We start from the raw sequence: 288,358 nt of genomic DNA, 5'->3' as shown, positions 1-288,358 counted from the left end.
TAATGGTTCAGGAGAGTAGTAGCAGTCCAGCCAGGCAAGAACTGTTGTAGAGAGGCTAAAATAGCAGTCAGATAGATTAGGGTGATGAGTATTTCAGACAAGAAATTAGGAGCATACAGTCAGCATCAGAGAGATGTCATGCCCTTAACAGGACCTGGGCTCCAGGAATAAAACTCCGATTTGTATGAGTTCCTTAGCACAAGTGACACAATATTCCCTGAAGTTGAGACTTCTTACCTTGTAGGAAGTGATGAATAATTAAATGCCATTACAGCAAAGAGTGGAAAAAGAAGGTGAATGATCAACTTGCTTGAAGCCCCAGAGGAAAAAGCATGACTCCATCAAGTTATTAAAAGTAGCCTCTGGGAGATGGGAGTGTAGAATATATAGTGTGGTGAGAAGACAGGCCAAGAGATGTCAACACGAAAGTGGAAGGGGCCTATTTATGACTATTCAGGGACTAAAAGACCACATTCAGGAATCTGGACCACATTCAGGAATCTGAAGGTAAAAGCAGGAAAGATTTCAAAAGAGGAGTTAACAAGATGAGATGTTTATTCTGGGAAAATTAGTTTGACTTCCAAGTAAGAATGGACAAATAGATGATTAGATAAGTGAATAGATAGGACAAATATAATCCAAACTCGTGCTGTCCCTGCTTTATGACAGATCGACTTGCCACCATAGCTTGTCTATACTTCTATCATCTAGCAAGAATGTCTTCTAGTCTATAACCCCCAAGACAGCTCCTGAGATCAGATCTACCAGTAAGAATAAAATATGGCAACAAGCACAAGCTTTGATTCCTCTCGTGTCCTGAATAGCTTTCATTCATTGTCTCCATGGGGTCCTAGGATTACATGCCAGATTTTATAGCTCTTACAAACCATGTACAGATCTCCACCAATATGATAGCAACTGCAAACATGCTCTTTGCTCTCCCCATATCGCTGCAGCAGGATCAGAGACTGTCTCAACACAGAGACTATCTGGAATGTTCAGTGTGACATCAAGCTTGTGAAAGGTCTTGATGTTATGTGGCAATTTGTAGCTTCTGTATCTGTAATGGAAGCATTGGAAGGGGGCACAACTTGTTTTGTTTGTGGCCAAATAGCTCTCTCACAAACAAGCTCTCTAACAAGTTACACAGGTGGGCAGGGAGTACTTCACCATATTACACACATTTCAGCAATCATGGTGCCAATAGAATATAAAATTCTAGTAATAGACAAGAGATAGTTTTGAATAACTTAGTAATATTTGTTAGAATGATGTCTAGAAGGCTGTGCTTGATGTTGCATTAAATTTATAACCCTTCTTGTTTCCCTCGTGCATTCCTGGCTTTCCTATCTTGTTACCTCACCTTATCTTCCATGCAGAGAACTAAATGGGAAACAAGAGACTGTATTAGTGATTCATTGTGGGACCAGGAAGACAATGCAAGATGTTCTGATTTTATATATTTTTCATGAAATCACATAGCCTACAAAAAGAAAGGGCAAATATTCGGAAAGGAGAAAACAAGCAACGAGTCCAACATTTTTGCTTCTCTGTAAGGCAGAGAGAAGACATTCTTACTTATTAGCAGACTAAGACAATTTTATAGTCATTATGTCTACCAAAACGACGCAATGTGAACATTACACCAAAATGACAGATGCAGATGCCAGTCGGAAGAACATTTTGAACAGTATAAAGGGCTCTAAAAATGCAAAGCATTATGACTAGGTTTTTCATTAGCTCTGTCTAGCTATGACATTTAAGTCAATATCCCATCACCTGTGTTCAAAATAAACCTAACGAAAAGAAGCACTTCAACTGAATGAAACTTAATGATCTAACAATTTCATTTTTCTAAGACATAAAGAAAATATTGCCATCGAGTAGGGGAAAGTGCTAAAATGAAATTCATGCAATTTTTTTTCACAGAAGAGCTCTTGGGATACACATTTGGAGTAAATTTACTTTAACAAGGTGATTGTCACAGTTTCCCAGGTCAAAGAATCCCAGGGGCAGCAAGTCGACGGAGAGACTTACTGGCAGAAACAAAAGGGGGCAGTTGGCAGCCTGAGAGTACAGAAAAATTCAAAATTGATTCTACAACTCCAAACTGGATCTCTCACAGGTTCAAATCCAGAGCTCTTCACTCATAGGCTCTATTAATGACTGTGAGAATAATTTATGATTGAGTCATCAAGACAAGATCAAATTAGAATGTTCTATTTAATAAAGCAGAGAAGTATATATACATTTTCAAAGATGTTCGCCAAAAATAGTTTAAATGAAACTATTTTTACACATATGAACTTTGTAACCAGAACAACTCATTTCCTTAATGTCCCAGATAGATAGTTGACATTTTACTGTACATTGGTTATGTTCCAATTTTAATTCCAAGCCACCTGCCCCTCTCTGGCCAGGGAGCCATGCTCAGGAAACACAAAATCATTATGCTAATACTAGACTAAGCCTAACAAAATTAGGTTGGTAAATTTCCCATCCCCTCCAAAAATATCCTACTCTTAACTCTAGCTCTGTATGTAAAGCAACCCCAAATATGTAATGCCACCACAAAAAATGTAATGCCAAGATCATATATATTTCTGTCTGCTAGCAGTCATATGTAATATATGTTAGGATGTATGCAGACCAAGTTTAAATTAGATTTCAATAGACCACTTAAGAACACATCTTCCTAATCTAACAGTCTGAGTTATTTTTGTGGTTTGATTTATATTTAAATCCCATGAATCAGATTCTCAAGAAATCAAATTATTGCCATACAATAATGTTGAACTCTTGAACTTAGAAGAGAAAGATAATAGATTCATTGGGACCTAAAAGATAAGGCAAACATCATCATAACTCTTTTATTTTGCATGAATCTTTGCATAAATACTAACAGCAGAAAAATCAAAGTAATTCAAACCAGACCAACGTCAGATTGAGAAGTCTGCTGCATACATGGTTAACGTGTGCAGAATTAAAAGACCAAAAAAAGTCAAAATATAAACGGACAAAAACTAGAAACACCATTCACTTGAGAGTAGTACAACAAATTCCTAACATAGTGCTCAAAAGGAAAGTACCTCAGGAAATGAGCTCTACCAAACCAAACCTTCGTTGTGAAGGTTAGAGGAAAGGAGCTAAGTTATTCAGGAACATGCTATGTATACCCAGTAGCCCCAATACATCAGAGCTTTCAGCAGCAAAGATTTCTCTTTTACACTACATGTTCATTACAAGTCATCTGGGCTTCTACTCCCGGCTGCCTGATCTCCCCACTGCAGGATCTACTGAAAGAGTGACTGCTATCTGACCCTTGGAGTTCACAGCGACAGAGGGAGGAGAACGTGTCAAAACACATTCAGGCTCTGAAAACCATGATGATGATTTCTGATCACATCTTCTTTGTCAAAACAAATCAAATGATGAAATCTGTCTTTTCAGGGATTAAGAAGTATAATCCCATTGCCGGGAGAGACTTTAACTTAGTATAATGCAGTAAGTGAGCGGTAGAGCTGAAATGACCACCCATCCACCAGAGCTTTGTGCTCACATTCCACAGAGTGAGACAGTGCTTTCCAAACTTGAATTTACCTGAAGAATCATATGGTGAGTTTATGGAAACACAGAATTCTGAATCACCTGCAAGTCATTCCAATTTAGTAAACTGGAATAGGGTTGGATAAATACATACTTTCTGTGTCCTCGGTTGCTGTTAATTTATTTTCATTTCATTTAAAAGGCAGAGCAACAAACAAATGTGTTAACCATTTGTTCAGTGCCTCAGAGAGCCAGAGCTTAGTCAAACTGAATCCAGGAGACACGGGCTCAATCAAGGTTTCTCACACAGGTAGCAGGGATCCAAGCACTGGAGTCATCAAATGTTTTTTCCCAGGGTACAGAATAACAAGAAGCTTTATAAGAAATAGAGGACTTGGGCCCAGCGCAATGGCTCAGTAGCTAAATCCTTGACTTGCTCCACTGAGATCCCATACGGGTGCCAGTTCGTGTCCTGGCTGCCCGACTTCCCAGCCAGCTTCCTGCTTGTGATCTGGGAAAACAGTAGAGCATGCCCAAAACCCCGGGACCCTGCATCTGCATGGGAGACCTGGAAAAAGGTCCTGGCTCCTGGCTTCAGATAGGCTCAGCTCTGGCTATTGCAGCCAATCTGAGTAGTGAACCATGGATGGAATATCTCCCCTGCCTGTGAATCTACCTTTCCAATAAAAATAAATAAATTGAAAGAATGAAAGTGATCGCACATTTTAACCTATTCTGATGAAGCTTCCAGAGCATTTGAAGCTGAGCTACAGCTGCAACAAAGTTTCAACCCTGATTTAGAGTCCCACAAGCAGATAAACCTGCACAAGACCTGAAATGCAGAAATCAACAAAGTAAGATGATAACCTGATGTGAGAGTCTGGATTTTTGGCAGACGCAGCTGCATAACTGCCTGGTTCTCCTGTGGTCATTTAGGGGGGAGAGTTTTCTTCTTGCCTGATGTCAAAGTACAGAACAGCAAGATATCTGTGGAAGCTTGATTTTTAAAAGAAGTCTCTTTGTTGGCACAATGATACAATAGCTTAATCCTCAACCTGCAGCACCAGCATCCCATAGGTGCACCTGTTCATGTGCTTGCTGCTTCACTTCTTTAAAAAAAAAAAAAGATTTATTTATTTTTGTTGGAAAGGCAAATATACAGAGAGGAGGAGAGACAGAGAGGAAAACCTTCCATCCGATGATTCACTCCCTAAGTGACCACAAAATGGCCGGTATTGCGCCAATTTGAAGCCGGGAGCCAGGAGCTCTTTCAGGTCTCCCACACCGGTGCAGGGTCCCAAGGCTCTGGGACATCCTCAACTGCTTTCCTAGGCCACAAGCAGGGCACTGGATGGGAAGTGGGGCCGCTGGAATTAGAACCGGTGACCATATGGGATCTCGGAGGTTCAAGGCAAGGAACTTAACCCCTACGCTACTGTGCTGGGCCCACTGCTCCACTTCTGATCCAGTTCCTTGTTTGTGGCCTGGGAAAGTAAGAGAGGATGGCCCAAGTCCTTGGGTCCCTAGGACACATGTGGGAGACATAGAAAGAAGCTGCTGGCTCCTGGCTTTGGATCAGCTCAGCTCTGGTCATTGTGGCCATTTGTGAACAGCAGACGAAAAATCTTTCTCTGTCTCTCTTCTCTTTATAAAATCTGCCTCTCAAAAAAAAAAATCTTTATTAAAAAAATCTCTTAAGTTTATTGTGCAATTCATCAGATTGAACGTTCCCGAATGAACACCAGGATTCTGGATTCTACTTGTAGACCCAGGCAAGGGCTATTGCTCTGCACCCATCATTTTAGAGATTCCTAACCTGTTCCAAATCATGAGGGGGCTGCGGGGAGTACACGAGACACTGTGGAAATTCACAAGTGGAGTTGTAACTCTAGATTGTGCTCTATGAAGTGTAGATACTTAACCCTTACCCATATGATCCTGAGCCTTCTTAGGGGAAAGGCTTTTCTGTGGACAACTTTCCCGAGCCAGTCCTGACAGCGTACCACACTTCACCACCAATGCATCTTTAGGTCTGCGGGAAATTTCAGGTTATCTTACTGCCAGATGTATAGACAGAGCTTGGACGTGTGGACTATAGCATGCACACAAATTCACAAAAAGACCCTTGAAGCACAAAATCTAAACAAATATGAGCACAGAAGTGCTGGTACCAGGATATGGTGCTGGGATCATGCTTTCCTCATGGCTTTATGCTTTGGTGAATATTCCAAAAAATTGTCAGATCTCTAAAGTAAGTCTTAACTTTCCTGGTCATTCCAGAGGTAAATTTCTCAAGGTGAGAGAATGCTGCACATTCTGTTCAATAGCTTGAAGCATGCATTTAGCTTCTAAGCATTTAGACATGTGTTATGTCGTTTTCTTCTTGTATTCTTGACCCAGGTGCCACAAATGTTAGAACTGAGAGGGTTTTATTTCTTTAACCCTGCTATAAAGCTTGTAAGCCTCCTCAAACCCTGGAATAAATCCCTTTCTACCTCAGTTACGTGACATGGATTCTGTTTTCAAAAACCAAGAATCTTGGTTGTTACAGCTCCCTAGATGATTAGAAAGGAAAGGCATTCTGTTTTCCTTATAAATCTGTATCAACTCAAAGATTTGGTTTAGACTTCATTGGATGAATTCTTTTGGTCCACTATAGCTTTTATTTAAAGTGAGTGATTCTTCCTGATCCCGAGGCTCTGTACCAGAACAGAAAGAAGCAGAGCATGAATTAGAGAGCTAGTTTTGACACTCACCAATTGTACCACTTTCAGTAATCCACTTTTCATTTTATGAACATAGTTTTTCACTTTAAATACCTAATTGAAAAACACTATGCAAATCTAACATTGTCCTGTGTAATGCTGGAACTAAAGAAAAGAGCTAATGGCTGCTTAGGTATGTTTCTTGTTCTCAAATTTCTTTTATCTTATTTATTTCAAAATCCTTTGTTCAACCACTTCCCCCTAGAAAACCAATTCCAATTGTCCCAACTTATGAGTGCATTAGGAAATATTTCTAGAAAGTCATTCAAATGTTTCCGCTTTGGTACATCAAGTTCTTCTTACGTTACAAGAAACCATTTTCTTTCTGACTTGCTATTTAAACTCTTCAAGAACTTGTCAAGCATTATTATGTCATACTCACCCAACTCAGGGATTTGATCACACACTTCATCCACTTCAGAAACATATTCATTTTCTGTAGTGTCTGATGACATGATCCACAATTGCAGAGATAAGGATTCAAGCAGTTAAGTTCTTCTTGAGTTTTTTGAGTCTCCAAATCTTAAGCAAGCTTTTTCCAGCTAGTCCTATAGCAATGCAGCTTTTAAATAATTTCCACAAGATGATGTATTTTCATTATATTTTTTCAGATTAAAAAATTACTGCAACAGTAGTCTATGCTATCAGGAAGAAGAGATCTCAATGGGTTATAGATTTGAAAAAGTGGACATTTTAAAGTCATTTTGATGGAAGTTTTCCATTTTTTAAATCCATAACAACACGAGTAAGGACAACATTAAATAATTTCTTTTTAAAAATGTAAAGGTTTTTTTTTTCTTTTTATTGGAAAGGCACTTTTACAGAAAAGAGATACAAAGATCTTCTATCCGCTGGTTCACTCCCAGGGTGGCTGCAATAGCTGTATCTGAGCTGATCTGAATCCAGGAGCCAGGAGCTTCTTTCAGGTCTCCCACACAGGTGCAGGGTCCCAAGGCTTTGAAACATGGCCTGCTGTTTTGCCACGACACAGGCAGGGAGCCATATGGAAGTGGAGCAGCCAGGATACACACCAATATCTGTATGGGATGCCAGCATGTGCAAGGTATTATTTAGCCACTGAGCCATCGCAACAGGACCTAAAAATATTCTCCTATTTTCATTTGTCTTTGCCTGATGGTTATGTGAAGTTCACCTCAGTAAAGTGCTTTAGACTGTGTGATCAATGAAACATGAATAAAACCTTTGAGAAAATACTTCAAACCTGTGAAACACTGAACATAGCTATGGGTGCTATGGTTGGAAACTTGAGTAAGTGCAACCTGTTCCTTGGTATTCAGCTCAGCTCTGTCACAGACTTGGACTTAATCCTGAAATCCCTGTTTACTAGGATCCTAGATTATTTGTCTTTTGGATGACTTTTGCCAAAGGAAGCACTTGCAGGAAACTGAACAGGATAGCCGAGAGAAATCAAGGTATTGCTTCTCCTGCTCCCCGGAATAAGGCATCTCTTAAGAAGTTGTTTTCCTCTGTGGCTTCAGCTCCTGCCTAATTTCATTTCTTGAGAGGATTTCTTGGAATTCTAGTTTTCATCAGTTGTCTACTACTTTGGGGCAGTAACACTGTGCAGATCTTCCATCTTTCTAGTTCATATTAGTGCTGTCACTAACCACATTTAGTTCTCAATCACAACATTGCTGCATAATAATTTCCATAAATTTAATTCCACTAACTCTGTTGAAAAGCATTAAAGTGATTTTTGCTTTCCTTGTAAGAATAAAACATTCTTTCAGTTGAGAAAAACATGGGAAATCACTTAATTTAAAAATTGTTTTAAAAGGAAAACACTGGGACTAAACATGATTTTCATAGCTGTAGGTCACTTTTGTATAAAAATTCATGTATTAATCCACCTATCATTAGGTATGGTAAAATGCTTCACCATTTTTTACTATAATTAGTGTATTTATAATTTTGGACCATTTAGAACTATTTCCTTATGATACAGCTCTAAAGTAGAAATGATGAAATGAAGATTGCAAAAACAGTGAAATTAGTAGGGTATCAATCTGGTATAGTAGAGAAAGAAAAATTTGAAGCATCTAAAACAAGTGTTGTTATGACATTTTTTTTTCATTATTCACTTAGGGAAGGTGTGCCAATGAAGGAGTTAACATCATAAAAGTGTTCTGAAGTACAATGAATCTGAGAAATACAGACTTAATGTCAAATAGAACTGATTGCTGTTTGGTTTTATTGCAGGTTATCTAACATCCTTTAATGTTCTTATATGCTTCCCAATACACCAAAAGGAGAATATTACAAAGAAAATGTCTAAGACAAGATCACAAGCTATTTCATATTCTAAATTTTTGAGAGAAAAGTAGAATGCCAAATTGGGAAAATTACTCTAATGGGGGTCCCCAATGCAATAGCCTAATGGCTAAATCCTTGCTTTGCAATACCTGGAATCCCACATAAGTGCCATTTCATATCCTGGATACTCCATTTCCTAGCCTTCTCCCTGCTGATAACCTGGGAAAGCAGTAGAGGATGGCCCAAAGTCTTGGGACTGTTCACCTGTATAGAAGACCCAGAAGAAGCTCCTAACTCCTGGCTTCAGATTGACTCAGCTCTGGCCTTTGTGGCACGTGGGGAGTAAACCAGAGGATTAAAGTCCTTTCTCTGTGTCTCTCTCTGTAGATCTGCCTTTCCAATAAAAAATGAAATAAACCTTTTTTTAAAAAAAATTACTCTAATGGAATTGTGAGAAAATAAATTAAAATTAAATTCATAAGGAAAAATCATGTCAGTTGGGTTAGATCTATTTTATTCATCCTATGCATATCTTAATCTTGCTTTTAATTTTTTGTACCTTTACGATCACTGAATGATTACTTTTGTCAGAGCATAGTTCTAGGTAAAAATGGTATTTAGATAACTATAGATTTTATTCTATCATGACATGATTTGGGGATAGTTACATAACAGAAGGAAAAAAATCCACACCTAGGATTAGGACAAAACCAGTTGTTTTGTTGTTAACTTTGTGTGCCTAGAAAACTAACTCAGGCTCCATGAATCTTGACAAGCATTTTGTAGATATTCAATGAATAATTCAAGCTAGATAGTCAGAAATTTTTCAGTTGTTCTCAGCTGGTAGAATTCATGGACTTCAGGAAGGTCCAAGCAATCTCTTTACAATTGTTTGTACATATTCATAAACTCCATTTAGGGATAATTATTAAATAATGATGCCATACTGTACAGGCACAAGTTAGGAGGAAGACAAATAGTTACTCAATTTCCTATAAACAATTTAGAATAAATGTATTTGTGCCTCAGAGATTGGAGATCATACTTATGTACATTTTCTATATCATCTTTAGTTTTAGGTTGGCCTATAGTTTATTCATTCCCTGCAATACACCTGTGTAAGCCAGGGTTACTAAGTTTTGTGATTTGTCAAGGTCTAAATGTCTGTTTTTCCCCAAAATTCATGTGTTGAAATGTAATTAACAGTGTGATCATGGTAAAACATCGGATCGATGCAAGGTGATGAGGTCATGAAAGAAGAGCCTCATAAAAGGGACCAATCTTTTCATACTTAAAAGGGAACAGAGAAATACCTTTCCCATTCTGCTATTAAATACATAGCAAGAAGTCACTGTGGTCCAAGAAGCTGGGACTCACCACAAATTAAATTTTTGAGACTGGATTTTGGATTTCTCAAACTCCAAAATCCTTTTGATTATTATTATTGTTATTATTATTATTATTGTCTTTAATTAACTTTGATTATCTTTGATAATCTTTTAAAATAGTTGCTTAGGGCACAAAGGATCAAGGGCTACAGGAAAGTGGGTAAGACCATTGTTTCCACATTATAATTTGTTTTTCTAAGTCTGGAGTAAAGGGAGAATAAAGGGAGAAGCCCCACTCAGCCTCTCATCCATCCCAGGTCCCCAACGTGGGGCATGCTCTGAGGGTCCTGCTCAAGTGGTTTTGATAGTCCAACAGTTCTGAATTACTGCTAATCTTACCATTCCAAACATGATGAAATCTCTCCAGAATCCACTGGCTAACACGATCTACCTTAAAGTCTCCGTTAGCCCAGATTTTCACTGCCAACACATGGCTGAGGTAGATATTGATTTGTTCTGTCCTCCATCCTGTTGTGGTACTAGGTGTCTTTTGCAAGTTCCAATAGACTGCAATATCCTCCATGTGCATTTGGATTTGCTGTCTACAGTTGTATCTGAGTCCCTTAAAAGGCTTAGCCTTGACACTTGCACTTATGGTCAGACCACGGAACCTGCACTTCACTTCATAGTTGGGGTTCTGAGTTCAGCAGTTCAGTTGTGAAAATCCCCAAAGAAACTTCATCTGAGATGATCCCAGACCTGATTCCTGTGTGTACATGCCAGTACAGGGTCTGGCAGAGTCTGTCGCCCTAATCAGCTTGTGCATATGTTGGTGGTTGCAATTGCTGGGTCAGTTCTGTCTCCAACCCTATCTTCCACACAAATCAGTGGGTATTGCAGTCCAGTCTGATTCTGCTCAACATACACTCGGCCCTCATGCTAACCAGTGGGAGCTGCAGCCTAGTCGGGGCAACTCCCAATAACCCCCACCAGGCCTTCCCCCTGCCCTGGTTCCCATGCTTGCCACTATGTACAGCAGACTGGTCCAGTCTATGTCACATCCCATTCAGCTCTCATACATATCAATGGGCATTGAAGCCTAGTGCAACCCAACCAACCCTATTATCCAGTCCTCACTCATACTGGCAGGTGCTGTTCTGTCCAGCCAGGTCTGCCCCAGTCCTGGTTTTCATGCTCTCCTGTGGGAGTGGTAACTCAAGGAGGTGCCCACTGTTTTCCTCCTGGGCCCATTCCCAGATCATGAACATTACAGGTGGTTCTGCAGTTTAGCTTGACAGAATTAGTTCCAGCATCTACCAGCTGCGGCAAAGCCCAACCAACCCTCACCTGACTCTGATTAATGCTTGCAGCAGAAGGAATTATCAACCCAGCCTGGCTTTTCCCTGATCTAGCTCACATGAGGCCCATAGGTGTTGTAGCTGTGCCCGGTCTGGTCTACCCCCATCCCAACTCATGCTCTCCAGTGGGAGTGGTTGTCCAGCAGGGGAGCCCTCCACATTTCCCCTACCAGCTTTACCCCTCCTTTCACACCCTCCAGGGTCATGTGTTTGCTGCTCAGGTGCCATGGCCTGGTCTGACATGGCCTGCCTCACCTCAGTTTTTGCCAGTGGGTGATGCAGCCTGGCCCAGTCTGGCCCACCACCAATTCCAGCTCAGGTTGGTGGGGGCCAAAGCCTAGCTCAGCCCAACCTGCACCCAATCCAAGCCATAATGTTTACTGGTGTGTATTGCAACTAGACCTGGCCTACATCACACTCCATTCTGGTGCTCGGATTTGCCAGTAGGTGATGTGAATTGGTCCTGCCTTGTTTGCCCCAACCTGCACCAAATGTATGCCACTGGGTACCGTTCCCTGGCCTGGTCTGGGCTGCTCCATACTGTGGTTCTTGTGCTTACCTGCATGTACTATGTCCTAACTGAGACGTTTCCCAGGCTCCTCCATCAGAATCATTCCCAATGCCAAATCTCACTCACATGGATGGGTTCATGGGCCAGCCCTACTCAGTCTACTTCCTGATCTAGCAGGAATAGTGGCCTTTGCTGACCAGCCTTCAACCCATTCCAGTTATTATTGTTGGGTATTACAACCTAGTCTAGCCTAGTCTACATGCAGACATAGCTCATACCCGGCTCATCAGGGGCAAAAGTCTAGCCTAGCCCATCCTACACCTACCCTTTTCCTCACAAGCACCAGTGAGTGCTGGGGTCTAGCCCAGTCTGGCACACCCAGCCCCAGCCCACACTTGTGCCAAGGTATGTTGCAGCCTTATCTGGACAAGAACATGACTCCCATTCCAGCCTCATGCTTACCATTAAGAACCGAAAACAGCCAGGTTGTCCCCTTAGCTCCCCAACTAGGTATATTCCCAGCTATAGATCATGCACATGGCCATGGTTGCTCCTGCCCAGCTTGGCCTAGTACCTCATCTGTCATGACCTTTGCGTTTGTATGCTGTATCCTGTCCTGACCCAGCCTAAACAAAATCCCACTACACACTGGCAGTTGCTGGAACATGGCCCTGCTCCATCTGCCCTCCTACCAGTCTCATGCAGTCTGGTATGTGTGATAGCCTAGCTGAACTTGATCTGTGCTTCAGTTTGGTTTCTGCCCTTGCCAGTGAGGTACGGTTGGCTTGGTCCAGCCCAGTCACCCACCTTCAAAGCCAACCCACACATTAGCCAACAGTTGGATTACCCTACACAGGCTGCAAAATACCCAAGCCTGAAGCTCATGCTCACCAGTGGGAGCTGTGAACAACAATAGGTTCTCCAAGTTCCCAGGTTCCCCCACTCAATCCACTCCCTGTCCCAGAGCTCACATGCTCCAGCAAGTGCTAGGTCCTTGCCTGGAATAGCCTGCCACTCCACTTAGCATTTGTATGAGCTGGAGGATATTGCAGCCCTGTGGTAGGATGCAGGTGCGGGTGCTGCAGCCTGGACCTGCCCATGCTGTCACCAGCCCCAGCACCCCTGAGTGTCAGTGCATTCCATAGTTGTTCCTAGCTCAGCCCATCACCATGCCAAATCTTAAGCTAACCAGTGGGACTTGTATTTCCACAGGGTTGAGCCCATTTATTCCCCGCAGAATCTACCCCTGGATGTGACTCACCCCTGTTCCTACACACAGTCAGGTAGTAGGATCCAACCCTGCCAGACAGGCCCTCAGCCATAGCTTTCATTTGTGCTGGCATGTGGCAGTTAGCAATGCTCTATGTTAACAGCCCATCTCAGGACTCCAATGTGGGCTAATGAAATAAACTGACCCAAACAAAGAATACTGACTCTCCCCTCCAAATGGCCAGGTCTCAGTCCCCATGCTTGCCAGCAAGTTCAGTGACCCTGTTGTTGGGAGTTACACAGGATTCATCCCTCACCTGCACTCACATTGTCCTTATCCATTGATGTCTTTAGACAGCAATTACATACCCAAAAACCTCTAGATCACCACCAGGTGGCTAGCAGGCAGAGCCTGGTGCCCAAGGGCACACTGGTGTCCCAACAGCCAGGACTCACTCACCGCTGGCGACAGCGTCCATGTGCCAAGTCCCAAGCATTGGGCCTGACCTGACTCAGGTACTCTCCACAAACTGCCATGCTGCAGAGGGCTGCTGTTACCAGAATTGCCAAGGTCAAACTCCCCAGTCCAAAATCTTTGTAAACTAGTTCACACCCACTCAGTGCATGGTATTTTTGATTACAATAGTCCAAACAACGTAAAACAGTGTCCTTGAATCCCATGAAATTGTGTATGACATTTTCTTTTTATATGGATGCCTGCCTTTTTCTGTGGATGAACTCCACAGTTTTCAACAGATTTTCAGATGGTATTTTCAATCCCTAAAAACACATTAATAATTCTAAATCAACAGTAATATTGAGGTTTTGAAAGAATACAGGAAAAGAAAAACAAGCCACAAACTAATGCTCAAATTGAAGAAAACATTCTATAGTATTGATTTAGTAATTCACCTATCATCACAATGTGTAGGAAGAGAAACACAGTAAAAAAAAAAAAAAAAAAAAGCTCAGCGTACCTGGGGAAACAGGATAACTACTCAGAAGCAATTCTCTTTCTCTTTACTTCCCAATGCTCTGCAAGTGCATGCAAAGGAAACTGCATCAACACCATCCCAGGAATGCATTATAACACAGCTTAGGACAAGCTCGATGAGCCCTAACTCACAAAGCTACCAGACACTACTTGCCTTTGTACTAGCCATACTCTTAGAGTACTTAAAAGCAAGCATTGTGTCGGATTGTCCTCTGTCAGTGTCTATGATACAATCTCCTGCGATTGTTCCTTCTCAGAGAGCATCTTGTGGATACCCTACACATCAGTTAATTTGCAAGACTTCAACCTATTTTCCTTAATTTAATAGCAAATTTTCTACATGATCCTGAAAACGCCGACTAACTCCAATTCAAGATAAAGTCGCATATGCACCTGCAACCTGAACATCACTATGTGATGCTGATGAAAATAGATGTTATGTTCATGACAGCTAATAATGATATATTATGTAACTCACAGAAATCATTTGAGGTAGTTTTTTTCAAATCGTTTTACAAAGGAAGCTATACTTTAGAAAAATTAAGTAATTTGTTATAAATTATAGCACTAACAAGTAATCACACCAATAGATTCATGTCCATTGATATTCCAATGCTTACTATTTCTATTTGGCAGTAAAGATGAAGCTCAAGAATTTGCTCACATATTCTGTATATCACATTATCCCATCTTTGTCTGTTAGTTGTACATCTGCTGTGCCAGCTAGTATTGCCCCAATGTGTCTTCTCATTTCCTTCCTAGTAACTGCCAGCATTTCCCCCAAAGGAGTGCTCATCTCACTTAGTGACTTGAAAGACCTTGACTTCTATGTTCCTTGCCAGACAACTGTATGTAAATTTTATATTCTTTGAGGAAAAATGAAATTAAAGCATATAAGTTAAAATTGTCTTATCAAATTTAAACTCTCAACAGTCAGTTTCATTGAAAATATGTAGAGGTTGAAGATTGCATAGAGTTGGCTAAGTGTATATTTTACATTATCAGTCCAATTAACCTTTTTAAAAGATTTATTTATTTTATTGGAAAGGTAGATATACAGAGAAAGAAGGAGAGACAAAGAGAAAGATTTTTCTCGTGCATTGGTTCACTCCCCAAGTACCACAATGGCTGGAGCTGAGCCAATCCGAAGCCAGGAGCCAGGAGCTTCATCTGAGTCTTCCACATGGGTACAGGGTCCCAAGGCTTTGGGCCATCCTCTACTGCTCTCCCAGGCCATGGGCAGGGAGCTGGATACAAAGCAGAGTAGCACCTATATGTGATCTGGGTGCCTGCAAGGCAAGAAAGTGAGCCACTAGGCTACCATACTGCACCCCTAATTAATTTTTCATATGAAGCTGATTCCCACCTTCTGATAATTTACACAATATCTGCATGATTATTTTAAAATTCCATGTTAATATCATTAGTATTATTATTTTAATTCAAATGCATTTTCTTTTGAGATAAATTCATTTGTGTTCATTAAAATAAATTAAAAACCAATATTATATAACCTAAATGGCTGGATATAAAACAAACAACAAAACAAAACCATGTTGTTGAATTTTAGATAGAGTTTGCTGTCTTTTAAGGCTTTGGGCTTTCAGCTTCTTTCTGAGTTAAAAAAATGAGATTAGGGCCTGGCGTGATAGCATAGTAGCTAAAATCCTCACCTTGAACATGCTGGGATCCCAAAAGGTCACTGGTTCTAATCCCAGCAGCTCCACTTCCCATCCAGCTCCCCGCCTGTGGCCTGGGAAAGCAGTCGAGGACGGCCCAAAGCTTTGGGACCCTGTATCTGCATGGGAGACCTGGAAGAGGCTCCTGGCTTCGGATCAGCATAGCATCGGCCATTGAGCTCACTTGGGGAGTGTATCATCGGACGGAAGATCTTCCTCTCTGTCTCTCTTCCTCTGTATTTCTGCCTTTCCAATAAAAATAAATAAATCTTTTAAAAATTAAATTAGGCAATATTAAAGAACTACTACTAAACTATGATTTCTATTTTGTAGTAAGTATCTGCTAAGGAATATTTAGAACAAAAAAAATTGTTCTTGGTATATGATTCCCTCTTATTTAGCATTATCTAACTTTCATTTTCAGCAATACTGTCCCAAAGAAGTACAATGCAAATCATATACTAAAATTTTCCTACTAACTACGTTTTAAAAGTAAGATAGTTAAAATTGATTTTAATACTTTATTTCAACTTATATATCCAGATACTACTTTAATGTTATCAATATAAATCTCATTTATGAGTGTGCTGCTTTATATTATCTTCAAAATCTCAATTCTTAATTGCTACTATCACATATTGGTTTTTCACAACCAGCAGCTATCCTGTTAACACCAAAACTCTAGATTGCAGAAATATAGAAATACAGAAATACAGGCTACAATTAGAATGCCTGGACTATAAATTTTGTGGTAAACATTGTTATGACTCCCAGCATTTGAGTTAAGCTTTCTAGCTCTCAGATTCTGTGTCCTTCCATATACGTATTTCATGAGATTTCCGGCTGATCTGATCCACTATGACTACCATTTGAATCTTTTCTGTTGAAGCTTTTTCTGCAGTTTCATTCTTACTTTCCTAGAAACCTTCAAAGAGCAAAATGCACCAGGGCCCTTCAGAGAAAACACCAAAGAGAAGTGTTTGATGAGACAGAGTGACAAGTGCTGGTGACTGAACCTGATGGCTGTAGGGCCACAGAATCTGAACTCCTACCTGCATCTGGAAGCTTCATGGATAAAGTAACTGTGACATATGGATTTTGCTTTTGTGCCCATTTCCTGATGTACAACTTCTAAAATGCTTGTAATCTCTGAAATGATAACAGTGTCTTTTATATGATAGAGATGACTGGTGCTGGTGACACCTACATAGCTTCTGGATGCCGGCTGGTCACCAGACAAACCTAAGCATAATTGGAGGAGCTGGAAATTATAGTTCTACAAAAGATGGGAGAAGTGTTACAAGTCAAGCTAATCACTGATATCCAATGATTTAGTGAGGCATTCTTATGTAATTAAACTTCAGTAAAATCAGAACTAGATCTGAAGAGCTGCAAGATTGACAAACTAATCAATGTGCAAGGAGAGTTCTCAAGGTACCTTCAGATCTTGTTTATGCATCTCTCTGTATTCCTGTTCATCTCCATCCTTTATTATATTCTTAATTGATAAACCAGTTAATCTATTTTCAAATAGACACTATCAAAGTAATGAAACACAGGAAGGAGGTCATGAGAATTGGGATTTTTCTTTTAAAAATTCATTATTATTAGTAGTAGCATTTATAATATATTTCCATAGACCCTGGGATTTCCCCATTCCCTCCCTTAACCCCCCACCCACCAACACACACACTAAGTTCTTTCTCCCATATTATTACAATAGCATAGTTCCTCCTGAACAGTCATAAGTCCATCATCGCAGGCATGGACAGTGGTACAGAGTCCAGCATTCCATTGTCAAGACACATCCAACAGTTTCACTGTGAGGTCCATCCTCAATCCAGAAGTAGAAATGAACATTGCACTGTAGCCTCACATCCGGACATTTCAGTCTCCACTACACAGTCACTATAAATCCCCCCAAGTGAAAAGCCACAAAACAAAATCAACAACGGGAAGAAAAATTTACAATGCCATGAAACTAAACCACATGCCACTTGATATGATAATATCCATTACACAGTTACTATATATCCCCTTAAATAAAATCCACAAGACAAAATCAACAACAGAAAAAAAAACCCAGAAACTTACAATGTCATAAAGTTAGATAACATGCTACTGAATGACCAGTGTGTTGCTGAAGAAATATAAAAGAAATATAAAAGGCCCATAAGCTACACTTCTTGAAGAAATTGATGCTAATGAATGACCTATGTGTCATTAAAGAATTTAGTGAGAAAAAAAAGTGTTTTGAAGAAATGAAATTAAAAATAAAAACATCAAAATTCATGAGATATAGTTTTTGCTGATCTTTGCTGGTGAGATATATCTCCTGTAGGCAACAAACAAATGGATTTTGTGTTACATCCTAGTAAAATAATAACAGAATACTAAATCAATGAACAACACATTGCTAAATGACAGGACCAAATTACCACCTATTCACATTAATCCTGAAAGTAAATGGCTTTAACTCATCAAATATCATATATTAGTAGACTGGATTCAAAAACAGGTATTTAGCAGGTTGCCATATGCCTACACTCCCATTTACTATTCGAAGTTGGGGGCAATCTTGGGATTTAAGCCCTCAGCCTGCAGGATCGCACGCTATTTGCATAAATAATGTCAAAACTGAATTTCACCTTAGAACACTGATGAGGTGTCTAATGGAGGCTCTGCTGGAGAATATCTTAGTGTGTACAGAAAACCTCCCTCTCTAAGGTGCCAGAAGTTCTGAGGGACTTTACAATAGCATTTGAGTTGACACTTGAATGGTGAATAGAAGGCAGTCAGGTTCTGAGCAAGAATGTTCCAGCCAGAAGATGTGACAGCTACAAAGGTCCAAAGTCAAGGCCATATTTGGAGAACTACAAACAGTGAAGTGTCACCAGTCTCAGGATGGGAGTGATAGCAGTGACAACGATGGGATGGATATAAAGGACTTTTCCTTTCTATTTTATTTTTAGTTTTATGATGCAATCCCATAAGCTCTAAGATAGAAGACAAATGATCTTGAATGATTTGTAAGGATCTCAACTTTATCCTGAAATCAGAGGAGCACTGTATATTTCCAACTGGAATAAAGAGTAGCAAGTAGGAATACTGCAGCTAGAGAGCAAAGAAGGAATGATAGAGTGCCAAGTCTGAATGATAGCTAGAGGACCAGTTAGAGGACATTTCAACAATGTAGGCAAAGTTTTAGAGGAAAATCAAGTAGGGAGACCTGTAGGAAGCAGAATCCACAAGTTAAACTGACTTGCTGCTACTCATGAAGGAAAGGAAGGAGGCGAAGTATCACCCAAAATTTTCACTTATTTGGCTATTACATAATGCTGACAAACACAAAACAGAAAAGAAAGAGGTGTGCTCCCAACTTTTACAAAATCTATTTAGACTGTTTTGTAGAAGATATAGAAAATTCCAAAGTGCTCTGATAGGTTTTTGAACATTTCATGCACATGAGCTAAAAGCATCTAGGTAAGAGTTATACATGCTTATTTTACATTCACTGACAAGAAAAAACGGATTACTAAGAACTTTTGTACTTCACAGTTTAAAATCATGATTGTTTTCACAGAGACTTTGAATCATGTGAAGGTATGATAAAGTTAGTATACTCATGATCTCCCTGAGCTATTCTTCAAGCATTTTCTACAGGACTGTTTTGGCCAAAGAGCCTATTTGAATAAACAGATTTTTTTAAAGTCTTTGCTAGTGAGATAAGAAAAAAATTGAAAAAAATGAAGATTGGGATATTAATAAAATAAGAATATCCATCTGGGTTCATAAAGAGACAAGTAAACGTTTCAGGCATTCTAAAGGCATTCAGCAATCTATCCCATATGTGATATTGGCTGTGTTGTAGGGACTTCACGGCTGCTTACAATCATCATTGAAGAGAGGAAAATTAGACAAAGCAGATGAAAACAATTCCTCAGTAAAGGAGCAGGGGTAAAAACAATATAGTCAACAAATAGTAAGAACATCTAAATCAAACTAACATGAAAAAGACCAGGAAATTATTTTCTCTGAATTTGGCAGTTACTTGTAAGTGATCAAACAAGTTTTGAGTAATAATTAATTTAAAAACTAAAGAATTACTAATTAAGCAAGATCCACAGGAAAATGGCTCCAAATTATTATACGAGGAAAGTTTATGCATAATAAGACATAAGCAGCTGATTTTTCAAAGAAAGAAATGCTGACTCCAATGAAGACAATCAACTTCCTAACTTAAACATGTTATTATGCAGGAAACAAAATGGAGTCTCAAATCCACTGAAATCAGTAGATTTTTGTCAAAATTTAAGTGATTCTATGTATCATGGGGGTATGTTATCTACTTGGCACATTATGCCAAATTAAAGTTTATCTTATGCCGTAATGAAAACTTATTGGCTTTCTGAAAAACAGATTGGTAATAATTGCTCTTGACAGCTGTTCACACACAATGATTTTTGTTCCTACATCTAACATCACTGTTCCAGTAGAAATCTTGCATTTAACAAGACTTGAAGTAAAGCTGTGTTCTGAAGTGTTTTCAATTCTCTTCAATCGAATGGTAAGTGAAGTTGGTTGGGTGAGGGGGAATGCTTGTCGTTCCAATTTACTGTTCTGAAAACATGTTGTTGCGATTAGTAAGCAGTACAAGAACCGTCTAAATTTAGCATTTTTCATTCCCTGGACCAAGCCCACCCACAACAGTGCATAAACCTTTGATTTCATCCATACTCATGTGGGTAATGTAAGCCTTCCAGTTTCTGCAAAGCCTACTAAGCAAGAAAGTTAAGTGTGGGAATGTCAGGAAAATATGTAACCTCCAGATCTAAATAGGGGTGGGAGATGTGGGCAGTTCAGACTTTAGTGACACATTTAAGGTGGCTTTTAAGCTGCTTCTCACTTTACCCATATCGTATGGCCTTCATTTGCCCAAAAGGTACCTTGAAGGCTGCCTAATCATGGGAAGTCACCTTGCTGTTTATCTGAGGTTCCACGGCTTACATGAGTGGGAGGTCAGTTCAAAATGTCATTATCTCCCCTCCATGTTCATGACTTTAAGTGCAGTTATGCTTCATTAATAGTTTAAAAAATGTTCAGACTAAACTGGAACTTAGCTTACTGAACTTGAGGGAAAGATGCCTCATATGGTATATGACTACTGAAGGGAAGAACAAAATGTTATAAATTGTAGGTTACCAACAAATAATGTCTGCATTAATAAATTGTGGCTACTTCAAATTAGCAAGTCAAAAATTGTACCCCAGTTGTAGGCAATTGCCTGGGATTCCTTGTAACTAAGTAAGTGTTAGACTGCTGGGAGAAAAGCAACCAATAGCTGGCTGGCATTCTGGGCCTGGTTGATGTCATTTTGTTAACTATACCAGAGTGCCAGTATAGTTGCTTGCTCTGTAATATTAAATCTGCAAGAGCTTGAGCTTTTTTTTTAGCTTGAGCTTTCTTAAGCAGTCTGTTCCCAGCTGCATGGCATGCCACTAGCACAGTGCCAGCATAGGAACACATGGGCCAGGAGCCCCACGTAAGTGTTTTAGTCAAAATTCTCCTGTTCTATGCCACTGTGCCAGGATAGGAGTGAGGCAGGTTACTTTTGTGGCATGCTATTGCAGTAGGACATGGGATTGAGGCTGGGGTGCTGCATCAGAGGACATCACTGATGACATTTGACAGACAAGGAGCCTGACAGGTTCTAGGCAGGAGTAACAGACAAGGGACCTGATGAGGACCTAGGCAGGTTTGTAATCAGGCAGGCCTGGAGCCTCACATATCCTGGACAGACCAAACTAGTTGGTCTCTGATGCAACAAGATCTCCAACCTTAGGGATAGCCCAGGGTTGTTTGTCTTGTCATTAAAGCATACAGTGCATGCATTGGTGCCTCCTACACTGATTTCTGTGCAAGGGAGAGGATCATGCCCAGGTGCACATGGATAGTGAGTCAGTCTGCTCTTGTTAACCAGTAAAGGAACGCAGATGCCACTTGGAAATACAAGACAAGGCCAATGACTTCTCAGAGTGGCAATGATGATGAGAGGGTCACAGCCATTGATAGATGATAGAATTTCTCTGGCTAGCGAAATGGAAACTTTACATTAGCTAGGGAGAGATTTCTGATCTTGGGAAATCAGCAGGAAGTAGCTACAGAAGATGAGATGAATCTACATCATTGAGAAAAGAAAGAATAAGGGTTGAAAATTTTGGGGGAGGGGAGATGAAATGGGACAGGTTAGTAGTTAGCTTAGAGTTACAAATCAGAAACAATATATGCCTCCCTCACCCTATGTAACACTGCCTAACTACTGATCAAAAGGCTCCTCCTCCAGGATGTATTCCTCCTCACCTGGCACTTGGAGGTGGTACCCTGTAACCACTCCCCTTTCCAGGCATGTAAGAAGCCAAATAATGGGACAAGGCACTATGTCTCTTCCTGTGGACACACAATGAAACTAGAATTATCCCATTCACTTTGCCCTTTACTGCACACATTATCCCTGAATATGGCCCACATGGGTCTTTGAAATAAACTACAAAAAAAAAATACAATAAAATTTGTAATCTTGAATCAAATTTGTATCGCAATGTTCCTCAAAATTTACTGTTTATATACAGTAAAAAAGTGAGGAAGGGAAGATAGACGGGTGATCCAGATGAAGTAGAAGCTACTTTACTGTGTGGGTTTCAGTGAAGTCTTAAAGCTAATGCAAATTTTATTTTTATGTAATGCTATACATAAATGTGGCTTATAGCTTCAGGTACTCATTTGCAAATAATTTGACAAACAGTAATCTGTCTTCTCTCTGATAATGTTAACCCAAGTAAAGTTAATAGAATGACTTTCGAAATTACTTTAAAGCTACTCTTAAAATCATGCATCCTAACATATGTGCAAAGTAGATGTAAAGGCTATTAATTTTTTTTTCATTTTATCATGAGTAAATAGAATTTTTTTATTTGGGGGAGAGAGATTTGTATCCCTTAATATATAAGAACACTTCAAAAAGTTTGTGAAGAAAAAGAGAATTAAAGTTTATTCTGGTGCAGAAAATTCTTGAAATCCATGCACAGTTTTCTCACAATATGAATTTTCTATAAATTCTTTGAAGATCCTTGTCATATAAGTACATATCTGCTATTGTGAATGATTATATAGCATGTGTACCAGCTAACTAGATGTCCACTATATATGGAAAAGCTTTCCTAAAAATCAGATGCTTTGCATTATGATCACATCATATCTTTTCCTCAGAGAAGAAATTAGAGTTTCATTTTCCCATTTTTACTGTAGCTTCTGCAAGTAAAATGTAAAATAATTCCCTTAGTTCTAAAACACTGAAAATAATTCATATTTATATTCAATAAATATTCAGCCTTAGCATTCAGTAATTATTCCAGCTTCAACAATTACTTGCAAATAAGTGTGTTAAATACGTGAACAACCAAATACATAGCATAGTTGCATTATATCATGCTTTATAGGTTTTACTCAAAATTCTTGACTGAAATTGTGTTCCTCCTATAAGAACTTTGAAATGAAGCATAATACATACACATATACTACATATACATTGATAAGGTTACCCTTTTAGTACATGCTCTAATTATAATGATCGTATAGGTTATATTCAACACAAGTAAAAAATCAAATATTACTGGGGACATCTTTTGAAGTCAGCACCTGTAAGGGAGTGAAAAAAAGCATAACAGGACACAAGGAGAAGCTGAACATGAAAGTAAACTCAATAAAGATCCATCTGATCCTACTGGTAGCTCTACAGCAAAACCGACCCTATATAGTTGTCCTAAATCGGCCCAGAAAGCAAACTTTAATACCCCATATGAACAAATCGCAGAATAGAGGCTGTCTCCACAATGCTACAGCTCCAGAAAGGGAAACATAATTTTGGGTGGGACACAATGCTTCGAGAAGAAGCCAGTTCCCAAGGGTTCCCAGAGTTAATATATTAGTCACAAGCACTGAGTAAATAGGGGGATTACGGTGTCAGTCCTGAGATAAATGGGTTGGGGAATCTGGATAATGCTCTACAGTATCTACAGCATTTACAAAGGTACTTAGAAAGGCCATGGACAAACTGAATTGAAAATTAATTTTGGGTAGGAAAAATTGAAATTCATTCACAAGTTTTTCACAGTATGCATTTCTTATGAATTATTTCAGACCTCTTATATAGTAGTCTCTGTCTAATCTCCACAGTTATACAAGACTCACTTCTCTTTTCTCAGTCAGAAGACACCACATCATCTTGTCATCGCCTTGGCCTTCACAAGTGCTTGACATCATGGAAATGCTTAGTGAAAGGTTACTGACTAGTGCTTTTCCTGAAGATCTCATGATTCATCTGACACTAAACACACACACATCAAATAGGAAATCCTTTCTCCCCTAATTCTGGGAGCAGAATAATGTGCCATCTTAAATGAAATAATGTGGTAAAAACAAACAAACAAAGACAGAATTGGCAGTACAAAAAATTGTTGGGTGATACCAGAAACTTGTGCATATACAATATATATATGGACAAAAATGCCATATTTCAATTCTTTTTTGTGACAACTCATTATTAAGGGGAAAGTTACTATTTCTATATATATATATATAGACAGATCTATATATAGTTATAGATAGATAGATAGAAGTTCTTCATATAGTAAAAGGAATTAACCAATGTGAAATGTTAAATAGAGCTATTTTGAATAACTTTTCTCTTAGTTCAAGATGTTGAGAATAAAAAGAAAATAATATTGTCAGTGCTTCTGGACCTCCCAGCAGGGGGATATTAGAAATGAAAGATTCTTGAAATATTTCAGAAATCTTTATGATTAAGAACTGCCATCCCAAGGACAACCCAAGGCCATACTCTTTTGCATAACTTCATTTCCCCTGTTGCTGACCAAGAATATGTGAGTAAAATAGCAAAAACAGGACAGAAAAGAATATTAGGCCTAAACATGGCTGAACATGATTGTTGGAACAGTACAAATTGAATGAAGTGAAAGTTCACACATATTCCTCAGCATTTGTGTTGCTGCGGATGAAGGAAATTGTTTTAGACTTTTATGCTCTTTTGCAGTTGCTCATTAAAACATTTTCCCTATTGAACCATATTATAATTAATAGAAATGGAACTCTTACGTGTGTTATAGGGGTCTCTGAAAATAAAATGCAATTGTTCAAAACCATTGCTTCCTTTCCTTACTATCTTCTGTTCCTCCCAACCTCTACTGCATTAATCTGTGGACAAAACAAAAGGTACAAAAAAAAAATAGACCTATAAACAAAATGGAGATTGAATCAGAAATTAAATCATTTCTCAGGATCAAAGGGCTTCACTACAGAATTCTAGTAAACCTTTCAATAACTTATTCCAATAATTTAAAAGCTATTCAAAACAATAAAAAGAAGGCAAGCCTTCCAATTTTTTTATCTTTAATTTTAATTATGTTCACATAGTTGATTGGGGTAGGTAGGAAGGATCGAGAGTTAGGGGAAAGTGGGTGAGATCATTGTTTACAAATTTCCTTTTTCTTCTTTCTATATCTGGGGGAAAGGGGACATAAGAGGAGAAGCCACACCAAGCCCCCTAACTGCCCCAGTACCCAGGGATGGGTAATGGCTCCTGATGTCATCCCAGGGCTCCTGATGTGAAGCATGCTCTGAGGGTTCGCTTAAATGGTTTCATTAGTCCTGAAATACTGTCAATCTTGCCACTCCAAAAATGAGGAAATGCTTCCAATGTCCATTGGTTGACTTAGTCAACTTTTAGAGTCTCAATTTATCCAGATATTTGCTGTCATCAATTGGTTGGGGTAGATGTCCAATTTGTTCTGCTTTCCTTCCTCTGCTATGGTACCAGAGGTCCTCTGCAAGCTCCAATGGGCTGTCATATAATCCATGTGTACCTGGGCCTGCAATTATCTGCTCCATGGTTTCCACTGATGAGGCCCATTTCTGACACTTGTGCCTTACTATCAGACCACCAGTCCTGGACATAAGCCCTCTAGTCCTGCCTGTCCCCACCTATGCCATCCCCCAGATGCCCTGCAACTTCACATACCAAGCCCCAACAAGTACATTGTCAGGCTGCCATTGGCACTGCCAAACATCCAACTTGTGGGCTCATGGACCTGGTACCCACTGCATAGTGAGCCTAAGGACCCATGCCAGGTAACACAGGCTCCACTGGACCTGGCATCTGGCAAGCAGGTGAGCCTAAGGACCAAAACCAGATGACCTGGGTTCTGCCTGACCCCCCACCCCCATCCCTGGGATTCTTAGGCCCAGCATTCCTCCCTAACACCTCCAGATACCCCTACCCCACACACATATCTTTAGAAAAAAAAAAAAAGAATAAGCTAAGCGAGTATGCTGACACACTGTTATGGTTAACATAGATTTGGCATCAACTAGGCCCAGGATGCCTGCTACCTATTAGCTGATACAACCCAGGCTGTTGGCCACAGCTGGGACCAAACTCTTTCTATGAAGTCAACATTACCTAATACCAAAGCCAGACCAAATAACAAAGAGAACTGCAAACTGCTATCCCTGATTAATACAGATGCAAAAATCTTCAACAAAATACCAGCCAACAGAGTCTAACAATGCATTAGACAGATCCATTCACTGGATGAGGTGGATTTATCCCAGCATGCAGGGATGGTTTACCATACACAAATCAATAAATGTGATATACAACATCAACAAAATGAAGAGTAAATACCACATGATGATCTCAATAGATGTAAAGAAGGCCTTTAAAAAAATCCAACACCACTTCATGCTAAAAGTCCTAAGACAGATAGGCATAGGAGGAAATTCTCCAACATACTTAGAGCAATAAATGAAAAAAGCAATGCCAGCATCATACTAAATGAGGAAAAACTAGAAGTAACACTGTTATTCAAAATAGCATTTGAATCCTTGCTAGAGCTATTACACAAGAAAAAGAAATTAAAAGAATTCAAATTGGAAATGAGGAATTAAAAATATTCCTGTCTCTAGACAACATATGATTTTATATACAGGAGAATTAAAAGACTAATAAAAAGCCTGTGGGACTCCTAAGAGAGTTTGGCAGTGTAGCAGGACACAAAATAAATGAACATAAACCAATGGCGTTAGTATGCACAAACAACTCCATGGCTGAGAAAGAACTTGTAAATGCAGTTCCCTTTAAAATAGCAGGGAAGAATCTTAAGTACCACCTTTGAATTAAAGTAACCAAAGATGTAAAAAAAAAAGTCTATGTGGAAAATTACAAAATATTTAGAAAGAAAATAAGGGAAGACTTTAAAAGATGGAAAAATGTACTGTGTTCCTTGATTGATAAAATCAGCATAATAAAAATGTTCATATTACCAAAAGTAATAAACGGACTCAATGCAATCCCAATCAAAATCCTAACATTGTTCTCAGAAATGGAAAATATGATGTAAAAATCATCTGGAAACACAAGAGACCACAAATAGCCAAAGCTATACTGAAGAATAAAAATAAAGCTGAATGAATAAAAATTCTAGACCTCAAGACATACTACAGGACAGTCATAATCAAAACAGTTTGGTACTTGTACAGAGATAGAGGAGAAAATCTGTGGAACAGAATTGAGACCTCGAAAGTAAGACAACACATGTATATCAACTAATTGTCAACAAGAGAACTGAAAATAACCCAGAGAAAAATTTTGATCTCAAACAAATGCTGTTGGAACAATTGGATAGCAACTGCAGAAGTAAGAAACAAGACCTCTACCTGTAAAATCAAACAAACAAAAAAGCAGAATGACTTTAAATAAATCAATGAGCACCCAGAAACCATCAAACAATTCAAGGTAACAATAAGAAGCACACTGTATGACATAGGCATTGGTAAAGACTTCTTAGAAATGTCACCAAAATCACAGGCAGCCAAAGCCAAAATAAGCATATGGACCTACATTAGACTAAGAAGGTTCTGTATAGCAAAAGAAATGATCAAAGAAAAAAAGGGAACCAACAGATATATGGGTAAACATGTATATACATACATTCTCATGGATGAACTGTATAATGGAGAATAACACCGGGAAGTTAAAGTGCATTACAGCACGCATCTCTACTCTAAATAAAAGAACTCCCATTGAAACTGGTAAAGATGCCTTGACAATATTATACTAAATTTTCTACCATTGCCTATACCTTCAATATCATACACCTAATACACTTTAACATCAGAATGTTTGGCTTGTGACTTTTTCTGAAATGCTAGTAATTAAAGGGGAAATGATGGTGGTGGAGGGGACAGAATTAGCAAGGATGGAGGACAGGTGGAAGGAGAATCCCTATACCTACAAGACTGTATGATAGAAAACAATAAGAACAAAAGAGAAAATTTGAAAGTAAAGCATGAGCCCGCATTATGGGTTCTCAGTCTCACAAAAATCAGGCACTTCATTAGGCAATTTTAACACATTATACACGTTGAAGATGTTATACAAAAATGTAAATGTATAGATACTTGTATGCATGTGTACCCTCAATATTACCTCAAAAATTCAAGAAAAGTACATCTTATCTTTTAAATAAATTTTCCACAATTTTTGATACTTCCATATATGTATTTAACAGCAGTGGAGAGGATGTGTATTGATTGCATAATTCCAAGGACAAAGTCAATGAAGGCTTCTCACAAAAAACACCTTAGAGAGAAAAGGATTTGTGCTAGCAGCCAATCTTCAACATAATCCTTACTCTTCCACCCCTACTGCTAACATGCTTGTGTTAATTTATCCCATAGTGACCTGGGCAGACTTCAGTGACAAAAGAGTATATTTAAGAATGACGGGTAAAAACAAAGACTATATATATATATTTTTTAAATTACATACATATATACATATATATTTACATATAATTACATACATATATACATATATATTTTAAATTTTATTTTATGACACAGTTTCATAGGCTCTGGAATTCCCCCATCCTCCCCAAACCCTCCCCTGATGATGGACTCTTACACATTGTTGTAGGACAGTTCAAATCCAGTCATGATTCCTTCATTGCAAGCATGTACCATGCATAGAGTCCAGCATCTTACTGTCCATATAAATTTAACAGTTTCTTGGGGAGACCATCTCTGGTCTGAAAGCAAAGCTGGCAAAATATCATCCCATCCAATGAAAAGCCACAACATAACATCAACAACAGTTTGCAACATTATAGAGTTAATTGACATGGTATTGAGTAACCAATATGTTAGAAAATGCAAGTTCTTAACCACATCCTGTGGCTACTTCATTAGTATTTCAATTTTAGTTTATACAGAACTGACTGCTATTCACCATAAAATGGCTATAGGGTACTGTTCAGCTGTCTTGTGTCTATTTTCATATTTATATTTAGCAGTTTATAGTATTGAAGCATAATTTTTACTGAACTTGGTGAATTTTAGGATAGTCCAAACCGGCTTATAACTCTAACAAGGCATATGTTTACAATTGAGGCACAAAACAGTTTTAGGAGGGGTGTGCAGAGAAATCTTCAGTACCTTAGCAAGGTCTATGTGAGTCCAAGCTGACCGTTTGCTGTCTGGTTCTAAGCTTTCCTCATTGGTCTCTCTCTGTCTGACCTACTTTTTATTTTGGTGGCTCTGGAGCGACCCTGCTGGTCATAGCAAGAGAGGGTGAGGATCTAAGGTTGGAACTAAGTCAGGACCAGAGAGTGTACCCCTCCCATATCCCAAAGAAAGTTTACTGTTCTTCTGTTTCTGAGTACCACTCAGGGCTCCCAGCTCTTGTTCCAATGACATTAGACCCTGTGAGGAAGGATCTGGGCTTCTTCCATCCCATATGGGAGATGCGAAATGGAGTGGATGACCTCAGGGTTCTTGGCCTATGAGGGCACTCCAATTCCCAGTGGTCTCCTTGGCAGTTGGGATATAGTCTTTGGTGCCCATACTGATCATCCTAGGTGAGGATCCAGGAGTCTCCAGGGTTGGGATACAAGCCTCTTCCTGTCCCCCTTCTCCACTCTGGGGTCCCTCCCTGCTCTGTGCACATGACCTCCTGTTAAGAGGTTGTCAGGATAGCTCTTGATTCCCCCTGTCTATCTTTATAGTTTTGCTAATGTCTAACACTGATTTGAATCTGACGTCTGTAAGTTAACTGTTATATTCTTCATAGGTTGAGCTATGGTTCATCTACTCCATGGAATACTAATCAGCTATTTAAAAAAAAAATGAAATGCAGTTCTTTGTGGCCAAATGGGCCCAATTGGAAACCATTATGCTAATGGAAATGAGCCAATCCCAAAAGGATACCACATGCTTGCCTTAATTTAAGATGAAATGATGTCAATCTGAAAAATAGTACCTGTAAATTGTAATATTATTTCAACTTCAAAGAGCCTGTATCACATGCAATAAGATATCGTGATGTAACCAATTAACCAACAATCAATGTGAATCAGACTGCTTGTGATCTACATCAAGGAACTGTAAAACCTAAGATACTTTTAATACCCTATGTTATTCCGTAATGGGCTAGGAGAGCAGAGAAATCTTCTACCTTCTTAGAATGTGTGAGGAAGATTAAGTAAAACTTATCAAATGCTATATTTTTTTTAAAGATTCATTTTTTTCTTCAATTGGAAAGTCAGATATACAGAGACGAAGAGAGACAGACAGAAAGATCTTCTGTCCGCTGATTCACTCCCCAAGTGGTCACAATGGTTGGAACTGAGCTGATCTGAAGTCAGGAGCCAGGAGCTTCTTCTGGTTCTTCCACATGGGCACAAAGTCCCAAGTCTTTAGGCCATCCTCTAATGCTCTCCCAGGAGACAAGTAGGGAGCTAGAAGGGAAGTAGGGCATCCAGGATTGGATCTGGTGCCCATATGGCATCCAGGCACATGCCAAGAGAGGACATTATTCATTGGGCTACCACACCAGGCTGCTCAAGGCTACATTGTAAAAAGCTATATAGTTTTTCTCTTGGTGTTGTACATCACCCACTCTTAGGGAAGCCAACCTCTCTGCTCTGAACACTTTCAAAAACCATGTTAATAGTGATGTTGGGCCCGGCGCGGTGGCGCAAGTGGCTAAAGGTCCTCACCTTACACGCCCGGGATCCCATATGGGCGCCGGTTCTAATCCCGGCAGCCCCACTTCCCTTCCAGCTCCCTGCCTGTGGCCTGGGAAAGCAGCCGAGGACGGCCCAAAGCTTTGGGACCCTGCACCCGCGTGGGAGACCCGGAAGAGGCTCCTGGCTTCAGACCGGCATAGCATTGGCTGTTGCGCTCACTTGGGGAGTGAAACATCAGATGGAAGATCTTCCTCTCTGTCTCTCTTCTCTGTATATCTGCCTTTCCAATAAAAAAAATAATAAAAATGAATCTTTAAAAAAAAAGTGATGTTATTGCCTCAGTTTTGAATCATGTGCTTCAATCTAGTTAAGCTCAAATTGCTCCAGCTCCAGCTAGACTCTAAGAGACTCTTGAAAACAAACCTAAACTAACTGAGCTGAGCCACTTCAAAATTTTTGAGTCATTACTACCGTGATTAAATTATTACCATCACTTTAGGCTGTTTTGCTAAGATTGTGTGGTGGTACTTATACAAAATTGTAATACTTAAGTTTAAATAAGATTCCATTGTATGGATATATAATTTCCCTTTTTAGAAAATGATATCATCTATTTACTTATTCGAAAGGGTGATACAGAGAGAGGAAGAAACAGAAGGAGAATAAAATATTTTATTAGCTATCAGATTTGTCTTGTATTTTGTTGAGTTTACATGAATATTAACCAGTAATACTGTTCAGTATTTTTCCTGTGGCATCATTGTTTGATTTTTGCATTCAGAATTCTGCTAGTCACAGAAAATTAATTTAAATGGATTCTTTCTTCCATTTTTTTGGAAGAGTTTGAACATTATTAGGATTAATTTTTCCTTAAAAGTTTGGTACATTTTCCAGTGAAATAATTTATTTCTAGGCCTTTTCTTTTTGGGGGAGATTTTTTAAATTATGATTCAATTTCCTTACTAACCATAGATAGTTCTGATTAGGCTTCTTTCATTATTCATTCTATGTTTCTATGAATTTATCAATTATTAAAAATTCATTGTTAGTCTATTCATGATTTTTATATAGAACAATTTATATTAGTTTTTCATTATCATTTTTCCTGTGTCACTGACAGTAATATCTCTAATTTAAAAAAAATTATTTTAAAATCTCTTATTTTTAATTTTTTTATTATTTGAATATTCTCTGCTCCTGATAAAGGTTTGCCCTTTTTTTTTTGAAAGTTTATTTATTTTCATTAGAAAGGCAGATACACAAAGAGAAGGAGATATAGAAAAATCTTCTGTCCAGTGGTTCACTCTGTAAGTCGAACCCAGGAGCCAGGAGTCTCTTCTGGGTCTCCCACACAGGTACAGTTTCCAAGGCTTTGGGCCATTATCTACTGCTTTCCCAGGCCAAAAGCAGGACGCTGGATGTGAAGTGAAAACGCCAGGGCATGAACTGGCACCCATATGGGATCTTACAGCATGCAAGGTGAAGATGCAGCCACTGCGCAATGGCAGCAGGTACACAATTTTGTTTTTCTTTTCAAAAAAGCCAATTCTCTGCTTTGTTGATTCTTGATTATTTTTTCTTTTATTTTTTAAATGTTTAATTAATTTATTTTGGTTTGAAAGGCAGATTTACAGAGAGAGTTAGAGATTGGTTTATTCCCCAAATGACTACAAGATCCTAAGCTGAACTAATTTGAAGCCAGGAACCAGGAGCCCAGAGTTTGTTCCATGCCTCCCATGTGGGTGCAGGGCCCCAGGAACTGAACCATCCTCTGTGGCTTTCCCTGGCTATAAGTAAACACCTAGACAGGAAATGGAGCAGCCAGGACTAGTACAGGTACCTGTATTGAATGCCCACACTGCAAGGCAAAGAAGTAATTATCCTGTTGAGCTGCTACACCAGCCCCAGTTACTGTTTTTTTATTCTTTATTTTATCCATTCCTTTTATAATTTTATTAGCTATTTAATTCTGTAACATTGGGTTAATTTCATTTTTAAAAAATTATTTAATTATTTACTTACTTTTTGGAGATATAGTTTGTTGAATTAGGATTTCTTTTTTGAAATATAGGTGTTTATTATAAGTACTGACATCCTCTGTGGGGCAATAGTTCCTATCCTGACTGCTCTACTTCCCACCCAGCTCCCTACCTTTGACGTGGGAAAGCAGTTGAGGACTGCGCAAAGTCCTGGGACTCTGTACCTGTGTGGGAGACCCAGAAGCTCCTGGGTGCTGGTTTGGGATTGGATCAGCTCAGGATGCTGCAGTCACTTGGAGAGTGGACGTCTCTCTATATATAAATCTGCCTTTCCAATGAAAAAAAAAAAAGCTTTTTAAAAAAAGTAGATATTTGCCACCACAAATTTTCGTTTAGTACTGATTTTGCTGCATGCCATAAATTTTAACACGATATTTTATCATTTCTTTCAAGATATTTTACAATATGTTTTTGACTCAATGACTGCTCAAAAATATATTTAATTTCCATGGCTATGAATTTTTCAGTTTTATTTTGTTTAGTGTGGTTAGGGAAGAATGATTATTACAAATGAATAATCTCAGTGTTCTGAAATCTGTTTACTTGCTTGGTGGTCAGCTCTACTCTCCCATGAGCACTCGACAATATGCATTCAGCTACTGAATACAGTGTTGTAAAATCATCATCAAGTGCTGTGACGCCCAGTGGTGCTTTTTTTTCTCAAGATTGTTTCACTTATTTGGTGTCATTTGTGATTCCATATACATTTTTGTAGTTTTTTTCAGTTATTTGAAAAAATTATTGATATTTTGATAGAAATTGAATTCGATCTATAAAATATTGGGGGAAACATGAACATTTTAATAGCATTGATTCTTCCAATCCATGAACATGGAATGTTCTTTCCCTTCATTGTGACATTTTTCATTTCCCCCTAAATTTTCTATCGTTTACACTGTAGTGATCATTCACCTGTTTGGTCAAATGCATTCCTATTATTTCATTTTACTTTTTGAATGTTAAAGGAATCAGATTGCCAGACTCAAGCATTTCAGAAACGTTTTAATAGGACTGATAATAATTAAGGTTAGACATTAACATATACATAAGTATTTTATACCATTAAAGTTACTTCAGGTCAGCATTACTGATGTGATGATTTTTTCTGAAACATTATATTAAAGAAATCAACTCATCAGAGAACAAACGGGGTGTTTCTTACAAGTAACAAATAATGGGAACTGGGCATGCATATTTAGAAACAAAATTCACTCTGTGATTCTAACAAATACTTTAACTTTTTATATCTCAGTTTCAATTTTTTATTTATTCTTTCACACCTTCACCAATGGTTTTATTTGGCAAATACACCTTGAGTGCCTCCATCATGTCAAGTTCTCTGGCACCAATTTTGGAGACACAAAACTAAGCCACATACTTCCTTATGAAATTTACTGTGGACATGGAAATATAAATAAAGCTTTACAAATATTGAAAAGGACACAATGACACTACATAAATGGCAGATCCTAAGTACTGTTTGCAGTAAGAGGCACTTCTACCTGGTTTTACTTAACTTTTCACTGTTCTCCCATAATCCTCTCATACTTGAGATTTTGGATTCTGTGGTCCCAGCTACATGCAAGTAGAGTCAACCACAATACAAAGTTTTTAACAGAAAATTCCAGGAAACTACAAGCCATAATTTTTATATTTATACCAGCACAGTTTGATAAAGTCTTAGATCATTGTGCTCCACCTGCCTGAAACATTGATCATTCCTTTGTATGATATATCCATGATATATTTGTCATATACCTGGTATTAGAACAATAAAGTTAGAGAGAGAGATAGTAAAAAAAAGATGGAGGGATAGGGAGAAAGGCCACATTCACATAACTTTTATTATGATTATTTGGTGTTTCGCTTTGTCATTATTTTGCCTAATTTATAAGTTAACCTTCAGCATAGGTAATTACTGGGAATTTATAGGTATATATGGGTGTGATAGTACTCACACCTTGAAGCATCACTGGAAGTCATGGAACATGCCTGATAATGATAACCAGGGGCCATTTACACTGTACTTCAAGGGAAGTTGTCAACCTGGGATATTAATTTACTTTGGTTGCATAACAAATTACCAGAAACTCAATGTTTTAAAGCAAGATCTTTATTATTTATTATTTGGAGGATCAAGTACTGTATTGTACTTCACAGAATTCTCTACATAGGGTATCAGGCAAAAACAAAGGGTCAGTCAAGGTAGCAGCTTAAAATTTCTCAAATCCCGAGGTCCTTTCCCAACTTCACTTCTTATGGAACAAACTCAGTTCCTGTGGTTGTAGGACTGAGGTCTCCACTTTCTTCACCCACACTTCTCTTTATCTTTGAGCTTGCATTAACACATGTTTTTAATGTTTTGGATTTCCATTTTTGCTTATGTTATCCTTTTTAATATCCACTGAATAGTGACCTTAATTAAATCTGTGGTCTCTTTTTATTGTATGACATATTCATGCCTTTAACATGAATATGTTATACACATTCATGTTATATGAAAAGGTCATGGGATCCAAAATTCTGTTGACATGTGCACACTGCTTTTTTCTGTTTATTGAATTTTTATTTCTGAATCAAGAAAAAAATGCCTAGGTCCTTGGTGATATGCTAACATCAAAGCCAGTGCCTAAGAAAATAAATATTTCTTTGCAATAGTTCACTTAATCCAGATTCCCATTTTTCTTTTCATTAAAATCTCCCAGCAATCTTTGGAGTAGGCCACAGAAGTTTGGGCTGATAGTGCAGTTGGTTGACATGCATTAAACATTTACCATGAAACAGGCAGCTAAGTCATGTGATTGTTACAATATTCTTAAGAAGCAGAATTATTGTCATTGTTATATTTGAAAGGCAAAAAAAAAAAAAAAGGTACAAAGAGCTTAAGTGCCTTGCTCAAGTCTATTAGCCAGAACAGGGAACCCGTTGGTGTTCATATGCAAGATTACCTGGTTTGACAGCCAAAGTTTCTGACCATTACTCATGCTATTTCTCTTGGCATTTAAAGAGGGATTTTCTTTGACATATATGCCTGGTAAAAATAAAGAAGGTGATATTTATGTACCAAACATACTCATAGATATTATTTCTTTGAATTCTCTGCAACATACTATTTGTTGAGATTTCCTCTATTTACTGAAGAAGGAACTGGCAGGTGAAGTTTTTGCCAAGATCCTAGAATCCACAGGTGCCAAAGCCAAAGAACAGTACATAAGCCCAAGGTCTATAGCCTTTTTAGTCTACCTTAGAAGGCCTACAAGTAACTTATCCCATCAAAGGTTTAAAGGAAATGTTTTGTATCCCCAATGTGGGAAATGAAATTAGAAGCATGCTGTGTGCACTGAAACAGGATTTTATCAGCAACCCTGAGATTCTGGACATGTCTATGGACTCAGGCTGAAGTTAGGAGCTTAATGTGCTGAGTCTCCTCAAGAAGGGAACTCTGACGTCAGATCACCTGAGGTTACATCAGCCGCAACCCTGCCAGGCAATGCTTTTTCTTCGCAGAAGCCTGTTCTAGTTCATCCAGGATGCCACCTGGGTCTCCAATTAACTTGAAGATGAAAAAGTATATATTGAATGTAGGTTAGTTCTAAACACTAACAATTCTGAGTATTAACCTGTAAAAATCATGTCACTTTGATACAAAATGATATTATTTAAATGGTGTTGTTGTTGCCAAGTCATTTGTTTAGCATGACTCGCCTCATCTTAAAACCCTTAGAGAAGAATTCATACTGTTTGATAGGGGCCACGTTGGAGGTCAGAAAATACTAGGGTATTGTCTACCCTACGCCAGGGTAACCTCCTGGCATGTCATTTTTTTTTTTTTTAAATAAATGAACACTGGCCTTTGGAATCTTTCCTGCAGATACCTTTCCACTGTGTCTCTTGTGCCTTCATCTAAATAAGCTCATGTAATTTTTTTTTCTTTTTCATGATTTAAAAATACTTATTCTAAACTTTGAATACCTTTTTCTTTTTAAAGATTTATTTTTATTGGAAAGTCGGATATACAGAGAGGCCACAACGGCCAGAACTGAGTCAATACGAAACCAGAAGCCAGGAACCTCTTTTGGGTCTCCCACTCAGGTACAAGGTCCCAAGTCTTTAGGCCATCCTCGGCTTCTCTCCCAGGCCACAAGTAGGGAGGTGGATGGGAAGTGGGACTGCCAAGATTAGAACCAGTGTATAAAGCAAAGACTTTAGCCACTGGGCCACTACACCAGGCCCCTGAATATACTTCAATGTAAGAGCATTCATTTCTCAAATGTTGGGTTGAGTGTCTACTATGTGACATTGTACTAACTACCTTGAATACACCAGTAAAGATAAACCAGAGTGTTGCTATGGCTCAACAGGGTAATCCTACACTGTGTGATGCCAGCATTCCATATGGGCACTGGTTCATGTCCCAGCTATTCCACTTACGGTCCAGTTCTGTCTATGGCCTGGTAAAGCAATGAAGGATGGGGCAAGTCCCAGCTTCAGATCAGATCAGCTCTGACCATCATGGCCATTGAGGCCATTTGCAGCATGAATCAGCAGATGTTAAGATCTTTCTATCTCTCCTTTTCTCTGTGAATCTGCCTTTCAAATAAAAATAAATGAATCTTAAAGAAGATTAAGAAATTATTGATCTAAAAGATCTTGATTTTTTTCATCTATTTATTTTCATTTTATTTGAAAGTCAGAGAGAGACCCACAGAGACAAGAGACAGAGATACAAAAATAGAAATATTCTATCTGATCTTAAAAACCAGAGCTGGACCAGGGAGAAGCCAGGAGCCAGAAACTTCATCTGGCTCTTCAGCTGAAGGCCATCAAAAAAAAGACTTATGCAAGTTGCCATGGAACAAGAAAAATGTGAACTGGGAGTCTTGGATTGGAAGCTTCCCAGGATGATGACAAAGTCTGCAGTTGGCAAAGCCAAGCCTACAAAGCTATGCCACATAATTAAGTCTGTGGTTGACAAATCAGGCCGAAGGGAATTGGACGTTATGAAGATAGCAAGGTCAAAGAGTTTGTATACCTGGAGCTACATCCTATTGGAGGTACATCTTATCTCTCTCCTCCCTCATGTTTTGCTATAATCTCCTGGTGGCCCTGAAGACGTGTCAGCATTAATGCTGACTATGCTTTCCCCAAGAATAAAAGCTCCTTGACAAAGCTGAAAAGTGTTTTCTCCTTAGCTTTCTGGGAAAGTTCCCTCCTGCTCCCTACTTTAAATCTAATCTTGCCTTAGTTGAGTTTACATTCTTAAATGCGAACCACTACCCCTCCAACCCTGCATACCACCCTGCAAGTCATGGCAATCCTCCATGTGGGTGTCTGGGACCTAAGTACTCCAGTTACCATCTGCTTCTCCCTTGGTGCGTACTATCAGGAAGCTGATTCAGAAGTGGAGACCCTGGGAATCAAACCATGGACCCTGTGATGTAGGCTGTCATAGGTTTAAGTGGCATCTTAAAACAATGTGTCAAATACCAGCCTCATCAAAGATCTTGAAATCCAAGGGGAAAGAGATAGAAAATACTAAGATAAATACACACACACAATGATGAGATACTATTAAGAAACAGAAGCAAGTTTAGACTAACTTGACAGTAAATATCCAGCAGAAATAACTTTTGGTAAAAGGCAAGGAAACATCTGTCTGAGATGTAAGTTTGAGATTAAACCTGAAATATAAGAAGGAAAAGGAGTTAAATGTATAAAATTATATGTAGAGATATAGTGCTGTAGCATAGTCAGTAATGCCTCTTGCTGCAGTGCCAGCATCTCACGTAGGTGCTGATTCAAGTCCCAGCTGTTCTACTTCCAGTTCAGTTCCCTGTAATGTGCCTGGGAAAGCAGAAGAAGGTGGATCAAGTCAAGTCCTTGGTCCCCTGCACCCGTGAGGAAGATGCAGAAGAAGTTCCTGGCTTTGGATTGGCCTGGCTCTGGCTGTTCTGGGTCATTTGGGGAATGAATCAGTGATGAACACCATTCTCTGCCTGTCTTTTCCTCTCACTTAATTAGTAACTCTGCCATTCAAATAAATGTATAAATTTTAAAATACTGCATGTAGAGAGAACATGTATAAGCTCTGAGGTGGAAAATGGCTTTGTGCTTTTGAGGAAGAGAAAGACAGATAGTGTATGATGAAGGAAATAAGCCAATGAAAAGATGGGTATGAGATAAAGTTGTGAAAGTATACAGAAGCCAAATCATGAAAGGCCTGTGGATAATGATATATTATTTACTTGTTCCTGCAATAAACCAAAAGCAATATTTCTTCGCTGGCAATAAACTGGGGATCAGATAATTTAACTAAAATGGTGGATTTTCTCCAAATACTAAGGTCTGGCTTGCCGAGCTAATATTGACTGCAAAATAACTGGAAATTGCCACATGAATGACATTTTTCAAATGAGAACTTTGTTCTGAGCACCCAATTCCAGCTCTGTCTCCTCTTTCCTGCATAATATCTTTTTTTTTGTCAGCAGCCTACTTTGACAAACACACAATACATAGAAAGCAATTCAAAGCTCAGTATTCATTTTTTAATGTTTTGTCAAATTAAAAAAAACCACCAAATTATAGCAGCAATCAATAATTTCCCCTAAACTTCATGTATAAGCAGAAGTATTTATTGCCCTGAACTTTTCTGTTTCTGTTTGGCAAATGAATTCACCTAAGAAGATAAAATAAAGCCTTTACTTTTTTTTTTCCTTCATTGCCTCTTCAAGCCATTCCACTAGATCTCCCCTCTCTGTTCTCTCAGCCAAATGGTATGTTTTTCAGGCTATTCAGCATAACAGAAACTATTCTTTTTAAAGTATGGAATGTTTCTAAAACATTCATTTGATTTGAAGCTTCTCTTCCTGCATTTGATACAATCCAAGAATTCTACAGATTAACAGTGAAAGCACTGGTAATGTTCATTTCCTCACTACTTCATCAACACATTATTTTCTATATTCTCCTCCTGGCTGCTCTGCTATATTCACGTTGGAAAACCTTGATTGGGACAAGCAGAGTAGGAATATACAGAAAAAGGAGATCTTTCTCACTGCAGGTGCTATTATGTGTTGGTGCTGCTCTGCTCTGTTGGGGGCGGGGAGGAGCCTTTGTGCCTTCAGAATTCTGCTGGAAACCTTCCTCGTCCCAGAGATGCACCATGATGGTTTTCCTTTCAGCTTCTGTTCCACTGCATGTCCTACAGACCTTTTCTTTCAACAAATCCTGAGATATACTCAGTATCTCTCCTGAAAGCAGGAAACTATGCTTATACCTGACCTCAAGCTTCTTATACCTGACTTTTCTCTTGCCTTTCCAAATCCTGCAACTGGTAATATAAACTGGGCCATTGTCTTGCGAATGCATATTTTAATGTGACCATTTTGACTCTGGGACATTTTGCTGTTAAAAGTAAACCAATGAGCTTTCAGTTTTGTTACTGCTAGCCCCAATATTCTTGTTTCCTTGAACTTGATGCACTTTTTCTATGATCATGGAATGATGATTTAGGTAAGAGAAAGGAATGGCTAAGGTACAGGAAAAGATTATGCTTTTAGATGGAATGGAACTTTTTTTGGATGGGGGAGAATGGAACTCTAAGATAGGGAAAGAGCAAGGATGAGGCGAAATATAAGGAAAGGATGAGCAACTGATGTACTGCTTTTTGATAAAAATATTTTACATTTGATTCAAGAATTTAAAACCAGTTGCAGTATTTTTTTTTCCTCCCCTACTGAATACAAAAAGTTTTGAGATCTGTAAACATTTGCTATTTCTTGAGTGTTCTCTCTTCTTATTCAGGTCAACACATATTCAGGAGTGTCTGCTATGTGTTACGTGCCTATCCTTGTTGTAGGTGACTGAGTTGAGTGAAACATAAGAAAAACAACAAAATTTCCCTGAAAGATTTCAGAGGCTATGGGGTAAACAGATAGGTCATTAAATTTAATATGAAAATGTTTTGCGTTGTGGAAGCACCAAGATGAGGCAACTATGCTGGCTGAATTATGAGTCACCCATTTTTTTTTTTTTTATCTAAACATTCCCTTCCCCCAGGAGAAAAATCAGAAACCATTTTGGCAGGTTTGCTGGTGCAATCACCACTGGGAGTGACAGGCACTCTGGGGCAGACGGCTGTCCTCTCCTGTTCTATGGCAGAGTAATTAAAAATTGTAAATCCTGATGCTTGACAGATGAAAGGTCAATTCCATCTATCCAGATGCTCTTATCCTGATCCAGAAAACTTCAGCCCTTCATGGTAATGTCCAACCCTTTCTCCCAGCCTTTGGGTGCTGGCAATAGTGTAGAGTGCCAGCATGTGAAAGTGCCATGCCCTGCCTGATTTTCCCATTGTCCCCAGCTCTGGCATTGCCCAGTGGGAGCTGCAACTCAGCAGGGGAGCCCCAAATCTCCCCTCAAAGGCCCATCCACAGCCCCGGGACTTGCATGTGTTAATGGGTGCCATTCTCCTCTGCAATGTTTTGCAGTATTATGAACATTTGGAATTTGAGAAATCAATTTTAGAGGAGTTGGAAAAGCATTTTAGTTGTTACATTAGTCTAGATATTCTGAGAAGCAGATGCCAGGTCAGAATTAAGTGCACGAGGAGTTACTAGAATGGCTGCTTGAACAGAAAGAGGTAGAAAGTTAGGGAAAACTTGGAAGGCATGAGAATGTGGCAAACCTGCCCTTCAGTAAAGGAGCAACAAGAAAGCGTGTTGGGTAGAAGGTTCAGCAAAGCTGTTAGTGAGGTCTTAATCAACACTCAACAACAGGATCAGATCTACTTTACTATTCCTAGTTCATAAATCAAATAGGAAATAATCCACGAGAACAGAGATGTTGGTCCAGGAGGAATGAAACTCAAAACGCAGCATCTTGCACCTTCTGTCCATTATGCTTCCAATAAGAAGATGGAAGAAAGTTTTAGTCTTGAGGCTACTACATCTGTTTTGGATGATGATTTAATTAGTACAAGAGGTGAAGGAAATTCCAAGAGGTGAGGGAGCTAAAAACAAACCTTTAGTACTTTACCTTTGCTATCTTTAACATACCAATTTTTGTTTAGTTCAAAAGGTTCTGGAGATATTTTGGTGCTGAGCCACAACCACATTTGTCAATCTGCAGTGAATAAATATTCACATTTAATCCTGGAGAGCATATTAATTTATAATGGATTCTTAAAGTGCTATGTCTCTCTTTTCAGTTTTTGGTACATTTGTGTAGACTAACCAAAATATTACATAACCATCTTACCCCTGAAGCCATTTGCTTCATTGTTGAACATCAATTATTACACATTGAATAGACTGAAGCTGGTTAGTAATTGTGTAGGTATTTAATAAAGATGATAGCTTTTTTTTATTTTGTAGAAAGAAATCTTTCATAAACACTGAGTTCAAATTGTAAAGTTGGGAGTGAGAAATAACAAGGTAATTCTCATTCTGAAAAGGGCAGGGCGATTGAAATCAGCAGATGTTGCTGAGATTCTGTTGAGTTAAAAAAGACAATGAATCTATAACACAATTTCAAGTTGCTGCAGCCTATTCTTAATTGCAAATTTTTCTGAACTCCATTAAAGAAAGGAAATGGTCTTTCTAGAGTCATTTGTATCAGGTTCGGAGTCCTTTCATTCTTTACCAAGTGCTTGAAAGTTCTCCAAATTGCATAAGAAACAACTATAAAATGTGACTCATTGCATTTTTTTGGTGAGTAATGCAATTAACACTGTAATATTGGAGCCATTATTTAAAAAATCTTATTAACATTTATTAACTACTAGCATTGAGAATTTTTTTTTAACTCTGAGATTCAAGATGCTCAGTATAGCTTAAAAAAAAAAAAACTTAACCATGTGTCCTTTTCTCTTCCAAATAATTCCACTTAAAAACACAACAGAGAACTTAATTGGGTAAAAAATTGGTGCCAGAAAATTTAGGTATTTTTCATTAATGGCAAGAAAAGTATTCCAAAAAAAGGAAATGAACACGATTAACCTAACTGAAGTTTTGGCATTTATTTTTCAAGACTATTCTACTAAATGTTCAAGAATATCTGAACAGTAAAGCACTGTATTTTATATGATGAAAGCAGTGATTGGAGAAGAATTTCCATGTTTTTCTTCTTAATGATCATTTACTTTAAATACCCTTTATTATAAATATCATTCCTGGAATGCATTGATTTACCCAAAATATACACTCATTGTTAGGTTCTGATCTGAAGGGCAACCCTGATGTGGTCAGTCTGAAGCAATTTTTAGCAAGAAGGTTTGCATGCGTTCGCTTGGTTTTGGATGTGGGTACAAAGATCTGTTTTGCTTATTTTATTTTTAAAGCTGTCTTGTAATGGTACCAAATACAATGGACTCTGAGAGAAGAATGAAAAGATTTAGCCTCTTTGTGTTAAGGTGACTACATTGAATTTAGGGGAGACAGATCTCATTTTCTAATGTGAATCACAGCAAAACATACTGTTTTTTCCCTACAATACATCATATATGGCTTTCTTGAATTAGCAAATAAAAGTAGTTTGCTCATTTACTGTCAATAATTGTGATTAAAGTTTTTTTTCCCTCTAAGTTCAGAAATTGATCACTGCTGAAACAAAGCCATGAGATATGGCTAGTACTAACTGACATGTGCTCTAACTCTAAACCTACACCAGATTTTGAAGCCTCATGTCAAAAGGAGCAAAAATAATTCAAATTACTTCATTTTCACAGACTATAGTTTAAAACAACATTTTGAACTTGTTAAATAGACTGTGAAAATTGCATTTACCTGTTTATATGTTTCAAGGTGGCTTCTCAAAAATTTACATTGCAACATAATTTTTTTTTATTGGAAAGGCAGATATACAGAGAGGAGAGACAGAGAGGAAGATCTTCCATCCAATGATTCACTCCACAAGTGAGCGCAACGGCCGATGCTATGCCGGTCTGAAGCCAGGAGCCTCTTCCGGGTCTCCCACGCGGGTGCAGGGTCCCAAAGCTTTGGGCCGTCCTCGACTGCTCTCCCGGGCCATAGGCAGGGAGCTGGACGGGAAGCTGGGCTGCTGGGATTAGAACCGGTGCCCATATGGGATCCCGGGCGTGCAAGGCGAGGACCTTTAACCACTTGCGCCACCGCGCCGGGCCCTACATTGCAACATAATTTGATGTGATTTGTACTGATTTCTGTTGGACAGCACTAGATTATATCTGCAAATCCTCAATCATTTAACATTTCATTCTTTGCTCCTAGCACAAAACTGCCATGATGGTCCAATTTAACCTTGCTGGCATGTTATATAAACTGATCTATGCCAACATTGGGATCCTGTAAACAATGTGAGGATCTCAATGAAGGAACCAGATGAGGTAAAAAGGAAGAATTTCTGGGGTTGGTATTTTCCCCAGTTATCAAGATTCTGGTAAAGATGGATGTGCCCCATGATAGGATGTTTGAATCTGATCCCTTGCTCTGGCTCATACCTCCAGCTTTATGAAAACAGTGGTGAAGGTTCAAGAGATTGAGTGTCTGACCAAACTTGGAGAACCAGATTGTTTCTGGATTCCTTCTTTGGACTGGGAAGTGAATCAGTGGATAGTAGCTGCTTTCTCTATTACACAAAGGTCATTTTTTTTTTAAGATAGAAGTTCCTAGACTTTACCTTCAACATTGCACAATGGTCACATCTGGAAAATGTGATTTGAACTGTGACATATTTTCTCTAGTACAAGAGTTATGGCACTACATCTCACGTAAGACTTGAGGAATTTACATAATACACTCCTTGATGTGATACACAAATTGACATTTTTCTTTAAAGAAGCTATAATTTCAACTAGATTTCTAAAGAGCTTTAGAATTTTGAATGTCCTAATTTTATGTCAAAATGGCTCAGCCAATTTACCTCATAATTTCTGTTAGGTGGTAATCCATGTCCGTGATTCTTAATTATGTGAATATATACATTCATGTCATGCAAGTTGAAATTAAATATGAAGATCCTACAGACACCATTTTGAGAAAACTAACTGTATTTTAAATGGTTATATTCTCCTAGATGTTATGAATCAACTGGAACATTAATGATCAACTATCTCAGTATATCACAGTTGCATCATTTCAAAATCATTCATGTTGTTTGGCATATTCCATGATTCTGTTTTGCTGTGCCATAGCTTCCATGACATTTTACCACACACACAAAAGGATACATTTGAGTACATATCATGAAGCCAAAGTACAGGAAAATTTATAACACAAGGACAAGTAATGTAAGGCAAGAATTCTATCAATAGCATTACAAGTTAAAAGGGCACTTAGAGTTATGTCCTAGGAAACTAAATTATTGCTGACTTAGCACAAAATTCCTACTGCTCTCATCTCAACAGGATGCTACATACAGTTATCCTTAGAGGAAAAGTTCATTTCTTCATTCTTTTGGGCTCACAGAGTACTTTCATCTCTTTTACAGTGTTTACCTTTATTATACTTTTTGATTTTTTTTTTAAAAAATTAGCATCTCTCTATACTGTAATGTAGCCCTTCTAAAACAAGAAATGCATTTTTTCTCTTATTCTTTTACTCTGAGTGTCTAGATAAACAAATGAATGAATGGTTACTGTCTGATTTCCATGCGTGTACATTGAAAGATTAACCAGACTTTCTAATAAAAATGAATAAATCTTAAAAAATGAAAGAGTTAAAACTAAAATTTAATGGGTGGTAAATATAAGGCTAGAGCTACAGCTGTAACCAAACTAACCATAGGTAATTTCCCCCTATATGGTGTCCACAATGTGAGCTAAACCTAAGGAACTGCACACAGATGGCAGCGGCAAAGGGCTTCTCTCAAGCCCAAACTGGACTGCTTCATTCACCACAGTTTATTTGAGAGTGAAAGAAACAAACATTCAAATTACAGAAATATAAGCAGTCATAGATCTGGGAGTCATCAGGAAATGTTAGACACTTTAAAGAACTGAATGAAAGTTAAACAAGCTAATGTGGTATTTCAAAGGGATTTTGAAATTCTATAGCTTACTCTAGCATCTGACCTTTATTTTCTAATCGTAAAATATATGTTGAATTTTCTCAAAGGAACAATGATAGATTCTGAAATAACAAGATACATTCAACATTCACTATAGATGTTTTAGTTTTTTCTTTGCCTTGACCTCTCAGCACCCAATGAAAACTATATACTATACCAGAAAATAGGAAACCATCTGGCCTTCTCTTGAACATGGTTTTCTTTATCCTCAAAGCATTTTGTACTTGACAATAATAGTGTCATGGAGCCAAAAATCAGTATAGTTACATTGAAAAGAAAAAGCAGAATCAAAATCAACATTGCTAGATTCAGGAAGACACCCTCCTTTTTTTCCTAAAAATCCTCATTGTGCAGGAATATATGTTTGCCAACATTCAACAGAAATTTCTTGTGGGCAATCCCCCCAGGTCCTGTTCTGCTGTCTGGCTGGCATGGCCTAAGCTTAAGTTTCTCCATGGCCTGAGGTACAACTCCCAGGCCTACATGTTGGAGTGTGACCTCCAACATGAGTTGGAGATGAGTCATACCATCTATTACATTGTCTTTGGTGGGTGAGGGATCTGATGGAAGACTCCCTCCTTCCCTGCCCTTCCTTATCCTTTAAAATGTGTAACTCGTGCAAAGGAAAGTGGACATTCCTCGTCAGCTTGTCTCCAGTAGTTCTACCTCACCCTTGGTGACCCCGGGGCCTGCTGGCAGGCCTAAACCCCCCAAATTTCTCTGAGCTAGTCTCCCGAATGATAGACAACATCATACATGGTTAGCAAGTAGGTTAGCTCTACTTAGATAAGTTTAAAGAGTATATTTCATCACTTAGAAACCAGGATGTGAACTGTGCATATGAAACTGCAACAGCAGTTCACAAACTATCCTATTTCGGAATTAACAAACAAGCTAAAGAACATAGTTAAGAAATTACTTAACATTCAGATGGAAAATGTTTTATAACTCATCTAATAACACAGAGTGACTGGTCTGGCTGTAGATAATATAAATCTGAAATCTTCTTCATTAAGAAGATACAGGGGGCCTGGTGCGGGGGCCTAGCTGCTAAAGTCCTCGCCTTGAACATGCTTGGAACCCATATGACATCAGTTCTAATCCCGGCAGCCCTGTCTCCCACCCAGATCCCTGCTTGTGATCTGGGAAAGCAGTTGAGGACAGCCCAAAGCCTTGGGACCTTGCACCCACATGAGAGACCGGAAGAGGATCTGGGCTCCTATCTTCGTGTTAGCACAGCTCTGGCCATTGCGGCCACTTGGGGAGTGAATCATCGGATGGAAGATCTTCCTCTCTGTCTCTCCTCCTCTCTGTATATCTGCCTTAAAAAAAAAAAGATATAAGGAAGCCAGATGTCATCAGTTAGATTCAAATTAGCCAATGAAAACCCAATACTTATTATGGTCAGTCTGTCTAAGGTAAAAGATAGAGAAAATTTTCAAAAGCTGTAAGAGAAAATAAATAACATATAAGGAGAATGCAATTTGCCTATCTGCAGACTTCTTGGAAAAAAACTCTACAGGCAGAAGAGGGTGGAATGAGGTTTTTACAGTACTGAAGGGATAAATAGCTGCCAATTCAGACTAAAGTCCCAGCAAAGCTAATCACTGAGCGTGAAGGAGCGATAGAGCCATTCCTGGGTAAACAGAAACGGAGAATTTATTAACAGACTTCTTTTATCACATATGATGAACGGAATTCTTCAAACTTAAAGAGAAATGCTAAAATATAAAACAGAATATTAGTTGATAGAAAACTTACTGGGAAATCTAGTCTCTTTAGTCTATGCATCTACGATCAATTGACTTTCAATTAAAGTCACTATGTTTTCAAGAAACAATACTGGGAAATCAGATATCCACATAAAGAAGAATGAAACAAGATTTCAATCACTCACATGTACAAATATGAATAAAAAATGGAATAAAAGAACTAAATGCCAGACATGAAACTAAGGAACTAGTAGAAGAAAATGTAGGAAATACTTTAGTACACTGGCATAGACAAGGCATTTATGGATTTGATGTCGTAAGACCAAGAAGTAACAGTAAAAGTACATATATGGGATTTCATGAATCTAAGAACATTTTGCATAGTATATGAAAGAATCAGTGGATTAAAGTGACAACCAATATAACTGGATATTTTCAGTCTATATATCTAATAAAGGGTTAATATCCAAACTATCCAGGGAACTCAATAGTAAATGAACACATATAAATGAATAACATATATATGGATATCTTTCAAGGAAGGACATAAAAACATGTACATGAAAAAATACTTCACTAACCATCAGGGTAATCCATAATTATAGAAAGAAATTTCCAGATTTTAGTTAGAATAGCTATTAATTTTTAGTTTAAAAAATTTTACTTTTCTTGATCCAGTTCCTTAGGCTCAGGGATTTCCTCCTTCTACCTAGCCCCTCTCCCAACTATTACTAAAAAGACAAAAGATAATAAGAACCAGCGAGGAAGCAAAAGAAAGGAAACTCTTGGAATGTAAATTAGTACAGGCATTCTACAGACAACCTGAAACATCCTCAAAAGCTAGAAACTGAACTAACATTTGATATATTAATCCCATTATTGGGTATATATAGCCAAAGGAAATGAAATCTGTTGCAGAGACTTCTGCACTTTTACCTTTACTATAGTACTATTCACAATGGCCAAGAAATGGAAATAACCTAACTGTCCATTAGCTGGTAGATAGACAGTTACACACACGCACAAATTTGCAAATGATTGAAATTCTGAAATGTACGATCACATGAAAATCATACCAAATGATATTAGCAAAATAAGACAGGTATCATATGATTCACTTACATATTGAATCTAAGCAAAAAATGGTTTCAAATACGGAAAGAATTGTGATTACTGGACCTGGGAAGTGGAGGGGACTGGAGGAATACATGTTAATTAAAAGACACTGAGTCATGGTTAGATAGGCAAAAGAAATTCTGGTGTTCAATTGTATCCTAGAGTGAAAATAGATAAACCACATGCTGTATTTTTTCCCTAAAATCTAAGAGAGGTTTTCAGTGTATTCACCAGAGATGGTTATTGTATGAGGAAAAGGCTCGGTATAACCTAAATTGAACATATGTATACATTTGTGGAAAAATCATATGGTATTCCATAAATATGTACTTTTTTGTACCAAACAAATTTCACAGTGATTCTCCACCATGGGGGAAGGGTATGTGGAGGGGTTGGGAGAATTCCAAAGCCTATGAAACTGTGTCACATAATGCAATGCAATTAATAAAAAAAATATGATAAAAATTTTTTTTAAATTTAAGTGATTCTATTTTTTATAAAAGACAAGGATGAACAAAAGAAGGTAATTGCTGAAACAACCAACAAATGGTGTGTTAAACAAATCATGGTACGTGCATGTAAACAATTGAACCTTAAGAACGACGGAGAGCAGGAATGTGAATAATTTCAAGGGGACCTTTTCAAATCCTGTCTTTCTCTTTTCTATCGAAATTAGAGCTACTATTTTCTGTAGGGTGATTATGTGGCCCTGAATGATTTTAGGCATTGCAAAGGAAGTTCAAAAAGTCTGTGGACAATTTGAAGTAAAATGTTTATATATTCTGATGCAAGAGAAATTCAAAAAACATAGTCTCTTCATAGCATGCCTTATCTGTGAAAATATTTAGCCTGTTTTATATCTTTCAGGCACTGAGGTCAGTCCAAGAGAACTCATTTTTACATTAAAAAGAAAGGAAAAAAAAAACTAGATTGGAGCAGTCACTTGTAACCGCAATTAGTCTAGTTTGTTCCAAAATATATTCCTGGACAAATCAGCCATGACAAAAATGTATGAGATCTGGAAGAAGAGATGCATGCTGCATTGTATCTTCACATCTGGATATGATAGTTTCCATTATACAGTTACTACTATACATCCCCTTAAATGAAAAGTCACAAAATAAAATCAACAGGAAGAAAAAACAGAAATTTATAATATAACAAAGTTAAATAACATACTACTGAATGACTAATGTGATGATGAAGAAAAGAAAAAGAAAATCAAGAACCTTCTTGAAGAAAATGATGCTGCTGTATGATGTGTCAGTGAAGAACTTAATGAGAACAAAACTGTTTTGGAACAATAAACTAAAAACAGAACATCAAAATCCATGAGATATAGTTTCCACTGATCAGTATTAGTTAGATGTGTCTCTTTGTGGGGAACAAATAGATGGGCTTTGTTTTTTAATCTATTCCACTAATCTATGATATTTGATTAATTGGTTTAAGCCATTTACATTCAGAGGTAATATGAATAGGTGGTAATTTGATCCTGTCATTTTAGAATTAGGTTGTTCACTGATTTAGTCTTCTGTTGTTATTTTACTGGGATGTTCCTCACTTTTGCCTTTGGTTTTAGTGGTTGCTATTTTTTTTTCTTTGTTAAGAGAACATCTTAAAGTAACATTTGAAGGCAGATTTGGAAGAGATGTACTCTATTTCAGTATTTTAAAAATTCCCTTGGATATGTAAACTGTGTGTCTCTAAATCCCCATGGCTTCTTTTAAATTATATGCATTCTTTTGTTATATTTAATTCATAAACTTACTCTACAATCTAGTTTGTGAGAAAATACACACACACACACACACACACACACACACACACACACACACACAGGAAATTCCAAGAACTGCAAGGACATTGGGAGCAGGGATATTCATCTGAGCTACAGCAGTTAACTCATGTGGTTAACTAATGGTGGTTGTCCCAAATCAACAACGATGTTCGATTTTGGTATTGTCATTCCTGGACTGAAAGCGCTCTGTAACTTCCATATTTGCATACTCGTTTGCCTTGTCAAAAAACATTTGTCAAAGACCATTCAATCACTCAAGCTTGTCAAAGCAGATGAAAAACTAGGAACCATTCATGTTGAACCCAGCATTCACAACTGACAAGATGCCAGGGTTTGTATCTTCAGAGAGAATTTCTCAAAATCAAATTTCTCCCCATAGAGGGACTTGCCACCAGTGCTGCTTTGACATGGGAGTTATTACCCTGGTACATAAAGCCAGAATAATTCTGTCAAAGCAGGAAATCCTACATTCAAATTCTACTTCTCAAACAAAGCATCTGTTTCTTTGGAGCTTTGCAAACAGCTGGAAGGAGCCCTGGTTTAAGTGCTCTAAGAATACAGGAGGTTAATCACAGCTGGCAGTAGGTAGTTTTGTCCACAGCTGTAATCAGAGTCTTTACTCTTTTAAAATACACATTATCTCATGACTGATCGTTTTCTTATTTACAGATACAAAGTATGAAATACTATAGAAATGGTTTGAGAATTGTGATTTCCCCCTATCATGGAAGAAGATAAATAGTTGCTTTTAGCAGAAGTTGGGAGCTTTAGAACTGAAGGTCCAAGTGCCTAAAAAACTGTGTCACATAATGCAATGTAATAAAAAAATAAATAAATAAAATGAAATTAAAAAAAAAGAATTGAAGGTCAATGATTTGAAAACAGGCTTCAATTTCTTCAAGGCCCAATTGATTTCAAATTTGCCTGCACTCCCAAGCAAATTGCCATATTTTTTTTTTTTTAAGTTTCTCAGTAAACTTTGGAAATACTGCAATAAATTCTTGGGAGTTCCAGAATCAAAGGTCAACTAAATGGATATTTAAATACTATACGGATCACTTAAGGACTATGTCTGACCATGATGTTATTTCAGTCACAATACTATAATCACTAAATTCGCATCCCTTTGACTATTTACATCTCATGGCTAACTCATGATTCTTGGTCTGGCTTGAGAGGGAAAGAGAATATAGAAGAAGAAGCCTGCAGAGGGAGTGATTTTGGAAATTGCAATGAAAAAGATTTCCATTGGACATTATCAACACTGTCAAATGAGCCAGAGACAAAGTAGTTCCAGATACTGATTAGCGTATTGAGTGAGGAAGCAATAATGACTTGAGAGCAAATAATACATAGAATCGAAAAAATAGCAGCAGTTGAAAAGCAGTGCAGGCTTTCTTCATGAAAAAGACATGAAATACAATTTTTAAATGGGAGGAATTTTGATTAAGGAAAATAGTGAAGGGGAAATTTGGTTATTGTTTGCTTTTGTCATGGACTATTGTGAACATATTTATCAGGATAATAGCAGAGAATGGACTGAAGATTACAGAGGCAAATAAATCAATGGAACTCTGTTCTAGAGAACACATAAAAACAAGAAAGGAGAAAGATAAGTTTTCTGATGAAACAAAGAGTACAAAATTGGAATGAAGGAAGATTTGTAAATGACGAGCAGAAGGTGAAGGAAGGGAAAGTATTGGGAGCCAATTCTGACAGTTTATGCCTCTGTGCTCTGTGAAAGGGAAGATAATCCAAAGATGGACTCCCAATGAAATTGAATATTGTAAAAAGATGCTAGGTTCTCTGCCACTGTCCAAACCTACAACGTCAGGATATGCTTGAATAGCCAAATCGACTCATGACTGCTTTTGAATGACTACATTATTGTAATGATACAGGGGAAATCAGCAAATTGGGGGTACTTGGGGAGGTATGAAGGGAAAGTCCAGAGCCTATGCAACTGCATTATAAAACAAAATCTAAAAAATAAGTTTAAAAATTGTTTTTTGAAAAAAATTTGTTTTATGTTTCTAACTGTAACCAGTCCACCACCTATCCTTGAGCAGTTATTTTCTCTTTAAAATCTGAAATACCATGCATTTTATTGGTTCCGTAGCCTCTTTTCATTGGTTTTAGAATACAGAAGTAGGGAGCTTTTTCATACTTCCATAAGAATCTTTAACCTAACATCTGACAAATAATTCATCGTTTTCAAAATGTATTTTGGAGAACCTTACTATAAAGACTGCGTGGGTTAGCCACTTACTGCTATGGAGGTGTAGCTGGATAAATATTTTCCACAGAATAAATCATCCTGTCTTTTCTTATAAATGAAAAATCCAACAGAGCAATGACTATGTCTTTTATGTACCCCATCACAATACAGCATGTAACAATGATATCAAATAATGGAAAAAAAGTGACAAATACAAAAAAGATACTACAACCCAATTACTACTACTGATGCAGAAATTACACTTAAAATAACATCACTGAAGATTTTGTCTAAAATAATGCTAAATGCTTTACATGCACCATCTAATTTCATGCTGATAAATTTCAATTCACATTATCTTCTACTTGATTCACAGCAATCCAATTAGAAAGTAACCATCTTATCTTCATTTTAAAGTGAAATAGTTAAATCCAATAGATTAAATGTTCTTGGCTACATATCCAGTGATACATAAAGAACAATTCAAATTTATGATTTTCTGATTCCATAACCAACAGTGTAATTTAGTGTCCCCCTCAATTAGCATCTTTAAGAGAATGAGGAATTGTTTCAGTTGATTGTTTATCAAACAAGGCCTCTACCTTTACAAGACAAGCAAGAATTATTGGTTAGGTCAAAGCATATTGATGAGAATTAAGGAATAGAAATAATTATCCAAAAATCAGAAACGATGCATATACTGTTAGGATGATTTCAGGCTTGAGCAACAGCGTATTTGAGAGGGCGAACGCTTACATCAGAAAACTCGCATGTGACAAATCCAGAAAGCAATTTTAATTTCTTAACCAGCGGGCTACATTTCATTGTGTACTTTTGTTGTGTAACTGACAGATTATGGGAGAAGAAAGTACTGTTGATTTCTAGTTTGAGTATATTGAGAGAGAGAAAATATAGAACGGTATTTTCAATTAAGTGTCAAAGAAGTTTGTGAGAAATTTTATGACAAGTTTATATACCATGAGCAGTATTTCTCCAATAGTCAATTACTGAGTTCTCCAATGGTTTGGGGCATCTATGGCACAAATACAACTTAAAATTTTTACATTGAAAATTTTTTTTTTTCACCATTTCTGCATCATCATGTGTATAAGCACTCATTATTTGAAAACAGGAAGCTAAAGACAGGTGAAATTGGATAAAGTAGCACTAAAGTAGTTATGCTTATTATACAATCCAGCTTCTTTAGATATGGTGTAGAAGATAGAAATTGCCTCATTCAACATCAAACATATGACATCAAAAATATGGTTGATCACATCATTATCACTAAATTTGTAAGTGCGCTATAAAGTCTTTTTTATATCTTAAAGCTTATCCCTTTCTACTATACAATATTTTTTAAAAAATGCATTGCATGCAGTAGCAATCACAAAAGCAAAATTAAGAAAATAAAGATTAAAATACAGTTTACAGATTTTATTAAGATGAATTCCTTTAAAGATTTATTATTTTTATTAGGAAGGCAGATATACAGAGAGAAGGAGAGACAGAGAGGAAGCTCTTCTGTCTGATGATTCACTCCCCAAGTGACCACAATGGCTGGAGCTCAGCTGATCCGAAGCCAGGAACAAGGAGCTCTTCCAGGTCTCCCACGCAGGTGCAGGGTCCCAAGGCTTTGGGCCGTCCTCGACTGCTTTCCCGGGCCACAAGCAGGGAGCTGGAAGGGAAGCGGGACTTCCGGGATTAGAACCGGCGCCCATATGGGATAACCACTGCACTATTTATCTGAAAGGTTCTAGCAAGGTTTAGGTTACAGGAGTACACGCCAATATTATCTAATATTTATTTTTTGGAATGTAATTTGGTTCACAAATTAATGGTATTTTATTTGGCATAAAAATTTTGCATATCATTGTAAACAGAGAAAGGATAGGAGTACAAAGAGAGAAATGTAAAAGTTTTTTAACATTTCCTCCCGAATGGTTGTCATTTAATATATGCATACTGAATTAATATATTTATATATTCTTTATTTCAGCTGTTGTTATCCACTAATAACTCTCATACTTTTGGAATGAGAAATTTAAAAAGATAAAATGATTTTTTAATGTGTGCTGTATAGATACACAATTATCCCTGGCTTTTAATTCAAAATGACAATTAGGAACAATAATTTATAAACCATTGGAGACATGTAATGTTTTGCAAGGACTAAAACAAATGATTTTCAAACATTTGAAAGTGAATTCTGTGATATATTTTTATAAATCTAACTAGACGTACTGTATTCTCATATGACAATAATTTTAAGATGTGAACTTATGAACAAATTACATCATACATTACATGGAATAGAAATATATATTACATATGATTAATTTCTCTCAAAAATCCCAGAAACTTCAAAGAGAACACAGTAACTAATTCAACTTTAAAAGCAAATTGAATAAGGAAAATAGAAATACCCAGCAAAACTGTGTAGGTATTAAATTTTATTTTTGAAAAAAGATTGTATTGGGCCCGGCACGGTGGCGCAAGTGGTTAAAGGTCCTCACCTTGCACGCCCAGGATCCCATGTGGGCACCAGTTCTAATCCCAGCAGCCCCGCTTCCCTTCCAGCTCCCTGCCTGTGGCCTGGGAAAGCAGCAGAGGACGGCCCAAAGCTTTGGGAACCTGCACCCACGTGGGAGACCCGGAAGAGGCTCCTGGCTTTGGATCGGCATAGTATCAACCCGTTGCGCTCACTTGGGGGGTGAATCATCGGATGGAAGATCTTCCTCTCTGTCTCTCCTCTCTGTATATCCGCCTTTCCAATAAAAAAAACAATAAAAATAAATCTTTAAAAAAAAAAAAAAGATTGTATTTAAAAGGCAGAGTAACAGAGAGTCGGAGACCTGGAGTTACGTTTCATCTGATAGTTCATTCGTGAAATGGCTGCAACAGATAGGGCTGGGCCAAGTCAAAGCTAGGGGGCTTCAATTTCATCCCAGTTGCCACATGCATGGCAGGAAACCAAGTTCATGGCCTTCATTCGCTTCCTTCCTTGGTGCATTATCAGGGAGCTGGATCAGAAATAACAGCTGGTACATGACCTGGCATTGAGATATAAGATACTTGAGTTGCAGGTGGTAACATAAGGCGCTGCATTCTTAGGTGATCTACTGAAGACTGTCAAGAACGATTACACTAGAGACACTGACCTATATAAAAATAATTCACAAAGGCAGTTAATACAGAGATTCAGAAATATTTTATGAGCGTTAGCAATGCAAATCACGTTTTTATTTCCAGTTTGCCTGAACGTTTGTAAACCACTTTTTCAAAGTATATCACTTGGAATTTATTCATGTTTACATTATTTCCCATAGAAGAACAAAAAGCAAGCAAGAATGATTATAAATAAACTAATTCCAGAAAACAACTACACTAAAGCATTTCATAATAATTTTGTTTATTGTATATATTTGCAGAAATTTTCTGCCAGAGTATTAGCTTTCTAAGGTTGACACATAATTGACCACAATCAGAGTGGCTTAAAACAGAAATGTTCCTATTACTATTCTAGAGGGTAACATTCCAAAATCACGATGTCCAGAGGATACAGGATCGGTTCTTACTAGATGCATCCTGATGGTGCTTTTCTCCAACCTTCTGGTGCTGAGTTGCCAGGAATCTGCAGTGTCTTTTGCCTCGTGAGACCAATAATTCTGACTTCTGCCTCCTTCTTTTCATGACAGACTTCCCTATTTCTGTTTGTCATAAGGGTTATAGTCACATTGGATTAAGAGCCTGCCTCTTCCAGGAGGCCTCATTTTAACAAGGACAGTATTTTCAAATCAGCTTATCAATCTTGAGTTTCTAAGGACATAATTTTTAGGGACTCCTTCAGGTAGGATTTGGGTAATTAACTCGGGTATAGTCACTTGTTTCTTTTTTCTGTGTTCCCAAATCTGATTTCACTGCAAGATTGTTCAGATTTAAAGAAAATCTACAAGGCAAGCATTTGGTCCAGAGGTTAAGATGCCTGGAAGGAAATCCATGTCCCATAGCTGAGTGTCTGGATTCAATTTCTACTTCTGGTTCTTGATTGCAGTTTCTTGCTAACACAAAACTGTGTCTCTTAACTAACATTTAAAATAGTTAAATAAATATCATAAATTACAGTGCCAAACAGGAATGGCTATCTATGTTAAATATTATAGAGGTAGACAAAAATGAGGTTAATTCATCCATTTTACTTTTGTAAAATTTTCCATGTATGTCTGCTGAATATAATTCACTTAATCAATTTAGAATAAGTAATACGATTATAAGGATAACTACTTAATATATATTTACATGTGCTTCCACCAACATAACTTCTCGCCCTCCTCCTTCATCCTCATATATTCTCTTACCTTTCATATTGTTCTCAAGGCTGGTCCCCTTCAGTAGAGTGAATCCTCACTTTTCCAGTGCTGTGCACCATCTCTTTGTAGTATCTACTTCTCTGTCCATCTGACAGCAGTTTTCATCATTTTTTCCTCATCATTCTTCTCTACGAGACTATTCGCCCCATAGCAGACAAGCACTGCCTGTCATGTGTACTGTACTTACCTTCGTTTTTCAAATGGCAAGTTCAGTATTTGCTGAAACTGAATAAATTACGCATAGAAAGGTGACACATAAATTATGAATCAATCTTAAGAATTTGCCAAAGAATTCTCTACCAAACACATCTCTCTCTCTCCTGAACACACATTTTATCCTACTGCAGTTATTATATCTAAGTGTTAAGAGAACACTTTTTAATAAATGAACTAAATCAGTTTTCTATTTAAACAAACTATTCTATCTAAAAGTATTCATTGTATTATGTATTTGAGAGGCCAACAGGAAGAGTGAGAGAGTGAAACCATGAGAAAACACTGCCAATTGTTGGGTAATTTCCAAGCCAGGCTGAAGCCATGACTTTGAAAGTAAAGTCAGGTGCCATTCATATGTGACAGAAACCCAGTAACCCAAGAAATTACAAGTGCTTTCCAGTGTCCATATTAGCAGGAAGTTTGACGCAGTTGAAGCCAGGAAGTGAACCTAGGTACTCTCTGTGAGATGAGGCTGTCTCAACTGCTAACTTAAATGTCAGATCAATGCATGGATACAGTTAAAACTAAATAGATTTTAGTGAAACAATTGTCTGTGAGAGTTGTTAAGAGTAATTTTACATTTTACTTTGCCAACATATGTAGAAGTGATAAATGTCATACTGAAAAGTATCTATTAAAATAAAGAACTACAAATTCAATTAGTGAAATCTACTAATATAATGCATTTTTTAAATATTTGAAAAAATCTTTTAAAAATTATTATTTATTTGAAACTCAGAGTTACAGAGAGGTAGACAGAGTGCTTTCATCCACCGGGTCACTCGCAAAGTGGTTGCAATGGCCAGGACTAATCCAGGACAGTCACAGGAGCCAGGAGTCAAAAGCTTCATCCAGGTCTACAATGGCAGGGTCCCAAGCACCTGGACAGTCCATTTTCTCTGCTTTTCCCAGGCCATTATCAAGGCGTTGGATCAGAAGTAGAGCTGCTAGGACGTGAACTGGTATCCATGTGTTACCCATATAGTATACATATTGGTATTGTAGGTGGTGACTTTATCAGGTATGCTATGATAACGGCCCCAATATTTGAAAAGTTAAAATTTGAATAAAGTACATATCTGCAAAAAGATATGCCTATTAATTATTCAGAAATAGGTAAATTAAAATTAGGTCCGTGATCATCATTTTTGCTACAGAAAGTCTACCATGAATCTTAATAACTAAATTCAGAATCTAGGGCATGCAAATGTTTATAATAGTTTTTCTTTGGATAATTTGAGATAAACATAACAATTTTTTTTGACTTCCCATAATACAAAGATGAACACATTTTCTGAGCGTTGACATGATGTTGAGTTAAATTTTCTGTTAAGCTAATATTTTTAAAATTTCTTTCTGAGAAAAAATGCTAAATACCATTAATCTCTACACTCTTACATTTTAAGCTCTATACAGTTATTCTGGAATAACTAAAACTTGAAGATTAGATGATGGTGCTTTTCTCATAATTTGATAGCTGCTCTAAGCTTAGCTGAGCGTCCTCTGGGGTTTTCCTGTACATCTTGATCCTCCGGAGTAAGTACTTTCTTGTTTATCAATTCCCACATTAAAGGAGCTTTTCCTGCAGGGACTTCTGAGCTCAATTGTGAGGCCTCTGCCACCTTCTGTTTAACACTTAAGTTAAACCTTTCTGTCATGCTTATCCCATGTAAAAATCGTTTGACAATGCGATCCTCTAGTGAATGGAAAGAGAGGGCAACAAGGCGACCACCAGGTTTCAGAAACTTCTGGGCTGTCTTCAGTCCTGCGTAGAGTTCATTGAGCTCATTGTTCACAAATATGCGAAGGGCCTGGAAGGTCTTGGTAGCAATATGTGTAGATCGCTGTAGCAAGTCTTTTCGTGCATAAATAGCAGAGGGAGGAAATGCACCTAGGAATAGATTGTGTAAAAACAGAGAAAGTGGGCAGTTCACATTAATATGTTCCACTAAACATATGGGGTTTCACAGTGTGTATATACATACAAGTATCCAAGGAATTAAATTTTCTTATAAAATTATGGCATCTCATTCACGCATCTAATAAAGCATTATAACAAAGTTTAAAAGGATCTGTCAGAAATACATTTGAAATGTTATTTAGTGAAATCAAAAAAGCAGTGAAAGACAAAGGGTAAACAAGTATGAAAAGAATTTGTATACCCATGATAATCACATTTTAATTCAAAATTGCTATGATACGAAAACAACCCAGATGTCCATCAGCAGATGGCTGAATAAAGAAAAGGTGGCTAATATACACTATGAAATACTACTCAGCCATAAGAAATAACACAATTTTGTCTTTGACCATAAACTGGATTGAAATAACCATTATGCTGAATGAAAGAAGCCAGTCTCGAAAAGGCAAATATATTGTTTTCTGCTGTGTAGTAACTTATACACAGGTTACAAAGCAATGTATCCAATATGAGCAAGACTGACATTTTGAGATTTGATTATTGTTTATTTCTTTTCTCTATACTTCTGAGGAACAGTGTATTTTTTTTTCTACTTACTAGTTGCTGAAATTTTTAACCTAATGGAGTATTAAGCCTGTGTGAAGTGAACAGAAAGTATGCCATTTAGGGAAAAAAAAAAGGAAGAAGGTGAGTGGCTTGAAGTATCACTGTGATCTGCATTATGCAATATATGAAATTTGTTTATTCAATATAAAGTAATATTTATTTACGTTTTATACTTACACATATACATATTTTACATATATATATGAAATAACAACTCAACCTTTGAAATTTGGTGAAAAGCACTGAATATTATTCATAGTTGAAATGAGTTAAAGAAACCATAAATAGAATAAACCAGAAAAGTGCACCAAAACATACCATTAACAAACTAGTACAAGCCAAATGCACCGAAACATACCATAAACAAACTAATACAAGCCAAATTAAGTGAAAATTAAAGAAAAATAACACACTATATTAAGAACAAAATGATTGACAGTTAATTTCTCACTAGCATAAGAGAAACTATAAGACAGTTGAGAACAACAACAAAAATGTCAAAAAGGCTATATTCCCTAAAACCATTCTTCATAAATAAAGGTTCAAAGATATTTTTAAAGGAACAAAAAGTAAGAAGTCATTGCTAGCACATCTGCATTGAAGCAATACCAAAGGAAATGCTGCAGGCTGAAATAAAAAGAAGCCAAGGGATAACTCACTTAGTCAGGAATAAAGAGATAAGTTTTTCATACATAAGATAATACGCATGATAAACATTACCTATCTATTCATTCGTAGATTTTCTATGATAAGACATACAATAAGTGACAATAGCAGAAAGGATGAAAGTGAATACATGGATCTATGTATACTGTTGCAAGATTCATATATTTTACTGGAAGTGAAATTTGCCTGTTATGGTCTCTAGACAATACTAATGCAAAGAAATAAAGCTAACTAGCTTATGGAGATGAAAAATAGTCCATAAAAATTTAAAAAAAATTTATTTAATACAAAAGAGAGCAGAATTGAAAGACAGCAAAACAAAACAGTGACAATCAAAGACAATAAATCCAAATGTCAATAATTACAGTGAAAATGCACTATCTGACCCAATAAAAATGTGCAGTGTGAGCTAACTATTAAGGCATACTGGGATAAACCACTGCCTGCAATTCTGGCATATCATATGGGTGAACATTTATATCCTGGCTGCTTCACTTCTGATTCAATTCCCTGATAATACTCCAGGAAAATCAGAGGGAGGATGGCCCAAGTATTTATTTAGCTGCTGTAGTAATATGGAAGACTCGGATGTAACCCCTGGTTTTGGCGTGGGCATTCTAACCACTTGCACAGTGAATAAGCAGATGGAAGATCTCTCCCTTTGTCTTCCCTTCTTTTCCCATAACTTGAGCTTCAAATAAATAAGTCTTTCAAAAAACATATAACTGAGTCAGCATTGTGACATAATTGTGATTGTATGTTGGTTTCCATTTGGGTGTGGGTTCATGTCCTGACTGGTCCACTTTAAATCCACCTCCCTGTTTACAGCCCAGGAAAATCAGAGGAAGATGGCCTAAGTGCTGGGGCCCTATAACCCATGGAGGAGACTCAGATGAAGTTTCTGGTTCCTGGCTTTGGCAAGATTCAGCCATGGCTGCTGTAGGCACTTAAGGAATGAATCCTCGGGCAGAAGATCTGTCCCTTTTTCTTTCTCTCCCTCCCTGTAACTCTTTCAAATAAATAATTATTTTTTTAAAAAAGAACAACTCAGTAATAAGAACTCAGTTAATTTACTTGAAATATGGATAAAATTTTAAAATATACATTTCATAAAAGGCATAGAAATAGTAAAAAAGCATATGAAAATGTATTCTACATTATTAACATTTACAATAAATTAGAGTTAAAAAAAACTATATACACATTGAAATGGAAGTGCTGAAACTGTTTAAGGATACATGTATTATCTGAATAGTAAAATAAACAACAAACAAAAAAACTATGCAAATGAAAACTCCAGACCCAAAAGGCTTCACTGGTGTTTTCCACGAGAAAGAAATTATAGACCAACATTTCCTACAAGTGTGAATATTAAATATTAAACAAAGTTCTACTAAGTAAAATTCAGCAACAGATTGCAAGGATTATGCACCATGACCAACTGAGATTTATTTCTGGAATACAACTATGATTCCACAAAAAAACTGATCAATGAAATAAATCAACAAAAAGAAAAGAAATCCCACATGATCATCTGAATTGACGCAGAAAATGGTATTTGACAAAATTTGGATCTCTTTTGTGTATGAAAAAAATTCTCCATAAAGTATAATTATAAAGAAACTATCTCAAAATAATAAGGGGATTATTTTTAAAAATTCACAGATAACACTACCCTCTATAGCAACTTTAAGATTAAGAACAACACAAGTAATACCCTCCTTCTCCAATTAACAATAAACAGATGAGGGTACTTCAAAACATTTGTTGAAAATGTAATTTAAAATTCTGACACAAAAATATAAAAATGTATATTTCCACAGTATTAAAAGATCAATCATACAAGAAAAGGAAAAACAGGCAATCAGGTTAGAAAAGAAGCAAAATGACCACTTTCCCTGTATATGACCTTATGAGGCTACTTCAAAATGTTTGTGGAAGAAGAAATTAAAAGCTAGATTTATTTTGATGCAAAATCTTCTGCTTTATATAAGGTTTGCTAAGTGCCTTGTAAACACGGCATTTATACATACATACAATGCAATGGAATACCAAACATCTAAGCAACAACCAGCCATGTTTCTCTATACCAGCAGTAAAAACCATAAAAATGAAAGTAAAAAGAAAATTTCATTCATAACATCAAAAGAATTAAATACAATGCACAAATGTACCACAGCATCACACTGCACTCCAAAAAATGTATACTTTAATAATCAAAAAGAAGATAATAAAAGGAATGGTAAACTTGTGCTCTGAAGGTTACAAAACATTTTTGAAAGGAATTTAAAAGATCTAAATTTATGTCAAAACAAGGGTTGGACATTAATATGGCACTTTTCAGAATGACCTACGACTTGATGTAATACCTATTAGAATTCTACCTGATCTCTTGGTGCAAATTATCAAGATGATTCTAGCATTATACAGAATTTTAAGAAGCCTATAAAAGCCCAAATTATGCTGATAAGTAAGTAAGTAAGTAAGTAAGCAGTAAGCAAGTAAGTTTGTGCAGCACTTCAGCTAATGCCTGATCAGTTCCAAAAGCTTTAGGACTTCCCCTCTCCACCTTCTTTTTAATACACTTCATGGAAGGTAGCAGGTAACAGTCTAAGTGTCTGGAAACTTGATTATCAGTTATACACGAAATAAATCATTAATGTCACTACTCTCTCAGTTTTACTTCAAGAGGCAGAATTGCATGAAAATTTATATAAACGATAGTGTACATACACAGAAGGAATGATTTGTGAAATAGTTAACAAGTCAGTTTATCTTACTTTCAGAAATAACTTAAAAAAAAAAAAGAAGTAACTTTAGAAGTCTGGTCTGAGGAGTGAGAGCTTGACTACCCCAGCTGCCTGGCTGTAGCTGGGGAAACTCAAGACAAGCCAGGCTTGAGGCTTGGGATCCTAGCTCCGTTCACCGCTGGCATGCAGTGGACAGATCTTGAGCTAGTCTGGGCTAAAAGGCTCAAGACTTTTCTCTGGCCATGGCCACCATGCTGTGGGTGGATGTCAAGTGGTTCCAGGCATGATCAAGATCCTGGCTCTTTCCACCGCCGTCATGCTATGGGTGAAGCTCAAGTAAGTGTGGGTTGAGCTTCAGGGTCTTAACTCTCCCAATTGCATGACCGCAGATGGGAAAACAGGCTGAGCGGCCTGGGTGTCAAAAGCATCAAGTGAAGCCCTTAGCCCACCTGGTAGTGTGCTTTAGGAATTTGGGGGTGTGGGATTAGAGTCTGAAGGATGGCACAGGTGAGGATGAGCAGGGATTTGAGGTTTCATGTCCAGATGAGGAATGACTTCTCTGGGACTGCAATCTCCTTTGGCATGCATGTGGACTGGGTCTGGGGAGGGCCAGACCGGGCTAGACTCCAGTACCCAGTGGTACTTGTGGAAGTCCATGTGGGTATAACAGGCTGGGCTAGGCCCTGGCTCCAGCTAAACTATGTGGAAGCTGTGTCTGGACATGAACCAGATATGGCTGGGCTGCAACATCCAATAGTAAGAACTGGAATGCCTGTGGGCTGGCTGGGCAAGGATACAGTTCCTGCCAGGACAACAGGTGGACAAAGTCAACCTAGGCCAAAGACCCACTGGAGTGTGCAAGATCTACCACTTGGAGGACGCCAGATAGAGGCGCTTGGTGAACTCCTTTGTGAGGTTGCAGTACCTGCAGGTAAGCACAAGAATCAAGGTAAGGAGCAGCCCAAACCAGGCCAGGTTACAGCACCCACCAGCATACACGTGGATCACGTCTGGAGGCGGGCCAAGCCAGGCCAGTTCATAACATCCACTGGAAGATCTGAGAACCAGGATGAGATGTAGGAAGAGCTTGATCAAGCCACACACCAGTCAGTTCAAACTAGAGCCTGAATGGGGGGCTGACTGGTCAAGGCTAGGCTGAAGCACCCATTGGTGGATGCTGACATGAGATGAGCCATGCCAGTCTGGGGGCAGTGGGTGCTGGGTTACATGAGCCCCAGGGTTCGAGGTCTGGCTTGGTCTGGGTCCCTGGCTCAGGACCAAGAGCTCACCTATGAGAACTGGTCCTATTCAGTGTAAAGGATGGAGTGCTAGATGGCAGGCCAAGGTGCACATAGAGGACATGGTAGCCCATGGGCATTGCAGAGGACATCTGGTACTACAGAGAGAAAAATCAAGGTGCTCTTTTTTCTGGTGACCCTCGCATTGCCACTGTAGCAGGTTAAATAAGGATTTTTTTCTACTTTCGCTATCACACACAAAAAAATGCTGCAATAAACGTGAACTATTTCAAATTTCTCCATAGCAGAAAAATTCTACAAGGTAAAATAATAATCACAATTCAGGAAAAACATTATTTGCCACTTGTATGTCTGCAGAATTAAAGTTGTCAAAGCAAAGCGTATTTAGGCCCACTTACACTTGGATCAACGTATCTAAATTCATCCTCTAGACAGACTGCACCCATTTACCTGCATCAATACTATATGAGCGAGTCCAGCTCTCTACCATATTTCCAATTCTCTAATCCTGATTAGCCTAGTAGTAGGCAAATAGCGTATTTTGCATTTTGTTGGCATTTAGTAGGGCTGGGAAGGTTTTTCAAATCCATTTGGTTCCCTCCTTAAAACACTTCAAGAATTGTTTATCTTTTCCGCCATTACAAGATGGGATGGGACTACTTCTCGGATATGATCATTATAAAAAACAAATTAAAAGTATCTTCAAGAGTTTCTAGTATAAACTTTGTGAATGTCCTACACATAATTGTTTATTTACTGTTTTCTGCTGTAAAGTATATAAAACATTTTAAATATAAAGATTGAATGGAGTGAAAAATTTTCGTTATGTTGAAATTAATGATGCATCCCCTGCTTAAAAAGACGTACTTCATTTTGAAAGTATATAAACTTTTAATGGTTGAACAAGGAGAAATCATTCTTTTTGATTTTTAGTTTGATTTGGATGCTAAGACTTGCAAGAACCCTGACTGCATTAACTTAAGCTCTTCAGGTTATGTTTCAACCATCTGACCAGAAGATTACATTGATAATTAAATGTGGACATTACTGTTGCCACATACTTCATACAACTGGTATTCACACATTATGATAATACACTGTCCTCTTCTATTATCTGATTCCTTTGCTATAGTCTTTATGGAACAGCATTCTGCACAGGTATCTTCTTTCTTAAGAATACCACCAGAGACTGGTGTCCTTGCATAGCAAAAGTCTTTGCTTTTGGAATCCACATCCCGTATGTGTCCCGTATGCTTGAACTACTGCATTTATGTGGGAGACTTTGGGGAAACCCCTGGTTCTGGCTTTGGACTCGTCAACTGTATACATTTTGGGACTATACCAGTGGATGAAAGATCTCACTCTTTCTCTACAACTCTCTGTGCTATAATTCTACTTCCACTCAGAAAAAAAAAAAGGAAAAAAAGAAAGCAGAAAAGAAACACTAGCTTTACACAGATAAAATCATTTTATAATATCGCTTTTGTTTTCACAAATCAAAAAAAAATATTTGTTTAGCCCATCTATTAGCTGAATTGAATCTTGGGTGACTAGGAATTGTCTAAAGCTAAACAATTTTACTTTTAACTGGCATCGAGAATTTTTGGTAAAGTGCCATGCATTATTTACTAATTTAGCCAACTTATCCATAATGATGGTCATTACTCTCAAGAAAATTAAACACAATGAAAAGAGTGACATATATATACACATATACACATATCATGTGTGTGCTATTTTGGTAGTAAAAAGAAAAAAAAATCTTGGCACCCTATAAAAGATAGCATTTATAAAATCACTCTTCTCTGGAAGATTAGCCTTGTGAACTGTAACATTTCTCATGTCAACCAAACACCAGTAAGTGTACTGTGAAGTAGGTTTGGAACATGCAGAATGTTGCATTCCTCCTTTGGACACTCATAATATCCCTAACATGGCAAAGCTATGAAGCACTTTAGATGTTTACCCACATTCTCCAGCTACTGAAGACAACAAAAAATGTTTTCAGGAACAATAAGCCATTGCATAGAATTTATTTTCTGAATAATAAGTTGGGAAAATATTTAAGATAATTTTGTGATAGTTATGTTTCATATATTTTAATAACAGTACAGTTTTATAAAAATTCTTAAAAGAACATATCCTGATTTCTATTTGAAAGTAAACAACTACTCTAACTTCACAGGACTTTAAGCAATCACAAATTTGGGTGTTTTTAATACGAAGTATATACCACTCTAACAAAAGTGGCAATATATTAGATAAGATATTCACCCCAGAATCAGCTAGTTTATCTGAGACACACTTTGGGAAGGCACAAGGCAACAATGCTATAATGGTACACTCGCCAAACCATCTCACCTCTTTTATCCAGATTAGAGCTAAAGAAAATTAAAATGAAATTACACAGTTTAAAGTGATTTCAAAAGCTCTGATTCCATGTCTGGTAATTTATATAACAGTCTCACTTTCTGGAAGAAAATGAGTGTGGAATCTTTACCCTAAGACTGAATAGCCTTTTACTGAAAGATGCTTTAATGGAAGCCAAATCACTCTGCATCAAGTTGCAAGAGTTTGTCTTTTTCTCTACATTTCCCTTGGGGAAATATGCATTGTCAGATCTAAAGAGTGTACATCTGGTGAAGGGGCAACTGCTCTGGGAACAGTAATGAATACCGTTGGCTTTTGTCCTTCTGCTTCTATTGAAATAACTTATTGTTAGCTCAGGTTATTAGGCTGTGCATTTGTCTCTATTTCATTTACTTTCTCAATAGTGGGTTTAAAAAAATAGCTGCTACTGCTACCATTACCAAAAGACTTTTGGACAGGTATGGATTACATAAATCTGATTAAAAATCTAGACTCATCCTTCATAGTACATACATACAGGGCTTTCTTAATTCATTTGTTAAGATGGGAACCTTTTACAGTTGTTTTTATGTCCTCAAGTAATTCTTAATCTCTTTTATTTAAGCAATATGAGATGGACAGTGTTGTGCATGCAAAGAAGATAAACGGTTGGGATATGTAAAATTTTGCACTGTTAAATGTAACTCATATTATTTTATACAAATATTGAGTAATGTTGATAGAGAAAACTGAAATATTTTCCCATACATCTATCTCTTGTTACTATGTTTCTTGCAAATACATGACTTTAATATGAAAGAAGTCCTCCTTGTTCGCTCATCTCTGAACCTGAAATGCGGTTTTACCTCTGTAGTTTATATCTACTCATTCTTAATATTCACACAGATGCCACTTTGCCTAGCAACTCTTAAAGTGACCTTTTAATGCCTATTTCATTAAAGTATTTACCATGGCATCCCATTTGGCTTTAAATGTGTACCTGGCTATAAAATGCCCAGACATACTTTGTTATTTTCTTTTTAAATCTCTAATCCCAGGCCTGGGAATAGGCCGTATTAGGTGGGCTATCTACTGAATAAGATCAGAGGTTAAGATGTACATAAATAGCATTCTGAACATGGAAATTCATGAACTTCATGATACTTTTGTGAGATTTTGTATGTACCTGAAACTTCTTATGTAGTTGCCCCACTATTTCCATCAAATTCTCGGAGTCCACAGGTCCCAAATTTGGTGAAAACAAAATGTGAGTCAGCTCATAACTTATAATTTTAATGATATGATAAAAATATTCTTAATTCCTTTCTTTTCTTTTTTTTTTGTATGCAGGTATGTGTGTTTGCATAACCCCAAGAAAATGGCACCACTATCATTTATCCTATGTATTGGTCAAGGACCTTCTTCATATATGACAAAACTGGAAAATCTATCAGTAAAGATTCAGTTTTCTTTTGCCTCACAACGGATTCATATTAAAAGTAGAGGAAAATCTTGCTTAGTAACAGCCTGTACTATATATAATAATAGAACATAATTTATATGGGGAAGCAGCAAGATAGATTTCATTCATAAAAAGCGCCATGCTTCTCACTAGACAAATGACTTGATTCCCAGAGAAATTATCATTTTTAGTTCTGGGATACCATTATGCTACTTACACTTTTAAAATTTAATACATTCACATGTTCGAATGTATTGAGATTTTCAAGCTTGTGAATGAAATTAGCAACGTGCTGTGGCTGTCAACGTGATGCATTACAATTCCCCTTGAGGGGTAGGGCTTAAAAATTAATTCAGCTCCTGCACCTGTGTGCCGGCATTTGCTGAATTTCCATCACATTTAATAAGTCACTGTGACGCAACTTGTGTCCTTTTGCCTCGGTTCCTTTAATATAGTGTTAAATTCTCTCCTATTTGAAATTCAAGCAATATTACAAATTTCAAACTGTTAATTAAAATCTGTGGAGTTGAATGGCTCTGGATAAAATTTGCTTTACTCAGTGAGGTTTTAAATCTTATTCAGAGTCTGAACTAATCCTTAATTCCCACCAGGTTAGTATCGTTGACAACATGATCTCACTATGGGTGGCTGAGGTTTACAAATGCTCATATAATAAGGAGAAAAATCAAGTTATAGGCTTGAACAAAAACATAGCAAGAAATATTACCTGCTGAGATGAAATAAGAAAAATAGATTAGAATCAAAGGATTGAAACTTTACATATGCAGTTTTAAATAAAACTACGTGAACATAAAGCATATGACTTTATGCTTTAATTTGTTCAACATGGATGGGATGGTCAAAATGATTTATAATTTCTATTACGTATTTCAATGGCCTGAATATTTCCATTCAATTTTCAAAAGATTAATGAATGACTGAGACCTAATTCCTAGATGTTGTAATTACAAAGCAAAAGCTACAGCAAGAGATTCTAGTATATTTAAATTTCAAAATAAAATGCATTATTTGAAACTTTATTCTACAGGGCAAAATGTATTTTTTCCAAATTTAACCCATTTCCATCTTCTATACTGTGCACATGGTAACAGGAAAAAGTACTTAATAGTGATTCTCTTGTAAGATCAGTACATACTCATAAAATTAAATTTTACATTCCAACATAAAGGTGCTTTCCCCATTTTAGCATATTTCCTGCAACAGTAAAGTTCTCCATCTTCTACAAATTTTTTTTCCTTTTACTGAAATATAAGCTTCCAGATGGTAGAGGTTATGTTCTATGATTTACACTAATTGGTTTGTTGAAAAACTAGCAGACTCTGATGAATTAAAGGGTATGTGATAAAATTCTCCATATATAAAAAATACACCCATTTCCCCCCTCATATCTAAATTCAAACCTGAACATCCTCCTAATTTCTTTGATCTTCCTTCAGGCTTAATCTTAATAAACTGCTTTAGGTAAGGTGTTTTTGAATAATTTCAGAAAAGGCTTCAGTTTTTACAAGGAAGATATCCATTTTAAAAGCAATATTACAACAAATCAAGGCAGATATATGTATTTAGCCCCATTTAGAGGATTTACCCTAAAGGAAGAAGCCTTCCTCCCACCACAAGTCCCTAAAACATGCCCAAACTATTTGCCATACAGCTTTTAATAGATACCACTAGGAAGACGAATACTTAAAAATGGCAACCAACTAAATTATGTTTTCTCTGATATCTATTGTTATGAATATTGATAAATATTGATAAAATAGTTCATAAAATATAAGATATGAAGTAAAATAAAATTATATGCATGCAATTATTTCAACCAAAAATCTAAGAAGGAAAAGATAAATATACAAAATCATATCTGTGTTATGGCAGTAGGTGGCATTAAACATTTTTAAAGTTTTAAGTTTCTTACTAATTGTATGACTTTCAGATAAAAATGCATTTGTGATGGATAAATGAGGATATATATTATAATCGTGAATTTTAACTATTTTTACATGTGTGTATGAAGTAGAATTTTACCACTCAGAAACCCAGTTCAGGTAAATTCTTTACATTGTTTTATTTTTCTGAAGTAGCTACTATGTGTTCGGCACTAGAAATGAGAAATAAGATATTAAGAACTGGAATAAAGGCCATCCTTGTTATACATTTGCAAAGCACTTGGCGTAACCATATGCATATTGAAAGAATTTATAAAAGTTAAGAGTAATGAAATGCAATAGCTGGCAAAAGAATCACATAGACAACAAAGCACTCCGGATACTAAATAAATTCTTTTGGCCTGATACACTAAAATTAGAGAGGCAATTTAATGCCAATTTATCACTCAAAAGGAAACAACAACAAAAAATTGGGAAACCTCTCAGCTTTCCCTCACCAGTATCTGAAATTCCTTATAGTTTGAGCTCTTATCACCCTCCAGTTATGGTACACGCTATATTTTAGCGCAATAAAGGTACTTAGAGGAGGCCAGTGTTGTGGTGTAGTGTGTAATGCTGCTGTCTGCCACACCTGTATCACAAATGGGCTTTAGTTCCAGTCCAGGCTACTCCATTTCTGGCTCAGCTTACTGTTAATGAACCTGGGGAAGCAACAGAAGACAGCCTAAGGGCTTACTTAGACTTAGGTCCCAGTTACACTCTGGATCAGCTCAGGTCAGACTACTGTAGCCATTTGGGAGAATGAAAGAAGGAAGCAGCAGATGGAAGTTGTCTGTTTCCCCACCCCTCCCACATCCCCCTGTGTTTCTGTGTGTGTAAACTCCACATTTCAAATAAACAAAGCACTGTCATGATTTGGAACAAGAGGTAGGTTAAGAGCCCGGCTCGACAGCATAGTGGTTAAAGTCCTCGCCTTGAATGCTCCAGGATCCCATATGGCTGCCGGTTCTAACCCCGGTGACTCCACCTCCCACCCAACTCCCTAAGCAGCTGAGGATGGCCCCAAGCTTTGGGACCCTGCACCCGTGTGGGAGACCTGGAAGAGTCTCCTGGCTTTGGATTGGCTCAGCTCCGGCCATTGCGCTCACTTGGGGAGTGAATCATCGGATGGAAGATCTTCCTCCCTGTCTCTCCTCTCTGTATATCTGTCTTTCTAATAAAAATAAATAAATCTTAAAAAAAAAAGAAGTAGGTTGAAACTTGTATTTTCCAATACCAGTTCAAATTTCAGCTGAATTTGATATGAGATAAATCATCTAATACTTTTTAACTGAATTTATTTATTTGAGAGGGAGGGAGGAAGGCATAGGAGAAGAGAGAAAAACAGAAAGATCAAGCTTCTTCCATCTGTTCCATCATTCCAGAAATGCCACCAAAAGTTGGGGGGGAAGGAGGCCAAGGCAGGGAACCGTGAAACACAATTTGTCTCTTCCATAGGTATCAGGTACCCAAGTATTTAAGTCATCACTGGCTACTTCTCACGGCGCACATGAACAGGAAGCTGGATGGGAAAGGGAGCAAGGACTCCAGCTGAAGGACTCTGATACCGGATGAGGTCAACACATGGCGTGTCAAATCCCTGCCCTCACCTAACCTTTGCATGGTTCAGCCTCCTCATCTACTGAACGGGTATTAAACATATCTACTATGTGAACCAGCCATCTCACTTCTGGGAACTTTCCCAAACAAAATAAAATCAGTATATGATATTTTGTATACCCACATATACTGCAGCTCAAGTCACAATAGCTAAGATATGGAATCAATGCAGTTGCCTATTAAAGGATAACTAGATAAAATAAGTTTAAAATAAAAAATATAGTAGCTGCCTTCTGGATACTTACAAAGTGAATTAACATATGAAAGTAATTTTGGGTATATGCTATTACTTGTTCATAGCAGGTGTTAGCTAACATTATTTATCACTTTTAAATAACTCAATAAGGCTAGAAATAGTCACTTGGTTGGTACTACAAAATGAGAATAGTCAGGTTTTTTTTTTCTTAGAAAGAATATTTCAGGTTTTTGAAACATTTCATTTTATTCCGAGTTGAACTTCTTGTATAGCATGTCCGTTAGAAGGACTCTTATGAAAATAAGTTTACTTACAAAATGTCATTTGATAATTGGTACGAAGTTAAATTAGCACACATAGTATACAATAACCTGAACTTGAGTGAAATGACACAAGAGCTAATAACTGCACAACCCCAGGCAGTAGCATGGGCGATGACGACACTCTGCTGTCAAAGCTGACTATAGCTTGGATCATACAATTTTCCATGAAAGTGATAATTTAGCATGTTAACAAGCTTTTATTTTTATTTTATTCATAATAGAAATGTTAGTATACAGAGTGTTTTGCAGGAAATATGGAGGACACAAAATGTAGATTGCCAAATAATAACACAAGGAAAGAATTGTTTGAGAAATTTCATTAGGAAAAGTATTTTTCCACTAAAATTCAATGATAGTGACAAGTTTTTAATGATTGCTTTATTATATTATGGAAGATTAATAAAACTTTGCTAGAAAATAACAATCATTTGGGGAACAACATGAGGCATGAGCCATTATTCTAAATAATGTTCCATTTCTTGAGTTCAATCTGTTATATAATTTTTAAGAATAACAACATTTCATAGGTAAACATGTTTTTGTTAAAAGATATACAAGTATGCTGTAATTAAAAAAAAATATTCTCATCCCTGAAAGTCAAGTAACAGAAGAACAGCTTCGAATGAAGTGTTCAGTTCATCAGAAATAATATTTAGCCACAGAGCTGTGGAAGTGAAAATGAAAGAACTAAGAGTCCTAACTTATGTATGTATTTGCTCTCTGGATTACAGTTCTGGATAGAGGACAAAAAATGCTTTCAAGTATACTTGCACTTCAAATTTCACAGTGAATATTCTTTATATCATTCAGACCATTCTTTTTTTGATCACAGCAATAACTGATTATTTCATTTTCAAGATGAGGAAATGACATCATCGACATGATATACTTAAGTTCAAGGAGCAAAAACACAACACAATCTGAAACAGAACTTGTATGCTTTCAATTCCATTGTCCAGGGAATCTTTTTTTTTTTTTTTTTGATAGGAAGAGACAAAGTCTTTTATTCACTTGGTCACATATTTAAGGGTTTTTAACCTGTTCTGGGCTCTATTCTTTTTTTTTCCACTTTTTTTAAAAAATTATGTGATACAGTTTTATAGGCACTGGGATTCCCCCACCCCTCCCACAAACCTCCCCCCATGGTGGATTCCTCCACCTTGCTGCATAACCACAGTTCAAGTTCAGTTGAGATTCCTTCGTTGCAAGCATATACCTAGCATAAAGTCCAGGGAATCTAACCCAGCCCTCAAGACACTTTACACAGAAAACTACGATGCTTAGATTCTATATCTTTCAATGTGAAGGGCAGAGGACAATTGATTTTGAGTAATACTTAACAACTTAGACTTTTTTCCTTGAATTTTCATTTTACTTCTGCTGAGAATGTATACTATTTTATTGAATTATTTGTTCAACAAACATTCATTAAGCTCTATTCATGTACCTAGTTCATAAGTCAGAATAAAGGCAGAAAGCATCCAGTTAGGAAATAGGCCTACACATTTAATCAACATGAATCCCAAGTACTTATAAAATATCTCTCATTTATATTTACATACTAATAATACTATGAAATTTCTATCACTTCTTAACTGTCAGTGAATCGATGACTTGTACTAAAATTTTTCACGTAAATCTCAATGATCTGAAAAGTGACCGATATATTTTGCTTTTGACAAGAACCATGAGATGGCAAGTTAATTTAAAAATTGACAAACAAAAGATAATTACTAAATTTGCCAAATAAAAATAACTGATAATTGTCATATGTGGATGTATAGGTTTTATAATTCTCTGCTTCTGTCAGATTTTCTACTAACTACATAATCATAATTTTATTCAATTAGGTTTTCACTAAAGGCTTATAGTGTGATTCATTTTAATTTTAATTCACTAATTTCACTACATAATCTATTAATCTGTAAGCTTTGTAAACACAGGGGATATGCCGGATTCATTTTCAATGTTTTTGTGCTTAATACAGTGCTTGGTACTCTGTAGTCTATCCTAAAAATGCCATTACTGACCACAAAATATTTTTTCTACTTCCTCTTTTCCAAGAAAAACCTATCATCATCAATGAATTTTGTCATTATCAGGAAATATTAGAGAGGGAAATGGACTCATTATACAGAAGTTAATGTGTTAAAAGTTTAATAAAATAAAGCTTACTTACCAATAGATAGAAATATTCTCAAAGATCATATAACTTGTCACAGCCCTAATGTGATTTTTAAATCACAATTCTTGTGAAAATACTTAAACTGCTCCATATAATTTCTATCGAACGCCAACAATGTTATTTCCCTAGGTTTACAGTAAGGTCATGGGAAGAAAGTTAACTTGGTTTTTTTTTTTTAGTCAAACTCCCCTTCCTCCTCCAGCTTTATTGGAATAGTTTAAAATTACATTTCTATTTTCTAGGACTTCAGTTGCTTTTTCCATCTGACTTTTAAAAACTGATTACAGCAAATGAAACACAGTTGTCTAAGTGATATAGTATACAAAAATAACATCTTGATTTCTGTGAAAACGCATTTCTCTGCAATTCCTGAATAGATCCAAGTTAAAGATTTGTTTACAGAGAGGAGGAGAGACAGAGAAGGGATCCTCCGTCTGATGATTCACTCTCCAAGTGACCACAAGGGCCAGAGCTGTGCTTATCCATGGCCAGGACCCAAGAGCCAGGAACCTCTTCAGAGTTTCCCACACAGGTGCAGGGTCCCAAGGCTTTTGGCCATCTTTGATTGCTTTCCCAGGCCACAAGCAGGGATCTGGATGGGAAGAGAGGCTGCTGGGATTAGAGCCAGCACCCATATGGGATCCTAGGTGCATTCAAGGTGAGGACTTCAACCGTTAGACCACCATGCTGGGCCCAACTTGATTTTTTAAAGGCAGATTCCCAGCTATGAATCAAATTCATAAGCTTCCAAATTATACTATTCCAGATTAGTACTGTCAATAAATATTAGTTCATAACCTTGAGCAAGCCTCATGTTTGTTAGGTATAAGGTGGGAGTTTTCGTTTTTTTTTTTCCCCTCCAATTTTTCAGTATGTTCTCTATTTCCAAACTTTCAGCATCAGAAATTTTTAGATTTTCTTACGAATAGAAACTGTGACTTCTTACTGCCTTTATTTCCAATATGGAGGACAGAAAAAAATATTGAGGTAAAAATGACAGAAAGGATATGGTAGAGTCATTCTAATAAATATAGAGAGGGAAGAAAAAAGGATAAAAGACAGGATGCATTTAATGTCAGCATGCTACTATAAACTTTTTTTTTTGAGAAAACAAAACATCATGAAATATTTTATATTCACATAGCTAAGAGGAGTTTTATTCTCACTTGCAGAAAGGAATCTAAATTCCTTGGGAAAGCCCTGAGGTATACAGGCTAAAAAATTGAAAATTTACTCAATTATTATGTATTATCAGCCTAACATTGTAGAATCTAACCTTACTTAAGTATGTCATATACAAGTACAATATAACCTCTAAATTGTAATGACCTGAATTTATAATTTTTATTGCTTGATCTATGAATAATACATAGAAGCAGCCAATAGCAGTTTCGTTCAATAAGCTACTCAGATATCCTTTATTTTTCCGTTTATGATTATTTATGTAACTTAATAGGAATCACTGAAAAGAATCTTAACACATTTGGCAAACAAAAATGATATAGGATTTCAAATGGTCCAGCCAGATGCAGGACTTAACGATGGAATTCCATCAAATAACTGCACGAGTTGCATTCTTACCTTGAAGATTTTTCATCATGAAATGCAGCTGTGAAACAACTCAGGCTTCAAAACGAAAGGCTATAATAAAGCATCTCCTGGCTAGACTTAGGTTCAAGAGGTTTATGGTGGCAAACAGCAGAAAAGATGAAATGTTTCAATAAGTCCCTCTGGCTGATTTAGTTAGCATTCACAAAGTGGAATAACCTATACATCATACATCCTTTGTTAGCTGGTTGTTTAGAATAGACATATGAGTCACTGGATTTTATTTTAGCAGTTGGGCAATGCAATTCTCCTTTTGCCCAAAATATTAAAATGCAGAAAGGTGAAAGTAAGAAAAGTAATGTCAAACCTTATACAGGATGCTTGTCATGCTCTGAGTTAGATCAGGCGATTTCTTTGCTCTAGACAATGTTTTACTTTGCTGGGCAAAAATGATAAAGTACCTCACATTAAAAACTTCTTTATTATCTTAATTGGTAAACTAAGGTATATTTTTCCCAAACTGTGTGTATGTAGAGAAGAGGTGTTGGACAGAGAAAGCATACAAAACTGATAAATGACAGACACAATTCTACCTTATATGATTTCAAGTACTAATGAATGCCTTAGGTATTTGGGGGTTAATGTGTGTGAGTGAGTGAGTGTGTGAGAGAGAGAGTGTGTGTGTGTGTGTACACATATTTTTTTTTCTTTCTTATTCTCTAAGACATTGTTTCAAATTAATAAGAGTACCTGCAATGATGCTGGCAAGCTGCTGGGTTCTGGTGATGGGACAGACAGTACGTGCCAGAACAATTGCTGAAGCAATTTTCTTGGCATGCTTTTCTTCCCCATATGTCCTGAGGATGGATGCAAGTGCCGGCTGATCTAAAGCATTCACAACATCAGCAGCGGTGGGCATGTCAGGGTACCTACACACAACAACAGTCAATTAGTCCACTGACGCCAGTTTTCATTGACAAGAGGTGAAACGGCAGGGTGCTGAGAACTAAAGTTGGAAACACACACAATCTAAGAGAAATTCAGAGATTTTAAACTCAGATACTGAAGTCTTTTATGAATGAAACAGATTTTTCATTTCAAATAACCACCATTATGATGGCAAGTGGTGACTATTTATAATTCATAAAGTTCAAAGCACCAGGAAGTTATTTCACTATCTTTAATCTAAAAAAGTTACCATTATTGATCCTATACATTTTCTCACAGCTAAAACACTGAAAAATGTTGACATTTAAGTTGCTGAAGTTTAAATTAGTTTCATCTTTTTATTTTTGGAATGGAAGATATGAAGCTTACTGATGAAATTTGAATTAACTTAAGATCTCCAGAACTTAACTAAATCTGAGACAAGTAATCAACTCTGTGTAGACACAAAGAGAACTTTGTCTACACAGATACAACAGGTCAGGTTCCCTCTCAAAAACAAGAACATTACCGGCAGTAATGCATACTATGTCCAATGCTTAACAACACTGGTATACCCACTTATGCCTAATATAGGGTAAAAACCGATAATTCACAAACAATATGAAACAATATGAAACAAACCTGGATAATAATTTCAGTTGCTAAAAAACAAATATCTTCCAGACTTTTGCCCAAAGAGAATAAACTATGATAGCAGAAAAGATAATTATATATTATTTTAGGGAAATACTCCAAAGAAGTCTGATATGTTAACATTTACTTTACATGCTAGGAAACAATTTGTTAATGATAGTTACTACTCATATGTTAAATATACTCTATTAATTGTAGGGGCCACATTGGAGGACTTTAATAAAAATGTGGTAGTTTTAAGACCTGAGGCTCAAACTAGAGAGGAGCTGTATAGAAAATCTGAGTACCTGCTGAAAATGCTGAACTATATCTTGTTAATACACCTATAACTCCAGGAGAAAATCTTATTATTTTCACTCTGTCCCTTGTTCTACCATGTACTTTCCTTTTCATCATTTCTCTTTCTCTCCATCTGTCTCTTGTCAACATTGTTATTCAGATCTTAAGATTACTTTTTTGTCTATTTTGGTTACTTTATATAAACAAGCATCTTAAATGGTAAGCTGAGCCATCTTTGCATGTTATTGGGCTTTGCTTTTTCAGTTTTCACGCTTAAGACATGATCTTTAGTCAGATCAATTTAGATTAGAATTTTGGCTTTCCTAATTAAGATTTTAACTATTGGAGTCTCATTTTTAAAAAATCTGTGTAATGAATGTAACATTAATTATTATTATTTTCAATTTTATGGTACAGTTACATAGGGCCTGGGATTTCCCTATCCCCCTCCAAATTACCAACCTCTGACTGATTTTCTCCATATTATTAGGATAGTATGGTCCTTCATAAGCAGTCATATATCTATCATCTGTTGAAGGTAACATTTTAACTTCAAAGAATTGTTGAAAGAAGCAGAAATACATTTAATTAATAAATGGATATCCACACACACATTTGGGGGTTGATGTTAGGACTATCTCATCTTGTACTACAACTTGGCTTAACTACCGCACATATTTGCAGTTCTGATTTTACTATGTAATTAACATAATTCTAATCCTCTTTCTGAATGCCATATACTTTATTTCAATCTGTTAATATCTTTCAGTAGGTTACAGTTTATGTCATCCCTGAAACTCACTTAAAGATACATTTTCTTAACTCTGAAAGTATCCATTATGTATAAGTTACAGATTAATTACTGGAAGCAATAATCTTGTCAAGATCTTGAGTAGTATCTCAAACTAAAATTTACTTGTAAATCTCTACATTAACAATAAGAGGATTTACTACTCGTGACATTCTTAGGTAATTCTATTTCAGAGGGTATCTTATTTAAGACATGAAGAAAAGATATTTTCGTAATAATTTATTACCCCTGGTAAAGGATCTCTATTTCCAAATACAAGAACAAATTTGCCCTTTACTATTTATCAGTCCCTGAGTCTTTAAAAATTTTTTATTGTATTTCTTTTATACCATTACTCATTCTATGAATGACAAAAATATGTAGAAAAAGTATGAGTTTAAACAACAATAAAGTTCCAGCAAAATAACAGACAATTGAAGTTAACATGTCATGACACAACACTAGGAAAAGGGATATGTGAATAATTATTACAACAAAGTCATTTTTTTATGGGACACATTTCCTAAAAGGAAGAGTAAGCTTTAAAAACAAAGTTGGCCAATCCCTGTTCAGTGCCACTGGTGAGCACAGACACAGGTGCTTTAAATTTATGTTACATAAAAAAGGCACTTTTGATCTATTTCCCTGAATGTAAAATTTTTAATATGTAAGGTAACATGTATAGACCTACTTGAATAACAAAGGACAAAGTTTATTTATTTCCAGCATGGTGAGGAATGAAGAGGAGGTGTAAAATATATCCTATGTATAGTACTAGGCTTAATATAATAGCATAAATTTCCAGTTTCTTTGGAGAGATGCAGCTGAAGTGCTTGTTCGAGAGACCAAACAAATCATACATTACTGACCTCTAGAATACTGCCTTTCTTTGCAGTATTCTCCAAGAATACTTTTGCATAATCCATTCTGCTACTCACAAGAGACCCCATTGTGTATGCATAAAGATGGATCCATTGTTTCATTATCAATGTATTTATCAATATTGCCAGTAGTCTAAATGCCATACTGTATCAGTGAAAATGATAACCAATGTGAAATTTATTTTATTGTTTCAATTAAAGACAGTAATTATTTCTTTAAGAATTCCAAATCCAAAGAAATGCTAAAGTAACATTAGTAGCAAACAAACCTAATGTTTTATGTATGGGTTCTATTACATGAAGGCAGGTGATGGGAGTTCTGCAGCTTAAAAGAAGGAATTGAATTCAGAGTTCCTATCTTTAGAAATTAATTTCTTACCGTGAGCAGAAATGCTTCACCAATACTCACCTGCCACCATCCATTCTCATGTCCAAGGGGCCATCCTTCCGAATGGAAAAACCTCGTTCAGGAGCATCAAGTTGCATGGAGGAACACCCAAGATCCAAAAGAACTCCATCGAAAGTCCCTGGCTGCACTCCAGCTTTCATTAATAAATCTTCTGCTTGGCTGAACTGCCCTAACATTGCTCGGACTTGTTTACTGTGAATGAAACCAAAACATAAAGAAATCATTTGTATTCAAGTACTTGTTACAGTCTGTGATTAATGGAAAGATGCCTAACCCATTATTTGGTGGTTTAATGAACACATTTACTGAGTGTCAACCACACACATAGCATGATACAAAGACATATGGAAAAGGAAGTTGTGCATCTTTGGTTGATTTAGTATAACTGCATTCTTACTAATTAGTAAGATTTATTGTATGTCTGTGCAGGTTTTCAACATACAATTACAGAAAAGTTCTTTATCATGTCAGTCTTTTCATTTTTTAAGTTAAGTTTATGGCGTTATGAAAAAATGACATATTATTATATCAAAAAGATAACTTTAATGAGCAAGTCAATTTGAACATACAAACCAGAAAGCATAGAAAAAGGATATACAGAATATGCATTAAAGCCAATTAATTTCTTCATGCGTTTTCTATAATTTAGCGTAAAGCTGTTATGTAGCTGCAAACTTGAGGAATAAGACTATGATTAAACACAGCTCTTTCTGTAGATGCAGTGACGTAGCTTTCATCAGTGATCAGCGTAACTGGCACTTTTTTTTTTTTTGGAAGGGAATGAGAGGAGAAAAATTGGGCAACATTTTTAAGATCTCACTCCCTCTGTCTATTGTAGGGTAGAGTGAATGGATTTCAACCATGTTGGAGAATTCACATTTATGACATTTATTTGTGTGTTATGTCCTATTTAAGGGGGTAATTTCATAGTGTACCGGTAATTTATTTTTAAATCATTATGAAAAATATATTAATATTTACTAACAAATATCCGTTGGATACCTGATATGTCAATAGTTATTTTGAATAAAATATAAACATAAAATATAATAAAATATAAACATATAAAGATTAATATAGTATGGTTTTTTGAGCTTTGCATTAAGAGAAAGAAATGTATAAATAATTAGTTTACAAAGCCATATGGTAGAAACTATTAAAGAGAGGAACAAATTGTCCTATTTGTATTTGGAAAATAGTTAGCCATCCAGCTCCCTATTTGTGGACTGGGAAAGCAGTTCAGGATGCCAAAAGCCCTGGGACCCTGTAATTGTATGGGGGACCTGCAAGAAGCTACTGGCTCCTGTTTTTGGGTCAGTTCAGCTCTGGTCAATACAGCCACATGGGGAAGGAAGCTGCAGATAGGAGATTTTTCTGCCTCTCCTTCTCTGTAAATCTGACTTTTCAATAAAAATAAATAAATCTTAAAAAAAAAAACCCTAAATTTTCACCACTCAGAAATATAGAACCCATAAGTATTTAAAGGTACATGAAAGTAGAAAAATAGCTCATATGCAGGGGTGTAAGACCAACCATGCAAAATTATGAAGAACTGATTACACCAAATATAAGCTTAAACACAGAATTTAACTGGAGATTCCTAATAGGGGCATAACTAGACAGCCCATAAACATTTAGAAATCAAGTACTGTATTTCTGAAAAACACTTAAGAAAAAAGAAATAGAAATTAGAACATTGTTTAAAGTGAACAATAAAAGTATATTACCATCCAATGAAAATGCAGCATGCAAAACAACAGGGTAAGGGGAGATATTTATGATAAAATTACAAAATATTAAAGAAGTAAGATATCAAAAACTAAAAAAATTCATGTTTGTAGACTACAGAATTGTCATAAAAATTCATATTATTGAAGCCAATTTACTGATTCAGTGCAATGCCAAATAAAATACATGACATTCTTCTCAGAACTAGAAAAATGATGCTAAAATTAATATGGATCATAAGACATTTTGAATAGCTAAAGCATTCTTAAACAATCGAAACAAAGTTCAAGGCATTAGAATAACAGACTTCAAGATATATTACAGGACAGATGTAATCAAAACAGTTTGATATTTGCACATAAAAGAAAATTAATGGAACAGAATGGAAATATCAGAAATGAACACAAAATCTGCAGCCAACAAACACTGAGAAGTGGATGGAGATCAATCCAGAGAACAAGGACAATCGCCTCAAAGAACGGTGCTATGAAAATCAGATCTACACATCTAGAAGCATACAACAAGATTCTTTTACATGAAAATCAACTTTAGATGATTCAAGGATCTAAATTTATGACTAGACACCATAAAATTCTTAGCAAAAAATCAGAGAAACACTTCAAGACACAGGTACAGGCAGAGAATTACAGGGAAGGCCATAGAGCACAGGCAATAAAAGCAAAAAAAACAAATGGATTACATCAGGTTAAGAAACTGCAATAAAATGGAAAGGCTACTGACAGAATGGGAGAACATATTTACAAAACATGCAAATTATAAATGAATAATATTCAGGATCTATAAAGAATGTAAGAAACTCAACAATCCCAAAACAAAAAACCTCATTAAGAAATGGGCAAAGGGCCTGGCACAGTGGTGGTTAAGGTCCTCACCTTGCCTTGCACGCCCAGATCCCATATGGGTGTCGGTTCTAATCCCAGCGGCCCCACTTCCCATCCAGCTCCCTGCTTGTGACCTGGGAAAGCAGTCGAGGACAGCCCAAAGCCTTGGGACCCTGCACCTATGTGGAAGACCTGGAAAAGCTCCTGGCTCCTGGCTTCAGATTGTCACAGTACCAGCCGTTGCACTCACTTGGGGAGTGAATCATTGGACAGAAAATCTTTCTCTTTGTATCTCCTCCTCCATATATATCTGACGTTGCAATAAAAATACATAAATCTTAAAAAAAAATGGGCAAGAACTGCTCCTACTGGTGAGTATAAGTGAATACTGTAACCAGGGGCTGACAAGACTTGGCAAGACTACAATACCTGTTGGCCTACATGTGAACAGGAGTAGGGGGAGAGTCAGGCTGGGCTAGCTGACTAGATCCACTGGTGAAGGTATGAGCCAGAGTAATGGGAGGTTGATTGGACTTTGCCACAGCATCAGCTGGCAAGTGCTGGGGCAGGGAGCAAGTCCTGTCAAGTTATACCACAGAATTACTTGCAGAGTGCAAGATTCGGGACTAAGAGAGGGCCCAGTAGGGCACCTTTCTGATGGGCTGCAACTCCCATTAATGAGCATGAGAACCAGGGCTGAGGACAGGATTGGCTAGACATGAGGTGGCACCCACAAGCATGATCATGGACTGGACAGTGGGGTCAGATGTATTGAATCAGGCTTCAATGCCCGTTGACATGTATGAGAGCTAAATGGGAAGTGGGACAGACTGTAGCAGTCTGCTGCACATATTGGCAAGCACAGGAACCAGGGATGGGGCAGGTGTGTTGGGGGTTATTGGGGAATGCTCCAATTAGGTTCTAATTCCCACTGGTGTACCTGAGGGCTGAGTGTGTGGTGGGCAGAGTTAGGCTGGGTTGCAGCAGTGATTTACATAAGAGATGGGGCTGCAGATAAAACTGATCCAGCAATTGCAGCTACCAATGTGATATAGGCTGTCGTGGGTGATGAACTGAGCCAGACCCCATAGTGACAAGCACACACACATGAATCAGGTCTAGGATCACTTCAGGAAACATTTCTTTGGGGATCAGCCCAACCGAACCTCTGGACTCAGCACTCCAACCATGGGGAGAATCATAGGATCTGTGTTCTAACTGTGGAGTACGTGCATAAGAACTGAGCCTCCTCAGTGGAAAAGACGGAGTAGAGGATGTCAGGCCCAAATGTACATGGAGGATATGGTAGCCCATGGGGACCCGCAGAGGACATGTGGTAGCAGTACAGAGAAAGGAGGACAGAACAAATGGGTCAACTACCCCAGCCAAATGTTGGCGCAAATATCCGGGCAAATGGAGACTCTAAAGTAGACTATAGCAGCCAATGGACTTTGGAAGAATTTCCTCATCCTTGGAGCAGCAAGATGGACAGCATTTCAGAACTAATGAAACCATCTGGGGCAGAACCCATGCTCCATATCGGGGACCATGGCATGATATCAGTTGGCCATTCCCAATTCCTAGTTTCTGCTGGGAGTCTGGGTGCAGCTTCCCTCCCTGTCTTCCTTCTTCTCCCAGATACAGGAAGAAAAAAGGGAAATTTTGGAAACAATAGTTTCACCCACTTTCACCTAGTGCTCAAAGCTTCCCACCCTGGTCAACTATGTAAACTTCATCAAAAATAAAATTTATATTTAAAAAATGGGCAAAGGACAGGAATATGCATTTTTCAAAGGATAAAATAACAATGACGTACAAACACATAAAAAATGCTCAGAATCGGGCCCGGCGCGGTGGCGCAAGTGGTTAAAGGTCCTCGCCTTGCACGCCCGGGATCCCATATGGGTGCCAGTTCTAATCCCGGCAGCCCCGCTTCCCTTCCAGCTCCCTGCCTGTGGCCTGGGAAAGCAGTCGAGGACTGCCCAAAGCTTTGGGACCCTGCACCCGCGTGGGAGACCCGGAAGTGGCTCCTGGCTTCGGATCGACATAGTATCGGCCATTGTGCTCACTTGGGGAGTGAATCATTGGACGGAAGATCTTCCTCTCTGTCTCTCCTCTCTGTATATCCGCCTTTGCAATAAAAAAATAATAAAAATAAATCTTTAAAACAAAAAAAAATGCTCAGAATCAGTAATTATCTGGTAAATGCCAATAATATCCATAGTGAGGTTTTACTTGAACTCAATTATAATGGTTATCATTCAAAAATCAGGAAACAATAAATACTGATAAGGACATGGGAGAAAAGGTATTATCCACTATTGGTGTAAATATAAAATATACTCAGATCCCTCAGAGACCTGAAAATCATATCTATAGTATGACCCAGTCATCTCACTCTGGGAATTTATTCATATTCAAATGAAATGGAAGCATTTGATTGAGATACTTGTGCATCCATGTTTACAGCAGTTCAACTCACAACAGCTGAAATGGAATCAATCTAGATGACCATTAACAGATGAATATATTTACAAAATGTGTGAGATATATATGTGTGTGTATATAAATTTTTCCATTACATATATATATATAGTATTCCACATTTTATATATATATAGTATTCCACATTTTTAAATTCAATCATCTATTGCTGTGTGTGTAACACACACTATGGAATACTACTCAGCTATAAAAAAGAATGAAATCCTATTGTTTGCAGCAAAATGGGTACAACTGGAAACGATTATGATCAGTGAAATAACCCAGTCTCAAAAAATACAAGCTTTTGGGCCCGGCAGTGTGGTCTAGTGGCTAAAGTCCTTTCCTTGAACTTGCCAGAATCCCATATGGGTGCCGGTTCTAATTCCGGCAGCTCCACTTCCCATCCAGCTCCCGGATTGTGGCCTGGGAAAGCAGTCGAGGACGGTCCAAGGCTTTGGGATCCTGCACCCGCGTGGGAGACCTGGAGGAAGTTCCTGGTACCTAGCTTCGGATCAGCGCAGCACTGGCTATTGCGCTCACTTGGGAAGTGAATCATCGGACGGAAGATCTTCCTTTCTGTCTTTCCTCCTCTGTGTATATCTGACTTTGTAATAAAAATAAATCAATCTTAAAAAAAAGACAAACTTTTATCTGTGATAACATAGAAAATTATAATATATATGCATAAAATTGACATTTTGAAGGTGATAATGTTGAGATAGAATCAATGATCTATGTATTCATTTTCATAAATCAAGAAAATGCCAAATTTAATTCCAAAGTGAGGAGGAAAATTAAACAGAAGGACAAAGTTTTCAAGCAGGAAATGAGACACGCAATAGAAAGAAATAACAAAAGTGGATTCTCTGAAGCACTAGCAAAATTCATTAACAACTTGTAAGGATGATCAAAAGAAAAGAGAATGCACAAATTGCCAATATGAGAATGAAAAGAAAGAAGTTATTAGAGATCCAACAGGAATTAAAAGCATGAGAGCATCACTAGCAACTTTATACCAGTGATTCTAAAATTGATTGAAAAAATTCTTGGAAAGCTATAACATGTTAAAATGACGTAAGAAGAAATGTGTTGCCCTAAAATCATTGGAGAAAGTAAGTATTTTAGCATAAACAAAAGACCCAGATGACTTCATCATGTATTCTTCAAATATTTAAAATCACCAATATTATAAACAAAAGGATATCAATCCATACATTTTTCCACAGAACAAAGTGAGCAAACCATTTAAAAAAACAATTCACAAAGCTAATTTAACCATGATACAAAGACATTACAACAACAAAACAAGTAAATGTTAATCTATCTCATGTACAAAGTGATGAAGTTACACAAATTAAGAAAGAATGAGTAGGCCAAACCTGGCTACATGGACTACACACCCCCCGTTTTCTTTTTATTATCTTCAGTATCTAGACAAGTGTGCTCAGAAAACTTTTTTTTTAATGATATAGTAACAATAACATTGAGAAGCATCAAAAAATTTTAATAGGTATCAAAGATGAGAACATTAAGTAATAACTAATTTAACCATTTTTAAAAATTTAACCTTCTCATGCCACATTATTGAATGTAATGAAAGTGCTCAGGAGAAGATGTAAGATACGCAGTATACAAAAATACATGCTTCAAAACAGCAAATAGATCCTGGTTTCTATTTCCATAGCTTTACTGAAAATAATCACTAACGGGTATTATTTTAGACAGTTATCTTTCAAACTTCTAAGAGGTAAAAGAAGTTTTATGGATTACCTTATAAATATAGTGAATTAGTTTAAACGTATATTTGAAATTTTTGTTCATATTTTCCCACCCAATCACAGAATTTTTTAATACAAAGAAAAACTACTATCATGTTCTATAAACACAAAAAATAAAATTCATAATTCATAGCAATTAAGACAAATGAATTCATTTAATACCTAGTGAAGAAAAAAAAATTAATGTTTTTCTTTGAGAAATGATTACTATAATCTTCACACTGTTTCAACAGAGAATATTCTTTTTTTTTCTTCTGGAATATTCTTCTTAGAAAAAATATGTTTCGTTTCATATGTAGAAAGCTTTATTTATAGTCCATTTTTCTCTAAATAAAAATTATCAAACAGTTTGCAAAGTGACCTTTCAAAAGTTCCTTTCATGATCTGTAATGTTTGGTTCCTGTGTGCAAGATAACTTCGCTCTCTTCAAAGTACTGTCCCCTTCCCTCATTTTTATTATGCTTTTACATTTAAAAAATATTTATTTTATTTGAAAATCAGGAATATACAGAAAGGAAGACAGAAACAGAAGCACACATACACACACACACACACACAGCTGGTTCACATTCCAGATGACCACAATGGCAAGGGTGATAGAGACAGAAGCCTGGAACCACGAAAGCTTCTTATGTGGGGCAATACCAAGAACTTGGACCATCTTCTGTTGCTTTCCCAGATTATGAGCAGGAAGTTAGATCAGAAGTGTGACAGCCACATCACCAGAGTTGTAGACAGCGACTTTACTTGCTATACCACAATGGTGGGCCTTTATCCATGTTTATAAAAAGGTGAATTTGACAATTAGAGTAAGAAGTGAAGCATCACTTTACAGTTCTTACATATTTTAAGTTTAGATGAATTAAATATCTAAGTAACTACCACATATACACACTGACAAACAGCCCACTGATTGTATTATTTATTTAGGAAATTCCATCAAAACTTAATCTTCAATAGTCATAAATGCTTGGCAATGCTGAATCTGGTCTGAATCAGGGTTTGACTTCAGGTCTGAAGAGTTCAGATCATTTAATTGGGTAGCAATTAATTTACTAATTTAAGGTGACATTCACAATCATCTAAGGAATGTATAAAAATTAGGAATGTTTTGCCATGGACCCAGAGAATCAACATCAAGTGATACAAGCTATATTTGTGGGACTTCCTGAGAACCTCCCAATTTACAGACTGTTCTTCAGTAACAGGCAGTAGGTATGGTTAAAAATAAGAGTTTTAGATACATCTTATAAAGATTATGAAGGATAGTAAGCTCTTGAGCATATGATAGCTTTTACAAATCAAGCATGCACATAAAGTAAGTGAGCAGGAAAAGCTAAGTTAAGGGGCTGAGGTTGTGGTGTAGTGAGTTAAGCATCCGCCTGCAATGCAGGAATGCACAATGAGTGTGATTGAAGCACTTGCTGTCTCACTGCTGATCCAATTCACTGTTAATACACCTGGGAAAACAACAGAAAATGGCCCCTAGTGCTCCTTTACTCATGTGGAAGAACTGGATGAGGTTGCTGGTTCCTGACTTCTGTCTGGCCGGGCCCTAGCTGTTAAGGCCATTTCATTAGTGAACCAGTGATAAAAGTGCTCTCAGTGGAGACCTGAGGTTGACTTTATCAGCCAATGGACATTGGGAGGGCTGCATCATCCTAGGATCGATGAAACGGACAGCATTTCAGAACTATCCAAACCACTCGGGCTGAACCCTCAGATTATGCATACATTGGGACCCTGGGTTGATGTCAGATGGCGGTTCCTAATACCTGGGCACTGGGAAATTTGGAAAGTCATGTATGGCTCCCTCTTTATTTTACCCATTCCCCAAAAACAGTGAGTTCACCTAATTGTCTGTAATCCTGCCCACCTTGATCAACTATATAATCACTATAAAAAATAAAACAATTATTAAAAAATAAATAAAAGATAAAAAAACTAAAAAAACCTAAAACATAAACTGAAAAAAAAAAAGGCTTCCCTCTGTGCAATTCTGCTTTTCAAATAAACAAACCTTAAAAAACATAAAACATTATGGCAATGGATAATGATTGTCACATACTGAGGCATGGGAAGCAGATATACATGTCAGGCACCTCTCAAAGAGAATACAATTCCCCTTACTGAAAGCGAGTGAGAGCTAGAATCAAGATGGCAGAATAGGGTAAGGACACGTTTACACATATGTAGAAATACTAGCCAGTGAAACAAAGAGGGTACATTCCAAGAAACAGGAAAGGACAGAACAACAGCAGAGGGACACCTGGAGACTGCGAAAGAGAAGAAAGCAGCGAAAACAATGGTGTGGGGTTTCAGTGAGTGATATCCCAGCCGCATTCAGCAAACAGCGATCTGAACTCCACAAACAGCCAGAACACCAAGTTCCAACAGATCCATCCTGCTGCTCTGCTTGATTTGACCAGGAGCAGAGAGAGAGAGCAGCACACCCCATGGACAGTGTGGAAACAGGATGGATTTCACAGCCCAGTCCGCCTCCTAGAGACAAATTAGGCACTATTTCGCTTAAGGAGACAAAGGTTATGGGGCAGTACCTTGCATGCATGGAGCTGGGAGTGAACTCAATTCTGACTCACTGAACTGCAACAAAGTGATACCTTACAGGTTCCACCCAAGACGGGTCCGGGTAGAACTCAGACCCGCTGGCTAGCAGATCAAGAACTCTAATAGTGACACATGAGGCGCCATTTTTTGCAGTGTGGCAAACAATAAGACTGCAGGGGACAACAGTGAGCTGCGCATGTGCAGAGCTCAGCAAGAACTCAGAACTCATTGCATTGTGCTGGTCCCACAGGGAAATAATACCGACTACAGCATCATACGGGTCAAAATAGATCCGTGTGGCACTCAAAACAGCCAACAGCTTCTGGAGAGATCAGCAATAACAAAAACCTAGCTATATAGGACACCTGGTGTCTCTCTAATCCTGGGAAATGCTCCAACTGGAAGTGAGAGAAAGGTCATACAGACAACTGTGCACCCTCAGCACAGTACCACAGGAGGTAGAGACTGGTGAGCCAGAAGCTGAGTCTACAGAGACCATTGTGGTAACCTAGACCTGGAACTCACTAGAAAGAGTGGCACAATGACTGTAAACAAAGAGCTGTGTACCAACCACAATAAGTGAAATCAAACTGTAGACCTGTGGGTGACAGAGCTTACAAACCTGACTCAAGAAGATCCTGATAACTAGAAGTACAGTGACCAAGAACAAAAGACGGCACAAAGGCAAAATGAATATTAATGATGACTCCCATGTAAAGGAACAAAACCCTCTGCCAACTTCAGAGTTGACATCAAGAAAATTGAGAAGACATCAAGAAAATGGGGGATACAGATCAAAACACTTGTTATAAAACATCTTATCAATAACAAGAAGTACATAATGCAGGCATTCAAGGAATTCAAGGAATATGTCACACTGGAAATGAATCAAATGAAAGTGATATATCAGAAATGAAGAATAACATGGAGAAAATTAAAGGTATAGTGGAGAGTCTACAAATAGAATGAAGGAGGCAGAAGAAAGAATCTCAGAATTGGAAGATATTTCCTGTCACCAGGGGGAAACAAACAAAAAGCTAGAAGCAGAGCTGGATCAGGCTAAAAAAAAGTATTCAAGAATTGAAAGACACTATTAAAAGGCCAAATATAAGAGTTATGGGAGTCCCAAATGGTACAGAAAGAGAATCTGGGTTCAAAAATGTACTGAATTAAATAATAAGGGAAAATTTCCCTAACCTAGAGAAAGAATTGGGAAGCAACATCCAGTAGGGGCACAGAATTCCCAAAAGGCTTAATCAAAAACAATCTTCACCACAACATGATGATCAATCTTTCTTCAACTGAATATAAGGAAAGGATTCTTAAATGTGCATGTGAAAAAAAAAATCAACTTTCATATGAGGGAATGCCAATTAATTTCACAGGAGACCTCTCACAGGAAACTCTACAGGCCAGAAAAGAATGGAGTGACATATCCTAGATTCTAAAGGCAAAAAAAATTTGTCAACCCAGGATAATGTACCCAGCAAAGCTTTCCTTTGTCTTTGAAAACAAAGTAAAATTTTTCCACAGTGAAGAAAAGTTAAAATATACCTTTTCCAAACCTGCCCTACAACTTATACTTAAAGATATTCTCTTGACAGAGAGAAGGAATAGTACCCACCAAAACCAAAGGCAAATGAAAATAACATCCCAGTACAATAACAACAGAATAAATCAATGAACAACCCATTACTGAAATGGCAGAACCAAATTATCACCATTACCAAATTAGCAGCATTATTTCCATTAATCCTGAATGTAAATGACTTAAACTCATCAATCAAACGTCATAGAGTAGTAGATTGGAAATATAAGCAAAACCATTTATTAGTTGCCTACAGGAGACACATTTCACCAGCAAAGATCAGTGGAAACTATATATCATGGATTTTGATTTTTTTTTGTTAGTTTCACCTCTTCAAAACACTTTCTTCTGATTAAATTCTTCAATGACTCATAGATCATACAGTAGCCTCATTTTTTTCAAGAAGCTGCTTGATTTTCATTTTTTCAGCGACACATTAGTGATTCAATAGCATGTTATTTAACTTCATGGTGTTGTTAATTTTTTTTTCCTTCCTGTTATTTTGTGTTAGGGCTTTTCATTTAAGTAGGTGTATAGTAAACGTGTAATGGAGACTGTCATATCCAGATGTGAGGATACAGTGCAGTATGCATCTCTGCTTCCAGATCAAAGATGGACTCCCAAGGAAACTGTTTACGATGTATTGACAATGGGATTCTGGACTCTCTGCCATTGTCCATGCCTGCAATGATGGACATATGACTGTATATGAAGAGCTTTACTATAGTAATGATATAGGGGAACTCAGTGAAGGGGGAAGGCATAGGGCAGGGAATAAGGGAAATCCCAGGGCCTATGGAACTGTATGATAAAATGATAATAATAAAAAGAAGTAAATTTTTTTAAAAAAGTGAGTAATTTTATTGATGTAAGCCTGCACTTTTACAGGAGCTATACTTTAATGTTAGTGTATAAGTATGAAATGATCATGTCTACACTGATAGTTACTGATCAACTTAAAATTCAATTTAAACTGCCATCTTTAATAAAGAAAAAAAAATTCACAAATCAAGCATCTAAATAATGAAGGAAGCTCTATAAGAGAAGCTGACAGTGCTTTTCAAATGAAGAGACTGTCACTATCCAAAGTTACTACTCATAAAGTCTGGTGTTTGAATTCTAAAAGCATTGAACATTTTTATTTTATTACATATATTCATTTTAATATAAAATATTTAATCAAATTGATGCTGTAGAAAGATATACCATGTTTGCCTATAACCTTAAATATTTACTGCCAATGATGCCTACAAGTATACTGAAATTGTCCCAATTAGGAAAATAAGGCATGCAAACATTTTCAACTGATGGTGGTTATCGTTAACTTCAAAATTTAGTGTGGTTATTATACTAAATAACAAGAAAGGTAGGGGAATATATTTAATGGCTTTAGGAAAAAGAAAAGTTTTTTTCACACCTCTGATAAAATTTCATTAAAAGTTAAAATCGGTATTTTCGTTTAAGTTCAGTGCAAGTAAGAAAAAATCCATTCCTGCTTTAAATGCAAATTAATTAACAAGGTGAGCCTCAGAACATTCCTTTTAACCACACTATTTTGCAGGCACTTCTCTTGGAATGGGCTTTTCTATACTTTCCAGTTGCTGAGTTTCATTCTGGGGTCCGCTTGTATTTATTTCTCATGTTAAATGAATAGGAAATTGAAATTAGCATGAAATAGTGCCTGAAACCAAGCATGAGGTTACTATGTACATATGTGTACGAATAGATCTATCTACATTACATCTAGCTCTTTATATCTTCATTTCAAATCTTTTGCTCCCCAGCTGTAGACAACTGCATAGCATGCCTTGTCCCTAGGCAACACTGCTGAGGGAAAAGAAGCCAATAGCTGTTGGGCACTCTGTACCTGGTTAATGCCAACTCTGTTAATTATACCAGTGTGTCAACATAGTTACCTATTCTATTTTATTTTAAAGATATACAGGGAACTCTGTGCTATCACGGGGAGGGGGAGACACCTCGCCTGGACATGCCACTCCATATCCTAGGCAGGTTGCACATCATGCAGGCAAGGGCTGCGGATTACCCAGAGAAGGAAAACTGGGGTTGTGTTGGGGTAGGGGCTGTTGCAGGCATGCTTGACGAGGTAGTTCAGAGGAGAGGGAAACTGAAGGCATATCTGCATCAAGTCAAAGCACCTACCATGTTGGAGACATGGGCTGGGTGAAGTGGTATCACCGGCTGTCTGCCAACACATGCAAAAGCTGGGTTTGGGGGAATGCCTGGTTGAACAAGCCTGTAGTGCCTGCCCGCGAGTGTCAGGACAGGGGGATGGGCCACAACAGGCGGTGACACGGGGCACCCACTGGAACACAAGAGAACAAGATATGGGGGTGGATTCTGTAGCAAACTTTTGGGCTTGCCACTGTGGGACTGCAGCACCCAAGGTTTGTGCAAGAGCAGATTTACTCAACCTAGCAATGAAACTGACAATGTCTCAGAATTATTAAAACCACTCAAGTAACACCCTTGAGAAACTCCTATGCTGGCACCTCTAAGGCATCATCAAATGACTGTCCTTCATCCCCAGGTGTTGATGTAATTTAACAGAAAGGAGCAGTTCCTCCTCTGTCTCCACCAGGGCACACAGGAGGAAAAAAAAAAAAAAGAACTGAAACATTTGTCCCACCCACATTCCTCCATACTTAGACCCTGCCAGCTTAATCTGAGACCCTCTTAACTATGTAAACAATATTAAATGTCAAAAAAAAAAAAGAAAGAAATTATTTTGCAAAAGATGAACTGGAAGATTTGGTTTGAATTTGTGTATTTTTCTCATGCAAAGATGATACTTAAGATCTGATTTTATTTTGATTAGGTTAATGTGCCATATGATTCATTATTTCTGAGCTGCAACATTTCAGTTCTGACACACCCAAAAGATACTTTGAATGATTTTAAGATTTTGTTTAGTGGGCTTAATTTTTTCTCATTTAATAATATTCATAAACATACAAATTCCAAATATTCATATAGACTTTAAAAAATTGATTACAGTTGCAATTAGGTAAATCTTAGTATTCAAAGGCTACTAAACTCAGGCCAATATGCTTTATAACTTATAAAATGCATTATTAAGTAATCTGGAAATTAACTATACCTGAATGTATAGTCAAACAATACCATTTGTTAGCCAGCACATTTTTTAGCAGCATTTTATAATTTCTCTTAATTAAAATGTTACATTTCATTGCAGAAAGTAGGGCTTGCTAACAATGAAAATATAAATATAGCTCTATTAAAAGCACACTTTTCCCAAAAATATCTAATAGGGATATTCTACTTAATTGTAAGCAAATGGAGGACAGTTACAAAACCAAACAAATCAATTACGTCTATTTTAAGTTTAAATTTCAAATATCCTTCAGAGGTAAGCATTTGGTAGAGCAGTGTTACTTGGGATGCTTGCATCTCATTATGGAAGAGACTGGGGTGCAGTCAGGCTGTTTCCCTTCCAGTTTGCAATGTGAACCCCAGAAGGCAGCCAGTAATTATGTCCCTGCCCTAACATAGGATACAGGGACTGAATTCTGACTCACAGCTTCAGACTGGGTCAGTTTAGGCTGCTGCTGGAATTTAAGACGAATCAGTAAGATGGGAGATTTCTCTTTAAGGTTTTGTTTTCCAAATAAACAAAAACTATATTTGCTAAACAGTTTTCAGCTTATTTAAGAAAGAAGAAACACTATTCTGCTACAAGTAGACAGTTGTTATTTTGATATTTTAAAGAAAACCAGTCTTCTATACATATACTTTTAGGAGGTCTGTGTCACCTGTTATGTTGAATAATGCACACTAAGAAATATTCCTATTTGCAAAGATCTTGCAAGGAAGGTGGTATGAAACAGTGAGCAAAGTGTCACTTAAACCTGAAAGTTCTTTGAGTTCTGGCTACTCTGCTTCTGATCCAGCTCTCTGCTAATGTACCCCAGAAGTTGTTACAATACTTAAATACTGAGTGCCAGTCACATTACTGGGAAACTCAGAGGCAGTTTCTGGCTTCTGGCTTCAGCCTGGCCCAACCCAAAATGTTGCAGCTGTTTGGAGAGTGACCAGAAAATCAAGATCAATCGATTTCTTTCTTTCTCTTCCTTTCTTACTTTTTTTTCTTCTTTCTTTCTTTCTTTCTTTCTTTCTTTCTTTCTTTCTTTCTTTCTTTCTTTCTTTCTTTCTTTCTCTCTCTCTCTCTCTCTCTCTCTCTCTCTCTCTCTCTCTCTCTCTCTCTCTCTCTCTCGCTCCCTTCCTCCATCCTCCTCTCTCCCTCCCTCCATCCTTTACTCTCTCTCTCCTCCATGCTCCCCCCCCCCGCATGGCTTCCAGATAAATAAATGTATCTTTTCAGCATCTCACAGTGAATACTACCAGTATGAAACTTAAGGATCCACACATTTTAACTAGATGATTCCATTTTGATATTATCACAATCCTTCCAGATGCGAGCCTTTTTTTCTTTTTTAATTGAAAATCAGAGTTCTAGAGAGGACAGGAACAAAAATATTTATCTGCTGGTTTACCCCCAAATGGTCACAGTACTCAGAGATCAGCCAGTTTGAATCTGGGATCCAGGAATGTCTGGGTCTCCCACGTGGGTATACAGCCCAAAGCACTGGCCCATCCTTTGCTGCTTTCCCAGATCATTAGCAGGGAACTTGATCTGAAGTGCAGCAGCCCAGATTCGAACTGGCAACCATATGGAATATCAATTCTGCAGACAGAGGATTAGTCTATATGGAATGCCAGTACCACAGGCAGATTAGCCTGATGGCCCTTAATTTAAATGTTTTTATACTTGGGATATAGAAACTCAAGGTACAGAAAATTTTAAAAAATCTATCAACCTACCTACTATACTAACACCCTTAATTTAAATGTTTTTATACTTGGGATATAGAAACTCAAGGTACAGAAATTTTTTAAAAATCTATCAACCTACCTACTATACTAAATGGAAACAATAAAAATATTATAAAAGCAAATTTTTAAAAACTTCTCAAAGATATACATCCAGTGGTGGTAAACTTCAAATCAAACTTGGATCAAATTAATTCTATGACAAAATATTATTACACACAGCTTCGAGGTATTAATTGGGGAGACTGCATATCTCTGTGATAATAAGCAGACCAAACAATTTAATATAGTAATTCTTTAGGTACATACATATTTTTAAAAGCAAAATGGCATGCTAGAAAGAAAACTATTCATCGTTTCAGTTTATTAACATTTTCAGATAGCAGAGAACAGTAAAGCAATGGAATCAAAGCATCTATATTAGCAGTGAATATTAAGTCATTGGCAGGCACTATGAAATAGAAATCATTTGCCTGATCACAAATTTTTCTTTGTGCCTGAGAACAGGAATAACCCAAATATAAGCCTTGAATCAGAATTAACCACATTGGCCTCATACTAGCATAACAAGGTTTCCTGGAAAAAGTACAACTGAATATTATAAGCGCAACTCATAAAACAGCAACAATAAAATCCAAAACACCATGATTTTGAAACAGTATTAAGATTAATTAATACTTGGTGTAATTTGCATTTAAATAAAGCTTAAATAATTATTTAAAGGCTATTTGCAGATTTCTGGAATTGGTTTCAAATAACAGAAATGCTATGTGACTAGACAAATATTTTCTGTAACCAGGCCAGTTTAATCAGTGTAAAATGCCAGGGATGAACTTAAAAGATCTTGCCAATAACAAGAAGCTCATATTCATGATGTGTGGATAATAGTAGTTAATATTCATCTAACCTTTATGAAATGTCAAGCATTATTTTAAGCATTTTTCCTTAAAGCATATAATCTCCAAATATAATTTCTGAAACAGATACAGTTATATTGCACCATTTGAAGAAACTGAGGTACAGGAGTTAAGACACTTCTTTGAAAGTTAAATAGCTAGAAAGTGACAGAGCTGGGTTCTGATAATGTAGATATTCTGGTCCCAAAGAGGGTGCCACTCAGTGCAATGCCCTGTGGTTTCTGTAGAATAATAAATATCACCAGGTCTAATAGTGTGGGTGATAACAGCCACATAAATTTTTACTAAACATCAGAGATTGAGTTAAAAACTTCAGGTCTTCTATTTAATCTAATCTTAAGAAAATCATCTTTATGGTGGTTATTATTACACATATTTGACACAATAGGAAACTAATTCAAAATGTTGAAGTGATATGTCTACTATCACAGAAAATGGCAGGCTGAGATTATAATCTTGGTTGCCTGTTTACAAAGCTACTACTTTTTTCTTTAAGATTTATTTGTTTCTATTGGAAAGGTAGATATACAGAGAAGAGCAGACAGAGAGAGGAAGATCTCTCTCAATGATTCACTCCCCAAGTGACTGAAATGCCTGGAGCTGGGCTGATCCGAACTCAGGAGCCAGAAACTTCTTCCAGGTCTCCCACGTGGGTGTAGGGTTCCAAAGCTTTGACCATCCTCTACACTGTTTTCCCAGGCCACTGCAAGAAGCTAGACAGGAAGCGGGGCACCAGGATTGGAACTGGCACCCATATGAGATCCTGGCGTGTGCATGGTGAAGACTTTAGCTGCTAGGCCACCACACTGGCCTGATGCTTCCACTTTTAACTAAAATACTAAAGAGGTTCTATAAGAAATATACTACTTTTGGGGCCCAGTGGCAGCATGGCCTAGTGGCTAAGGTCCTCGCCTTGAACGTGCCAGGATCCCATATGGGTGCTGGTTCTGGTCCCGGCAACTCCACTTCCTGTCCAGCTCCCTGCCTGTGGCCTGGGAAAGCAGTCGAGGATGGCCCAAAGTTTTGGGACCCTATACCCATGTGGGATACCCGGAGGAAGTTCCTGGCTCCTGGCTTCGGATCGGCATAGCATCGGTCATTGCGCTCACTTGGGGAGTGAATCATCGGACGGAAGATCTTCCTCTCTGTCTATCCTCCTCTCTATATATCTGACTTTCCAATAAATAAATAAATCTTGAAAAAAAAAGAAATATACTACTTTTGGAGTTGGAACTCAAGCTATACAATTTATACTCCAAAAGCTCTACAAAGAGTTTAGGGGAAAAGAGTAATTGTGAAGAAAATGTAATATGCTAAAAGATTTACTAATATGGATTTCTCCAATAGATTTAGACATAATATTAACTGCATTTGTTTAGTCATTCCATAATGTACATGTATTTCACAGCATACCACAGATTACACACTTCTGATCAATCAAAAAAGCTTTAGTATAAAGCATGCATATAGGAATATTATATGCATGCATATTATCAGTTGCCCTGTGATTTGAAAAGTTACATACAGATTTAAAGTTCCTAAGGGAAAATAACCAATTAAACAATATGACAGGATTCACATTTAGAAGTAGACACTGTATTGAAAATAACAGTTGAAATACTATATAACATGCACCACTGGAATTTAGGAGAATTAATTTAGTAATTGCAGTCATTTCTCCAGCTGGCATAGACAAGTTACACAAAAGCACAAGTCTGACCAATGCTTTTATACAAGGTTGTAGGATAGATTACTACATATGGATTTGAAATCTTTTCCTCTTCTTAATTCCAAATGGTACTCCTATCAGATTCAATTTGAAATGCACTGACTGAGATCAACATGCAAACTGGTGCGAGGCTGGCTTGGGAGTCAAGGGACTTCAACTCCACGCATGGATGCACGCTGTGTATTTTAGTACTTTGGGAAACGGATGAAAAAACAGGAGCACCAAGCAAGAAGAAAACTGCCTGTAGCTGATTATATTCGTACAAAATGAGATTAGACTTCATTCCCAAAGAAGGTAATGGTGATATTAAATAAATGACAGGTTAAGAGTTTCTTTTAAATAACAGCAAAGTATGCAGCTCAGAATCCAGACCCATAGCACAAACAGAGCAGGACTAATACACAGCTAATTTATGTTGATAAAATGGGAATGAATTTGAAAGTTAAAAAAAAAAAACTAAAATATCCAGCTTTTGAGAACTATATAAGAGGATCTATATACATGTTACAAATGCTTACATATAACAATCACATTTAAATATATTATATTTTAAGGATATAAAGCATGTGCATATTATACACACATATGCATATGTTGCTTATTACATCTAATTTCAAGCTTTTGAAGGTAAGAGAATCTAATTGGTCAAAATCAGTCATGAAATTTTAACCATGTTTCTGCAAAAACCAGCAGTGCCAAAGGGTAATGCATCGCTAATGGTTTCTAGTACAATAAATAGCTACTCTGACGTCAAAACTTTTTTACACTCCAATAACTGGCTCACTTGGGGTTTCAGGTACAGCAAGTTACATGTCAGTTTTAAATAAAGTTATAAAAATAGAATGCCTGGTGAACCATATTGTCGCTATGCAACCTGATACAATATGATTTATATCCAATAAAACATTAACAAAGGTGATAGATTATACTAAAATAGCATCTGTGGTTTAGGAGGCTCGATTTCTTAAATTTCAAATGAAAAATTATCAGATTTTACTCTGTATTATTCTAATGCTGTATATAACTGAGTTATCCTCCATTTGCACAAATGTTAAATTATAAATTTACATATTGTAAAGTAATTCTTATGTTACTAAGTTGCTCTTTATGGATAAAATAATAAATACTATAACCAAGGATTGGGGCAGCAATGAATCAGTCTAAGCAAAGCAAAGAATTACAAATTATATTAGTTCATAATAGGAATATTAGTCTCTTTCCAGAACAGGAATTGTTCAAATACATATAGGCATTTAAAATCAAAAAGCACAATTATATAATTTTCTCTTAGTATTCACATTGAAATTATAACAACTCTGAAACTTGTGCATCAATGACATAATTAAAACATAAAAGATGTCAATTGGCAGGGTTTTATTTTTAAAAGAATGCAAATGCAATCCTATAAGGTATAAATAATGTACAACAATAATAATAATGATTCTCTATTCCAGAATCTTATCAAGGATTTTATAGTGGATATATTTGTATTGGGCGGGGAGAAAAATAAAACTCATTGCTTCAGCAGCAGCAGCATTTAGTAGTATCAAAGTAAAGCAATACACACAAATTTAAACTAATAAGTATAAACATTTCTGAATAATAAAATATTCTATTATAATTTCTATGATAAAATAGAAAATATTTTATTCTTATATGTAGATATTTATATGAAAATGAAGGCTGGTGCTGTGACATAATGGATTGAGTTGTTGCTTGGTATGCCAACAAGAGACCTAGCTACCTCTTTCTGACTCAGATTATGTGTAATAAATCTAGGAAGCTTCAGACGATGACTCAAGCACTTGTGTTCCTGACACTACGTAGGACACGTAGATGGAGCTTCTGCTATCAGTCTGATCCAGTCTAGGCTGTATCAAGCATTTGGTTAATCAACGAGCAGATGGAAAATAGACAGATCTCTCATTTTTCTCTTTCTACCATCCTGTGTCACTTTGGTTTTCAAATAAATAAGTAAAACTCTTGAAAAATTATGTCAGCTATGAACTCATACAAAAAGCACATCAGCATATAATGTGTTCTCTTATTCCTTTTTTCATATCCTTCGCATACACCAGAAGACTGAGGACAGAAGCCCCAGCTCAACAGTAAGTAGATGATGACGTCACCTGTTCAGGTAACTCAGGAGTGAGAGATGACAACAAAACAAAATAGCACATGTAAAGTCTACAACGTTTTTCATCACATGCAATATTTAAGACACTGTTTGAGGCTACTGAGGATTACCAGTAAGCAAAGCAATGTCCTCATGGAGTTGGGCTTCTACAACAGATGGAGGATGATAATAAATGCTTTAAATAAATAAATTATATAGTTTACACATTTCAAATTTTCAAAAATTAAAGCATAATGTAGAGAAGCAAATAATATCAGACTGCTGCGGCTGAAATTTCAACACAATGGTCAGGAAGGCCTCATTAAGAATATAATGTTTGAAGGGACAGCACTGTGGGGCACAACGGGTTAAGCCACAGTCTGCAATCCAGTGCGCGTTCAAGTCCTAGATGCTCTACTCTGATCCAGTTCCCTACTAACACACCTGGAAAAGCAGTGGCGGATGACCCCAGCAACCTACATAGCGAACACAGATGAAGCTCCAGGACCTGGCTTGAGTCTGGTCGAATCCTAATTATTACAACCAGTTTGGAAGTGAACTCATGAATAGAAGACCTCTAAGCCTCTGTGTTTCTAAATCTCTGTAACTCTGCTCTTCAATTAAATAAGGAATAAAGAAATCCCCAAAAAGATCGCAAAAGGGGTGTAATATTCCATCAAAGACTTGAAAAAATGAAAAGGTGAGGAATGAACATTTCAGGCAGAGGATACAGAATAGCAGAACAATCTTAATACAGAAGTATTTCTGAAAATTTTAAGGAATAGCAAGGAAGCCAGAATAACCCGAGTAAATTATTCTAGGGACAGCATACTGTGGTTCTTTTAAGTTACTGATAATTCTCCATTTTGGTAAAATTTTTCAATGGATCATGATCGGGTTTCTATCTTGAGAACAGATGAGAGGGAAGACTTGTAAGAGCCTATAGAATTCACCCAGATAAGACGTGGCAGTTAGGACGAGGGTGGTAATCAGTGGAGGCTGGGAAGGTTCTGTACTCACAGCATATTGTGAAGACAGAAACAACAGAATTTTCTCTCATTCTCTCAGCACGAGAGGGGCACAGATGTAGTATTTTGGCTACAGCAAACAGAAGTACGGTAAAACCTATAAGGAATGTAGCTTTCAGGTGAAGACCAGCTGGCAGAAAAATAGACATGAAGAGCAATGCAACTGAGAAAAAATCCAAGAAATGAATCCACACATTTTTTAGCAAACTAATTTTTGAAAAACAAATGGAAATCAATCCAGTGAGAAAAGTCTCTCAATCAAATTATGCTGATAAAACAGGATCTAAACATGTAGAAGTGTGGAATACCACTTTGTTTTCCTTACAGAAAAATCAATTTAAAATGTATCAAATATCTAAATCCCTAGCCAATACATCAAATTATCAGGGGAAAACATTTAGGGAACTCTTCAAGACACCGTCACAGGCAAACACTTCTTGGAGAACATCACAGAAGCATAGACAATAAAACCAAATAGAGACAAATGAGATTATAACAAGATTACTACAAGAAACACAACAATATCAAAACAAACAATTCAGTTAAGAAATACGTAAAAGGCATGAACAGGCATTTATCAAAAGCTAAATATAAATGACCAACAGACACATAATTCTCAGTATCACTGGCCACTGTAGAAATGTAAATAAAAATCATAAAATTTGATCTCATTCCAGATAGAAGGGCTATCACCTGAAAAAATAAATAAATAAATAAAAATAAATGCTGGTGAGGATGTGAGGAGAATTGTAATTTTTTTCAGATTTATTTATTTTTATTGTAAAGTCAGATATATAGAGAGGAGGAGGAGAGACAGAGAGGAAGATCTTCCATCCAATGATTTACTCCCCACGTGACTACAATGGCCAGGGCTGTGACGATCCAAAGCCAGTAGACAGGAGTTCTTCCAGGTCTGCCACACGGGTGCAGGGTCCCAAGTCTTTGGGCCATCCTCAACTGCTTTCCCAGGCCACAAGCAGGGAGCTGGACGGGAAGTGGAGCCGCTGGGATTAGAACTGGTGCCCATATGGGATCCCAGTGTGTTCAAGGAGAGGACTTTAGCTGCTAGGCCAATGTGCCGGGCCCCGAAAAAGGTAATTTAACCCACTGTGGTGGTTATTGTAAACTAAAATAACCACCATGAAGGACAGTTTGGTAATCCTGAAATCTAAAAACAGATCTATCATATGACCCAGTATGAGGAACTTTATCCAAAATATTATACTAGAGAATTAAGGTAAATAATATGCCTTCATATTTTTAAGAATTTCTCACAATGTGAACCACAGATGCGAATGAGAATTATGGTGAGAAAGGGTCAGGAATGTGTGGGACTTATGCAACGTATTGAACACTCTCTGGCCCTAAATCAGGAGTTCACATGATTAAACAAATACAATTGCGAATTCAATAATTGTACAGTTAACTGTTACGTGTGAGCGCCGTGCTGAAGCTTACATAAGACGCATACAAGACATAACGTGCCTCTTGCCCTCAATGAACGCACCAATTTTGGGATAATAACAATTTCTTTTCATAATATAGAATGCTTTATGACAGAATACAACTTCTTGCCAATGCAGATCTTAGAAGGCAGTGGTGACAGCTCAAGATACTACGTTCCTATGACCCACGCTGGAGATCTAAAATCTGTTTCTGGTTGCTGATTCTGGCCCTTTTCCAGATCCATTAAGGGTATTTACCAAGTAAGCAACAGAAGGGAATTTGTTTTCACTCCTTTCACTCCTTCAATTCCCCCCTGCCCAAATAAATTTAAATATATACACATTATTTTTAAACAGAGGAGGTATTTAGCCAGAGGTAAATATATCTCCATTCTTTATGGCAGTGCCTGAATTTGCTACCTGATTAAAATGCCTCACTCTGATTTCTCACCAATATAACCCATAGGAGGCAGTGGTGAAGGCTAAAATTCTTGAGTTCCTGCCACCCACATGGGAGACTTGGAGTGTATTACCAACTCCTGTCTTTGGATTCAGCCCAAGGCCAGCCCTTTGAAGGCATGTGGGAACTGAAAGAGCAAATGGGTCCCACTCTGTTTCTCTGCCTCTCCAAAATAAGTAATATTGCTTTTATTAATTAATAATTAATTAATGTTAATTAATAATGAATCAAGTTCCTCCAAACATTCATCTTTGGACACTTATTCAAGAATGCTCCATGAAATACACTACAAGCACTAGAAATTGTACAAGATATTATGGATAAGAAGATGGAAACATATGAGCCTATATAATGGAAAGAAACTTAATTTGTAATAATACAAAGTGATTAATTATACAACAGATGTCAAAATCAGAGACTGTATCTTAATCCTCTCTACAAAAACACCTTAAACATATATTCAAGTTTCAGTGCAACTGAGCCTTAAAAAAGCTATACACATTTAACTGATTTTCTCCATAATTTAGTTTTAGTTCAATGACTTTTTAAAATAGAAAACAATATTTCAGTTCATCAACATTATTTATTCTGTAAGACTAAGAGGTAGTCTTACTTAGCATTATCATATATATAAGCTGATAGAAGTAGATATAAGTTTTATTCACGCAAAATAACCAGCTGCATTTCATCATCTCTTACTAATAAGAGGTTTATTTCCAGAAGACAGGAAGACAGAATGTCACTGGACTCCATGGAGGTCACAGCAGTGCTATGTTTAGTTCAGAGTACCATACTTAAAAAGCATAGTATCCAAGAGGTCAGTAAGGTAAAGCATTTGGAAAGTCATGTCTAACAAGGTTAAAAATGGAAGGAAGTGGAAATAATCTAATAATAAAGGAAAACTCAGACATGAGAATTGAAGTGCTCAAGAACATTAGGAATATTAAAATTTAGGATCAGTAAGAAACTGTTCGGTTCATGGAAGAAACAATTTGGTATATGGGAAGCCAGGAAGACTGTGGTATATTAATGACAATCTGCCTTTCTTGTCTATGGCCCAGGATAGGTCACAATAAAAAAAAAATGTAGCACAATATGAAGCAAGCTATACATTTTTATAAATGGTATAGACTAATATACATAGAAGAATTGAGACATTTTTATGGTTCAGAAGAAGCAGCATATTTTGCAACTCAATACTTGCTAAGAAAGGCTGGTTAACCAAGGATATGATCAAGTAGAATTTAGTAAATTTCATTACTTAACAGGTGGGAATATCAACTGAAATAAAATTTATGACCTATTCAACAATAAAACTGACTTGTACAAATCAGCTGATGGACAAGTTTATGTGTCTGGAACTAGACTGGGTATAATCTAAAGCTAAAAGTTTATTAGTTGTAAAGTTTAATGCTGAAAGTTACTGTTGAAGAGAGAAGCAATGTTCTGGCCAACATAAGAGGTTCCTAATTCAGCAGAAGGTTAGGCCGGGCATGTAAAGGGTAATTCTGACATACTTATTTTCCTCAAAAATGGATTCAATGGAGAGAGAGTAGGATATGAGAAAGAAAGGGAATAATTTCGCCATATATTCAAATTTGCTTCCAAAATCACTCTAGTTTGTAGAAATACTAGAGATCTGTACTACTAAGATGCAAATGAAAAGTCAAAAAGTCAGAGTCTTAAAGCACAAAGTGCTTTTCAGAATTCACTGAGGGAAAGAATGAAAAACACTACCAATCCACTTTAAAGCCAGGGCAAGGGCTAGACGGGTTGGGTTGGGTTGGAGTGCAGCACCCATGAACATGAGCTGGAACCAGCGGCCAATTGGGCCAGGTCAACCTGTGGAGCCCGCTGGCAAATGCCAAGGTGAGAAAGGCCATGCTAGATTGTGCCGCAGCACATCCAGTGCACCTGAGCCTAGCAGGGGGATTGCAGAGAGCCTCTCCTGCTGGGCCACTGCTCCCACTGGTAAACAGGCAGACCAGGCCAGACAGGGATATAACACCTGTTGGTCTGCATGTGAACAGGAGTAGGGGTAGAGCCAGCTGGGCTAGCTGACTGTATTCACCAGTGCAGGCATGAGCCAGAGTAAGGACAGGTTGGTTGGGCTTTGCCACAGCATCGACAGGCAAGTGATGGGGCTGGAGGGCAAGTCCTGTCAAGCTAGAGAACTACCTTCAGAGTATAAAAACTTGGACTGGGAGAGGGTCCGGTAGGGAAACAGTGGGCATTTTGCTGATGGGCTGCAATCCCCACTGGAGAGTAGGAGAACCAGGGCAGGGGGAAGGCCTGGCTAGACATGAGGTGGCACCCACAAGCATGAGTGCGGTCTGGACAGTGGGTCAGATCAGCTGAATCAGGCTTCAATGCCCGTTGACATGTATGAGAGCTAAATGGGAAGTGGGACAGACTGCAGCAGTCTGCTGCATATACTGGAAACACAGGAACAGGGCTGGGGGAGGGTATGGTGGGGGTATTGGGAGTTGCTCAGACTAGGTCTGCAGATGACATCTAGTTTCAGTACAGAGGAAGGAGGACATAACAAATGGGTCAACTATCCCAGCCAAGCACTGACAGCAAATATTTGGATGAATGGAAAATCTGGAGTGAACTGTGTCAGCTGATGGACCTTGAAAGGATTACTTCATCCTTGGAGTGGCAAGATCAATGGCATTTCAGAACTACTGAAACCACCTGAGCAGAACCCTCAGAGCATGCTCCCCATCAGGGACCCTGGGATGACATCAGGTGGCAGTGTATAGCTTCTCCCCTAATCTTTCCTCTTCCACCAGACAAAGGAGGAAGAAAGGGAAAAACATTTTTTTAAAAGATTTATTTGTTTTTATTGGAAAGTCAGATATACAGAAAGGAGAGAAAGAGAGGAAGATCTTCGTTTGATGATTCACCCCCCAAGTAATCACAACGGTCAATGCTGAGCTGATCAGAAGTCAGCAGCCTGAAACCTCTTCCAGGTCTCCCAGGTAGGTGCAGGGTCCTAGCTAGGAAGCAGGGTTGCAAGGATTAGAACTGGTGTCAATGAGATCCTAGTGCATGCAAAGAGAGGATATTAGCCACTAGGCTACCACACCAGGCCCAGAAAGGGAAAATTTGGAAACAGTGGTCTCACTCACTTTCACCTGGTCCTTGACCCTTCCCACCCTGATCAATTATGTAAACGTGAGCAAAAATAAAAGAAATCAAAAAATTAGAAAAAATAGTTTAAAAGGGCCTGGCAATAGGCTAGTAGCTAAATCCTATCCTTTGAAGCACTAGAATCCCATATGGGCGCTGACTCATGACCTGGCTGCTACACTTTGCATCCAGTTCCCTACTTGTGGCCTTGGAAAATGGTCAAGGATGGCCTAAAACCTTGGGACCCTGCACCCAGTAGAGATCCTGCAGAGAATGCTGGCTACTAGCTTTTAACTGGCTCAGCTCCAGCCATTGGGGTCCCCTGGGGAGTGAACCAGCTGAGTGAAGATCTTTCTGTACCTCTTTCTGTTTATCTGTCTTTCCAATAAAAAGATAAATTTAAAAAAAAAAGTAAAGGAAACCCCCAAATTTGGTAATGTTATTCAAAAATTATCCTTTCCCCAAAAATACCTGCAGAAATCTGAAACTCTTTTTAAAATTTTTTATAACTTCACCAACCATAACATTACCAGTGGGATACAAAGTGAAAAGTTGAAATTGACAAGGTGGTTGACCTGTCATATTTTATTAGTGATGCAGAAATAACAATGTTTTGAATGCTACTGACAAGTCAAAGGTCATTGATAACAAGAGAGTAGATGCTTTTCTTGCAGGTGACAAAAAACAGAAGTAATGTGTATTTTCTGCACAAAGGAAACTAAGAGCAGGTTGCTGTGGCCTTTCAATCAATAATTAATTTTGCTGAACCAACCATGCACATGGCCCCTTTTGAGAAAGAAGTGAATCATGTACAAGAAACACCACTTAAAAATATAAATTCCAAAATACCTCTATAATACCATATCAAATTATTCCTTCACAAAAAATTCTCTGCAATAACAAAAGGAAGCTAAATAGTACAATAATGTGTGTATTATGACAACCATTGCCAGTTTAGTGATGGAAACAATTAATCCATGAATGAATGGTTACTAAAACTTCTACAAAAGGTAAATATATGGGAAAATATCTACATATAAGAACCATAAAGTTTCCCATCACAGAAAATAAAACCTAATCTGGGAAATTACTAATTTACATATTATAATAATGCGTGTTAAATTTTTCACAAAGTCATTTAAGCTTTGTCAATAAATACCTGCTTAGCTAATCTAATTCTGCATGCGCAAAATTCTTCCTTAGATGTTTCCTAGTCATTACCTCTGTCACACCTCAGAAAACACTGAGGAAGACAGATATCACAGTGAACTCTTCAAGTGTAAAAGCTGAAATTGGCAAAGATTAAGTATACTATTAAGGATTTCTTTATATTACCGAGTAAGTAAATCAATACAACTCCAGAACATGTGCTTTTTTCTTTTCTCTTTTAACTTTTACTCCATCTTATCGCATTTGTTTAATCAAACGTTAAGTTATTATAAGGCTTCTGAAAAAAGGTTGGTCCATTTCCTGGTGAGGAATGGTTTTGCAGAAGCCAAATATAAAACAGTATCACTGACAAATAACAAGAGGGAAAAAACATAGGAGGTGGAGATAGCAAGAAAAACACATTATCAAGTTATTACTTGCATTCAAGATTAGAGGTTTCAAAGTGATATTTGGTCAAAGAAGAGAAACATACTGGACTGGTGTTAGTAAACTTTGCTGCATAACCTTAGGAGCCTTCTTTTTCTTCATAAAATGAAAAAGAAAAAAAATACATTTACCATATAGGTGTATGTTAACTAAGAAAATGTGAACCATCACTAAAATAATTGTATCTTGTCTAGTATAAATGCAAAGTAAATATAAATTTTTCTGTTTGTTAATAAACCTGAAAATACAAGAATAAAAATAATTGTACTTCCTTTCTAATAAAGAAAAGATTTCATAGTTTAAAATGAAGATTAAGTTGTGCATAAATTTTAATTTTACTTGCAAGCCTATAAACCACAGCCTGAAAATGAGAAGAAAGCATCTTCCACTTCAGGTGAAATGGAAAAACATGTCCCAGCTACCCACTCCTAAAACCAACCCAACGCCTGGGTAAGATCCATGTAACAAGGGATTCCAGGTGCTGGAAGATAAGTGTGGAGGATGGAAATTCCTGAAAAGGGGGAAAACAATGAGGTAAGTCATAAAATTGCCAAACTTTCCCTTCTGGAGAAAGGCAAGCAGGGAAATTTAGACAGTCCAGAGGACTCACGGATCTGAGTACAAGCGCACAAGTCTGGGGAGGCGGTAGAGAACTCCTTTTCTTTTGGGGCATTATTCTTGCACTGGAGAGAATTAAGCAAAAGGAAGGATCCAGAGAACTTGCTAGCATCCCATTTAGGCCTTTAACTGAGAATTGGTAAATTCATGAATTCACAAACTTACAATGGCCAAACATTCCAAAAGAAACAGAAAGAACGATTTTCAGATACTATATATGGCTTTTCCAAGAAAACCAGAAAGCCAGAATAACAATAACAAGTAAACAAACAAAAAACAACTAATAATTCCATTAAGTGGAAAAATCAGAAACTGAGAAAAATCAGCTCTAAAGTAAAATCTACTCTGCTCTCCCACCCAATAACTTCAAAACAAGCTTCAAGAGGGTAAAACTGTTTCCAGCAACTTAATACATTTCAGAACAAAATACAAATGCATATACAAAAGCCACAGAAAATGGAGCTATATAATTATAGCATCTGGTATCCAATTAAATATTATAGAACATGAGAAACAGCTAGAAATTACATCAAAAGTGAATGAAGTAATACATAGTGTCATGTAAATAGATAACATAGATGATAAAATTATGATAGTTGACTTGAACACAATAAAGTATGGTATTTAATATATTTAAGCAAGTGAAAAAAAGGTGAGCATGATAATGAAAGGCAAGAAAACCACTAAACAGAAAAGTCAAAGTTTTAAAGATGAAAAAATATGTTAGGGCCAGGATGGTAGCATGGCAAGCTAATCCACCAAGAGGCATTCCAAATAGGCACCAGTTCAAATCCCAGCTACTCCATTTCTCATCAAGATCTCTGCTAATTTCCTGGGTAAGCAGCAGAGGTTGGCCCATATCCTTGGGCACTGACAATAGGGTGGGAGAGCTGGAACAAGCTCCTTGCTCCCAGCTTTTAATCAGCTGTGCTCTGGTATTTGTGGTCATTTAGGATTTGGGGAGTAGAGCAACGGATGAAAGATTTTTCTCTCGCTCTCTTCGGGTTATTCGGACATTTAAGTAAAATACATAAATCTTTTTTAAAAATTACAATGTCTGGGTTGAAAAAAACACTGATGAGATTAATACATGTTTTGATGATGTCTTTGAAAAATCAGTAAACCTGAAGGCATTACGAAAAATATTAAGCAAAATAAAACATGCATGCAAATAAGAAAATACTACTTTTTAAGCAAGATTTCTTTATTTTACTGGAATGAGCAACAGAGAGAGAGAGGAAGATACAGAGAGAAAAATCTTCCATCTCCTGCTTCACTCTAGAAATGACGACAAAGGGTAGAGCTACCTTGATTTAGAGCTCATTCCAGGTTCCCTACATGGTGCAGGACCCCAAGGCCTTGGGCCATCCTCTGGAGCTCTCCCATGACATTAGCAGGGAGCTGGATGGGCAGTGGAGCAGCCAGAACTAAATTAGCAGTCATATGAAATGCTGATGCTGTAGGCAGAGCATTAACCTGATATGCCACTGTGAAGGCCTCAAGAATAAAAGACATTAGAAACGAAACAGAATATTGGTAAGAACTGAAAAACTGCAAGAAATCTAATATGTGTGGGAATAAAGTATCTGAAGGAAAGGAACACAGGGGAAAAAAAAAATCCTTGATTTAATGACCAGAGGCAATTAATTCACAAAGAACTTGGAACAAGACGCACAGAAACTCCATCAAGGTTCATTGCAATAAAGGTATTTAAGGTTAGTAAAAAGAGAAAAACCTTAGAATTCAGAGAAAATGATCTATTTTATGCCTTATGATTAACATAAACATAATGGGAAAGAGAATAATACAAAATTCAAGATGGCAGAGAAATATGTAGGAAGTATTAAAAGGAAAAAATAAAAACCTAGTAACTTCAGGTTCCACACTCTGAAAACATCTTTCAAAATATAACAAATAGAAATAATGTGAAATGTGTAAAGATTGAAAATTTTTTCATTGAAGGACCAAAAATGCAAAAGATATTAAAGGGAGTGCTTTAGGCAAAATCTCAATACATCTATGGAAAGAAAATAGGAATTTCAGCCTAGAAATATGTTCTGGGGTGTTGGGGTGGGGGGAGGCAACAAACATAAATGAAAGGTCAGTTCCAAAAATTTTCTGTAGCTCAAATTGGAAGTACTTAAATCTCATGGCATACACAAAATGTGAAATTTATTTTCACATAAATGTTAAAAGAATTCAACAGAATTTTTAGAAAATTACAAGAAAAAACAAATATTGTAATAAACTGCTTTAACATAAAATAACAAAATGGATACCCATGCATACAGTAACCAAGAGAAAATTTCCTTTCTTGAAATCGTAACTTCCTTACCTAACAATAATATATATTCAAGATAATAAACTGCTTTAACATAAAATAACAAAATGGATACCCATGCATACAGTAACCAAGAGAAAATTTCCTTTCTTGAAATCGTAACTTCCTTACCTAACAATAATATATATTCAAGATGCTGAATTCTGCATTAACTATTCCTTGTTTCTGTTTACGCTATTTTTACAATCTACAAATATATTTGTCTGTTTAAGCCTTTTTTGAACTAGCTGTCCTAATGTCCAGCCATCTGAGACTGCATGCAAAAAAGAAAATACTTTTTTTTATAAACAAGATTTCTTTATTTGACTTGAATGAGTAACAGCCAAAAATTAGGTGAGAAGGGATGATAACCAGGAGCTCAGGAGGTGAACCCACACAAAGAACTGCATATCCTGCTGGTATGTTTTATTTGACCAGGAACAGAGCAACAGGTCCAAGAAGGATAGTGCAGGAACTGGATGGATTTCACAGCCCATTGCTTCTAACAGAGACAAATCAGGTGCCATTTTGTGTTTCAAGGCAAAGGCTATGGGACAAGTCTGAGCATGTACTGAGCTAGGACTGAACTCATTTGTGGCTCAGCGAACTACAACAACATAGCATCCAACAGGTTCCACCCAAGACAGGTCCAAGTACCCCCTCAGACCTGACAGCAATGCAGATCAAGAATTCTAATAGTGGCATATCAGACACCATTCTGTACCATGTGGCAAAGCTTTTCAGACTACAGGGACCAGCCTGTTGTGGTAGTCCAGTGAATAAAATCCCCATCTTGAACATCCAGGATCCTGTATGGTTGCCAGTTTGTGTCACGGCCACTCCACATCCCATCCAGCTCCCTGATTGTCTCCTGGGAAAGCAGTCACGGACAGCCCAAAGCCTTGTGACCCTGCACCTGTGTGTAAGGCCTGGAAAAACTCCTGGCTACTGCCTTCGGATCAGCTGAGCTCCAGCCATTGTGGTCAATTGGGGAGTGAATCATTGTACGGAGGATGTTCCTGTCTGTCTTTTCTCCCCTCTGTATATCTGCCTTTCCAACACAAATAAATAAATCTTAAAAAGAAAAAAAACAAGACTGCAGGGAAAACAATAAGCTGGGCATTTATACAGCTGGGAGAAAACTCACTGAGCTCAGTGCATTGCACTGGTCCCAAAGGGAAATAATACGGACTACAGCATCATACTGGTCAAAATAGATCCGTGTGGCCGTCAGACTTAATGGTCAAAAAGTTCTAGAGATTCCAGCACCACCAACAGCCTAGCTATATAGGACACCTGGTGTCTCCCTAATTCTGGGAAATGCTCCAACTGGAAGTGGGAGAAAGGTCATACAGACAACCATGCAGCCTCAGCACATTATCACAGGAGGTAGAGACTGGTGAACCAGAAGCTGGGGCTATGGAGACGATTGTGGTAATCTAACATAAGAACCCAGACTTGGAACTCACTAGAAAGAGTGGCACAAGTGACTGCAAACAAAGAGCTGTGTACCAACCACAATAAGTGAAATCAAACTGTAGACCTGTGGGTGACAGAGCTTACAAACCTGACTCAAGAAGATCCTGATAACCAGAAGTACAGTGACCAAGAACAAAAGACGGCACAAAGGCAAAATGAATATTAATGATGACTCCCATGTAAAGGAACAAAACCCTCTGCCAACTTCAGAGTTGACATCAAGAAAATTGAGAAGACATCAAGAAAATGGGGGATACAGAATTCAAAACACTTGTTATAAAACATCTTATCAATAACAAGAAGTACATAATGCAGGCATTCAAGGAATTCAAGGAATATGTCACACTGGAAATGAATCAAATGAAAGTGATATATCAGAAATGAAGAATAACATGGAGAAAATTAAAGGTACAGTGGAGAGTCTACAAATAGAATGAAGGAGGCAGAAGAATTTCAGAATTGGAAGATATTTCCTGTCACCAGGGGGAAACAAACAAAAAGCTAGAAGCAGAGCTGGATCGGGCTAAAAAAAAGTATTCAAGAATTGAAAGACACTATTAAAAGGCCAAATATAAGAGTTATGGGAGTCCCAAATGGTACAGAAAGAGAATCTGGGTTCAAAAATGTACTGAATTAAATAATAAGGGAAAATTTCCCTAACCTAGAGAAAGAATTGGGAAGTAACATCCAGTAGGGGCACAGAACTCCCAACAGGCTTAACCAAAAACAATCTTCACTACAACATGATGATCAATCTTTCTTCAATTGAATATAAGGAAAAGATCCTTAAATGTGCATGTGAAAAAAAAAATCAACTTTCGTATGAGGGAATGCCAATTAATTTCACAGGAGACCTCTCACAGGAAACTCTACAGGCCAGAAAAGAATAGAGTGACATATTCTAAATTCTTTTTTTTTTTTTTTTTTTTTTTTATTATTTTCTCATTGGAAAGGCGGATATACAGAGAGGAGAGACAGAGAGGAAGATCTTCCATCCGATGATTTACTCCCCAAGTGAGCGCAACGGGCCGATACTATGCCGATCCGAAGCCAGGAGCCTCTTCCGGGTCTCCCACGCAGGTGCAGGGTCCCAAAGCCTTGGGCCGTCCTCGACTGCTTTCCCGGGCCACAGGCAGGGAGCTGGAAAGGAAGCGGGGCTGCCGGGATTAGAACCGGCACCCACATGGGATCCCGGGCGTGCTAGGCGAGGACCTTAACCACTTGCGCCACCGCGCCGGGCCCCGACATATTCTAAATTCTAAAGGCAAAAAAATTGTCAACCCAGGATAATGTACCCAGCAAAGCTCTCCTTTGTCTTTGAAAACAAAGTAAAAATGTTCCACAGTGAAGGAAAGTTAAAATACACCTTTTCCAAATCTGCCATGCATCTGATAAGTTAAATATGTTCTCTTGACAGAGAGAAGGAATAGTACCAAAACCAAAGGCAAATGGGAACGTATCAGTAAAATAACAACAGAAGACTAAATTAATGAACAATCCATTGTTACAATGACAGGACCAAATTACCACTTATTTATATTAACTCTGAATGTCAGTGATTTAACTCATCAATCAAACATCATAGATAAGTAGACCAGATTAAAAACAACAAAACCTGTCTCTGTTGCCTACAGGAGACATTTCTCAACCACAAAGATTAGTGCAACTACATCTCATGGATTTTGCTGTGGTTTTTTTTTGTTTTAGTTGCACCTCTTCAAAACACTTTTTCATTAAACTCTTCAATGACTCATAGATCATACAGTAATATTTTCTTCAAGAAGGTTCTTGATTTTCATTCCTTCAGTGACACATTAGTCATTCAATAGCATGTTATTTAACTACATGGTATTATTAATATCTTTTTTTCTTCTTCCTGTTGTTGATTGTTATGTCACTTTTCATTTAAGGGGATGTATAGTAACTTTGTAATGAAGACTATCATATCTAGTAGCATGTTACTAACTTTTTGGCATTGTAAATTTCTATTTCTCTTCCTGTTGTTAATTTTGTATTGTGGCTTTGCATTTAAGCGGATGTATAGTAACTGTGTAATGCAGACTATGATATCCAGATGTGAGGATGCAATGCAGTATGCTTCTCTACTTCCAGATAAAAAGACTCCCAATGAAACTGCTTACTATGTGTTGACAATGGGATTCTGGACTCTCTGCCATTGTCCATGCCTACAATGATGGACATATGAGCATTTATGAAGAACTATACTAGAGTAACAATATGGGGAAACTCATTGAGGTTGGAAGGGACTTGAGCAGGGAATAAGGGAAATACCAGGCCTATGGAGCTGAATCATAAAATGATAATAATAATAAAAGAGAAGTACAATTTTAAAAGTTAAATTAATTTTTAAAAACTCAGTTTTCAATTATTACTATATTTAGAAATTACTTTATTATTACTATATTAATAAGAAATTACTTCATGTCCTAAAAGTTGCATATAAAGAGGAAACTTGATTAATATCATAATCCATTTTAGGCATTTCTATTCATTGCTTTTGAGAGTATAGTTATATATTTTATGTCACTCAGAATAAAACTGTTTATTAAATCAGATACGATTCCTTAATGTTGAGATGTTTGGATTCTTACTGAGGATATACTAACATTAAAGATCAATTCCTTGCACACAGGTACATAACTTGGAAATACAAGCTTAGACTCGCTCTTACTCTCTTTTTCACCATGATGCATATATTGCTACCTTAGTAAGCGGAAAATAATTGGATAAAACATGTTAGATATTCACAGTGTGGGTGGGAATCCTTTGACAAGTTCCCTAAGGATGCTTCTAACATGGAAAATGTCATTAAGGATCCAGTAAAAAATGAATAAAAAGATAAAATTCTGTCAGTAACAATGTATATCACAAATAAAAAACCTTTCACAACCTCTGAAAAGGTTAGAAAGATGCTTGAAAGCTATGAATTAACCAGTATTGTTGCAAACAAAAGATAAAAATTAGGGTACTAATGTGAAAACTGCTTCCTAAATTGTTCCTTGAATCTTGCTATCTTTAACTATAAATGCAAACCCTCAAACAGTATTGGCTTTTGAGGCCTGGCACGGTGGCACAAGTGGTTAAGGTCCTCGCCTTGCACGCCCGGGATCCCACATGGGCGCCAGTTCTAATCCCGGCAGCCCTGCTTCCCTTCCAGCTCCCTGCCTGTGGCCTGGGAAAGCAGTCGAGGACAGCCCAAAGCTTTGGGACCCTGCACCCACGTGGCAGACCCAGAAGAGGCTCCTGGCTTCGGACCGGCATAGCATTGGCTGTTGCGCTCACTTGGGGAGTGAATCATCGGACGGAAGATCTTCCTCTCTGTCTCTCCTCTCTGCATATCCGCCTTTCCAATAAAAAAAAAAAAAAAAAAACCAGTATTGGCTTTTGTTTCCTTTCACGTAACTGTTTGCTTTTATCTGCAGAAATTTGACATAACAACTCTATTGTTTAATGCAAATAGATTAGCATTACTGGAGACGGAAATAAAGTTTCTTTATAATACAGAATATCCACACACATATTATGTCTGTACAAACACACACATATATATGTCTATGCATACACATGTATATATACTCTTACATATAGTTACATAGTAAGTGCACATACAGATTCACTTGATGCAGGACCTGAAGTAGAAAAAGCAATGACAATCAATTTTCTATAGAGAAATTTTAGGAGCAACTTTGAGATTGCTGAATGTAAACTGTATCTAGTCAAAGTTCATTAGTAACATTTCTCCGTGTTTAATTTCACGTAAATACTGAACAACAACTTTAATCTGACATTAGCATCTTCATTTCCTCTAGAAGTTAGATCTAGACTTAAAACACTATCTCAGAGTGGTTTACACACTTAGTAATGTTCTAAATTGTGAAGTGAAAAGACAAACTCAGAAAATTATATCTAATACATATTCTTTCTACATACTTGAAGCAAAATAGAAAAACCATTACTCATTCATTTATACATCCAGGTGTCTATCTAAACGTCATTAATCAAGTGTTCATTATATGTCAAAGACTATTTCAGGTTTTGAAAGTTTAAAATCAGAACTGTATAGTGTCATTTTGTAATAGCAAAAGAGTGTGTATAGGAGGTGGGGTGGTGACACAGGAAGAAAAGCTGCTCTCCATGACACTGGCATCCAACACAGGTGTTGGCTGGTGTCCCTGCAGCTCCCAAGTGTTTGGTCCATACACCTACATGGCAGATAAGGATGAAAGTCCTGACTGACTGTGGTCTTGCCCAGCCAGCGCAGGCCTTGGTAGTCATCTGTGGAGTACAGTCATGAATAGAAGATCTCTCTGTCTCTTCTCTCTGTCATTCAAACTTTCAAATAAATAAATAAATCTTGTTTTGTGCTTTTAAGAATCTGTATAAAGGTTCCATTGGCTCTAAGGGGAATCAGAGGAGATTCTGAAAACAGAGTGCCTTGCTGATTTTCCAGTTACATACTGCTTACTCTTGAAAGACAAGGAGGTTCAATTACGCTCTGGGTAATGATGAGTAGCACGTAGATATGGAGATTCATATGACAATGGTGTAAATCAAGGTACAAGTCGTGTTTTGCAAAGGTTATGAGACAACTGCTGTGGGATCACAATGGGTGAATCTAGCAGAAAGAGAGGCCATATATTTCAATTGCCTCCACTGGTAAGCAGAAAAGTTTAAGCTGATTCTCAAAGATATAGTGTTGCTAAAACTCTAAGACTTGTAACATGGAAATAAAACCTGTTGTGTTGAATTATTACTCATTTAATTTGATCACTAATAACTTGATCAGTTATGTCTTATTATTATATATTTGTTTTATGAAATGTATATCATACATCCTATGTAACAGGTACTCTTCCATCTCATAAATATTGTAGTGATGTTTTATTTGAAAGTCAATACTTCCATGCTATAAAAACTTATTTCCTTAAAATCTAATTTTGCATCCTGACATTATTCTCCATCATAAACAGCTTTTTAAAATCTGCTTCCTGTTAAAGTGATTATGTATTTTTAAAGATTTCTTTTGTAGTTATATGAAAGGCAGAATTAAAGAGGAGAGATATGGAGACAGAAGTAGAGACTCTTTCATGCACTGGTTCACTCCACCAACGGCCACAATGGGCAGGCTTGACCTGGGCCAAAGCCAGGAGTCCAGAGCTGCTTCTGGGTATCCCATATGGGTACAGTAGTCCAAGCCATTCCCTATTTCACATGTGCATTAGCAGGGAGCAGGTTCAGAAGTAGAGCACCCAGAGGTAAAATTAGCACCCACAGGGGATGTCAGAGAAGCAGGTGGAGGCTTAGTCGGCTACATCATGACAAAGACCCCTAAGAAGGGAAACATTTTAGTCAACTGTAATTCCAGGACATAGTTTAATATCTGCCATTCAAAATACAGTTTCTTGGAAGATATTAAATGAGTTAAAATCAAAACTAACAGAAAATAACAATATGTATTTCAGAAATCATTTAAGCTTGAGTTTATAATATGTTGGGTATTTTTGCTGTCAGCAGATTTAACTACCTGATCTCACAGACATTTACTGTCTGTTGTATAATAAACTCTCTGTTGTGGTATAGAGGACTTAACTTAGGCTTCTAAATATCCCTTAGGCCAACTCTAATTCCCAACACAGAGTAGATATTAAATGAACACTGAATTGTGCATTGAACTCAGACTGAATTCTCTCAGGAAAAATAAATAAAATGCCAACTAGAGAACCAATCCAACAGCTTTCTGTCTCAATTATATTTCAAATATCAGGCAAAAATGGCGGTATAAAGAAAAAAAGGCTTACATATGTAATTCTAACAAACTCATTTTGATTTAATTAGTGTATGCTGCTAGAAAGGGTATGATTGTTTTCATCCTTCTAATAACTCAGAAGCCCAAACACAAAGAGTCCTAATAAAATTTTCTCACATGTAATAAATTACAGCTCTAAATATGTATTGTTTACTCAAGATAAAATAAAACTAAGTCTTTCTAGGTAGAAACATTCTTGTACTGAACAGGCTGCTATTCTTATCCTGCACCATATGGATATGTTCAAGTGACGTAGGCAATAAAAATGGATTATCTCAAGTTTGTGAGGAGGTAATTCATTTTATCATACTTATCTTAATATAAATACCACTTGCACTCCAAATATATATGTTGCCTTCCATGAATCAGAGCTGTAAAATTTTAAGCCAAATATTCTAAGAATAAATCTTTAACACAATTTGGGAATGGTGTTAATTTTATAGGTCTGTAGTCAAATATATATATTTGTCAGAAAACAAGCACCATCATTTTGTTAAAATAAACACAGACCCTGTCTCCTCCTGTACATTATAAGCATAATGAATAGAACAATAACAACTTAAATTTATTGGCAGTGAAGATGGCTCAGAAATTGTCTCCCAGAATTTTCAAAATTCATAATAAAAAGATGCTAAAGGGGCCAGAGCATGACTCAGCTGCTACAATTCTCTCCTTGTACACATCAGGTTCCTATATGGGCACCAGTTTGTCTCCTGCTGCTCCACTTCCCATCCAGTTCCTGGCTTGTGGCCTGGGAAAGCAGTGGAGAATGGCCCAAAGATTTGAGACTGAATTCACATGGGAACACACGGAAGAAAGTGCTGGCTCCTGGCTTTGGATAAACTCAACTTAGCTCCATCTGTTGCGGCCACTTGGAGAGTGAACCAGCAGACAGAAAATCTTTCTCTCTGTATTCTCTTTTCTCTGTAAATCTGACTGTTCAATAAAACCAATAAATTTCTTTAAATTATTTATTTATGTTGTGATATAGTTGTATAGGTGCAGGGATATTCCCCTGCCACCACCTGGCCCCAAAACTCAGGCTGAAAGAAAACAGGCAGATCACTAAAATCACTACAGAAAAAATAAAAGCAAATAAACCGATACAAAGAAACTTTATAAGAGCAAGAAAGCTTTAGTAAAACACAAAAATATAAAACATAAAACAAGGTAGTACAGAAAGAGTAAGTACATCCCTAATACATTACTCTTTTAGAGAAAACATATTTAGATTTGCTTACACAAAATCCATCTGGTATTTGCTGTTTATAAGAAGTACAAATAAACTATGTAGCATATTAAGATTCTGATAATGTTTAACTATACCATGGAAATATACTATAATCATCATATGTTCTAAGATAATTCATTGACACAGGGATTTGCTGATAACATATAAGCACAATCAAGTTTGCAAAATCTAGATATAAAAATAAACTGATATTTAAATATTTCCATTTGTAAATGCATAGGTATTTAAAGCAAATTAATTTGAAGAAAATATAGCTAGCCATGAACATGGAAGTGGTAGTATATATTATTTTCCTTTCCTATCCAGTACTTTTCTGCATTGTAAAACTTCATTCCAAAAAAAAAAGAGTGATGAGAAACATGATATTTTATAACAAATGCAGAGAAATACTGGGCTTCTGAATTGGAAAGCAGAATAACCATGCTGATTACATATAAATTACATATTAAATATCTGATTTTTTAAACTTTGCTGTTTTCCTAACATTTGACAGAACAAAACGTAAAAATATCCTGAGAGCTCAAGCAGGTAATAGTGCGCACAATGTAACACAATCGTGTCAACTCAAATGGCTGAAGGAAGCACACAGCTTTTAATGCTAATTATATGGGATTATGGATTTTGGGGTCAGTTTAATTTTTCTCTTAACTATAAATTTAGCCATGTATTCACAGACACTGTTGAAAACTTACAAATGACAACTTATTACATTTTGGTCCTCTGCTTAAAATTATGTCAAATAATACTATCATGTGTGATTTTTATGTCTGTGTACCGTTAAGTGTACTCTCCTTAAAGTTAGGGCTCAAAGTAGATGTTATTCCTCAATTTCATGAAAAATAAACCATGTTTTTTAAATAGTGCTTTCTAACATTAATTTCCACAACTCTAACAGGAAGGTAACTGGTGCAATTTAAGTGCACCTCCTCTTGTACTGTCCTCAGAGGTAAGGGGAAAAGGATTCAGTCACTAAAACGCAAGTGAGTTAGCTAACATTCAGTGTTTACAGAAAGAGCTAAAACCTAGCTTTCAAGTGAACTGCTTATTTTCCATGCCAATAGTAGTTATGACTTCTGCCTTCATTTGGGAAAGTAAATAAGATTCTTCAGATATGAATCCACAAATTTCCATAAATAAAAATGAATTGAAATTTTTGATAAATGAATTGAAATAAATCCTTGGAGAAAGGAGAGTCTACTCAATAAATGGTGCAGAAGTGTAGATAAGACCCATACCTTAGCCATTAAACAAAAATCAACCCTAAACGGATCAAGGATCTAAATCTACAAACTGATACCTTCAAATTACTAGGGGAAAATATTGAGGAAATTCTTAAATACACAGGAATAGGCAAACACTTCTTGGAAAATACCTCCGAAGAACAGGAATCAAAGCAAAAATAAACAAATGGGATTACAAATAAGAAGCTTCTGCATTGCAAAGGAAACCTTCAAAAAAAGGCAAATCAAAGGATGGGAGAAAATATTTGAAAATTATAAAACTTAAAGAGAAATAGTTTCAAGGATCTACAAAGAGTTCAAGGAACTCAAAAACGACAAAACAAACAACCCAATTAAGAAATGGGAAAAGGACACAACAGGCATTTTTCAATGATTGAAATAAAAACAGCCAACAGACACAAGACAGACTGTTCATGATCACCAGCTATCTGGGAAATGCAAGTGAAAGCCACAAGGAGCTTTCACAGCACCCCAGTTAGAATGGCTATCACACCGAAATCTGAAAACAATAAATGCTGGCAATAATTTGAGGGAAAAAGTATTCCATTCCACTGTAAGCAGGAGTATAACTAGTGTGTGTAATCATTACGGAAGACCTCTCTGTACTGCAGGTTCCTCAGATATCTACCCCTATGACCTAGCAATTCCACAAATGAAATCTGCATATTAAAGTTACCTGTACATACACCTTTGCAGCAGCTTAATTTACAATAGCTAAAATAACCAACTCAAATGCACATCAACTGATAACTAGAAAAAAATAAGATATACATACAACATAGATATTACTCAGTTACGCTCATTGAAAAAAAACAAAAACAAAAGAAAAACTAGTCCCCAAAGGACAAATATGTTTTCCATAACTTATGATAACAGATACATAGAGAAGGAAAAGATGTGATCTATACGAGTGAGCTTCACATTCTGGAACTTGGTTACCGTTTATAGAGTTGACTATGCTCCTGAGGAACAGTAGGGGATTTTTCCTAATTATTTTCTGTGTCTATATATTTACCTAATGATATGTTAAGCCTGTGATTATGAATGAAACTGAATGAAAACCAATGTGAGGCTGATGCAGTGGCACAGTACGCTAATCCTCTGCGCTGTGGTACCAGCACTAATATGGGTGCTAGTTTGTGTCCTGGCTGCTCCACTAGTTCAGGTTCCAGCTGCTCCACTGCTGATCCACTACCTGTAATGGCCTAGAGAAGCAGCAGACAATGGCCCTAGGCTCCTGTCAGTCATGTGGAGACCTAGAAGAAATTTGTAGCTTTGGCATAGTCCAAGGACTGGGTTTTGTGGCCATCTGTAGAGCAAAGAGGCAAGATGGAAGTTCTTCTCTCTCTCTCTGCAAATCTTTCAAAATAAATAAATGTTAATAAAAATCCTGAATTTATATTTTACGGTAAAAACAAAATAGCAGGAAGAAATTCCTCAAATAGTGTTCACACTGTAATTGCAGTGTTCTCTCTGTTGTGTGTTTAATGGTAACTTATAGTATTTAGCTGTAAGAAGACAACCATCCACCTGATACGTCCTCTAGTCTTCTTCTATCTGCTAATTTATTCCACAAATCAGCGCAACAGCCAGAGACTGACCAGACTAGGCAGAAGTAAGGGGCATGGGGCAGGCATGTCACCCAGATCTGGCACATGAGTAACAGGGGCCCAAGCACTATGGCCATCTCTCACTGCTTTCCCAGGCACACCAGGAGCGAGGTGGATAGGAATTGCAGCACTGGGAACTGAAACTGCACCAACAAAGGTACATAATCTGCTATGTGAAGGAATTAGCACCTGACCTTATGTTTTGTAACTACTGCTTTTTCCTTCCCTGAATTCCCTCTCTCTACATTAGCTCTACCAAATCTGGGATCAAAAGTATCCTGAATTCATAAAATGAAGTGAAAAAACCTTCCATGCTTACTAACATGAAGAATAGCATAAACAGCATTGTTCTCTCATATTTTGTTATCAAAGTATTTTCAAACTTGGTCAGGGTGCATTTTCGATGTACTTTAATTACCTTTCCAATGTTTTTATGGTAATAATCTTTCCCAATTTTATGAGTCAATTTTAACAATTTACATTTTAATGGCATATCATTAATTTCACCTATGTTTCATAATTTGCACCAGAGTTGTAGATGAATTATGATAAATTTATCTTGTGTCTAGGAACATGATTGCTCTGTCATTCCTACTTATATATTTTTGTCCTAATAATCAGGTTCAAAAGGAATATTGCTAATTTCTTTTTTTTTTTTTTTTAACTTAGTGGCTTTTTTTTTTTCCAGAGAGGAAGATCTTCCGTCCAATGATTCACTCTCCAAGTGAGTGCAACGGCCAATGCTATGCCGATCCGAAGTCAGGATCCAGGGACTTCTTCCGGGTCTCCCACATGGGTGCAAGTTCCCAAAGCTTTGGGCTGTCCTCGACTGCTTTCCCAGGGCACAAGCAAGGCGCTGGATGGGAAGTGGAGCTGCCGGGATTAGAACCAGCATCCATATGGGATCCCGGTGCATTCAAGGCGAGGACTTTAGCCGCTAGGCCACACCACCGGGCCCAAATATTGCTAATTTCAAAGAATCATCTCAGAATTCATTTTTATTATTTCTACTTCCTTTTTCTTTTGGTTTGCAGTTTGCTTGATTCTAGCTTTTACCTTTATTAACTCTATCTTGGAATTATTTTGATTTATTTTGTTGCTTTTCAAATACAATTTGTGATCCTTAACAAAGGAATCATTTGTCAAGTCAATAAATATAAATCCAAAGATATTAACCAAAGTAGCAGAGTTTAGTCAAATGAGATGATTAAACTAGGGGTCAAGAATCATATTCCAGGTTTATTCTTATTATAATATGTCAGCCTTTTAGCACAGCATTTTGTCTACCTAACTGAAAGATTTTATACCTGAAAAAATGAAAAGAAAATACAGCACCAGAGGTTCCTGATTGATTTTTAAAAAGTTACATGTGCTAAAATAGGTAAACTTTAAACCCTCTTTGAGAAAGGGAGTTTTTGAAGGAGTAAGACACACTGGAAGAAATGAAATAGGAACCTTTGCAGTAAGATACACTAGTCAGTAAGAACACAGAGGTTTCCATGACAGTGAAATATAATGAAGGTCTAGCTAGACTTTACAGATTATAATCAGATATATCATTTTTCAAAAACATGAATATTCTAATAAAAGAGGGTATAAGTTGCTGGAGAAGAAAGAGAACAATGAAAATAAAAAAGTATTGCCTTTTCCTTAAAACACATCACTATATTATCTTTAGAAGAAAATAACCTGTGATCAAATAATAGGGCTCAGGGGCCTCATAAATCTAAGGCAGTGCAAGTTAATCTTTAATCTTCAAAAACATAAAATAGACTTTCTTTCTTTTTTTTTTTTATTGTTGCTTACATTGTATTATGTAGTACAGTTTTATAGGCGCTGGGGATTCCCCCCTCCCCTCCCATAGACTTTATTTCTTAATTCAAAATAATTTGTTAAAGGTAGATACTTTCAATAGTCATTAATTAAAATATTTTATTTCCTTAGAAATACTATATGGTTAGCTAAGTAATTCTGTGAGAGCAATAAAATAATGTGCAAATGTCAGTTTAGAGAAAACAGATACAGTATACTTACATATATGGTCTCATCAATTCTACAGAACTCTCATGAGTGTATTAAATTTGGCGAAGCAAGCGCTTTAAGAACTTATAACATTATTTTTACTACAGAATATTAAAATAGAATTCATAATGCATTTTAATATATGTTCAATGTTGCAATCAGAAGTCATTTTTACATTTTTCTTATGAATTAAGAAAGGACGCATGCGGAGACAATATTAATTTAAGTTGCACTACATTATTATTCATATTAATTCTGTCCAGGAGGAAAAAAGAGGAAGCTTTTCATGGAATAAACATAACATTATACAAGGTATAACAGATTCCAAATTGAGAATCTCTTTAAACCATAGCACCAATGACAATACAAGAGTGTTACTTACGGATAAAAGCCTGAAAGCTGCTCAGCTATAGCGTAAGCTGCTGGGTCTCGGTCTAAGGTGTATAGGGTAATATCTGACTCTTTCTGTAATATGGCTCTTGAGTGTCCTCCTGAACCAAATGTCATATCTAGAAAAATCTGGTCAACATAGAAAGAGAAATCACTATTTAGAACGAAGAAACTTGTCAACTATTTTGACTTTCTAAAATCAAATCCTTGATTTTCAGAGCTAACAACACACACAAATAACAGTTTTGCCTAGAGTTCAATTTTTTTTTAAAGATAAATTTGTTCGAAAGGCAGTTACAAAAGACAAAGGCATTCCATCTTGTGGCTTTCTCCCCAAATGACCACGTAAGTAGGGCTAGGCCCCACAGAAACGGGAGCTTCACTCTGGTTTTCCATGCGGGTGGCCAGCACAAAGAAACCATTTGAGTTATTTTCTGCTGATTTTCCCAGGTGCATCAGTAAGGAACTCGACTGAAAGTGGAACAGTACTCCAACTTGGCACCTGTACGAAATGCCAACATTATAGACAGAAGCTTGGCACACTACACCACAACACGGCTCCCAATTAAATTTTTTAAATATGAGATCTGGTTCAATTATGAATGATATCTAAAAGAACTGGTCATAGTATCAGGAAAGTAATTCCTGGCACAAGCTAGGTATTCAAATGAATGTTAAAGACACTGAAGAAGTTAGAGGAATGGAAGTAAGGAGAGAGAGACAGAAAATGAATCTATCAAATAAAATGTTACAGAACAATCACTATATATCCTAAGAAACTAACAGATTAAAAAACATGAGTTAGAAAAGGACTTGAAGCATTACAAAGCATTTCAGAACAACATGTCCCAGGTCATTCATACTATTGACATTAAGCACTTGGGAAACACTTTTAAAGTCACAATATTCCAGTATCTTTAGAATTCCACAATATTTTTTTAAAAAAGAAAAAGATACCATCATTATCATGTACCTAACTGTCAAGGCAATTCAGGCTAGCATGTAAACAAAGATGTTTTGAAAGCAAATGACAAAGAGAAACATTACCCCCATTTGAAGTGTACATACTACACTACATATAGAGAAATGTAATATGGTGATCCATAAATACGTGTTTTTAAATAAAAAAAAACAGAAATACTAATGTTTTTTATTATTTACATATTGAAAAACTTTATCACACTTAACTCAAAAATTATGCAAAATTAAAATAACAATATTTTCCAATACTTGTGCAGAGCATACAACATGAGGTACATGAAGGTGTGTTTTCAAAGTCAGATCATTCTAGATACACAAAACAATAAACTGAATTTGTTTCTACTTCTTGGTTCTTTTATTTGGCTTTAATAAGAATAGCCAGATCACAGTTGAGCAAGAAATCATTCCTGGATTATGAGAAATACATAATAGAGTGGGCAGGATAATGGTGTAACAGACAATGTAAATAAAGTACAAGGATTTCTACATTTTTGATAACATTTATTTAACAGGGAGTGTCAGAGTGTGTGGGAGCAAGAGCTCTTGAGTACCAGGTAGTTGCAATGGCTGAGGCTGGGCCTGGTCACTAAGAGGTGCCCGGGACTCCATTTGGATACAGGGGCCTACAGAGATAGGCCATCATCTGGCCCTTTTCCAGGTGCATTAGCAAGGATGTGAACAAAACAGCAGCCAGCACTTGAAGCAGCACTCAACGCTGGCAGTGCAGGAGTCGGCTTAACCTGCACACAATATCAGTCATCCAGTGTTTCTCTTTAACATAACTATGTAACTGGAAATTCACTTTGTACTTCTATCATTGCCATCACAAAAGGCAACAATAACTTTATGTTTTTAGGGATACATAATTAAATCTCAGGACACAATAATTTCTTCCTCAGTCTACATCAATATTGTATACTTAAATAAACAGGTAAATTTTCTACTGTTATTTACCTCACTTTCAAAATTTCAAGAATTCAGTATATTTAAAAAGTATCCCAGCAAAAAAGCTTATTTTCTTGTAATGGGGCCAACATTTGTTATAACCTAGATTTAAACTACGACATATCAAATAAAACAGCTTGCATATGATTATCTAACCGTGAGCCAAGAAAGCTTCAATCAATATTTAAAAAGAAAAACCCTTGTCATTAAAATATTTTGAAAAATGTGAGATGATTATACTTTACATGATTATGTTTAATATATCATGATCATGCCCTTATAGATACACTGGCAATCAAGGACATTTACAAAGTCGAGCAGGTAACAATCAATTATCACAAGTAGAACACAGAAAGCAAGAAAGTGTCAGAAAAACGGGATTGGACACTGCAAGTGAATGCCACCCCACATTCTGGAGTTAGTAGAAAATTGGTGCCATCAACTCCATTTGTAAAATTCTAATATATGTTGCTCATCAAATACAAAACTGGTTTTGCAGACCTTTTAAGTCATCCAGCCTTACAACTGAAAATGGAGATAATTAGACTTTCCTGTCAGGATCACTAACATCAAAGAGGATTGTATTTTTTAAAGATTTTCATTTACTTTTATTGCAAAGTCATATATATATATATATATATATATATAGAGAGAGAGAGAGAGAGAGAGAGAGAGAGAGAAAGGAGAGACAGAGAGAAATAGCTTCCATCAGCTGATTCACTCTCCAAGTGCCTACAACAATCGGTGCTGTACCGATCTGAAGCAAGGAGCCAGGAACCTCCTCCAGGTCCCAAAGCATTGGGCCATCCTCGACTGTGGATCCCAGGCTACAAGCAGGGAGGTGGATGGGAAGCAGGGCTGCCAGGATTAGAACTGGTATTCATACAGAATTCTGGTGCGTTCAAGGCAAGGACTTTAGCCACTAGGCCACGGCACCGGGCCCAGGACTGCATTTTTTAATTTGTATGAACTGACAATATGATTTCTTTAAGACACAAGGACAAACAAATCTGAATGTTTTAAAGTAATACCTCTACTGTTCTCACCTGTACATATACTTCAAATGCACATCTTATATTCCAAATACATAAAACTTTTTTTGAACTAGTAGCCCTTACATTTAAAATCAAACATATTTAATGTGAAGGATTAACTCTGGTCATTTCACTGAGTTGCCAAACCATTTTAATTCTGAGTTTCTAGTTTGTTTGAAAAGAAGTGGGAGTAAAATGTGTCTGTTTATTTCAGATTTATGAAGTTACCTTATTTCCTCCTTAAAAATATAAAAAAGGATGTTTAAATATTTTACATATATAGAAACTAAGATTAGACTGGGAATAGGAAAATGTGGAATGAAACACAGGTATATCTAGCTCTAAAATTTGTATTCTTCATTGCCCTAACCTGTCTCTGATTTGTCAGTGAAGTCTGAGTCTACACACTCTTACATGGTTGAGCAAGCATTAATATTTTCCCAGTAGGTCTAACAAGAGCTTTGTGACAGCATGTAGAAAGGAGACATGAGCTCCATTTTTACAAAAGAGAAAACTTAGGTACACATAGAAAATGTGACTTAAGACTGTAAGCAATAGTAAGGGGGCAGGAGAGGCAAACCCTAACCTAGTATCTTCAACTATAAATTATCTACTTTCTCTGAGAAAGAGAGAAAGTCCAAAAGCAATTTAAAAAGGTAAGGGGCCAGCCCTGTGGTAGAGTGCGCTTGGACACCATTTGCACCACAAGCATCCTAGTGTTGGAGCCTTAGTTCCAGTCCTGGTTACCTCACTTTAGATCCAGTTTTCTGCTAAGGCAGCTGGGATAGCAGCAAAAAATGGACCAAATCCTTGGGTCTCTGCCTACATTTAGAAGATCCAGATGATGATGCTAAGATTTCTGGTTTCAAGCTGTTGCAGTATTTTGGGGGTGGTGGGAGGAATAAACCAATGGATAGATTCTCCTTCTCTGCCCTTCAAATAAGTAAAATCTTAAAAAAAAAAAAAAAAAAAGAAAAAGAAAAAGATGGGATTGCCACAGTGAGCTTACAGGATCTTCTTCTAACTGCAATTGCCAGCATCCTATCCGGGAACTGGTTCTAGTGTTGGCTGTTCCACTTCTGATTCAGTTTCCTGATTGTGGACTGAGACAGAAGCAGAGAATGCCTAAAGTCCTTGGGCCTCTGCACCCATGTGGGAAACCTGGAAGAAGCTCTTGGCTCCTAACTTTGGATTGCCTCAGGTCCAGCATGTTGGCCATTTGGGGAAGAGAACCAGCATATGAAAGATACCTCTCTCACTCTGTTACTGCTCTCTGCTAAGTTTGCCTTTCAAATAAAAATAAATAAGTGAATGGCATAAGAAAGATCCATGACAAGGACGGCTTTGCAAATACTATACAAGAAAATTCTAATGTTTTTCTAGATTAGTCTTCATCACTAGAACTTACTAAGTCTGTGAAAATCAGGTCATTCTTTTTCCATATGCATAACTTTCTTTATCTGCCATTAAGCGTGTCAGGATAACTTTTGAGCCATGTGTTTTTCTGTCTCTCTTTCCAATTTCTTTCTACTCTTCCAGGAGGACTATCTAAGCATCTGCAGTCTTAGAATATATGCTTTCTATAGATTCTTCTTCTAATTTAAAAAAATTTTGTATTGGTAAGTCAGATATACAGACAGGAAGTTCTTCCATCCAATGATTCACTCCCCAAGCACCTACAATAGCCGGAGCTGAGCCTATCCAAAGTCAGGAGCTCGGAGATTGTTCCAGGTCTCCCATGTGGGTGCAGGGTCCTAAGGCACCCATGAACACAAAGGTGTGAAGAGTATTGTTCCATTGCAGGCAGGGCCACAAGGAACTTCTGGTTGTTTGGCGGGGCCCGCGGCGGATTTCTCTACAACCACCTGAACGCAGCTCCACCTTCTTTTGCATGGACACTGGACCACCCTGCAGAAGAATTCTAATCCATCCAGGCATTGTTTGCTACTGTGAGGTTGGCCTTTTACTCAATGTGAGCTTGGAGGTTAATGTCAATAACAACATCTTGCAAAAGGGCCTTCTATTATTCCTACTGTCTTGGCTGTCCCCATTGACCTTATGCTAATCAAAGAACCTGTATTTAGGCTTTCATTCTTTCCTCATTCTTTAGGTTCCCCTTTTCTTTGTGATACAAGATTGAGTTGTAGGATAAGAATTGTAGCAGGAACTTTTATCCTTAGAAACACCCACTTGACCATGACGTAAAAAGTCTGAGCCAGAGTCTGATTTTGTATAAATAAAGTGGACAGCTTTCGTGCATTGTCCATTATGATCATGAAATCCTAGTGGTTTTTCTTTCCTCTTTGTGCCTCATCCACGCACCCTTCGCGAGTTCTGAACTCAGCTGGAGCTGGACTCCGGCATGTACAAAAACTGGTCCAGTCTGTCCCATATCCCATTCAGCTCTCATACATGTCAGTGGGCATTGAAGCCTAGTTCAACCCAACTGGTCGCACTATCCAGCCCACACACGTGGCGGCAGGTACCACTCTGTCTGGCCATAACTGCCCCATTCCTGTTTCTCATGTTCACCAGTTGGAATGGCATCCCAAAAGGGAAGTGCTCACCATTTCCCTACTGGGCCAACTCCCACTCCCAGATCTTACACTCTTCAGGTGGTTCTGCAGTTTAGTTTCATAGAATTTGCCCTCCATGCCAGCATCTGCCAGCTGATGCTGTGATAAAGCTCAATCAACCAACACCCACTCTGGCTTATACATGAAACAATACTAACAGTCAACCTAGGCTGGCTTTCCTCTGATACAGCTGACATGAGGACAGCAAGTGTTATAGCCCTGCCCGGCCTGGTCTGCCCCCTTCCTAACTCACTTTCTCCAGTGGGAATGGTAGTCCAGCAGGGAAGCTGTCCACAACTGCCTAACTGGTCGCCCCCGCCACCAGTCTCATCTGTGCTGGTTGGGTGCTGGGCCTCATCTGGCATAGCCTGATGACTTTGGCATTTGCCAGTGGGTGCTGTAGCCTGGCCAGGCTCAGACCTCCCCCAATTCCAGCTCAGGTTGGTGCAGGCTACAGCCTATCATATCCCATCCTGTCTCAAGTCCTGGCCCTCATGTGAACTGGATTGGGCTGCAACCCAATCTTGCCCAACCCACAATCCATTTTGGTGCTCGGATTCACTAGCTGGTAATATCTGCTAGCCTGGTTCACCCCCAACCTGCACCAAATGAATGCTGATGGGTACCATTACCTAAGCTGGTCTGGGCAACTCCCTATCATGGTTCTTGCACTCACCTGCAGTGACTGTGTCTCTATAGAAGAGTTGCCCAAGCTCCTCCATCAGAACCTCTCCCATCGCCAATGGGTGTGAGATCCATGGGCCAGCCCTACTTTGTCCACCTCCTGTCCTACACGGAACAATGGCCTTCCCTGACTGGCTTTCACCCATTCCAGATTTTACTGTTGGGTGTTTCAGCACAGCCAAGCCTGGTCCACATCTAGTCAGTCACACATGGCTCAGTAAGGGCAGAATCCTGGCCTAGCCCATCCTACACCTACTCTGTTTCCCCCAGACCGAGCCCACACTTATGCCAAGGGATACTGAAGTCATGGTCAGACTAGACAGCAGCCCTTAATCTGGCCTTCGCACTCACGAGTGGGAACCACAGTGCAGCCAGGGCATCCCATTTGCTCCCCAACCAGGCCTGTTCCCAATCACAGATCTTGTGTGCCAGTGGTAGCTCTGACCCAGCATTGCATACTCCCTCACCTGTCTTGGCCTCTGTCTTTGGATGCTATACCCGGCCTGACCTTGCCTGCCACCAGTCCCAACTCTTGCTGGCAGGTGATGGAATCTGGCCTTGCTCAGTCTGCTCGCAACCCTGGTTCATGCAAACCAGTAGCTGTGACAGCCTAGCCCAGCATGACCTGCATTCCAGCCTGGTTTCTGCACTTACCAATGAGCTAAGATTTGCTTGGTCCTGTGTGGCCCTCCCCCTTCCAAAACCAACCCACACATTAGCCAACAGTTGGAGCTACCTTGCCCAGTTTTCTGGACCTCCAGGCCTGGATCACATGTTCACCAGCAGGGGCTATGACCTACTAGGGAAGTTTTCCACATTCCTCCACTGGGCCACTCCCAGACCCAGATCCCATGCTAGCATGTGATAGGCCCTAACCCAGCATAGCCTGCCCCTCCAACTTGGCCTAGGCTAAAATGGTGAATGTTGCAGCCCAGCCTGCCCCTCACCCTGTTTTGGGGTGCACAAGCAGGTACTCCAGCATGGAACTGCAGAGACTATTCTCAGTCCCTGTACCCTGTGAGTGTTGTCAGGTTCAATGGTGATAGCTAACTCAGCCCATCACCACCCCAACTCTTGAGCTAACCAGCAGGACTTGTATTTCCACAGGGTTTGGCCCACATATCCCCCACAGAATCTACCCCCAAACCTGGTTGTCTCATGAGCTGGATAGTGTCATGGCCCTGCCTAAGGTGACCCATCCTCTGTTGTGACATTCAAATTGGTACTGGGATCTAGCCCTGCTAGAGAGGCCCCAAGCCCTAGATTTTGAGTGGACTGGCATGTAGTGTAAAACAATGCTACATGCTAACAAGCCCTACTCAGGAGTCCCATGTGGGCTAGTGTATCAGTCTGACCCATACAGATCTATGTCTCTCCCTTCCAATGCACCAGGTCTCGGGCCCTTTGCTTCCTGTAAGTAAAGTAGCCCTGTCATTGGGAGTCCCTCCAGACTCATTTCTCACCTACATGAACAGTGCCCTTATCCATGTATGTCCCTAGGCAGTAATTCCTTACTCTCAAGACCCCAGAGCTCGCTGCTGGGCAGGCAGCAGGCAAAGCCCATAAGCCCGGGATTCTCCATGTTTGGTGGTGACTGGGGCTAGGGCCCTAAGCATTGTGACTGCCTTGGCTCAATCCCCCCAGCAGCTGCCATGCTGCCAGAAGGTCTGTACACCCAAGGCCCAAGGCCGAACTCACCTGGGCCTGTCCATCAAAACAGCCACAGTGGACGAAGCCAGAGACCTGAACTGCTGAAATACCTTCACAGTAATTACACTGTGAATGGAAAAAATTCGGGCCCAGGCATGACCTGGATTCACTCACCATTTGGCAGTAGGGGCTGAGGGTAGGGTCTCAAGCATTGAGTCTGCCCTGGCTCAGGTCCCCCCAGCAGCCAACACGGTGCCCATCCATACAAGCCCCAAGGTCCAGAAATAATTTAATTTCTTCATTACACATAACACTTTCTCTTCCTGTACGTTCATATGATTCATATCTGATGAGCTTTAACATTGCTCAGGCTCCTCTCTAATGATGGAGAATGATAGTTACCAAGACATTTGTTCAAATATATAAAGTGTAGATAACCAAATAAATATTCTGTTTTTAATTCAATAACTATAATTATTGAAATTTTTACATTGGAACACTGATAAAATTGGACATGAAAACATTTTTAGCCATGAACAATTAGGAGGGCACATCTTCCCATTTGACTTTCCTAATGTTGATTAGTCATTTCCAATCTGTGCAAGCCTTTTAATAGTAAGTTCTCATCTGAATTTGGAAACAATATGGCTTGATTTCATTTTATAATGTTTCTTAGAATCTTTTTTAGAAATGGCTAATTTTGAATTTGTATGATTAAAGTTCCTTCAAAAGAATTGGTTATATTTCACCTATTCGCATTAAAAAGATTTTAAAGTATTAAAGTGGACTGAACATAAATCAGTATTTTGGCTTTCTGGATTTTTTTAGGAGAAATTGTAAATATATGGCATTAATTAATAATCTGAATATTTATTGAGTGTCCAGTATACATATGCCTATGATAGTACAGCTCATGGGAGATAATGTAAAGATATATAATATGGAGACTGTAGTCCATTAAGGAAGTTACAGACAAGCACATATAACATATACAACAATAACTGTAACATTAACAAAAAATGACAGTATGTGACATTCTACATTGAATAAAAAGTATTTAAATTTATTCTAATGAATAGGAAGATGGACTAAATTAAGCAGTTTCAATACCACTAAGACTTCAAGCTGTACGAACCAAGAATCTGCTCTAGCTTTTCACTTTTTCATATTCTCTAAATCCAATGAGTTTTTAAATCCCGATGACTTTCATCATATATGCACTGAATCTCATCTCTACTTTTAATTTGGACATCCATATCCCCATGCCCTACTGTACAAAAGGCTCACAACTGAAATCCACGCCTCTAATTTCACTTCTAATTTCACTTGCCACACTGTTAATGAGAAATTCTTAAATAAAATTTTAGCATGTGACACTCCCTTTAAAGTTGTTTAAAAGCCTTCCTAAGCTACAACATAATCTAAATCTCTATGCACAACAGAGCTTTCTCCATAATCTCATCCCTGTGTCATTTGCCAGTATCATCTAGTACCCTCAGACACAATTTTTACAACATATTTTCTTGCTGTGAAGCACATATTATCAAACTTCATATACTGACATAGGCATTTACTTCATTTTTCTTTCAAAATCTTATTCTCAAGCAATTATGAAAGCCCTGATGCATCAAGAAGATTGTCCCAAAAGACTGAAATACAATGCACTCAAAACACAATTCCTACTCTTAGTTATCAATTTAGAAGTCTTCATATTTTTAACATATTGTTCTTGTTTGTCGAACCATGACTCTTTCAGATACACAGTGCCAAACACATTATATGGCATGAGTAAATATTCAAATGCATATAAAGTTAAATCCTAGTAAAAGCAAAGACACAGGAAAGAAGGAGTCATCTATAGGAAGAGCAAACTTGACCCACATACAGGATTAAGGGAAGCAAATAATGAATAGCAAGAAAATTAAGAGAATCAGGTCCAACTCCTTGCTAATGGTCTGGGAAAACAGTGGAAGATGGTTCAAATCACCGGGCTCCTGCAACCCACATGGCAGACACAGAGAAAGCTTCCAGCCATTACTTCTGATTGGCTCAGCTCCAGGCATTATAGCCATTTGCAACCTGAACCAGTGGATATAAGATTCTCAACCTGCCTGCCTGCCTGCCTGAGCCTGCCACCATTCTTCACTCTGTAACTCTACCTCTCAAATAAAAACTAAAAAGCAGGGAGAATTTAGCCTTTATGAAGTGTACCAGATAGAGTTTTGCTTGTTCAGACATATTCTCTTTAGTCAAAATAGTTGCTTTGTGAGATAAACAAGGAAATAATAAACCAAGAAGTTAAACTGGCAGTTATAAAAGGTCAAGAAAACTAAACTGAATAATTTTAGCTAGATAAGAAACAATGTTGCTTAAGAATTGCTTAAGAAAAATAACAAAAAGTTAACTGCCAATATTATTAGATGGATGGTAGAGTCTAAGAAGATAGAGATTACCCACAGGTTTCTGCCAAAAATGAGAAAACAAGGCTAGCTGGCAGAAGGTGCCGAGAGTGACAACAACCCAATATGTTACATGACTGAATGCTTATTACTCACTAAAACATTATTAGAGGGTCTGTCGCAGTAATCTAGTGGCTAAATCCTTGCATTACATGCACCAGGATCCTGTATGGGCACCAGCTCATATCCCAGTTGATCCACTTCCCATCCAATTCCTAGCCCGTGGCCTGGGGAAAGCAGTCGAGAATGGCTCAAACCCTTGGGATCCTGCAAGTAAATGGGAGACCCAGAGGAGGCTACTGGCTCCTGGCTTCGGATTAGCTCACCTCCAGCCCTTGGGGCTACGTTTAGAGTGAACTAGCATATGGAAGATCTGTCTCTCTGTTTCTCTTTGTAAATCTAACTTTCCAATAATAATAAAGCTTAAAAATACTTAATTTGAGAGGCAATAAGACAAAGAGAAACTCCCCCCACGCCTTGTTTTCTGTTCACTCTTTGAATTTCTTTAGCAGCCAGGCTGGGCGTCACTAGGTCAGGAACTAGGCCTGGATTATGCATCCTCACCTAGTCACCCAGTTAGTAGGAAGCTGGAATTAGGAAAAGAGCTGAAACTCAAATGCAGGCACTCCAATAAGGAATGTGGGCACAGTAGGCTTTGTCTTAACTACTAGGCCAAACATGCATGCCCTCTGCGCATATTTTACTTTAAGCACACAAATAAACATTCATTTTAAAGTCAGATATATACATGGCATGGTGTGGTGCCCTGGCAGCTAAAGTCCTGGCCTTGCATGCGCTGGGATCCCATATGGGTGCTGATTCTAATCCTGGCGGTCCTGCTTCCCATCCAGCTCCCTGCTTGTGGCCTGGAAAAGCAGTCGAGGAAGGACTGACTTCCCAACAAAAATAAATAAATCTTAAAAAAAATAAAGTTATATACATACACACATTTTTAGTTCATTGAATTATTGCCAAAGTTGAACTCTGATGTCATTTGTTATCATCATTATTTAACAGAAAAGGGAGGTTAAGAAAATATGAGATAATTATCTGAGGCAAACATAATAAATGGCAGTCACAGATTTGAAAAAGAATATTTGATGCATTCTGGAGCTATATTACTATTTCCTTGGCTTTTTTTTTTCATAGAGGCAGAAGACACTAGACACCTTGCATGAAAGAAGCAAAATGGTAAAACAATCATAAAGCTATGCTATCTGGGTAAGCTGGAATAGTGTAACAGATATTATCTTACAGTTATTACGTGCTACCATGCACTATTTCACACACTTGTAATTCTAACAGTGTGTAATACTCTAGCTACTATAAATTCATGCATTCATCCTTCCTGCAACATCTTAATGTTAGAAAAGCCAAGGTTCAGAAGTGAAAAAGTGAAAAAGATGCACATATCTTGATGGTGAGAAAAACATTTAATAACACCAAATGAAAGTAAAATAATTCTTTGTAGCATATTTAGAGCTCTGAACAGGTATGTACTGCTAACAAGAGAGGTCTTTTTTTTTTTTTAAAGATTTATTCATTTTTATTGGAAAAGCGGATTTACAGACAGAAGGAGAGTTCACTCACTAGTTCACTAGTTCACTCACTAGTTCACTAGTTCACTCACTAGTTCACTAGTTCACTCACTACAGTGGTTGTGATGGTCAGAGGGGAGCTAATCCAAAGCCAGTAGCCAGGAGCCTCCTCTGGGTCTCCCATTTACTTGCAGGATCCCAACGGTTTTGGCCCATCCCCTACTGCTTTCCCAGGCCACAGGCAGGGAGCTGGATGGGAAGTGGGGCAGCCAAAACATGTAATGCTGCCAAATGTGATACCAGCACACGCAAGGCAAGGATTTAGCCACAGAGCCATCATGACAGGCCCAACAAAAGATATTAAAGAACAATTTTTAAAAAGTTGAAATGTACGATTGTAATATTGCTATGTACAATAGCATTAATCCATAGTGAAATTAACAAACTTGACTTCCAATAACTTTGAAAACATTCAAATTCTAATCATTTACAGTTTAAAGTTCATTATAATGCACATTATGAATCTTGTTTCAAACTGAAAAAATGTTAAAATTTGTGCCTATAAAATATTAATTACTATGATAATACGGAGATCTTATGATAAAGTCTGTGGGAATAACGTGCCTTTAAACAGTCAACTCAATACTTGTATCTCAACTGCAACAGAGTAGGGCTCCTTTGGCAATACTAGTGAGGCAAATATTAAGAGAGAAATAAGCTGTGCTGACAAAGTTATGTGGATATTGTGATTTTAAAAAAAAATCACCAAAAGAGTTGACTGCTTTATAATGTCATGGAAATATCTGTAATATCTAAGGCAAGCTGTTGTTCCACCACTGCGTGCTCAATCATTCATGCCTTATCACTGGTTCTCTCAGGCTTTGCTGAGATTTTCTAATATACTGACAGGCAGACATTTGTCATACTGATGCATTTTGTGGGCCTGAAATAAATTAGAACATATAACTGTGAACACAGAAGGCAAACCTTAAAGTCAGCTGAGATTTTGAACAAACACTAATCCTACCTATCCTTTGATTTATTATGGTCTTGTCATGTCCTGTCAAGTATCTGTCAGTTACGTGCTTACTGCGTTTTATTTTTAACCACTACATAGGCTAATGTAAAGCAGAAAAAAATCTCCAAAGAATAGAAAACAGAAGAATCAATACATTACAATAAATTTGTTTCTTATTTTATCAAGAATGTTGGTGTTACCATGATGACTCATTCCACCTTAACTTTGCAAACGTTTCATTTTGTAGCTTAAATTTTAACCTATCTGCAGGAAAAAAAAAACCCTTTCATAGTAAAATTATCTTTTTTAAAGAATGTGCTTCACCATATGTTAACTAATTACAGTATTCATTATTTTTTGTGATGAGTTGCTTTTGTTCTTATCTGCAACACAGGATAAATTCCAATGCTATTCTGAAATGCGTACAAGGGAACTGCACCTTATTTGGTTGCACACACAATGGTTGAGTTAAACCATAGAGCTAAAAATAGTATGACACAGTGGTCCAATATACTTAACAGAGATCTCTGAATAGAAATAGGACAATTGGCATCGTAACAAATAGTTTGTCTACATAATCAAAAAATTCATATAACATTGTCTAGACAAACTCTCATGAACATATACAACTAAGACAGCTAGTTAGTATTTTAAGACAACTAAGACAGCTAGTTAGTATTTTAAGAGATATTAAGTACAACGTTACACTATTTGGAAAAATAGCATAATACTGAGCTCTTTAGCCAGTATGTTAAGAACATGCTCTTTGTAATATTTTTTAAAAACCTATATATGGCTTTATTCCTTACTTTTCTTTCTTCCTCTTGAAATTTTTCTATGTATTTGAAAAGTAGAGAAACAGAGAGGGAGCGACATCCATGAGCTCCTCACACAACAGCTACTGTGACCAGGACTGCAAAAGGCCAAGTCTTGGGGCAGGAGTTCCATCTGGCTCCTTTGCAAAGCTTATAGAGGTCCAGGTTCTGAGGTCACCCTTTGCCACCTTCCCAGCCCCAGCAGTGAGATGGTTCAAAGCAGAGCTCCAATTTGGAATGCCAGCATCACAAGTGACGGCTTAAGTGAAAGAGAGATAGAGATTGAGAGTTCCACTGCTACACTACCATATGCCTACAATGGCTGGGATTGGGCCATGCCAAAGCCAGGACCTTCTTTTAAGTCTTACACAGGGAGCAGGGCCTCAAGCACTTAGACCATGTTTGGCTGCTTTCCCAGGCCATTAGCAGTGTCCACACTGGATATCAGTAACACAGGTGGTGGCTTAACTTGCTATACCACAGCACCAATAATGCAAAACTTCTTCTCAAAAATTACTTTGAATTCTAATGTCCACTCTACAAGACAGCAGATGATGGCTCAAACACTCGCGTCCCTGTTACACACATGGAAAACTCGGAGTTCCTGTCCCTGGCTTCAGCCTGGCTGAACTCCAGCTGCAGCAAGCATTTGGAAAGTGAAAAAGCAGGTAACTATCTTGCTCTTGCTCTGCCTTTCAAACAAATAAGGACTTCCAATTTTGTGAAAAAAACAAACAAAAACCAAAAAACCAAAAAACAAAAAACGTTGACACAAGTAATTCTGTTCATGGCAATTTCAATAAGGTTCTCATACCAAATTCCTATCATGGAAGATCTCTCTTCACCGTCTCTCCTTCATAATTCTGCCTCTCAAATAAAAATAAGTAAGTAAATAAATCCTTAAAAAAAGCAGAACCAGGGTTCAAACCAAGATATGGGATATAGACATCATGTTCAGTATGCCAACAACCTCAGTATACGTCTACTTTTTCTGTATCTTTTCGATATTTAGGAATTTTTAAATAAACACAAATGCTATTGCTTTGAAATTGACCATAGCACTGCTTACCAATATTCATCTATAAATACTGTTACCCTAACCAATAGGGCATATGTATTTGTAGCCTAAGAACAACTGGCCACATAACTAAATGTGCAGCCATTACATGACCTGGTCGGCCATGAAGTTCACATGACAGAACTATCCAATGACACACTTCTTAGAACATGTCAAGATTATGAAGCAACACATGCCTGAAATTAGTCTAAAGATTTTGTATTTTCAAAGTTATGCTGTAAAGCTATGATTTTTAATTATATTACAGAATAAAAAGAACATACTAACATACTGAGACCCTAACACTCTAAAAACGCAACGGAAATGATAAACTCTCTAAAAAGCATAAATTATCAAAGAAGGAGTAATACATAACTCAAGATTTCTCAGACCTGGCTACTGCAATATTTTAGGCCAGATATAAACTTTTGGAAGCATCCTGGGCCTGAACTTTTAGGTATCCGTGCTAGCTTTTTCCCAATTAAAAGAATCAAAACAGTCTTTAAAATATTGTCAAACATTCTTAATTGGGATTGAAGAAAAAAGCCCATTTGCTAAGAACCACTGAGATAACCCAAAAAAATTTTTCTATAATTTATACAAATTGAATTTGAAGAAAAAAAATCTATCAAGGAATATGCCAGAATAAGATGACTTTATGGGTGTAATCTACCTAATGTTTCATACAGAATAGAACCATTTCTACAAAAACTCTTCCAAGAAATACTACAAAAATCAAAAACTTGATAGCAAAATAGAGCTCAAAGTTAAGTTTAGGGGTCAGCTTTGCAGTACAATGGAACAGCACATCAATTCAAGTGCCACGCTGCTCTACTCCCAACTCAATTCCTACCAATGTGTCTGGGAAGACAGCAGCAGAAAGCCTGAGCACTTAGGTCCTTACACACAAGTAGGAAACCAGGATGGAGTTCTTGGCACTTGTCTGCAGCTTAGCCTATGGTGGCTATTGCTACCACATGGGAAGCGAACCAATGATTGGAAAATCTGTCTCTCTCATTTTATCATTCTTTCACATAAATAAATCTTTCCAAAAGTTATACTTGTTTCTATAAAAACCTTTTTAAATTCATAGGTCTTTTTCATAATAAATACTCTCCATAAAATTATGAAATACCCACTTAATGTAGGAGTTAATATAGCTCACTTCATTCTAGGAAATTATAAACAGCCTGACCACAAGCCCAAGACGTTAAAAGGAAACTAAATACACTCATTCATTTATAAAAAAGTTACATTTGTTATCACCATTCAAGGTTTATCCAAGGAATGCAAGAGAAACCAATATTCATACATCAGCAAATTATAATTTGGGGATTTCTTCTCAATAAATGTGATTTCAAAACAGGTATTACGACTTTTTCAGAAAAGACACCACAAAACAGACAAGGCATGATCAATGAATGAGTATCATATCCTGAAAAAGACATATAAATAAACACAAAAAGTTCCCTTGTTAGTGTTTGAATCAAAACACTCCAAATAACTAGGTGACCTACTTAATAAATATGGAAGGCTTTATGCATATAAATATTATGCATACAGAATAAAGGTTGATAATAGGCTAAAACAAAACAGTAATTAATATTTAAGTGCTTACTCTTCCTTGAGGGAGAGAATTAGGAAAAAAAATACATGCTGCTGATTAGATATTTCGCTATCAAAGCATAACGCAAAGCTCTTCCTATTAGTTTTCACAATAAACTTAAAAATAAATCACTTTAGCAGCTTATCTAATGTAATTGTGGTTACTTATAAACTATTTCGGTGCCAGCAGAACCACTCCTACTGTAGTATCTTTTCTGTGCAATTCATAATTCAAAATTACACTACTACTCATAAGCCAAAAAATTATCAAAGATACATATCCATATAGTGCCTTCTGAAAATGTTTTTCAGTTGAAAAGAGATTATGACTGACTGTGGCATGTACTAAAAAACTAAAAAACATTGTTTTAGGAGGATATAGCCTTTCAAAGGTATATATTTCATTCACATGAACAAAACTCAGATGTTTTATTTTAAATTTTTCATCCTATACTTCAAAATTTCTCTAAATCCTTCAATTTTAGTAAATTTCTTAATTTTAAAGAACATTCATAAGTTACAAAAATGGTGTTATAAGGAAAAAAGTAATTTGAATTACCCCAAAATACAAAGATTATACAAAAGTAAAACTTTCAAAAACCAACTTATATAGAAAATGTTAACTTCAAAATTTCAAAAAATGCTGAATAAAATTTTGTTATCAATATTAAAATTCTACAGGCATATCTAAAGTAGTCATAAATTCCATTCAAAGTATCAATTTTATCTTCAGAGATAACTGAATTAAAGCTTTAGTATATCATAATAATCCTATGGGAGAAGCAGCATTAGCATTCTGGTGTTATTAAGAATCTTTCTGTTGTCAAGCATAGTTCTCATTAGGCTCATGGTTACAACTTCATTATAATATATTAGGAATGAAGCCTGGAAAGGTTCAGTGTCAGCCTAAATTACTTTGGTTCGACAAGTTGTACCAAAGCCAATCACTAGTCTACAGCCATACCACCCTGAATGTGCCCGATCTCGTCTGATCTCAGAAGCTAAGCAGGGGCAGGCCTGGTTAGTACTTGGATGGGAGATCAAAGCCAATAATTAAAGTATATCAAATATTGCTGTATTCCATCATGAACTAATGCTTTGAAAACTGTACAATTGTACAATTCTAATTTGTATTACCTTTCATTTTTTTTTAATTTAGTCTGACCACAAATATTAACTATGCATCCTATCATTATCACAGGCTCAAGCTTTAAAATACAAATAATTCAACAGATAATTACTTAACACTTTATGCATAAGCATCATGCTAAGCTGTTTATTAAGAAAAAAAGTATATATGTCCTAGTGTAGTGGCCTAGTGGCTAAAGTCCCCATCTTGCATGTGCCAGGATTCCATATGGATGCCAGTTCATATCCTGGCTGCTCCACTTTCCATCCAGCTCTCTGTGGCCTGGGAAAGAAGTACAGGATGGTCCAAAGCCTTGGGATCCTGTACCCACATGGGAGACCCAGAAGAAGCTCTTGGCTTCTGGCTTTACATGAGCTCATCTCTGGCTGTTTCAGCCACTAGGGAAGTGAAACAGCATACAAAAGATCTTTCTTTCTGTCTCTCCTTCTCTGTAAATCTGACTTTCCAATAAAAATAAATGTAACTTTAAACTCTGTGTGTGTGTGTGCATGCGCGTGTGTGTGTAAGACAAATCATTAATCATCTTCACACCTTAATTTTCTCAAAGCTAAGGAGACTAGAAAGAATGATCCATTCAAGGTCAAATACAGATTTTTTTAAATTCAAGAATATATAAGATCAAAACCAGCATAAATTAATTTTCATTCTTTATATAGTTAAGTATTCTTGTGACTTCTATTTTAACATGTTAAGTGAGCTGGAAATTTAAATTCAGAGAGCAGACAGTAAAAGGGTGGGAAAGCATCGGAAATTGTGATTCTACTATACTTTTTGAAAAGTCATAATATAAATTCCTTGTGATATTTTTATCTACAGGTGGGAGTGGGAAGCTAATGTGAAAAAGGATCTTTATCTATCTTCAAGGATAAACGCAAATAGAGAATATCAATTACCTTTTCCTAAATAAATGAGTACAAATTAAGGCAAGAGGAGAATGATTAAAGAGGTTTATAAGTATGAAAATTTAAAGTCATCAGAAAAAAATGCATTCATTCAAGTTTTGAATACATATGACATTAACTTACAATACAGAGCATTCAATACCACCCTAGTTGGAGTTCTAAGGAGAAATAAGTCAACAGCATTGCAAACATATATCTCAAGGTTTTTATAGAAATGGCCTCATAAATAAATATTGCTGCAGCAAAAACACAACTGACTGTGACCAAATTGTCTTTTATGTTATTAACATTCCCAGTTATATAAACAATAAATACAGCATCCTTCTAATAGTCTACTACACTGACTCTTGAGCACAAGGAATCATCAAATAAAGCTGATTCACTACTGAAAGTTTCCTCCTGTTTGCCACCTGTACACTTCAACTGATCTCAATTTACTACCAATTGCTCTATTTCAAATTGATTGATAAATTGACCCAGATTCACTTGCAAAATGGAGAAGTCAAAGGCCAGATTTAAAATTTTTTCTAGCAAAAACATAAAATTCAAAACAAACCTTCAGGAAAAATCCCAAAAAGTATCTCATGGTATCTTTCTTTAAAAAAAAGAAAAAAGATTTGAATTTAGACATATATCTTACACTTATCTGCTATGAAATTCTACAAGATTTGTTTTTCTGTGTAAAAGAGAAAAAAATTAGTCATCATAACAAAAATTCATTTCGTAGTTCAAGTTATCAGAGACACTTCACCAATTTTTACATTCCCAAGTTTAAAAAAAGTAAATTAAAGGAAATGTATCTTGGAATTACAAATCAATAAATTATTTAACATATCTTGTGGCTTTGAAGAAAAATAAAAGCTCAGCAATACTTTAATAGGAATATTGTTTTAGTCAAATTATTTTTTAATTTTATTTAATGTTCTAACCAAGGAATTAGAAAAACCAACTGTAAGCTTCAATTACACATTGACCTGATTAGGGTAAATGATACTTCATAAATGCCAACACTAAAAATGTGTAAGAAGAATGGACTCTACTAAAATATGTTAATACTTTTTTTTTTTAAGATTTACTCTATTTTTATTGGAAAGTCAGATATACAGAGCAGAGGAGAATCAGAGAGGAAGATCTTCCATCCAATGATTTACTCCTCAAGCAGCCTTAATAGCACCAATCCGAAGCCAGGAGCCTGGAGCCTCTCCCAAGTCTCCCAGCCAGGTCCAGGGTCCTAAGGCTTTAAGTCTTCCTCAACTGCTTTCCCAGGCCACAAGCACAACCAGGAAGGGAAGTAGGGCTACTGGTACTTGAACTGGAGCCCATACGGAATTCCAGTGCCTGCAAAGGGAGGACTTTTAGCTTCTAGACTACCACGTCGGGTCCAAGTTCACACACTTTATATTTCCAATTAAATCAACACAGTTTCCTTTATCAAACAAACATTTTATATAAAAAGGATGTAGTGATGTGGATATGTTTCAGTTTAAGAAAAGAAAGAGAACTATCATGTATAATTCTATTATTTACACTGATTTTTGGGAAATCACAGTAACAACTCACACCAAGCTACATGACATTCTGAAAGATGTGGTAAAGCGAATGCATAGATGAAATGCAGCAAGATACTGAAATTAGGCAGCTGATTGCAACCTCAGGTGAATCCTAGCTACAGCTTTATAAATGTCATGGTCCATCAATTTTTTAATATGTCATGTTTTGGGACCTTAACAATTTCCTCTGGACTTCTCTTTGACAAGTATTTACTGGTAAAACATTGTAAATTAGTAAGTTAACATTTAGGCATGTCTCAATTTTATAAACGTTTCTTTAATAACATTATCTCGTAACTCATAGTGAAAAATTCTCTTAAATGAATAATATGACTTGATATTATTCATTCCTATATGAATCCAAATAAATGATCAATTACTTTATGATTCTCATTACTAAAAATTAAAATTTAATAACATGCCTTCACTTCAGACTTTGTCACAGTATTAAAATAGCTCTAGTGATATATTTCGATTTATTTTTCAAATAAACTATGTGATTCATATATTGTTTGGCAAGGCAAATGTCAGAAATAGGCTTAGTCAACTATAATATGTCCCAGAATGTCTTCCCATTTAAAGTTAATTGGATAAAAATACGTGATTATATTTTCAAATGCCACGAAAATTAGTTTAATGAACAGCAATGAATTGACAATTACCTAACACCTGACCATGAGCCAAGATTAGAGTATGTTTGTGGCTGACAAAAATTATCTGGTAGAACACAGCTTGCATATTTAAAGAGCATGCACTCAAATGTTACAACAATTTAGTTATGGCCCACAATTTTATAAAATTAAACATATATTTTTTTCATATGCTTGGCAACTTACCTGTGTGACACTAGTTAAAATTTAAGATTTCTTGGGGCTGATGCAACGGCTTAACTGCCTAATAATCCTTTGCCTGAAGCACTGGCATCCCATATGGGTACATTCCTGTCCTGCTTGCTTTACTTCCTTCCAGCTCCCTGCTTGTGGCCTGGGAAAGCAGCCAAGAATGGTCCAAAGCCCTGGGGACTCTACACCCATGTGGGAGACTTGGAAAAGGTTCCAACCTTATGGCTTATGGTTAGCTCTGGCAGTTTCAGCCATTTGGGGAGTGAACCAGTATATGAAAGATCTTTCTTTCTGTCTCTTCTTCCCTGTAAATCTGCCTTTTGATTAAAACAAATCTTTAAAAAAAAATGTAAAGCTATCTTATTGGAAACATGATAATGCTATAGTTCCAGTAATCAGTTAATTTGCAGCTATTCACTTTTAAGAATTGACTCTGCTGCCAAACAATTGGACAGGTACCCTTTTATGAGGCAACTGCAAAAACTTCATGAAAAATTGAATTAAAAATAATGTTATTTTGTGGTAAAATACTTTTTAGATTCATGATCATGAAGGATTTTTCAAAGAACTTGTGAATAAATGTGTACTATGAAAACTACACATGATTTCAAATGAAGTGATGAGCTATCCTTCATAGCCCATGCAGAATGAGAAACAACACCTTTTACTTTACTACAATTCTTTGAAAAACCACATTATAATATTGATTTTTTCATTATAAATAATATTTATATTTATTACAAATGATTTTGTTACAAAATTTTATTATAAATTGTTGACTTTCAAATTGGAAAATGTTATTTATTCTCAATATTTGTATCATTCCAAACATTAAACAGAAATGAAATATAGATTACTATTTTTATTTCCTCTAATCAAGTTTGTAAACTTGGAAGTGTGTGTTATCCATATCTGGTTTTACACATGTGAAACAACAATGCATCTGAATGACTATAGATTTTCCCCTACAGAAAGACAAAGTAATCTTATACCAATGTCTTATGTGGCACCTAAACAATAGCCATTCTTTTATAATTTTTTATTATGAAGAATAGGTCATTTTATGTTTAATGTCAACATTTAACATTGTGTTCTTTCTACGTACAGCCAAATCTACTTTCTTACTTTCAGTATTCTTGACACTCAGTTAAACCATCTAGTAATATCCCATCACAAGGGAAATTTTATCCTTTTAAATGGCTATCAGGTATGCTAATGTATAATCTTAAAATTTTGGGTATTTTCTAATTGGTACATGTTCAAAAATACTAACAATCTCTAGCAACATGATTATTTTAAAACTGGCCTACTTTATTCAAAACAGCTCTGGATTTCTAAATTACTAATTTAGAAATTAGTAAATTACTAATTAGAAATTATCTCAAAGAATTCTGATGTTTCACATTATTTACCTCTCAATAAGTAATTATTTGCTTTCTTATAAAACATTCTCTAGGAAAGATTTAAAACTATTTAATTACATTCATCTATAACATTGTTCATATATTTATATGAGCTTCCTAAGTGTATTAAGTTATAGTTGTTTCAATTGATTAATGTGAAGTAGATACGTAATTGGAGAAGTAATTCATTATCAAAAGAATACCTGAAAGATCAATCACATAACCATGTTTTCACAAGTTCCATTATCCTACGTGTGTAGGAGAGAAAGAGTGAGATCTAACCACGGTTTCACTCCCCAGATAGTCACAACCACCATACGTGGGCCAGGCTGAAGAGTGGTAGATATCCAAGTACTTGGACAATTCTGCCGCTTTCCCAGACACGTTAGCACGAGGAGAAACAGTCTGGCCTCAAACAGGTAAGCACATGTCATGCTGGTGTCACAGGCAGCTGCCAGCCATTCCAAAAAAGGAAAAAATGTTAATACAATGGTAGATGAGGATAACTAGTTCCTTATAAACATACTGTGTTTTATAAAAGCAAATGGTATTATTTTCCAAAAAAAATTTATCAAAGACTTAAGTTCTTCTTCATGCCATTTTCATCTATAATACATACCTTATATTACTGTACTATTGAAAAAGGAATTATATTTATAAATAAACAGCTAAGTAGGCTTAATGAAATAATATTTTAATTTCAACTGAACCAATAAAAATTTTATTATAAATATAAAATGATTATTCATAATTACTCTCAAAAAAATTCCCAGTAATAATACTAAAAAAAAGTACACACATAGCAATCTTAAGCATAAAACAGAATCCTGTGTTATAAATTTCCTCATCCCAATCAAGTCTTCAAACCAACTAGCTCTGAGATATCATACCACATAACCTGTCCTGCAAAAGGGAAGATTTAGATAATATTCAGTTCTTAAGTAGATGTCACAGCTTTAATTGTAGTGAATTGATCTTTCTTGGAATTAATGTCTTTTGTGGCCATGGCTTTAAATATCTTTTATGGGGCCTGGCATGATAGTTTAGCGGCTAAAGTGCTCACCTTGAACGCGCCGGAATCCCATATGGGCAGCAGTTTTAATCCTGGCCACCCCAGCTCCCTGCTTCAGGCCTGGGAAAGAAGTCGAGGAAGGCCCACTGCTTTGGGACCCTGCACCCACGTGGGAGCCCGGAAGAGGTTCCTGGCTTCTGGTTTCTGGCTTCTGATCGGCACAGCACCGCCCGCTGTGGCCACTTGGGAAGTGAATCAATGGATGCAAGATCTTCTTCTCTGTCTCTCCTCTTCTATGTATACATGACTTTCAAACAAAAACAAATAAATTAAAGAAAATCTTTCATGGCCTAATCTTTTATTTCTTATGTAGATCAAAAACTAAATGCTCTATCTATATGTCTGGGTCAAATATATCTATATGATATGTCTGTATCAAATATCTCATATATTTTCCAAAGATACTTATTTTCCAAACAGTAAGTGCATATATGTATAGTTCTTTATGTGCTTATATTACTTGTTCCAGTGGATCAGTAGATCACAAATTCCATAAAATATGCCCATTTCTTAACTGTTATATCTCCAAGGTTACAAACAGAACCTGAAACAAAACCCTATAAATACTAAGTAAAAGAATACATAACATACAGAATTAGAACACATGATTCTTCATGTTTTTTTTTTTTGCCTTGAGTTTCAAAAACAAAATGTGAAGCAATTTTAAACCTAAACTACAAAGGAATAAATAAAGGTTGATAAATTACATGTTTTATTTCACAATACTGTCTAATAAAATTGATAATGAAGACTTCTAAAGTCCACAGCTAACATGCACTATTTTTGAAGATGGTTTATAAATCCTGAATCTCTATAGCAATTAAGAATAATAATTTGTAAGTACTGACATTGAAATCAAGGCCAAAAATTTAGCAATTAGCTTAACCTTTTGGTATACAGATTTAAGACCACATCAGTCTCACTTAAAATTAATGTTTTCCAAAAGAGTCTGTACCTATCTATTCTTTTATCTTTTTACATTTATTCTTTCTTTATTTAAAAGACGGAGTTACAGAGAGGGAGAGATCTTCCATCTACTGGTTCACTCCCCAAACAGCTGGTTGGCTAGAGCTTGACCTGGTAGAAGCCAGGAACATGGCATTTCTATGTTTCCCTTGAAGGTCCAGAGACCTAAGCACATGAATCATCTACCACTGCCTTTCCAGATGCATTAGCAGCAAGCTGGATCAGAAGTGGAGCAGCCAGGACTTGAACTGGTGCCATATGGGAGGCAAATGTCACAGGCAGAGGCTGTGTTCTGGACATTTTTCTCACTAGTTCAGTTACTTATTATATAATAAATTAGTAACTGCATGTTTGGTATTTCCCTGAGGTCTGTGGATCACTCTAGTAAACTAACTGAACCTGAGGAGAAAATAGTTAAGAACTTTAAATGACAGCCAATCAATTACAAGTTCTGGATGCCAGGTCTAGAGACTGAGTCTGAAGTGAAGGCAGCCTTAGCGAATCAGGCCTCAAACTTCGGGATCTGACACTCTGTCTCAAACATCTAGTGTTAGAGAATATAAGAACTGAATTAGAGAACACACAGCCAGTGTCCAATGCTACAGAAGTAATTGTTTATTTACTGATTGAGGGAGAACTATGTTGAGGGTCACCAAGGTACTTACCGGTATTTGAGAATACAGGGAACATGGTTTATTATTCCAACACACCAGTATATAACAGAAAAGTAAAAAGTAAAAACACTCATGCCACTAGGTAGTACTAAGTATGAGAAGCATGCAGAACTTTCACACAATGCTGATAGAAGTAAAGATTCAAGCATTCATAACACCACTTGGCTATATCCTTTAAAACCAAAGTCATGTTCATCCTGTCAATTCCTAATGGCACTGTTAGGTACATAACACAGAAAGAAATCAAAGATTTATATAATAATAAAAGAATAGCTTTATTCACAAAAGACAAAACTACAAAATATCAATAGGAGAATGAAAAAATTCTGTAAACTCATACAAGTACAAAAAGACATTGTGATTTCCAATTACGAAGCCTGTCAACTGCAGAGAAGACTTCAATAAACATATTGAGTGCAGAAGGGCGAACTCTGGGGTTTTCAAGATATGTAGTTGCTGCCTGGGGTCAATCACGACTAAGACGCGGTTGAGTGTAGGTGCAAAGTGAATTTTTGGGTATTCTCAGTGACAGGGTCATGAAAGATTTAAGCATGCGAGGGGACCAAGACCTAGTGGTTTTAGGGAAGTATCCAGAAGATAATTTCAGTAAGACAGATGCGACAGCTCAATTATGAATACAGAGATGGGATATTAGTATAGAACATCACTGATCGCCACACACTAGCCCACACCAAAGCTATGGATGGGGGCCTCTTTGGCAGTGTTAGGTACCATTGCCCGACTGAGTGTTGGAGTTGTGGAGTGGTCACATTTGGCAGGATCAAGACACTATGCAGCACGCAAAAGAACTTGGGCTGGGGGTAGACTCTGTGGGGTTGTGTGGGCCCAGCCCTTTGGAATACAAGTCCCCCGGGTTAGCTCCCAAGCTGGGGTACCAATGGTCTAAGCTAGGTGTGACCACGCCACCTGCCATCACTCATGAGTAAAGGAATCCACAACATCAGGGTAGGTCAAGGCAGCAGCACCCAAATATGCATCTTTAAACAGGATGTGGGGTGGGCCAGGAGGCTGCCACTGGAAGGGGGCAGAATGGGCAGAGCTGAGCAAACCTTAACTCACAAGAAACAACAGAAATCAGGTTGGAACACAGCTCATGCGATGTAGGTCCTTGCACCCACTGATCTGCGTGAGGCAGAGGCACTAAGCCACAGCATCCAAGGGGCCAGGACAAGTGAGGGGCTCTGCCAAGTGGAGACAGAACAACCACTGGCCTACACCTGCTCTATGGCAGGGAAAGGCCCGGTTGGGGGAATAACGGGACACCCTAGCTGGGTTGAGTTTCCCACCAGGGAGCGCATGGGCTGGAACTGAGGCTGCATTCTGATCAGGATACGACTGTAATCTCACTTGGCACAAGTGGGGACTGGGATGGGAAGCACCAAGCCAGGCCAGATTCCGACATCATCTGGTGCTCTGGAGGACCGGGGAAAGAGGTGTGACAGACTAGGCTAGGTCTCAGCCCTTACTGAACCATGTGTGAGCTGTGTGGGGATATGGAAGAGCCATGGCTGGGCTGAAATATCCAACAACAAGAACCAGCTTGGGTCGAAGGCCAGTCAGGAAAAGCCACTGTTCCTCCTAGGATAGGAGGCGAACTGAGTAGTGCTGGCTCATGGACCCACTGGTATGCACGAAATCTGGCATTGGGAGAGGTTCTGGTGGAGGAGCCTGGGCAACTTCTCTGGCAGGACACAGTCCCATGCAGGTAAGCGCAAGAAGCACAATAGGGAACAGCCCAGAACAGGCAATGGAAATTATCCCACTGGCATACACATGGCATGGGTTGAGGGCAAAGCAGCCTGAATCTGTTCACATTAGCTTCTGGTAAATCCGAGCACCAGAACAGAGTGTGGGTCGAGCCAAGTTTGGTTGCAACGCATACCAGTACACAATAAGTAATGCCAAGGTGACATGAGCCATACCAGATGGGGCTGCAGCACATAAACAGCACATGTGACAATCAGGGAGGAGGCAAAGCCAACAGGGGAACGTGGGCACCCCTGCTGGATAACTACTCCCATTGGAAAGTGTGAATACGGATGGGGGCAGTTCAGACTAGGCAGGGCTATAGCACCTGTGGGCCTCACGGTGAGCTGACTGTTCTGACTGGTGCGAGTTAAAATTAGAGTGGGTTGAGGGGTGTTTAGGCTTAGCCACAGCATTAGCTGGCAGAGGCTGGGACTTGGAGCTAATTCTGTCAAGTCAAATGCCAAAACCACCTGGAGACTGCATATTCTGGGAGTGGGTGTGGCCTAGTAGGGAAATAGTGGGCACCTCCCTTAGGGTTACCACCCTCACTGGACAGCACGAAACCCAGGCTAGGAGCAGGGGTGGCTAGACAGAAAGGCACCTGCCAGTGGGTGTATGGGCTGGATAATAGGTTGGTTGAGTTGAACCAGGCTTCAATGTCCATTGACGTGTGCGAGAGCTAAATGGGATGTGGGACAGTCTGGACAAGCCTGCGGTGTATACTGGCAAGCATGGGAACTAGGGTAGGGGACAGAACTGGTAGGGGTTTTGGGGAGTTGCCCCAACTAGGCTGCAGCTCCAACTGGTTTGCATGAAGACCGAGTATGAAGTGGGTAGAATCGAGCTGGACTACAACACCCGTTGGTTCACAAGGAAGACAGGGCTGGAAGCCGAATGGACCCAGCAATCGCAACAACCAGCATGTGCATAAGCTGATTGGTGTGACGAACAGTGTTGGAGTCTGTACTAGCAAACTCACTCAAGAATCAGATCTGGGATCAACTCAGATGAAGTTTCTTTGGATATTTCTCCAACTGAACTGCTGATCATGGAACCCCAACCATCAAGAGACTGTCAGCCAATGGACTCTGAATAGGTTTCATTGCGGTTGGGATGGTGAGATTGGCAGCAATCCAGAACTGATGAACTATCAAAACTGTTTGAGCAGGACCCTTGGAGAGCGCCTCATGCTGGGGATCGGGGATGGGTGGGAGGTAGGGTGGGGCTTTTCCCTTTGTTACTTCCCATAACCCCAGATACAGGGCAAAATGATTATATTAGTGTGGAAACAATATTACCCACTTTCACCCTGTAGCCCGTGACCCTTTGTACCCTAGTAAACTAAGATTATTAAAAATAATAATAATTAATTAATTAATTAATTAATTTAAAAATATTTAAAAAAAACATTGAGTGCAGAAAGCCAGTGATGACCTGGCATATACTCTATTGTTTCATTTAAATGAAAATATCTTAAAGGAATTCCCAACTGAGGTATAATGAAGTCATAAAATTGGTTACATCTAAGGTAGACTTCAGGATTTGGGGATAGTTTATATCTTCTTCTAGACACTAAATATAAATATACATATCTATTAAAACAGAATGTTAGACACAAAATGTGTTTTCAAACATTCATGCTACACTTCACTTAAACCAAAACAGGCTATATGCAAAAAAAAGTGTAAATTCAGATTTTGAAAAAGGCAAATATAAATATTTAGGTCATCTCAATAGATACAGAAAAGTAAAGATTACAGATATTAACATTTATCATTGCTTATAACATATACTAGTAACTGAATTACTACATTTGGTAATTAAGTTCAATGTTCCAACTAAAATATCTCTAGATTGGATTTACAAGACACATAACCTGCAAACTTACCTATGCTGCTGCTTCTCCCTCCCTCACTTCCTTTCTCCTTTCTCTCTAGGAAGAAATTATTATCTAAATTATTAGGTAAAGGTTTTCTTTTATCACACAATGGACAAAAATAAACTACGGCTGGATTACAGAATCAGAGAAAGAAATGAAGCACTTAAAGCACAAGAAGAAAATATAAATATGGTCACAAATTTGTCCTCTACTATGAAAACCTTACAGTCATAATTAAACGAACGCTTATGATTCACAAAAATAAAAACTTCTAAAACTGATGCTATAAAATGGATACATTAAAATCCGTAGTTTTCCAAACTGAATATCAGTTAAAATATGATTTGAAAATAATCATGTTAGTACTATAACTATGTCATTCTAAAACAAAAATTTAACACCTAATTATATAAACATATTAAAAGACACAAAGAATTATAACTTATGCTTCAACTTCATAAATAATAAGGAAGTATAAACCAAAATAGAAATTATATGCTGTTAGCTTTAAAAAATTAGTATCTGGCTTTGAAAGAAGATGTGCATATGGAGAGGGGCATGGATAATACTCGTACTTGATATATTTTGAAGGGAAATTTAGTATTATACACCAAACATAAAATTAACACAGGCTTTTGCATATTTCAACTAAATCATCCTAATGAAATAATCACCTGTGCAGATAAATTTCACTTTAATATTTTATATAATAGTCCAAACAGAAACCAAAATAAACACTGAATAACAATAAAGCATCTGAATGAATGTGATGCAGTTTTACAACAGAAAGGACTATATAGTAAACATACCTTGCTTATATGTCTAACACGAACATTTTAATGATAAACTAATAGCTAAAAAATCTTAAACAGTGATCCATCTTCACCCACCCACATAGCCGTCTAAAGCAACTGAACCTATCATCTCTCATTCAGCATTTCACAACTGAGGTTCCTTCCAGCATCCTAAAGGAACTCAACCTGATGTCAAGAACACCGTGAAAATTAATAAAGAAAATAAGAAAAACACTCTTCAAATGCTTCCAAATAATTGCATGTATGAGAGCAATAAAAATTTCCCAATTCCTGGGGTTCTGTGTTCTGATTTCCCCAATACAGACTGCTTTTTCTTACCTAATCCCTACAATCCAAAAATTGGGCTTACATTACAAATTTCACATTAAATGCCATTTTTTTACATGAATAGAAACATTTTATTTGGAGTCTTCACACAATTTGAAACACTTGTTTAAGATGAAACATCTGCTTTGCCAACAAATGTTTCAAATTTGAAGACATTTGTTTCAATCATCTTTTGAAGGAAATAGCATTTTTTCTTGATTTGAGGCCAAGTTCTTAAAAAAAATTAACACTACTAAATCTTTTCAATTGACAGCCCTTACTCACTGGTGGAAATCTATATTCACAACAAAAATCTTAGAGGCTAATTCTGTCATTATGAGAAATAGTTCACGGACTGCAGTACTCTCTAGTGAATCCAAAATCCAAGGCTGGGAGCATGCCTGGCAGGGGAACTGGGGGCACACCCCTACTAGGCTCTACCTCCCACTAGTAAGTATGAAAACCAGGGCTGGGGATGGGTTAGGATAGGCAAGACCTCAGCACCTGTTGGCATGTGTGAGGGCTGAGTCTGGAAGAAGGTTGGCTAAGCTAAGTCACAGCACCCATGGGTATACACAAGTGCAAGATGCGATGCAAGGTGGGCCAGGCTAGGCTACAGCAGAGGCTGGCACATGCAAAAACCAGGCCTCAGGGCTGGCCAGGTGAAAGTCATATGGGGTCACCCTGATCAGGCCATGGTACCCATCAGTTCGCGTTAGACCACTGATAAGTGCAATGGCTGGTGTGCTTGATGGACTGAACCTGACGATACGCTGGTTGAGCACACAAGAATCAATCTGAGGTCACCCCAGAGGAGGTTTCTTGAAGGACTCAACAAATATACAGCTGAAGTCAAATCCTGGCCACTGGGAAAATCACAGTATATTTGCTCTGATTATGGAGTGCATGTATCGGGACTGGGCCACATCAGTTACTGATACCTGTGCAGTGGGACAGCATGCCCAGATGCACGCGAGGGACATAACACCCAGATCATTTGGGCCAGCAGGGAACGTTAACTGTTTCATCAGATGATGGAAAATAGAACAGAGTGGACAATCACATGCAGGATGTTCCTAGGTATGGGGATATACTAAGGGGGACTTTGCCAGCAAACAGATCTTGGGAAGATTTTTCTCAACCCTTCTGCAAAGTGGCGACGATGTCTCAGTACCACTGGAATCACTTAAGTAACACCCTCAGAAGATTCTTCCCCACATCAGACACATCAGAGTCTCTAAGGTGTCATCAGATGACCATCCCCCAGCCCCAGGTGCTGAGGTGCTTTGACAGCAAAGAGCAGCCTCTCCCCTACTTTCCTTGAGGACATGGGGGGGGGGGAAGAGCTGAAGCATTTGTCTTACTCACCTCCCTCCATATTTGACCCTTCCTACTCTTATCAGAGGCCCACACGAGCGTATATCCCTCAACCATGTAAACAATATAAAAACAAAACTTAAAAATTCTTAAATTAAAAAAGAACAGTTCTTTTTATTCCTTTTACTGTCTGAACAAAAAGTTTATTTCAAACTTTATGTAACTATACATTTCCAAACAATATAAAAGTATTCCATTTTCAAAAAGATTTATCAAATATTTTAAATAATGCAAAACCCCAAAATTTTCCTAGTATGTTCATCATTTACTATATTTGTAAAAAAAAAATCAAGAAATATATCAAACTCACGATTTCTTAATTTTGAAAACATTCTTCATGAATTTAAAGTTAGCCTTTTGGTGTAGTTTTTGGCACAGAGGTAAATATGCACAATCGCACACTAGAGTGCTGTGTAAGAGGTGTGGCCTCTGCTTCCTACCCGTATCATACCTGCAAAGGCAGAGGTGATGATGCAAGACTCAATTAAACAAGAAAAAACAGAATGAGTAAAAATAATAATGTAATGGATATTTTAAAGTGGCTAAGGAAATGAATTTCACTCTTACAACAAAAGAGAATGAAGTGGGGCTCGGCAGGTTAAGCTGACACTGAAATTCCCACATCCCTAATCACAGTGCTAGTTCAAGTCCTGGCTACTCTGGTTCTGCTATGTACCAAAACACTGATGAATCCCCAACAGCCATGGGAGAGCCAGGTGCAATTCCCAGTTCCTGGCACAGACAGGATTCTAGTCCACTCCAATTATTGCACTCTCTCGGGAAGTAAACCAACAAATGGAAGACTAGTGACTCTCTCTCTCTCTCTTTCCATCACTCTTCCTTTCAAATAAAATCAATCTTAAAGAAACAAGTCCTTTTAAAAAGATAAGTGAGATGGCTGATTTGCTAGTGATTTTGATTTCATCATTTTTTTAGTGTAGACAAACAGGAGAGCATAATACATAACCCATGAGCATGATCAAACTGGAAAAAATTATAACCTGGTTTTACAAAGTGAAAGAAATCAAGATACAGCTAAATTTTGACGGAAGTTGCCAACTTTGTCGTATTTATATTTAAAGGCCTGTATGTAATATCTTGGGATATTTTGACATTTTCTTTTGAGTGATAATTTTTCATAAAAGTCCTATTTTTTTCTCACGTGTATGTGGGACACAGAGAACTATCAACTCATAAATGCAATGCTCTGCGCCAGATTCATGAATGAACAATGCAATACAGGTCTCCCATGTGGCTACATGAACTAAATCACTTGGTTTAAAATGTGGGCAATTTCGCTAGCATCTTATCCACCAAGCCAAATGTCTGCTTCCATATTCAACTCCTAAAAAATAAATCCAATTACATAAATCTAAAGAAAAGAAAAATCTTAACCTGAGTTCCTTAACAAAGAAAGACATAAAATAACTTGGAAAATTTTATTAAAATTACAGTTCTTTCTAATAAAAGAGGGAAAATACTTGAATGTTTAATTAAAGCAAGTTTTCAAATGGAAGTGATAACTTTAGCAAACAGGGAAAGGCTTCCAGACAATTGAAACAAATGGAGTTTTAAAAATTAACAACAATGCTGCAGTCTCACTAAGTTTAATATAATGGAAATATAAAGCATTTTAAGTTCTCAGGATATATGCTATTTTGGGGTAACTATGAGATAATATACATATAGAAAAAAATTCAACCTATGCCAATGAAGATGACAGAATGCATTTGACTGTGTATGTTCTGTATACATACAAGTCTACAGCAGAAATCATTTTACTAAAAAGATCCATAAAATATCAGATAATAAACTATAACAGCATTTGGAAAGAATTATGAAGGGAAGAAAAAAAGGAACAGATTTCAAATGACAGCAAAAGCAGGGCTGCTGTGGAATGAAATTCTGCAACAGGTGCAGAAAGATGGGCACATGGGAAAGCAGCCATGAAACCTGACAGAATTCTGGGAATAAAATGATAATATTTAGAATTTATGCCATCCATTTTTTCCCCTCAAGCATTTTACACACATCAACTAATTAATCATCAAAACACCCACGTGAATATTTCTTTCCTCATTATCACACTAAAGAACGATGAGTTGTTGCTCCTCACTACATCGTATAAACTACACTTAAAATATGTTTACTTTGTATATGAAACTTTTCCACAATATTATGCTCTTCATATTGAAGTAGTTTAAACTCTGCTTTTGAAATTTTCAAGATACTACTCCCATAAATAAATCCAAAATTAGATTCCTTATATAAAGAAAATTTATTTGAAAATCACAACAGAACTTACTTTTAAATGCCTACATCATCGTTGTTTGGGCTCAAAATGCAACCTAGAGTGCATCAAAGTAGCTAATGGAAAATTAAAAGAATATTGAAAATATTCTGAAAATATTGACAATACTTCTAAAAAATCTAAAGAGAACAACTGCCTAGGTGACATTCATGGGCTTTTTACTATTATCAAATGAGCAAATATTTCCTCATAGTATCCAAATGTGCTATAAACCCTCCGATCTTAGCTTCCGTACCATTTTCTCATCTACAGTTTTTAAAGACAAAGCAAAATACAGTTCATTCTCTTCAGCAACAGGTTACAGCTCTTGTCACAACTGTATCCATATAAATGAACTCATCAAGCTGGTTCTAGAACTAGACTACAGGGAGTTTGAATCTATTTGTGTGAACCAGGGCAACGTCTGTGTATCTTAGTTATTTCATCTGTAAAAAGAAGACACTGGTAATATTGGTACCTATTTCACAGAGCTTTTGTGAGAAAGATAAGCAGTTGTTAAAATGTTTAAGGAAAATGAAGGTTATAAAAAAAGCTCACATGAGTTTCAAAAGTTTTAGCACCAAAATAAATGTATCTCTTCACCACACTTATCCATGAACTATTTAAAACTCTTTCAAATGTGGGGAAAAAATGCAGGTCTTGCCTGTTAAATAATATACTCACATAGCAGCAAGCTGTAACATAACAAGTGATATTTTCAACATAATTATCCTCTATTTTATTGGCATTTATTCTTAATCCAATGGTGTCGATGATTTTTCTTTCATGAATTGGCTTCAAAACTATCTTTCAGTATTAACTTTTTCTGAAACTAATTCTTACTTTCAACCTGCTGATGATTTGTTATAGAAACAGCACAGATTTAATAGTCCCAAACAAAAATTATTACCATTTTTTCTAGATATAGAATTTCAAAATATGTCACACTTTCCATTCTACTTCATTATCAAATTACCTCATGTCACAAGCTAGACAAGTATGGTAATGCTACATTTAAAATGAGGCCCAAATCATTTTCCTCCAAATATACAGAATATAATCTGTCTTCTCATGTGCTTTCTTATTTGACTAAATTCAAGAACTTAAAACAAAAATGTGGGGCTTAGATTACAGTGTAGCAGGGTAATGTTGCAACTTGCACTGCTGGCATCCCATTCGTTAGCCAGGTTGTATCCTGTCTGTATCCCACTTTCTCTCCAAATCCCTGCTAATAGCTTAAGAAAAGTAGTGGAAATGGCTAAATATTTGGGCCCTGATATACCTAGAAACACTGGAAGAATCTCCTGGCTTCCACCCAGCATTTGGGCAGTGAATGAGCAGACAGAATATATTTCTCTTGGGTTCTCCTCCATCTGTAACTCTGACATTCAATATAATAAATATATACATCTTTTTAAAACAACATATTAAATGTGATCTGTTATAAAATTCTAATAACAAATTTTATTCTACTATCTATTTGTATGCCATCTCTTTCAAGGTCCAATTTTTCTTGAATGGATGATTTCGAATCTTGCTAATTCTCTTAACTCCAAGCATCCATCGTGAAAGTCATTTTAAATGGGCCTGGCATAAGGGGATTGCACACTAATCCTCTGCCTGTTGTTCTGGCATCTCATATAGGTGCCAGTTCATACCTGGTTGCTCCACTTCCAATCCCACTCCCTGCTTATGGCCTGGGGAGCAGTGCAGGATGGACCCATGCACCCTTTTGGGAGACCTAGAAGAATCTCTTGGCTCCTGGCTTCAAATCAACTCTTGCCATGGCAGACATTATGGTATACCAATGCTTGTAGGCAGAGGACTAGCCAATTGAATTATCACACCAGTACCAAGACACAAATGTCTTAACTGAGGCATTAACTCCCAAGCCACAAGTCCATTTCTAAAATCAGTTTTTGAAATGTTAAAGAAAATTCCCTTCTTTGTTTCTTTTTCTTTAGTCCTTCTCTGTCTTAAAACTGATCTTACCTGCTTAGCCAACTGGAATATTTTTCTGTTTCACATGACGAAATGCTGTCTGAGTCTAGGGTAGAAAACAAATCCAATTTTATTAAACTGAGCCTCCGCATACACCTATGGCATTCTATATGAACTCTAGTCAAGTCCCACACACTCCACGTTTAATTCAGCTCCCTGCTAATGTGCCTGGGAAAGTAGAAGATGGCCCAAGTCATTAGGCACCTGCACCCTCTTTGGGAGCCAAAATACAGCTCCTGCCTCCTGGCTTCAACCTGGCCCAGCTCAGGATATCACAGTCAGTCAGGGACTGAAGCAGCAGATGGAAGATCTCTGTCTTTCCTTCTCTTTGTAAACCTTCCTTTCAAATAAAAATAAGTCTTTAAAAAATCCTTGTATCATTCTAATTCTGTTCTATGACACATGGATTTAGTGGCAATTATAGTCTTTACTTATTTATATTTTATTCGACTCCCAAATTCCTCAAAAGCTGAGACTGAGCCTAGGCCAGAGTCAGGCATAGGCAAAGAGACCATGTGGTATCAGGCATTCAAGCATTTGAGCCACCATCTGTTTTCTTTCAATGCACAGTAACAAGAAGCTGGGTGCAAGGCAGAGGAACCAGAATTTAAAACAACCACTTTGCAAGTGATGGAGACACCCCAAGCAGTAACTTAACCACTCCCCCAAATACTCATTCCTGGCAGTGGGATTTCTGAATACATACTACAGTATCAGGCATCATTACTGGAAATTTGCAGCTATTATCTTGAAAAGCCAGCACAATATCCTGTAAGAGAAGGCTCCTGTTACCCTGTAAGAGTACTAAAACTTAAGGAAATCAACTAACCTGGCCAAAGCACTATAACAGTATTAAGTCAGAGAGCTCTGAGCTCATAATTTAATCTATTCAAAAACTTAATAAATATCAAATTGTATACATTTCATACAGCTATTACATAAACTGCTCTATTTCATTCCATTAAAATCAATTCAACTATTAGAAATGCGAACTGAAGCTTATTTAGACACTCATAATAACAGCAAAGCCAAAGATTTAAATGGAATAGCTGAAAATTATATAACAAATCAATGGCAGGTCAGAAATTACAAGTCGTTAACTGAGAACTCAATACCCCAAAACATTGGTATTCTTACTATTCACATTTTACAAATGAGAAAACTAAAGCGAAGGGAAGCAAGTGGTTTTTCTAAGATCATAAAGCCAAAAACAAGAGAAAGAACAAGATTTTTTGTCGAAGCACTCTGATTCCACAGCCTGTGTTCTTAACCAGTATGCTACAATCTCCCTTTCTATTTCAAATTGGATCTTGTTTCTCTTCCCAGCAACACTGAAGTTACACAACAATAAGAGAAACATCACATAAGAACCCACTTTGAAGATTCAAACAACATCATTAATCCATTTTAGGTGTTGACACTAAAATGCAAACAACTTTACAGAGATCAATAGAGCCTTGCATTTTCCCCCAGCACTACTAATTTGTGCACTTAGCTCATGTTTCCAACTCCACCACATAGATATTTGTACAATGAGACTAACAATTAGAGCCTCTGTCCAGAATCATTCTAAATTGGGACCTTAATTGTTTCTGTTTCATGAGTCAGTGGTGTAATATTTTATCTGTGAGATTTTCTAAATGCCAATTCCATCATGTTCTGAGCACAATCTTTTGCCCACTCAGTAGACTGGGTCACCAAGACAAAACTTTGGAACAACAGTAAAATCAAGTTTTCTAATTCTGGATTCTTTCTTGCAAGCAACTAACAGATTCTGATTTTCATGAACTCCTCTACCTCATATATTTCTATATTCACTTTCCTCATTTAGTCAATCCAACATGATGTAATCACAGATCAGAAGGCTTTTTCAAAATCATTTCCAAAGCAAAATTTTAGACATCTCTGAAAGGTTATGTGTTAAAAGAAGAAAGGTTTTCTAACTTTTTTTCCTATTTTGTTGCAATTATAAAGGTAGAGGGGGGCTATTTAGTGGCCACTATATGTTTACTAACTATAAAAACAAATCCCTTTCTTCAAATGAACTGTAATGATGTTATATCCTGCAACCCACTTCCTCCTTGTCACCTATTTGAAGATGAGAAACGAATTTAAGAGAAATGGGTAGCAAAAGCAGGGCTTAGAAGACAATTTGAGGTAATAGTTTAGGCAATATTTATAAGCTTCAGTGTGTTGTAGCAAAAAAGTACACACAGGTCTTGAAGTCATAGAAATCTACACATGATTTTGAGCAACTCACATCAGTTCCCTAAATTCAATTTACTTCTCTAATAAAATAACAGGTGTAACCAAGGGATAGAGGGAAATTCTTAATGTCTTTGGGAATAAAAGCAGAAACATGAAATCTATTAATCCAGATGAATAAACCATATTCATAATAGTAGGCTAATTTTCTCTATTTTTGAGGCAAATAACTAAGTCTGAAGGAAAATGAAACCAGTAATACCAGGGGTAACAAAAAAAAAATAGGAATTAGAGATTCCTTTTCAGAGGAGAACTAAAGGAAGCACAGTTTTACGGAATGGGCACAACCTCCTGGAGATTCTACAACTAGCTGAGTTGAGAAATACAGAGATTTACAAGAGAGGAGGAGGACTAATTTCCACAAAGGGTCATTAAATAAGACAAGCAAAATTTCAGAACAATACAAAGCAGGATGTCTCTGTACAGCATTAAAAGATCAATTTAACAGCTAATTACAATGTAATAACACAATCCTATAAGAAACAACAGCATAATAAATAGGGCAACAAATGCTATCAACAAATGGACACAGGCCTCTGTGTGAGGCCTAAAACAACATCCTAAGCTGATATAACAAGGGCATACCAAAAGAAACTGAAGAGGTAGCACAGCCCTAGTGGTAAAGAAATCTATACATTTTTCCAGGAATTCAGAGACAATTAAACTAGAAAGTATAATGATCGGTCCAAAATTAAAAACAGAAAACAGCAAACTGAAAGATACATTGTAGACTATGAGTTTAGCTTAAGCACTTGATACATACACATCCCATATCTGCTTAACTGGGTTCAAAACCAGGACATGGCTCCTTCTCTCACTTCTTTCTCCAATTCCCTGTTAACATATATGGTAGACAACAGTGATGGGCCAAGTAATTGGGTTCCTGCCACCCATGTGGGCGTACTGGGTTGAGATCCTAACTTCCTGCGGACCACTGAGGGTATTTAGGGATAGTACCAAGCAAGGGAAGAGAGCTTGCTACTTTTCTCCTTTAAATATTTTTTTTAAAGGTAAGTTATATAAAAAATAAATTACTTTAAAAGCTTTCTCATCCTGGCATCCTGGTAAAAGTTGAGAAGGAGGTGATGTGATATTGTCAAGGGGGAGAGGGATAGGATACTAAGCAATTGAAATGCCAATAGGACTTTGAATCCAAATACAAAACAATAACAGTAAATTAAATATTATAATATTTAAAGGTATGTTTGCTTTTAAATCAGATTCAAACACTCATTTTGAACAGCAGATCCAATTATCTGTCATGTGAAAATAAACAATTCATTCCAATGAAAACCTCTCATCCATAAAAAGCACATCTGAGGGGAACAGGGAAATCTTTTCTTACTACCTATTTTCTGAATACTGTTGTTCTGCCTGAACAGATGGGAAATTCCTTTTCTTAATCCAACTGAGGGCAGAAACTTCAAATGGGAAAAACTTTCTGGCATGGGTTTACAATGAATGCTTAAATCTATTCCAACAACATACTGTGGGAGTATTTCAGCACAGGCTAGAACAGTTTCAGATGCATCATTACCTCTTGAGAACACCTTTGATAAATAAAGCCTCACAGGAAAGCGAGGCGAAAGTCCTAGCTCTATTGAATAGCTTTTAGCATGCCAACCACAATGGGCAAGATTTCTAGGTTGGTGATAACCAAAAATGATAGTAACATATCTTCATCCTTTACCATAAAATTATATAAATGTTAGATGTTTAGTTCTTCTCAATGGCTGTGCATATAAAGTGTAACTTTTTCATCATTTTAAAACCATCTCCACAGCAAAACTAGCACACTCTTCTCAACTTAATATCTTCATGTTCTCCCCTTTTATTTTTCTACTCTCTTTCTCCTCTAAATTGATGTCCAATATAATAGACAAATGAGTTCAGTTTTGTGTTTGCTTGTGTTAGAGGTTTTACAAAGAAGACATCATTCCAACTCATTTATTCCCTCAACATCTCTCACACAAATCTACCTCAATGTCATGGTCCAAATAGAAGTACTAAAGAAAAAGAATTTGGAAACAAGTTGGGAAAGAATGAGAAGACAAAAGAACAAAAATCAAATAACAATGAAACATCAGCCAAGGCCAAGAAGATCAGTACCATCCCAAGGTGTTTAATTACTGAGTTGGAAAGTATCTTAGCTATCTTGTAGTCCCACTAATTTGTTGGCAGTCTGACATAAAAGATCACGATGGGGGACTGAAGGAAGTAAGGCAAAATTGTTGACTAAATCTTCCAAATCTAACCTGGTCAACAGATTAGGATTGCCTGTCCAAGAGAAGCACCTTAAGTAATGCCAGATCTGTAGTCTATAAAGTATTTTAAATTTGAAGAGATTACATCTACATCAACTCTGGTTTTGTCTAGAGTATAAATATATCAAATATTATGAAGTTTCTTTTTCTAAATTCCTGAATTGTTTCAATGAGTGGTTTCTAATTGCACAGCATCTCAGATATTTTCTTGTCTGGGAATTTTGATTCTCAATTTGAAAAGTGCCAAACTGTTTTAATTAAACATTAAGTATTTTTTCTTACAACACTGTTTTGCTTAGATCCTCTCTGTAAAGAATGGTTTCATTAGAAACTAATGAATTCTGAATAGTTATTCAAGTTTGGGTTGGGTATCCTATTAGAAACAGCACAATGAGATGAAAAGAGAAGACCCTGTGGAACTACAACATGCTACCCTAACACATACTTTTTGGTGTATTTTAAGATGACTATTCAAGAAACTGCAGACCTTTGCAGATAGAGGATGAACCCTGAAGGACACTTCTTAGTAAAAGAAATTTATATCTCTTTATATTATCAAATTATAAAGCCTTTCTGCCTAGGAAAAATCCTTTCCACAGGAAAAACTGGGGGTCTGACATCTGTCTAAAACAAAGATTACCAGTTAGGCCCATTTGGCCACAAAGAACTGCATTTTTTTTTTTAATAGCTGAGTAGTATTCCATGGAGTAAATGAACCATAGCTTTCTTATCCAGTCTTCTGCTGATGGGCATTTCAGTTGCTTCCATCATTTTGCAACTGGAAGCCATAATGCTAAGGGAAATGAGCCAATCCCAAAAGGTTAGATACCACATGTTTGCCTTAATTTAAGACGATATGATGCCAATATGAGAAACAGTATATGTAAATCGTAATATTATCTCAACCTCAAACAGCCTGTATCACATACAATAAGATGTGGTAATGTAACCAATGAACCAACAATCAATGTAGGTCAGTTTCCTTAGGATCTACATCAAGGAACTGTAAAACCTAATATTCTTTTAATACCCTATGTTATCTCATAGCAGGGAGGGAGAACAGAGAACTTTTCCATCTCCCTAGAATGTACAAGGAAGACGTGAAATATAAGCTACCAAGATCAAAACTGATAACTCATAGACAACAGACTCGAATCAGCATTAGACAATAGTTAAACTACAAAGACATGTAAGAGGAATTAAGAGTGGTCCTGATAACCTCTTAAGAGGAGGTCATATACACAAAGCAGGGGGGACCCCAGAGTGGAGCAGGGGGAGAGGAGGAGGCTTGTATCCCAACCCTGAAGACTCACAGATTCTCACCAAGGACCATCAGTAGGAAAACCAAGGACAATATCCCAACTGCAAAGGAGACCACAGGGAGCTAGATTGCCTTCAGAGGCCAAGAACTCTGAGGTCATCCACTCCCGCTTGGATCCACTACATGGGATGAAAGAAGTCCAAATCCTTTCTTGCAGGATCCAAGGGCATCAGAACAACAGCCAGAGCCCTGAGCAGTCCGCAGAAATAGAAGAACAGTAAACTTCATTGGGGACTCAGGAGAGAAGCTTTCTCTGATCCTCGCTTGGTTCCAACCTTGGGTCCCCACCCTCTCTTGCAATAACCATCAGGATCACTCCAGAAACCGCTCAAAACAAACAAACAAAACTCCAGAATAGATAGAGAACATCAAGGAAAGCATGGAATCAGACAGGAAACAGTCAGCATGGATTCACTTATACCTTACTAGGTGGGACACAAAGATTGGTTACTCCTCACTAGGGTATTGAAAATTTCTTTGGGCCCGGCGTGGTGGCGCAGTGGTTAAAGTCCTTGCCTTGCATGCGCCTGGGATCCCATATGGACGCTGGTTCTAATCCCGGCAGCCCCGCTTCCCTTCCAGCTCCCTGCCTGTGGCTCAGGAAAGAAGTCAAGGACGGCCCAAAGCTTTGGGACCCTACACCCACGCGGGAGACCCGGAAGAGGCTCCTGGCTCTGTTGGATTGGCACAGCATCGGCCGTTGAGCTCACTTGGGGAGTGAAACATCAGATGGAAGATCTTCCTCTCTGTCTCTCCTCTCTGTATATCTGACTTTCTAATAAAAATAAAATAAATCTTAAAAAAAAAAGAAAAAAAGAAAATTTCTCTACACACCCCTCCTAAAAATGTTCTGCACCTCAACTGTTGACATATGTCTTGTTAGCGTTATAAGCCAGTCTAGACTACCCGGAAAAAAAAAATGCAAGTTCAACAAAATTATGCTTCAACGCTCTATAATGCTTAATGCTAAATACTATAATGAAAATACACATGAGACAGCTGAATAGTAATCTATAGCCATTTTAAGGTGTACAGAACCTGGTTGTGTATAAACTAAAATTGAAATGTCAATGAAAGAGTCACAGGATGTGGTAAAGAACTTGCATTTTTTTTTAAACATGTTGGTTACTCAATACTATGTTAATTAATTTCACAACGTTATAAATTGTTGCTGATGTTATGTCAGGGCTTTTAATTGATAGGGATGATACTCTGCCGGCTCTACCTTTAGACCAGAAATGGTCTCCCCAAGAAGCAGTTGAACTTATCTGGACAATAAGATGCTGAACTCTATGCTTGGTATATGCTTGTAATGAAAGAAACTCAACTGAACTTGAACTTGGGTAATGCAACAAGGTGGAGGAATCCACCAAGGGAGGAGGGTTTGGGGATGGTTGGGGGGGAATCCCAGTACCTATAAAACTGTGTCACATAATGCAATGTAATTAATAATAAAAAAAAAAGATTACCACAAGACTGTTGTTTGGGAAAGTTCATCCCCATAACAACACAATCTTTGCTGACTGTGTAACTCCTGTCCTTACCCTTTTAAAGCTTGTTAACACCTCCCTTCCACAGAAGGGAGCCCTACTCTTCCTTTACAATTAATGTACTTAGCTCATAGGCTCATAGGCTCAAGCATGTAACAAATTTGTTATGCTTTTGCCCTGTTAATCTACTGTCAGTTTATTTCAAACAAGATTGGATACATTCAGGGTGACATGGCCACAGGTCCAGAGTTGCTTCGTATAGAGTAGAAGTTCAAAACATGTGGCTTAACAGCCTTATGAGGTCCATGACATCTTTCTTTCTTTTTTTTTTTTTTTCTGGCTTACCAAGGCAGCTTCAGATGGGACTCAAAACTTGATGATTTTATAGCAGGATAATTTTCAATAATTCTGTATGAAGCATGAACAATGTCCTAATCATCCATATGATACCTAGTAGAAAAATGGTTCCTACCATTGCTCTAGGGCTTATGAAGTTCCTTAGTGATAGGCGATATGGCACAATGGTTAACTTGCCACAGACTGACCAGAACCAAGTTTCACCTCTATGTCCAATCCAACTTCCTTGCTAATCAGCTGGGAGGCAGCAGCTGATGGCTAATGCACTTGGGTTCCTGCCACTAAAAGAAAGACACGGAGGGAGTCCTTTTCGGCCTAGTCTAGAAACAGTAGATGGGAGATTTCTGCCTTGCAAATAAAAATAAATGAGCACAACGAAACCAAACAAAAACAAAAATGAGCAGCAGCTAGTTAGGATGCCCATATTCCACATCAATCTACTTTGGTTTGATTTTGGGTCTGGTTTGGAATATCAGTTTTTTGTGACCGCATCAACTGAAGGCTCAAAGTAACTGGGGTCTTTCCACCAAGTAGGAGTACAAATTGTGTTCCTGGCTTGCAGCTGAAGGTCCCTAGACTACAAACCTATAAAGGATTTTGGAGGTGAGCCAGCAGATGGAAACTGCCTTTTTCTGTCTCCTTTCTTCTTCTCATGTAAACAAATAATACTATTGAAGAATCATGCATTTTAAATCCACAATCATTCCTTTCAGTAATTACTTAGTCCAAATTCATTAGTGTAAGCATGACAGTACTATAGAATACAAAGTAATCTGCAAAATTTCACACAGTTAAGAGCAGAACTCAGGTGTCCTTCTTTTCATTCTAGAAACTGTGGACTGCAAGAATGCCCTGGTGTGTTACCTCTGACCCATGAGTAGGGTGGTTAGCCCACAGCAGATTAGGTGGCTTCAACATCCACCCTTCATTCTATCATATAAACACATGGCTTGATGACACATTCACATTCCGATATTTTTGTCATCATAATTTCAACATACACTAAGCTGTTTGTTAAATGTCTTAGGAATGATGTTTAATCCTATATGAGGTTCTTAAAAGTATAAATGATTATAAATAATCTTTAAAAAATGAAGTTCAGAGATGTAATAGTAGGAAAGCAGCAAAAATGATTCAAGCTTTCTGGTTTATTACATAGTAAGATAATAAGACTGAGGCACATTATTCCCTTTATCCTGTCTTAGCCTAATAGTATGTTAGTCCAACAGTCAAACTGCTATGCAATCTGTCACCAATTTACATATCTACTCCCATTTTCAATTCCTTCTAATGCAGTTTTATACTTCTTTGGGCTCTTTAAATGCTTCACATGTTATGAATATAGTTGACTTTGTGGGTTTTGTTCCACTATATAAAAAGTCCAAGATGACTAACACAGTGATAGGAACAAGTCAAACTAGGAATATTTGCTGGTTAGATTAAACACAAGCATAGATCAGAACTGCCAATATCATACATAAAGAACAAAAAAACTGGATAAGGTTGTAACAAAATAATTTTCAGTTTATCTAAATCTTTGACTTAAGAATTGTAATGATCTGTGACAATCAGAAAGAATGAGAAAGTTAATTAGTTCAGCTTGAGTTTTTTTGAAAAGTCAAAGATTTAGGTCAAGCTCTTGCAAAGAAATTCTAAAACTGGGACTCTAGAAGCAAAATCATAAAAGTGAAAAGGAAGACTAGAATAAGAAGGAACAAAAGATTACTAGGTAAAACAAACAATCATGAAAGAATGTAGAGTTGGTAAGTAATTCCAATTCAAATTTTAAGGAAGAACAGAAAGAAATGGGGAGGGCAAATGGTAGACAAGGAGTGCAGTAAGAAACAGGAAACACAGCCAATAGTAGCTATATTCACTTCTTCTATTGAGTCCTTCCAGATGAAAAATTGAATCTTGGAAACGATGAGCATAAGACACGGAAATAAGGCACAAGAAGCTGCTAAGCTTTAGATGTCATAAAATCACAACAAAAAAGTGCCATTATTTTAAAATCTGATTGTTTCCATGAATTTTCATGTTGTTTGGAATCCTTAATAAGCTCCAAACAGCCAAATCAGTTTCTAATTTCACCATTTTTCTAACAATTAAGAGAAATAAGAAGAGCAAGTTAGGACTCAAGAAACTAGAAAACAAGAAAGAACTAGTCATGTCCTTGTGATCAATCATGAGATAGCTATATGAACTAAAGGCAGGTGGAAAGACAGCAAAAAAAATCTGTTGCCTTTCCAAAAGACTAAACACTAGTAAACTCAATTTAGGCATGTTAATATGGATTCCAGTACTTCCAAAAGTTAAATAAGGCAGTCCATAAAGTTCCTTAAATATTTTGTGGAAGACAGATTAACTTAAAGGGAGACAAGACAGAGGTTACGGTGGGACATGGGTTCAAAGTCAGGTTCAAGTAAGTTTGTACCATAGTGGATTTAAACACATTTTTAAATGAGCATTTGACTGAAATTCTTATGTAAGAATCTCTAAAAAGGATAATTCTTCTGTGTTTCTAAAACATATCCGAAACTTTTTAAGATCACTCAACACAGAAGATAATGAAAGAAATCCAGTAGATTATCTTTGTTCAAAAAAAATTTTAAGTGTAAAAAAGTCCATGCAATGTTTTCCATTAAAGACTACAATGTTGTATTCCATCAAATCTGACACTGATGTAAGATACAACATCAATTTTACATCCATGATGTGGTTAACTAAATTATGACATCATTAATGATAAAGTATATCTCATTTTCAATCAATAACTTCAAAAGTTATATTCTCAAAGATTGAATAAGAAACATATAGACTATTGATTACAATGCGGATTGTTGATCTTCAACTAGATCAAGTGCTTTCCCTGAATTTTCCTTTGGCATAATTCCAAATCCAATGGTAGAAAACATATTAAAGTTATTTTTTATTTTGTAATTTGCCTTAAGTCTTTACTATGGAAATACTGTTGAAGATTTTTACTATTAATTCAGTGGACTTCAAGTTTCACATTTGGTTGTAAGTACTTATAATTTCCATCTTGCAGAGATATAATGTACACAGTGTTTGAAACATACCAGGCCCATATTTGTGAATTATTTCTTCTTATTTCTTTAGTAATATACCCTAGCATTTTATCATCTTGCTCAAACAGACTTGCTTCTTCAGTCAAAACATCTTCCTGGCTTTGATTTCCTCTTGTTTCGTCTTCTGTAAACATACCCTAATCAATCCCTCCTTGCAAAATGCATTATATAAACAAAATACTTTCAGCCAATTATGAGCCCAGTGAAGAAACAGAGTTTTTCAATGACATGTGATTTTTAATGAATGTATTAAGGTCAAATTAATGCAACATAAAGTAAGCTAAACAAGCTATTTAATTTTATTTTATTGAATAAAATGCACAGTGATTAGTTGGACCATGGGTCTTACTTGACAAATCAATATACTATCATTGTATGAACTATTTTCTGTGGAACATAAAAGACTTCTCACACAGACTGATAAATTAGCAAGATAAAAGGAAAAAGAATTGTATTCAGTATGATTTTTTCTGGGAGGAAAGGCATCAAGTAAAGAAGAAATTAAACACAAATGACACAGGGCTCATAAAAGGGCTCATAAAAAAATCAACATAGTAGCTATAGGTCTATTCAACAGATTTTGAAAAATTCATAATGCAAAACAGAATCCTAAATATCAAAGAACAATTAAACAAGTCGCCAACAGACAAAATACTTTGGTGGGATGTCAATCAGTAACACTGAGCTGACAACTGTGCCTTAATTAATTTTGAAACTGTTTCCAATTAGTTAGTATAGAACACTAGAGGCTTCATGCTGCCTATGACTCAGTGCACTGACTCATACACCAAAACTTTTCTTACACAAGAAATATCCAAGCACCCGCCAGGATGCAAGATCAAAAGAAAGAAAGTTCACCAACCTTCTTAGTTAAAGCTCTGTGATAAATTTAGATGACCGGAAGGATATAGAACAAGTTTCCAGAAAGGTTTAACAATCAGAAATAACTTGAAAGGTTTTATTTGTTAGAAAAACAACAAACGCATTACTTCATAATCAGTTCTGCAAATACATCTGTAAAAAAAAAAATATGCTGGCTGTTTTTTAAAGGGTATAGGAAATAGAAATAATATAACTGACATTATAGTATTCAATTAGCTTCACTTAGCTATCATATTTATATGTCCAATATTTTGTAACTCCTTAAAATATCAGGAAAAATAAAATTTAGATGAGTAAACCCTTAAAGTCATCATACATTTATGCCAAAGAAATTCTCTACTATTTAAAACTAGTTTACTAGTGTGATCCAAGATAACTGACCTTTTTACAATTAATCTAAATGTTTCTTCAAGAAAAACTACAAAACATATGGAAGAGAGTAATAACTAATTTTCCTTGTTTTGATTGTGAATATTACATGAATCTAACTTAGATTATCAAATCACAAAGTTTCAAAATAAGCAATCCTTTTTCAATAAATTATTGAGTTGGGAAAATGGGTAGAAGCCCACAGAATAGAAGAACAAATGCCATACTCTGGAAAGAAAACAATTGGATAATAAGACAAGGATCTTATTTGAAAATAAAATAAAGGATCTTATTTGAAAAATAAATTGTCTAAGACGACAGATTTTTCACAGTTAACCTAGATAACAACCTCCATTATCTTGAGGATCAGTGGGATAAGTCAAAATTGGCACCAACTCAGTTCTCAACCTAATTACAGCAAGAGATACAATATTGTAAATCTCTGCATGTAATTTTTTAATGCCCTACAACCAAAAACTTTTGAGGTAGCATGCAAAGTTAAAGTAATATGAAAAGTAAAAAGTAAAGAAACAGAATTGGGAAGAAGATAAAGATGGCAACAAAGGAAGAATTTTAGTTAGTATAGACTTTAAGTATACTTTAATTCATTGCTGTGAGGGTTAATCAAAACATAAAACATAACATGTTTACAAAATTTTTTGACTATAAAATTTAACTTAAATTTCCTAGAAGTCACGGCAAAGAAAGAAACATGAGCAATTGCAATCATTTACCAATCAAAACAAAATAAAACATGCATGAATATATATGCGTAAACATTACCTACCTGTTCAAAATAAGCTTTCCTACTATAACACCTTGAAAAAAAATTATCCCATTTTAATAAAATAAATGTCATGGAAAACTACCACCTACCACCTTCAACTTAATCCTTATAGTAAATGCAAAAAGGAGTTTCCAAATTACTTCTAATATCTGTCACAATAATCAATGGAATAACAGCAAAGCTTGAATCAGTAAAAAGAATTTCAGAAGTATAAATACTATGCAGTTCATCTGTACTATGGTACTTCAAAATTTTCGCGCATTTTTATATATATGTTAGGTTGCAAACAGTTTAATCTGTGAATCTACAGTACACCTATTATGTTATTTGATGAAAAGTTTATGTAAATTGGTACATTAACCAGAAAATGTTTGAGATACACATATGAGATCTAATGAATATGTCTATATAAAATAATTTAACAAGTCTGATTGAATCCTACTACATAAAAGAGAAGATAGTATTTTGGGGGATAGTATTGTAAACTCCCATTTTCCCACTGTTATATTCAATTGCAGGAAACATGCAATTAAGAAACTACAAAAATTGTAAGAAAAATAATAAAGTATAGCTTCTTAATTGCATGTGTACCAGTCTCTTATGTCTTTCCTAACCTAGGCATTAAGAGATGGAACTATTCAACAACCAGGGGGTCCATCATGATAGCTTAGCAGTTAAAGTCCTTGCCTTGAATGCGCCAGGATCCCATATGGGCGCCAGTTACAACAGCTCTACTTCCCATCCAGCTCCCTAATTGTGGCCTAGAAAAGCAGTTGAGGACAGCTCACAGCTTTGGGACCCTGCACCTATATGGAAGACCTGGAAGAGGCTCCTTGCTTCAGATTGGCTCCACTGCAGCCTTTGCGGCCACTTGGAGAGTGAACCATTGGATGGAAGATTTTCCTCTCTGTCTCTCCTCCTCTATATGTCTCCGCCTTTTCAAAAAAATAAATCTTGAAAAAAAAATCAGGACACCTTTTCACTTACCCAACAGAAAGGCAAAATTTATCTACTGCCATAGTTTGATTTTTTTCCATACACACAGATTAATCAGCTATTTGAAGAGTAAAAATAAGAACAATAATGTGTCACTGTTCTCAAAAGTATCTCTGGCTATACTCAAGTCTGTCTAAGCTATCAAAAAAAAAAAACTAGAGCCCAGTCGCGGTAGCACAGTGGCAAAACTCCTCAACTTGCATGAACCAGATGCTCCACTTCCTATCCAGCTCCCTGCTTGGTGCAAGGGAAAGCATTAGAAGATGGCCCAAAGCCTTAGGACTCCACACCAACGTGGGAGGGCCAGAAGAAGCTTCCAACTCCTGGCTTAGGATCAGCTCATCTCCACCTGTTACAGCCACTTTGGGGAGTGAGCCAGCAGACAGAAGATCTTTCTGCCTCTCCTTCTCTCTGTAACTCTGACTTGCCAATAAAATAAATAAATCTTAAACAAGAAAAAAATCTGAATTTGTGCTCCAACTTACCTTCCACTGTTGTGGAAACAGGAATGTTTACACCAATTAAACAAACAAACAAAAAAAGATGAAACAAAAGTTAAAGAATGAATTGGAATAAAAGCTAGCTTAAATGGCAGTAGGGACAGCTTTTAGAGGATCTGGAGTAGAGGAAAGATTGGAGTTGCATTTGATGAACAGGTCATTGGGAAATGCAACAAGAATAATATCAAAAAGTATCAATGGGAAGTAAGAGTGTCTCATGGTTCTGAGAAATGTGTAAAGGATTTGCACAATTTTTGGACTATTGTTTCAACCACAACACCAGGAATATACTTATAATGACCATACCATAGGGCTATTTATTTTATCTTAGATTGCTTCTTTTCCAATTTTTATCTACTTGTGAGGCATAGCAAAAGAACGGTGGATAGAGAATCTATCTGCAGGTTAACTCCCCAAATGCCCACAACTAGGTCTCCCATTGGTACCAGGAGTGCAAACACTTGAAACAGCTTGTTGTCTCCAGGGTGCATTATTGGGAATCTAGGTGGAAAGTGGAGTAGCCAGGTCTGTAATTGTAAAAACTGTAAAATTTTAAATTAAAAAATAACTTCAAAACAGGAAAAAGATTCAATAATTAGATTTCAGGCACTGCATCTGCCAACAGCCTAAAAAATAAAAACAAAGAAATAGACATTTACATGAGAAAAATCATGCAGTTGCAGCCGTCTTTGGATGGTAAGATCTACCTGGAAGCAAAGTAGAAAGAAAGGAAAATGATAATTTTGCTATAAGAAAAATTATGATAAAATTATGTTCCATCAAACTCAGCCAAGAATTCTTACTTGGGTTTCAAGCATTAAGGTACCGTGACCACAAAAACACTTATGGTCTGAGAAAGCAGTGGAGAGTGGATCAAATTCTTGGGACCCTGTACCTACGTGAGAAACCCAGAAGAAGTTACTGGCCTCCAAATTCAGTTCAGCTCAGCTCAGCTGTGGCCATTGCAGCCATATGGAATGAACCAGCAGATGAAAGACCCTCTCGCTCTCCAAAAAAAATCTGCCTTTCAGATAAAAATAATAATTTTTTTTAAAATACAGAGTAATAATATTAATTTTGTTATGTCTATCTGATAATCTTCATGAAAATAAAACAGTATCAATAAAAAGCTTCTGATTTCTAGAACTTGGAAGAAATATTTCTAACAGCAAGAGGAAAAGTAATATTGAATATTAAGAAAGCTGTCCAAGTACATAAGGTGTTGTAAATTATTTTTACTTGCTACTTTGCAGTAACTGGATATTCAAAGGGCCCAAAAATCTCCTTCAAGTCCTGGATATCAGGTCAAAAGTAAAGAAGCAGAATACACAACAGAACCATTTATATTCCAATTCACTTTACATTTCTACCAACCTCTCCAATCTCTTCTATTAATTCTTACAGATTACTCTACATCGTTAATGTACAATGTGTGTTTACTTAAAGTTTTATTCTTTCTACCTTGACAATCACATTCATTCATAAAGTTTTAAATATCACCTACCAGTATCGAACATTCTACATCCATACAAATTTAGTTCCTGTTGATAATCCCTCACTTCCATTAATGCACATTTTGAATGAAGGTACCACTTCTTCAAATTCAATCACCCATTTTCAAATTTCCACTCCAAAAAGAACTTCAACACTGAGGATTTATGTGAAACTTAACAGTAATGAAAGGAGTGAGGGAACCAGCAAGTCTCCCCATCTCCCATAAGTTACAGTCCTAAATCATTAGCATACTTTATACTCTGAACTTCAACTTTCCTAGGCAAATAGTATTTTCTCGTCTGTTTTTTTATATCTTCGAAAGTATTCTCTATATAGAATTCCCATCCTCTCATTATCCACCTTGTCACTTAAAAAAATATTTCTGAAGACTAAGACTTACTCTGCTCTGTGAATCTCAGACAAAAAATAATGCTATTCCCTATTATTATCACACAGCAATCTACCATATGTCTCTGTCCCTGTCTTTCCCTTCTCACTGGTTTCCTCCAACTTGAGGACATAGCAAGCAGACTATCATCTACATGAATCAAACTTCCACTAATGATTTCTTGGCACCTTGATCTTAAGCTTTCCATAATGAACTGTGAGAAATATCTACTGTTTAAGCAACCCCATGTGTGGTAATTTGTTACAGCAGCTTGGATTAAACACAACATTTAACAAGTATTAAGTTTGCCATGTATTTTGTTTTTGTTTTTTAATATGTTTTTATTTGGATTTTTGAATTATGTGGTACAATTTTGTATAGGCTGTGATCCCCCCTCAAACTCCCACCACCTGTCAGATTTTTCTAATTTTGTTACAATAGTGTAGTCTACCAGGTATTTTCTACTTCTTAAACATATCTCAAACTTGTCCATTTCTTTCCACTCTCCAAGTTGACAAATGCTATCAGTAGCATCTGGACTGAAGTATAATTGGCCTTGAAAAACCCATTCTCATATGTATGCAGAGTGATCAGTTACAAAGGAAAATAAACCCTATCTAGATTCTAACTTCTCTCCAACATCGTATTTTACCATCAGATGCCACCTTTTCTTTTCAGCTCACTCAGTAACCTTGTTTTCAATCCTACATTTTTAAAAGATTTCTTTCTTTTTATTGGAAAAGCAATTTTTTAAATTTTATTTTACAACACAGTTTCATAGGCTCTGGGATTCCCCAAACACCTCCAAAAGCCCTCCCTCCATATTGAATTCCTCCATATTGTTGCAGTAGGACAGTTCATATCCAGTTCTGATTCCTTCATTGCAGGCATGGACCACATATGTAGAAAGTCCAGCATCTTATTGTCCAGATAAATTCAACAGTTTCTTGGGGAGACCAGACCTGGTTTGAAAGTAAAGCTGGCAGAATATCATCCCCTCCATTGAAAAGCCACTACACAACTTTAACAACAATTTACAACATCATGAAGTTAATTGACATGGTATTGAATGACCAATATGTTAGAAAATGCAAGTTCTTAACCACACCCTGTGACTGCTTCATTGACATTTTAATTTTAGTTTATACATAACCGGCCGCTATACACCTTAAAGCAGTTATAGGATACTATTCAGCTGTTTTGTGTCTATTTTCATTTTTATATTTAGCAGCTTATAGTACTCAAGCATGATTTCTACTGAACTTGGCAAATTTTAGGCTAGTCCAAACAGGCATATAACTCAAACATGCCAAATATTAACAATTGAGCAGAACAGCTTTAGGAGGGGTACGCAGAGAAATCTTCAATACCTTAGTGAGGAGTAACTAATCTTTGTGTTCTACCTAGTAAGGTATATGGGAGTCCAAGCTGACTGTCTCTTGTCCTTTCTCAGCTGGAAAGGCAAATTTGAAGAAAGAACTAGAAATACAGAGAAAGAGAGAGAGATCTTTCATCCACTGGTTCACTCACCAAGCAGCCAACAATGGCCCTAGCTGAGCCAACTTGAAGCCAGGAGCGAGGAGCTGCTTCTGGCTCTCCCATATGGATGCAAGGGCCCAACGACTTGAACCACCCTACACTGTGTTTCCAAGCCATTTGCAGGGAGATGGATCAGAAGCAGAGAAGCCAGAACACATACCAGCACCCATATGAGATGCTGGTGCTTGCACGGCAAGATTAGCCAGTGAAGGCATCGTGCCAGCTGCATAATCCTACATTCTTACTACGATTCTTCCCAGCACACAAAATTTGCACGTTTTTATTTCTCTCAGAAACGTTCTTCAGCCTTCTTCTAAGCAATTAATTCTCTAAATTTTATGACTGAAAATTTCTGCTTTCAGGCAAGCTTTATCAAATTAAATCTATTATCCAGACTTGGCCACAGCACCTACCAGCATGCATAAAAACTGGGGCTGCAATGGACCAGGCCAGGCTAGGCTTCATCTTCTGTTGATTTATACAAGAACAGGGGCTGCATGTAGGTTGGGTCAAGATAGGCCACAGCACACACCAATGCATGTGGAAACTAACCAAGAAGAGAGGCCCTCAGAAGGGGTTCTTCAACATCACCCGACCAGGCTGTAGCACCCACCAGTGCACATGAGAGCAGGGCTTGAGGGCAAAGAGGAATGGGCTGGGCTACATATCCACCAGGTCCAGTGAGAGCCCGCGTTAAAGGCAAGCCTGACCGGGCAGCTTTACCCACTGGTATATGCATCAGTTGGTGCAAAGCAGAACACCAAGCCCAAATCTGCCCCAGCTGGAGCACATGAGACCTCCCACCCCTAACTAGACCACTGTGCTCTAACCACAACCTCAGGGAAAATCAGACATGTAGTCAATCCTGGAGTACATGAAGCAGTACTGGACCACCTAGTTTGCTGACCCTTGTACAAGAATGGACAGCATATCCAGATGAACACAAAAAACACGACAGTCACCTCATTTAAACCAGTAGACATTTTGAGTAAATCACCAAAACACAGGAAGGACCATTAAACAAATCTCCAAGTCAGGCTCTACAGCAAGCACCTAGGTGTGGGCAGACTGAGGTAGACTAGGGCAGCAAACAGGCCCTAGGAAGAATTTTCACCTCAAGTATCTCCGTGGAAACATTCTTCCCCAAAGTGGGGCCTCAAAGGCATCCTCAAAGGACCATCTCCACTGCCCAGGGGCTGATGCAGTATAATAGCAAGGACAGTGTATTTTCTCCCTGCTTTTCTCCCTCCCCTGGAGGACACAGAAGACAAAACTGAAATATTTATCTTCTTCACCTTTCCTCACCCTGATTCTCTATATCCTAATGGAGTCCCACATGGATTCGCAAACATTTCACATTTTTAGTGAATATTAAAACCAATTTTTAAATTAATCTTAAAAACAGAAGTTTATTTGGCTCACAACTCTGGATGCTGGGGAATCTAAGTACATAGGGCTGGCATCTACTTGGCAACTGCTGAATATATTCTAACTGAAACATGACATGGCAGAGGGCATGCCAGTGGGGATCTCTCTTCTATCTATCCACTAGTGTCCGTCTTGCAAGAACGTGACTTCATCTAATCCTAAGTACTTCCCAGAGGCTCCACCTTGGAACATCATTTCCATGTTAATCTGCAGATTGTTTCCAACGCATGAATTGGAGCAGATACATTCAAATCATTGCACAGTCCATCAATCATGCCTTTAAAGCTAAAGGCTTTTCAAGGCAAAGCTATCACTTTTAGAAAAAGCTGAGTAACTTCCACTATAGCAATGTTAAAAAATAAATATTTATACAGAAACATAATTATCTTATAAGGAAAAAAAAAAAAACACCTCAGTCTGCATTTTAATTCTGAAGCAGTGCCCAGCATGAGAAGTCAGTTCATGTTCATTCACAAAAGCAGTTTGCTATTTTTGCAATTTTGGCTTGGAGAAAAATCAAACCATTCAATTCAAAACTGTTGCTTTCACATTCACTGCTCAAAGGAGGAACCATCTTAGCAGTGATATTCTGTAGAGATAGAAAAATTGTATTCATCTGACCAGATTTTAAAGTCATTTTCAAAAAGTGGATGAGAAACTGAATCAGTTTTAAATCTTTCACTGCTTCTGTTACAATGTAAGAGTAAAACCAAAACTACAGAGATAGGACTTAGGGTGCCCTGCTGCCAGAGGGAGTAGAAAAACAAATACAGAGGAAGGAAATTCATTTAAGTCAGTTTCTCTTTTCAGTATTTTTTTAACATTTATTTTATTTGTACTGGAAAGTCAGATATACAGAGGAGGAGAGAGAGGAAGATCTTCTGTCCATTTATTTGTTCCCCAAGCGGCCGCAACGGCCAGAGCTGTGCCAATCTACAGCCAGGATCCCGGAACCTCGTCTGGGTCTCCCAAGCGGGTGCAGGCTCCCAAGGCTTTAAGCCATCCTCAACTGCTTTCCCAGGCCACAAGCAGGGAGCTGGATGGGAAGCAGGACCGCCAGGATTAGAACCAGCACCCATAAGGGATCCTGGTGCATGCAAGGCAAGGACTTTAGCCACTAAGCTATTGTATGGGGCCCTTCAGTATTTTTTAAATCTTTTTATCTGTGACAAGCATTTTGCCACTGATATCACACATGTTCACTGACTTGGCTCACGTTCCTGCTGTTCCACTTTTGGTCCAGTTCCATGCTAAAGGCCTGGAAAAATCAATCCGGAATGGCAAGTGTTCGTGCACCTGTACCCACCTGGGAGACATACATAAAGCTCTTGGCTTAAGCCTGGCCTAGCGCTGGCTGTTGCAGTCAGCTGGGGAGTGAACTAGCAGAGGGAAGAATAATTGATACCTGTCTCTTGTTCTCTCTGAAACTAATTTTCAGAAAAGGTTATTTCTTATTTTCATGTTTTATTTGAAAGCAAGAGATAGCAAAAACAATAGGGAGAGAAATGAAATTTCCATCTAGTGGTACACACCCCAAATGTCATCATTGCATGGGCTGGACCAGACCAAAGGCAGGAGTTGGCCCCTCAACTCAGGTCTCCCATGTTGCTGGCAGGAACCTAACCACTTGTGACATTATTTTCTGCCTTTCAGTAACACATTAGCAAGAAGCAGGAGTCAGTAGCACAGCCAAGACCGAATCCACAAACTCTGTTCAAGAGATGCAGGAACCCCAAGTGGCATGTCAATGCCGTGCCAAATGGTCACCCTCCTTTACAGAAATTCACACTTTATTCTTTCAAATCATTCCTATAGGTTTGCTCATTTCCCATGACAACATACACTTCTCTATTTCTAAGATTCAGGAACTCAGTGATTGTAGTCAGTTTATCAAGTTCCTTTGCTGCAGCAAATTCAAGATTTGTTCACTAAGCTGAAGACCTCAAGTCCAATCTCCTTTGTTACTACAGTTCGTCTCCTCTCTACATTTGACACAATGTGCAAAATAACTGGTAAGATTAGTAACAATGAACAAGCACAGATGGTAATATATGAAAACGCTATAGGATAGTAAAATTTTATGTAACAGTAAAATTTTACACAAGTTTACATTGTTATGATTAATAATATCCTTTTCTGCATACATTGGCCTCTTGTGGAAAATCTTCCATCTTTATAAATGTTTTCAGTATCCACTCTATTTATTTTGCTTTCCAGAAAGAAGATAACTGCTTAACAAAATGAAGGGTTCATCTTGACACTCAGTTATAAATATAGAAAAGTGCTACATAGGATACAGAGAAAATAAATAGGAAATGTGTAATATAGTGATATCTGCAGTAGTGAAGAACAAGTCAAGTGAACAGTTCATGTAGATTTAGGGAAAATAAGTAGCTACAAAAATGTGTGTTTCTAAAGTAACACTCCTCAAAAAAATATTGAGAAGCATATTGATTCCTGGTAAATGGCATTCACTTTACCAACCAGGAATAACCACTAGCACCTCCTCCTCCAAAAGAAAAGAGCAAGAGAGTTTACAGACTAATAAAAAGATGAGAGTCACAAATAGCCTTTGCACTTAGTTTATTTTAACATTTAGGTATGCTACTTATAGCTCAGTATTTTGTGATATTAGAAAGTATGAAAGTAAAATACAATGGTATGAAAACCTCAAAAGGTCAAGGAACACTTCCTAAAAACTTTTCACAAAAACATTACGGAGCTCAGAATAACAGGAAAAGACAAAAACCGATGCATCCAGCCTCTTAGAGTAAGAGTGATTACACTATTGATTGATCAGGGTCTAGTGCTTACCTAAAGAGACAATAACCAGTACCCAAGATGATTCATGTGAATGGCCTTTGTGATAAGAAAAAAAATCCTATGTTCCTGTGTCTTCTTTTAATAAATTTCCCATATCCAAATAGACTTCTGTTTCCTTCCTGGGGCATCTCTATTAACAAATCAAGAAATAACTCTTAGATAAATTTAAAACTTAGTGCATAGGACTTTTTAATATTAAACAGCATCATTTTTCTTGATCACAAAAAAACTTATGTTCTGGGTTACATGACTGGATCTTCATAAAGGTCATGGAAAATATGTATTATGAAAAATCAAGCATGGATTTCAAAATGTTCTTGCACCAAAATAAGAACATCTTAATTCTATATTCCCTTGAGCATTCAAGTACCTTTGTATTTGTACAATTATTTTAAAGTCCTAGTTTACCTTTACAGCATTACTCCCTACAGCATTCTCACTCTTTGCCATGCAACATTATTATTATACGTAATAATTAATTTACCATCTATTTACTCCAACTAATACATAAGTACCATAAGAACAGGAACATGTTTTTGTCACTTATTTGGATTCAAAACCAGAAGTTGTCAATAAATACATGTTCAGAAAGTAAAACTACCAATGAACAAACATGTAAAACAATGTTGTAGTGAACAGAGAAGTCTAAACTTCCACCTGTGGCACCAGCATTCAATACGGCCCTTTTGTGTCCCAGCTGCTCCACTTCCACTCCAGTTCCCTACTAACAGCCTGGAAAAGTGTCAGAGGACAGCTAAAGGCTTTGGGCCCTTGTACCATGTGGGAGACTCTGAAGAACGTGACAACCCCAGGCTTTGGATTGCTTCAAGCTAACCATGGAGGTTATCTGAGTAGTGAACCAGCAGATGGAAAATCTCTCTGTTTCTACTTCTCTCCATAACTCTTTCAAGTAAAAAATAAATCTTTAAAAATATGTTCTTTGTGGCTCATTCTTTACATCCCAATTCTCATATTTCAATACGTAAAAGCAAAAGCATAGGGTTAGCATTTAAACAACAGAGTATATAAAACCATAAGAAACACAATTTAAAGATATTAGGCAAAATAACAGGTACGTAAGTACCTAATGTCCTTTATTAACAATTTACTTCTAAACTCCAAATAAGAGAATTAAATGCAGTGGTAAAAATGTATTAATTCTTTGGTAGATGATGAGCTTACTAAAAGGGTGGTATCCATTCAAAAATTTGAAAGCAAAAATGTACATATATTTAATCACAAATACATATATACCTACCTATCTACATATGCACACACATCTATGTGGTAGTATTTCAAAGCAAAATTAAAAACATGAATTTCTTTTGCACAGTCTTTTAATAATACATGTTTTCCACACACTGTAAAAAAAAAAGGGCACCATTATTTTAAACAATGCCCACCACTATGCAAAAATAATCACTAAGATGTATCTTTATCTTAGTTATCAATAATAGTCATTTATAAAACTTCAAAGAATTGTTAGAGACTTTGGCCACAACTGAGTATCTTTAACTAACTAGATTTTATTCATTTATATGTATCAAGTAATATTTAAAGAGATAACCAAAAATCTCATTAGTACGTCATTTACCCATATTTCTTATAACATGGTATGAACAAGCAGTTCATCAATTACATTAACCACACACACTGCCATTAGGAAAAATATGCTAAATATACCAGTAAGCTCCATACTTATAATTCTAACCGAAGATTCCTCTAAAATGAAATTTCTGTGTTTGATATTCTGGGTTAGATGTGGTTAAAGAATACACATTAGAGTTTTGAAAAAATATTTTAAATAGAAACATTTAATACAAAGATTTCATCAATTAAATGATCAAATTAAGAACTCAATTGTTAATTGTCTATATAATAGCTTTGTGTTTACACTGTTGACTCCATAAAAGGCTTTAAATATCTTAACAAAAGCAGGCAAAATGTTCACCATTTACCAGGCAGCACACCCTCTATTTAAATGATATTAAATAATAGATAATAAGCATGCCATTAAGTAAACTAACAAAAAATATGTCATTGATAACATAGTGTATGGAATCAATCAATGATAATCAGAAGCCACAATAATGCAATTTTTAAATATCTGACAGCATTTTAAAAAGTTAATGGAAGCTAAAATTTAAAAGTTTTGTATGGTGCCAAAAATTTTAGAATTAATATGTATAATATATATAATACGTATGACATGTATAACATATATGATATATATATAACAGCTATGAGAGATATTCAGGAAGTTTATTGGAACACATATTGTATAAAGATATATGTGAATTTCAAAATTATAGACTATTTTTAATTACACTGAATACATGGCAAGATTATCAGAAGTATCAGAAGTTGTGGCATGGTATGTACAGCGACTATTGGTGACACCAATATCCATTTTGGTCACTGGTTCATGTTCTGGCTGTTCCACTTTGAATTTAGTTCCCTTCTAATTGCCAGGGAGAGCCAATAGAAATTAGCCCAAAAGCCGGCACCCTGTTCAAACCAAGTGAAAGACCTGGAAGAATCTCCTGGTTGCTGACTTCAACTCTGATCCAGCACTCATTGCTGTAGTTCTCTGGGGATTAAGCCAGCAGATGGACGCTCTTTCCCTGCCTGGCCCCCTCTCTATAACTCCTACAAATAGATAAACAAATCGAGTAATTCTTTAAGAAAGCAAAGGGCTTCCTTATAAGTCTATTTTAAAAATAATCAAAAAATTACTACATAACAGAGTCCAAATTAGCTTTACCTTCATGTCCAAATGTGCCAATAAAAGTCAATCAAATCAATGCAAAATAACAATAAGTTATCAGCTTAAGTACAAGTGAACCATCTTTTGCTTTCCCACTGGTACTATACTAGTACTGGGACTTCAAACAATACAAAGAAAAAAATTTGTTCTTAAGACAATTCTGATCTAGTGTCAATAAAGAGATAATCACAGTGCAAATTATAACTGTAAATACACTTCATAGTTGTAAAAAGGACAAGGATTTTTAGTAATAGAACAATGAGAATCAGTGCCCTTCAGGGACATGTGAAAAGGGACACTGACAAAACCCAATTTCATATTTTTGAGTGGTTATTTTTTTTTAGTGATATGGTTCTATAGGCACAGGAATTTCCCTTTCCACCACCCCCAAATTTCCTTCAAATCAGATTTTAAAATGTGAAGAAGATGATCAAAAACTAGCAAGTCACCGGGAAAAGGAAATGCAAAGTAACTGATACATACATCCCAACACAGTCCATTGCATGTTAAATTTTAATCATTGTTTTTTAGGGAAAAAGAATGCATCTCCTTGTGTTACACAGCTGATCTAGTTCCCTTAGAAAAATTTTTCTTTCAACAATTTTTTTTCACATTTTATTATTATTGCAATCATTTTATGATACAGTTCAATATTCCCTTATCCCCTCCCCAATTCCCTTCCCCCCTCCCACCCCCCAGTTCCTCCATATTATCACTAACACATAGCTCTTCATACTCAGTCATATGTTCATCATTGCAGGCATGGACAATGACAGAGAGTCCAGAATCCTATTGTTAAAATATAATATAAACAGTTTCACTGTAAGTCCATCTTTGTCTGGAAACAGAAATGCATACCACACTGCATCCTCACATCTGGTTGTTAGTCTCCATTACATAACTACTGTACATTCCCTTAAATGAAAAGTCATGATACAAAATCAACAATAGAAAGAAAAATAGAAATTCTGGTTGGAGTGGGTTCCAGGATTACAGAGACACCAAGTGTCCTATCTAGTTAGGTTGTTGGTGGTGCTGATGTTGTCAGAACCTGTTGGAAGTTAGGTCTGGGTGCCACACGGACCTATTTTGACCGGTACAATGTCACAGTCGGTATTATTTTCCTGTGAGACTTTAGACAGCTCTCGCGAGCTCAGCACATGCGCAGTTCACTGTTGTCCCCTGCAGTCCGAAAGCTATTGCCACAGTGCAAAAAATGGCACCCTACACGCTATCACAACAGTTCTTGATCTGCTGGTCGTCAGATCCGAGGGCTACCCAGACATGCCCCGGATGGAACTCGTAGAATGCCAGGTCGTTGCAGTTCGCTGAGTCAGAAATTAGCTCACTCCCTGCTCAGAGTTGCTCAGTCCTTTCCCTTGCCCTTGCCTCCTTATGAAAATGGCACCCAATTCAGCTCTTGGGGGCTTACTGGGCTATGAAATTCACTCTGTTCTCACACTGCCTGTGATTTGCTGCTCTGTCTCTGCTCCTGGTCAAATCAAATGGACCAGCAGGATGGACAGTTCTCCATCTGGGTTCACCTCCCAAGCTCCCAGTGAAAGTCCCTTCCCACCTGGTTGCTGGTGGAGTTCAGTCTGTTGTTGGAGTTCAGATCGCCCTGCTGCAGTATCAGTCACTGCAACACCACACTGCTGTGCCCGCTGCTTTCCCGTGTCTGTCAGTCTGCAGGTACCCCTCTGCTGTTGTTCTGTCCTTTCCTATTTCCTGAAATATGTCCTCTCTGCTTCATCCTGATTAAATGTTTCTCCGTCTGATTAAAGGTGTCCTTACCCTATTCCGCCATCTTTATTCTCTCTCTCGTCGTTCAACAATTTTAAGCCCAGTTTTTCCAGTTACTTGATCATATAACATCTACCACTCTGAAATTAATATTAACATATTAATATAACAATCTTGGTACCTAAGGGACATTTTAATCATTCATGTAAAACATCACAAAAACACCACCAGAGATACGTTAACCCAGACAAACACGTCTATGATTTCATGGAGGGCAGTTTACCAAGAGAGGCGTCCACTAAACAAACATTAAAATCAATAGTAATAAATTATCATAAGCACGATTCCAAGATTAGACAAGAGTGCTTCCATAAGTTTATGGAATAATGGAACTAAAAGTTAACACAATTTTTTCCACGAACTTTTTAAACGATTGATTTGAAAGGTAGAGTAATAGAGAAAGAGGCATAGAGATCTTTCATTCAGTGACTTATTTTCTAACTAACAGTGACAGGCAGGTTGTGGCAAGGCCAAAGCAAGGACTCATGGTCTCCTACAAGGGTAGCAGGAGCTCAAGCACCTGAACCACCTTCTGCTGCCTTCCCAGGAACACTGCAGGAAGTTGGATTGCAAGCAGAGTAGCCAGGACTGACACAGGATGCTGGTTTTATAAGCAGCAGCTGAAACCTATTTGTGCCACAATGCTCGCTCCTTCCATGAACTGTTCTTATACTCACAGTTTCAACTAGAGGCTCAGAGAAAGCACTAAGAAAGTAAAATTCGACTCAAAACCTGAAAGATGGTGACATAGTTCCAGGCAGAGGAAACAGCGATTGTTCAGTTCTAGACATGCTGGTTCCACTTGGCTTCTTTCTCCCGATTTCTTAGTTGTTTTTAACTAGCTACCAACGTTAATCCTTCCTATTCCAATAAGAGTAACAGCTAATGTTTATTGAGTGCATACTACTGGAAGATAAAATTCTAATTTGCATATAATCCTCAGAGTAAAGATGAGACATAAGCTCTACTTACTCATTTTACAGAGAAAAATCTGAGATTCAGCCAATAAGTTAACTGACCAAACTTCACAGCTACAGGTATTGGGCCTCATATGTCCAACATCTCCTTTACAAGTTTACAGAAGCACCAAGGCATCAAGCAAATTGAGTACAACTACTAGGAAAAGAACACAAAGCCTCCTATCTCCTCCAAACTACCACCACTTTAACTAGGCAAAAACATCCTTATTTTCTCCTGTTTTTAGAAATCTGATCAACACAGACTATGGCAAAAATTCCCAGGAAGAAATAAAACATTCTTGGACAACTGGTACAACCAAGAGGAGAAATAATTCATCTAGAATATCAAGTAGCAAAAACTAAATGAGGAGAAACAATCGTAACGTAGGTCCCTCAGCACCTCATAAGGGGAAAGGCACTTTTTTTTAATAACAAAAAAACAGTAAATATTTTGAATGTCTTTCCAAAGTTAATTACTATGTATTAAACTGGCTATGATTCACAACAAATAGCAATGATTTTGAAGAAAGTCCTTACGCAAAAATTTTATGTACTTTTTTAAAGATTAAAGAAAAATAATCACAAAGATATCCTCACTTTAATAACTACACTTACATTTTTTAAAGCTCCTGTTATGATCCAAAGTTTCATCTGTAAATTCATTGTTGAAGGTGACGTGAAAAGTAATAATTAACTGAGTGATTGATAAAAGTGAATGTATGACTCATCTCTTGCAAAGCAGAATTATTTTTGGGAAAAAGCTCAGGAAAAAGAAAAGCAAATAACAGGTTCTGAATGAAATGAAGACCTTTCCTGTCCAAGGACTCTCACTAGCTCTTTATTACTTTAAGATTAAGGGGAACAGTGATAAAGCCAGCTTCCAGACAGCAGAAAAAGTAAGAAATAACATTATCTGTATGTATAAGTTACATGAAAGTTTTCAGAGATAACATTCATAAAATTAAACTTTCTATTAAGTTACTGGAAAGCCCAACTCAAATAAGAACAATGGAAAGTCACAATAAACCAATATTACATTTGTCAGAAACTTGGACAGAAAGAAATAGCAGAATAGGTCACATTGCCGTAAAATCGCTTGATTTTATTCTATTTGGTTTAAGAAAAAAAGCAGATCCAATACTGATTTACTCTAGGAGACAGTGGTGTTTGTTTCTCTACTTTGTGGGTTATTCCAAAAATAAATACTTGGTTTAGCCACAAGGGTTCTGTGAACTGATACAACATGCTCCTCTTGATTCATGTTTTCCAGAGTCAAGTTCAAGACACCGAATTGAGTTCCAATTTTTATTAGCTGCCTCTTTTATCTCCATTTATCAATGTATAGAAATCAAGCCCTCCTTCTACATGAGTGTGTATCTTAAAAATAAAATCACAAGAACCACTATTGTAGTACAGTAAATTAAGTTGCAACTAGTGATCCCAGCATCTTATATCCCAGCGCCAATACATCTGGGAGCTGTTCCACATCTGAACAAGCCTTCTACTAGTGTATCTAGGAAAACAGGCTAGGATGATCAAAGTATTTGAAGCCCTGCCACCCATTTGCCACCTACCTTCACCCTGGCCCAGACACAGCTGTTGCGGACACTCAGAAGGTAAGCAACAGGATGGAAGATATTTCTTCTATCTCCTGCTTTAGAAATAACTAAATCTTTAAAAAATAATCATATTTCTACGCCTTTCAAAAAATTTTGTATCTAGAGATTAGTTTTAAATGCTCTATGCCTGCTTTACAAATTTTTAAAAGAAAATGAAGGGAATTTAATTTCAATAAAGCCACATTCAACACAAATTTTTAGCCAACTGAATTTTTAAGTTACACTTTAATGCATATTTTTTCAGGAATCCTTATTACATGACAACATTGAGCAAGATGCCTTGTAGATACAAACACATTTAAGAATGTTGGATGTTTTCTCTTGTGTATAAATGGCCAAAGGAAAGGATAAACAATATCATTATTATAAAACAGCCCACTTCATTTCACTTGTAGCTTTTGTGTGAGCAACACCCATTAATTCTAGCATATGCAATGCATATAGAAACTACTTCATACAACATGAGTAAATCTTAGGGGGGAATCAAATTAAGAGCTTTTTGTTTCTCAGAAAAGAGATTAAAAATAAGAAATCTAGTTTCAGAATTTTGCCAATCACAAATACAGAATACAAACTGGAAAACAAAATGGTGTATTGACAGGGTTTGGTGCTACATACAGTTGCAGATATCTACCAGAGGTCTTAGAACAGATACCCTGAAAATAAGGAAAAAGTATCATCTGTGTGCACACCTAGGTGCAGCTATAATGTACCTGTGGTTTGTTTTAAAATGGGTCATCTGTTACCAGTATGATCCCCAGCATGGCAATGCTGACAGAGGTGGGGCCTACTAATTCAGAAAAAGGAATTTATATATTTTTCAAGGGACTTAGGCTAGTTTTGCTGAAAAGTTTGCTATAAAGGAACAAAAGTGCCCACATGACAGATGTTCTCTCCTTCACACACTATCTCCCTCCATATCACTGACCACACAGTGATGCAGCCTAGTGGGTCCTATCAGGACCATTGCCAAGACATTTTGATTTTCCCTCCAAAAGTGTGAGCTGAAGAGATCTCTATCATTATTATGGAAATACAAAATGGACATACACACATTCTACTGTTTTTTCCCACTAGGATCCCTACTCACACAGCAGAACTCTTGAAACTAAGGCTAGGATAACAAGGGACATGAACTTAGATCCAAGGCTGTCTCTACTCATTTCAAAAATGATAAAATAATCAAAAACTTTCATGAGCATTCATTTAATGCTAACATTTTAAAATGTCCTTTTTAAGACTGCCATCTGATGAAACTAATCAACTCTGGAAAATTATTTGGTAGATTTTCAAAAGGTTAATAAGGTTTTAAGCAATTCCACTCCTAAATATACAGCCAAAAAAAAAAGGAGAAAAAACAAAACCAAACAGAAGGACACCTGGACATACATTCACACCAAAACTTATACCCAAAAGTTCATAGCAACAGCACTCACAGTAGCCCCAAACTGAAAACAACATAAATACCCATTATCCAGTAAACAAAACATATATCCTACAAATGGACAATTCATCTATTAAAAAGGAAAACAAATATATTTATGTGCTACAATATGGATGAAATTCAAAAACATAATGAAGGAAAGTACATTAAAAAAGTTCACATCATGTATGACTATTAACAGGAAAAGTCTACAACAGGCAAATCCACAGAGATCAGAAAAACGCTAGTAGATATAGGAGTTAAGGGAAGGAGGCCAATGGGGAATAAACCTAACATGACTGTAAGTTTTCCTAGAATGATGAAAATGTTCCTGAGTGAGATGGAGGTAGAAATTAGACCTTTTGAATATTCCAAAGAGCTCTGAAGTACACATTTTAAATAGTATTATTACAATGATTTTACACTCAAAAAAATGTGGTATGAATAAAAATAAATTAAAAAATCAAGAGACAATCCACTCACCTGTCCTTTCTGTGGTGCCAAACAACGAACAACTTCATCCACCATCACTGGAATGTGTAATTTAGGGATAACTTCAAAATCTCCTTCTTGAGAACTGTGGAACTCCTGAGGTCCAATATGAGATGTATGTCCCTGGGCTTCATACTCATTACATCTTTTAGCTGTAGAGTGTACTCTTTTTGGCCAAGATCCTAAATTAAGCATGCCAAATTCCAACCAGCTTGAAGGAAATTCTTTATATATCCTATAAAAATACGAGTATCGAAGCATCCTGTAGGTCAACAAATCTAGAAAAAAATTAAAAATAGGCTGCTAAGTTTTTTCAAAAGAACGTTAACATTACTTAGAAGAAAGCAAAACAATATGAAATATTCAACTCATCAAAAAATGACTCATCATGGAAGATCTTAAAGTAACTAACCTCTTTTAGCAAAGAAGAAAGAGAATGCAGAAACATAATCTAAATGCAATTTTGATGTGACCTGATAAGAACATTATTTGAAAACATCAAGGACATGAAAACTGATTATTTAGTCATTGGGTTTTTGGGTATAATATTTGAATCTGATTAATTACAGTAAATTTAAATTGTTCATTTGAAAGGTTAGCTGGATGACTGAAAGGATTATACGTATTTATCCAATCTTAGATTCAGGTGGTATTTTATTTCATGTTCTTCCACTTGTTTTTCTCTTACTGTTGATGTCTCATCTTCAAGTTAATTTTACATGAGCCACTGTCCCTGGAAGGAGACAAGGCACAAACTTTGAAAAAGAAAAGGAGACTGAAAATCTTCCATAATCTCTAATTATTTTCACCCCTGCCTTCACCTGTGGAGTGTACCAGTTTAAATTACAACTTTATGAACACTCAATTGAGCACACATTGGCAAATCCTATCACATTTGTTTTGGGATCCCAACACCAAGCAATAAGTGAAACATATATTGAATTCTCACACTTGTTCAAGTTTCTTCTGTAATCTACAATTCCTGTAAACTCAAAGGAAGCTGTTTATATAAAGACATGGACAAGACCTTTTGAAAACAGTATGATTTTTTATCCAATTAGTTCCAAGAAAATTTTTAACACAACCACAAATAATCAGTAAACACAACTTTTCTCATCCTAAATAATGACTTCTAAGACTCCCACACCATTTTATTCGTATTATCACATGGAATATTTAGGATTATCTGAGAGGGAGGGGCAGGGAAGAGATTAACAGATAAACTCCACATGGAACTAACATTTCCATGAATTTCCACATCAAGAAATCTCACCTACCTTACTACATCACATCCCCAAAACACTTCAAAAACATAAATTCTATTTCAGTATATATTTCCATCCCTTTCCAACTGAAAATCAAGAGCTGAAATCCTGATCACAAGTAATGACTACACAGAACCAAACACAAATATATCAATATACCATGCATAAGACATTATTTTATGGTATATCAACTTTAATAATGATATATTCCAAAGAATTCTGTGACAAATGTGATTTTAAAGTGTTTTACATTTTGGAATATTAAGTAATATCTAATTAACCAAAATGCTAATCAGAAGCTGATTACAACGTAACTCAACTACTCAACTAAGTTTTCTTTCAGTTTCCAAAATAGTTATTTAGCACTTATTAAATACAACTTGTTATATCTAATACGATGGTACGATGGTTCAATTGGATGATCCTCACCCTGCAAACACCAGGATCCCATACAGATGCCACTTCATGTCCTGGTTGCTCTACTTTCCATCCAGTTCCCTGTTTATTGCCTGGGAAAGCAAAAAGGATGGTCCAATGCCTTGGGACCCTGCAACCATGTGGGAGACCCAGAAGAAGCACCCAGCTTCAGATCAGCTCAGCTCTAGCCACTGAACCCATTTGGGGAGTGAACCAGCTGATGAAAGATCTTTGCCTCTCCTTCTCTGTAAATCTGTCTCTACAGTAAAACAAATCTTTAAAATAAATAAATACCACTTGCTATTATAAGCATACTACACATGTATTACTCATCCAAGCTTCACGACAACCATTTACAGATGAGGAGAATGAGGAAATGCAATACACTTTCAAAGGTTACATGCTCATCAAAGCCAGAACTATAACACAAGTGCTCTATTCCCAGGTGTAGAAATCTTGATGATGTAAACAGAGCGCACTAGAAATATTTAATATTCCCACATAATTTAACAATATTTTAATTACACTATGTATTTGTGGTATCTCATGAACTCAATTCAACTATTTCAAAGAAATCACCATCCTATATCTCGGTCTTACTCCTCTTGAAAACCAGAGAAGGCTACAAGATGCCGAAAAGAAGATTTTGTTTAAAGGCCTAAGCAGTGGAATCTGAAATACGTACACAAAGCGATACTCTCTATTTTTTTAAACATTTACTTAGTTTTATAGGAAAAAAAAATTTACAGAAAAAAAAGGAGAGACAAAGATCTTTCAATTACTGGTTTACCACTGGCTGTAACAGCCAAAGCTGAGCCAATCCAAAGCCAGGAACCAGGAGCTTCTTCCAGGCTTCCCACATGGGTGCTGGGTCCCTTGTCTGCTTTCCCAGGCCACAAACAGGGAGCTGGAAGGGAAGTGGAGTGGTCGGGACTCAAAGAGGCATCCATATGGGATCCTGGCCCAAGCAAGGCAAGTACTTTAGCCACTAGGCTACAACTCCTGGGTCCTATGTTTAAATTTTTGAGCGTGAGAAAGCATAAGCAGCCGAAATTTAAATGTCTGCATCAATATCACATGAGGTAAACAGGGAATAAAAACAATTGCTATCACCTTCTTAGGTAATTCTGTACTGTATTCAGTGTGTATGTACATCGTACACATACCTAATTCAGCTGTAACCAGGGAACAACACATGAAGCTTTTTATTGTTCATTGTCTACTAAGTTGTGCCAAAATGGAGAAAAGGCTACAAATAATCCATTCTCTGTGGTTGTTTCTAGAAGGAGCAATTGTAAATCCGGAGCAAACCCTAAACAAAGTTCTTTTCCTAGTCCAGGAATGCAAGCCCCTATCAGACAACCCAGAAGCCTCCCGCCGTCTCACGTGAGCCAGCCACCTTGAAAGATTTCAGATTAAAGTCCCTGTGGTCACAGGAGACCCAGAAGGGCTCTGCGGTGTCCCAGCAAGTCCTGTAACTTCACTCCACTGGCCAAGTTCAGTTTCAACTCTTGAGAAGACAAAATTGGCCCGCAGATTGTTAGTCGCGGCATTTACAGGTGATGAATCCCTGTGAATACAACTTCTTCAAGTGTGCGAACAATTACCAGCACCGCAGGGAAATCCTGTTTACATAAATGCAATTCTAAACGACCCGGAGCTTAGCGCGGGAACTCAGAGAAAGTGAAAGAGGTCCTAAGGGAGCAACACTCCTTTCGCCTTAACAATTGTCGGGGAAGGAAAACTGTCGGGAAACTTGGAAAGTCAGGCTGAAGGTGTGCTGAGGCGGGCGGTGGGGAGGGGGCTTGCCGGCAGACCCTAAAAGAGGAGCTGCTCACCTGGGACGAGAAGAGTGCTCGGTCGGCCTCGCGCTGGGCCAAGTCGGAGGACCGAACCCGCCGCCCAGGGGGACGCTGGCAGGGACGGACAGGTGGGGTTCACGTCCGCCCCAGCAACCCGGGCCTGGCTGCCTTCGGTTCCGCCGCTTGGAACCCCGCACCCAAAGGTCTCCAAGGATCTCAAGTTCCTGCCGGGGAATAAACAAGGCCTCACCATCACCGCCTGAAATACACTTTTTCTTTTTCTCAATTGCCTGAGGCAAGTTAACTTTTAGGTAAAATTATGTTCTACTAACACTGCAATTACAGAGTACTCCATTTTCTCTAATGGAAGGTGGGACTTTCTGAGTCTTCTAGCTCTTTATAAAGTTTGATTCTTTCCTGCTTCCTTACAAAATGCTCCATTCTCCAATCCTTTGGTAACATTGGGAAAGTCTTGCCAAACAGCCAGCTGGCACAGTAATGGCACTGTTTATAATGCCAAACTGTTTTAGCAAAATATGCACTTGCTTAAGAATACAGATCTCAAAACCTGAACCCCGCTACTTGGCTACCGAAATTAAAACTAGGTGTGGAAACACCTGACGAGTTTGTGCAGCACAGGTACCCAAATCAGGCCAAAATGTAAAACACTTGCGTTCACCTCACCAATTGCCAATATAATTTCCAAATGGCAGGATAAGTTTATTTTCCGACCAGACTATCACCTTAATGTCAATCTAAAAATTATTTCAAATAACTTCTTTCTAAGTTGACTTGTGCGTACAATTGAAAACAAGGATTTTCCCGTAGCGAATCCCTGTCACATTCGTTTTCTCTAAGTGCTACACAAGGAACCATACTTACATGAGCTGTCTAAAAGACTAAAAGCCGTTTCCTATGCAAAGTTACTAAAATATTTGAGATACTGAAAGTACTATGCAATGAGTGCACAGTTGAAATACAGTGAAAAATCTTCATTTCTATTACCAGACCTACGAACACACAAATGATTATTCATTAGCTAAGACACACGTACTAATAACAGGATGTAGCTTTATCTAATGTTCAGAAACAAGCACATAGCATGCGTCACATATCATCCACAAAGCTCCCGCTTTTCAGGAAGAACTAATGTCTTTAATATGTGTGCGCGGGGTCTACACAGGGTTTTAATGCTCTGCAGCTGTGGTGTCATGGGTCTTTCTATTTACACAATAATAACAGAATGTCAACTCCAAGAGGGCCAAGTTTTAACTCTGCCTAGATTATTGCGTCCCTAAAAATTTGCCATCTACACTTTGTAACTAAAAGGATTTTTAAAAGGACAATAAGAAATAAAGACATCAGATCTTACTATGAAAAAGCATCCTGATAAAGACATCTTAGCAAATAGATTTTTCAATTTCCAGCCCCAACCCCCACTTTTAAAAAGTGAACATTTGAACTAATTGAACTTCAACACAAACCAACAATAACTAGTAAACTAGGCCAAAATCTTACATTTACTTCCTAATACAATTAAGAGACTTTAAAAAGCGATACTATGATAAATCCTGTGAGCTAGCAATAAGGGAGTGGAGAAAAAGCCTCAGGCCTCCAACCGGGAAGACCTAGCCTCGATATTAACTCCTTCAACAAACCCTAAAGGTCGGCTCAAAGGAATGTGGCTAAAACACAGATGCTAAGCCTTTCAAAGTGAGGCCCGCGGAGGCCTAACTGACCCGTGAGGAGGGTAAAACACAGATACCCGGACTCAAGCCCTCAGCCCAGCGCCCGCACCTCGCCCGCGCCCGGCACGCCGCGAGCAGCCCCGCGCGGAACAGCAGGCCGCGGACCCGCCCCGGCGGCGCCGAGGCCCCGCCCACCCGCCGCAGCCTCCGGAAGCGACCGGGCGTTGCCACGGCGACGCACAACAAGGTCGCCTCCGCCACTCAGAGGTGCAGCGAGCCGGGGCAACGTCCGGCGTGGTGACGTCACGAGGAACCGGCCAATGAAAGGAGGCGCTGAGGAAGCTGGCTTGAGTTTGAATCTTGAGGTTGACTGGGAAGCGACGGGAACGCGGATTGAAGGCAAGTGGTGGCGCGGGGCTGCTTTCTTTGGCCTGAGGTGAGTGAGAAACACGCGAGGAGAGGGCTGCTTTCTGGAGAGCCCTGCGTGGGGATATCCTGGCTGGTCGCGGGCGGTCCCGCCGTCTCACGTGGGAGGACGAATGCGGAAGCCTTGAGTCGCGGGTCGGTGGGCCGGGGGTGGAAAGTGAGGATCCTTGAGGACAAAGTGGGAGGCAGAAAGCACTGGAGAGCTTGAGCTCGGCCCCGCTGATCGTCGCTTTCCGCTCCTCCGCTGCTTGGGCGGAGATCACCTGCCTTCGGCGTTGAAAGGAAGTTGCAAACTTTTAAAAGGGTTGCTTGGCTCCTTTCCCAGGCTGTGGCAGAGAACTTTAAGTATTCTGTACCTTACAGTGTGGACTGCCTCCTGGCATCGAAATTCAAGAGCGTTTTGTTTCCCACGGAGACGTTAAGCGAATCTCTGGGCTGAACTATCAGAGAAACTTTGGTCCGTTACCGCAGCCAAGTTTTTGTCTAGTCAGGTTGTGCCGTGGTTGGCCTCGCTGAGATCAGCGGAGCATCAGAGAACAGCTGGACCTCTTGGTCCAGGGCTCCTCAAATAGGGGACATTGTAAGCACCTGCCCTTAGGGTCCGCTCGTCCCTCACTTAGGCCGAAACCAAGGCTGACCGCTGCTGTTCACTAAACGAGACTATTTGGTCAGAAATAATTTTGCATAATAATGCAATACAGTTTAGATTAGAAACTGTGGAACAGTTGAAGGAATACATTAGGCACCTGGTAAGTTTTAGTTGTCATCTTGTCTCATGTAGTTCCATCACCTTGGGTTTGGAGAAGTTTGTAACAAATGTTAATACTAAAAAAAAAAAAAAGCTGCAAAGACTAAACGGTATTTATTATTAAGCTTGTATTGCTTGTGAACCTGTCCGTATTAGTAAACAAAGTTTGGCTTTAGCACTAGTAGTTAGTGTAATGTTGGTGAACTTCTACAACTTAGAATTTTCGTTTTGAAAGTCCATCTTGTCCTTCTATCCATATACTCCTGATCAGTTTCATGTACACAATAAGTGAATTTTGTGTTGTTTTATAAAAATAGGCTGTCAGTACCACCTTGCCTTATGTTGGAACTTAGTTCCCTGAAGCTTGTAAAGTCGTGGAAACAAAAGGCCTAATACGGGACTGTAATTGTTAGTGTTGAAAGTGGTTCTCAGACCTGAATAGTTTGCTGAACCTGAATGTAATTGACATTTCAGTTTGTATATAACAAATAATCACAACAGTACCACTTTACTTGGGTATGAATGTGTAGAAACGTGTTCTGTGATTCCAGTACATCAAACTTGGGGAAAGGTGGCTGTTAGACCTGGACCCACTTTCTAGCTCTGCCCTTGCAAGCCATATCCTCCAGGAGCCCTGAAGCTCCTGTGAGAAGTAGCAGCTGCAGAGCCCAGTGCCGCTTAGCAGGAGCTCAGAACCAGGGGAAAGGAATAGATGTTGATCTAAAGGCACGGCTTTTAAACTCATGGAATCTGCATTACAGCACTTTTGGTGATAAATCTCTTCTTCTGACTTGGTAATCATACCCAATTCTAAATTTCACAGTGTTTATTCAATGAAAACATGCGAATAAGCTGCTTTTCTCTAGTGTTTGTTTTCTGGTTTTTTTTTTTTTTTTAAACTTGGACGTGACATGCCAAGCGTCTGTTTTTTAAGTGATAGAAGCAGCTAGACTGTAATTCTCAATGGTACAGAGGGATGTAAATGCAAGTGCCTTTTACCTAGACTTTCATATTTTGCTTTCATGGAGCAGCAGGTGTTGTCACTCTTAAGGATCCTTACCTAGAGAGCAATATACGAACACCAATAAATGCAAAAGATGTGCATGTTCTCGTCTTGTTTTCATTCACATTTACGTTTAAACTCTGCTAGTTAGTTCATCTATTTAAGAAACCCAAGAGTCAGTAAAACTCAAGGTAGCTTCTATTTTTTTCACAAATTGTTGTGGTACCTCGTTATGTATTGGCTATTAAATATTTAACAAATGCTGTGATATAAATGAAGTCTAAACTGTTACAGTGCTTATATATTTCAGACATGAAATAAGCAATCATTATGTAACCAGATAGTTTATCTTCTAGTTAGTGCTAACTTCTAGGAAGCAAAATAAAGCTGGCAAAGCTTGGAGAAATAAAGTAGGATGGCACTATTTCACATAGATTCTTTGGGGAAATTCTGTGCAAAATGGGTTTCAATCAAGAGCTGAATCATGAATAAGAGATTATGAGGTGGAAACTGTCAGCCGAGGTAAGAGAAAGTGTACTGAGCATGAGACCAGAGGAGTGCTCAGGGGCTTAGGAATACTGAAACAAAGTTGGTGTAAATTAAACCAAGTAACCAAGGCGTGGTGGATTTGGGGAGAAACATTAGAGAAAAGGATCAGAGACTAGACAGGGCCAGCAGTGATCTTCAACATTACAAAGGAATGAGCCATTCTGTGTAAATGAATCTTACACAAAATTAAATATTAACCTTGTTAAATAAATGTGGTATTTTTAACCTCACTCAATGATAAAAATAAAATGTAACTTTCCTGTTTCCCTAATTTTTGTAAATAAAAAATTAGACACATTATTTAACTTTTGGAAATCACAATGAGGACTTACAAGTATCAAAAAAAGTTAAATAATGTGTCTTGTAAGTCCTCATTGTGATTTCCTATTGTCAGTCATGATATTCTACTATAGTGTATTGTCTTCGTTTAGTTGTTCTTTCTGCTTGCCTTTACTCTAAAAGGGCAAATTGCTTTTTGGGTTCTGTATAGTTTATTAATCATATTATTCATCGTAATTTTTGAGAGTTTGCTACATACCAGGCTGTCTACAAGAAACTAAGGCTGAAAAGTAAAAATAGACAACCTTGTTATTTTCTTGTGCTTTTATAATTTTTTTTTGACCCAGTGAAGGATCTTAGCTATTACATGTACTAAGTTTTTCATTTTATGTTAGCAGTGGAAGCTCTTCCACTGGCTCCTTCATCACTCTTTCACACTTCATTTCAAAGTATAGTGAACATAGGTGTTAGATGGATTTATTTGTCATTTTTATCTCACCGATTTTGCTTTTTGTTCCATTTAAATTCACTTGGTATTAGATACTACAAAACTGAACAGAGACCATATGTGATATATATAAACATATATGTGTGTGTATATATATACCCAAAAATATATCTTGTGAACTGTTGTCTGAGAAGAATATGTGAGTTATTATTTTTCTTTTGCTGCTTCATATTAAACAAGATCAAAGAAAGTTGCGTTCTAAGCAGGGTCGGGCCTGGTTAGTACTTGGAAGGGAGAAAGTTGCGTTCTATATACCTAATTCATATTTAAGAATATGTGACTCTTTTATTTATGTTTGGGGGGGGGGAGAAAACACCATATAATAAAGTAGGAAAAATCTCATTGATCTTGGAAGATGTCATTACATTTGAGCATGGGCAATTTTTACATTTTGTGGACTTTGGGCATTTTTTAATAGGCTGTTCATTTTATTTTCCAGAGGATAGTTTTTCTTTTGTCCTTATGGAGTGAGATCCATCAGTTAGGGAAGGGTAAGGTAGGGCAGGGTAGGGTAGTGAATGGAAGCCTTTGGGGGTTGAGATGGACTCCTACTTTGCTGCTGTGAATGCCACAAGTCATGCAGGAATCAAATATCACATGCATCTTGGCAATTACATAGGTATAGAAGACACCTGCTTTGGAAAGGTCTCTGTTGGTAGGGCCTTGGCTATTTGAAATGATGGATTTCATGATGAGCATGTCCTTGAGTACACATGGCTGACTGTTGGTGCAGCCGATGGACTGTGTACAGCCACAATTATTTTTCGCGTGATTGTTCCTTCTTTTGTCATCTTTGAAACATGAAGCTGAAAGCAACTTCAGCCATTTCATTATGAAATTACATTTGAAGTAGGAAATGTATAATATTTAAGTTTAATGTGTTTCTTAAAATGTGTTCCAGGTCATGAAATACAGCTATATTTTACATGCTTCCTAAACTCCTTTACCTGGTTAGCAAAATTTGTGCCAGATTTATAACTTGAATATGATATCATTGCCTTTTAAAATACCTTCAGTAATTTCCAGTTCATTTCAAAATTAAGTCTGAACTCTTCGGCCTTGCATTAAAGATCTTCCAAATCTGGCCCTTTTCACAGTTTTCTTTTTTGTTTGTTTTCCATGAATAGCAAACAGTAGATGTTTCATTAAGAAAGTAGAAGTTTACCTTTCATGGTTTTATCTTTTCTATTTCTATTTTTTTAAGGATTATTTATTTTTATTGGAAAGGCAGATCAATCAGATTTACAGAGAGACAAAGATCTACCATCCACTGGTTCACTCCCCAAATGGCTGCAAAGACTGGAGCTGAGCCAATCAGGAGCCAGGAGCTTCTTCCAGGCCTCTCACTTGGCTGTACAGTCCCAAAGCTTTGAGCCATCCTCTGCTGCTTTACTAGGCCATGAGCAGAGAACTGGAAGGAAAGTAGAGTAGCTGGAGCAGGAACTGGCATCCATATGGGATCCCGGCACTTGCAAGGGGAGAATTTAGCCATTGTGCCTGGTACACAGTGTCATCTTTTTAAAGTAGCTTTCTCAACACTTAATCTCGGGGCACAGAAAAATATCTGATGTGCTTGAAGCCATTCAGTATTTTTCTTTCTGAAATACTTTCTACTTTATTAAAACTATCCATTCTCAAATCTCCTTATTTGCCAAGGAAGCTTTGTTTTAATTAAAAAAAAAAAAAAGTTTTGTTTTTTTGAAAGGCAGATTAGGGAGAGGTCCCACCTCCCCTGGTTCCTTCACCACATGAATGAAATGGCTGAGCCAGACCCAGTTCCGGAGCCTGGTCTCACATGTGGGTGCAGAGGCCCAAACATGAATCACCCAGTAGGGTCTTCCAGGACACTGTTACCGTCATAGCACTTACCATAGTTATACCTTTATATAATTGTGTAAATATGTTATTCATATGTCCATCACAATTATGTAAATAACATAATCATAGAGAATACTGTAGTTCAAACTACATATTTTGTTTGTTTGTTTTTCAGAGTAGGATGTTATTTATGTATTTGAAAGGCTCTGTGACAGAGAGAGGGGAAAATAAAAAGATCTTTATCTACTGGCCAAGCTCCAAGTGTTCACAACAGCCGGGTGTGGGACAAGCCAAAGTCAGGCTGTAGGAACTCCATCGTGGTCTCCTGCATACATGGCAGTGACGGTCTTCCACTGTCTTCCCAGAAACATTGACAGAAGTAGTGTTAGAAGCAGAGTAACCAGGACTGGAACCAGTACTTTAGTATGAGATGTAGGTATTGCAAGGAGTTGCTTAACACACTCTGCCACAACACTGTCCTCCAGGTATTGTTCGGAGTGATCCATTGGGGCAGTCATTGTGGAGTAACAGGTAAAGCTTCCACCTGTGGAAAATATATGTATTTAATCTGTTAGTAAAATACTGTTTAGGATTTCAGAAGGCTTTTAGAAATGTGTTTTTGGTCTCAAAAAATGTGGGAGACTACCAATTGTAGAGACACAGGGGTAGAAATGCTAAACATCCTGTGACCCATAGAATAATTATCAAAGAAAATTGTCTAACTCAAAGTGCTAGTCATCAACACATTGGGAAGCAGTAAAGGATGGACTCAGTCACCGTGGGAAGAAGAAGCAGGGGTGGGGAAAAACAGGGAAGAGGATTGACAGGCATCAGACACCTCCACTAAGCTTAATACTTGTTTTTAGCTACAGCCTTCACAACAATTCTATGGCATATTAGCTATTTTATACAAATGAGAAACTGAGGTTTCTGCCTGAGGTCACAGAACTGAGATTTTTTTTGTGTTTTGAGGGGCTTAAGTAGCCCAAAGATCAAGAATGAAGAAAGATCAGTGTAGTTATTCACTAGGGATCTAATTGTTAGACTCCAAATAACCACCCTTTTCTCTTCATTCTATTTTTGGATGAAGACAGAATCTTAAAAGGCAGAGCTGTGTCCAGCCATCTGCTGCTTTTAGATTACTTTCACCTTATTTGAATTCTACCCAAGGGAGTATAATTCTGTGACATATTTTTGCTTTAATATTACTGTTATTACTCCTATTTTTTAACAACAAAATATTTGGACTGTTCCACACCACTTTTTTGGGGGGGCTCCCTTTACAGTAATACTCATCTGAATGCTGCTAAATCCTATGGTTAATTCTCCTTAAAAACTCAGTATGTTAGTATTTTGCCTAATCGTTGTCCGCTTGATTTAAGACTTTCACAAATATTAATGCAGTTTTTAGAAAACATTTATTTACATTGCAAAGTAAGATATGTAGAGAAAGGAGGAGAGACAGAGAGGAAGATCTTCCGTCTGGATGATTCACTCCCAAGTGACCAAAACAGCCAGAGCTGAGCCCTTCCAGGTCTCCCAAGCAGGTACAGGATCCCAAGGCTTTTGGGCTGTCTTCGACTGCTTTCTCAAGCCCTACGCAGGGAGCTGGATAGGAAGCAGGGCTGGATTAGAACTAACACCCATATGGGATCCTGGCCTATTCAAGGTGAGGACTTTAGCCACTAGGCTACCGTGCTGGTCCCCTATTAATGCAGTTTTAAGCCTTAAAAACCCAATTTCAGAGCTGGTGCTGTAGTATAACAACTCAAGAGGCTGTTTGGGATAGCAGCATCTCATGTGGAAAACCATTCCTGTCATGGCAGCTCCACTTTCAAACAAGCTCCCTGCTTAATAGCCTGGGAAAAACTGCATGACAAGCCCTAAGTGTTTGGGCCCCTGACACCAACAAGGGAGATCCAGCTGAAGCTAATAACTTTGGTTGACCTACAGCTCTCTGTTCTCTCCATCTTGGGAGAAAAGCAAAAGATGCAAGGTGTCTGCCTGTCCCCCTCTATAATTGTGACATTCAAAATAAATCTTTAAAGAAAGAAATAATTACTTTGAATTTCGTTAACACTCACAGGATGCCCTTTACCTGTTTGATTTGACTTCCTGTCTTGACATTTTCACCTGCATGCCCATTAAGATTTTAGGTAAGCTGTCTAAAACCAAACTCTTCATCTCCCTGTATCCCCAACAAATCAAGAAAGAGGGCCCAGGAGCAGTAGTCTAGTGGTTAAAGTCTTTGCCTTGCATGTGCCAGGAACCCATATGGATGCTGGTTCCTGTCCCAGCTGCTCTGCTTCCCATCCAGCTTCCTGCCTGTGGCCTAGAAAAACCGTAGAAGATGGCCCCTGCACTCATGTGGGAGACCCAGAAGAGGCTCCTGGCTCCTGGCTTCGGATCAGCTCAGCTATACTCATTGCAGCCAACTGGGGAGTGAACTAGCGGATGGAAGATCTTTCTGTCTGTTCTTTTTCTGTACATCTGCCTTTCTGGTAAAAATAAATAAATCCTTAAGAAAAAAAAAGAAGCAAGACAGAAAAACAGGTGTATCTTCAGGTCTGTCTTATTGGATGACTACTCTATTTTTCCAGCACTCAAGCAAAAAACCTTGAAGTTACTCTTGAATCTTAATTTCTGTCATTCCTCCATCTGCTGGTCAGGAGAGTCTTTCACATTTACCTACCTATAGAATGTGACTTGCCGTCATCCACCCTGTTCTTAGTGGACACCATCATTTTACTAGTCTGTCCTCAAAACATTTAGTAGTTCCAACACTTTTCCTCTTGTGTGTTACTATCCACCCCTTTGTTCACTGATCTTTCCAATAGATGCTCTGTTGGAAATAATTGATTCCCTACCACCCAAGTGGGAAACCTGCATTATGTTCCTGCTGCCGACCAGTTTTGGCCATGTTAGAGGCATTTGCGGAGTGAACCAGTAGAAGCTCTCTCTTGCTCAAATATGTAACAGTCCACTTTGACGTCAATTTTGAAATATATTAGCCATAGTCCTCATACTGGATCACCACCATCTCTCATCATGTCTACCAAAACTTTGTATGTTTGGATCAACCTCCTCCTTTCCCACTCATCCTGCCCCTCCTACTACCTCCAGCTCTGGTAACCATTATTTTACTTTTAGGTCTGTGATTTCAAATTTTTAAAATTTTATACATTCACATGAAATCATATAATTTTTATTTTTCTTTGCCTCTCTTATCTCATTAGAGACTATATCTTCCGGATTCACACATGTTGTCACACGTGACAATTTCATTCCTTTTTTTCATTATAATTATTTGCACCATTCCTGGAGGTATTGCAATACCAGGTCGATGCACAGAGTGGACAGAGCAAGCTCCTATTCCAACTCCAGGCTCCAAAAATCCATCCAATATACTGTCCTTGGATAGAGGACGTATCAGATATTAAACTGATAAGAACGGATACTACACTTGATCTTAGCCAAAAGGCCAAGAAGGGATGGCAATTTTATTCCTTTCTAAAGGCTGACTAGTTCTCCATTATTCGTCATCTGTTTGTGGGCATTTAGGTGTCTGTGTATTGTGGCTATCATGACTAATGCTGCAATGAACACGGAGTACAGACAGCTCTTCAATATTCCTTATTCCTCTGGATAAATACCTAGAAGTGGTATTAATGGGTCATGTTTAATCCAGCAACAAACTCAAGTGTTTACTCAAATGTTGCTTGATGTTTACTTGTAATTTTCAAGTTCTAGATTAATGTGTGAATAATTGAAATTTCCAGATTGTTGTTAGTTTACCTTTTATCTTTTCATGTGAGGTTAACCATAAAGTTCTCTCTGATTTCCCTTATCATTAGAGGGTGGAAGTTAAGACCCCTGAATTTATCAAGGAATACAATCTGTCACCCTCATACCTTAGCTAGTTACTTGAGGCCTCCTTGGAACTATTTTTAACCCTATGGGTTTCTGACTTAACTTTGAGACCGCCTGGATGTATCACTCTTCTCTGCCAAGAGTTTTGCAGCCAAAATCACTTTTACTAAAAATAGCTCACATGCTGAAGCTCTCTCTTTCCACATTTCCTTGACATGATTCAGAGAAAACCTTTCTTGTCCGTTCCCCGGGCCCAAGCTAAAATAGTGCTAAACTTCTTATGAATATCAAAACTGGGGCTGGAGGCAGCATTACTGAGATTACATGTGGTTCACGCATAGTGCTTAATCTGAAGTTTCATGTCTAATAATTCAAATCAGAAGATTTTTTTTGGTTGTTATTGATTTTGTGTGCATATACTTTAAGGCTATTTAAATGCAAATGTTTCCCCCCAATAACATTTACCAAGAGAATAAGTACTGCATAGAAGTCGTGTAAGTAGGACAAATAATACAATTTTATTTTTCTAATTTCAGAGAAAGATCTAGGTATTCATATAGTCTGAAATCAAGATAATCAGCAATGTCTGTCACTGAAGAAGATCTGTGTCACCACATGAAAGTAGTCGTTCGCGTGCGGCCTGAAAACACCAAGGAAAAGACAGCTGGATTACGTAAAGTGGTCCATGTTGTGGATAAACACATATTACTATTTGATCCCAAACATGAAGAAGTCACTTTTTTTCATAAAAAGAAAAAAACAAATTTTGATATTACAAAGAGACAGAATAAAGACCTTAAATTTGTATTTGATACTGTTTTTGATGAAACTTCAACTCAATTGGAAGTTTTTGAACATACGACTAAGCCAATTCTTCGTAGTTTCTTGAATGGATATAATTGTACAGGTAATCGTTTCAATTTGACACTCAGTTTCTGCATATGATTTGGGTTCTACATTAGGAAAAGCACCCCCTTGGCCCTTCTGAGCATAAAATACTTCATTGTTTTTTTTTTTTTTTTTTTTTTTTTTTTAAAGATTTATTTTTATTATTTTTTCATTGGAAAGGCGGATATACAGAGAGGAGAGACAGAGAGGAAGATCTTCCATCCGATGATTCACTCCCCAAGTGAGCGCAACGGGCCGATACTATGCCGATCCGAAGCCAGGAGCCTCTTCCGGGTCTCCCACGCGGGTGCAGGGTCCCAAAGCTTTGGGCCGTCCTCGACTGCTTTCCCAGGCCACAAGCAGGGAGCTGGAAGGGAAGCGGGGCTGCCGGGATTAGAACCGGCGCCCATATGGGATCCCGGGCGTGCAAGGCGAGGACTTAACCACTTGCGCCACCGCGCCGGGCCCAAAATACTTCATTGTTAATGTTCGACAGAAAAATAATGTAGACTTTATTTAAAATTTCAATGTTGTACATAATTGGTGTCAGATATGAGGCTTAAATTCCATGTTATATCGTGGTCCCTGCAGACTAATCCTCTCTCTCTCCCCTACATTATTAAACCACCATATTTGCTCCTTGCACTTTACAGTGAGGTCCTCCAAATTTATGTTCATAAATATCTCACTTCTTACCAATTAATTGTCCCTGGGGAATAGTCCCATATTTCTGAATATTTGACAGTTTCTTTTCACTTACATTTTTCTTGATGGTGTCTTGAATACTGCAAATTCCGTTTTGACTCAATATTGTGCTGTTTGAAGATATCACAGCACAGGAAGGCTCTATACTGCTTTGGAGAGGCTATGGTAATTTGTTTACATAACTATTGATCCTAAAAGAGCCCCCAAATGGTCACTCAATGCATTTTATGCATTTAAAGAAATAGATTTGTTATATTGTACTTCAAAGAATCCTGAAAGAAAATTATTGAACACCATTATAAATATCGTATTTTCATAGTTACCAGTTTTTGTGACATACCCTCAAGACAGTGATATAAAGAAGGAGCATCAAAAGCTAAGAACTTTTAATGATCTAGTACATGTAGATCACATGAAACAGTCTAGAACAACAAAATTAAAAAAAAAACAACCTTCCCTTAGAGTAAGGTGTCATTGTCCACAGTGAGGAATTTATGCTTTCTCATGTAGAATTGCAAAGCCTAAAGGAAGTTTTAACATAGTTGAGCCATTTTCCCTGAAGGTGAGTTTTGTACAAACCCCAAGGGATATTTCAGAGAAATATCCAGTTAGTGAGACTAGTGAGATCCAGTAGGGAGACTTTGATTGATTGATTGATTGATTGATTGATTGATTGATTGAAATTTGCAAGAATGCTTTGAATGAAAGACTGCCTTTGCAGTGAGAGGTAGAGGACAATGATACCATTAATCAGAATGGAATACGGTAGTGAGGTAGATTTGTGCTAGAATTTCCTTGTTTTTACCGTGCATCAGTTTGGGATCTGTTGGGTATAAGGATGCTGTTCAGAATATCCAAACAAAATTCTGCACTACTCAGTTTTACATGTTGTAACAAGGAGCTGTGATTCCTTTTCATAAAAACTCAGTACTTGCATATGGGGCCACTGGAGCTGGAAAGACCCACACAATGCTAGGATCCGTTGATGAACCTGGAGTGATGTACCTAACAATGTTAGACCTTTACAAATCCATGGATGAGATTAAAGAGGAAAAAGTGTGTAGTACCGCAGTCTCATATCTGGAGGTAAGCTGGCCACCTTATTCCTTCCATTAGTCAATTGTTTTGAGAAATCTTTGCTCCATAAAACTTTTCATCGCACTGGAGTTCTCTCTTATATATATATATATACACACATATATATATATATGAATTCATTTAAATTAATAGTCTTCGGTATTATTAGTTTTCTTGTAATTTCATACTGACAGACAAGCTCAAACAGGGCAGAAAATTTCCGCTTGCTCTTTATCCAGACCCCCCATTTGGTAACATTTGCTTTTTCTGCTTTCAGAAAAATTTAAATGGCATACTTGTAAAGCAGAACGTTTTTCTTTGTCCTCTTTGCCTCTTACTCTCTGTGTAACTTTCAAATAGTTAGATCTTAAAAAAAGGAAATTTTCTCAGACGACCCCTGAATGATTTTCAAATAGTGAGAATCTCACATTATTATGTAATGTCCATACCTTTGAGATTTTGCATGCTCTTCTGATGAAACCCTTTCAGATCACAAAGTACAATAAGTTTTTTCTCATTAGCCTCTTTTGCTCTAGAGTTTTTGGGTTTTTGTTTTTGTATTTTATGATGCTATAATAGATTAAGTCTTAAATTTGGATATGCCATGACTAAACTTGGTTTATGCATTGACAGAAACATTACAGAAATTACGTTGATTCTTACTTCATCATAAGAAACTTATGTGGGTGGTTGTTCCCATTACAGTTTTGACATCAAACAGTATTTTTTGTTGTTGTTTGTGTTTTTGCTTTGTCTTGTTTTCTGCTTAGGTATATAATGAACAGATCCGTGACCTCTTAGTAAATTCAGGGCCACTTGCTGTCCGGGAAGATGCACAAAAAGGTGTGGTCGTTCAAGGACTGACATTACACCAGGTATGTGGATAAAAGCCTTTTAAGAGTAACAAGTGGAATCGTTTATTGATCTACCAGCGTTTTGCTTATTTTCTATCTGGCTTGAGCAAGATCATAGCTTTCATCTTTTTAAAGTAATTGAGTGGTCTTTTCCTTCAGAAATCTGCTTCAAAAACCAAAAGTTTAGCCTAGTAGTAAAGGCATTGCTTCCCATACTGTGTTGCCCAGAGTTGATTCCTGGATGCAAATTCCTAATTCCACTGTTTTGCTAATGTGGACCCTGAAGCAGCTATGTTGGCTCATGTACTTGGATCCCTGCAAACCCATATGGAAGACTTGTATTGAGCTCCCAATTCTCTCTAACTTTGATCTACTCAAGTCCTAGCATTGTGCATGTTTTAGGGATAAATCAATGGATAGATGCTGTGTGTGTGTTTCTGTACTTGACAAATAAGTTAGTTAAACAAAATCTAGGTGCCACATCTCATAAGCCATAACCCTGGCTCTTACAAGCTTTTTAGAAGTGAATCAACAAATCAAAGATCTCTCTGTGCTTTAAAAAAAAATAAAAATAAAAATAGGTGAATTTCTGTAGTTGGTTTGGGCTTTGTTCTGCTTATTGCATTCATGTTATATCTCCTTGGAGACTATATTTCTTATTTCTCAAGTAATCTAAATAACTAAGCAGATTATACGTGGTGAATATTTAGTAAGATATTTATAGAAAGCTTTCTTTAAGATTTATTTTTATTGGAAAGGCAGATATACAAAGAGGAGGAGAGACAGAGGAGATTATCTGTCCTTGATTCACTCCCCAAGTGGCTGTAATGGCTGGAGCTGAGCTAATCCAAAGCCAGGAGCTGCTTCTGGGTCTCCCATATGAGTGCAGGATCCCAAAGATTAGGGCCATCGTTGGCTGCTTTCTCAGGCCACAAGCAGGGGGCTGCCGGGATGAGAACTGGCACCCATATGGGATCTTGGTGCTTTCAAGGGGAGGACTTCAGCTGCTGCGCCACTGTCCCAGGCATCATAGAGAACCTTTTCTAAAGGTCGTCTTGGACATTTGTTTGGCATAGCAGATAACATGATTCTCTGGATACCCATGTCTCAAAAGAGTACCTTACTGTGAGTCCCAGCTCTGTTCCCCCATTCCAACAGGTGATGGATCAAGTAGCAGGACTTTGGCCACTCCACGTGGCAGGCCCAGATTGAGTTCCTGGCTCTAGTTCTTGACCTCTACATGGCCCATGCCTGACTGTTCATCTCAGAAAGCGAGCTGTAGGATGAAAAATAGTTTTGACTCTCTTTCAAATAAAGCTTATTGCAAAATTCAAAATTTTTCCTAGGAGTTTTCCTAATTTCTGTGTTTCTCTTTTTCTTAAACCCTGCTAGCCCAAATCCTCAGCAGAAATTTTACAATTATTGGATAATGGCAATCGAAACAGGACGCAACATCCCACTGATTTAAATGCTACATCTTCTCGTTCTCATGCTGTCTTCCAGGTAACAGACCACTGGGCATAATGACTTTTCTTTTAGATAAATGAAGCCAATCATAGATCATGACTTTTTAGCTGGGGGGAAAACAAAAGTGGTGCATCTGTGTGCTTGTCTGCTTCTGTATTGCCTTGCAAAGATTCCGTCACCAGAATTATTTAGAATTGAGCTGACATAAGTCAAAAATATAAATTATATCACCTTTGTGAAAATGTAAAATGCTAGCATTCATTTTAATTGATGTAGATATTAATACTTCCAGTTTATATTTTTACATTCATACTGTGATTTCTCTCTGATTCAGGATTGATAAACCCAATAAATTGGGAAGACATTAATTCATTTTTTTGAAAATATTTTACTATACAAACCATGCAAGCAACGTTTGTTAGGGATGTATGTGTGATTCTATTGATGAGGTACTTTTTAATACTAGGATTCCAGATAGAACTAAAGTACAGGTTAATATCTGTTACTGTTTATAATTTCTACGCTTCTTACTATCTAAATGATTATATGAAGCTTCTTTCTGGATTATGCTATTTGAATATCACTTTATAAAAAAATTACTGCATTTAGAAGCATGAATATTAAAATCAAAATCAATCATTCGAGTAGTTTTCAGTCAGCAAAATTTCATGAATCTTTTCTTGTCAGTTTTTTAATAGATTTGAGAAAAAAAAAGATGTTTGTGTGCTATTGAAATTTCTCAAATTATTGGGTCATCCTTTCCACAGGGATTTAAAAAGAGGGCTTTCTAGTGAATAGTAGGTTAACATTCTAACCTCTTTGAGTTTTACTGCCTATCTCATTTAAACTGCTACAAAGTCACTTAAATATTTGAATTATCTTTTATTCTACTGTGGCTTTGAATATGACCAACACTTCATTACTAGATTGTGTATAATGACTTCTTAATTATAAAAACACATAATGCTTGAAGGATTAAAACAAATTCGCTCTGCAGTGCATGTAAACTTTCCAATTAAGCGTTCCCTTTTGGTCACTAGCTGGAGACATGCAAGACATGATGAGCACAACCTTTGTTTTCTATTGGAAGCAGTGTTTATGTTGGAGCTGTCCTCTCTGGCATCAACCCTAATAATTCCATATTCTGGCTTAAGGGATACCAGAATGCAAACAGCTGTTACTTTAACCTTTTAATAAGTCAAAGAGTTATTTCTCCTGGCATTTATGTAAGAAATTTTCTTTTTTTTTTTTTCCCACAATTCTGGTAACTACTAATAATTAATATTATACTCTGTTTATTTTTAATGATCTTTTAGAAATACGCTTTATTCTTCTTCTAATATTGTTAAATTCACTCTTTTCTTTGCTCTCCTCTAAAAAAGATTTATTTGCGACAGCAAGACAAGACAGCAAGCATCAATCAAAATGTTCGAATTGCCAAGATGTCTCTCATAGACCTGGCAGGATCTGAGCGTGCCACTGCCACCACTGCTAAAGGGACCCGTTTTGTGGAAGGCACAAATATTAATAGATCACTTTTAGCTCTTGGGAATGTCATTAATGCCTTAGCGGACACAAAGGTAGGTACTCTGTTTATTTATTAAATAGGTTGAAATACTGAAGCAGCACTTCTAGAAAGATACAAGTTCATTTAATTTTGTTTTAAAGACCTATCACAAGTCAAAATTCAAGAACATATCAATCATGTCTATTTACAAATCAAAGTCCACATAGATCCAATTTTTTTTAATTTTCCATCTCAATCCAAGTTTGATATGAAAATTGGCAAGCATTAGATTGATAATTGAGTCTATTATATTGTTATGAATTACTTTAAGCTTAGTAAGAGTTTTTTGTTTTACTTCAAGATGTCTTTATTTGAAAGGTTAGGCTAACACAGAGTGTTCATTGGCAACATTCAGTACTGGGTCAAGCTGAAGTTGGGAACTAGGAACTCCTTCCTGATCTTCCACTTGAGTGGCAGGTGCCCATGTATGTGGACTGTCTTCTACTGCCTTCCCAGGCACTGCAGCAGGTAGCTGCCTTATAAGCAGAACAACTGTAACTCCAGATGACACTCTAGTATAGGGTGCTGATTTAACAGGCAATGACTGAACCCACCACATCACAGTGCTGGATCTTAGTGTATGAAATGATCATTTAATGATCAGATTCAATAACTGAATTGGCATACAGACAAAAAAAATTTGAGAGCACCCAGCATGATGACTCAATGTCTAAATCCTCAACTTGCAAGCACCGAGATCCCATCAGGCCACCAGTTGGTATCCCAGCTGCTCCATTTCCCATCTAGTTCCCTGTTTGTAGCCTTGGAAAGCAGTAGAGAATGATCCAAAGCTTTGGAACCCTATGTCCAAGTGAAAAGGCCCAGAAGAAGTTCCTGGCTGCTGGTTCCAGATCAGCTCTACTCCAGCATTTGCAACCATTTCAGGAGTGAGCCAGTGGATGGAAGCTCTTTCTTTCTGCCTCTGCTCTCTGTATACCTGTTTTGCCTTTCCAATAAAAATAAAACTTTTTTTTTTAAAGAAATTTTAGAAAAGCTAAATTTTCTTCTCGTTAGTATTTTATGCTGTGGAATTATGTTAAATGTTAAGTGTTGGAGCTTAAGATATACTGTGTAAAAAAAAAAAAGTCAAATGAAGGAATAATATTTCCTAGGTGCTTTGAGGGAATTTTAAAATATTTTAAATGTATCAAGTTCTTCACTAACGCAGCATAAATTGCTACTTAAATACTTGTAAAAGTAATACCTTTCTTTAAAAATTAGGCTATGATAAGGAAAAACAGGTTTCAGAGCTTTAGGAAAATTACTGCTAAACATCTTGGTGCAGATAAAGTGTATCAAATGATTGAAAAAATCATTTTAAAATTAGTTGCTGAAATCAAATGAAGATTGCAAAAGTAATTTTTTCTTTAATTCTGACTTAAAATTTCAAAATGGATTGACGGCATAATGTAAGGACTGATTTTTATAAGCATTTTTGTTATTTTGAAAATGTAAGCCATTCATACACTTTTACCTTAAATACTATGCTTCATGGTTTATGCATGTTTTGTACATATATGATCATTTTAGTAATTTCAGTAACTTTCATATTCCGTATTATTTGGGAAAGTCTGCCCAGTAGAAAATTTGTCTGACGTTATTGCTGTGAGTTGGGGAACCAGGGCTATTGCTGTGTCTGTGAAGTATAAGCTGTGTGACCTGAGGCAAGTCATGTCATGTTTTGCTTAACTTCAGTTTCTTTTTATTTTGAGAGATTTCTTTATTTCAGAATCAAAGCTATATCTTAAAATAATGTGTTTTTAATTTTTTGCTAACAATAACACTGATTGAACTACATATTTGTGGGCTTCAGTATACTATTTCATTAAATGTGTGGTGGTCAAAACAGGTTATTCAACAATTTACTTTTAACATTGATGATAAGTTTGAATCTTCTTTCTTCTGTTTTTTCAATATATATATTAAATTATAGTTTCCTCACAGTGCTGTGTTTTGACAAATTCTTTTTGAACTCTTGTAATTCCAAGTGAAATATCTTAACATCATATTTATTTATTTATTTATTTTTTACTTTTTGTTTGTTTTGTTTTGATTTATTTTTTAGACATTAGATTTTTAATTCATCTTAGATTTGCAGACTACTTATTTAGGTAATACAGATAGATGTTATGAAATGTACCCTTCTAGATTCCCTTTTGTTTTCTTTTTTTTTAATAAAGATTTATTTACTTTTATTAGAAAGTCCCAAGACATTGGGTCATCCTCTACTGCTTTCCCAGGCCACAAACATGGAGGTGGAGCAGCTAGGATATGAGCAGTTGCCCATATGGGATCCTGGCATGTACAAGGCCAAGGCGAGGATTTTGGCACTAGGCTACCACACTGGTCCCCCGTTTGTTTTCTTCTTTGATTCATATAGTACGTTAGAACTAACAACCAATATTGGTGCATTATTTTATTATAAATTCATGTTCTTACTCCATGGAGACATAATTTTTGAAGAGCATACTTGTTTTATATATTTACTGAATACTCCTATACGTTTTATTATCATGGGCAAAGTTGGACAGAGTCTAAATTCTTATAGTGAAAGGGTAGCAAGTTTGCATTTAAATGTGGAAAATGACATAAGAATTCTTTTTCTGTTTTTTTCAGAGAAAGAATCAGCATATTCCTTACAGAAATAGTAAGCTTACTCGCTTGTTAAAGGATTCTCTGGGAGGAAACTGTCAAACTATAATGATAGCTGCTGTTAGTCCTTCCTCTTTATTCTATGATGACACATACAACACTCTGAAGTATGCTAATCGTGCAAAAGATATTAAATCATCTGTAAGTATGTTTACTTTGCCTTCGTTTTGAGACTACTGAATGCATGCTATTTTTATAATTCCAATGAAATTCTACTGAGCTGTACAGCCAAGGGTAAAAACATTTTCTCTAACCTGTTAACTGTATGTTAAACAGTTAGAACATTAAGCTTCCTAATTATATGATAGATACTAGTAGTAAGTCTTTGAGCGCTAAGATGGCTTTATTTACTTTTCAACTTTTGTTCTTCTGATGGTACCCTTGAGTGATAGTCAGAAAAATCCAAGTTAGATTTCTATTGTAGCAGAGCGTGGCATGTTCTACCTGACAATTCTACACATATTAGTTAATCTCTCCATAACTTGTTTCTTCCAGCTATAAAACAGAATACCTTGTTTTGTTATTAAAGTCTTTTTCTATCTAGTTTTTAAAATGTATCTTTATTTGAAAAGCAAAGAGAGACCAACAAAGTGACAAAAAGAAACAGATCTATCTGCTTCTTCACTCCCCATTCTTCCCACAAGAGCCAAGGCTGAACCACGTAGAAACCGGGGACCCAGAATTCTGTCCAAGTCTTCTGCATGGCTAGCAGGGACCTACCTACGTGAATCTGTATCTGTTGCCTCCCAAGGTGCGCATTAGCAAGATACTGGAATCAGAAACTGAGCCTGGACTTGATCCCAGACACTCCACTATGCAATAGCAGCCTCCCAAGCTTTGTTTAAACTACTTTCCGAAATATCAGCCTTAATAAAAGATGTAGTTCTTTTCACGGTGATATACCAATCTTTGTATAGCTCCTAAAATGACAATATGATTACAAAGGCATTTTTTACCAAAGGTATAGAATAGTTTAGGTATTTAATCTAGAGGTTAAGGTATCAGAATCACAACTCTGAAGGGCTGGCTTTAGTTCCTGGCTCTGGCTCTTGATTCCAGGTTTCCCCTAGTACAGATTACTGCATGACAGAAGCAAAGAATACCTACTACCCTATTTGAAAGCCTGGATTGAGTTCCCAAGTCCTGGTTCCACCCTAGACATTGTCAGAAATGAGGCAGTGAATGGGAGTTCTCAGTCTATCTGTCTCTCTTTCGATGTTTCTTTCTTTCATGGGTAAATCAATTTAAATGATTTATTTTGTGATACAGCTCCATAGACTCAGAAATTCTCCCCTCTCCCAAATAATTTCTCCTATATTATTACAATAGTACAATCCTTCCACAAAAAGCCTAAGTCCATCATTCTACTTAATTGTATCCTAGCAGTGTAGGTAGAGACAGTGGCAGAAAATTAACACGATCTGTAATTGTCTATAATCATAATGTCACCATTTCTGAATTCTTAGTTTGAGTAGTAAAGATACAGTCATTTTGTTCATACATATTGGTATGTGATTATCATGTCAATATACACAGTCACAGTTTCTATCCTTTAACAGTTGAAGAGAAATGTTCTTAACCTGGATAATCATATATCTCAATATGTGAAGATATGTAATCAGCAGAAGGCAGAGGTATGTTTACACTGTTAAGCTAATATTCCCTTGTTTCCGTATTATTTCCCTATTAATATTGAAATTTGCTCTATTCAGTTATTTTTCACAGCTAAATCTTTTTTCTGTTTCCATGTAAAGTGAAAATAAATAACTTGTACTTTGGCATTTTCTATTAGATTTTAATGTTGAAAGAAAAACTAAAAGCCTATGAAGAACAGAAAGCCTTCAAAGATGAAAGTGGCAAGACAAACTTAATGACTTCAAATCCTCAGGAAAAAGAATTTGAAAGGTAAAAATGATGTAAGAGATCTTATTGAGGAATATATTCTCTCACTATTTAGCCAGATATTTTATGTCACCAACACTTGTTGAATGTTGCACACACTGAGCAAACTGAATTCACAAAGTTCCTGGTGGTTTTTTGTTTTACACGTTGAAAATCATATATTTTTAGCTACAGTTTTACAGATGGTGAGGAGAACAATGGCTTAAGCATAATGGATAGAAAATAAAGCCAATAATGTCATCTGTGAAGTTAGGTCTTTATTCACACTCATTTCTCTTCTTTCTTATCAATACTTCTATAGTACATGTAAATTTGCTGTTCATTTTGTTGACAACATGTAACTCTAGCACTGAGGGGTTTAAGAGACCTCTCATAGTGATATAAATTAACACAGAATTCTGGTCAGTTCCCAGTAAACTTTGTAGCAAGTAAACGAGAAGAAGGCAGCCAATAACTTAGTACTCAAAGTAATTTTTGTCTGAAGCAGATATCATTTTTCCATATTGACCTGTTGGGACACGAAGTCACAAAGTTTTCATGTTGAGTAGGTCTAGGGATGCAGTTAGGAATTCCTGAATCAAAGGGAAGAGATCCTTAGAGTTGTTCCTGTGTATCTTCCCAAAATTAGTTCCAGTACCTCCCATGAATACTAAAATGTATTGATGCTCAAGTCCCTAATATTAAGTGATGCATCATTTGCATGTAACACGCACCAACCCTCTAATGTGCTTTTAAGTTGTGTCTGGTGTACTTTTTCTAAGTAAATGGTTTGTGAGTAGTTTGTATATTATTTAGGGAATAATAACAAGGAAAATCTATATGTGTCTAATAACGTAACAAGATTTTGTTGATGTTGTTTTGTGAGTCTACAATTGCATAAATCCATTGATACAGAGTTTGAGTGTACAGAAGACCTATATCCTCTATTCTTAGGGAATCTAAGAAAATTCTAAGCCTCTGGATGTTTTAGCTTATTAGAGGCCTGTTCAGCTGTGACTACACTGTTTCGAGGCTACACTTGACATTCTCTGGAGCTGACCTATTACTAACGAGAGAAACCAACCATATTTAAACCAATGGTTATTCATACTATTTTGGAACTCTATTATTGAAAATAATTTGGTGTTCGTAAGAAAAATGAAGATTCTTCTTAGTAGTGGCTTTCAACCTAGATCAAACTCCAATGACATTTTACAATTGTACTTCTAAACATATGTTTTGCTTGAAATACAAAATTTTGATTTGAAAATATTTTTCTTTTTAATTGACCTCATATGCTAAAATAACTTCTAGTTGACTTTCAAAAACTGCTTGTACATTCTGATGATTTTTAAACCCTTATTAATTCCACTATAGCAACTCTTTCAGATTTTGGAAGATAATATTTATTATAGATAAGTTTAAGAAAGAACACATTTCTCCAGTCTTAAATCCTTGTGTTCCCATATTTTGCTACTTTGCACGCATTTAAATGGTAATTACCACAATAATGTAACTACTGGTAAAAATCAGTTTTTCTGTGGTGTAAGTTTGACCTTTATATTGTTTTAATGCAAAAACTATTTAAATGCAAAATTTTCTAATGTGGTGGAACCATTTTCTGTTAATTCTCCCTAACAACACATTTCAACATAAAATTGTTATATTACTTTTTTTATTTCATTTTTTTTTTTCTTTTTTGTCTTTTAGAAAACAGCTTCAGTAAAGGTGATTTCTTCTTATTTACTAACATCAAAGAGAGCCTTTTTTTAAAAAAATTCCTTTAGTTTTATTGGAAAGACAGATTGAATGAGAGAATAAAACACAAAAAGAAAGGTCTTCTATCCCCTAAAAACTCCGCAGATAGCCGCAATGGCCGGAGTTCAGCTTATCAGAAGCCAGGAGCCTCTTCCAGGTGTCTCTGATAGGTGAAAGGACCTACAGACATTGCCCTTGCAGGCAATAGGTTGAAGTAGGGACCTGGATGGAACATAGAGGCGCTGAGACATGAACCAGGTGTCTATATGGGATGCTAGTGCTTGCAGGAAGATGATTAGCCTGTTGAGCCACGGTACCAGCCCCCAAAGAAAGCTTTTAAGTCTGACATATTATTGGTTTTGAGTATTTTATCGTTAATAAAATGTACAGGTCCTCATGCAACCCAGTAATTCTTAACTCAGATTTCTTGAAAATTAAAATGATAGTTTTTATAGGTGTTTCTAATACTGCCTAACCAGTTATACTTTCCTGTTAAAAACTTACAGAAAGTGAACATTTCTGGAGCCGATAACTTAATTTTTCTCTGGTAAACTGACTCAGGAGATGGGCAGAGCTATAAAATAAGAATTTATTTGGTGGTTGTCCTAGGGACCCAGAGGAGTAAGTCACATCCTCATCATATGGATACTGGTTTGAGTTCCTGCCTTTCCATTTTCAATCCAGTTCCATGATTCTGGCCATGATACTTACATAGGAGACTAACAGTGAGCTCCTGGCTTCAAGTTTGGCTATTGCAGCCATCCGGGGAGTAAGCCAGCAGACAATTTCTCTTGTTCTCCCTCTCTATAGCTTTGCCTTTCAAATAAATAAAGACAAATCTTGAAAATAATTTACTTTGATTTTTTTCCTATATATTACTTTTAACCAATAATAAACTTTAAACATGGCTACATGTAAGGTATTTGCTTGCATTTATAAATAAGGTAATGATAAAAATTTTTGCATAACCTATGACTTTTATAATTTCCTCTTGAAAATGATACTGTCCTAAAAGAAATATTTTGTCAGTCATACTGTTGCACATGGTTTTTCAATGCCATGAACTTTTAACATGTCTTCCATAACAGTTAAATAACATTTTGATGAAGCTAAAGCAAGAACATAGAATAATTTGTCATCCTTAAAGCTACTTAGAAATATAATGTTTAAATGGAAATCATGAAAATTAAATACAATTGTTAACAGGAGAATACAATTGTAAAACTTAATGTATGGACCTGCCAAGGAAATTATATAGGATTTAACCCATTATTTAGCACCTAAAAATACATGAACAGTTTTGTTTTCTAGTTAACATCAGTGTTAAATTAGAAAAAAACATCATTGTTAATAATTAGAAAATAATTATTGTTAGTCTTTCTCTTAGAATTTTAAAATGTGTTTGAGGTAATCATAGATAAAAAGAAATCACACCCTGGAAATTTGTGAAACTAATTTTCTTCTTTCTGCCCTGACCTGTAAGCATCACCAAGTAAATTGAGTCTAGACCATGAAATTGTCATACTGACAGATATTTGACTTTGTCATTGAATTTAAAAAAAAAAAATAATACAGCAAAACTAAGAAATCACAATTAAGTGTAACCTAAAGATGAGTTATCAACTCACTTACTGGCATTTGCGTTGATGTAATACAATACACTGAAATCACAATGTCCGCACATATTTTCTATGAAATATTTATAACTTTGACAGAATTGCAGGAAAGTCAATGTATTGTGGTTTATATTCATTCCCCATAGAATTTCATTAAGGACTAGTGACGTAAATTGGCAGTGGTTTTACCACAAACCCTTACAAGTATATCAAAATTTCTGGCCCAAGTACACTTATTTTTCAATGCATGTATTTTATTTTGTTTCAAAGGCTTCATGGTTCATGGTTCTTTCAAGTTTTTGTCTGTACACTCATTTAACTGTATATACTATTTCCATAGCTTAGAGCTGCTCTGTGACTCAAAAGTGTAAACATATTTTTATGAACTTAAAATGCCATTTTTACCAGTGTGTTGGCCTCTAGAAGGTGCAGTACTGTAGGTTCCTTGTGGAGTTTTCATAGCAGTTAATGAAGTGTTTGAGCATTTGGAGATCTATACTACGTGATCAACTTTAGTTCTCTAAACCTGTATTATCCTTTGAAGGAAACACATTATAGCAGCTTTTCTGGGTCCGCCACATTTTGAACCTGAATGTTTTTGGGTCCTGGCAGTTGTCAGTTGACTCTTAGCCAGACTGTAGGGGGTACCTAACCGTATGTTGTGTTTACACTATAACAAATTCTGAAGCTAAAAACAGATTCATTTTCCCTAGGGGACAACGGAGGCACCATATAATTATGCCTCCTACTGATTTCTTCATAGTGTTCCAACACGAGAGCACACAATGTCATGTTGCTGTTGGCATTTTGTTAATTGACATAAGAGAGATCCAGATTATTATTTCCGTATGAACTTAAAATAGTTTTTGCAAAGCAACTGATATTACCTGTAGATATAAATATAAGAAAATAGAATGCATTTGTAGTGCCAGAGACTTAGGATACCTGTATCTTTCAATAACATAATCATCTTTGGAAGAGAGAAAAAGAAACGTAACATACTAGAAATAAAATTAAAGCCCCTTTCTAAATATTTCTATAATAGAAAATAATCATTCTAAACTATTTTCTATTTATCGGTGATATACATACCATATGTTACTATTTTATTCAGGATTTTTTTAAGAAAATTTTGTATGATTTTTCAAAATATTAGTAAAATTATATATTGTTTTTATTTTTCATAGGTTTCAAGCAATTCTGAACTGCTTGTTCAAAAATAGAGAAGAAATTAGACAAGAATATCTGAAATTAGAAATGTTACTAAAAGAAAATGAGCTTAAATCATTCTATCAGCAGCAGTGCCATAAACAAATTGAAATGATGTGTTCTGAAGACAAACTGGAAAAGGTATTTAGTAATTTTATGATTACATTTAAGGAATATAGAAACATGGAGAATTCTGAACTTTTGACAGGCAAGTTTGTTTTGTCATCCATTTTCTACAAATATCTGAAAAATATTTCTCTGTGGATTTATGGAGCCTCTTAAAGTTAACACATTCAGGGTGAATTCGTTACACTACCTCGGGCAGCAGTAGTCTACCACAGGTAAATGAAATAGTTTATACTTACCAATAGATTTTCTTTATCAGGGAAGAATATTGTTGCATACAGCTGAAACGAATTCCCAGTGCAGCACAATGAGCTATGTGGAGGGAAAGGCATTTCAACTATTGGTTTCATAACTAATTGGAACACTCACATTCCTAATCAGAATTTATGAGGTAAAATCCTTACTCTGTTCTCCATGCTGGTCCTGCTGGCATACACCCTTGGAGTTGGCAAGTGATGACTCTACTGATCAGGTGCCTGCCCTCAGTGTGGGAGACCAGAATTAAGTTCCAAGCTTCAACCTGACTCAGCCCTTGGTATTAAGGAAATGGTCTGGCTCTCTCTTTCCTTCTCTCTCCCTTTACCCATTTGTGGGTGTTTCTCTCTGTATTTTTCTGGCAATCTTTAAAATAAATCAATAAAATTTTAAAAAGAGGGCCTTACAAACTAGTATTTTACTTTTGCCTTAGCCTGTGAAAGAGGAAGTACGTAACATAATTTTTAAAAAGTAGAAGCATCCATGAATGTATATGGATACCAGTTTTTAGTAGTACTAAACTATACTATCAAAATCAGTATTACTTATATTCTGTGAGGTTTTTTTTATTTTAAATGTTAGCAGTTAATAAAATTTTTAGTGGGAATAGTAATTCTTTCAGAGGTTAATTAAAGATCAGAAATCTGGCTGTACTATTATCTGGCTTTATCAACTCTTGCAGCTGTAAGTAGAAATTCCTAGTTTATGATAGTTATGCAGTTCAACTTTTAAGAAACAAAAACAACAGAAAATGAGTTGTTTTTGTTTTTACACATTAATGTTTTTACACAGTAATAATTTTACTGTTGTGGAGAAAGAGATTTAATGTTTTAGACTTTTTGAAAGGATCGCTTTTTACAAAGAGTTCTGAAAGAATCTCCTAATGGTGATTCAGATGTGGGCTCTGAAATTAATATTAAAGTGGCATACCTGGATAATTTTAGCACACCATGCAGATGATCTATACAATAATTTTAGAGTTTATCATACTAGCAGTTTTCTTACAAACAATTTTTGCATGCAGAATTTTGGAATTGTTTTTAGCTGATGGCATTCTGATTTCTTTTTAACGAAATATTAAGCATTTTTAGAACTTCAGAGGGAAATATTGAAGTTTAATGTCAGGATTTAATGCTAATATTTCATAATGCTGTTCCAAACACTTAGTTGCCAATTCTAAATAGTGATAAGTGTTATACCAATTTTACTATGTCAAAGTTTAGAACAGATTATAAAAGCTTTTTTGTGTTCATTTGAAAAAAATTTATTACATAACACAAATAGCATTTTCATAAAAGTCACTAATTATGTTTTTTGAAGTAAACAAATTAGTGAAAAAAGAATTATTTTACTTTTTTTGCAAATATCTTGATGTCTGACTTTAATATGAACTGCTTTGTTCCAGTTGTTTTTTGTTTTTTGTTTTGGGGTTTTTTTTTGTTTTTGTTTTTGTTTTTGTTTTTGTTTTGCTATTACGCATCATTTAATCTCTGTATGTACATGAGTAAAAATCAAAAAGGCTTAGTGTTATTATGAAAGTAATTTTGGCCTTGTGAACCTCCTGGAAGAATCTCAAGGATCCTTTAGGGTCCCTGTACGACACTTGGAGAATCTTTGCTTTTTAACCTTCTCTCAGACTCCTCCTTGACACACTGAGCAGTTTGAATGTCTGATTTGTATTATCTTCTTGAATACTGAGGGTTTGTTTGTTTGTTTGTTTTTTAACTAATGTCTTACTTGACAAAGAGTTTTTGAGGATCATAATTAACCAGAGGAATGATAATAATCGAGAACTTTTAGAATGACAGCACTTATTAACCATTTTCCTCTCAGCTCCTGGACTCCTGCTTGAAATGGAGTCTGCTTCTCCTTGGTCCTTGTGTTTTCCTTAAAAGGAAGGTCAGGTAAAATCTTATGAATATCTGAGATTTGGCTCTGGTTTCTGTTAACCACGTTAGTCTTACCTTAGATCCTTCCTAACCTCATGTCGCCCATCCAGATGAGAATAGCATTTTTGTTGTGACATGTAACAAGTTTCAATACTATGTTGTGTATAAAAGACAACAAAATAAGCATTTGTTACTCAAAGAGTGGAAGGTATTTGACAGATTTCAATGAAATCCAGTTCTTGCTATGTTTTCTTTTTTAATCTTTGATGCAAAGGCTTATCTATGGAAATCTATTGTTTGAGTTATAGCCATACCTAATAATTGTTTCAATGTAGTGCTTATTGACAGATACCCAAGAGAAATCAGGCTGTTCTGTTCCACAATAATATGTTAAGACCTTGGGAGAGATACCCAAATTTAATTAAGATTAAATTTGTTTTAATCTCAATTTGTGCCTCCATAAAGCTCCCAGAATATTTCGATTACTTGTTCTGGGTCCTCAGCCAACCATTTTATAAGCACACTGATTCTACTCTTTGTTCCATCCTTTGTATCAACCATTTTAAGTCCACATGGGCAAGACTAGAACACAGGATACTGTCTTCTTCCCTCTTTCAAATTGCAGCAGAGACAAAAACAATGCACTTTAATTATGTGAAAGAAAACCATGGAATTTATCTGACCTGATGGGAACTTTACAACTGTGGCAAACGAAAAGGAATATATTTTAGTGGGAAAACAAACAAACAAAAACCAGAAAATAGAAGGTTATAATCTTCAATTTGACCTTTGTATTTCTTAAAATCATAAACTCTTAACATATAATTTTATAAAAATGACTCACAACTCAATTTCCTATTGTCCTGCAAGCAGTACGATTGTGAGATGTTAAGGGAAAAATAACTTTTAATATAGAATAGTTAAATTTCATAAGTCACAATAGCACTCTTTCAAGAAAATATACCAGTTTACAAATACCACATACATCAAATATTAAATATATAAGATTGATTATTAAATGCATATTTTTCAGGCTACATGCAAAAGAGACCATAGACTTGCAATGTTGAAAACTCGTCGCCTCTACTTAGAAAAAAGGAAGGAAGAAGAATTGAAGCAATTTGATGAGAATACTAATTGGCTCCATCGTATTGAAAATGAAATGAGACTCTTGGGTCAAAATGGTCATATTCCAAAGGTACAGATGTACTTGTATGTTCAGATTTAATTAAGAATTTGATTCTTTATCTTTCTTGTTGAGTGTCTTTCATAAGGCAACGACTGCCCAATTTCTTTCAGATTTATTTGATCCATTTTACTATTATTAAATGAAAATGTCTTGCTAATTATATACCAGATTTGCCTTTCTTTACTTTCAAAAGAATAATGTTACTTAAGTGACTGTATCACTTTATGAAGCAGCTGTTAATGGTAGAAGAAATTCTATTTCAAAGTATGCACTGAGGCATCATAAATAAGTAATTTAAGTTTGATTTAAATATATTTTGTGCGAAAGTGATATTTTTATAATTTTTATTTTTAATATTGATTACATAGTTGAAAAAGATACACACCTCTGTGGGCTTCAGCTTTGGGGGTGGAGAGTACTCCCTGTTCTGACCCTTGCTGGGGGACTACTGCAGCCTAGTCCGGCCAGGCCTGCTCTCCAGCCCCTGCTTTCACATGCACCAGCAGTCGAAGCTACCTAGCCCAACCCCGTTCTCCCACTCACACAGGCATGACCCAGAAATGCCCTCCAGATTCCCCTTTCTGAACCACCCCATTTCAGCTCCCTCAATTATCTGTGAGAGTTGTGTCCTGATCTGTGAAATCCCCCAGAAGTCATTACACATCTGTCAGGCAAGCCCTGAATGACCTCTATTCCTGAATGTCCCCAAACCCCCTTTCATGGGCAGTCTGCAGTGTGCTACCGTGGACTGCCGGCTTCAAGGGCAAATGTGATTTTAAATGTGACCACCATTAGTAGTGTTAAATCTAAACAAAACCAATTTGAAAAAAGTATAAATGTATGTATAATTGAAAATATTGCATCTTAACTTGGCAAAATGGAGCTATATGGTTAGAATTGTACTCTGTACCACAAAATTACAATAATCTGTCTTCAATATCTTAACCAATTTCGGCTGTATTGTGCTGCTTGTAATAAGTATTAGATCTTTGTAGTTTGTTCCTGATGCAGTACTTCCTAAAAGTGATGTGTGTCATCTTTATGCTTTTTGTTTCTTGATTGTATTATTACTGTGTCATCTTTAGTTTCAGATGTATACCTAGGCCAATTTTATATCAGAAAGCCAACTTTTCATGAATTCCTAACAGTCTGTGTGTTGGCTAATATTATGTCATCCTGGTTATGTAAAAATGATTCTAGGAAGGTGCCAATTTTTTTTTTTTTTTTTACTGGCTAAGTTATTACCCTGAGCAGAACTGCAGTGCTTAATAAAGAAGGGGAAAGCAAATATGGGATAAGCAACTTCCATTTTCTAAGGTAACTAATTTTGATCCAAAAACCCTATATATTAGAGGAATTTCTTTTCAATTTTTTTCCAAAAAAGGGCAAGGTGGGTTTCAGTGTGAGTTGGCCCTTTAAATACATGCAGGATAATAATCCCCAAAGTTTATGTTAATAGTACGAACGTGTTAGGAATTTAATGTACTTACGGTGTTTAGAGGTGAGGCTTAAAGTGTTTAAGATTGGCTTAGATCTGGGCCCAGCGTGGTGGCCTAGCAGGTAAAGTCCTCACCTTGAACATGCCGGGATCCCATATGGGCTCCGATTCTAATCCTAGCAAGTCCACTTTCCCATCCAGGTCTCCCCACTTGTGGCCTGGGAAAGCAGTCGAACACAACCCAAAGCCTTGGGACCCTGCATCTTCATGGGAGACCTGGAGGAGGCTCCTGGCTTCTGGCTTTGGATCAGTTCAGCTCTGGCTATTTCAGGCATTTGGGGAGTGAACCAGTAGATAGAAGAGCTTTCTCTCTGTCTCTCTCTGTAAATCTGCCTTTCCAATAAAAATAAATCGTAAAAAAAAAAAAGCAAGCTAATAGTTCTCAGTTCTTTAGTCCTCGCACATTATGATTTACCCAGCATCTTCATGTCTTTCCATTTTTATATGTGATATGTCACCACTCATAGTCGTATAGTTTTCAGAATAAGTTCAAACTTTAAACTTTGTTTTCCAAGATGTCAAACTTGCTGCAGCTAATTATTGATTAATATAATTATACAGCTGAGTCATATGTCTGTAATAGAAGAAAAACTCAAGAAGATAACAGAACAAGATAATTTTAGTTCATATGTGAAAGGGCCTCTGTCCCAAAAAAAATGTGGATTGGGAGTATTGGAACCCACAAGACTTGTTCATTCTCTTGCCAACCACAAAGCTTATACTAAGAATGGATATAAACAAGATATTCTCATTATTAAATATATAAATAAATGACAGATTTATTGATCATTGATATGAAGGTATTGAACTCTAGGTAGGAAATTCATCTTTGAATACAATCGTCATGTATTTTCACAATATTAATACAAATTAGATTGATCAAGAAGTTCTTGTTGTAATAAAATTGCTTCAGAAATTCTACATGCAGTTTCTGAGGGAATTTCAAAAGCTATATTGCTTCTAAGTTATGCAAAACCACCTTTACTAAAACTTTTGTTTTTAAATATCATTTCATTGCTTAAAACTGTTAAAACTATTCATAGCAACATGAAGTAAATGTCATTAAAATTCAGTTGGATATTTTTAAAAGTCTCTGAAGTATATATTTGCTTTATTTTCCCAGGAACTCAGTAAAGAGTTTCATTGTCATCAGCTGGATCTCCAGAATAAAGATTTGAAAGCACAAATTAGACATATGATGGATCTAGCCTGTCTTCAGGAACAGCAGCACAGACAGACTGAAGAGTAAGTTCATGGATTTGCTATCATACACATTTTGACCATTTAGACCTAAAGTATCTGAAAACATAGCCCGGTTTTTCCTTTGGCAGAAAGGTGAGCTTTATCTGATATAAATACATAATTTCTAAGTATCAGAAAACATAGAGCTAGGAATTGGTGACACATTAGATAAAAGATGTGGTTCTTCCTGTCCTACTGTATCTTTTCTCTCTCTCGCACGCTCTTTTCTTTTCAAAAGAAACCTGTATATTTTTTATTGGAAAGCAGAGTACAGAGAGAAGGAGAGACAAAGAGGAAGATCTTTCTTTCATCTGCTGGTTCGCTCCCTAAGTGGCTGTAATAATCAGTGCTGAACCAATTCAGACCCAGGAGCCAGGAGCTTCTTCTGGGTCTCCCACACAGGTGCAGGGTCCCAAGGCTTTGGACCATCCTCTACTGCCTTCCCAGGCCACAGTCAAGGAGCTGGATGGAAAGTTGAGCATGTAATTTTCCAGTGCAGGCAAGGCAAGGATTTAGCCACTAGGCCACCTTGCTTGTCAACCCTCCCACCACCCCCCCTTTTGTTTTTAATGTTTAATCATCCGTTTGAAAGTCATAGGACATTGAAGAAAAATGCAGAGTGATCTATCACTAGTTTCCTCCCAGGATGGCCAGCACAGCCAGGGCCAGGCTGGATCTGCGGGCAAGGGGCTTTTTCCAGGTCTCCCTAATGAGTAGCAGTCCCAAACACTTGGACCATTTTCCACTGCTGGTTCCAGGTCGTTAGCAGGGAGCTAGAGCACCAACTAGTACCACATGGGTGCAAGTATCACAGGGGGCAGCTTCAAAAGCTACCTAACTGCTGGCACCCCGAACTAATTTTTCACAGTGCATCCTAGTATGAAAAGCATTTTATGTATTGTTTTTACTTAATATTTTCCATGTAATTCAAAATTACTAAAGTATTTGCATAATGAAGTCAGTCTATGCTTCTATTCTCTACTCATCCATTTCCCTTCTAGAAGTAATTTACTGTTAATACCAATTGAAATTTTAGCACGCAATTGTTAATTATCCCTGATTCAAAATGACTTTTGGTCTCATTAAAATGAAGTTACTAGATATCAGTTGCTGGGAATTTTATGTGAACTCTGCTATCTCTGCTAGGTCAGTAACATGCTAGCCATTTAATTTTAAAACGTATTAGTGAAAGGTAGCGTTAACCTTTGTAATCCCTAACCTTACTGTTCTTGTATGTAAAAATAGATTGAAATGTGTTCCACATAAAGGTTTTGCAAAGACTAAATGTTATAGAAGGTATAAGGCTTTGGGGCTGGGTTGGGAGGACACCAGAGGCAAGATTTCTAGATTTCTTCAGGCAGAGTCACACACAAGTCTGATACTAAGCAACACACTTTCATGTATCCAGGCAATGATGATAAAATCCTGCTCTGATTTTAAGTCAGAATCAAGACATTCGTACACCTGTCATTTCTCATTTCCATCCTTGCCCATAATTTTTCCCGAAACCCCTTTAAATTCCGTTCAGAATGCCATTGCTTCAGGTAACTTAACTTAAAAATTTTTGAGTTTGGATTTCTTTCTTTAGGGTAAGTGAATATGTCTATGTATGTGTATTATATGGCTAAATATTTAACTCAAGTAATCTGTTGTTATAACTAGTGACTTTTTACTTATTTCTGTTATTTATTTGGAAGACAAAGAAAGGGATTTCCTATCCACTGATGCACTCTGCAAATGACTGCAGCAGCTGGAGCTTGGCCAGCTAGAAGCCAGAGGGCAGGAGCTCCATCTGGTTTTTCCACATAGGTCCCCAGGACTCAGTACTTAATAATAACTGCTGCCTCCCCAATCAGGCATTAACACAGATGTTAGAATTGAGAGCAGAGCCACGACTCAGATCTAACCACCATGGTATGGGATATGGACAGCCCATGCAATGTTTTGCCTTCTTTGCCAAACAGCCCTGGAATATCAAGTTACCCTCACTTTAATTGATGTTTATGTTTGCCTGTTTAATTTGCAAGGCAGAGGTAGAAAACTCCATCTAGAATTGCTAGTTCACTCCTCTATTATCTGAAAAATTTGCCCAGAACCATATCTGGGAGGCTAGTTCAATCCACGTCTCCCATGTGAGTGGCTGGAATCCATTTACTTTGTTCATCACCTCTGCCTTCCAGAGTATATATTAGCAGAAAGTTCTAGTTACAACCAGAGCCAATTTCCAAACCAAGTGCTAGTCCAATGTAATATATATATATTTGTGGATTTCTTTTTGTTAGAAAGGCAGATCTACAAAGAGAAGGAGATACAGAGAGAAACATCTTCCACCCACTGATTCATTCCTTAAATGGCCGCAATGGCCAGAGCTGATCCCATTCAAAGCTGGGAGCCAGGAGCCTCTTCTGGGCCTCAGACTTGGGTATAAGATTCCAAGGCTTTAGGCCATCCTCTTCTGCCTTCCCAGGCCACAAGCAGATAGCTGGATGGGAAGAAGAACAGCCAGAACATGAACCAGTAGCCATATAGGATCCTGGCTGTTAAAGAAAGATTAGCTAATCAAGCCTAATCAAGCCTTTGCGCTGAGCCCCAGAATACATGTCTCTTAACCACTAGGATAAATGCCAAGTCCAGCAGCTTAGAGGAACACTTGAGTTTGTACTTTGTCCAAGACTAAGTAGAAGTGAAGTAAAGAATATCAGACTAGAGCCTGTTACTTCTAATTCCCATCCAGGATTGCTTTCTCTTATTTAATGTACTAAGAATATGTTTAGTGATTTGATTGAAACATTCTACAAGAAAACAGAAATGAAATTATTTTAATAATATGCAGATAATATTTATCACTCCTTTTCTCCCTTTGTATATAGAGTATTGAATGCTTTGCTTCCTGTCCTAAGAAAACAATATTCTACCTTAAAAGAAGCTGGTCTGTCAAATGCTGCCTTTGAGTCTGACTTCAAAGAAATTGAACATTTGGTGGAAAGGAAAAAAGTAGTGGTGTGGGCTGACCAAACTGCCGAGCATCCAAAACAAAATGACCTACCAGGGGTTTCTGTTCTTATGACGTTTCCGCAGCTTGGGCCAGTCCAGTCTATGCCTTGTTGTAAGTACAACTTTTACTTTATAAAATAAATACTAGCATTATTTCTGAAGACATCCTGACTGTATCATATATAGAAAAGTTGAATTTTTTTTTTTTACCAGCTTGACTATTTTGAGGAAACAGGAAAATTAACTTAAAAATCATTCTTTCACCAGTTTATTCCAAGGATGTTTAAACGCTTTGCTTCAGTGTCCTAAATAGCTGTAGTGATGAACCCATTTCTTGGAATTAGACTGCTTTCATGCTGGCAGATCATTTGATACCTCTCCATCCCTTTTCCCTCTGCCTCTCCCTATTCGTTAGACAATTTAATTGCAAAGTTAGTATAAATCAAGGCTAAAAAAAAAAAAATCAGACAGTATAAGAATACTCTCCTCAGTTCCTCCCATGGCCCCAATCTGATGCCTCATGTGAAAGATAAATGCTATTAATGTTTCAGTTTCCTTTCAGTGTTTGAGTGTGGTATATGTCTAACAATATATTGAACACAATCTTTTAGTTTTTTGGTGTATGAAGGATAATATTTATAGCTGCCATTCTGCAACTCTATTTTAGGTTGTTAAGGGCAATGTTATGGTACATACATGAGAAAGTATCTTCATGTGCTACAGTTAAGGATTCAGTGACTAGATACATAATGAACTTAATCACTTAATAATCAGTGTGTCTGAGAACAGGCCTGTGTATTCAAGCTTATGTGAAATAGGTTCCTTTACACTGAGTTTCTGAGTTAGAGGACAAAGAATACTATATTCCCTGAAAAATCTCCATGGACTAGACTAGCACCTAAAAACTAATGGCACATCATAGTAAAGAATACCAGAAATTCTCAAAGAACTTGACCATAGTTTTGGACCTTTTGCAAGAAAGTAATGTTGACCAAATTCATTCGCTTATTGAAGAGTACATCAAAGAGAGAGATCGATCTTTTATTCACTGCTTCACATACCAAATGACCACAAGCCAGAACTGTGCCACACCAAAGCCAGGCCCAGAACTCCATCCCTGCCTTCCAGGCACGTGGCTTATCATCCACAGCCTTCCTAAACGTAAGAGTAGGAAGCTGAATTGGAAGCAGAGAAACTGAACCAGCCCTACAGTATGGAATGCCAGCACACAGCACATTAACTTGCTGCACTAGAATACTAATCCCTCTGTCTAATATTCTTGAGTATCCGAAAGTTCTAGGAACATGTCAAAAAGTGCAGAAGCCTCGCACTACTAGTGTGGGAGAACGATACTTAGGAACAAAACTACAGTCTTTGCCTCTCCTTCAGGGAACTGTAAACAGCTCTTAGTGGAATCTGCTTCACCATTAACTCCCACCATTCATTTTATCCGTAGCACATGTGAATTACCGTAGGAAGCCTTGAGTTCCCGTTTCACCATCTTTTAAATAGAGGAAAAGCAGAACAAAGAAAACATATCCCACAAACAAGCCAGTGGAGAAAATAAGAATTGTGCTTGAAGCTAAATTGAGGAAAATACCTAAAAGCAGGGACTGTAATCAAAGAATAGCGATTCAAATACTGACCTTAAGATGATGTGAAGTTAGTTCAGGATATTTAGACATCTCATAGTTGGAGATATAATAAGCCTTGCCATGGTGATCTATATAATTAAGTAGATGGCACGGTTAAATTGATACTGAGACTGTAATAAAATATTTTTAGAGTAATAGATATATCAGATTCAAAGAAAATAAACCAAAAATGAATTTTATGGTATTAGAATTTATTTTAAATAACATTAAACATGGCCAAGCATGATGGCATTTCAGGCTAATTCTCAGCCTACAGTGCTGCCATTCCTTATGGGGACTGGTTCTAGTCCTGGCTGCCCAATTTCCAATTCAGCTCTGTGTTTATGGCTGCATCCATGTGGGAAACCCAGAAGAAGCTCCTGTATCCTGACTTGAGACCAGCCAACTCTGTCCTTTCTGGCTATTTGAGGAGTGACCCAGGAGATGAACGAGCTCTGTCTCATTGTCTTTCTATTTCTTTCTCTGTGTTTCTGTATTTCTGTGTTTCTGTGTTACTCTGACTTTGAAGAAAAATAATAAATATTCTAAAACTTTGCACATGATAAATACAGATATCAGATAATGAAAAAGACACAATTTAGTAAATAAGTATCTACCAATAAAATATGCAAACCAGTAATGTTAAGGATACTAAAAGCTAGTAAGAAATAGACTGATAGATTTCACTATTCTCTCTTTAAGAATGATAGTAATCTGATATATATACAAAGACACATATTCCAAAACACATATACTTACATGGCTTATATACATTTATTGTAAGTAACCATTATGTAATTCATTTTATCATTTTTCTAATCATTTTATCATTCTACTAATCTTCCTAAGTTTCTTTATTACTTATAGAACTATTCCACCTTTTCACTTTAATATTGGCCAAATATTTTCACACCTTATATCCAATTCTTGACTTTTAACCTTTTTTACAGGAATTTTTCACTTTTGTCCCTTGTAAACAGTACAAAGTTAAATTTAGTGTTCTGTTATACATTTTTTTCTTTATCTTTTAATTCAGTTATTCATTTACTGATTTTTATTGTTTAAATCTGTCATTTTGAAATTTACTTTCTCCTTGTCCTGGCTGTTTGAATGTCCTGTTTTTGTTAAGCATCTTACTATGACGTGAATTCCCCTAACCCCCGTGCTGTGAGCTTAGAAGCCATACATGATTATACAATTCTTTTTACTGAAGTAATTATTTGTACTTGCAACTTTTCAGATAATGCCTAAAGATAAAAAAAAATATTTAAAAGCTTTCTCAATTTGTGTATTATCTTTCCTTCTTTTGAAAATCCCCAACTGGCTTTTCTAATGGAACAATATCTGAACATAAAGATACACTGAACAGTTTTTGATGTGGAAAGATACCTGATGAGTTTATATTATAATTAAAGATGTTACAAATATGTGCACTATAAGTTATTTTGCCTTATCTATGTTTCAAATATACTTCCATCCCCCCTCACAACTTGTTGTCCCCATTTTATTATAATAGTGTATACTCCATCAGTAACACAAGTCCAATATTCTGCTATTTAAGTATATCATGGTATTGTAGATATAGACAAAGGTAGTATCAAGTATCCTATTTTCAGGGTATATTTAAGTTTCTTTTGCAAGTCCTACTTGATTTGGGAGGAGAGATGTACACTGCAATGTATCTTTATTTACCAATATGCTAGTTTCCATTATGCAGCTCATCCATGTGAATATATGTGTATACTTGTATATCTCTTTATAATGTATCTTGCATGAAGCTTGCCTTATATCAGAGAGTACATGTGATATTTGTCCTTTTGGTATTGGCTTATTTAACCATAATGGTCACCATTTGGAGCCATTTTGTTGCAAATGGCATAATTTCATTATTTTTAATGGCTGTTTAGTATTTCATGAAGTAGCTATTTCACAGGCTGTTGTTATAAATTTTACTTTGTTTTGGGGGGCATTTTTCTCTACAGTTTCTTTATCCATTCTTTTGATAGGCCTATGGATTGTTTGTATGTCTCCTGCTATCATGAATTGTGCTGCTGTAAACATAGGGTGGCAAGGCCCTTTCTCATATGCAGACTTCACTTTTGGGGGTGTATTCAGAGGGATGGAATAACTGAGTCATACAGTAGAGCAATTTTAAGTTCTTGTTGTTTTTAAGGAACTTTTTAATAATTCTAAAAATTCTGTTTCTAGCAGTTCCTCAGTGTCTTCTGCAGTTAATTCTGAAGTGGCCATTCTTTTGCTGCTTTTTTTTTTTTTTTTTTTTTAATTTCTTATTGGAAAATTGGATTTAAGGAGTGAAAGAGAGACAGAGAAAGATCCTTCATCTGCTGGTTTACTCCCCCAAATAGCCACTTTCACCAAAACTGAACGAATCCCAAGCCAGGAGTCGGGAATCTCTTCCAGGTCTCCCACACGGGTGCAGGGTCCCAATTCCCCAGGCCACACAGGGAGCTGGAAGGGAGCAAAAGCAGCAGGGATACGAACCAGTGCCCATATGGGATCGCAGGCATGCAAAGTGAGGCCGTTAGCCATTAGACTACCACTCTCGGCATCTTTCACTGCTTTGCAAAGGAGGTGTCAGAAACCTTATTCATTGTATCTGTGCCTCTTGCTTTGCTTTTATTCATTGGAACTCCAATTAGCCAAATTTCCTGTAGCTGATTTTTAAGCCATGTCTTCCACAGATCTTAAAGTCCACTTTAATTATATGGTTCAATACCTCATTATCTGTTGGCCATCACTTAATCCACTCCTTCCAGCAAGTTTCAGAACTGCGGTTCCATGCTAAGCTACTGCCACAGCCCCCACTGCCAGGGCTGTCGGGTTGCCACTCTGTGCCCCCTGTTATCTCATGTTGTGGCTTCACCATTGTCTGTTTAGCCTTTCTTTTACTCCTGGCTCCAGCAATACAAAGGAATAGGGAGACAACCAGCTGTGTCTTTAAACTGGATCACAGGGCTATCAATGGAACCCTTTGCACAGATTTTTTTTTTTTTTCTTTTCATCTTTTTGATGGATCCTGCTGGCAGTTTTTTTCTAGGGGCAACCCAGTCCTGTTTAGGTGGAACCATAGGATGCCAAGTTGGTATTATTTTCCCAGTGGCACCAGTGCAATGCATCCAGCTGATAGTGAGTTTGAGTTTATCTAATGCCTTCACTGCATCTGCTGACCATTATTTCTTTAAATATTGCTTTTGCCGCTTCCGTTACTTCCTCTAACTCTGCAACTCTAAAAAGGGTGGAGGTGTCTACACAGTACCTTTCATTCTCTTGCTTTTCTTGATGTTTTTCTTTTTTGTTTAAGATTTTTCCCATTTTTTCTATTTCATCTTTTAGATTTGTAAGCAAGCTCTTAAATCCACCAGGTCCTTAAATTTCAATTCTTGTATTTCAGTGTAGTATTTCCATTTGATCTTATTTTTTAGATATCCATATCTTTGTAAAACTCTACTGAAAAAAAAAGATGTAATTATTTATAGTTTGCAGTATCTATTATCTGTATGTATTTTTTTTTAAGATTTTGTATGTATTGTTTTAAGGCTTTTATTTTTATTGGAAAGTCGAATACAAGGGAGGAGTAAAGACACTCCCCAAGCAATGGCTAGAGCCAAACCAATCCAATCAAGAGCCAGGAAGCTCCTCTGGATCCCCCACGCAGGCATAGGGTCCCAGTGCCCAGGGCGGACCTCTACTGCCCTGCCAGGCCACAAGCAGGGAGCTGGATAGGAAGTGGGGCCACTAGCATGCAAACTGGAAGCCATGCGGGATCCCGGCACGTGCAAGGTGAACACTTAGGCTGCCAGGCTACCATGCCTGGCCCTTGAAGTGTTTGCTAAGCTGTGAAAATGCTTTGTCACTTCTAATGATAACTTCCTTGATTTACCTTGGCTTTTTATAAACTTGTGAAGACATTAGCAATCCAGTATCAGAATAATCCTATTTCAGTATCTGAAATAATTTGAAGCCAAATCTTAGAGGGCCTGGCTACTTCTCATTTGCCCTTAAGCATGTAGCTATTTAGGATTTGGTTCAATGTGAAGAGGTTGCCAAGGTCCCAAATTTTTGACCACTATTTTATTATAAGCTCTCAATAATATTAAGCATTTATGATACTGATCTAACATCAGCAAGCAACATCAAAGAAAAATTGGCTAAAATTGCAGGGATTACATTCCTTTGCCTTCAACTTCCTCTTTATACCTATAATTCATCTTGGTCTTGTTAGCAATCCAGTGCCTTTCAAGCACATGTTTCTTATATTTTGTCACTATTTTTACTTACCTTTAGAAAAGAGTTTGGTCTGAATTATGCACACCTTTATTAGTAGCAGAAGTTCTCTATATTATATATTCACATAAAGATGATAGGAAAATTGAACTGACTTAAGTTATCTTCCATTTTGGTATGCACATTTATATATTCTTTTAAACGTATGTATTATATTCCTTTACTTTAAAGAATTGTCACCGTTAGACCTAACCTAATTGCAGTCTTTCAAACAAACCTTGAAATGTTTTACAGCTGCCCTCATACCTTTTGGGTCCTTTTTCTTTATAATACTTTCAAGATGTTGGAGAGGAAGTAGGATTAAATCACAAAAATTGAGAAATACTGACCTCTTGCTATTTAATGATCTTTAACCCTTATTTAAGAATCCGTATTTCACATAAGGTGTTATTAAGTACACTAGTTAGTGATGAAGCGCTTATTTGGCTCTGTACTCCTTTTTATAGTTTTTTAAAAGAAAGGCTGTTGAAGCTATATAATGTTTTATAAATATGTATTTTTCCAAATGTAGGTGGGTTTTCTGTTGTTTTGCTCTTGGTTGTTTACTGTTTCGTTCAAATGATTTCAGAAATTCACTGCTTAGTATTTCTTATTTCATAAATTAGGAGTGTTGTCATGATATCAAAGAATAGAATTGGTGAATTAAGTGAGTCATTTGTAACAAGTGTTTGTTGTTTTTAGCCTTGGAATTTTGGAGTAGTTCATAAAAGAAAGGATGAAGCAGTATCTAAATAACTATTATACCAATTATCCTATTAATGATAGTGTAAAATTTTAGAAAATTTTAAAATAAAATTGAGATGATTCAACTTTGGAAACTTGGCCACACATGAATCAATTTTGTCTCTTCTAAACTTATGTATGTGTTAACAATTTTTGTTTCTACCCTCATAAGCAAGAAATAACAACTTATTGTGAACTTTAGAAAGTACTAAACACACTAGAATTTATATTTTTAAAATGCCTTGGAGATCTTTAAAAATGTTTACTATTTAAACATATTATTTAAAATGCAATCAGACTTTGGAGCATGTGATTGAGATGAACCATGATCAGTTTAGCCTGTCCTATTTTTGACCTGTCAGTTCATATTAATAAGATGTTTTAACCATTAATTTTGTCTAATAAAATTAGGTTTCATTAATGAAATGCTATTAATGAAACTAATAACTGTTTAATAAAGCTTTATTACTACTAATATTTCACTAAGCAAATGTGAAGAATGATCTTGGCGTCTGGGTCTTATAACCCTGATCATAAACTGATGGTATTTCTTAAACTATATCCAGATATTTCCAGGTTTATAATATGTATGTTAATTCCCCTCCATCATGATTATAAGCCTTTTAAACTTCATCATGAATGTAAAAAGTAAGCTCCTTTCTCCTTTAGCTTTTTTTTTTTTTTTTTTAGGATTATTTTTATTCCAAAGGCAGAGTTGTAGTAAGAGAGAGAGAGAGAGAAATCTTCTCCTCAGTGGTTTACTCCCGAGAAGGCTGCAGTGACCAGTGCTAGGCTGAAGCGAGGACCCAAGAGTTGCTTAATAGTCTCTCACTTGCGTGGGGAGGATGAACAACTTGGGCCACATCTGCTGCTTTCCCAGGCCATCAGCTGGGAACTGGATCATAAACAGAGCAGGCAACTCAAACCAGCATTCATTCATGAGACGCTGGCATTGCAGGTGTAGGCTTAACATGCAGTGTCAAAGCGCCACATCCAATCCTTTAACTTTACCAACTTTCTGTGTTTAAATATTTTCGATTATTATTTTTAGTGAATTAATTACAAGCCCATGATGCATGTACAAAAAAATGGTAAAATAGTACACAAAATGAGTCCCATATCCCATCACCTATCTTAGTTTTGATAATTATTAGCCCATCTTTAGTCTCAATAATCCCATCTCTTTTCTGGTGCCCTGGCAACTCTACTGGATTGGTTTGAAATAAATGACAAGCAGCATATAATTTCTCCTATGCACAAACTTTCCTACCTTCAGTGGTCCTTGCCTTCTAATGTTGAAAGACAATAAATATAAGTAAATTTAGCAGAATCTTATAAGGTGATACATTCTATATGGGAAAATAAGTAAAATGAATTCACATGTAAGGGCAGATAGAGGTGGCTGTGCTATTTTAAATAGCAGAGTCAGGATAGGTCTCACTGATAAAACTTGGAGGAGGATAAAACAGTGGGTATCTGGGAAAGAATGTTTTGCAGACAGTAAGAACGAACAGTGCAAAATCTCTAACATAGAAATTTGTCTGCCATAACTCTAAGAATGGCCGGGTGGGGGGGAAGAATGGTATGATTGGTACAAAGGAAAAGGGAAGAAAAGTAGATACTGACAAGCTTGTAAAAGGAGAAGCAAGGCAGATTAGCAGAGCTTTGTAGTTTATTATAGGAACTTAGTCTTTGAATGAGATGGAGCTGAGACATGATCTAGTGGAGAACTAAAATATCTCAGCCCTATTTTAAGTAGGACTCTGGCTGCTGTTTTGAGAATAGATTGTAGTATGGCAAGGATTGAAACATTAAGAGGATACTTCAATAACACAAGAAAAAATGGTGGTAGCTCGGTCAGGGTCTGTAGTAAAGCTGGAGAGAGGTAATCAGATTCCAGTGAAGGTACAGCCAGCAGGATTTCCTGAGAGATTGGATGTGGAATAAGACAGAAAAGTCTGTGACAGTTCAAGAGTGTAGCCTGCTTCACAAAGAGTGGGTTGACCTGATGGAAGGTTTATAAGATAGCATGGTAGAAAATGAAAAGTTCAATTTGCGACATTAAATTTGTATAAGATAAATTAAGTAGAGACATTATGTAGACAATTAAGGCTCTGCAATTTGACAGAAGTTTAAACAGAAGTACTAATTTCAGGAGTTTTTAACATTTAGATGATATTTAAAGCCATAAAACTAGATAAAGTGACCATTAAAGCTCTATTTTATACATGATATAATTATATTTTTCTAACTCTCACCCTTTAAGATTGCTTTAGGTGTCCTGTTTTAATATTGAAGTTTTAAATTTTTTATTCAATAAATATTTTTTTCACTAAAATTTTTAATCAGTGCTTTGAAAGCCCTTTCCACCATAGGTTTTAACTATTTGCCCTCTTATTCCCCTTCCTTTATTTCAGCTTGGGATGACAGCTACCACTATGTCTTTATTCTCTCCAAGGAATCTATTACATGTAAAACTTTCACAGTTTTGTATATAGTATATTGACAACTCATTCTTAGCACACCTTTGTTTTACATGTAGTAAGTGTAGGTAATGTATAAAATTTACACATTTAATATCATGTATTAGAATATATGCATCTGTAATTACAATTGCAAAGTCACATAATTATAAGTATATACTCTTTGCATACATACTTCTGTATAAAAATAATAAGCAATAAGTGAAACTTCCACATGTTTGTGCTAGGAATAGTAGATGTTTCAATACTTGTTATGATGTTTATTTTTTATAAATCACAACACTAGTTCCTGTTTGGTAGTTATTGCTTTTAAAATGTTTTTGTGATACCTTAGGAAATAATGTTAGAATAATTTTTAATAGTTCCAAGGAAATAATATTCTTTCAAAAATTGTGTCTGGAGGCACACATTTAGCTTACTGGCTAAAGCATCAAGTGATGCATCATTTCCCATGTCTGAGTACCTGTGTTCAGTTCCTGCAGCAACTCCAGACTCAAATTCCCTGCTGATAGAGACCACAGGGGCAGTAGTAATGCCTGGAGAATTGGGATTAAGCTCCCTTCTTAGGGCTTGACTCTACCCAAGCGCGGGCATTAGGAAGATGAGAAGGTCGGTAGGGGAATGTACTCATGATTGCTCTGTCTCTGGAAACTTACATTCAGTAATATTTCTGTTTCCAACCTTTCTAGATTTTAAATTATGTGCCCCAGTGCTTGGTTTCATCTTAAAACAGAATGAAAGATACTGATAAAATCACTTTCTTATATAAATATCCTTATTAAAAATAGCAGTTCCCACTTAAATTTCTCCAGAAATTACTTGTAAAAAGGAAATTTCTTGTTTAAGAAAATTCATTAATTATTTGTAGAACAAATGAAAAACAACCAGAAAAAAATGTTTATAAAACTAGTCTTCCCCATGTTTCCCACTAAACAATGGACGATGTGCTTGTAGCCTTAAATACTTTTTATATGACTCCTAAGCACTATGTAGATAAAACAGTGTTCAGTTATTCATCCATAATATCAAGTATTCCTATAATTTAAGGGACTATTTGTGTTGCTCATTTAAATATCTGAATACTGAAAAAAACAAGGCTGGGAGGAAAACATTGCATCTTTTTCCCAGAGACGAAATTTAAAAATTATGATTTATTTATTACTCAAAATGCTCGAAACTAATTTAAGAGACTTTAATTTTTAATACATGGAAAAATAATCTTTTAAAATTCTGTGTATGGCTGAGAATAGCCACTTATTTTTGATAAATATTTTATAAAAATATTTATTAGTTCGATTAATTTAGGGGGACTTTTAAGTAGTTGAAATGTGTTCCGTTGTACCGTTTGTAACTATAATTCTGTGAGTCATGAGGCTATTAAATGATTTATGATTAGTAGTTATTTTGTCAACCATTTGTAGCCTAGAAATGTTTATTGAAATGCATCTATTAATACTTTACCTCATTTTATAACTTTGCCATCTAATTTTGATTTAGCATAGTTTGCCCAAATACTTTCTCACATATGTATTAACAGGAGTGCTATCAAAAGAATCCTCATTTTGTACTGAGCCTAAAATTGGATCTAAACCCACTCATCAATGCCTCCCTTTCATTAGCCCTACTTTGCAGCCTGTGACTCGTGTTTGCTAAATATTGCATTCTGCTTTTTACACCAACATATTGCTCTGTAGATCTATTAATGTTTGCAGTCTTAAGCTCTTGATAAATTAGTTCCTCTGGGTAAAATCACTCTGAAGACATGATATGGCACATCAAATGATGACCCCGGAAAACATGTCCACTTATAAGAGAGGGATTTTAAAGAAACTATTTGAAATATTTCAGTTAAGAAAATATATACACCCATGTAAGTAACTCACATGAGTTACCAGTTAGTAGTTGTGTTTCAGAGATTTATTGAAAACAAAAAAGATTGTTTCTTAATGCAAGCTATTTTAAAATATTTTGAGAGAATATAATTTAAAAAAAAAACTAATTATAACGGCATCTAAACTAGTTTTCGTTTCTGTTCTCTCCCTGTCACAGTGCCACCAAAGTCCTCTTTCAAGGGTGAGTGCAGACCTCCAGGTAGAACCTTGAGAGGCTTTCCAGTTTAGTGTCACCTCCTGCAGCATGTACCTGCTACCGCACCCTTCATAAACCTGTTTTCTGTTTCTCGCATGTGCAGTTTCAAGTTCTCTAAAATTCCAGTGCCACCGCTCTCCCTCAGTCCCCCATCCTATCCTGTTAAACACCTCATGTATTGAGACTTTTAGTTCAGACACTGTTTTCTTTGTGGGTTATCTGTGTTGGACCTGCACATATTGGCATTTTGGGGGCTTGCTTTTTTTTTTTCTTTCATTAAACTAATTTCACTATTGTTCTAATCATTACACTTCAACTTTCCTACCTCAGTAAGCTGTCATTGATACAATCTTTTTTGAGAACTCATTTTTATTTCTGCTCACATTACAGATGTTTTTTGTTTGCTGTTATGTTAGCATATAGTTTTCCTTCAGTTTGAGAAAATAACTCAAACCAAAAATTTTGGTTTATTAACAAATTTATTTCTGTCTTAATCACCTATGCCATTTTTAAGCACAAATATGTTATAATTTTTTAAGTTATATTTGAAAATTTCAGAGCAGGGGAATGATGGTGATCTCTTGTTTGCTGATTCACCCTCCAAATGCCTGTAACAGCCAGGACTGAACTAAGCCAAAGCCAGGAGCTCACACCAGGGCTCCCACTGGGGAAGGAATAATCAAAGGACTTGAGGTATCATCCGCTGCCCCATCGGGCATGACCAGGAAGCTGGAATTGGGAGTAGGGCCAAGAGTAAAACTCAACACTCTCCAAGAGCCAGTGCAAGCATTCTAACTATTGTGTTAACCACCATACCAAACACCTGCCCCTGGTGTTTACTTCTTAAAAAACCAAACAATAAGATCTGTTGAAAATAAAAGTTGATGAGCCCATCATGGTGGCTCAGAGGCTAAATCCTTGCCTTACATTCCCTTTATGCCCAGTATCCCATATGGGTACAGGTTTCTGTCCCTGATGATCCACTTGCCATCCAAATCCCTGCTTCTGGCCAGGGTTGACATTAGAGGATGGCCCAAAGCCTTGGGACCCTGCATCTACCAGGGAGACTCAGAAGAAGCTCCAGGATCCTTGCTTCAGCCTTGGTCAGCTCTGGCCATCGTGGACACTTGGGGAGTGAACCAATAGATGGAAGATCTTTCTATCTCCCCTCTGTAAATCTGCCTTTCCAATAAAAATATAAATCTTTAAAATTTTTTTAAATGAAAGTTGATAACCATCTTTTTCTCCACTAAACCATGTTAGAGATACATAGGATAACAAATGAGCAGTTACCTAGAAGTATATAGGTGATGATGATGATGACAGAATTATAGGGCATCTACAGTTTCAGCTTCCATACAAAGACATTTGAATTATTCTATTTTCACTTCCAATCTGTATTTTCAGAGACTACCTTAGATGTATAGTTCTCAGAATTGCAGCTTGAAAGAACTGGATTTTTATTGGCTTCTTTTCCCACTCAATATATTGCCATTTTGTTAGAAGTTTATGGAAGTAGGTGTTACTATATTATATGTGATTTGTAAAAAGTCATTTTACAAATTATGTTATATTTATGTTTTTTTCATGTTTTTATGCATTTGATGTTTCTTATATGCTGGCTTTGTTTCTGCCTGTGTCTTGCTTTGTCAGGATTGAGATTATGCTCTACATAAAATCTGAAAATCGCTTAACATTTCCCACATTATCATATAATAGACATGATTTTAATTAACAGCGTGGCAGCTATATAAATTTTTTTTTTTTTTGGCTATTACTCAATGCTTTAATTCTCCCTGCAGCCTGCAGTCAGTGCTCACTTTACATAGAGATAAACTTGACATCTTGACTGTCAGATCTGAATTTATAAGACAGCTCTGCCATCCTTTTGTAATTTCATGGGGTTTTCTGTTCTCTCATTATAAATATCTTCCAGATATAAGAATCAAAGTAGAAAATGTATCCCTTTAGAGATCCAAAAACCCAGGTAGTGTGGAAAAGGAGCCAGAACCACAACCAGTGTCAGCTGGACTTTGCCTCTTTGTCCAAGAGCATCTCATTTTTCTGTAGTTAGCCATCGTGTATGGGAACAAGACCCACAGGGTTGGGCACCACCTTATATTTACTTTTCATTTGTGTACTGATATAGGGTAATAATATTCCAGCATGCATATGATACTCTCCACATTACCTATATTAGTTCGTGCTTTCTGTTTTTATCATATAGTCATTACAAAGGAAATCTAAATGCTTCTACTCTAAAGCTAACTTTGATATTCCTTACAACATGAGTATTTCTTGAATGAGATCTGCAGGAGGAAGCCAACTACGATGACTCCTGTAGCGAGAATTTCTTAACATTCAATGCTTTTCTAACTGCCTCTGCTGTCAAAAATGAGATTTTGTTATGCATATTCTTTTGTCACATTTATTCATTACATGATTGTATTTTACATTTTCACATTTCGCTATAAATAATCTAAAATGAATTTCCAGGGCAAACATTTAGCGTAACAGTTAAGGTATTACCTGGGATGTCTGTAGAAGGCCTGGGGTCAGACGTAGGCTCCACTTCCACTTTCAACTTTCTGCTTATGGATTCCCTGGAAAACAGCAGCTGACAGCTGGCTTCATTGTGGTCCATCTTCAGCTATTGAAGATATTTAGAGAGTGAACATGTTAACGAAAGATTTCTGTCTCGCTTCACTCTTCTGCTCTCTATCTCTAAAATAAATTAAAATTTGAATAATAAAATATGTTGACTTTTTTAACAAAGATTACTTATTTTTTCGGAAAGTCAGACATACATAGAGGAGGAGAGGCAGAGAAAAAGATACTCCTTCCAGTGACTGACTCCACAAGTGGCCGCCATGGCTGGAGCTGAGCCGATCTGAAGCCTGGATCCTAGAGCCTCTTTTGAGTCTCTCATCCATAGCTGCAGTGTCCAAAGGCATTGGGCTGTTCTGGACTGCTTTCCCAGGCCACAAGCAGTGAACTGGATGGGAAGCTGGGCTGCCGGAATTAGTACCAGCACCACATGGAAGCCCAGGATATGCAAGGCAAAGACTTCAGCTGCTGAGCTACCATGCTGGGCCCAATACATTGACTTTTTTTCAAAGAATATAATGCAATAGTGATGTAAAGAATGAGAGTGGGACAGTTAGTTTTTCCATCTGAAATAAGTATGTGTGTGTGTGTAACTAAGATAAGTTTTTGTTTTCTTGTTTTGAAGTATATAAATGAATTTGCAGAAAAAGTAGGGTGCTTGCCCTGCAAAAAGATGCTTTTCTACTTCATTCTGCTAACTAAAATCTTATCTTCCCAGTTGTTCTCTGTAGAACTTCCTAGGAGATGAAGTTTGTTTTCCATACTTTTATCTGCTACTCTTACCATCCTTATCCTACCCTCCTTTATCCTACAACAGCACCTATCTCTGAACAAAAATGCCTCATCTTCAAACCCCACGTTGTTTCCGCTGCCTGGCTTGAGTCCAAGAGGATTCGAACTAGGGAGGGAAAGAAACAGATTCCAGTATTCCTGGAATTATTCAGTCCATAAAACTTAACAACTTGTTCCTTTTATTGTTATATTTTCAAACTCACTAGAATTTAATTACACTTTCTTTCTTGTGGTTGAATTGAGTAATTCATTATTGCCCTTGAGTCCACTCTGTTCACTACCTCACGTCTGTATTCCATTTTTCTGCTTTTTTTTCCAGTTCATTTGTCATCATCTTTATTTAATTTGCTATCATTTGCCTTCCCCTTTCAAAAATGTACCGTCATAAAATCAGAAGGCAACTTACTTCTTGGAATTTCCAAGACAGCAGCCTGCCAGAAATAAATATTGAGTAAGCAGATAGGAAATTTTTTTTAATGTAAGTACCAGAGCTGATTAAAACTTTGTTTTCTTTAAATAAAGCAACTTTCACAGTGACATTTTTGTTTAGTGTCTTAGATATGAATTTCAACAGATTATATTCATTTATATCCCATGGGTTGTAACTTTCAGGGCAATAGAAATGCAGTAAATGCACAGTGTATTGAATAATTTAAGTGGCAAAAATATTATCTAGAAATATTAAAAATATTTGGAAGCCACAAAGTTTTGACACAGTATGTATTATATGTATTTAGGCAGTGCCCTGGGTTGGTTCCATACATAGGCCCTGGAAAAAAGACTTGTCTCCCAAATGATTGCCAATTTTTTCTGTCCCAGTTTGTGGGAACTTAGGATAATATACTTTTAACTTCTTGTCCCTTCCAGTGCAGGACCCAGATTGCTAGTGTTTTCCATTGACTCTTCATCCTTTAGGGTCCATTGTTCTGACAGCCTGAAACTACATGATTTGCTTCTTATTTTATAGGACATTTCAAAAGGAATTATAATTTACCTGCAGGTCCTATAATACGTCTACTATGTGAGCCCAGGAATTGTGAGATTTTGTTAGACAGTGTTTTACCAAACTGAATTATGGAAAATTGTACCACTACCCCAAGCCTGCTCTGCTGGAAAGTTACTGTATACCCTTTGCCTCTAATGGAAAAATACAGCAAATCTTCATAGACATAAACCTAGCATATTCAGTAGTTCTCACAACTTACAAATCCCACAGTGTCCATAACCAACCATCTCCAGTTGCCATACCCAATTAAAATATGCTGTCACCTAATTTAGCTAAACGTAAATAATAATTATTATATTTGTAGACTTTAAGAATCATGTTGAAAGTGAAGTGTTCATTTTTTATTGTGTTCTTTCAGTTGTAATTAATAAAACATCATTGACCTTTATGTATATAGAGATAGTTGATTGACTACTGAATTTTTATTTGCGCCTTTGAATCTCACTTTGGCCATGATTATCTCCTGAACCTTTTGTAGCAACAAGTCAGCTTAAGTAATGTTCAATTACTGTCTACTTTCTGTCCTCTTATATTTTTAATCTGAATTTAATATGTGCATCTGTAATATGTTCTTCCAGACCTGGGGAATCAACTGTATGTAAATCCATGCTTACTGTTACCTTTCCATATTTCTTCTTCAGTTTATCACATTTTTCCAAACAAGCAGAATTACCACTAACAGTGTATCTTTGTGACATTGTTATTTCTTTCAGTGAAAATCTGTTAGTGTGATCATACCAGATTTGATATTGGCTAAGTGTTAGAGTATCCGTGAGAACTGGGAACTATTTCTCTCATGTCTTTTGTGGAAAACTTCATTTTCATATTCTTTATTAACAGTGGTGGAAATTGGTCCACTACATGGGAGTTTGCCTAATTGCCTCTCCACATATTTTTGCCCTTTAAATGTGTGTAAGAAAAATAGTGCTTTCAAAGTCCTTAACTCTTGAGGTTTCGAGTTCTATTATATTCTAAATTTTAGATTGATGTTATAAAATCAGCACTTGTGGATAATAACACATTTTCATGCCTATTTTAATGTATCTTTTATTTATGTTTGCAGTTTACCATCATCCTTGGTAAACTAAGTATCTGATGAACCAGACATAAGACACTGTTTTTGAGTGTTTTGTTTTGGAGTAAATTATGAGGGTGTTGTGCTATTGGAAAGTAAAAAACAACTTTCTCTTTGAAAGTTGTAAAGTTAACACTCACAGCATGTTTGTAGTCGTAGAGCCTTTCTTTGAACCTTGAATGTTTTTGTCATCTAATCCTACTTAAATTCCCTGTCAACCAACGAGTTGTATCTTCCTTGTTCTAGTGGGCATTAATGTCCACACTGCTTAAATGAGTTACCCAAGGTCACTCAATGAGTCGTTGATGGAATCAGAAATAGAATCCAAGTCTCCTGACTCTCAATTCAGTTCTCTATCCTTGATAGTTTTCTATCCTCTATACCTCTGCTGCCTCTCATGGGAAAAGAAGTTAATCTTCTAGCTATTAATAGCCACCAAATTGGTGGTAGCAGCACAGTGGAGAAAAGTAACTGTCTTTACACTGTAGCATTAGTATAAAAATATCTGGTAATGGAAAATTTGACAAATGTCATGTTAAAGAGAGTGGAAAATTATTTTAAGATCTGGATCTCATTTATCTATTTCTCAGAAAAGTAAAATTTCTTAGTAGAACAGGAATCCTATTTTTTTCTTCCTGTTTTTAAATTGTATTTCCTAGAGGGTAATTGTCAACCTATCCATAGCAAAGTCTGTTGTCAACTAACGTAATAGGAATAATTCATACACTGCTAGTGATTGCTATAAGTGTATTTTTACCTTATTTGAAAGTTTAGATTGCTTTGTTGAAGTATGGAACATTCAGCCTTTAACTGTTTTCAGTGTTAAGTTATTCCTGTGTAAAAAGGGAAATATAGCATCCCTTGGAAATTTTGCTGTATGATTTAAAAAAGCAAGCAGAAATCCACATCATAGTTTCCTCTGTGCCGTACTGCAGGCTCCAAGGAGTTCACCAGAGTAGGAGAAAAATGCAAGAGAGCTCACAAAAATTAATCAAATACATCATTACATATGTACTAAATTCATTATTTTAAGCATGTTAAAAAAAGATGTTAAATATTTAAGCAATTCATGCTTACACTCTAATTTTTACAAATATGTCTTTTGATTTTGTGCTCAAAATTACTAAAAATGTTTCTAGATTATGTGTTTCTGTGTGAAAGTTGATTAGAAAGCAAAGCACTGCTGTTAGGCAGATTTGTTTAATAAGTGGAGGGGGCCTGGCGTGGTGGCACAGTGGTTAAGGTCCTCGCCTTGCACGCCCGGGATCCCATATGGGTGCCGGTTCTAATCCCGGCAGCCCCGCTTCCCTTCCAGCTCCCCGCCTGTGGCCCGGGAAAGCAGTCGAGGACGGCCCAAAGCTTTGGGACCCTGCCACCCGCGTGGGAGACCCGAAAGAGGCTCCTGGCTTCGGATTGGCATGGCGTCAGCCGTTGCGCTCGCTTGGGGAGTTAATTATCGGACGGAAGATCTTCCTCTCTGTCTCTCCTCTCTATATATCTGCCTTTCCAATAAAAAATAATAATAATAATAATAATAATTATAATAATAAATCTTTAAAAAAAATAAGTGGAGGACAAGATTAACACAGGTGATAAAATGGAGGATGTGATTTTTTTTTAAAGATTTATTTTTTGGGGGGGGGGCAGTCAGATATACAGAGAGGAGTAGAAACAGAGAGGAAGATCTTCTGTCGAGAGAGGAAGATCTTCTGTCTGATAATTCACTCCCCAAAAGTGACTGAAGTGGCTGGAATTGCACCGATCTGAAGCCAGGTGCCTGGAGCCTCTTCCAGGTCTGCCATGTGGATGCAGGAGGCCATGGCTTTGGGCCGTCCTCAGCTGCTTTCCAGGCCACAAGCAGGGAGCTGGATGGGAAGTGGGACCACCGGGATTAGAACCAGTGCCCATATGAGATCCTGGCATGTGCAAGGAGGACTTTAGCCACTTGGCTACCATCCTGGGCCCAAGGAAGTAATTATTATTATTATTTTTTGAGGATGTAATCTCTAAATCGAAGTTAGATAAGTCTGTTAAGAACTGTCAGCTTGGTTGATTTCTTGACATCTGAGACATTTGCTTTGCAGTGATGATGGCTGAAGTACTCTGATCTCTTTAAATTAGATTCATTTTTTATTAAATCTAATAATAATCTATACCATATATGTGTATACGTATGTATTAACAAATCAATCAGATGTAATACTTTACTGCTAATATATGACATCGTAACATATCTAAATTATTTCATTAACCTGAAGTTTTTATTGTTAATCACTCATTTTGTTCGTTTATATTACTAGACTTCCATTCAGTTAAAGGTTGAGCATCTCTAATGTAAAAGATTCAAAACCTTAAATGCCCCTGATTAAAAATTTTTTAAATTCCATACCATGAAACTTTAATTCACAAAATGATTTAGAATGTTGTGTAAAAATTATTTTTCAGTCAATTTATATAAGTTATAGGTGGGTCACATGAATTTCATCTATGTTTGAGTCACATTCCCTATATACCTTGTTATTTGGAATGGTACTTCAAAAAGTATTTCATCAGAAATAAACTAGGAAGCTTGCATTGCTTAAGTCAGCATCCCATTTTGACTCCAATTTGAGACCTGACTTCCCCATTTCTGATCCTGCACCTTGCTGATGCTACTGGGAAAGCAATGGATAATGACCTAACTATCTGGGCTCCCACTGCTCATTTGGTTGATGTGGATGCGGTTCCGGGCTCCTGGCTTCAGTCTGTCCCCACTTCAACTGTTGCATCCGTTTGGGAAGTGAACTAGCAGGAAGATGAATGACCTCGTTTCCTCTCTGTCTCCCTTTCCTTCCCTTGCTCTTTCCCTGTAACCTGCCATACCAAAAAAAAGGGGGGTGGGTGGAAAATAGTAGGAAGAAACAGGAACAGAACAGAGAAGGAGAAAAGTGAAGTTAATTTATTGTGATGCAGAAAAAATGTTTAAATAGTGGTGTACCATTATATTCAACAATCCAAAAATGTGTAAAAATCTGAAAGAATTCTTGGTCCAAACAGTTCTGATATAAAATTTTTACCATGTTATATTAACAGGAGGTCACATGCACAGAATGGGGGGTGGGGGCAGAGTGGAGCAGCGGTCAGGAAGAGGCTCATATCCCAACCCTAGATACTCCCAGATTCCCACCAAGGACTATCAGTACGGCACCAAGGACTACATCACAACTGACAAAGAGACCATGGGGAACTGGAATGCCTTTGGAGGCCGAGAACTCGGAGGACATCCCTCCCCGCTTTTGGACCTACTACACGGGGTGGAAGAAGCCCAACTCCTTCCTCATAGGATCCAAGGTCATCAGAACAACAGCCAGGAACCCTGAGCGGTCCTCAGAATCAGAACAGTAAACTTCCTTCGGGACAAGGGAGAGCAGCTTTCTGTGGTCCTTACTTAGTTCCAACTCTGGGTCGCCACCCTCTGCAATGACCATCAGGGTCACTCCAGAGCACTCCCCCCCCCCCAAACACACACATACCCACAGACACACACACATTGGAATAGATAAGCAGAGAACAACAAGGAAAGATTGGTCAGCATGGACTCACACATACCTTACTAGGTAGAACGCAAAGAACAAGTACTCCTCACCACGGTATGAAAGATTTCTCTGCATACCCCTCCTAAAACTGTTTTGCACCTCACTTGTGAAAATGTCATTGAAATAGTCACAGGATGTTGTTAAGAACTTACATGTAATTTTAACATTGTTTACTCAACACTATGTCAATTAATTCCATAACATTATATATTGTTGCTGATGGGGCTTTTAATTGATTGGGATTTTACTCTTTTGGCCCTACCTTCAGACCAGAGAAGGTCTCCCCAAGAAGTCGTTGAACTTATATGGACAATAAGATGCTGGGCTCTATGCTTGGTGTATGCTTACAATGAAGCAATCTCAACTGAACTTGAACTGTGGTTACACAACAAGGTGGAGGAATCCACCATGGACGAGGGTTAGGGGAGGGGTGGGGGCAATCCCAGTACCTATAGAACTATGTCTCATAATACAATGTAATCAATAGAGAAAAAAAAATGAAATTAGAAGTTTCTTCTGAATTTTGTTAGAATTAGAAATTTGCTTTTGTAATTTCTACAGTCTAAATATTATATATATTATCTAATATACCAAGATAGCCATCTGTATTACTATTTGATGTTGACAGTTTACTATTTTCTCTTTTAAAATATCCTTATATATAATGAATTTGTTATCATCATTTACACTTCTTAGCTTACCTTTCTTTTAAAAAAAATTCAGTATTTTGGGCAAAAAACGTACTTTATTATTAGTTTTTTTTTTTTTTTTTAAGAAAAGATCATTAAACTAATGGAACCATTGGAAATTTGAGCAATATTATTAATAATCTCTTTAATTTTATTGAACAGGCACATCTTCAAGTGATTCTAGCCTGCTTAAAATTGTGCCACAAAAAAGAACTCGTAGAAGACTAATATCTTCTCCCACAGAAGTGAAACATACTGAAAAGATTACGCTGTCTGAAAGTATGCATCTCAATGACTCTCTCAGCCAAGAACTTCAGCCCATTGTATATACTCCAGAAGACTCTAGAAAACCTTTACAAAATCCATCTCCAGTAGCTTCACATACTATGGATTTTCAGGACATGAGCTCAAATGGAAACAGTGGTAATTCTCTAAAAGTGCTATCTGAAGTAGATACCACTCTTAATAGAGGAGGGGAATGTGAGGAGATTTTGGACTCTACATTTACCATAGATGAAGACACCAGGAACTCGAGGAGTAAATTACCTGAACAAGAATCTCGACCAAACAACAGAAAAAATGCTTTACAAAGGTAGAGAATGCGGGTATTTTCCAATTTTTTTTAATATAATCTTCAAACTAATTTTCTTTCTCTTTAGCTCCATTTGAGGACTATTTTAAAGATTTCATAGGTTTTCTTGATTGCAAGCTTGTTTTAAAATGTCAAAGTGAATTTGATATTTGTCACTTGACCCTCATTAAGCCAGTAAGGTCCTTAAAGTATATTTCTTTTCCAAAATTTGATAACCTGTCATCAAATGATTGCCGTGTCTGTCCTTATTAATATCTTCACCCGAAGAAATTTCATTTCTATTAATGTGTGTCAAGCCTCAGCTTTCTTGGTCATGTGTCTAAAGTATGGTTTGATTATATGTCATCTGCAGAAACATCTTTCTCACTTCATTTACGTAATTACACCCAATGTAAATATGGAAGGAAAAATACTTTCACTTTTCTGTGTGGTCAAAAGGTAGAAGCTTCCTTATAGTAACTAACTGTGAAGAAAAAAAAGTCCTGGTTAAGCCGCAAACTTTTATAGCATATCTGTTCAAAAAGATCTGTACTCTTCCTTTTTTCTCTATAGTATAAATCAAACTAACTCTTTTTCAATATGCAGACTCAACCCCTCCTTCTCAACTAAGCATTCTTTGCCTGTACCAAGCATGGTGCCATCCTACATGGCAATGACTGCTGCTGCCAAAAGGAAACGGAAATTAACAAGGTATGATTAAACAGAAACAAGTTCAACAGTTACACTGATATAATCACTATGCCTCAAATAGCCCTTTTGTTCCTTGTAATTAGATATATTTTAACAATCCTATGATAAATTTCTCTGAATGCAATATTGAATTTATGTTATTGAAGGAAGATCTTCAAAAAGCCCAGGTAGTTCACTTGATATTTATGTAAGCATTCCATATTTCAGATTACTGAAAATATATTGAGGTTTCTGGATTGTAGAAATGTCACTTAATTTTAGCTTTTTTTTTTCTGTTTGGTTATTTTTCTTTTTAAACATCACTAAATTTCTTTCATCTGAGAATAATATTATTTTGGTGAATTTTTATGTGTGTGTAAAGTAGTACAAGTAAGGAAACTTCTATTTCTGGCTCTGGAGTATAATTGTGTCAGATCAAACCACCTATCAACAATATCAACAAGTGCAAGCTGGCTAGTGTAAAACTAACAGCTATATAAAGGCAAGGAAGAACAACCGGGTTACCAGGACCCTGAGGGTCTAAGATCCCAGATTGAGGGAAGATGCTGTAGAGAATCAGATTTTCTTTGCCTCTTTTTGTTGTTGTTGCTTAAATTTTGCCAAATCAGAGTATATAATATAGAATCCATAAAGAAGATGGAAGTTAGAGCTAGGAGCCATGAAAGTAATAATATCTTTCTGTGTAGTTTTTACCCTCAAGATATTCAGCAAGTCTAAACTGTAGAATAGGAGACAAAGAAACCACACTGAAACTAGCTACTAAGAGGCAAAAGAAGTAAGGTTTTAGACATTCTTATAGGTTTTAGACATTCAGGGATCACTATGAACAGTAAGTTATATTTGAAATCTCTAAAGATATGTTCTACCGGTAAGGTCAACTGGAGATAGACTAGTTACTGACAGCCAAAACAATCCTTGGACCAAGGCAATCACTGTTTTGTCTACTTGCCACAGAAAATCCAATCTCTGGAAGACTGTATTACGTGTTTCCTTTGTAGGTTTTCATGTATGATAATAACTATGCCAAAAAACAAGATTAAATGAAAACTTTCAGTGATTCATAATTAATGCAAATATTGGGATTATCAGAAACTGAAATTTTAACCTGTTAATTTCAGCAAAATAGACACAAAGCTAAGGGAATTTCCTAGAAAATTAAATTCAGTTCAGATGGGTCAGTTAATAGTCTAGAACTAAAAAAAAATAATACATTTAGTAAAACTAAGAACTCAGTAAGAAGTGGAACTGCAGAAACTTTTATCAAAGAATGATATACTAGTGGTCAATAGGAACATGAAAAAATTATCCAAAAATCACTGGCTAATCACTTCAGTCTGGTTAGATGGACTTTATCAAAAAGACAGAAGATACACTCTGGCAAGGATGTGGCAAAAGGAACCCCCTTGCACAATGTTATTGTGAAAAACCAATATAGAATCTCCTCACAAAACTGATAGTAGAACTCCCATGTGATCCTGGAATCCTACTGTGCACGTATCCAAAGAAATGATGAAGCATCTGTACCCACGTGTTCATCACAGCACCACAGTTCCAGAGAAATGAAAGCAGTTAAATGTCCACCCTGTAGTAGATGCACAGTGAAAAGTAGTGCATGAAGTACTACTCAGCCACCAAAAACGTGTTTAACCCTGTCTCTGGGGTTCAGGGGAAAAACTGATGATATTGGTGTGAAAACAATGGTATTACCCACTTTCCTGTAGTCCTTGACCCTTTTGTACCCTAAGTAACTAAGTAAGATTATTACAAAATTAATTAGTTAATAAAAAAAAATAAAAATGTGTTTAACATCTGTGGTAACAACAATGAACCTGAAATTATGGCTAGATGATTATGTTTAGTGAGTCAGTCAAGCACAGAAAGGCAAATATAATCCAATCTCACTCGTATGTGGAATCTATAAAGGTAATCTGTTAAGTCATAACAAATGTAATTTAATATGGCGTTGTTTTGAAATAAATTTGCAGATAGCCTAATTATCTGTGTTCCATAGAATGTCTTCTCATAGATGAATCTAAATGCATTCTTTCTGGATGGCACTGTGGCATACTAACTTAAGCCTCTGCCTGTTTGGGAAATCACTGCCATTCTTAGTGGTCGAAGATAGGAATCCAGCTGATACACTAAGACGGAAGGGATGAGAACACGGGATTCGGCTGGTGATCGTGTGGGTTTTGGCACTGTTGGATGGGACAATGCGTGGGGGGGCCGATAGTTGGATGGTGGCGCGGATTGGGACGGGGGGGGGTGATATGGAGTCAGGCGTTGGGTGGGGGTGGGTGTGTAGGTTGTAGGTTGGGGTAGGATGCGTCCCGGGACAAGGGAGGGAAGCACGAAGGAGGGTGGTGAGCCCCATTAAAAAATTGTGTTCGGCGCGGGGTGGGGGGGGGGGGTGCTGGATGGTGTAAGGAGGGCTGTGGGATGATGGCTCGGGGGGAGGTGGGGGTGGCAGGGGAGGGATAGGGGGAGGGGGGGTGGGGGTGGAAGAGAGGGGGGGGGGGGATGGGGGGGGGGGGGTGTTGGAGCTGGGTGGGGATAAGAGCTTCCAAGTGGGGTGGTCGGGGCGTGGCCTCAGGCGACCGGGGTCGAGGTCCGAGGGGGAGGGGGAGGGCGGGGTGCATCAGAGTGGTCGCGGTTTGGGGTTACCCGGGAGGACGGCGATGCGGGTGACGGGGAAGGGTGTATTGTGTGCTGGAGTTGGGGGGAGTGAGGATATGAGAGTAGGGGACGTGACGAAAAGCTTAAGAAAAAGCATGGTTGTGTCCCTTGGTGAGAAAGAGGTAAAGTCCTCTTTGCGGGAGGATAGTTAGGTGGCGATTGGCGGGGGAACTGGGCCCTCCTCACAACGGCGAGAGGGCTGGTTATTAGAGGATGGTTTGGGGTTTCCAGGTTGCGGGGAGCGGTGTTGGCCATGGGAGAGTGGATTGTTGGCTTTGTGTGTGTTGTCGAGGGTCTGGGGACGAGGATAGATTGACATACTTATGGTTGGTGAAACAGGAGGCTGGTGAGGCGGGAATCAGAGGAGTGGTGGTGGGGAAATGGGGGAGGAGGGATGGGCGGGCAGGATGGTGTGCTGTGAGCATGCAGGGAAGGTGAGGCGGTCTGTGGGGTATGGGGGGCCACTGATTTCAGCGGTGGGGTGATTTGTAATCCGGACCAAGAGCCACTATTTGTCTTTTTACTTGTATGGGTTATTTTGGGTCCTGTACCACTTCATCAAGAGAAGCCTTTAAAAGGTTTATTACTATGTAGAGTTTGTTGCTATCCTCCTTTCCTACAATCACAGAGTCTTAAAATAGAACCAGCAGATAGTAAAGAACTACCGTATTTTGCTAAGGGACCAGTCTGAATTTTGTCACTTCATGAGTGCACCCTGGGACCTACCTCCATCATCATTTGTTTTTGCCAGTTTGTCACTAATTTGTTAAGTTTGTCATTCCCTTGACTAATTGCTGTTAATGGAATTTTCTCTTAAGTAGTAACTCAAGAAATGGATATATGAATTACATATTGGAAATGGCTTTAGATTCGTAAAAGAGCTTGCTTCCACATAACATATGAGCAACTATTGTGCAATATTAAAGGACATGTAAAGAAAAGAAAGTAGTTGGTTTCTCATAACCTGTTACTCTGCTACATTCCCTCTGGTACCAGTAATTAGATCTTGCCATTAACTAAGGTTAAAAGAGATTAATGCTAGAAATATACATGATCACTTTTTTATCCTTTTTCTCTAATTAAAGCTGCATGGGCTTGAGAGAAACTCTGGTATTTTCCACTTAGCTGTATATACCTATATAATCTAAATGATTTTTAAAAAGTAAAGATCTGCAGAGTAAGCTAATTTTTGTTTTTTGTGTTTATAGTTTTTCTTTCTAAAAAGAATTCAAATACACTTAATACTACAAAACGTACGAGAGTACTGGGTGCTGACACTTGTTTATTTAATAGCTGACTAGACTAAATACATTAACCTACCAAGTCTACAAATATCAAATGTGCATATGTTAGCTTTACCTATAAGTTAAATCATCAGAGTTTCAGTGTTTGTCTTGTGTTTGGCTAGAAATAATTTTCAGCTGAAAGAATTTGAATTGTATTGTCTTCATGAAGAAGCATTCTATTTAAGTACAGGAGCAAAACATGAATTTTTAGTTTGGTTAGTGCTTATGAAAATGTATTTGGTTTACAACTGGAAGATTTGTTGGATCTCATCCTAATATAGTCCTTAACATAATATGATTCTATACCCATCTATAATTCTATCTTTATTTTATGATCTAACTTATAAACGTTAAACATTTTGTCAGTAAATTAGCTTACTTAAATCCTAAAAAAGTTTGGATGTGTTTGATTTACATGTAACTTTGCAGCATGTTTTATTAGGCCTGGATTTCATTCCTTGACATATGAATTTTTTAAGGGTTTATTTATTTATTTATTTATTATTGGAAAGGCAGATATACAGAGAGGAGGAGAGACAGAGAGGAAGATCTTCCCTCCGATGGTTCACTCCCCATGTGACCGCAACGCCTGGAGCTGAGACAATCTAAAGCCAGGAACCAGGAGCTCTTCCTGGTCTCCCACGCAGGTGCAGGGTCCCAAGGATTTGGCCGTCCTCAACTGCTTTCCCAGGCCACAAGCAGGGAACTGGATGGGAAGCAGAGTTGCCAGGATTAGAACCAGCGACCATATGGGATCCCGGCGCATGCAAGGCAAGGATTTTAACCACTACGTTATTGCGCCAGGCCCTTGAAATATGAATTTTAATCAAGTAAAAGAATTTTATAAATATAAAGTACAAATCTAGAACTAACTAAACTAAAGAATCAAATTTAAATAAAGACAATTTTTGGATAAATTGTGCAGGAAACTGTAACCGACTGCATTGCTCTTTATACTTAAATAAAATCACCAAGTGATTATTTTAGCAAAGAGTTACTGCCATGGATCACTCACTGATAAATCTGTATATTACCCAAAAGATGTTTAAAACAGAATTTTAATTGAAAACAGAATTTTAATAATTTATTTGGAAATGGATAATTTCCACGATTGGATTTGTTTAAACTTTTTCTATTTTTTTCCATGATGCATGATAATTTGCTCAAATTGTATAATACTAGCAGTTCCTTGATAAACCATTCTGGATAGGTGATATGCATTAATAAACAGAACAGTTACGATGACCATTTTAAACCCTGTAATAATTTCTTTCAAGGGCTCTTGGCCATGGAAATATCTCATTTGGGTTATTTTCACTGTATTCTTTTTGCTCGAACGTGTTTACATTGAACATTCCTCTAACTCATCTTCTCCGTATTCCACACGCATACCAGTGTACCAGTTCAAAATGAGGATTGGCATTGTCAGAAGCAAACTTGTTGCTGTTAAAGCAAAACCTCTAATTGTGAAACCAACTTAACAATCACTATAGCATCAGTTCATGTAATAGTGTATAGTGTATTGGCCAGAAATTCTCTAAACGATGCTTAGTGGAAGGAAGATATTCATCCCACCTTCCCAATCTTGCCTATTAAATCTGGATCCTCTTTGGAACTAGGAAAGATTGTTATTCAAAGCCTTGATGTAATTTACCAAATCTCCAACTCTATAGCTTCTTGGCATTTGAAAACCTATGGTACATTTTTAAAAGATTTGTTTATTTTTATTGGAAAGGTATATTTAAAAAGAAAGACCTCTGTCCTCTAGTTCACCTCAAGTGACCTAAGTGGCAGAGCTGAGCTCACCCAAAGCAGGAGGCTTCTTCCAGGTGTCCCACCTGGGTGCAGGAACCCAAGGCCTTGGACCATCCTCTTCTAATTCCCCAGGCCACAAGCAGGGAGCTGGATGGAAAGCAAAACAGCCAAAAAACATACTGGCACCCACGCAGGATCCTGGCACATGCAAAGTGACGGCTTAGCCATTGGGCCAAACCTAGCACTTTTTTTATTTTATGCTATCTTGGATTACTTTGTGTATTCTTTCCCTGTCCTCACTGCATGTTTGTGGTATAAGTTGTCAGGACAGAGATTATTTGTGCCTTACTTCTTTGTATATTATTTTAACATTAATAATAGGTATTCAGTATTATGTCAACTCAAATTGAGCTAGAAATTTGCCCCTTAATGTGAGATCAATTGTATAGCTTAACATAAGACAAATTCTTTTTCATTTCAGTTTTTGTAATTGTAATAATTGGGTTGTCAGTGTATTGCTATCTTTGGATTTAAAGACAATTTTCCCAGATTATCTCATTGTTTATATTCCTACATTGGGATTCTTGGTCCATATTTGTTTAAGAAATTAATATTGCACATCTTGTGATTATTGCTGCTTGTTTCTTTTTTATTATTATTTTTTAATAATCTTACTTAGTTGATTAGGGTACAAAGGGTCAAGAGCTACAGGTTGAAAGTGGGTAATACCATTGTTTCCACACTAATATTATCATTTTTTCCTGGGGTCAGGGAAGAAACAAAAGGAAAAGCCCCACCCAGCCTCCCACCCATCCCAGATCCCCAGTGTGAGGCATGCTCCGAGGGTCCTGCTCAAGCAGTTTTGACAGTTCAACAGTTCTGGATTGCTGCCAATCTCGCAGTTCCAATTGCAATGAAACCTATTCAGATTCCACTGGCTGACATAGTCTCTTCATGGTTGGGCTTCTGAGATCAGCAGTTTAGTTGAAGGGATCTCCAAAGAAACTTCATCTGAGATGATCCTAGACCTGATTCTTGTGTGAGTTTGCTAGTACAGGGTATGGCACCATCCATTGCGCCAATCAGCTTACGCACATGCTGGTGGTTGCTATTGCTGGGTCAGTTCTTTTTCCAGCCCTGTCTTCCACTTGAATTAACGGGTGTTGTAGTCCAGCTTGATCCTACCCACTTTCCTCACGCAAACCAGTGGGAGCTGCAGCCTAGTCGGGGCGACTTCCTGTAATCCCCACCAAGCCTGCCCCCTACCCTGCTTCCCATGCTTGCCAGTAAGTACTGCAGGCTTGTCCAGTCTGTCCCACATCCCATTTAGCTCTCATACATGTAAGTGGGCATTGAAGCCTAGTGCAACCCAACCAACCTACTATCCAGTCCACACACTTACTGGCAGGTGCCTTTCTGTCAAGCCATGCCTGTCCCTGTCCTGGTTTTCGTGCTGTCCATTGAGAGTGGTTACCCATGAGGGAGGTGCCCACTATCTCCCCACTAGGCCACTCCCACCCCCAGATTATGTACTCTCCAGGTGGTTCTGGCATTTGACTTAACAGAATTAACTCCCAGTGCCAGCCTTTGCCAGCTGATGCTGCGACTAAGCCCAACCAACCCTCACCCACTCTAATTTTTGCTTGCACCAGTCAGGACAGTCAGCACACCCTGGCCCTTCCCTTATCTAGCTCATGTGAGGCCCACAGGTGTTATACCCCTGCCTAGTCTGGTCTGCCCCCATCCTGACTCACGCTTTCCAATGGAAGTAGTTGTCCAGCAGGAAAGCCCACATTGCCCTGTCGGCTTTGCCTCCTCCCCCCAGTTTTTACATGTGCTGTTTGGGTGCTGCAACCACATCTGGTAAGGCTCATCTCACCTTGGCATTTCTTAATGTGTGCTGGTATTTGTCACAACCGAACCTGGCCCGACCCATACTCTGTTCTGGTGCTCGGATTCACCAGTGGGTGATATGAACGGGTTCAGCCTCGTCTGCCCCCAACTGATGCCAAGTGTATGCCAGTGGGATAATTTTTTTTAATATATTTTTTTATTATTGTATTTTTAATCATCTTTACATAGTTAACTGGGGTAAAAAGGTTCAAGGGCAATAGGAAAGTGGGTAAGACTATTATTTCCATATTGTTTCCTTCAAGTTTAAAGGGGGGTATTAAGGGGGAAGGTTTCCCACCCTCACCCGGTACCCGGTGTGGGGTATTCTCCCAGGTTATTGCTCAAGTGGTTTGATAGTTCACCAGTTATGAATCGCTGCCAATCTTGCCACTTCAAGCACTATGGGGTCTTTGAAGAATTTCCATAGCTTGTTCTGGGCTGTTTCCTATTGTGCTTCTTGTGCTTACCTGCAGAGACTGTGTCCTGCCAGAAAATTTGCCCAGGCTCCTCCATCAGAACCTCTCCCAGTGCCAGATTTCACGCATACCAGTGGGTCCATGAGCCAGCCCTACTCAGTTCACCTCCTGTCCTAGCAGGACCAGTGGCTTTTCCTGACTGGCCTTCAACCCAATCTGGTTCTTACTGTTGCATGTTTCAACCCAGCCACGGCTTGTCCATACCCTCATACAGCTCACACTTGGTAACATAACGGATGAGACCTAGCCTAGTCTGTCCACATCTACCATGGTCCACCAGAGCACAAGATGGTGCTGGAGTCTAGGCGGGTTTCTGCTTCCAGTCCCAGTCCACACTTTTGCCAGGGGAGATTACAACCACATCCTGATCAGAATGCAGCCCCCATTCCAGCCCATGCACTCCTTGGTGGGAAACTCAACCCAGCTAGGCTGTCCCCTTAGCTCCCCAACGGGGTCTATTGCCAGCCTTAGATCACGTGTAGGCCAGTGGGTTGCTCTGACTCCACTTGGCAGAGCCCCTCACCTGTCCTGGCCCTTGCCTTGGATGCAGTGGCTTAGCGTCCCTGGCTCACATAGATCAGTAGGTGCAAGGGCCTGCTTGGCATGAGCTGTGTTCCAACCTGATTTCTGTTTTTTCTTGAGAGTTAAGGTTTGCTTGGCCCTGCCCATTCTGCCCCCTTCCAGTGGCAGCCTGGTCCACCCCACATCCTGTTTTAGGATGCACATTCAGGTGCTGCTGCCTTGACCTGCCAAGACTATTGTGGGTTCCTTTACCCGTGAGTGATGGCAGGTGCCATGGTCATTCCTCGCTTAGTCCGTCGCAACCCCAGCTTGCGAGCTAACCAGGGGGACTTGTATTACCACAGGGTTGGGCCCACACAACCCCACAGAGTCTACCCCCAGACCAAGTTCCCTTGTGTGCTGGATAGTGTCTTGACCCTGCCAAATGTGAACACTCCACCACCCAGTTGGGCAATGGTACCTAGCCCTGCCAAACAGGCCCCCATCCAAAGCTTTGGTGTGGACTGGTGTGTGGCCCTCAGTGATGTTCTATGTTAACAGCCCATCTCTGGATTCCTAATTGGGCTGGAGAATCAGTCTAACCCAAATTATCTTATGGATACTTCTCTCCAAACCATCTGGTCTCAGTCCCCATGCATGCCTGAAACTTTCATAACTCTGTCACTGCAAATCATCCAAAATTCACCTCTCACCTACACTAAAACTGGCCTTAATCATGGGTGTCCCCAGGCAGCAACTACATATCTTAAAATCCCCAGAGTTCGACACCGGGTGTCCAGCAGGCAAAGCCTGGCACCACTTGGTGCACTGGCTGCCTAAGGCTGAGGACTCGTTCACTGCCTTGGGGCAGTGTCTTTGGCCTGAGTCCCCATCATTGGGTCTGACCCAGCAGGGGCACCCCCCACAGCCGCCACACTGCAGGGAGCAGCAGTTACCCCCAACCCCAAGGCCCAAACCCCTATCTTGCTACTTGTTTCTACCCTTGGAATAGAACTGCTGTCATATTCCGGCAAAATGCCCTAGAAATATTCTGCTATAGAACTGTTACTTACAATTATAATATCCAGTTTGAATAAATATTAAAATCACAACATAAAAAATTTCACTGTAGATCAAAAATGTGTTTAGTGCCTCCGCTTACTTTTGTAAGGTTTCACAACTTCACATTTCTGTGTTTGCTTTCTTCTGTCATTACTGCATATAAGTTCAACAGAAATTACAATGTAGAGATTTAAAACAAATAAACCATTTTTTTTCTCCATTTGTACATCAAGCATCACATCAGCCACTGAGGAAAATCATGGATTTGCAAAACGTGTTCGACCAGATAATTCAAGCGATAAACATTTACAAGAAAACAGACCAACAATGGGTATGTTTCTTTGGTCATTTAATCTTTAATGGTATTATTATCTTCCAATTCATGTAGTGCTGAGCTCGTTTGAAAAACTATTTTTCATAGGAATCTCTATCATGTCATCTTTATTGGAAGGTAGAAACAAATGGGATAACCTTGTTACAAGTAAGGCAAATTTAAGACACAGAATATAAAACACTTTTCAAAACCAGATATTAATTGTGGTAGTGGTATAACTCAATATCTCAATTCTACCTTCTATATCCTTTCTGTTAAGTAATCTAGGTAGTATTTATAATAATTACCCAAATATATTATTATTATTAAGGTTGTGTCTCAGTATAAGTTACAGACAAATTGTTTCTGCCTGAATTTTTTTCTCTTAGCCTATTACTTTTAGTAAGTACTACAAGGCTACAGTTTCTACCCAGTGACAATCATAACTTCTATTAACAAAATGAAAAGGGTACTACTGGGGGTGACTACATTCCCTCATCTGCATAGAATAGTTGAACTCGTGGAAAAGTTACTAAATTGTAGGGGAAAATAGCTTTTTATGCGTATTAGAATGTCCAATTGTAAATACTGTACACACCAGGAATTACTGGAATAGTGAAGGTTGAATGTGTTCACTTGAGTTGTTCAATTAACATTGTACCAATGAAAAAGCAAGAGTATCAGTGAAAAAGTTGGTAACTACTGTTAACTGAACAGTTAGAGAAGAGGGGTTGGGCATTTAGCCTAACAATTAAGACAGTCTCGCTTTTGAGTGCCTGGGTCATTCCCTAGCTGCATCTGAAGACTGGCTTCCTGGTAGCAGTGACCTAGGGAGGCAGCAATATCGTTTTTGACTATTTGTATTTCTGTCACCCTGGATGGAAAACAGATTGAGTTCCTGGCTGCTAGCTTTGTCCTCCTAACCCTGTGTATTGCAAGCTTAAAAGAAAGAAAAGAAGGAGGAGAGGAAGAGCAAAGGAAGGAATGGGCAAAGGAAGGAAGTAACTATGTATTTTCCTACTCTAAGAGTAGAGCCCAATGTGACCAAGGAAGTGATAACCTGATAGCCAAGTAGACTGCCTCAAAAGAAAGTGGCACTGTTTTTGACATTACTGTTGAATAGAGCATTGTTGTAAAGACTAATGAAAAATCCAAAAGGATAGGAACAGACAGAAACATTTGAAAGGAGCTTAGCATTGTGCCTTGCAGGTTAAGCCACTGCTTGTGATACTGACATCCTGTGTCATAAGTGCTGGTCTGGATTCCAGCTGCTCCGTTTCCAATTCAGTTTCCTGCTAGTGAACCTGGGAAGACCACAGGTGATGGTCCAAATAATTGGGCTTCTGCTACCCATGAAGGAGAGACGGATGGAGTTCCTGGCTGCTACTTTCTGCGTAGTTTAGCCCTGGCTGTTGCACTCATGTGGGGAGTGAATCAACTCATAGAAGATACCAGAAAGAGCTTGGTTAAGAGTCTTTTTGTCACTCTACCTTTCAAATAAATATTGTACAAAAGAAAAACCTGAAAGGTGACAGTAAAAGCAAAAAGGACTGGGACCAGGATCAGCCTTCTGGGAAGTGCTGATAACCTTTTTATCAGAATATGGACATTTAGAAGTCTTGATGCGGTAATTAATGAAAAAAATTATAAAAGGGAAGAATATGCTTATAGAAAGTCAATACAAAAAAGAAAAGTGAATCTAGTAGTTTATTCAATGACTTTTGATACCTGGTTGTGTGCAGTTATTAACTAAAACTTCAGCTTGCAACATAGAGAAATAAATTTAGCAAACAAATCCATTTTGTTCTTTTTTTAAACAGATTTTATGCAGTCAGTTTTAATAGGTTCAATGTGATTTGTAGAGACAGTTCTAAGAACATAACTTTAAGTCATGTTAATTAACAACTGTGAATTTAAAGAGTAGATGTTCCTACATATAGTTACAATTTTTAATGAATTTTTAAGTTGAATAGTGAAAGCTACTTGCAAATGATACTTTTTAACATATTTATATATCTTTTTATGTCTTCTCTAGAATATAAAAGAAACATCCATAAAGTAAATCCAAGGATCGTTAGAAAATTTGGAAGAAACATTTCACAAGGAAATCTAAGATGAGTCACTTCAATGTCAGGAAAAATAAAATTGATCAAATTTGCTTCTAAAAATTTGCTTTGTCAGTATCCTTTCAGAAAGGTATTTAAGATCTTTGAAAGAAAACTATTTTAAAAAATACCTTCAGCAAGCAGAAGAATGAAACTTTTTTTTCTCCTTGTATATGTAAGTAAATAGAACATTTCAACAGACAAGGTTATAGTTTCAGCTTCTAACTTACTTGTTACCTTTTTAAGTCCCTAATTCACTGGTAGCAGCTTAGTGTTACTATACTTGAATAAATTGATTAGAATATTTTACAAAATAGTAGCTAAAATTGTCCTCATTATTTTTTGCAAATAAGAACTTAGAGGTAATACAATAACATCCCCGGTATGTTTGGTATTCTGTTATGGTTTTATACATTTTTTGAATTCTACATGTTGTTTTTTTCTTTTTTAAAATACTTTTATGTACAAATGTAGATATATATGTGCCCCCAAAATTGTAAATAGTATTTAAGTAGTTGTCATCAATAAAATACTGGTATTGTTCCTTGATACTTGACATATTAAAGATACAGATTTTTAAAGTGATTTTTCTGTTTCATTACTTCCCTTATGTACTCTATATTATTTTATATAATTGAAAAATGTTCCACATTTTTATTTCAGATATATATATATGCCACCATAACTAAATCTTAAAATATTTCCTCTGTACATTTTTTTGATGATAAGAAAAATATTTTAATCCGTTCCTGCTGCTTTAGGAATTACATGAAGCAATTAATTATGTAACCTCATTTACCTTAATTACCTGTTAAATACAAAAAATATTTAATTACATGTACTTTTAATTTTTAGGCAGTGCAAGCAGAACACTAAAATTAAGCATATGTGTAACTAAATGTTTCTTGTAGTTGAAAATATTGAAATTTCACAGAGAGTAATATTATTGTTCTCTGGAACTAAAGTTGGTTGGTATAAAATGAGTACTGTCCACAGTTTAGCTCATGTTGCATGTAGAAAACTTTTTTTTTTTTTGCATTCAGAAAACAAATCTAGGGCATATGTTCACCTGTGATTTGATAACTAATATGTACTGAACGTCAGTAACTTGATTATACCTGAGATTTGGTTTGGAAGTTTAATGATAGTGCATTTTGTCATTATAAGAAAATTATATTTAGCTGATATGTTTATATCAGAAACTGTTACTCAAACATGTAGAGAAGTAGTATTATTAAGCATACAGAAATCCTATGGATTTTTTTACCAGGACCTTTATTTTACAATCAGAATATCATAAGAATATTACTTTTTTGCAAACCCATATTTATGCCTAGTTCACAACCTCTGGAAATAAGATACATTACAAAATTATTGCTTATATCTTTTTCCATTAAGACTGTATTCAGAAAGCTGGCCTGGTGGCTCAGCAGGCTAATTCACCCTGTCAGCACTGGGATCTCTTATGGGTACCAGTTGCTGTCCTTGGCTGCTCCACTTCCCATCCAGCTGCCTGCTCCTGCTTGGGGAAAGCAGGGGAGAGTGGCCAACTTCAACACTAACATAAAGCATAACCTTGTAGGCATCATTAAAAACAATGCCTTTTTCTGGACAATAAGATGCTGGACTCTATGCTTGGTATATGTTTGCAATGAAAGAATCTCGACTGAACTTGAACTGTGGTAATGCAACAAGGTGGAGGAATCCACCATGGGGGAAGGGTTTGAGGAGGGGTGGGAGGACTCCCAGTGCCTATAAAACTGTGTCACATAATGCAATGTAATTAATTTAAAAAAAAATTTTTAATGCCTTTTTTAATTGTTATTAACATTGTATTATGTGATACAGTTTTATAGGCACTGGGGATTCCCCACACCTCTCCCACACCCCTCCCCCCATAGTGGATTCCTCCACCTTGCTGCATAACCACAGTTCAAGTTCAGTTGAGATTCCTTCATTGCAAGCATATACCTAGCATAAAGTCCAGCGTCTTATTGTCCAGATAAGTTCAGTGGCCTCTTGGGGAGACCTTCTCTGGTCTGAAGGTAGAGCTAACAGAGTAAAGTTCCGGTCAGTTAAAAGCCCCAACAAAACATCAGCATCAATATACAACGTTATGGAATTAATTGACATAGTATTGAGTAAACAATATGTTAAAAATAATGCAAGTTCCATTCTTCGAAACATCTGGGTTGAGACAGTATCAATGACAGGTTCAAAAAATACCACGTTTGCCTTGATTTAACCTGTAATTTTTGTTTGGTTGTTTAATGCCTTTTAAAATGCATGTACTTAGTCCCTCTTCCTGTTACTTCCCCAAAAAGGTGATAGTTAACAATGCTTATTTCTCAGAGTAAACATTTTACAAATCACTTGAGCCTTGCAAATAGCGAATTCTGCATAGTAGTCACTATAGGGACTAGTCCATCAAGTTAAAAACATTTGGAAATGGTTAGCTCCTAAGATATGTTTACATATGTGTGTGTGTGTGTGTGTGTGTACCTAAAGCAAATGTACAAAGGTAGCTAGAAGGCCTAGCTTTAAAAAAAAAATCATTCTTGTTCATTCAAACAGATGGAAGGTGAGAAATGGAAATTGAAGGACTCAACAAGAAAACATGATCAGGAATTTAGACAAAAAAATCTTATCCTTCATCTCATTTCTCATCCATACAGAGTAGTCATGCGCTCTGGAAACTTCTCAAATTTGCAGTTGGAAATCTTTTCCTTATATCACTCTTCCATTCTTTCCTGTGTGTCTGTTTCAAAATAATAGTCTTTTAAAGAGAATTTTTTTTTTAATTGGAAAGGCAGATTTACAGAGGGAGAAAGGCTTCCATCCACTGGTTCATTCCCTAAATGGCCATAACAGGTGCACCTGACCCTATCCAAAGCCAGGAGCTTCTTCTGGTTCTTACACACATGTGCAGGGTCCCAAGACTTTGGACCATCTTCTGAGGCTTTCCCATGCCTCAAGGAGGGAGCTGGATGGAAAGTGGAGCGACAGGAACATGAACTGGTGCCTCATATTGGATCCCAACACTTGAAAGGTGAGGATTTATCCACTGAGCCATCACTAGGCCCAATAGTTTTCATTCTTTTCACTGTCCCAAAACTGTTTCTTGTGGGCTTTTGGTTAATTATTAAATTTTGTTCAGGCTTTCTAGCTTTTACTTTCTTTCAAAATATGCATGTGGTTTAAGTCTGTAATCATTAATTGTTATAAAATAATCAACATGTTTAATAAGTTATATTATCAGGTACTTGCATTTACACATACTCCCAAAATTGTCATTGTGACATGTTGGTATAGCAGACATTGGTTTTAAAAGGTCTCATCCTTTTGAAGATCACTTCTTTCCTAAGTGGAATCCTAATAGAATTGATTCTACACCCCACTTCTCTGCAGTAGGGCCTGGGAGAACACATATGTATGTGCGTGTGTATATATGTGCATGCAAGAGTTCCCTGACCCTCTCTTGGGATATTGGGTAGACCGTGTTCTTTCACCATACTAACTAGTTAAGAATTCCAAGCTCCAAATTTAGGGAAAAATAATAGAAATCCCTATGCTATGTTGGTAGTTGGAGATTGTCTAATTCTTAATTGATTTTAAGCTCCACAGAAAGGTGATATGAGAGATGAGGTTTTTTCCCGAACTTCCCATAAAAAACAACCTCTCCAAGAAATGCCACATGAAAAATTTTGTATTAACATGATATTGAATGTTGGTTTCTTCATACCACTCTACCCACTCCCCAAGATTGATAAATATGTATCTTGATGTTTTAACATTGCTGTCTGAGTGTCTGAATTTAACAACTCCCCACACACAAGGGTCCATAGACTCATAATTCAGCTCCACATGGTGATCTATTGAGTTTTCTCAAATTTCTATCCCAGTTCAACCACACCTTTATTATGATCAGTGCTGCCGTTTTCATTTTTATATTGCAATAAAATACTTTTCATATTACCATATTTGTAGCTATTCCATATTTTCCTAATATACTAAAAGAGAAAAGAAAGGAAAAGTACCAAAAGTCAGTATCAGGATGGCTCACGTTTGCCTAACCATCACTGACACCTGAGCAGGAAGACCTGCAGCAAATAGTTTGTGTCAAAAAGAGACAGACGTAAAAGCATCAGTAATGGTGGCGTAGGGACATGTTTCCAAAATCAGTATTTAACTCCAAGGCAAAGCCGCCTTGAGACTTTACCACTTGAGTATAAACCATTCAGGCAGTTGGGTTCTTACTCCTGAAATCTAAAAGCCAATTTAAGCCTTGCTTTCAAACTTAAGTGACAGGCACTTCCTTAAGTTATCTTCACTATTTTAAAGCAATAACCGAGGAACCTGGTTAACAAATTGGCTCCTTGTGGTATCCAGTCAGCCAACGATACCCTCCTAACCCCTTTGATGATCTTGATTCTTGAAGATCTGTGCCATTTCTGTTCTCCATTTCATGGGAAAACTTCAAAGACAAGCCTTGGGAATTAACTGAGCTAAATAAACACTATGCAGGTGGATTTTAGCATTTTCTTTGTGATCAGCACAATAAATTTTGGTTTCTGTAACAATGATTTTCCCTGGGAGGTTGTTTCCTCATGCTTATAATTTGGCAGGAGACATACTGTAATGAACTTTTGGTTTTATTTAGTAGTCATCATAATTCACTAGATCGACTCATTCTCCCTCCCAAAAAAGAAATTAAGGATAACAATTCGTGATATTAAACATCTTTTGTAAGTATTGGGTAGGTTTCATCACCCCCCCCCCCACTATTGGAGGTTAATTTTTAACCAAGGGTGGTGGGAAGTGAGGGCTGTCAGAACGAGTTGGAACTCATTTCAATATTCCCCATCTGTCAGTGCTTCAGCATCATTGCTCATAAACCCAAGATGATACAGCTGATTGCATAGAAATGACATTTCCAGGTGAAATCCATTTACAGAAGTAAACTAATTTCCAGTTGTGACCTTAATGACCATTGAAGAGTCCCACCGCAACCCATAGCAAAGCTACAAAGATGAACACATTCATTTAGCATATGCAAGATAGGAAAAATATCTAGTTTGTCCCCCAATTCATTTAATGCTCATTTACAAATGCACACCCAAAAGGACTTGGTATTTAATTCTTTCATAAACTGTAAACACATCACAGTGGTATTTGGATAACTTGCAGACTTTGTCTGTAAACAGAAGTTGCTTTGAGGCATATTCCAGATACTTGCTGGTACAAAATTTTAGAAGCTTAACAAGTTCTTCCAATGAATGCCAATAGTTTTTAACAATGATAGGGAAAGCACATGTATCACAATTAAAGATATTAATGCTTATCTATTTATTAGTGGCTATCATGAGTGTTACCTATAGATGTATTCACAAGGTAAGTCTTGAATTGCAGATGTCCTCTATACTGAAGATACTTAAATAAAAATTAGATTCTATATCATGTTATCTAACTCCAAATGAATGCAGAATAACATTGTGCAACAAAGCATGACTCAACAAAGTAAGCAGCATGGCTTTAGAAGATTTTTCTTTTTTTTTACATTTTATTATTATTATCATTTTATGATACAGTTCCATAAGCTCCTGGTATTTCGCTTAACCCAACCCCAATTCCCCCCCACCTAGTTCCTCTATATTATTACTAAAGTATAGTTCTTCATACACAGTTGTATGTCCATCATTGCAGGCATGGACAATCGCAGAGTCCAGAATCTTATTGTCAAGATACAGTGAACAGTTTCATTGTAAGTCCATCTTTGGAAGTAGAAATGCGTACTGCATTGTATCTTCACGTCTGGATGTTAGTCTCCATTTCACAGCTACTGTGCATCCCCTCAATGAAAACTCGTAATAAAATCAACAATAGAAAGAAAAATAGAGATTTACAGTGCCATGAAGTTAAATGACATGTTACTAGATATGACAGTTTCCATGAAACAGCTACTATACATCCCCTTAAAGGAAAAGCCACAAAACAAAGTCAGGGAGAAAAAACATCAGGGAGAAAAAAAAAAAAAACACCATGAAGTTAAATAACATGCTACAAAATGCCTAACATGTAGCTGAAGAGATGAAAATCAAGAACCTACTGGAAGAAAATGATGCTGCTATATGATCTATGAGTCACTGAAATATTTAATCAGAAGAAAGCGTTTTGAAGAGATGAAACTAACCGGAAACGTCAAATCCCATGCGATAAAATTTCCATTGATTTTTGTTGGAGAAATGTGTCTCTTCTATGCAACAAGTAGTTGGGTTTTGTTTTTTTTAATCCAGTCTACTAATCTATGCCATTTGGTTGAGCTTAAGCCAATTACATTCAGGGTTAATATACATGGGTGGTACTTTGGTCCTGTCGTTTTAGGAATGGGTTGTTCATTGGTTTAGTCTTCTGTTGTCATTTTACTGGGATATTCTTCACATCTGCCTTTGGTTTTATTGGGTTCTATTCCTCTTCTCTGTCAAGAGAACATCTTGAATTATCATTTGTAGGGCAGGTTTAGAAGAGGCATATACTTTTAACTTTTCTTTACTGTGGAAGAAATTTTATTTCCTTTCCCAAGATACAAGAAAGTTTTGCTGGATATCCTAGGCCGACAATTTTTTTCTTTTAGAATCTGGAATATGTCATTCCATTCTGTTCCTGCCTGTAGAGTTTCCTGTGAGAGATCTCCTGTGAGTTTAATTGGCATTCCTTTATATGTCAATTGATTTTTTCAAGTGCATATGTAAGGATCTTTTTCTTATGTTCAATTGAAGAGAGCTTGATGATCATGTGTCTTGGTGAAGATCACTTTTGGTCAACCATATTGGGAGTTCTGTGCCCCTCCTGGATCTTGTTTCCCAATTCTTTCTCCAGATTAGGGAAATTTTCCCTTATTATTTCATTAAATACATTTGCAAACTCATCTTCTCTTTCTGCATCTTCTGGGACTCCCATAACTCTTATGTTTGGCCTTTTAATAGTGTCTTTCAATTCTTGAATACTTTTTTTGGCCTGATCCAGCTCTGCTTCCAGATTTTTGTTTGCTTCCCTTTGATGAGAAGAAATATCTTCCAATTTTGAGGTTCTTTCTTCTGCTTGCTTCATTCTACTTTGGAGACTCCCCAGTGTACTTTTAATTTGCTCTACTGTGTTCTTAATTTCTGATGTATCAGCCTTGATTTGCTTTTTGCTTCTTTAAATTCTTTGAACTCTTATATGTGCTTCTTGTTGCTGATCAGAAGCTTTAAAATGAGTTTTCTGAACTCTGTATGCCCCATTTTCTCAATGTCTTCCTCAGTGAACTGTGAGGTTGGCAAAGGTTTTTGCTCCTTTGCAGGGGAGTTTTCAGTAATATTCTTTGTGCCTTTGTCTCTTCTTTTGCTCTTGGTCATTGCACTTCTGGTTAGCAGAGTCTTCTTCTGGGGGCAGGTTTCTAAGGGTGTGTCACCCACAGGTCTACAGTTTGATTTTACTTATTGCAGTTAGGACATGGCTCTTTACTTGCAGCTACTTGTGCTGCTCCCTCCAGCAAGTTCCAGGTCTGGGTTCTTACGTTAGATTTCCACAAAGAACTCCATAGGCCCAACTCCTGGCTCACCAATCTCCACCTCCTGTGATACCATGCTGAGGTTGTACTGTGGTCTCTGCAGCCTTTCTCACACTTTTGGTTGGAACAGGTCCCAGGATTAGGGAGACACCAGGTGTCTTATATAGTTAGGTTGTTGGTGGCGCAGATCCTGCCGCAGCCTGTGGGAAGTTATGTCTGGGTGCCACATGGACCGATTTTGACCCGTACAATACCACAGTCAGTATTATTTTCCTGCCGGATCATTGCAATCCATGGAACTCATTGAGTTCTTGCAAGCTCAGCACCTGCGCAATTCACTGTTGTCCCTTGCAGTCCTAAAGCATTTGCCACAGTGCACAAAATGGCACCTGACACACCACTACTTCAATTCTTGATCTGCTGGCCGTCAGATCTGAGGGCTACCCAGACCTGTCTTGGATGGAACCTGTAGAATGCCACGTTGATGTAGTTCATTGGGTCAGAAATGAGTTCACTCCCAGCTCAGTGTATGCTCATTCCTTTCCCTTGCCCTTTCCTCCTTACGCAAAATGGTGCCCAATTCGGCTCTAGGGGGCTCATTGGGCTGGGAAATCCACACTGTTCTCGCATTGCCTGTCTAGGATGTGCTGCTCTATCTCTGCTCCTGGTCAAATCAAATAGACCAGTGGGACAGACAATTCTTTGTCTGGGTTCACCCCCCCAAGCTCCCAGTGAAAGTCCCTCTCCATCTGGTTGCTGGTGGAGTTCTGGCTGCTGGTTGAGTTCAGATTGCTGTTAGCTGAATGCACTGTCATCACAACACCACACTGCTGTGTCCACTGCATTCCTCTGTCTGTCAGTCTCCCGGTACCCCTCTTCTGTTCTGTCCTCTCCTATTCCCTCAAATGTGTTCTCTCTGCTTCATCCTGATTAAATGATTCTCTGTCTGCTTATTCGTGTCCTTACCCTATTCCACCGTCTTGATTCTCCTAGAATATTTTTCAATCAAAGTGTCATTAGAGAATTTCTAGAGTTCTGGGGGAAAGGGTAAGCCTATTCCCAAATAACTAATTTGTCACACAGTTGTGGAGTTCTGGTAAATCCACTTGTAACATTAGCTACCCACCTGTGGCATCAATCTTTTGTATTCACACTCCTTTTTTGTGAAAGAGCCAATTAGCCTGTCCAAAGAAGTAAATTTAAGCATTCATAACTAGTGACAATTATGTAAATAATGTAAACATTGAGGCTAATAAACTATCTGGAACTGAGTTAAGAAGATGTGGAGGAAATAGCCAATATCAATATTAGTGATGCAGTAACAAACTTTGAAGATTTTTATATTGGTTACAAAATTAGCTTATATGCTTGGCCTTTACAAATGTCATTTATGTTATTTTATTTGACCAAAATCAAAGCTAAAAGTCTAACAGGTTTCTATAACTAAATGTCGAGCAAACAGAACTCAAAGTTTTACCTGAATTTCTTAGGAGTGAAGCTGTTTTCTACTTAGAGGGTGAAAGAATTTTTTTCATTTTTAAAGAAATATGATGATCATGGAAACAAGACTATAAGCTTTGCAAAATTTGGGATCTTGTCCTTCTTGTTCATCTTGTATCCCAGTACCTGCTAGTACCTTCTCTTAGGATTCCTTAAGTTCAACAGATCCAATGAAAGGACCTAATATAGTTCATGTAGTTCTCTCACAGCAGCAAGAAAATTGCTTAACCTATGCATGGGAACACAATACAAATGCTTGTGCAACTAGCTCTGTAAATTTTCTTAACAACAATTTGAAGATGTGATTTATCTGTTAACAATTATCTTTTAAAATATGTTTTGACTCCTCCAGAGTGGCCTTGATCATACATCCTGTATCTCCCAGGTAGTGAGTCATGTAACTTGAGAGGTATATGGCATTTCCCCTCTGTGTGGGCAGAAGAATACGTGGCTATGCCATTCTTGGCAAAGCCTTGATTTTAGCCCTAAACATTGAATTTTTTTTAATTGTAACTTTTCTTAACGATTTTTAAAATCATATCTTAACATATTGGACTTTGCTATAATGTCAAAATTGTGAAATAATCACCTAGAGTTATAACTAATTGTTTATGGGGTATTTTTAGCCAAGAGGAAAGAATTCCATTCTTTCACTGAATTGAGGCTCCTGTAACAATTCAGTAAGCAACTTTATAACTGCAATTTAAATCTACCATTATCAATATATTTAAAAATCTAAGTAACCTGTACGTAATATATTGAGTTCATTTTGCTATGCCTATTAACTCATAGAAAAAAGGAAACGAACACATCTTGTATGTAAATAAACTATTTCTCTTTAAAAGATTTTTTTTTTATTATTTGAAATGCAGTTACTTATACAGAGCAACATAAAGAAACCTTCACCCTTGATTCACTCCCCACATGGCCACAGTGACTTGGGAGTGGGACAAGCCAAAGTCAGGAGCCTGGAAATTCTACCCAGGTCACCCAGTGGATGGCAAGGCCCAAGCAATAGAGCCATACTCTGCTATATTCGTTAGCACATAAACAGGGAACAAAATCAAAAGTGGAGCAGCTGGGACTTAAATGTTCACATTAGCCTGCTCACCGTAGCATCAACAGAAAACTTTTCATTTTTATGAGTGAGAATCCAAGAAAATTGTTGCTTTCTCTACCTATATTGTGCATTTAAATTTGCATTTAAAAGTTTGTCTTTTTAAAAGCATTTATGTATTTATTTGAGAGGCAATTTGCCTAGAGTAAGAGAGAGAGACTTTCATCTGTTGGTTCTTTCATATCTTCTGTGTGTGTTCAGGGGCCCCATCTTCTGGTGCTTTCTAAAGTACGTTAGCAGGGAGCTAGATCAGAGGTAGAGCAGCCAAAACTTGAACCAGTGCCCTTATGTAGCAATGCAGGTAGCAGCTTGAGAGGCTATGCCACTGTGCAAACCTTAAAAATGTTAAAGAAGTTTTTATTTGAAGCCATTTTGATTTGCCTGTATATAGGAAAAGTACTCTTTCCTACCTGAAAGAACTCCCATTTTTTATTCTAAATAAACAATAGTTCATTGCATTCTGAGATATTTAAACGGTTTTCCACATTAACCAATTCTCTAACTCTTCAGTTACAACCAAACTAATACAATTCAAGCATGATGCTAAATATGGTTAATCCAGACCCAACAAGTAAAGGGTTCATTCCCATAACACTGCTCCATGCTTCCGTCACCCAAGTGGTCACTTACCTGCCTATGTAGGTATCCAACCTAGCCACAGTTCAGGGATTCTCATGATATTTTCCTCTTGTTTGAGCACTGCTATCATGGCTCACAGGATACAGGGAAACACTTATATTCATGTGTTTGTTGTAAAGCATACAATTCAGGAACAGTCAAATGGAGGAGGTGTACAGGGAAAATTATAAAGAGAATTGTGCTTCCATATCCTTTCCAGGAGCACTTCCCAGCGCATCTGCGTGTTTGGAAGTTTTCCAAACACTGTTTTTCTCAACTTTTATGGTGCTTTGACACATAGACATGATCAATTAAACAGTCAGCCATCAATGATGAAATCAAACTCCAGGTCCTTTACCATCCCCCCTCCCAGTCAAGTGGTTGGCTCCTCGGTCAACCAGCCCCCATCTTGGGGATTTTTAGGGGCTTTCCAAAAATCACCTCATTAGGATAAATTCAGGTGTGTTTGAAAAAGTTCTGTAATCCTTAGCACTTATGAAATCCCAAGGGCTATAGGAGCTCATGCCAGAAACAATGAAACTCTATGTGCTTTCTTATTATGAATTAAAATAGCAGCCTGTCATTATTCAAAATTGGTGTAAGGGCCCTGGTGCAGTAGTCTAGCAGCTGAACTCCTCACTTTGTACATGCCAGGATGCCATATGAGTGCTGGTCCTAATACCAGCAGCCCCACCTCCCCTCCAGCTCCCTGCTTGCAACCTGGAAAATCAAACAAAAATGACTCAAGACCTTTGGACCTTGCACCCATGTGGGAAAACTGGAGGAGGCTCTGGGATCCTGGCTTCGTAGTGGCTCAGCTCTGGCCATTGCAACCACTTGGGAAGTGAATCTCTGGACAGAAGATCTTCCTCTCTGTGTGTATCTGATTTTCCAATAAAATAATTTTTTTATTTTTTTTATGACATTGCATTATGTGACACAGTTGTAGGCATTATTAAAAAAAAAAAGAAGGATATACAATTGTAAGAATCTTAGGGGAAGAACAGCATTAGGAGTTTTTCTCCTTTTCTTCTAACTGTGCATACAGCACTGGAATCTTACATGGCATTCCCACCTGTTCTTGAGAAATTTTGTGAATAAAAACTGGTCTCTTAATAAGACAGCACATACCATCAGCAGAATTTTGCAGGTGTTACAAAGTTTTAATTTTTGATGAATCTATATATGGTCGATTGTATTTTGGTCCATTGCTTATATTTCAGTTCTTCAAAGTAATAAAGCTATATATCTTGACTCCAAATGACCTCCTATGCATAATATAAAATCTGCCATGCAGTATTATTAATCAGTATTACAAGAAATTGATGTTGTGTGGAAATACTCAGTTTCTGATTGTTTGTCCATGTTATGTCAGTCATAATGACAGCTTCATACCCAACTATAATAATTTAAGAAGTGAGAAATTACTCCCTTATCTTAGAATCTGTAGAGACAATCCATTCCAATGCATCTTCAGCAGTTCAGCTATGGTCAGAAATATTTTCTCTGCATTTTTGTCTTTGGACACGTACATTCAAGGCCAGAAAAAAAAAAGGGTACACGCATATTTTTCCGCAGTGGTAACTATTTCTTCCAAAAAGCAAATGCTTTCTTAAAAATGCTCCAACCAAACTGTATGGCTTAATATGTGTACCATTAAGATGCCCAGAAAAGAAGGTGGCATCTAGCAAGTGATCAACAAATACTATAGATTCAATACACGCTTCAATTAAAACTTTGTATCAACATGGCCATGTGAACAAAACAGGCTTTAGAGGAATTTGGACCTGAGGGGTGATAAATTTAGAAACCAAAATAAAAAGCAATTAAAAGCTCTCACTCCTTTTGAATGTGAAAGAGAAAAAACCATGAAGAGAGTTGAGTGTTATTTCTTGATTGCCAATGATTCGAAACAAAAGGGTCTTAAGGGGTATACATTTTATGATTATTGTTTTGAAATATCATGCAATCGTAATAAACCTAAAATAAGTTATCAATAAGTGGTTGATATGGAGGCTTTTCAGGTGAAATCTAAATACAAAAAGGATAAAGGCAAATAGAGCTTCTCAGAAATACAAAATATGTGATGCAGTCCAGACCTCCTCCAAGTGTGTATTTTAGCAAGATCTCTGAGCGATTTCTAATGCACCCATCCTTCCAGCCTTTGTTCCTTCACCGACAATTATTTCATTATGCTGTTACATAATGAGTGCTGTATTCTTTTGCATAATTCTAATAACTATTATTGTAATCTTGTAGATATCATTTATGTAAAGCTAAGCAATAGGGTTTGGTCTATGGTGAAGGGAATGAATACATCTAGAGTTTTTAAATCTTGGCAGTATTTTACTAGGCTCCACTCTTCCATGTTACAGAGGATCGTCCTGTGCAGTGTAGGATGCAGTACATCCCAGGCCTCTTCTCACTGTGTGCCAGCATCAATCTAACTCTAAGTTGTGAAAAACCAAAACTGTTCCCAGACATTGCCAAATTTCCCAGGGGCCATTTTTATTTGACAATCTTCCAAGCAGTATTTCTTAATTTTGTTCTGTCTATGCCTCTACTGGATATATATACTACTCTTTGCAACTTTCTTGGACTTGATTGTCAATTTTGTTGTTTTTCTTCAAATAAACTTCTAAACAGACAATAAACTTGGTTAATTTGGTCCTTCCTGATTTCAATGCATATCAAATTCTCTAATCAGTGTTCTTTTCACTCAGAAGTTTGAAGACAGTACTTTGCTAGTACCAGTGATAAACTTTGATACAAGTCATTATATATCTTGTTTTCACTGGATAGAAACCTGCTATCTTACTGTAAGATATTATATGAAATTGATAATATTTGGTCACTTATTTTCCCCTTAAACCAATAATTTTACAGGATTTAATTTTTTTAAAATATTAATAACATTGTATTATGTGACACAGTTTTATAGGCACTGGGATTCCCCCCACTCCTCTTCAAACCCTCCCCCTATGGTGGATTCCTCCACCTTGTTGCATTATCACAGTTCAAGTTTAGTTGAGATTCCTTCATTGTAAGCATATACCTAGCATATAGTCCAGCATCTTATTGTCCAGATAAGTTCAACTGCTTCTTGGGGAGAACTTCTCTGGTCTGAACGTAGAGCCAACAGAGTAAAAACCCATTCAATCAAACGCCCCAACAAAACATCAGCAACAATACATAATGTTATGGTAGTAATTGACATGGTATTGAGTAAACAAGGGAAATGAGCCAATCTCAAAAGGTTAGATATCACATTTGCCTTAATTTAACCTGTAATTTTTTTTGAACCTGTAATTAATACTGTCTCAACCCATGTGTTTTGAAAAATTGTAAAACCTACTATACTTTCAAAACCTTGTGCTACACCCCTCCTATAACTGTTACGCACCTCAATTGTTGAAATGTCAATGGAGTAGTCACAGGATGTGTTAAGAATTTGCATTATTTTTAATATACAGAATTTAATTTTGCTGGGGTCCGTGCAGTGGGTGGCATGAAGGTGTGAAGAACAGCTCCCCTGCTTGGCAAGGCCCGGGGTAGTTTGCAGCTATCAGGCAACCACCTTGACACAGTTTCACCACCTTTTTGCATGGACCCCACTAAGAATTCTGTAATCTATTGAGGCATTGTTTGCCCCTGTGGGATGGCTTTTACCACCAACGTGAGCTTGAGAGTTAACATTATTGATAATGTCTTGGTGAGTGGGCCTTTAACTGCACACAGAAGCACAGTTAAGCCCATGCCATTTTTGGACACCTTATTGGGTACTTAACTATTGCCTCAGAATCTGGCCCAGACATGTAGCACACCTTCTGGGAAAGGGCTTGAAAATATCCTAAATATTAATGCAAGTGATGGGAGTGAGAGCTGAAACTGCTATGGCAATAAATACAGTTACTGTTATCTCAAAGGCTAGCCTGTCTTTGCAAATTTTTGGAGCATAGAAAATGTAACTTTTGGCCACTTTTATAATTTTTAGCTAGAGAAATTAAGGATGCTTTTATTAAAGAAAAATGCTTTTGATTATTGTCTCATTGTTTATGGCGTTATAGAGTCTGTAGTTGTAGGGGGATTTTATATTTGAAATTTCTATTTTGGATTTTAGGCTTTTTCCCTTGTAACCTATTTTCCCATTAAATGATGGGTAAATTGTAGAAGTAGAAATGTGGTGGGAAAGTACTACTAATTAGTAGGTAATCGCATGTGCCTTGGCCTTGGAGTCCTGGCTGTTGCTCCATGGCTACTGTTAAAGAATAAACAATAGCTTGCTTTGAAGAATATGAATACAGTATTTTGCAGAATTATCTTTAGGGGCACTTGCTTAGCCTTGAAGTGCAGATGGAGTGACCAAATGTCTGTACATGCCCCCTTAGTCTTGAAGTAAAAATAGAATAGTTGCTTGTGCAGAAGCTTGAGAAGGGTTTTGAGTAAATAAAAAGGACAGCTTTTTCTTGAGCTGTTGTGAGAACGCACCAAGTGTCTGTGTCTGTGTCTTTCTTTATCGCCGACTCCACGCACCCTTCCTGAGCTCCAATCTCGGCTGGAGCTGGACTCCGGCATAATTTAATATTTGATTTTTAATTTTTTTGTTTGTTCTTGTTTTCTCCCCCATTGCTCACTTCCTTTGGGGTTTCATTCCTGTTATGTTTTTCTTCATGAGTTTTAAAGTATAATGTTTTATTACTAGTAATTACACTAGAAATTACAACATACATTATTGACTTACCAAAAAATATTTGGTGTGATTACCTCCCCCCGGAATGTAATATGAAGACCGTCACACAGTGATCACATTTACTCCCCAACTTACATGCTTTTGTTTAAATACCGTGTGTGTTGTGCATTTTGGCTTCAAACAAAATTACCGTTATGCTATATCATCTTGATTTGTATTTAGTCATATTGTATTTTTGCTTGTTTTCCTCAATTCTAACTTCAATGTTGATGGATATTTGGTTATAAAAATCTAGGCTAATAAGTATTTTTCATGAATTAACAGCATCATTCTACAATTTTGCTCAATAAAATTCAGTATCAGTCTGATTGTGACTCCTCCTGGCTGCTGTTAAGATTTTCTTTTATAAGGCCTGGCACAATTGCCTACTGGCTAAATCCTTGCCTTGCAACCACCAGGATCCCATTTGGACTCTGGTTTATATCGCAACTGCTCCACTTCCCTGCTTGTGGCCTGTGGTAGCAGTGAAGTATGGCCCAAGGCCTTAGGACTCTACACCTGCCTGGGAGACCAGGAGGAGGCTCAAGCTCCTGGCTTCAGGTCAGCTCAGCTCCAGCCATTGCAGCCAATTGAGGAGTGAATCAGTGGTCAGAGAATCTTTCTGTTTCTCCTTCTCTCTGTGAATAAATCTGCCTTTCCACTTTAAAAAAAAAATGACTTTTTTGTCTTTGTCTTTTTACCACTTCGTTATGTTTGACTGAAACTATCTCGCCTCTTGCCTCTCTCTCTCTTTCTCTCTCCCCATCTCTCTCTCTCCCTTTCTACTTCCTTCCCTGTCTCTTTTTCTTCCTTGCAATTCATTGGGCATACAAAATCTGTAAATTGGAGTATTTTATCAGTTAAAGAAAATTTCAATTATTTTTTCTTTAAACACTGCATCTTATAATCACACCATTAATTATAGTTGCACTATTAATTTATAAAATTAAGAAAAAAATAAACCCACAACAGTTAAATAAATATTAACATAGGCCCTTGTCACTTAAGAAATTTTACCTTAAATTTATCACAGAAGTTCTTTTTAACAGATAAAATTGTGTTATCGTTGTCAATACATTTATGGTTAAGGTCAGATTCCACACAAAAAGAGAATGATAATTACTTCATGTGACTGTGAAAGTTCAAAATCTGATAGATAGTCTGACTAGCTAGAGCCCCTAGAAAGAAAAAGAATCTAATAATGCAAAGGCATTCTGCTGGAAAATTACACTTGCCTGGGGGATATCAACCTGTGCAGTTTAGGCCATCAATGAATTAAATGAGGACCACCCATATTGTGAAGGACAATTCGTTTTACTCTAACTCCCGTGATTTAGATGCACATTTCATCCACGAATATTCTCACACAGATGTCCCAAGTAATGTTTGATTAAAAAAAAAAAAAGACAGGGCACCAAAGTCAACCAAGTTGACATACAAAATTAATCATTAAAATACTCAGGAAAAATATACGTCAAATATTATCAACAGGAAAATTCCTAAAACTTCTTATCATGAGAAATCTAAATGCTCTGAATTACTCTTACCACTAGCTATTCATTCCTCCTTCTCAAAGACTCCAGAAAGGAAGTAAAAACCATAAATGATGGACACAACCTGGCTTTGAAATTATGTAGTGGCTACCAACTATTAGCTTTCCTTTAGAAATCGTTGTTCATTTCTGAGTGATAATACTTGCTTTCACACTTTGACCTTTGATGTTCTTCACAAATGTGATCATACGTGACAACTGCAGCCTAACTTCAGTAAAAGTAAGATGGCATCAATTATGATGGATCCTGATATCAGAAAAGGTAAAATATGGAGAACAAATATACAATATAGACCTCAGTATCAATGAAGTCATATAAAATTTCTATCTTTTGTCTTCTCTCCTTTTGAGACTCTAGTTAAATTCATGTTAAAATTTTTGATGTATTTAAATATTCCTTACTCCATATTTTCCTTTTTTTTATTGCTGTAAACCATTCATTTGGGCTTTTAATTTATATTTCTATTGTTTTTTCTTTTCCTCTTTTCTTCCTCTTCTCATTCTTCTTCTTGTTCTTATTCTCCCCCTACTCCTCCTTCTTCAGCTTTTCTGAAATGTTTAGTTTTATCTTTGCTCTGCAAAACTATTACATTTGTTACTTCACAAGTTTCAAATGAAAGGACAACAGGAAACTTCAAATGAGTAAATACATGTATTGTGTGCGGAAAATATATACAACTTTTGGCCATGAGCAGATCAGAAAGGGTTGTTGATGGATTCTGCCCTTGTCTGCTGGGGAAGTAGTGGAGCATAGTGGTTACAGCAGGTTAGTCAGACAGACATGCCTTGAGCTCTAGCCATGTCATCCTAAGCACTTTACTTTTCTGAGTCTTAACTGTCATTCTGCAAAGAGCTAAATTAACAGTGGAAGTGACCTCAAGTGGTTATGTTGTATCAAGTCAACTATATAAAACACTAGCATAATGTCTGGCATAGAGTGAACACCAATATAGATTCTTGATCTCAATGTTAGAGAATTGTGGATAGCCAGCTTCTGTAGGACAGTCTGCATCTTCATTTAGGAACCCCTCTGCATGTATTAGATTCTGTTTTTTTCAGGGTACCAGGATTTCTGCTGTTTTCCTCCAGGATCTCTTCACTGAATGCTAAGCTTTGCTGCTGCATATGCCCCAAAATTTGTACTTCACAATACATCTTTAAGTTCTCAGCCATTATCCGCTGATGGACAACTTAGAAAGCCTTGCTTTCTTCCACCCAGCGCTGCAAAGGTGCTGTCTGTGCATTGCATTGCAACTTCTTACCTCCAATTGAGGGTTTTGTATGCAGAAGCCTTAGCTGGATGAATTAAGAGGAGGAAGGGAATAGTTGTGGGAGACGTTGAAAATGAAAATTCTAAATTCCCTGTAGCAATACAGGCCACATCCTATACAGGGTACAAATTAGAAACAGATCTTCCACTGCCTAGAAATAAAGGTGTTAAGATAACTCCTGGGCCAATTGGACCACCTGCTTCCCTTAGCTTTGCTAATACAGCTTCACAGGTGTTCCTGTTTTGCTCTTTATTTATATATGCATTTCAAATCTCTAAGAAAGCATATGCCCACCAATGAGAAGGTAACATGGTCCATCACAGACACGAAATTGTTTGCTAGCTATGTGAAAGAGTGGGATCAGTATAGATGAGCCCCAAGAGAGCCTCAGAATGAACTTATCTTCTGTTTGGCTTTTTTCTCCTTAACCTTGATTACAGGCAGGTTCACATTAATTGCAGTTGAGGCAATAAAAATTGTAATTTCTATGAAAGCGAGGCTCATGCCTCATTTGTCTCTGTATCCCCAGAGCTAGCCTTGTGCCTGGAACATTGTTCTGTTGCTTAACTTATAATTAATAATGTGGTGGAATTTGGTCCATTCTGACTGTTTTAGTCCATGACTAACCCATGTTTAAAGGGAAGTAACAACGCATACTTTGTTCTCCCCAGTACAACACTGGATGAAGGAAAAAATTGGAATATTTCTAAAAGTACTACTAGGTAGTGTCAAGATATTTATCACTGTTCTTTATTTATGTGTTTGGGGACCTTTAACAACTAGTTTCTCTTCACTGTTGGAGCTGTTCCATTCTCAACAATGATGTATTATGAAGTGAAAATTAATCTTGTATGGAAATGTTATAATTGTCCCTTCAAGAAGTCATATTCCATTTAATTTGATCTGCCCTTTTCGGAGGAAAGTTTATTACGATATTTGTTTCTGTTATAAATGTTTTTCCCAGGCCTTGCTGCAGTCATAATCACAGGGAAATATTTAGTGCCTGACTATGCTCAACCCTAAGAGAAATGTTATGATGGTCATCTAGGGGCAGAAATTGGATTCCATTTATTATGAATCTTCGCCTTTCCAAGTTAATCCTTCCACCTGGTCTCTGACCCCCTCCTCTCCTTCCTATTACTGAAACTAGTCCTTCACTTATTTCTTTTGTGACACTTACCTCTGCCTCCTTCTCTAGCTACTTTTTCATAAATTAATCCCTTAGCTGAACACACTTCAGTGAAATACCTGCCACATAGCCAGCACAATGCTGGGCACTAGGACACCTTGCCAAAAACATTAACATATTGTTTCCCATTGCATTTTATAAGTTTACAGTATAGTTCAGGACACTGAATTGTAAACAGTGAATCAGTGATGTGTAACAGGTATTTCTAACAGTAGTTACAGTAGACATGGTCAGACTTGACCATAAGTGTACATTTTTCCAGTTATCTTTTTAATTATTTGCACATACCTTCAAGTAATATTAGACCATATATGAATAAATACTTTTTACCATGAGTCAGGCACAGTGTTTAGTGCTTTTACCTATGTGATCTCTTAATCTCCACAACAAATCCAGAGATCAAATCTTTAGTCTCACTCTTTGGATGAGAGAACTGAGAGAGTGTTTCAATAACCTGCTTTAGCTGACAGAGCTGCTAAAAGGTCTCCACCTGGATTGATGAGGACATTTTCAATGATAACAGTTTAGCTCTCAAGTTGGATTAAATAACCAAGTTCATTTTTTCATTTATATAAATGAAAGATTAATTTCAAGTAAAATTTGGTTGAGCATTTTCATGATGTCACATGGACTCAAAAGTTTCTCCAGTCCCTTTCCTCTCCTCTTACTGGTTTCACATTTAAGTTGAGTGGGCTGTGGTAGTGGAACTCCTGCTGCAGTATCCTGCACCAAGTGCTTCATGCTTCATTTCCATAAAAGATGCCTCACCTTCAGCACCCAACAAGAATTCTGGGCTTCCTGCTAAAGCTGACACTTCCACTCTTGAACAATGCCTCAAAGAGAATGGCAAGCTAAAGGATAATGCTTAGTGCCTTCTATGGCAATAAGAGTTTTGGGGAGAATTTGATATACAGTAGTATGGTGCTGGCATGTGAAACTGTTTGTAGAAGTTAAACTTTATTGTTATTATGAGTTACTTTTTTTTTTTAATAGTTATTCACTCACCAAATGTTTCTTGTCTGCCTTTTGCATTCCAGGCACTATTCTTCTAGGTGTTAAGAATAAAGCAATGAGCAAAATAAAATCCCTCATCTCTAGAAACTGACATTTCAACAGATGAATGAGTAAATGAACACATAGCGTATATATGAAGTGAATGTATAAAGATAAATGAGGGAGGATAGGGCACCAGCTGACACGCAGGGAATGCACTTTTATAAGAAGTGGCAAAAATTGACATTGGAACAGAACCTGAGTGACGTGAGCCTGTGAATCCCACGGGAGTGTGAACAAAGAACATTCACAGAAGGAATAGCAAATGCTTCCAATTCCTATGCTTATTTATACCATCCAAGAATCCAGTAGGAGGCAAGCATCATGGGAAATGTCTGGTCATATTCCAGTACCAAGGTCAACAATTCACAGCACAATGCAAGCAAGTCCCTTTCATGCCTCATGTGTCTTGAAGTCCACTGCTTCCTTCTCTGCCACGCATCTTCTTCCTTTCAATCTCACACATTAGTGTTTTGTGTAATCTAAAGTTTTTGCTAGCCAAGCTTCTGTCCTGTAAGTCCTTTACTATTCAGAGAAATTGAAGAGGAGCGAAATAGAACTGAGTTATCACAGACACTTGTGGGCCCATTTATGAATGATAATTTCATCAGTTTACACATGAATCTTCGGGGGTTAAATGTGGAATATTCTCCAAATACTTCTTTTACAAATATTTTTATAAAGATTTATTTCTTTTTATTTGAAAGGACAGTGAGAGAGGAATCTTTCACTTGCTGCAATGACCAGATCTAGGCCAATCCAAAGCTAGGAGCTAGGAACTCATTCTGGGTCTCCCACGTGGGTCCAGGAGTCTAAGAACTTGAACTGTGCCCCTCGGGTTTCCCAGATCATAAGCAGGAAACTGCATCAGAAGTGGAGTAGCTGGAACCCAAACCAGCATCCAATTCGGACGTTGGTGCTGCAGGTAGAGGATTATCTTGCTACAGCACTGTGCCAGGCCCATGAATACTAATTTTTTTTCCAGACAAAATTTTGGTGGAAACTAGATTGCAGTTGTTTTAAAGTTAAATCCTAATGTGTGCTTGCAATTTGGAGTTTCTTGTGACTCTTTGAAGGTTCATCATTTTTAGTACTAACAGTATTAATGATAAGGTCAATGTTCTATTATGAAAATTAAAACACATAGCCATTGATCTCTGATGTTGGGTTACCCCACCTCCACATCATAGATATGTCATTAGAATGAGGTTCATTAATTTTGTGTTAACAATGGTCAAATGTTGGGAGTTATTCTTACCTGGAAATGGATAGCTGAATGGTCTCAGGTGTGTCAAAGTAGTAACACCTCAAGAATGAACCCACAGTGGATGTCAAGAGATGGGTGAGGATTTGATGATGCTCTTAAATCACATTTAAGCGTTTCCCTCAGTATCCAGTGTCTAGGTCCCAGGATTCCCACTGATACTGCAGTCCACAGATACTCAAGTCCTTCATATAAAATGGGTATACTTCCTGTCCTTTTCTTTAAACCATTTCTAGTTTATGTATAACACCTAACACAATGAAAATGCTGCATATACAATTGCAATGCTGAATTGTTGATGGAATTATGACACAGAGTCTATATATGTCTGATACAGATGTGATTTGTAAAAACTATTTCCCAACTACATTTGGATGAATTCATAAATACAAAGCTCATGTGTAAGGAGGAGTAAAGATACTCAGAAAATAATATCCTCTTATATCATGAGAGCAAAACCTGTAAAACTTGATTATGATCATTTTACCTGATTATAGCTTCTCGTTGCTCCCTGACACCAAAATCTGATCCTCCATTTAACCAGTCAAATAAAATTGATTGTTCTAAATGGGATTGATTGTTCTGCACTACATGTTTAAGCAGCTTTACTCAGTGAGTCTATGACACTGAAATTAAGGGACCTAAGGTTAAAACATGTGTTGTGTTTAACAGCTAATGATATAAATCTTTCAGTGATCACTGGAAATTTCATTGCATGTGTTTTAATCATGCCTGGCATATTTCACAATCATTACTTTCAAAAGCAGGCGGTCAGGACTTAACTAACCACATAAACACTCTGAAAAAGCAACCATTTGAGTACAACTTGACATTTGCCACCAAGAAAGGGACTTCTCGCCAGATGCTGTCAACTGCCTAGAAACTTAAGGTTCAATTCAAAAATACCTTTTCTTAAAAAGAAAAAAAATAACATTGTTTATTTCCTGAACATTTGCACTTTTTATTAAACTAACATGCCAATTGTTTTCATTATGAAACTGAAATTGTTTTCTCTAACTCTTTTTTGATAACTTCATCTATTGATTAGTTTCCCACAAGCTTAAAACAAAAACTTGAGATACAGAGAAGGACAGAGTTCCCATCAGCTGACTCAGTCCTCAAATTCCCACAATAACCCAATTAGTAGCTGGTCAAAGGCAGGAGACAGGAATTCAGTCCCTGGGTGGCAGGAACCCAGTTACATGAGCCAGCACTGCTGCCTCCCAGAGCCCACCTCGGCAGGAAGCTGGAATCAGATACTGAAGTTAGGAACCAAATCCAGGCACTCCAGTATAAGAAGCCAGCATCCCAGCTGCTCCTCGCCACTGAGAAGCTTAATGGCTAAGCCAAAGCCCACTCCTGTAATGAAATTTTTGTTTTCTTTTTTCTTTTTCACTCAAAGTGAATTCTATAATCAGTAAGGTTAATGTGATATTTATTTC

General features: G+C 37.2%; 2 protein-coding genes and 1 non-coding gene across 5 annotated transcripts; 1 reads left to right on the top strand and 2 right to left on the bottom strand.

Moving 5' to 3' along the window:
* Positions 1–55,507: 55,507 nt before the first annotated feature.
* On the bottom strand, positions 55,508–196,813 carry METTL15 (methyltransferase like 15). The gene is made up of 7 exons (XM_040980019.1): positions 196,732–196,813; positions 195,029–195,216; positions 191,500–191,770; positions 125,087–125,223; positions 80,050–80,241; positions 76,860–77,038; positions 55,508–59,172 (listed from the first exon to the last, which is right to left on the bottom strand). The coding sequence occupies exons 3-7, from the start codon at positions 191,767–191,769 to the stop codon at positions 58,745–58,747; spliced, it is 1,206 nt and encodes a 401-aa protein (XP_040835953.1). The 5' UTR covers position 191,770; positions 195,029–195,216; positions 196,732–196,813; the 3' UTR covers positions 55,508–58,744.
* A 180-nt stretch (positions 196,814–196,993) lies between these two features.
* On the top strand, positions 196,994–265,659 carry KIF18A (kinesin family member 18A). Of its 3 annotated transcripts, XM_040980015.1 has the most exons (17): positions 196,994–197,116; positions 206,418–206,788; positions 208,403–208,560; positions 209,322–209,426; positions 210,798–210,908; positions 212,255–212,452; positions 215,056–215,232; positions 216,651–216,725; positions 216,884–216,996; positions 221,534–221,696; positions 224,859–225,023; positions 227,636–227,757; positions 230,625–230,860; positions 251,888–252,317; positions 252,903–253,007; positions 262,890–262,987; positions 265,005–265,659. In XM_040980015.1, the coding sequence occupies exons 2-17, from the start codon at positions 206,464–206,466 to the stop codon at positions 265,085–265,087; spliced, it is 2,664 nt and encodes an 887-aa protein (XP_040835949.1). In that variant the 5' UTR covers positions 196,994–197,116; positions 206,418–206,463; the 3' UTR covers positions 265,088–265,659. The 3 variants fall into 3 exon arrangements, with proteins under 3 accessions (XP_040835949.1, XP_040835951.1, XP_040835952.1); XM_040980017.1 differs by lacking the exon at positions 216,651–216,725; XM_040980018.1 differs by lacking the exon at positions 252,903–253,007.
* LOC121156577 lies at positions 205,314–205,504 on the bottom strand. The gene has a single exon (XR_005883883.1). It is a non-coding gene; the product is annotated as a U2 spliceosomal RNA (small nuclear RNA).
* Positions 265,660–288,358: the final 22,699 nt, after the last annotated feature.

The sequence above is a fragment of the Ochotona curzoniae genome, unplaced genomic scaffold (genome assembly GCF_017591425.1).
Source record: "Ochotona curzoniae isolate NIBS_2020 unplaced genomic scaffold, NIBS_Ocur_1.0 contig_3432, whole genome shotgun sequence".
Lineage (NCBI taxonomy): Eukaryota > Metazoa > Chordata > Mammalia > Lagomorpha > Ochotonidae > Ochotona > Ochotona curzoniae.
The sequence above is the reverse complement of the archived record's forward strand: the minus strand, read 5'-3'. Positions and strand labels throughout refer to the sequence as shown.

What these genes read in the sequence shown, in the direction of transcription:
- METTL15 (XM_040980019.1), bottom strand. Translation starts at nt 191,769, where the DNA reads ATGCTTCGATACTCGTATTTTTATAGGATATATAAAGAATTTCCTTCA. An exon ending in TGGCACCACAGAAAGGACAG is followed by an intron (nt 125,224 to 191,499) that starts GTGAGTGGATTG and finishes TATGTTGACCAG; the next exon opens with ATTTTTCTAGATATGACATT. An exon ending in CAGCTTTCAGGCTTTTATCC is followed by an intron (nt 80,242 to 125,086) that starts GTAAGTAACACT and finishes TTTCATTCACAG; the next exon opens with TAAACAAGTCCGAGCAATGT.
- KIF18A (XM_040980015.1), top strand. Translation starts at nt 206,464, where the DNA reads ATGTCTGTCACTGAAGAAGATCTGTGTCACCACATGAAAGTAGTCGTT. An exon ending in CAGGAAAAAGAATTTGAAAG is followed by an intron (nt 216,997 to 221,533) that starts GTAAAAATGATG and finishes TATTTTTCATAG; the next exon opens with GTTTCAAGCAATTCTGAACT. An exon ending in AAAATGGTCATATTCCAAAG is followed by an intron (nt 225,024 to 227,635) that starts GTACAGATGTAC and finishes TTATTTTCCCAG; the next exon opens with GAACTCAGTAAAGAGTTTCA.